This window comes from Eucalyptus grandis, chromosome 9 (assembly GCF_016545825.1).
Source record: "Eucalyptus grandis isolate ANBG69807.140 chromosome 9, ASM1654582v1, whole genome shotgun sequence".
In the NCBI taxonomy this organism is placed as follows: domain Eukaryota; kingdom Viridiplantae; phylum Streptophyta; class Magnoliopsida; order Myrtales; family Myrtaceae; genus Eucalyptus; species Eucalyptus grandis.
Genome location: NC_052620.1, coordinates 21,749,991 through 22,038,348, shown reverse-complemented (window position 1 = coordinate 22,038,348; position 288,358 = coordinate 21,749,991). Strand labels below are relative to the sequence as shown.

General features: G+C 39.2%; 5 protein-coding genes, 1 non-coding gene and 2 pseudogenes across 7 annotated transcripts; 4 read left to right on the top strand and 4 right to left on the bottom strand.

Moving 5' to 3' along the window:
- Positions 1-19,587: 19,587 nt before the first annotated feature.
- Positions 19,588-20,423, bottom strand: LOC104420437. The gene is made up of 3 exons (XM_010032279.2): positions 20,250-20,423; positions 19,950-20,108; positions 19,588-19,692 (listed from the first exon to the last, which is right to left on the bottom strand). Exons 1-3 carry the CDS (start codon positions 20,421-20,423, stop codon positions 19,588-19,590), a joined length of 438 nt encoding a protein of 145 aa, XP_010030581.2.
- Positions 20,424-63,688: 43,265 nt separating this feature from the next.
- On the top strand, positions 63,689-64,009 carry LOC104420436. The gene has a single exon (XM_010032278.2). The coding sequence runs from the start codon at positions 63,689-63,691 to the stop codon at positions 64,007-64,009; it is 321 nt and encodes a 106-aa protein (XP_010030580.2).
- Positions 64,010-70,686: 6,677 nt separating this feature from the next.
- LOC104429055 (MDIS1-interacting receptor like kinase 2) lies at positions 70,687-89,581 on the bottom strand. The gene is made up of 3 exons (XM_039302442.1): positions 89,169-89,581; positions 71,294-73,101; positions 70,687-71,090 (listed from the first exon to the last, which is right to left on the bottom strand). Exons 1-3 carry the CDS (start codon positions 89,579-89,581, stop codon positions 70,687-70,689), a joined length of 2,625 nt encoding a protein of 874 aa, XP_039158376.1.
- A 4,033-nt stretch (positions 89,582-93,614) lies between these two features.
- LOC104420433 lies at positions 93,615-200,678 on the top strand (annotated as a pseudogene).
- Positions 157,760-157,865, bottom strand: LOC120288640. The gene has a single exon (XR_005546743.1). It is a non-coding gene; the product is annotated as a small nucleolar RNA R71 (small nucleolar RNA).
- Positions 200,679-220,767: 20,089 nt separating the features above from the next.
- On the bottom strand, positions 220,768-224,124 carry LOC104418584 (nodulation protein H). The gene is made up of 6 exons (XM_010029964.3): positions 223,858-224,124; positions 223,002-223,237; positions 222,651-222,909; positions 221,795-221,974; positions 221,484-221,639; positions 220,768-221,216 (listed from the first exon to the last, which is right to left on the bottom strand). The coding sequence occupies exons 1-6, from the start codon at positions 223,885-223,887 to the stop codon at positions 221,049-221,051; spliced, it is 1,029 nt and encodes a 342-aa protein (XP_010028266.2). The 5' UTR covers positions 223,888-224,124; the 3' UTR covers positions 220,768-221,048.
- Positions 224,125-240,542: 16,418 nt separating this feature from the next.
- On the top strand, positions 240,543-246,786 carry LOC104418583 (patatin-like protein 3). 2 transcript variants are annotated; one of them, XM_039301318.1, is made up of 6 exons: positions 240,543-240,712; positions 241,085-241,266; positions 241,379-241,565; positions 243,476-243,625; positions 244,418-244,723; positions 246,607-246,786. In XM_039301318.1, exons 1-6 carry the CDS (start codon positions 240,608-240,610, stop codon positions 246,784-246,786), a joined length of 1,110 nt encoding a protein of 369 aa, XP_039157252.1. In that variant the 5' UTR covers positions 240,543-240,607. The 2 variants fall into 2 exon arrangements, with proteins under 2 accessions (XP_039157252.1, XP_039157251.1); XM_039301317.1 differs by having other exon boundaries at positions 240,543-240,745.
- Positions 246,787-278,369: 31,583 nt separating this feature from the next.
- On the top strand, positions 278,370-286,274 carry LOC104420431 (annotated as a pseudogene).
- The last annotated feature ends 2,084 nt before the right edge of the window (positions 286,275-288,358 follow it).

The window sequence follows — 288,358 nt, the reverse complement described above, 5'->3', positions numbered from 1 at the left end:
CGTGATAATTGGCATGAACTGTTATCGTAAAGCCATTCAGTTTAACCCATTAGCGGGTGAAAGTTTTGAGTTTATTGGGAGTTGAGGAGGACCCTCGATTACCTTAATCTCGTCACTTGAGGCAACCCATTTGTTAGATGGGGTTGTCAAGGTTACTTTGCAACTATTGTGGATACGACAGTTGAGGAGCTGAAGATCGAGGATATCGCAGTGGTTCAAGAGTTTCTAGAAGTGTTTCCAAAGGAATTACTAGGCTTGTTTCCAAAAAGGGAGATCGAGTTCGTGATTAAGTTGGCCCCCGAGATGGAGCCAATCTCTAAGGCTCCTTACCGCATGGCGTTGTCTAAATTGAAAGAACTGAAGGTGCAGATGCAAGAGTTGTTGGATAAGGGATTCATACGTCCCAGTGCATCACCTTGGGCAACATCAGTTCTATTCGTGAAAAAGAAATATGGTTCGTTGCATATGTGTATCGACTATTGTCAACTCAATTAAGTGACGATCAAGAATAAGTATCCACTGCCGAGGATAGACGACTTGTTTGACTAGTTGCAAGGAGCATCGATATTTTCTAAAATCGACCTAAGGACATGGTATCATCAGCTAAGAATTAAGAAAGAGGATATACCGAAGTTAGTGTTTCGTACTCGATACGGCCATTATGAGTTCACTGTAATGCCGTTTGGTTTGACAAGCGCCCCAGCTGCTTTCATGGATCTGATGAACCAGGTGTTCAAGGAGTATCTAGACCAGTTCGTCATTGTGTTCATCGACGATATCCTAGTGTACCCGAGAAGTCCTGAGGAGCACAAAAGGCATTTAAGGATGCTGCTCCAGACTCTTAGGAATCATGAACTATATGCTAAGTTCAGCAAGTGCGAGTTTTGGTTGACTTGTGTTACTTTCCTAGGTCACGTGATTTCAGGCAAAGGAATCTCTATGGATCCGACCAAGATTGAAGCAGTCATCAACTGGCCAAGACCAAAAACCGTGATAGAGATCAGAAGCTTCTTAGGATTATCAGGGTATTACAGAGGGTTTGTGGAAGGATTCTCAACATTAGCCTCATTGTTGACTCGACTACTGAAGAAGGAAGAAAAGTTTGTGTGGACAGACAAGTGTGAGCGTAATTTCCAAGAGATTAAGCAGAAGTTGACTACCGCACCAGTGTTAATGATTCCATCTGGTCCTAGAGGGTACGAGATCTATAGTTATGCGTTGTTTAAAGGACTGGGTTGCATGTTAGTGCAACATGGCAGGGTTGTCGCATACGCGTCCCGTTAGTTAAGATCTCATGAGTTAAATTATCCGACGCATGACTTGGAACTCGCAACATCATTTTTGCTCTAAAGATTTGGAGATATTATTTGTGTGGAGAAAGGTTCCAGATCTTTACGGATCATCAAAGTCTCAAGTACCTATTCTCTCAAAAGGAGTTGAATATGAGACAGCGTCATTGGATGGAACTTCTTAAGGACTATGATTGTGACATCTTGTACCATCCTGGAAAGGCTAACAAGGTCCGCAGATGCGTTGAGTTGGAAATCTTTAGTTAAACAGATGATGGTTAAGGAGTGGATTTTACTCAAGAGAGCTCGAGATTTAGTTTTCAAATTTGAGGTAGGCCACCTTTCAAATCTTATGGCCACCCTCATAATTGAGTCAGAAGTGCAGATTAGAATCAAGACGCTTCAGGTAACAAACCCAGATATTCAAAAGATTCTGCAAGAGGATACCGAAAAGAGAAAGGCTGATTTGCCGATTTCTGATGACGGAACACTAAGGTTCCAAGAACGATTGTGTGTACCTGACGATGCAGCGCTTAAGGAGGAGATTTTGTTAGAAGCTCATCTAGCAGTTACAGCATTCATCCAGGCAGTAGGAAGATGTATCAGAATCTGCGTCAACACTATTGGTGGACCGGTATGAAGGCGGATATCACCAAGCATGTCGCCAAATGTCTGATGTGTCAGCAAGTGAAAGCACGACATTGTAAGCTGGGATTACTTCTGTAACCTCTCGATATTCCCGAGTGAAAGTGGGAACACATCACTATGGATTTTGTGATGGGTTTACCGAGGAATCAGAGGGGTAACGATTCCATTTGGGTTGTGGTCCACAGACTAACAAAGTCGGCTTACTTTATCGCCGTACAAAAGGACCTTGCATTAGACAAATATGCAGAATTATCGCCTTGGGAACAAAGTTGCAATTCAATACGGCTTACCATCCACAGACAGATGGCCAGTCTGAGAGGACAATTCAGACTCTTGAGGACATGTTGAGAGCATGTGTGCTAGATTTCAAAAGAAGCTGGGAGGAATAGCTTCATCTCGTCGAGTTTGCCTACAACAATAGTTACCAACAGAGTATTCAGATGGCACCTTTTGAAGTGTTTTATGGTAGAGCGTGCAGAACGCCGATGTGTTAGGATGAGGTCGGAGAACGAAAGATCACAGGCCTAGAGTTAGTCCAATAGTCAGTGGATGCAGTTGCAGTTATCAGGGACAGATTAAAAATTGCTCAAAGCCGCTAGAAAAGCTTGCAGATAAGCGTTAGAGTCCATTAGAATTCTAAGTTGGTGAGCACGTCTTTCTAAAAGTATCATCAATGAGGGGTACGTCGCGCTTCGGCGAGAAAGGGAAGCTGAGCCTGAGATACGTAGGTTCCTTTGAAATTTTTGAAATTTTGGAAAGGATAAGGACCCTAGCGTATCATCTTGCATTACCGTTGAGACTGGTGCAAGTGCATGACGTCTTCCACGTGTCAATGTTGAGAAAGTATGAACTCAACCCGACCCACGTACTAAATTTTGAAAAGTTAGATGTTGACGATAGAGTGTCGTACATGGAAAGACCGGTACAGATTGTAGATTAGAAGGAGCAAGTTCTGCGCACCAAGACAATCTCGTTGGTTAAAGTGGTCTGGCAACACCACGGCACAGAAAAAGCAACCTAGAAAAGTGAAGACTCAATGAGACAACAACGCGATTTCACTCATCATCTAGTATAATAATATGAAATAAAATTTAATGTTTTTACATTTGTATGACTTTGATAGTGTTCTTAAGAATATTATTCTTTGATTTGCAAAAGCATGTCAAATCATTTCAAAATATTCCACAAATTTCTAAGAACTTCAAGTAACAATGTGCATTTAATATTAACAAGAAATTAATCTTTATAGTAATGCAAATATTGAAGGCTTAAACAATCACAAGTTACAAGATTTCATTAGCATGTATATCCAATATAATTTCATAATTTTCTTATATTCTAAATCTTAGCTAAAATATTCTTTTCTCTTGCAAATCACTTGCATGTTATGTCTATATAAATGCCTTTATATGTGGATAAGGATACTATAAATACTATAACTTTTGTGCAGTACTCACTTGAAGTTCAAAACATTTTTTTTGACCACTTGAGTGTCATGACTTTCTCACATAAAAAAAAAAAAAAAAAAAAAAAAAAAACTTAACTTCATGACTTTCAATTGATCACTTTAATGTTATAATTTTTTTAAAACGTTCACTTAAATACCAAGAATGTGATGTTACATGGGACTTGTAGTAAAATTTAATAAAAGTTAAGGTACTTAAGTAAACAATTAAAAAGTTATATAACATTGAAGTGATTGGAAAAAAAATTATGGAACTAAAGCGAGCGTTGTACATAAGTTATAGCATTCAAGCGATAATTATATGACCCTTGTGGTGTTGTTTTCTCCTTTATATGTATGAGAGAGAGGGGGGAGGGGGAGAGAGAGCTATCTAATACATCTTTTTTGCTATGGACTCATCAACGACTTAGTGCAAATGTAACATCCTCAATTTCGACCCTTATTTTGGTCCCAACTAGGAGGCTAAGCTAGATGGATCAATCTTTTTGAAGAACAAAAGTCAAATGCACTAAATGGAGATAATGAGTATGGAGGCTCCTAAGTAATTAATTAAAGAAGATGACTCATAAGCTTAGGTGTATAGTCATCATGACAAGCCATTAAAGAATGAGATGAATCACATGTCCATGTGTCCCTATTAGATTAGAGTCATCATTTCCTCTACTTTGAGACTTGGAATACAATTTATTTCCAACTTTAAATGCTTGATGAATCATCAACCAAGTAATTAATGAATGATGATCTTGGAATACCATTAGGGGCGCCCCACCTCTTCTCCATGGACTTGCCACATTAAGTTTCACAGATTTTGATTTCTCAGTTTTTCGAAACTGCTAGACCTTTCTTGCTTTCCGATTTTATAGAGCCCTTTGTGCTTCAAATTTGGAAAAACTTCCTTATAAAAGTTGTGTAAAGCATCTTAATCTATAACATACTTAAATTTCATATTTTTCTAAAATGAAATGGTTGGGACAAAGGCCCAATTAATTACCGTATAAAACCTGCCCGGTATAGTGAAAATGGTAACCAAGTTGCTTTCTCGATTTTTCATAAAATCTTCCTTTCGAATTTGGACATTCTTCATTTGCAAAAGTTTTAAATGACATCCATATCTATGACATATTAAAATTTCAAAGAATTTTATGAAGATTTGGATTTCAAAATGATATCTTTGCCCCTTCCCTTGATAAGAATATATTTGATGCACCCATGTCAACTAAGGCATAGAGCGATGTGCTATAAACCTTCTGTTCCACAAACGACCAATATGAGCTTGTAGGCTTCTGTTTGGCCTGTGATTGGGTCTTCACTGAATTGATGGAGTTGAGAACTTCCCTTTTTTCTTGCTTTGGCTCATCCTCATCCTCTTCAATGGCGAGCAATGCATTGATTTTGCTCTGCTTAGGGTACTATCGGGTCCAACGGGGACGGACTGTCGTAAAAGAAGCATAGGGATGGCAATGGCTTGTTGTACCCTTCTTTGTTGAAGCCACCTTGGGGTTTATTCCACTTCGGGTTGGATTGTTTGGAAGCTCTTCTCCCCATGATTTTTCCTGTTGATCTCTTCGATCACAAGTAGTCTCGCCTTCTTCATCTTTGTTGTGGTCAAGGTGGTGGTCCGCTCCCCCACCATTTCCCTTGGACTCAGTCTCTTCTAATCATTGGAGGTTGATCAAGGAATTGGCTACAACAAGAGCCTTCGATAGTTCTTGTACTCCACAACATTCCAATTCCGCCCTCGTCTAAGGCTCAAGCCCATCCATAAATGTGAGTAGGGCATTGGACTTAGTCATATCCGAAATCCCCAATATCAGCTCGATTAACTCCCGCACATATTTGTAAACATCTCCCTTTTGAGAGAGATAGTGGAGCGTACTCCAAGCTTCATTCTTGGCACACTCTAGGAAGAATTGTTCGTGGAATGCAGCAATGAAATCGGACCAATGAGTGATCGGTTTGGCACCTCACCTTTCATCGTTGCACTGTCCTTGCCACCAAAGTAATGTAACATCAGTCAAAAACATAATAATGATTCTTACCTTGGTCTCATGGTCCTTGATTCCCATGGAATTGAAGTATTGTTCCATGCCTCTTATGTTGTCTACCTCTTTGGCGGATTGGTCTCCCTTGAACTACTTTGGCTTGGGAACGTCCACTCTTGGACTCGGCATCATGGTGATTACCCCTTGCACTATGACCGTCTTGCAAGCCTTGAGTTCATCTTTGACCTCTTCTAGCTCACTTGCCCTTAAGGACTTGTAAGCTTTGAATTCCTTCTTGACAAACTCGGTCAAGGTTTTGAGGGCATCGCCCCTCTCTTTCGCTAACCTGGCAACAACGTTTAAGGCGCCTGAAAATTCATAAAGGAGGTGATTCTTTGATCTAGTCCAATCTCTCCTTCTCTTCTTCGAAGAACTCATCCATCATTGATTTCATTCGGCGAGTCTCTCTTCGAAGGAGGTTGTCACATCTTCTGAGGAAGCTCTCTCGGACCTTGCAGAGGTGTCCTTGCCTTGGGCCTTCTCACCAACCACAGCAACAGTGGCAGCATCTTGCCCTGATATTCTCTCAAAAACTTAGTGTGCACTGTGAACTTTTCTCAATCACACTCTCTACAACTTGCTTTAATACCACTTGTCATAGGCCAATTGTTTAGGATCAGAACTGTGCAATGACTTAGGCTTCTCACCAACCATGGCAACAACAGCAGCGTCTCGCTCTGATATGCTCTAAAGAACGTCTCCGGGGAACAAATGCATATGCATTCAAGGTAGTGATGTCGATGAATGTGAGGTCTCTTTTGTCTTTTGCTTGTATTAGCAAAATTTTCCGTGGATTAACCCAGTTGACATTTGCTTTAAATTAGCAGATTTATCTGTATGCTCAACGTGTTACCAGAGTTGGGGCATTGTATTCAACATCATTAAGCTGGATTTGGCAATTGCCAATCTAATCCAAAAAAATGTTGACACAAATTATCTGATTAAATGCAATAAAATGATTAATAGCATAGAGGATGTACTCTCTACATATTTAATTTCATCATTTCTGTAACTGTCTGCTAATCAGGCTAACACATTGCTCCTTAAGTTTTTGTGGCAAACGTTAATTTCATTATGGGAAGAATAACAAAGCTTTTGTAACAAACTATAAGCAAATGCACTATTTGGTAAGGTACTTGGGAGTATCTAGTGGTGTCTTTGTTTCACAATATGGTGGCTGGTGATAAATTTGCTTCTTCTGTCGTGTGATGGAATGGACTAGACATCATTGGGTAGACATGTCATGCACTTCTTCTTTATGCATTAGTCTTTGTACTTGTATGCAGGCCAATTCTAAGTTTATCAGTTGCAATCTAACGCCTTGTTTACTTCCTTTTAATTTGTTTGACCTTTTTACTTATCTGGAAGCAGTCCCTGGACACATTTGGAAGTACAAAATGGAGGGCTAATCGAAGAGCACCTGCTGTAGTGGCGAGTCTCTGGGCTCAAGGTCGAACTGTTGGGGTTTGGTTGAGAGACAAGATGTAAGAACATACTAGATTTATGACAAACTATGGTTCTTTGTTTGCAAATTGTGTTTATCCAACTTGATGGCTGAAGATTCTGATCTTTAATGGCATTATTATAGTTGCCTATGGCCAGTATAATGTTGATATTCTATGTCTGGTTTCCTTCTGTTTAGGAAAAAGTTGACTTGGCTCCATGATATCCTACTGCAATGACTTACTAAGTATAGCATGATTTGACTAGAGTTCTCAATCATTTATTGATCTGATTCTATGTAGAGTGACTTATCTAAAACAGAAAACAAGAAAGAATTATTTCCAACTAGCGTTGTAAGAATAAGTTTTGCATATATAGTTCATTTGTTTTAATGTTGGTTGCCATGCAGAAGCTTGCTGGTTTTGGTTTTACGTGGTCACCCTGTCGTTCAGGTCATTACTTCCGTTCTACATTTTGCAGAACTTATTCCAATCTCTCTTTCATTGCGGCTTCCTTTGCCAGATAAGGATGTTTCCGAGGATGGTGATTTAATTGATTCTAGATGGAGCACTAGTAGTTAATGGCCTCTCAACTAGTCAAGTGTATTGCAAGTTTGCTACCTGCAGTGGAAGATTGTATTCTCAATTGAGGAAGAACTTAATGCTATAACCGAGTCAATCGGCCTAGTTGAATTTGCCCTAAAACCGTAAAGATTGATGGCTTCTTCCTAGCTCACTGGGCTTATTCTTTCCATTCTTTGAATCTATGTCTTCTTAGTATTGTTGTCTGTGAGCAATGTTAATTGATGTTTCCTGAACTTCTTTGTAAAAGAAAAAATTTCGAGTTTGGTGGGTTTTGGTCAAGACGTTTTGCTATAGAGATTTGCTGAGTTTGCTAACTTGGTGGAAATACCAAGGCCAGGTGGGCTCAAGGCTTTATTTTTGTTTTTTTTACCTTTGCTTGTGGAACCTGTTTCTTGACTTACGGACTGCTCGAAGCCCGTCTATATTTAACCAAAAACTAAAATCAAAATCCAATTCATAATTTATGATTAACTTATCGAAATTTCTTTTATCAAGAGTTCTTTATAAGTATTTCAATTTGTAGATTTTTTCATACTTTTTTTTTGGCTTTATTTACTAATTATTTTTATTTTTTTAATTTACTTTTTTAATTTGAAGTGAAGTTTTTATCTAAGTAAGGTATACATGTAAATAGCTTAAAGTGAGTTAAATGGTTGGGTAAGGATTTTCCTAGATTGGATTAAATATCAATGTATTTTTGTAATAGAAGTCGGGTTAAAAACATGTACGAGTCAGGTAAAATATTAATCATAAAATTTATTTTGCATGGAAATGGATCAAATGGATTAGACGGATCAATATAGGTCGGACTATTTTTGTCACGCCCCGAATCCCAGGCACACGCACATCCCTCGACAGTCGATCAAATTGCAATGTTTCTATGATGCGTCGCCGACCCTTTCTTTTTATGCACATGCGGAAGCGAACTAATAATCACCTAGACAACAAATAACACAGGGATAGTAGAAAGACATGCCAACACTTTTTCACAAAACTCACTTTATATACATATCAGGTTAAACCTATAGGTCTATACACATAAGTTTGACCCAAAAAGAAACTACCAGATAACCTACACCCCGGGCCCACCGCCTTGGGCTTCGGATCCTCCACGACACCATCTGGGATGTCGATGTCCAAAGGATGAGCTACCTCTACTTTGGATCCTTCAACCTCGGGCCCCGAGTTCTCCATAATATCATTCAATATATCGATGTCCATGGGGTGAAGTACCTCTTCATCCTCAGTTTCGACGGTAGACCCATCAAAACCCTACAAAGGACCCTTCTGAACCCCCTTAAGCTCGTTAAGGAACCACACTTTGAAGTGATAAGGTATCAAGTGAGATAGGCTCTCATCGACCCAAATAGTGGTCACCACGAGCTCATGGTTCCAGGTGGTCCCGAGGATGGGGAAAAAGATAGACTCGGACTCCATCTCCCATGGGCACCCAAAACGGACGTGACATACCTCCATCTAAGGACTTGAAAAAGAGTTAACCACGACGGGGTGAGATAAAAATCTCAGTGAGTCGACACCCTAAACCTTGATTAGGGTGAGAATTCACTCAAAGGCAGCCTAAATGGGCGTCACACACAAACTTACCTCTCCTCAGTACCTTCTTGCACATTAGCTCATCACATATATCATATGCATATAGTAAACATATTTCATAACTGGAACACATCAGTTCATCTTTCAAACAATCACATGGGTCTCGATTATAAGACCAAACCGTTATGATGCGTCCCATTCCGTACCATACAATTTTGTCCCATAATCAGGTGCGACTATCTCAATCACTCAAGTGTGTCATATTTTACAACCCATCAACCATGGCCAACTCAACAGTCGGCGGTCATTCAGCATAACCGGGCGTCATCCCGCTCCGTCAAGCACGGCAACATCTATATCTAGACGGCATTCCACGAGGGAGCATCAGCCCAGCCTCCATTGCGATCACCATCCATTAACTTGGGGCATCCGAACTTAATAAGGCATCACCTCCCCAACTCCCGTTGGGTGACAGGTTCCGATAGCAATCACACACACATCCATACTTGGCTAAGAACATTGTGCTTTGCACTCAAATACTTCTATTTCAAATAATGGACTTGGCCAATTTTCTTCCTATTAAAAATTCCCGGTAAAATAATTGTGTGTGGTCACACCTTTAAATTGAACCATAAAACACACTACACTCCCATTTTAAAATTCCACGATTTTATATACTATATAAAATAATTTTAGCTTAAAAAACCAACACCCCGTATTTTTCTGATTAGATACCCATAAATTCAAATTTTGCAATAATAATTGCCAATCACCATCAAGCACACAATTTCACATATAAGCAATCAATTTCACATATAAACTCAACCACGACGATCAGCTTAAAATTCTAATAAATGACTATCCCATCACAATTTACGCTAATTAAAATTAATAAAATAAATCTCAGAAAAAAAAATAAATTATTTTAATTTAATTAACTAAACCATAATTAAATAAACTAACCATGGTTAACAACCATAGTTAACTAACTAACCCTAGTCAACTAAACTAACCTAGAGTAATTCATCCTAATCAAACTAACCCCTAACTAAACTAATTTAACTATCTAGTTCATCCAACTAAACTAACCAACTAACTAGTCACACTAACTAAATTAACACTAATCTTAATTAAGACTAAACTAATCTCTCTAAGTGTAATTAATTTTCTAATTCGAGATTAGGGCGTTAACTCACCAGATTAGCATGATAGTGGGTTCACGACGATGGCAGCGCGAAGACGGTGAAGACCCAAACCTATGGCGTCTCCAACAGAGGATCAACCAAGGATGAAAAACCGCAAGGGGCTCACGGCTTGGAGCTATTGGTTTAGCTCGAATCTGTGGCTGGGGATGGGTCAAGCTGAAGCTGGGCTGGTCAGGACTGTTTTCTGGTCGCAAGGGTTGGCGGGCGCGACTAAGGGTGGCGCCGAACAAGTGGGTGGTCGCAGGAGCTGAAAAAGCTATGGAGCCGTGAGGCAAGTGGCCAAGTGGCCGTAGGTGGTCGAGCGAAGCTAGCGGCAACTTAGGACGGTAGCTGGACCAGCGGACGTGCGGTAGTGGTGCTGGCAGTAAGGTGGTCGCGAACTGAGCTGGAACAAGCGACACGGGGATGGCAGCTGGGACGGGCAGACTAGGTAGGGGCTGGACTTGAAGAAGAAGGAGAAATGATGAAGAAGCAAGAAGAAGAAGCATAAGGCTCGACTGACGCAAAAGGGGATGTGCACACTTGAAAGGGAGAGGAGAATTGGAGGGAGAAAGAAAGGGATTGAAAGTCCACCAACTAGCCAATGAGGATTTAAGTGAAATATCTATGCACTTGAGTGCATGGCCTCAAAGTCTTCATCAGCCTTCTATGTCAAAACATCAACCAGTGGCCAATTTCTTCTTAATTCTTCACTAAACACCTTCAATTTGATGGCAAAAAATGCCAAGGAAGCTGCCCATACGAATTTACCTTCAACTCTTCACATAACAATTCAAATTGGTGGCAAAAAATCCAAATAAAGGTGTCCCTCCGAATTTCTTCCATTTACTTTTTGCCGAATTTGATTTTTCCGCAAAATTCCGGGCTCGAAGGAATTTTTCAAAAAGATGAGACAAGATCCTAAAAATAAATTGCGATACCCTCGAATGTTCAATTCCTGAAATCAAATTCAATTTCGTGGTTAAAATTGACCGGACGCGATTTTAGTACAACCTAACCTACCGGGTAGCTTTTAGGGATTTCAATGTGTTTGACCCGTGATTAATAATTTTTTATCCACGTTTGTACATCTCCGACTCGTAGGTGACTCTCAGTTCTCGTAAAAATCGCAAGGTTTCAATTACGGGCACCAAGTATAAAATCGACAGAAAATCAGGTAGTGTCGTTCGACACGAATTTCATAATCATGTGAAATCACCTTGCAATTCAATTACATGATTTCGTCGAATCGACATATATCCGATCATAAATCAATTATAACGATGTTGTATTGACCCTTGCCGATTATCACGGTCGAGCGATCAATTTCTGATCGAATTCTTAAGTCGGTCGCGTTTATATCCCTTAACGGCTTTACCTAATAGGTTAGTTAATTCGTGAGTGATTAGCTCAGAGAGAAATGACCATAGGCACGTCGACGAAATACCCATCTCATATTATTGAGATGGGATCGAAAATTCAAGATGTTACAATTTTCGACCCGACCCACCCATTTACCGGCCCTAGACATGCCAAGTGGGTTCTATCTTTCATAGCCAATACAGGGTAAACTTAGCTCTGGTGCAACTCTTCCCTCCACCACCGAACTCTCCGTGACATAATGATCTCTTAAGGACTTCAACGACAACATCTTTTGGGGAGAAGTACACTATTAGTGTCACAAGTTGTGTACGACGCTCACTTTGGTACCAAAAGTTTCCGTCAAATCACTTAAGTGCCAAATCGGAGAAAAAACGATCATTTTGGTGCCACCAGCGAGAGATTATGGTCAAAATGATTACGTGACTTTTATATTTAAAAAAAAATCGAGAAGCCTTTTAAATGATGTCGTTTTGCCGTCAGATGTGGATGGCCTCACAAAAACGACGTCACACAGCTCATTTGGGATTGAAATTAGGGGTTTTTTTTTTTTTTGTTCAATCCTCACCGACCTAGCTTGCTCGGCCACTGTTGCTTGGCCACCGTGCTCAGCGACTGTCGCTCAGCCACCGTCGCTCGGCCTTCGTCGTAGTTGCTCGACTAGGTGAGCAAGGAGAGGTTAGGTTGTTTCTCGAGCAAGAAGCGATGGGAAAATAAGAGGCAAGGGTGGAGGAGGAGTTGAAAGAAGGGGGGTCGAAGGTGCAGAGAGAAAGAAGAAGAGGAGTACGAGGGAAACAAGGAGGGCGCAAATGGAGATGGTGGATTGGGCTCTGCTCAGAGAGTGGCTAGTGCTGGTGTTGTTCTTTGGGGAAGAAGACGATGCTGCCATGCCTCTCTCTCTCTCTCTCTCTCTCTCTCTCTCTCTCTCTCTATTTGGGGATTTAGGGTTTCGACTTGGGGGAAAGACATCAAACGATGTCGTTTTGTAATTTACATGCTGACTGTACTCTCCGACGAGCCACATCGGCGTCAAAAATTAATAAAAAACTGTCACGTCGGATTTCTGGCCAACCAGATCGGTGTTGACATTGAAATGATTGTTTTTCAAAATTTTTGGCACTTAAGTGATTCGACGGAAACTTTTGGCACCAAAGTGAGCGCCGTACACAACTTATGGCACTAATAGTGTACTTCTCCCGCATCTTTTGAAGAGAGTCCACATCTATAAGTGCTCCATAAATGGTCTTATCATTGCTGTTTTTAAGGGAAGATCTGCTCTAGTCGCTACACAGGAGGACATCATATTTGTTATGGCCTTTGAAAATTATGAAGAATGCTGCATATTCTTGCAAGCTTTGGAAGCCATGACCAGCAATCCAAATGATCCAAGACTATCTTTAACTGAAGCACCCTTTTGGCTACACAGCATTTGTGGGTTGGTTTTTGGTCTTAATCCAGATTGCATTAGTTTTCACTGCTGAAATAGCTATTTGGAGAGTGCAGTATTGATTGAATGGAACTGTTGTACTTGAATTGGGATTCTTTGATAATGTGAACATGGAAGCCTGAGGTTGATGTGGTGCTCATTCATTCGACTTTAAGGGGTACAAGTTCGACTTTGGTCCTTCTCTGTTCTCTGGCTTCCAATACAGAGGTCCTCAGGCGAATCCCCTTGCTCAGGTAAATATGATTTCCATCACACTAAGTTGCTCAATTTTGCTTCTAGCATGAATCCAGCGATTGGTGTCTATATAGCTGCTTTTCCATGAAATGCACTGCTGTACTATTTCACTCTTTGGATGATAACGGCATTTGCTTATGGATCAGGTGTATGCATTAGGAGAGTTCATTGGGTGTATGACTCCTGGATGATGTATATACCAGAATGTGAGTTTTTGTCACGTATTGGCCCAACAGAGTCTTTCAAGATGGATGTTTAGTTTTTCCCTTTGGAATGTCGATCACCTACCCAATTCTCAAAACTATCTATCTAATTCAAGATTGAAGAAAATGGTGATATATCATGTTCTGCTTAGTAAGAAATGGATTAGCTGATAGCCAGACAGCTGAGCCTAAATTAGTTAAAATCTAATAGTACTCACCATTGTCAATTATACGGATGCTGATGTGGAAATAGCTGGCCATAGCTTTCGCATGGACAATAAGGATACGGAACGTCTCTATTTGTAATTCAGGCCACTGCACCAACCGTTTTCCAGATTTGTCTAGCTGAAAAGTCCTTGGAATTGCCAGCTTTGAAAATATTACGACTTTCAACAAGTAAGTCTGAGCGATGGGACTCGATAGATTTGGCACCAGCTGTTCAACAATCATCGTTGGTTATAGCGTTACAGCGACACCCTTACAGATCAAAGAAGGAACGATTGCTTAAACTAAGTCAGCACCATATATCGATATGGCTACATAAATCAAAAGAATGAAAGTGGTGAATTTAGCTTGATAGTTGATGCTTTTGAAGTGAACGTGAGCAACAATTTGTCGTCGTCAGACAGCTTGCAGTTCGCACAAGCCCAATGACCTTATAGCCACCACAAAGATCAAAGATTTCATGGATTTTCCAATAGCATTTGGATTACACTCTTTCTATCTATAATCTCTACAATGCAATTTCCACAGCTCACACCACCTCCACAATTCGTCCTTTTGACATTGGTGACATAAATTTGCACATTCAAACGCCAAAGGAATAAATATCGGACAAAGAACATAGAAAAGCAAAGTCAGGGAGGCATTACACAATTACTCGATACATTAGAAATCACGTTCGACAAATTGAAAAGCAAGCAATCACCATGTTAAAGTGGGTTGATTCGGCCCAAAGCGACCAATAACAAGAGGCATACTCAGACAGATCTATTTCTAGAATTTTGTCAAGGATGCTGTCGTAAACTAAAACTATCGTATATAGCAAGGTATGAAACTACCATCAGGCATGACAGGATTCAATCATATTACTGATCAATCCTCCTTTCAAGGGCTATTTCATATATATCTGACTCAGGATTTTCAGATTTGACTCGTGAAAACAGGACAAGGCTGGATATAACACCATGTTCGATCCTACCTTCTTAACGCGCTAAACCGACGCTACGAGTGTTGATTATATCAAACATGCGAGCTTCAATAATCGGTGGCGAGTGGAATCCAACACCGGTGATGAGTTCTGCATGCGATTTGACTCACTCGCGAGTTTTTGGCATTAAAAACGGGGGAAGGCAGAGATTCCAGTCGCCGCTATCCTTTTGCGTTTACCGGAGACTGGAGAGACATGGACGTTGGCAACGTTTGAAGATGGCGGATAGTTAGATCCGGAAACTTCTCGATTTTTTTTTTCTCTTTCACTTCACTCTCTCCCGTCGCTCGCAAAAATGGTTCACTCCTCTTAATCTGAGTATGTCTAGTGCGGTTAGAAGAAAGATAAGCCAAAGAGATAAAGAAAACGCGCGATCCTGTTGTGGCATCGAACGCGTGATGTCCTTGCCAGATTCTTGCTTCGCTCAATAGCCGTCTTCTCAAACGCGCGTTAATTTTTATTCAGAAGAACGAAAATGATGATTATACATGAATGGCGAAAATAAAGAACACGGGCAACTGAACATAAAAGCTTCGATAATATAAGCCCTAGTTCCGCAGCAAATGGCCGAAGCCGGGACTGGAGCCGGAATCTGGGGGCTTGAAGGCGTCTGAGCTACGGCCGGGAGATGACGGCGTTGTTGTTGCCCGCACCATGGCACTTGGCTGCCGTGGCCGCGTGGAAGACGCATTGGTGTTCGTGGCTTCGTTCGAGTTTCCAGGATGCAACTTTTTGCTCTGCTCCACTACGGTTTTCCTTGGTTCCTTTTCTAGGAGTTCCTTGACATGTTGAAGCTCGTTTGGGAATGGGTTTTTCTTCTGCAGGAGCCTCAACTTCCTTGCTTCAGTGAATTCGAGCTTTAGATAGACGGCTAGAAGAAGAAAGAGGAAGGGCAACAGAGCCTTATTTTGCGCCATGGCGCAGAGAGAGAGAGAGAGAGAGCGAGAGAGAGAGAGAGAGAGAGAGAGAGAGCATGAGATGGCATTAAACAGCACCTGCCCGGGAATTTAAAGAGAGAGAGAGCATGAGATGAGAGGGTAGTAGACAGCATGCTAGACGTGGAGCATGCTAGACAGATGCGAATCCTTTCATGCCCAAACAAAGCCTAACTTTGTTCTAATGTCGATGATGCTTTTTAGGGATACCCTTTGGTCCAAAGTTTGTGAAGAATCCTAAGCCTCCACGTGACATCGCTTTCATGTATTAGGTGTTTTACCATTCCTTTCAACCTACACCTTAGATGAAATTTGACGACGTACTAAATGCATATGTTAGATAATCATTCTTGCAATTTTGAATTCTTTAAGAGTATGAGGGAGAGTCAATATACAATTACTTTTTATTTGCGATATCTAGTTAAGAACTCAAAAGAAATGAATCTAGATTTATGTAGTTTACATGATCATCACGATATAAAACATAAGGAAAACAACTCTTTCGTGATACTCCGATGAGATGCTGAGTTATTCATGCCGATAGAGAATGGCACTGTTTTTGTTCAACCCCTCTCGATTTTTCTTCTCTCTCTTTAATCATCAAAGCTTAAGGCACGGTTATCGACGCGTGGTACTTCTTGCCAGAACGAAAGCATGTTGCAATTAGCAAAATGTTTTAGGCAAAATTGGAGTGCGAGTTTTCGGATGCATGTGGAAGACAAGCTAGCCCTGGGCCCCCATGCGTACACGCTCTTCGAAGTTTTGTCTCGGATCTTGCTCTTTTGCTTCTTTGAGGAAATGTCATATAAACTTGCCAGTAATCCATATACAATTAAATACAATACGTTATTGATTTTTTTTTAGGTATACCAAAAGAGAATCTCAGATATTGTCGATTGCGGGTACTTCTTGCGTGTCTTTATCCCTCGGTTGGGCTAAAATATTAACTAAAAAAGTGAGTGTGACCGACCTACTTAGCTTTTTGATCTTAGGCAGCTTTTTCCGTGTTAGCTTCTTACTTTTAAGTTTTTGCGGCTATAAACAATTCGAACGTATCTTGACCGATTGGAATCGCCTGGAGCCGTTCACACGCTCCGAGAGTACCGAGAATATTCACTACTAGCTGGAGTATCTCATAGAATTTATGCACTTTATTTTTTATTTTTTTATTTTGATTTGTTCTACTCTATTTTTATTCTAACTCTTACTCTCAGACTTTTACTCTACCTCTTTGTACGGCGTGAGAATTGAAACCATACTTGAAACTAAATCATTCACATCCTAACTTTTTGTGAAGGCGGGGATTCGAATCTTTCATCTCCTCCTTTTATGTTGGAAGGATGGCCACTGAAGCAAATTCTAGTGATTTTATGTACTTTTCTGACTTTCTATTTCTCGGGGTAGTATTTTCGTTTGCTCATGATTAGAGAAGTATTCATACATTTCCATCTTCTACTAGTAGGTTATAAGTTCTCAAATTCACCCATAGGTAAATTTATTTCATAAAATATAAGTATATGTACATATTTTTTGAAAAGATTACTTGTATCATTTTGGAATAATTAGTTATCGGAAAATGATTTTATTATCGATGATAATTTTTGTCTAAACATTTCCGTGGACGATAAAAACATTTAACAAATAATTGGTAAAAAAAATTATGGCTCATATCATAGTGTTGCTTTCATAGTAGTCTAACGATTGCTATGCTAGCAAAACCCATCTGAGATATATTAACTATGTCCTCTGCTCTCTTTTCATTGTTTAAATGATTAAATAGCATGGAGCCATATAGGGAAAGCCCATGCAGATAGGTTTAAACCATCTCCCCAAATTGACCCATTAGAACCTCCAAGTCATTCAACCATGTGTTTGGTCTCTCTTCCTCTCTCCCCACTTATTATTGTTATTGTATATCTTTGTACTTTCTAATCAATTATATCGTTTTTGAATATTACAGTACCTACTATATATCTTGTTTGGGCTTAAAAACAAGATTGCATTTACGCGTACCAACATATTTAGAATTGATAAATCACTTCTGGGTCTCTTAAGATTTGAAGTTTGGATCCATCCCTATTAACAAATGTTTTAAGGGAAGCATATTTACTTTGAAATAATCCAATTGTCAAAATATCGCCTATATATAGTTGAGAGTTGAGAACAGTCAGTGCATTAATTGGTGTAAAGTTTCCTTAATTTTTTAATTAATAAGTGCCCGGGGGCATTAATTAATGAAATATTTATGTAATTAACCTAAATGAAGGTTTGGTGTCAGAGGTATGCTAAGATAGATATTTTTAATAAAAGAGGATAAGACACTCGGGAATATAAGAAATATAAAAGAGGATATGACAAGACATGCTATAATAAGCATAATGTATATGTTGGGGTGAGTGAACATGTTTCCTCCATAAATCCCTTTTTTTTCTTTGTAAAGGGGAGTTACAACGCGTTGGTGCTTTCATCAATTTAAACAAAATCTTAATACGAATATCACATGTTCATGCAAATTGCCAATGGTTTCACTTTGGTTAGTTTACCACTCAAAAAATCGAAAAATGATGATGCAACATGTCAATATGACGAGTTTTATGATGCTTTTTTAATTTGCTTCATTATTTGTCCTATATTGTAAACTTCAAGAAGTCATTTTTCAAATGACATAAGAGGTTTGGTTAATTACGCACTAATGTTAAATGTTCGGGCTACATATATAGACGTAATCAAAACAAAATTCTACGGTTATTGAAGGTTTCGGCTACACTTAAAAAAACGTTCAAACTATGGGGCTTGTAAGCATTACGATCGACTTCAAGATTCCCAGGAATTCACTGTCAAGAAAAAAAGTCAAAAGGCAAGTTACCTCAAGTAAAATGCAATTGGCCCGCAGTTCTTGGACGGATTTGCTCTTCATAATATAAGTAAATTAGTCACGCGATGGGCACATGCCAAAGTCCACACCTGAGGAGGACATTTCAAACAATATGAAGACTTCAGAGGGAACATGAAAAAAATTTGAAATTCAAGCGGGCAATTTTTTTCAGTATTAAAATCTCATGGGGGCAAAGCATAGCTCGCCTTACATGTCTGACATCAATAAGGTCGGCGATGACTGCTGGACAAGCTAGAGGCCTACTGCTGGACTAGAAACAGCTTCAGGGACGACATGACTAGATGACACTCGTAACAAAAATCATTCGTCCAACCAGACACAATCAACAACAATTGGATTTCGTGGAGTTCACATAAGACTCAACATTGTAAAAGATCAGGACAAGTAAATCACCCCATATTCTTTGCAAATTATGTCATACGTTCTCAGTCTCCTGTCTTAATTTCCACTTGTATCATTCCCAACTCCATGTTCCATAAACCTTGGTGATAAACCATCGAGCCGAGCGAACAACATGTGAAAATGATGAGGGAGAAATGAGAATGGAACGTACTGCGCCCATTCTATCTACAGGATACTTTGAACACAATTATATTCCAAAGATAGAGGCAAGAAAAGTAAAGAAAAATCAAACCCGTTAGAAAAGACAATCTAAGAGCCTTCTCATTAATTATAGCTATCAATTACTCTTTGATTAAGTAGCCTGGAAATCGGCCTATTCGGTTGGTGTGTCAGGATAGCAAAATGAAAGACTACTCTTAATTAGCAGGTGCATCAGACCTAGCGTGTAATAATCAAGAATGAATTTAGGGCTAAAAAAGGAACAAAATGTACTGTAAGATTCAACAATGTGTTGAATGCAGAGGAAGAAACAAGACTTGGGCCCCCAAAAGCAGGCAGTGTGAGAGCACGATTCTTGTGGCTCTAGTCGTTAGCTTTCTGCACCAAAATATTATGACTAGCTTGAACTTGATAAGTACATGATTCCAAAATCTTGTTGAAGAAGCAAGGTTCTAGCTAGCGTGGATGAAGCGCTCATAAGTGGTGCCATTGAGCATCTTAAAGACATCATTCTAGTTCTTGATATGGTCCGACGACGGCACACTACGTATCTTGATCTGGCAGCTCGTCAAATCCTTCGTTGGCAGGTCAAGGTACTCTTGTACTTCATTTAGCTTCTGCACAAGAGCAGAGAAATGAACACCAATGTAGCATTGGATATAAGTCGATTTTAATGGAAGTGAAATTAGCAACAGTAGCTTTCAAATGAGACGCAATCACAAGTGATTACTATAACACTTGGGTTCATCATCATAAACTAGACTTCAAGTAGAAAGTTATAGATTTTGGGCTCTATTTGCAGGATTTGCAGTATTATGCTGCACTCTATAAGTGATCAGTTTGAATTAAGGGTGCTTGCGAGATGTCATGGTACGAGGCCCCATTTCTTCATGAGATCCTGGTAGTACAGCACAATGTGCCCTGCGGAATTGTAGCATGTCAAAACCTTAGCAAAGTGCAACTCCATCTCCTTGAAATCATTGACCAAGGATGAGGAGTTGATTGTAGGTTTGTACCGCGATAGTGTCGCAGCCTGCGGTCAGTACCCAGGAAATGCATTCATGTATCAGTGTGCTAAGATGAATGAATTTGGGCATGTGCATAAGGTCGCGTGCCATTTGGGCGAATGTGTCTGTAGAGAGAGAGAGAGAGAGAGAGAGAGAGAGAGATAGACCTTTTGAGGAGAATGGACGTGGGACTTATGGTTTCCATTCAACAATTTAGCATAGCGGTCATAGGAATTTGCTAGCACTGAAACCATGCGGCGCAGAAGATCTCTGCGGAGGAGGAAAATTACAGAAACATGTCTGTGGGTAAAGTACTGACAAATTTCTACATGGTGCTCCATCATTCCTTGCATGAATTGTAAGCAAGAAATGCTCAATTTCCTAAAATTATCAACCAACAATTTGACAAGAAGCAACATTTTGCTGCATCGACAGTCTAGAAATAAGAAAATTATATACTTGCCCAGCGCGGTCATAAAGCTTAGGTAATTGCGTTTGCAAAATTCGTATGCCCTCAAATGCTTACTTGAAACATTCAATTTAATTGGATCTAGATGATGATCTCATGTACGCACAACCTTCTTATTCCTTGTTTTTTGGTTGGCCAAAGTGGTATCCAGCTTCTACACCAAAAAGCTTTTGGAGAAAAAGTCTCCTTTGGCATAATCCAGGGTTTCCAGAAATTCTAAAAATTTCAAGGTGTGAGCATTTTCTTTCATGCATGTGCTATACATAGTGATGGCTTTTTAATTAGTGATGGGCCTAAGTTGGCCCGTCCGCCCATGCTGGGCCCAAAAGGCCCGGCCCACGGGAATAGGGCCCGTGGAAGGGGAAGGTATAAAAGGGAGGAGAGAGAGAGAGAAGACACCTTTTGGCAAAAAAAAGTGACGTACGTCTTCTTCCCTGCGCATTCTCCCTCCAAAAGAAACAGTAAGCACAAAGGCCACGGTGTTCTTCCCTTCAAGCGTCATCGGATCGAACAAAGGACAAATTTCTCTTCCTCGATCTTCGGCAATTGGTGTTTAATCTGTGGCTAACAAGATACGCTCGAATCCGTGGTGTGCTTTACGATCGGTGATACGTGTTTTCCCGGGCTTCGTCTTCCGCATTGATTTAGGGGTTCGATTTAGTGTCGAATCCGCTTTTCGGGGATCCGGTATTCCCAACATTGGTATCAGAGCCCTAGTTCACGTTTTTCCTGATCAATTTGATGTTTTTTGCTTGATTTTTCGCGAAAACCTTCGCCGTACGGATCGGGGCGAAAATCCCAACACCCGAGCGCTGTTCGGCCATTTTTATGAGTTTTCGTAAGTCGAAATTAAATTCTGAAAGTACTAGGTGAAAGAGGTCGTCGAGACGAGTTCGGCGACATGTTGTGCGTCGCCGGACGACGCCGCACGCGCCCACGCGCGCGGCCACAAGCCGCTGCGCGTGGGCGCCATGCGCGCCACGCGCCCGAAGCGCCGGCAATGGCCAGCGCGTGCGCCACACGCGTTGGTGACGAACCGGCACGTGCGCGCCGGCAACCGGCGAAACGGCACGCGCCCGTCCGCGGACCGGCGCGTGCTGACGCCACGTGATGACGTCACCGATGACGTCATCGCCGACGACATTTCGCCGGGCGATCACCGGCCGGCGACCCGATCGACAACCCGACCCGAACCGCGGCGCCCGGCACGTGCCGGATGATGTCTGCGTGACGTCATCCCGCGCACGCGCGCGGCACGTGCGGACGGTTCGCCCAAACCGGCCCGACCGGTCTGTCCGGTCCGACCGGTCCGTCCGGCGACTGGCGACCGTTGACCCGTTGACCGACCGTTGACCCCAAAAAAAAAAAAAAAAAAAAAAAGGAATTTGTTTCTTTTTTTAATTATGTCTGTGTGGGTTGTAGGTAATCCATTTTTCATTCTGCATTTGTTGCATGAATCATGGAAAATTATGTATTTTCCATTTGTTTATTATGGATTATAAGTGATCAATTTTAGTTCTGCATTTGTTGCAGGAACTATGATGCGTTATGCACGGATACCTACAATCCCAAGAACGGACGAAGGAAGAGCTAGACTGAAAAGGCTGATGAAAGAGTTAGCTGATTATCGGTGGCTTGATGGTGATTTAGTATCACACATGGTCATGGTCAATCAGATGATACAGGAAATCATCTGGAATGGTTATCTTATGTCGGACTTTGAGAAGGTGCCGGCTTTGATGAACACTCTTCCACCTGAATGGCAAACAGTGTTAGATCGGCTATGGGAGATCAACGTGGTCCCGGATTACAGGGGGTTAGTGGAAGCTTTTGTAAGAGAGTACTATAGGATTGAGTTGGCCAAAACTCAACCCTTAGATTGAGCACCACATGGCGCAGAGTGAATGCGCCTTGGTGGTGACATGAGAGCTCTCCAAAAGTTTTTCCATGGTTGGCAAATGTACCTTCAGTTTTCTCAGATGTTTTGACTGAAAGATTAGAAGGGACATTCCCTATTTATTTCTTTGATTAATTATGTAATGTTTACTACCTGATTGTTGTTGATGTAGCAACCGATATGTTAGTTGTATCATGTGAAAGCACTGTTATTTTATTCGATGTTTAGATTTTATTTGCTTTCTGTTAATTGCTGATTGCTGTGGGTAATTAGCTGTGGGTAGTTTAGAAGTTTTTGTAGCTTCATAGAATTGATTTTGCATATGACAATCATATTAATGATAATTTTAAGTTAGGATTTTTGGAGGATGATTGGAAACATAGTGATCTTTTGATTCTGAAACCTTACTTGAAATTATTCATTGATATGATGGGTCTGTGCAAATAGGGATGCATAAATGATAGACATTAATTATTCGTGCATGTATGTCTGATGTGTTCAGAACGATGGTTCAGCAACTAAGAATGTAATTGCTGATATGAACGGCTACAATTGTGAAATATTGAATATGAAGATTCAATATGTGCTGGAAAAGCAAGAAGCACTAGAAGCTCTTGACCATGTTATGGAAGATCTTGAGGATGTTGTGCGCCACCTTGAGCTGGTAGAGGACTGCTTGACGACATGTGAGCCGAAAATAGATATTTTCAATGCTGGTTCTAGCTCAGAAAGGGCTTTGTGCTAGAAGCGCAAACGTATTGATTCGTTCAATATGTGGGAATGCAAAGGATCAAGTCCTTATTGCAGGAAATCAAGAGTTAACCAACACAATAAAGGAAAACGTCCTCAAGTGAAGAAAATGTCAAGGGTGAAATGTTACAACTGTGACAAGAAATGTCACTATACTTGCGACTGTCGTGAGCCAAAGAAGGCATACACCTCTTGTACATTTGAAAACTTTACTTATGTGTCAAGTTTTGCATTATAGACTGAATCCAATCCTTTGTGGAATGTAGATTCAGGAGCGACAGACCATGTAGCAAAGGATAGAGGATCCTTCATGGAATTCCGACGATACCAATTGGAACTAAGTGGATCTATATTGGAAATAACTCCAGAGCTGAAGTTAAAGGGATTGGCACCTGCCAATTGAACATGCATGGTGGACGCATCTTGATGTTCTATATGCTCTAGAGATTCGTCGAAATTTAAGTGTCTGTTTTTGGTGTTGGTCAAGCTTGGTTTTTATATGAACTTCCATAATAGAGGTGTAGATTTGTGTTTAGATACAAACTATTATGGTTGTGGTCACTTACTGAATGGTTTTATTGTACTAAATGTTGACTGTGGTGATGTCAATATGTTATTCCCTTGTTTCACGTCTTTTACTTCATGTGATAATGATGTGAATGTGTGGCATGCTAGACTTGGTCATATTGGCCAACAACATATGAATAGACTAGCCAAAGAGGGATTGTTGGGCAATATTGAATAAGTCGATTTGTCCATATGTAAGCATTGCCTAGAAGGGAAAAACGACAAGGAAACCATTTGGAAAAGGTAAAAGAGCTAACGTTCCTCTGCATTTAATCCATTATGACGTTTGTGGTTCAGTGAATATGAGAGGAAGGCATGGGACTGTTTACTTCATCACTTTTAATAGATGATTATACTCGATTCGGATGTGTCTATTTGATTTCTCATGAATCTGAAGCATAAGTTGTTTCAGAAGGTTTATGAACCTAACAGAAAATCAATTAGACAAGAAAATAAAAGCATTTAGATCCGATCGAGGTCGATAATATTTATCTGATGAGTTCAAAAAATTATGTGGTGAAAAGGAATAGAAATACAGTTGTCTATTCCATATACTCCTCAACAAAATGGTGTTGTAGAGAGAAGAAACAGAACGCTACTGGAAATAGTTAGGTCCATGATAGCGTATGCTAACTTACATATCACTTTTATGGAGTGATGCGTTGTTAACTGCTGCCTAAATACTTAACCGGGTGCCTTCCAAATCAGTTAGTTCCACTCCATATGAGTTATGGATAGGTAGAAACCGGACTTAAGTTTACTTAAGCCATGGGGTTATGCTACCTATACTCATATGTCCTCTCACAAATTTGGGAAATTGAGTCTCAGATAAAAGTAGAGTATTTTAATGAGATACTCCGAACACTCGAAAGGGTATGTGTTCATAGGTGAGCAGGAAAGTGGGAGAATAACTTAATTTTGAATCACGGGATGTCACATTCTTAGTGGATGAATTTCCTAAGAAGGGCGAAATAAGGGAAGATTACTTCCTATTTGAAACCTTGGATCAAGATAATGATATTAATGGAGTTCATCCAAGTGGGAGCAATATGAGATGTGATGAATTGAATTCAACTCATTCTCAATTACAACCACCTGATGTGACGACATCATCATTACCTAATCCAAGTGGGAGCATAATGGGGAATGATGTGCTAAGTGTACAATCTCCCATACGGCGAACAAGTCGTCAAAGTATTCCCCGTCGATGTTTTGACATTGAAGGGGAAACTTTTATGGTTGCTCCACAAGATGAGGATGAGCCAAGAAATATTAATGAGGCTCTGAATTTCCCTAGTAAGGAAAAATGGATTAATGCAATGGAAGAGGAAATTGAGTCAATGAAATCAAACTAAGTCTGGGAACTGGTTGATCTGCCAAAAGGACGCAAAGCTATTGGGAACAAATGGGTTCTCAAAATAAAGCGAAAGGTAGATGGCTCGATTGAAAGGCATAAGGCTCGCCTTGTGGCGAATGGGTATAATCAACAGGAAGGAATTGATTATGAAGATACGTTTTCTCCTATAGTGAGATTTACCTCAATTCGCATTATTCTGGCAATAGTGGCTAGTCTGGATCTTGAGTTACATCAAATGGATGTAAAGACTGCTTTCCTCAATGGAGAATTAGAGGAATAAATAAATATGGAACAACCTGTTGGTTTCATAGTGAAAGGCCAAGAAGAAAAAATATGTCGACTTTGGGGGTCGATATATGGTCTTAAGCAGTCGTCAAGACAATGATATATACGTTTTCATAATACCATAATGGCATATGACTTTACAATGATAGATGATGATCATTATGTGTATATCAAAAGATCCAATGATCAATTTGTGATCATATCATTATATGTTGATGATATACTGATTGCCGGAAGCAATATGGACTTTGTTAATACTGTGAAGAATTAGTTATCTTCCAACTTTGATATAAAAGACATGGGTGATGTTGCATACATTCTTGGAGTTAAGATTTCAAGATTGCGAACCCATAGACACTCCTATTGCAAAATGTGAAGGATTGAGCCATAGACTGTGTCCAAGGACTCCAAAAGAGAAGGAACAAATGAAAGATGTTCCTTATGCTAGTGCTGTTGGAAGCTTGATGTACACTATGATGTGTACAAGACCTGACATATGTTTTGCAGTTGGAATGGTGAAAAGATACCAATCCAATCCATGTCAAGCACATTGGAAAGCCGTTAAAAGAATACTATGGTATCTAAAGGGAACCGCTGATTATATGCTGAGTTATTAAGAAAAGGATCTGCGACTTAAAGGCTATTTTGATACTGATTGGGAAGGAGATTTAGATGAAAGAAAATCTATCTCTGGGTTTGTTTTCTTTCCGAATAATGGCACCATATGTTGGAGCAGTAAGAAACAAAAGTGTATAGCCTTGTTCACGATGTAAGTTGAGTTCGTGGCATTATCAGCAGCAAAGATAAGAAGGTGTTTGGCTTAAGAGATTTTTTGGATCATTTAGGTGTTATTGGAAGTGCTGCAGATTCATTGTTGGTTAACTGTGATAGCCAAGCAGCAAAAGTGTACACTAAAGATCCAAAATATCATGGCAAGACCAAACATATAGATACCAAGTATAATTTCGTCAAAGATATGTGTTGGAGAAATCTTTCCAGAATATTTTGAAGCTGACAAAACATTTCTATCAGTCTAAGTCTGGATATCGATAGTTAAAGTCTCAAGAATTTATAGTCTCAAGACTTTGTTATCTCAAGACTCAAGACTCAAGACTCAAGACTCAAGACTCAAAATTATTCTCACCGACAGTCTTTCTAATCCAAAGTGTTGAAGAAAATCCAAAGTCGAGGTTTATGGTTGAGGATTTGATTCTATCCTCTGAATAGATTCTTTGGTTGGATAATCATTTCGGATTCTTTAATTCTTATCTAAGATCAATTGAAGATCCGATGGTCGACGAAATAATCTTGGATTATTCTATTCTTGGAAACCGAGATCCCGATTGTATGGGCGAACAGATTGATGGGCTATCATCGATTCCTTAAATAGCTCGGATGATCTTCTTGATTGATTCCGTCCAACGGGTAGATTGGAGGAATTCCTTTGGTAAGTGCCAACGGCTATGATGGCATGAAGGAGTATAAAAGGAAGATGTTCTAGTTGTTTTAAGTGTGTGATTGATAGAAAAATTCCAGAGTCTGAAGATCCTTGATTGTTAGTCGAGACTGAGCGAAATTGTACACAGAGAGTGTTTATACTTGGTAACGCCTTGAGCGAGTGTGGTAGATCATCTACACCTAGAAATCAAGGAAGATCAACACTGTAACAACTCTTTGATCATAGTGGAATCCAGCCAATCGGCTGTCAGTGCGTAAGAGTGGACGTAGGCTTGAATCAAGCCGAACCACTATAAACTGAGTGTTCAATTCTCTCTTTCCTTTACTCAGTCTTGCGATTGAATTTTTAACTGTTGCAAATTCTTTAATTGTTTAAATATCGTGCAAGCTTCGAGAAATTTTTTTATATACCTATTCACCCCCCCTCTAGGTACTCGTACTAGCTATTTCAATATGGTTGCACGAAAAGATGTGAACTTATAGTACATACTACGCATAGAATGGTAGCAGATCCTATGATAAAGCCAGTACCTAGAGATGTGTTTTGTGGCCATATGAAATCTCTAGGACTGCGTAGAGACTGATGTACTAAATATTGTAATTTCCCTAAGTGTTCACATTTGATGAATTTGTGTTTTTCATCATTAATGCCTATGAATCTTTGTTTGATCTTTATGCATCTTAATGCTTAGTGCATTACATTTAGTTGAGAAAGTATGTCGGACAGATATAAGATTAGCCCACTCACGCAGGTAATCGCCTCTATTTACTGTGTGATAAATAGATATGAGACTGTTTTTAAGCTTATTATCTAGGTGATAATCGAGAGCTCAAGCTTAAAACACGTATGTCGCCTTAACTAAGTGTTAAGATGAGGACATGATACTTATTATGTCCGAAAGTAAAATACCCCACATATTTTACTTTATCTATCTAAGATGCCAGATGTGAGTTCTGATGAATTTTGTAAATGAGTAGATACGTGAACTCAAGTTAGACATTGGGTATGTCTGAACTATCATCTGTACGGTATTGAAAGGTGTAGACATACGCTCCATGGGAAATGAGTTAATACCGTAATACGTATTTCATATTACGTATGCATGAGACGACCAATAAGAGTGGCAAAAGTTTGATCTCAACTTTTTTTTATGCCGTGTGAGACTCTTGAGGAAAAGAGTTCCTCAATTTTTTAGTCCCCTCATGACTCTTACTTATTCTCAAGATTTCTATTTAATGTTTACTATCTTAGGATGTTGCCAATGGTCATGAGTTTGATTCGATCTAATGGGGCATTTCTAGAAAAGCAAGCTAAACTGAAATTGAGAGTTTGAAGGAAAGAGGAAAATCGATTTTGGAGAATCACATTATAGTTTTGTATTCACCGGTTAACCAATTATGACTATCTTTGAGATAATCATAATTGTGAATACAATATATATATATATATATATATATATATATCATTGTTTAAAAGAGATCAAGAGAGATATAAATGTGATCGATCGATCTAGGGTACTGCATACTAAATCTACTCGAAGTGTGATGCCCATTATGAGCTGCTATATATTCCTAACAGATGTATGGCAACGAGCTCTCAAAGTATGCTGGTCGCACGGATTATTCACCGGTATGAATGTTGAAGAGAGGTAAAGAGAATTCTGTTCGGCCCACCATGTGCGAGTGGGAGATGATGGCTTTTTAATTAGTGATGGGCCTAAGTTGACCCGTCCGCCCATGCTGGGCCCAAAAGGCCCGGCCCACGGGAATAGGGCCCGTGGAAGGGGAAGGTATAAAAGGGAGGAGAGAGAGAGAGAAGACACCTTTTGGCAAAAAACGTCTTCTTCCCTGCGCATTCTCCCTCCAAAAGAAACAATAAGCACAAAGGCCACTGTGTTCTTCCCTTCAAGCGTCATTGGATCGAACAAAGGACAAATTTCTCTTCCTCGATCTTCGGCAATTGGTGTTTAATCTGTGGCTAACAAGGTACGCTCGAATCCGTGGTGTGCTTTACGATCGGTGATACGTGTTTTCCCGGGCTTCGTCTTCCGCATTGATTTAGGGGTTCGATTTAGTGTCGAATCCGCTTTTTGGGGATCCGGTATTCCCAACACATAGCACACTAGAGATATCAGCAGAATTACATGTAACAAAGACTTGTCACCAATTCTTTGTCTCTTTGCTAAAGGATTCACCTTATAGAGTCCTATGCTCTCATGGACTATGGGGTACTCTTTGATCTACTATACCACAATATTCCATCTCCAACTTCTTTGTACATCCTATGTTCAGTGACGCATAACCCAAATTATAGTAGTTTCATCGATCCATTTGGATCAAAAAACTTGAGTTCAATTGTATAAATTCGCAAATGATGTCCTGATATTTACCTGATTAAGCGTCCACTTGAAGACAACTGCAGCAGAGCACGCGTTCTGCGAAACACTGCAAAACCAATCCAAGCTGTAAACTTCGTCAAATCGAGGAAACATTCTTCCTCCGATTTGTTATAGAGAAAATCTCCCCATTGGAGCTCACGTCGGAATGGCTATTTAGGAGCGTCTTAAACCACCCCCTCCCAATCTCTGTGTTGATACGATTACGAAATATTGTACTGAATTATCTGCACAGTCAGCCCTGGTATCAATTAACACCGAAATCAGGCGAAACCAGTGAATCATCATTCCATCAACAACGAAATCCTAGTTTTATGTTGTTATTTATTACCTGCTAAACGTTTTGGGTTTTGGATAATGGATCGAAGACTTATCGTATTGTTTCGTGCCAGGGAGCTCGCAAGGTTCCCTGGGGATTTGGATGTTTATGAGATTTGGCTTGGCGGGTTATTTACTTCAGACAGATCGAGCATATGTACACCCCACAAAACAGTGAAAATGCCAAAACTATTATCCTATATACTAGAGGCGATTTCTGGGGAGTTTTAACAAGTAAAGTGTCCTGTCAAGCACAAAAAAAGAGAGTAAACGTCATCATACAAAAAAAATAAAATAAAAATCATCGGACAGAGACATGATAATTACCCCGCAATATGGTGTTAGCAATAACAATTAAAAAAAACTATGCGGGGAAAATCACCTGAGGAAATCAATGCATGTGAAGTCGATAGAATTAATTAGGCAGTGCAGGGCAATAATTAAAGGTAGATTTTAAGTTTTGATCCAGAAGTAAAATCAGTGAACTGCCCAATTATGGGAACAGGGCAACAAAGTGATTATCATAACAAGATCGTTATGACTTGAGATTAACATTTCTGATCTCAAGTTGACTTTTTTAATCTTCCTAACTCAAAAACATTAAATTAAGAAAAACGCATCAGCTACTTCAACAAATAAATACTACTTCATACACCCAAAAAAGCAACAATTTTTTGACAAAATACAGTGAAAAAATGACTTCTTAAGAAAACCCAGCTCTCTTCGGCCAACTTAAGCAATAAAGTAACATGTTTAAACCTCCCCCTGGGCCAACCGTGACGGGAAACTTTTCTGATGGCGGGTTCATCTTGTGGGAGCCCAAATTCAACGAGTCATAGAGAGCGACATTCCATAGGAAACTTGCAATCAAATCCCACTGGATTTTGACTTGCTGGCCAATCCTGGTTATTGGACAAAACGTGAAAGCATGAAGCTGTCACATCATAAGCCAAATATCCTAGGAAACTTCTTTTCCTTTTCTGGTAATCAAATAGCCTGGAAATCTTCATCGAGTATTAAAAAGCTTATACCTAAAACTCTTAACATTTTCTCTCATGTGAAGACCAATTAGATGACAAAGTTGTTAAGCGAGCAAACAAAGTGAAGGAGTTGTGGAAAGTTAATGTGCATAAATAAGAGAACTCACAAACGGGGGAACGGAGAGCATGGCATGACAAATTGAACTCCACCGATAATTCTCACTAAGATACCATATTAAAGCTGAACCCGTTGTCATAAGTGTCCATTTGTGTATACTTAAAGAAAGTACTCTATCCTATATTTAGTTCCCCTCCAAAATTTTAATATACGTATAAAAAATTTGAAATCATTCTAAATAGATCTTAATAAGTTACTAAAGCATGACATGAGTTGTCCTTTGAATCTATAGAACTCTACCCAATTAATAAATACAAATTCACTGTCATTTCGCATTATATTATATGTCACACATGATCAAGGATTAAAGAGGTCAAGTCAAAGGTACAAGAGCCACCAACCCAATCGGGGTTCCCAATCGCTCATCTTTGTCCATAGTACCAGTCCCTTAGTTATATATTTCGCATAGTCGAAGAAACAAACGATGGGATCCAACGTGCATGCCTCAGCCTCCCAATCAAACACTTTCTACTTTTTACCTATTAAATGAAAAACCATTTAAAGTAATGAGAATCATCTGACAAAAGTATGTTTGGTTGGCTCTTGAACGGGGAAGTCATGGGCTATCTTCGATTTAACTTTTCCCAGGGGCTCCGGGGCTTCCAGTCGATTGAGAAATGTTTTGGGTGTCTGACAAGATCTTTCGAAATCTCTTTGATCAAATGCTAACATTAACAAAGCGGAAAGCTTTCGACTTTTTTTTTTTTTTTCGGTCAGAAGCTTTCAACATTTTTAAAAGGCTACTTTCTATCAATTAATGAAAGTTATCTAGTTACCTTTCTTGTCCTCAAAAGCTCACCAAAAGTTTAATTTTGCCCATTTAAAAAAAATAAAACCCTACTTCTCACAATACTTCACTTATTACCACCTCTTTTCACAGGACAACTTTGGTCTTTTGCTTCGTTTTGTTCTCTCACTCGATTGCTCCAATGCTTCGCTCAATTTCACATTAGTGTGTCCGATTGCTTGCTTTCTCGTTCACTTTCAATCTTTGCATCTCTCCGCAGGTTCAATCTCTCTCTCTCTCCCTTCTCGGTGGATCTGCTTTCGATTGCTTACATCCGAACTTTTTCATGGTCTCTCATTCCTGTCTGTGATGTTTGCCAAATTCAAGTGGCTTGTGCTTAGTCATTAGTCGTGGCCGCATTTTCCTCATTCACCCATCATCGACCTGGAGAAGTTTGAAACCCCACTTTTTTCCCAAACGCTAGGCATCCCCCAACTCTTCCCACTATAAGTCTTAAGCATAAATAAATCCGAAAATGAGACAAAAGAAATAAGTGTTAGAGCAAGAAGGATCGTTTGTGTTGAGTGGAACGCACGAGCTTCGCCGAATATATAACTATTCTAAGCCGTCAAACTTTAAAATGTGGGTTATCCCCTAAAAAAACGAAAATTGTGGAAAGAGGACGAAGGATCTCCAAAGATACGTTTGGAATCCCAACTGACAAGGGCCAAATTCTTTATACAATTTCACTTTCTCTCTCACCTTTCTTTTTTTGGTTGGGGGGGGCAGTTAGCACAATATTATGAACTAGATATTCTTTCTTATGTAGAGCGAATCTCAAGTTTGAAGAGTAATAGACATTATTCATCATATTATCATCTGAAATTTTGAATTTTATCGAGTGTAAGCTCGTGTTCCACCATATGCACCTAGAGTGAACAAATGAGTGCTACATAAGCATTTGCAAGAAGATTAATGATTGTGGGTAAAAGGAGGACATAATGTTTTCTCAATTAATGTTAAAAACTTGTTTGAAAATGAAGAAAAAAAAATCATGTTGTTTTCCATTGTTTAATAATTCAAATCAATTCACAACAAGGCGATTTCACTCATTATCTAGTCTAATAATATGAAATAAAATTGAATGTTTTTACATTTGTATGACTCTGATGGTGTTCTTAAAAATATTATTCTTTCATTTTCAAAAGCATGTCGAATCATTTCAAAATATTCTACAAATTTTTAAGAACTTAAAGTAACGATGTGCATTTAATATTAACAAGAATTCATCTTTATTGTAATGCAAATATTGAAGGCTTAAACAATCATAAGTTGCAAGATTTCATTAGCATCTATATCCAATATAACTTCAGAATTTCCTTATATTCCAAATCTTAGCTAAAATATTCTTTACTCTTGCAAATCACTTGCATGTTATGTCTATAAATGCCTTTATATGGGGATAAGGATACTACAAGTACTATTACTTTCATACAGTGCTCACTTAGGTTTCACAACATATTTTGACCACTTGAGTGTCATGACTTCCAAAATAAAAAAAATAAAAAAATCAAGTCCATAACTTTCAATTGATTACTTGAATGTTATAATTTGTTAACTACGTTCACTTAAATGCCAAAAAAACGTGAATGTTTTAAAAAAGTTATGTATTTAAGTAAACAATTAAAAAATTATATAACACTGAAGTGATCATAAAAAAAAGTTGTGGGATTCAAGTGAATATTGTATATAAGTTATAGCACTCAAGATAATTATATGACATTTGTGGTGTTATTTTCTCCTTTATAAGTATGTGAGAGTGAGAGAGAGAGAGATCTAATACATAGTTCACCGAGGGCGACCATTATTGCTTGACAATGCATATTTGAGAATCTAACAATATAAAAGGACCGCAACCTGAGTTGGTTAAGATAAATGAAGAAAAGACAACCGAGATTTCCACGCTTTTGTCTCGCATTCGTATTACATCGACAACGGAAATTTCACTAAGTCTATTAACTCAAACTTAAAGAAGACGGAATGCTGATATGTGCCCATTGAAAATAAAGAACATATAAAACTAGTTGCCAGTCCCGGGGCTGTGCCAGGAGTTGTGGGCCTAAAACCATTTATACGACTGGTAGATGGCGGTGGCATTGATGAGGGTGGGCGAAGTGGAAGACGCATTATTCATGACTTCATTCGAGTTTTCACCATGCTTTTCCAGGAATTTATTCACATTTTGGAGCTTGTTTAGCAATGGGTTTTGTTTTTGCATGGTTAGCTTCAACTGCCCCGCTTGAGCGGACCATAGTTTTAAAGTTAGGCTAAAAGAGGAAAGACATACGCAACGACAACCTTATCTTTGACCATGGCTAGAAAATAACTAGAGAATTCCTACTCGAGTGCTATTTATAGAATCGGAAGTAGTCACGCCAAACTAGTTGGAGATTCAAAAAGTTCAAGGAAAATGAGAAAATCACATATCGGATATAAAATTCTCTCTCTCCCTCCCTCTCTCTCTCTCTCTCCAAGTCATGCTGAGTCCATGATCAATCATTACACTGCTATGGACTCATCAATGACTCAGCGCGACTCTCTCTCTCTCTCTCTTTCACATTTTTTTTTTGTTTTTTGTTTTCCTTTATTCTATCTCCTACGAGATTTTACATAGGCTTACTCGACCCTATGTTGTATGCTCTTTATCATTGGTCCGTTGCCCTAATAAAATCTATGGCAACCGGCAAGTACCAACCACAAAATGGCAAGGTAATATCATCATTCTTAGAAAGTTACATGTGATCCTTATAATGCAGTAGTATAATAATGTCATGTGTGCAAGAAATTTTCAATTTTTCTGGTCGGTGCTCTTATTCTTGCCCTCCTTTTCCATTTGAAATTGGGTTATTCTCCAAAGTTCAGAGAAAATTAATATTTCAAGCCTAATGCCTTTATACATGAAATAAAATGCATCTTTGTTAATATAATGAGATATGATCTTGAAATAAGAACTTAGAGAGGTTTCATGTTTTGAATTTTGGTTACCTCAATCCCTAGTTGAATGGATTTTTCTTCAATTGGGAATGTAGGAAACTCCCTCCTACCGATTTTCTTATTAGTGGGGATATAAGCACAAACATCACAAACATCCAACCTAACTAAAAATAGATCTGGAAGATGCCTGTATTCACAATTCACCAATTAGAAAATCGGCTGGAGGTAGTTCCCTCCGCTCCGAAATAGAAGAAATATGATCCTTATTTTGTTAAACATCGAACTTGGAGGTCACCGATTTAAGCATGGCCATTTAGCTAGTTTTTCTTTTTCGTATATTGTTGGGCTAAATGGGAGTCCGTTTCGTGAGAACTCTAATTGATTAATGAGCTTCGGTCAGGCCCACATATCGAGTGTCTTTCTCTTATGTGCTTCCCTGCCCTTAACTAAAGACGCGACACTTCGACCTTTCTTTTGAATTTGTACTAACTTCAATTCATTCTACATAGGTGTCACCGAGACGATAATAATTACAATGAGTGATAACTTTCACACACACATTGATTTAGGAAGTGGTGGGTGGTGACTCCTAGGCCATAGTTTTGCGAAAGCTTTTCTTTTTTTTTTAATGGAAAATCTAATAAATCATAAATAATGATGAAAGAGGAAGAGATACCGAAAGGTTATCACACTCTTAATTATGAAAGAGGAAGAAAATGGGTGGTTATACAAGGGAGGGGGTGATGAGGAGTTATTAGAGATATGTTCACTTTGTCCTTTGTTGGTTTTTTCTTATTTAGTGTTAGGGCAATCTCGGAAAGAAAAAAGTGAGACAAAAGACACTTTTGCTTTAATTTATAGGTATAGATAGACATGATTAATCAATATAATTTGTAAAAAAACGTTGGACAGAAACATTTTACGTTGTCATCCCACATAATGTGTGCATGTATTGAATTGGATGTACATTTTAATTGGTAAGGGTAAACATTTTTGGCAAATTGTTGCTGCAACATTAGCAATGTGACGGCACCAAAGCTATACTGAAATATAAACAGATGTGTAACTTACTATCGAAAAGAAAAATTGAATCAGTGAGTGCAGTTTTTCAGGGAAAGTGGTGGCTTTTATTTCGGGAATGGGAGTTCTAAAAAGAATAAAAAGTGAGACGCAACAGTGTTTGAACTTAAATTTATAGATAGGGTGTGAATGAATCCTATGAATGATTAAGAGTATGGACGGAATTAAGAAGAGCCTTCAATGAAGGCTCGGTGGCATGCGTGTGCCGGGATTCCTCCGGCCTCCTCATCGATGGTTTCACCAACACTGTTACGGCCTCCTCAGCTCTGCAAACAGAGGTGCTCGCCCTCAATCTCACTCTCAAATTTCTGCAGCAGACGAGAACTTCCACGGATAACATGGTGCTGGAATCTGATTGCTTGATTTTGGTGGAAGCCCTTTCAACCCTACCTCAATACCTTGGGAGAATAGAGTCCTGTTTACTGAATGCACGGAGCTTTTGCAACGTTTCCCTAATTTGCAGGTTCGACAGTGCAGAAGAGAAGCGAACACTATTGCTAACTGGGCTGCCAAAGCCCATGGGGCCTCATTGCTTCCACCGAACTGGGCTGTATCTCCTCCTCTTTTATCTTCTTGATCTCCTTTGCTCGGACATTATGTCGAACTGATACTGTTCTTTACGTTCTTAATATAACTTCCAAAAAAACTCCAAGCCATTCAACCATTCGTTTGCTCTCTCTCTCTCTGCTTTCTAATCAATTAGATTGTTTTCGAATAGTGCAGTACCTACTATATATCTTATTTAGGCTTAAAACAAAATGCATTTAAGCGTAGCAACATACTTAGAATTGATAAATCGCTTTTTGGTCCCTCAAAAATTAAAGGTTAGATCCATTCTGTTAATGAAGGTTGTAAGGGCAACATATTTACTTTACAATAATCTGGTTGTCAAAATATCGTTTATATATAACTTGAGAACAGTCAATTCATTGAGTGTTGAAAAGTTTCCTTAATCTGTTAACTAAGAAATGCCTGGGGCACTAGTTGATGAAATATTTATGCAAATGATCTATATATCTAAATGGAGGTTTGGTGAAGAAGTTGAGGTGTTTCATTAGTTTTTATCCCATGTAAATCTTTCACCAAAAGTTGCGTTTTAGTTTTATTATGAGAGACTTAGGTTCTATGTTAAATTTGAACAAAGAATATCAAATATAGGGAAGAGTTTTATTCATCAACTTGTATATCCAATCCTGACAATTGATACTTAGGTGACTCGACGACTAACTGCCCCTTGACACAAATTACACTAAAATTTAATCAATGATTGAACATCAGTAGCTAGCTAATCTACACTTCGAACTCAAAGTATGCCGGAATACAGCACAACTTGTTTTAGATGTAGAGCTGAAATTTAATCAACAGCAATACTTTTAGATATACACGCTGAAATTTAATCAATGACGTTGGGCTTGTGGAACAACCGGAATTCAAACAATATGCATGTTGAAATTAATCAACGACGGGAATCTAAGAAACTATAGTTAGGATGTGATAAAGTAAAGATAAAGCAAAGATAGTTATTTTGTGCTGTTTGGTGATTTCTTCTCGATAAAGAGGCTGCGGTATTTATAGTGAGTTGATATTCCTTAGTCGATTGCTCTTCCTTAGAAATTACTCTTTGCAATCTCCAAGTGTTTCATCTCTTCGAGACAACCTTATCCTTTAACAACCATTTCCTGACTTGTCGATGAAACCCGCGCAGCCTGCTCATCAAGCAAATAACCGTTCCCTATTTTTACATACGTTTCTTGCATGAGTTCTAATGCTAATTTCACTTAGTCTTCAAATCTGGTACACTATCTTCATAGCTTGACACGTGGTCACTAATTACTTGGTTATTGACTCTAGGTTTGACTTCTAGAATTCAATCAAGGCTTGGCTTAGGTAACCTCTGCGAAAGTTGTTTCCCTCTGATTTTGTGAACTAAAACTGGGCATTTTTGTCCAAAACTCCCTCATGACCAGCACGTGGTTCCAGTGGTAAATTTAAGTGTCAATATATACCTATTTTAAAAGAAATAAATATGAATTTATTTCTTTTAAATAAATACCTTGTTTCTGCACAACCTCCTAGGGTGATCATGTCTTTTGTCTTCTTACACCTTTTCTCTAATACGGATTCTCATTTTTTGTATTATCTCGACATGTCTTCTCTAATTTTGCAACTTTTCTCTTTTCTTCCTTGAGGCTTTGTCTTCTACCAATATCTTTTCAAGGTTGTCATCACTGTATTTCGTCGTCTTGCCTTATCTTTAATGATTAGATAGTGATCTCGAATGATAATATGACATCTTGGCCATACGTCAGCATATATAGGTTAACTCTAGTAAAAAATTTCTTAGATGTCTAATAGGCCCACGAGACTGTCAATAGTAAAGAATCCCATTCCCTTGGGTTGTCCTCCAAATGCTTCTTAATTAAATTAATAATTACCTTATTGGAGGCCTTACCTTGATTATTGGCCTGGGCATAATACGACATCGAATGTATCATCTTTATTCCTCTAGACTAGGTAAAATCCATTACCTTTCAACCAGTAAACGATGTCCCTTGATCTGCAGTTATTGATTATGAGATACCAAACTTATGAGTAATATATTCTTCAATGAATTCTTTTACTGTCTTTTGTGTAATATTTATATAGGATGCAGCCTCAACCCATTTTGTAAAGTAATCCATGGCCACTAATATGAAACTATGCTTTTTAGATGAGGGAGGATATATCTTCCTAATTATATCCATCACCCATCCTCTAACACTGCGCATGGTAACGTTTCTATTTCTCCCAATTTCTATTCTTTTGTTCCCCGAAACAAAAAAAAAAAAAGAAAACATGTTTGGTAACACTAAATTGTTTTTCTATTCCGGGGAATAGATTAGCCCATGAATAGATTTGGAGCAGAAACGAGAAACAAAAAAAAAAATTACTTTTGTTCCAGGGAACAATTTCTAGAAATAAGTCAATTTTTTTTTCTTTTATTCTTCTCTCTTGCCGCGGCCACCTTCAACCACCCAGAGACGCCGCTGCCACCGCTGCTGCCGCTGACCGCCGCCCGCCATCAACCGCTGCATGACCGCCAGTAGCCGACTGTCACCGCCGACGAGCGGCGGTTGGCGGTGACAGTCAGCTACCGACGGTCGTGCAGCGGTCCACCGCAGTGGCGGGCGGCAGCGGCGGGTGGCGATATGCAATCCATGAACAAGAATAAATAACTAATAAATACAAAAAGAAACTGTTGCGTTACCAAACACATTTCTATTCTTTTTTTATGCCAAGAGTAGAAATTTTGTGTATTTACCAAACGAGTTCTTTTACTCAGAAATTGTTTCTCGAAATAGAAATATAAAAGAACTATTTCTGAAAAAAAAAAAAACTCTTCCCCAGCCAAGAAGCGTTGTCATGCGTGCCGTGCCCTAAATGGCCAATGCTTAATTATGAGTTTCATTACCGAGGCTGGGACATACTGAATAGGATCATGCTTTTGGCATGTTTCACATCCCTGGCATAGTCGATGCAATCCTGGGTGATAGTTGGCCAAAAATAACCATGTCGACGCAATAGTCATTTCATTTTCACATCAGCCTGATGCACACAGCATATACCTTAATGTACTTCAGCCATTACGAGCATAAACTCATATTTTCCCAAACACTTTAATAACTGTCCATCCACAGTTTCGCGATATAGATTGCCGCCAATCAACAAGTATTTAATTGTTTTTCTTTTAAAATTCTTGTCACTGGCAACTTGATTTTTCAAGTAGTTAATAAATGGAATTCTCCAATCTTGACCCATTATTTGATTGCCTAGGGCTCGTGTATCTTGAATCAACATGATCCTATTATCAATCGAAGACATTGTCTTTACCCGTGTAATAATATGATCTGCTAATTCTTTATATATCTTATAACTAGATGCCATTTGAGCCAGCTTATTAGCTTCCGCATTTTGATTTCTTTCGACATTGACTCATTCATAATCATCGAAATGATCTAAAAGTCATTTGGCTAACACATGATGAGAAATGATATTTTCATTTAAGCATCGGTATTCTCCAATCAATTTATTTATTTATTTATTACCAACTGAGAATTGCTAATCACTCTAATGAATCTTGCCTCATGTCAGCCAAAATATTTAGGCCAACAATTAATGCTTCATATTTAGCCTGATTATTAGAGCAACTAGAATCCAGTTTATTGGACACATCCCTTCAAATGATCTTCGATTCAGATACTTGGATATTCAGTTATAAAGTCTGCTATTGCTTGCCCTTTCACGGCCTTCAATAGGACGTATACCAAGTTAATTTCTAAAAGTGTGAATGCCCATTTGGCAATTTGACCCTTTATTTTTTGCCTTGTTAACATGTACTTGATCACATCTATTTTACATATTACATGCACTGTAGTAGGTAACATATAATGACGTAACTTAGTACAAGCGTGGTACAATGACAAGCATAATTTCTCAATAGATGTATATCTTGTCTTTGCATTGTTTAGCATTCGACTAAAGTAATAAATTGTTTGCTCTTTCCTCTCATCATTTTCTTGTGTCAGCATGCATCCGATTGTAGTATCAATGGTCGACAACTATAGTTTCAACGCCTACCCACCTTGAATGGCATCAAAACTGGAGGGTTGTAGATATATGCCTTTATCTGGTCATACACATATTGATACTTGTCTTCCCACATAAACTCCTCTTAGTTTTTAAGCTTCAATAATGGAGAAAACACTTCGACCTTTCCTCATAGGTTAGCACTAAATCAACGCAAGAAATTTACCTTTCCTAATATCATTTGAAGTTATTTTTCAATAGTTGGTTGCGTCAATTCCAAGATTGCTTTAGCTTTTTTATTTTTATAATCTATTTCAATCCTTCTTTGATTGACTGAGAATCATAGAAAATTGATAGCTTTAACTCCAAATGCACATTTCAAAGGGTTTATCTTTAACTTATACTTTTGCATCATAACAAAAGCCTTTTCTAAGTGGAGCAAGTGACCTACCGTTTTGACTTGACGATGACATCATCAATAAAAACCTCCGTAAAGTCACCAATCATGTCATGGAAGATAAAATTCATTACTCTTAGATATGTTGCACCAGCATTTTTCAATCTGAAAGGTATGACTATGCATTCGAAGGTACCAATTGCCACGGGACGTCTAAATGCAGTTTTATGGATATCCTCTTCAGTTATGAACATTTGATTATAGCCCGAATGTCCATCCATAAGAAACATGATTTCATTCCCAAAGGCTGAGTCAATGCGCATGTCAGCCATTGGCATTTGGTATTTATCCTTAGGTGCTACTGCATTCAAATCATGAAAGTCTTTGCACACTCTGGGCTTCCCATTCTTCTTCTTTACCGAGATAATATTTGATAGACGTTCAACATACCATGTAGTTCTTAAAAAACCTGCTGTGAGCAACCTTTCAATTTCTTTTTTGACTTTTTGCATAAACTCTTGCATAAATTGCATTGAGGGCTGCTTATGCTGCTTAAAGCCCTTTTTAATAGGCAGTCAATGCTCAACCACATTTCTTTCCAAACCAGGCATTTCATGATAATTCCAGGCAAAGTAGTCTTCATATTTATCCATGCTCAAAAACACAAATTATTATTCTTAAATTGGTTTGTCATCTTCAAAACATCATAGTAAATTTCCCTACAATATGAACATGAATTGACACTTCATCCACAAATAGAGAGAGAGAGAGAGAGAGAGAGAGAGAGAGAGAGAGAGAGAGAGAGAGAGAGAGGATTGACACCTAAATTTTTAGCTACTTTTATTTTGTTGCTGTTATAAGTTGATCTTTTTCATAACAACATAGGTTTATGAAGTTCTTTTTTTTATATAATTTTTTTTATTATTCAAAGAATCAAGTACGATGAAAGACTAAAATGGAGTTGAATGAAATGTACTTAAGAAACTCAAAGGTCTTAATAGAAAATTTTTGTTGAAAGTTCGCATTCAATAATGTGTCTTTCTCATCCGATGTCTGACTCTTGTGTAGGCAATTTCACATGATAATCCACACGTTATTCATGTTTACATATCATGTAAGATGACTATTTCAGAGATTCCCAAAGGCAATTAGCTAGAAGGATTGGATTAGTTTTTCGTACAAGGTTTAGGACTACATTAGCAAAATTGAAAAGTTTAGAATTGAATTGACATACAAAGTATCACGTCCCGAACCTCGAGTGCGTGCCCATCCTTCGGTGGTCGATAAAATTGCGACTTCCTAGGACGAGTCATTGACCCTTTCACTTTATTGCATATGCGGAAGCGAATAATAAATCCCCTGACAGTAATCATCTTGGGATAGAAAAGTAGGACAACGGATTCACAAACAAAACATGATTTTATATACACACTGAGTCATGTACAAAAGTCTACAACCAAAAGACTTCAAAAGACCGACTCTCAAAAGAAGTTGTCCTATCTGACCTACACCACATATCCTCTTAGCTCAGCTCCAGCTCCTCCACTCTACACCCTGAAAAGAATTGAGCCCATGACAAGGTGAGATATAAATCTCAGCGAGTTCATGCTCTAAACCCCGATTAGGAGGGTAATACACCTAGAGGAGTCCTAACCACACAACCATACAATCACAGAGACTTACCTCGTCTCAGATCCTTCTTACAGGTCAGCACAATTCATATCATAGACAGCCACGAAAACATGAGTAGCAAATAAGCTCATCAACTAGAACGCCGCACTCAAATTTCAAATAAGCATAAAGGTCCTAATTATAGGGCAAAATCATTATGACACGTCTCATTTCATGTCACACAATTTTGTCCCATAATCCGGCGCATCTATCTCAATCAATCATGCATTCCAATTGATTATTACTACCTGCACATGTAGTTTTACCCGACACACATCGGTCCTTTGGGGTAGCTAGGTTTCGTCTCACTCCTTTGAGCACGGCTACATTCTCCAACACACATTGGGGATAGCATTCCTTACGGCATTCCCAAAGGAGCTTCAGTCCAGAATCTACTATGACCAACTTCCCTTGACTAGGGGTGTCCCATATAGGGGTAACGTCCACCGACACACACCGGGGACGGGTTCTCTTAACCAGCACACGATCATTCAATTCTGGCCAAGGACATTGTGTTTTGCACTCACATGCCTCAATTAAGATAACGACCTTGGCTTGTTTTCTTCGTATTAGAAGTACGCGGTAAAATAGTCGTGTGTGGGTACACGGTTAATTCACACTAGAAAAATTGATACTCTTCCTTTTCAAATCCCACTATTGGATATAGTATATAAAACCATTTTTGGTGTTAAAACCCGACACCTGGGATTTTCTGAATAATTATCAAAATTCACAAATTTTGGAATAATTGACCAAATTTCCAATCAGCACTCAATTTGCACAAATTAATGGTGGATGATTCAGAGGCTGCAACCTTATGGATTTGAGAACTAGCGAAATTCTTCGCACTGTTGAGGTGCTCTGAAGAGGATAAGGTAGTCTTGGCGGTCTACCAGTTGAACATGAGGCAACGTCGTTGGATGGAGCTTCTCAAGGACTACGACTGTGACATCTTTTATCATCCCAGCAAAGCCAATAAGGTCGCGGATGTGTTAAGTTAGAATCATTGATGGCACAGATGATGTTCAGGAATGGATCCTACTTGAAGGAGTTCGAGATTTGAATGGCTGCCCTTAGAATTGGATCAGAAGTGCAGGTGCAGATTAAGACATTACAGTTGACAAACCTTGAAATCCATAAAATTTTGCAAAAGGATGCGGAAAAGAGGAAAGCCGACTTCCAAGTTATTAAGGACGAAACACTAAAGTTTCATGGGTGATTGTGTGTACCCGACGATGTGGAGCTTAAGGGGGAGATCTTGTTAGAAGCCCATTGTAGTAGTTACAGCATTCATCTAGGCAGCACAAAGATGTATTAGAATCTGCGTCAACACTATTGGTGGACCAGTATGAAAGCAAATATCGCTAGACACGTTGCCAAGGGTCTAACGTGCCAACAAGTAAAAGCACAACATTGCAAGCCTGGAGGACTTTTGCAACCTCTCGAGATTCCTGAGTGGAAGTGGGAACATATCAAAATGGATTTTGTGATGGGATTGCCGAGGAGTCAGCAAGGTAACGATTCCATGTGGGCTATAGTCGACAGGTTGACAAACTCTGCTCACTTCATCGCTATACAAAAGGACTTTGCATTAGACAGATATGCTGAATTGTAAGTGTGACAGATAGTTCGTCTCCATGGAGTGCTAGTGACGATCACGTCAAATCGAGACCTAATGTTTACGGCCGCTTTTTGGAAAAGTTTACAAAATGCTTTGGGAACAAAGCTGCAGTATAACACGGCCGATCATCCATAGACAGATGGCTAGTCTAAGAGGACTATTCAAACCCTTGAGGACATGCTGCGAGCTTGCATATTGGACTTCAAAGGAATCTGGGAGGAATAGTTTCATCTAGTTGAGTTTGCCTACAACAATATCTATCAGCAGAGTATCAAGATGGCACCATTTGAAGCGTTGTATGGTAGGGCTTGCAAGAAACCTATCTATTGGGATGAAGTTGGAGAGCATAAGATTACGAGCCTTGAGTTGGTTCAGTAGTCAGTCGACGCCTCAAAGTCATTCGAGATAAACTCAAGACCGCTTAAAGTCATTAGAAAAGCTATGCAGATGAGTGGCGTAGACCACTGGAATTCCAAGTAGGTGAACACGTCTTCCTCAATGTATCACCAATGAGGGGTACTTCGCGCTTTGGCAAGAAAGGAAAGCTGAGTCCGAGATACGTTAGTCCCTTTGAAATTTTGGAGCGAATTAGGACTTTGGCGTGTCTTGTGTTGCCACCGAGACTTGCTCAAGTGCATAACATCTTCCATGTGTCGATGTTGAGAAAGTATGAACCCAATCCAACCCACGTGCTTAATTTCGAGGAAATAGATGTGGATGAGAGGGTGTTGTACGTGGAGAGACCAGTTCGGATTGTGGATTGAAAAGAGCAAGTGCTACGCAGCAAGGCGTTTCCCTTGGTTAAAGTGGTCTGGCAACACCACGGGATAGAGGGAGCCACGTGGGAAAGCGAAAAGTTGATGAGACGTCAATACCCCAACCTTTTTTTAGGAAGGGTTATAATGGTTTAAATTTCGAGGACGAAATTTTTATAAGAGGGGAAGAGTTGTGAGATCCTGAAATTTGGCCCCTATTTCGAATATATGAAATGGTTGTTTCGTCGACGCAATTATGGTTATTTACTCGAAACCAATCACTTGCGAGTTAACTAATCTATTAGGTGAGGCCATTAAGGGATATAAATGCGACAAACTAGAGAATTTGATAAAAAATTGACCACTCGACCATAATAATCAGATAGGGTCAATACGATATTGTTATGAATCGATTAGCGAATGGATATAAGTCGATTTGATGGAAGTACGTGATCGAATTGTGAGTGGTTCCGCACAATTGCGATATTTGCGTCGAACGGTAATAAACCAATTTTTTATCGATATTATATTCAAGACATGTAATTGAATCATCGTGATTTTATGACAACCGAGGGTCGTCTACGAATTGAAGATGCACAAATGTGGATCGAAAATCATCGACCACGGGTCAAACGCGCTAAAACCCCTAAAAGCTATTAGATAGATTTAGTCGTACTAAAGTCGCGTTCTGTCAATTTTAACCACGAAATTTAATTCGGTTTCAGGAATTGGACATTCGAGTGTGTCACGATTTATTTATTAGATGTCATCTCATCTTTTGTGAATTTTTGACAAGTCCGAAATTTTGCCGAAAAATAAATTCGGACAAAGAGAGAAAGGAAGTGAAATTCGGATTAAGAAGCCAATTGGGAATTTGCTTCCCAAAAAGGCTTATTTTTGGGAAATTAAGCTTAAGAAAGTATTTGGGGAGTGTATAAGAGATTTGAAGACTTTTTTTGGCAAGAGTGATGATGATTTTAGATATTTCCCTAAGGTTTGTGATTGGTTGGCTTGTTTTCCTCTCTCTCTCTCTCTCACGCACTTGGCCCCCCTTTCAGCGGACCATCTTCTTCTTCTTCTTCTTCCTTTATTTCTTTTCCCTCATGCTCATTCTCCCTCCATCCTCTCCCCCTCTGCTGAATTCTTCTGCACATTTCCCCTCCCCTCAACGTCTTCATCATCATCCCTCGTCATCAGCACCATCATCCACCAAGCAGCTACCTTGCACCAGCACCACCGCTAGCTCTTCATCCTCACACCAGCACCACCAACTTTAATCACCACCATCACGCTCATCAGCACCACACGCTACCAGCCACCACTCAGCATCCAGCTTCACTACCAGCCACCTTAGTCCATAGCTTCGTTCGTACACTCCACCACAGCACCATCTTCATGCCGGCTTCATCCTCTTCTTGTCGTCGTTGCCAGCAACACCACCCACCAGCAGCTCCATCGTCACATCAGCACCGCACCACTATCGTCAACCCACCGACACCCCTCCACGTCCAGCCACCAACGTCCTGCGTCTCCACTCACCAGTAATTGCCGTCCGCCCAAGCCGAGCCCCCCCTTGGCCGAGAGCTTGAGGGGCTGACACCGCCATCGTTGAGTCTCCTTTCAAGCTGTGGTTGTCTCGTGTTTTCGTCGCCGTCACCACGAGCCCGCCTCCATCGAAAACCGTGATTTAACTCCCTAATCGTTGATTATGCCATTAATTACACTTAGGGGCGATTAGATTAGCACGAATAGTGTTTAGTGTTAATTAAGCTTGGGTTAGTTTAATTTAGATTAAGAATGGTTTAGCTTAATTTTAATTGCAATTAGTATAAGTAATTACAATTATGTTAATTAATCATGGTTAGGTTAATTAATTTGGTTTATTTTAATTAATTGTAATTTACTTAATTTAATCATTATTTAATTAATTAATCTCAATTAGCATAATTAGTGACGGATTAGTTGTTAGGTAGAATTTTACGCTCGTTTTCTTGGATGAAATTACGCGTGACTTTGATGGCTTGCACGTCTGATATTATGTGATTGATTGCTTGATGGTAGTTACTGATTATTATTACAAAACTCAGTTTTATAGGCAATTAAATAGAAAAATGTGAGGTGTTTTAAAATGGGAGAGTACTAAGTTTGACGGTTCGATTTTGAATACGTGATCATGCATGATTATTTTATCGGGATTTTTAAATAAGAAAAATTGGCCACATTCATTATTTGAAAACAAAGCATTTGAAAGCAAAGTATGGTGTTCTTGGCTAAATATGTGCTTGTATGGTCACTTAATGGAACCCGTCACCTGACAAGAGTTGGGGGTGATGCCCGATTTTATCGGATGCCCGGCGGCGGTCTGGAAGCCGATTTGTGGTTGAGGCCGGGCCTATTCTCCTTTATGGAATGCCATCTAGGTGGGAGTTCTAGACGTTACCGTGCCTGATGGGGCGGGACGATTTCCAGTTACGTCGGAAGACCATTGACTCTTGTGTTGGCCGTGGCCTGAGGTGTCACGCCCCGATCCTCGGGCAAGCGCACATCCTTCACTCTTGGTCGATTTTATAATGCGATATCCCAGGACAATGTATCGCCGACCCTTTCATTTATTAAGCACATGCGGAAGCAATTAAAATCCCCAGACAATAAAACGATGGGATAGAAAAGTAGGGCCATATTTTTCATATTGAAATTTATAACCACACTTTTATACAGACCACAAACCCTTTCATAACTATTCACATCAAAACGGAGATCTCAAAAGAAGACAGAAACTTAGATGAACTAGGCCGTACTCAAGGCCCCTCTCAGAATTGCCTTCTTCCTCCAAAAATCTTTCTGCTTAAGATTCGCCTCCGAGTCCTCCTTCTCGAATTCCTCCTTTTCAGCTCTTCAGTGGGGTCCTGAAATGGTTTTCCCCAAACTGGGATGAGACTACGTCTCAGCGAGTTCTACCCCACTAAGCCCGATTAGATAAACCATTATACTATAGGCTGCCTAAACATGCACAGGGCAGAGGACTTACCTTGGCCTCTGATCTCACCTGCAAGTCAGTACAATTCACAATAGGCACCCATTTATTCCAAACAAATCGAACCAGTCGATTACATGTCATACAAATCACTCTCCACGGAGGAGTATCAAAAAACGAGGCCACGTGCATTCTCTAGGACGACATTCCAAGTCTCCGAGTCCACGTGCCTCGAACCTCGGGCCCACGTGCATTCTCTCAGGCGACCTCTTCGCCAAAGTAATACATCAAGTCACCGAGCCCACGTGCCCTTTTAGATGCCTGGGCCCACGTGCATTCTCTTAGGTGCTATCTCACCAAAGTGATGCATCAATTCACCGAGCCCACGTGCCCTTTTAGATGCTTGCACTTAGTCACAGAGCTCCATCAATGCTCTCGGGCATCGATTCGCCAAGGTGACGTACAGTGAACACTTTACTATGCTCTCGGGCGTCTTTTTCACCAAGGTGATACACTGATCACAGAGCCAACGTAAACAATTCAATATGCTCTCGGGCGTCTTTTTCGCCAAGGTGATACACTGATCACAGAGCCAACATAAACAATTAAATATGCTCTCGGGCGTCTTTTTCACCAAGGTGATACACTGATCACAGAGCCAACATAAACAATTCAATATAATCAACCACTAAACTCACGTGCATTTTCCAGGCGATATTCCAATTCACCGAGCCCACGTGCTTCCTTTCAGGTGATAACCAATATCCAACGATTTCTCAATCAATTAATTAAATCAACTCAACAAAGCATTATAAATGCTAAATAACACACTTGGCCAATTCAATCTCAATCAATTCCAATCAATTTAGGGTAAATCCCTAAAATATCACAATTCATTCAATTCCATACAATGTGGAGCTCAAATAAATAAACGGACTGCACCACGACGATCGGCACGAGATTTCGATCGTCGGCCATCAAAATCTTAATTTCCGAAAAATAATTAATTAATAAATATTAAAAATTCAATTTAGTACAAAATAAAGCCCGATTAAATAAACGGACTTCACCACGGTCATCAGCATAATTTTCCGGTTCCAGGCCATCTCAGTTGAATTTCCGGAAAATAAATAAATAATTAATTAATTTCGAATATTAAATAATTAATATTAAAAATCCCATTTAGCTCAAATTAAAGCCCGATTAAATAAACGGACTTCACCACAGTCATCCGCATAATATTTCGGTTCCGAACCATCTCCCTTGAATTTTCGGAAAATAAATAATTATTTAATTTAATTCCGAATATTTAAATACAAAAAAATCCACTTAGGCCCAAAAAGCCTAATTGGAGCCCACTAAGGGTCGGGAAAAATCCCGAGGCACTTCCAATAATTAGTAGACCACGTCTACTTGTTAATTGCACAATCAATTTATCTAAATCACATCACAATTGATTAATAATTGCTAATTTATTCTAATCTAACAACCTAAACATAACTAATTAAATCTAAACCAACCTTAAGCATAATTAGCCAACTAATCCTGGATTAGTGAGATTACTCACCAAATCGCGCGCAAATTGGATCAATCCGACGGCGGCGATGCGAGGAACGATTCTTCCCAAAGCACCGCTCGGGTTCGGGGCCGGGAAACGGCCCGAAACGGCCCACGAACCGGCTGAAACCCACTCGCGGGTTTGATGGATCGGCTGCAAAACAGAGAGAAAGAGAGAGGGTTGGGGGCGGTAAGAGGTCGGGAGAGCAGGCGGGGCTCCGGTGAGGCCGGACGGCGGCTCCGGCGGCCTGCTCGGCCGCTCACGGTGGCTGAACAGACCGAACGGGAGCCGGGTCGCGCGGCGGGACGGCAGCGCAGGCGGCGCACGGGCGGCGAACGGCGGACGTGCGGCGTGCGCGGGCGTGCGGTGCGGCGGCGGGACAGGCGGCGACGGTGGCTGGCTTCTGCTTCCGATCTCCAGCAGCTTCTGGTTCGGTTTGCACAGAGAAGAACGAAGAAGAAGAAAAGGTAACGTGAGGGAGGAGGCAAGAAGAGAGAGAAGAGATAAGGGAGGGAGTTTGACCGGTAAAAAAAAAAGAATAAAATAAAATAAAGCAAAGTGGAAGACAGCAAGGGGCGGTCGGCTGGGGGAAAGAATCGCACGAGGGGGAAGGGAGAGGAGAGAGAAGAGAGAGAAAAGAAAGAGAGAAAAGGGAGAGAGAGAAAAAGAAAAAGAATAATACTATTCTAAATTTTCTTTTCTCTTTCCATTTCCCTTTCTAATTTCTTCCGGTCTTCGATTTTTCCTCCGATAATTTCTTTCTTGAAATTTCGGACTTGGCAATAAATTGATAGACGATGAGACAGTCCTAAAAATGAATTGTGACACGTCTGAATATTCGATTCCCAAAACCGAATTAAATTTCATGATTAAAATCGACCGGACGCGATTTTAGTCTAATCCAACAAATTAGGTAGCTTTTAGGGATTTTACCGCGGATATATCCCTTAACGGCTTCACCCAATAGGCTAGTTAACTCGTGAGTGATCAGCTCAGAGAAAAAGGACCATAGGCACGTCGACGAAATGCACATTTCATCTTTTCGAAACAGGGTCGAATTTCAGGATGTCACATGAGGGGTCGTAATAATCAGAACACGTGTGAATGATGTGATGCATTGCGCTTGATTATGGGGTAAAACTATTAGATTTGGTATGGGACGTGCCAAAATGGGTTTACCTTATAATAAGGACCCGTGTGGATGCTTGGTGCATGAGAGATATGTGTTCAGTTTGTTATTTATGCATATTAGTCTATTATTATTGTATGGGACATGCTAATGTGCAGGGGTATGCCGAGGCTAGGTGAGTTTATGTTTGGCGGGTGCTTAGGCCACCTTCAAGGCGAATTCGCATCCTAATCGAGGCTTAAGGATTTTAACTCGCTGAGATTTTATCTCATTCCATCGTTGATAACCATTTTCAGGTCCATAGAATGGAGATGTGCCCGGTACAGTTCGGGGTCCCATGGGATATGGAGGTAAAGGATACTCTCTACCCTATCCCTAGGAACAACCGAACTCGCGAGTTGGTAGTGACGACGGTTTGGGTCGATGAGCGTTTTGTGAATGTGATGCCCCATCGCTTCAAGGCTTGGTTTATTACGGAATTGAACGGTGGTCAAGAGGGTCCACTTCAGGGCTTTGAGGGACTGCCCGTCGAAGTTGAGGCTGGGCAAGTAGGTCATCCCATGGATATCGACATCCCTGATGGTGTTGTGGTGAATCTAGATCTCGAGTCGGAGGGGTCTATGGTGAATCCAGTGTGAGATGCCTTTGTTGGAACTTTCAATGGCAAGTATTTCTCCAGTTGTGCCAAGGAATAGAAGATGGCAGAATTTCAATGCCTTCGTCAAGGTTTAATGTCTGTGGACTAGTATGAGGCAAAGTTAGCCGAGTTATCATAGTACACTCCCAGATTGATTGAAGATCTTGAGGACAAAGCAAGGAGGTTTAGGGATGGTCTCTGACTAGAGCTGAAAAATCCGCTGGTGCCGCTTGATCTAAAGACTTATAATGAGCTGTATGGTTAGGCCCAACTGATAGAGAGGAACCTGAGTGAGCAAGCTACCTCATCTGGATCGAGGTTTAGATCAAATAGGGATGGAAATAGGTTTGAGAAGAAACCTATAATAGGAGGAAGGTACCCTGTTCCGCCCAACAAGAAGGGTGAGATAGGTAAGTCTGCGCCGAGCCAGATGGGTGTGTGTCGCTTCTGTAGAAGGCGACACGGATCAACGCCGTGCCATTCTAGGCCGGGTGCTTGTTATGAGTGTAGCCAGCAGGGTCACATAGTTAGGTATTGTCCCAAAAGATCGATGGGACCGTAACAATTGTCGCCATTGTCACCGATGGGTTAGCATAGAGGGTACATGCCCCCGAATGCATAGTAGGGTGGACTGAACAGGCCTTCAACTCAAGGAATGACGTACACTATCACTAGAGGATAGGCTGAGGACTCGTCTAAGGTGATCACAAGTATGGTCTTGCTAAATGACCATGTTGCGACTTATTTGTTTATAGCTGAGCAATTTGTTAAGTCGGTAGGATTGATTCCTGAGTTGTTGGAGTCAGTGGTTAGCATATCTACACCGTTAAAGAATAAGGTGTTAGCTATAGTGGGTTGTCCTGGTTGCAAGTTAGTAATTGGTAAGCGAGATGGGAGGATAGATTTAATAGCCTAGCCATATATGATTTCGACATGATAATTAACATGGACCGGCTCACCAAACAACAAGCTAAGATGGACTGCTATCGTAAAGCAATTTAGTTTAACCCGTTAACAGGTGAAATTTTGGAGTTTATTGGGAGTCGAGGAGGACCCTTGATTACCTTAATCTCGTCACTTGAGGCAACCCGTTTGTTAGACGGGGGTTGTTAGGGTTACTTGGCAATTGCCGTGGATATGACAGTTGAGGAGCTGAAGATTGAAGATATCGCAGTGGTTCAAGAGTTTCCAAACGTGTTTTCAAAGGAATTGCGAGTTTGCCACTAGAAAGAGAGATAAAATTTTTAATTGAGTTAGTCCCCAAGACAGAGCCAATCTTTAAGGCTCATTACCGGATGATGTTGTCTGAGTTGAAAGAACTAAAGGTGCAGATGGAGGAGTTGTTGGATAAGGGATTCATATGTCCTAGTGCATCACCGTGGGGAGCACCAGTTTTGTTCGTGAAAAAGAAAGATGGTTCGTTGCGCCTGTGCATCGACTATCTTCAACTCAATCATGTGACAATCAAGAACAAGTATCCATTACCGAGGATCAACGACTTGTTTGACTAGCTGCAAGGAGCGTCGATATTTTCATAAATTGACTTAAAGACAGGGTATCATCAACTAAGGATTAGAAAGGAGGACATACCAAAGTTAGCGTTTCATATGTGATACGGCCATTATAAGTTTACTGTGATGCCGTTTGGTTTAACGAACGCCCTAGCTACTTTCATGGATTTAATGAACCGAGTTTTCAAAGAATATCTGGATCAGTTTGTGATCGTGTTCATTGACAATATCTTGGTGTACTCGAGAAGTCCAAAGGAGCACGAAAGGCATTTGAGGATGGTGCTTCAGACACTGAGGAATCATGAGTTGTACACTAAGTTCAGCAAGTGCGAGTTTTGGTTGACTCGTGTTGCTTTTTTAGGTCACGTGATTTCAGGAGAAGGAATCTCCGTGGACCCAACCAAGATTGAAGCAGTTATCAACTAGCCAAGACCGATGACAATGACAAAGATCAGAAGTTTCTTGGGATTGACAGGTTACTACAGAAGGTTTGTGGATGGATTTTCAGCTTTAGCCTTGCCGTTGACTCGACTATTGAAGAAGGAAGAAAAGTTTGTGTGGACAGATAAGTGTGAGCGTAGTTTCCAAGAGCTTAAGTAGAAGTTGACTACCGCACTCATGTTGATGATTCCATTTGGTCTTGGAGGATACGAGATCTATAGTTATGCATCGTTTAGAGGACTGGGTTGCGTGTTAATGCAGCATGGCAGAGTCGTTGCATACGCGTCCCGGTAGTTGAGACCTCATGAGCTGAATTACCCGACGCATGACTTGGAACTCGTAGCAATTATTTTTTCTTTGAAGATTTGGAGACATTATTTGTGCAAAGAAAGGTTCCAAATCTTTACATATCATTAAAGTCTCAAGTATCTATTTTCTCAGAAGGAGTTGAATATGAGACAACGTTGCTGGATGGAACTTCTGAAGGACTATGATTGTGATTTATTGTATGTGGCACCCCGAAACACCTAAGGTCACCACAAGTACCTGTTGCTATACCTAATGAATGCTAGTCACATCTCTTAACAGAAGCATTGCAGCTCATAGGCATATATATATAGATTTTATATATCGGTCCTAGCGTAACTTATTAGCGGAAGCATAATTGAAATATTATCTTCTCTCCCTCCATCTATCATGATACAATGCACACCACTAAGCTCCATAGGAAAAGATAAAGCCGAGCCTCTTTTATTTACATATTTTTCATGACGGATTTTCTCGGGTCGGTATAACAAAAGAAGGGCCAAGACTTTTGACTACACTTAGCCATAACCTCAAAAAGAGACAACTTGACCCTCTATGTCGATCATGCAAAATCCTCCATCGACTAGTATTGGCTATTGCCCAAAAAGTTGCGGCTCCTACTCTTCGCGCGCGGGCAGTCACACCCATGCCGGTGCGTCAGGCGGTGGCGGCGGCAACATCCCCAACATCACTCCGTCTCGACGAACGTGAACATATATGAACTCCTGAATGATCGGGCTCTCAGCCAGGCCTACATCATACATCACTAATGCACGAACTCAAATGAACGTCAAACCAGGGATGGTGGGACAGTCGATCTCCACACACTCGACCTCCACATCCGAAGGAAGGCCGTAAAAGATGCCCCGCGTGACAGCAAAGAGCGGCATCTTTCTAATCTGAAATGTTGGTCTCTGAAGGCGTGAGTACAACCACTCAGCAGGTAAAGAACCCAATAAACCACTCATTGCATCACACAATACAATCATAACAATCATAGCACAACATATGTCATTCATGCATCCACGCCTAACTTACCTTGATACCATGCATATGCCATCATACTGCATGTACATACATCCTCATATAATCATCACCATCATGTCATACACTTACCATCATCATGTCACATATACCATCATGTCAAAGATGCGCATACATCCATGCACTTACCATCATCATGTCACATATACCATCATGCCCTAGGTGCACATACATCCATGCACTCACCATCATCATGTCACATGTACCATCATGCCATAGGTGCACATACATCCATGCACTCACCATCATGCATCCATGCATACATGTTGCCATACCATGCATGATTCAATTTCAATTTCCAAATTTTATTCTTTCTTTTTGAACCGCCACATTTCTCTTTTTCCCGGGACCAGTATTTGCATCCCACATTTATCGCTCGCACCCCACCTGGCATCGCGAGGAACCTCCGGCACAAACCTCCGGGCATCCAGCACAAACTTCCGGGCATCTCGTACCCCAACTGGCATCACGAGGCATCCCCCGGCACAAACCTCCGGGCTTCCGGCTCCCCCACTCTTTGGGCATCTCGAAACTCCCGAGGACCCTCCGGCATTCAGCCATTTAAGGCCACCAGGCATCCGGCATTTACACTCCCTGGCTAGGCATCCCGACACTCCCAGGGCATCGTCGGCTCACACCTCCGACGGCCTTCTCACTTATCATAGTTCACATTTTCAATTATAGCTCAATTTCAACATGGCATATGATGTGATGGCAAACAAGATCATTTTCATCATTTGATTCTTATATGCATTTTCAATCATCATCATACATGCAGCAAGATACAATCACTTATGACAATACAATCCATGGAGTCCATACAACTTAGAATAATCCATACATCATGACTTTTTTGAAATTTACCAAATTCCAGCTTACACAATTTCAGAAAACATGTAAATTAAATATCTACATGATCTTAAAAAAATCATAAAATCAGAACATGTGATAGACAAGACATAAAGGTAGCAACTCCATGAAGAACACATGCCCAAAAGAGCTTCACAAAAGAAGATATAGCTCACACAATACAGCATGCAAAATTCGGATAAAATCAGATTGCGCAGTTCTTGAAATATTTCGATTAAAATACCCGAATGATCTCCAAAAATTATGAAATTTTACCAGGTGATATTCAATACCCAAAGGTATATTTTTCATGCAGACATCTATGCCAGATTCGCTCTATATAATTAACTATGGACGGTGGAAGCTCCTGTTCCTAGTACCGAACGGTCCAGTTTAGCTGTCTCCGAAAAATCGAGGTTTCACCTACTTCTCTTCAATCATTTCCTCTGAATTTTTTTATCTCTCTTACCTCAAGAGGTCCACTACAACTTTCATTAAGGGATCTAGGTAAGATTCTCAACGGATAGTCACCTTATGGTTCACGAAGTCACTGGAGTCTAGTACAATAATTCCAGATCTACCGTCTTCAAAGGAAAATCGTTTCACTAGGCTAAACTTGTTATTTTTGCTTCAAATTTGAGTATGTTAGTATTTATGATGTTCTCTACAACGTTCGTCAAGAAGTGGAAGTGAAATTCTGAGTAAAAAGTGACATGAAGCACACAAAACCACCAAGAGGTCGAGAAAACAGTTTCAGATCTGGCGTTTTCGTAGAGGAAGGGTTTCACCTCGTAAAAATCCGCCATTTTGTCTCAAATTTTAGTATGTTATAATTTGAGATGTTGTATACAACTTTCATGAAGAAGTCAAAGCCAAAATCTGACTCAAAACTCACATCCAAGCCTCTACAACATTCTGGGTCAGGCGGCACACTCGAAAACAGAATACATTTTCAAGAACAACACATTCAAGCTTCGGTTTCTCACACCCTAAACGTCCGAGATTCACCATCATTCAAACACACAAGCAAGACACAACATGCAAGAGCAGAATATATATCCCAACTTGCCTTTGTACCGAGCAAACAACGGCACACGGACAGCGGCAAACGACGGATGCACGGCGACGGGCGACGGACGAGCGGATTGACAGCTTCTTCCTCCTCTCTCGGTTCCTCACTCTCTCGCAACCCTCTCTCTCTCTCTCACTTGGCTTGGGCGACAGCCCCCTAAACCGGCCACTCTTCCTTTTATTCCCCCCTCAATACCATCATTTGCAATGATTAAGAGCCACCCAAAGTGGCCAATGGTGTGACTTTCCTTTTTGCCACTTGGCAAAACCCATGCATAATGGGCTTGAAGGTTTGGGCCGGCCTCTCCCTTCTCTCCTTGGTCGACGGCAGCCCTCTCCATGGGCTTCATGGGCCAGCCTTTTGGCCCATCAAAGGTCCACACTCTTGGGCCTAAGGCCCAAGCCTAATTAAATCAAAATTTTAACACATTTTTAAATACTAATTAAATCCTTATTGAACCAAAGTACTATAGTGTAAAAATTAAATAACTATACGCTTGAAATCACAAATCCATAAATTCTAACCCACAATACATATGGCCAAAGATAGATCATCCTTTTCCAAAATTTATCCATTAAATTCGGCCATAGTCCTTAATACAAGACATTAGTTTGAGCACCCCTAATGACCGGCAAGGAATTTCAGGATGCCACAATTCTCCCATCCTTAGAGAATTTCGTCCTCAAAATTAGACGTTACTCATGTGCTTTTGAAACAAGTAGGGGTACTTTTCCTTCATCTAATCTTCACTTTCCCATGTGGCTTCTTCCATATCATGATGTCGCTATAATACCTTAACCATAGGAATCTTCTTAGTCCTAAGAATTTGTTCCTTTCGATCCAATATTTGTACAGCCTCTTCAATGTACCTCACTTTCTCATCCACTGCAATGGCTTCATGATCGAGTATGTGACCAGGATCCGGCTAGTACTTTCTCAGCATCGATACATGAAACACATCATGCAAATTTCCTAACTTAGGAGGCAGCGCTAAACGGTAAGCTACATCCCCTATCCTTTCAAGTAACTCAAAAGGTCCGACAAATCTAGGGCTTAACTTACCCTTCATTCCAAATTGAGATATTCCTTTCTTTGGAGATACCTTAAGGAATACATGGTCTCCTACACTAAACTCCAAAGGTCTTCTACGCCTATCTGCGTAGTGCTTCTGCCTACTCTGAGCTATTTTAAGCATTTTTCTAATAATTTCAACAGTTGTAGTGGTAACTTGTACCAGTTCAGGTCCTGTCAATTTCCTTTCACCTACTTCATTCCAATAGACAGGAGTCCTACATCTCCTTCCATATAATGCTTCATAGGGAGCCATGCCTATACTTTTCTGAAAACTATTATTATAAGCAAACTCCACCAAATGCAATTTTTCCACCCAATTTCCTTTGAAATCAATTACACAAGCCCTCAACATATCCTCTAATGTATGGATCACTCTTTCTGTTTGTCCATCTGTTTGGGGATGAAAGGCAGTACTAAACTGAAGTTTAGTCCCCAATGTAATTTGAAGACTCCGCCAAAAGTTCGAAGTAAATCTCGAATCTCGATCTGAGGTAATAGTTACTGGAACACCATGTAAGCGTACCACTTGACTTACATATATGTCCGCATATTTATCCATTGGGTAGTCCATGCGAAATGCTAGGAAATGAGCAGACTTAGTCAAACGGTCCACTATAACCCAGATAGAGTCATGACCACTTGACGTCCTTGGTAATCCTTGTATAAAGTCCATTGTTATATGTTCCCATTTCCATTCTGGTATGTCTAATGGTCTCAAGAGTCCTGCGGGTGTGCGATGTTCCGCTTTTACTTGTTGGCACGTCAAACATTGAGAAACGTGCTTAGCCGTATTTGTTTTTATACCATTCCACCAAAATTGCGGGCGTAAGTTCCTGTACATCTTTGTACTACTCGGATGAATACTATAATTACTTTTATGTGCCTCCGACAGAATTCCCTTCTTTATTTCTTCGTTGCCGGGAACACAAAGTCGTCCCTGGCATCTTACTACTCCATCTTCAGAGACTTGAAATTCTGATCTTTTTGCTAAAGACACTGCATTTTTCACTTTCATAATCTCCGGGTCAGACTCTTGTAAGATTTTGACTTTCTGAATAATTTCAGGCTCAATTCTTAATGCACTAAGCATACCGGTAAGACAATCTACTTTTAATTTAAACTCTGAGTCTGTTACGGACTTTAACAAGCTCCATTATGCCATTCTTAAACTGGCTATCTCCATAGTCGACTTATGACTAAGAGCATCCGCTACCTTATTCGCCTTCCTTGGATGGTATCTTATCTCACAATCATAATCCTTTAACAATTCCATCCACCTCCTTTGTCTCATGTTCAACTCCTTTTGTGAGAACAGATATTTCAAACTCTTATGGTCCGTATAGATCTCAAACTTCTCTCCATACAAATAGTGTCTCCAGATCTTCAAAGCAAACACTATAGCTGCTAATTCTAAATCATGCGTTGGGTAGTTCAGTTCATGGGGTTTCAATTGTCTAGATGCATACGCTATGATCTTGTGGGCAATTTCTCTTAAGATGACCTATTTGTCCACAACTATAACATTTCGGTTGCCCATTGCAAGGTCCTGGGCCATGTCGCCCATTACACCTTCAACACTCCTCATTTCGATAAGGTGTCATTTCCAAATTCAGATTACCCCTGCCCTTTCCAAAGTTCCCGAAATTTCCCTTCTTCTTAGACTCCCAGGTTTGACCTTGACTTGTATAGGGTCTCTTACCCCGTCTCACATCACCAAAAGACAATGGTTACTTATTCTCCGACTGTTCCCTTACCAATTCCTGCTCCACCAACTGTGCCTTTTCATATATCTCATTATAATCTCTTATGTTTAGAGGCACTAGTTGTTTCATGATATCAGTCATCAACCCTTTCAGAAATCTCTTAGCTTTCTTTTCTTGATCCTCAATTAGCCTAGGAGCATATCTAGACAGTTCAGAAAATCTTGCCTCATACTGGTCTACGGTCAGTTCCCTTTGTTCTAGTTGAACAAATTATGTAATTTTATTATCCTTAGCACAGTCAGAAAAATGCTTTCTATTGAAAGCTCTCACAAACTCTTCCCAGTTAACATCAGTACCTGGTGGGAAGATTGTGTCCCTTGAAGCTCTCCACCAAAACTTTGCATTTCCCTCCAGTTGGTACTCTGCCAAAGTTATTTTCTCAGCATCATTGCAGTCCAACAACCTGAAAATTTGTTCCATTCCATCAATCCAATGTTTTGCCTCCTCAGGACTTCCCATTCCACTAAACTTAGGTGGCTTCAGCTTCAAAAACTGTTCCACTAGTCTTTGAGTACGACGTTCTGCTCCAGGTTGTTGTTACACTTGTCTTTCCATCAGATTTCCAATATTGACCAACGCCTTCAGGATGTCTTCCATTCGAGGTTCAGCCCTTGCAGCAGAGGCTTCAGCCCTCGATGGAAGAGCACTTCCAGCTCGCACCATGACTTTCCTGCAATTTCCAAGCATTGCCTCAGGAATAATCTGAGACTCACTGTCTCCACTCAAAGCAACTACTACTACTACATAAGTAACATATACATGTTACTGGTACCTAAAAACAACTCAAAATAAACTACTAGGGATCTACGAGTGATTACTCATCACCCGTTATTCAAAGTTAATTGCTTATTCCGTTTTAATCCTATGGTGTGAATTGACATCATGTTCCTCAATTTCCAAATGAGGCTCCTTATCACTCCAATCTATAACCATTGCTCTGATACCAAAAAGGGGGCTGTGGCACCCCGAAACACCTAAGGTCGCCACAGGTACCTATTGCTATACCTAATGAATGCTAGTCACATATCTTAACAGAAGCATTGTAGCTTATAGGCATATATATGTGTGTGTATATATATATATATATATATATATATATATATATTATATCGGTCCTAGCGTAACTTATTAGCGGAAGCATAATTGAAATATTATCACCACTAAGCTCCATAGGAAAAGATAAAGCCGAGCCACTTTTATTTACATATTTTTCATGATGGATTTTCTCGGGTCAGTATAACAAAAGAAGAGCCAAGACTTTTGACTACACTTGGCCATAACCTCAAAAAGAGACAACTTGACCCTCTATGTCGATCATGCAAAATCCTCTATCTACTAATGTCGGCTATTGCCCAAAAAGTTGCGGCTCCTACTCTTCGCGCGCGGCCAGTCACACCCATGCCGGTGCGTCAGGCGGCGGCGGCGGCGGCAACATCCCCCGCATCACTCCGTCTCAACGAACGTGAACAGATATGAACTCCTGAAGGACCGGGCCCTCAGCTAGGCCTACGTCATACATCATTAATGTGCGAACTCGAATGAACGTCAGACCAGGGATGGTGGGACAGTCGATCTCCACACACTCGACCTCCACATCCGAAGGAAGGCCGTAAACGACGCCCCGCGTGACAGCAGGGAGCGGCATTTTTCTAATCTGAAATGTTGGTCCCCGAAGGGGTGAGTACAGCCACTCAACAGGTAAAGGACCCAATAAACCACTCATTGCATCACACAATACAATCATAACAATCATAGCACAACACATGTCATTCATGCATCCATGCATAACTTACTTGATACCATGCATATGCCATCATACTGCATGTACATACATCATCATATAATCATCACCATCATGTCATACACTTACCATCATCATGTCACATATACCATCATGTCAAAGATGTGCATACATCCATGCACTCACCATCATCATGTCACATATACCATCATGCCCTAGGTGCACATACATCCATGCACTCACCATCATCATGTCACATGTACCATCATGCCATAGGTGCACATACATCCATGCACTCACCATCATGCATCCATGCATACATGTTGCCATACCATGCATGATTCAATTTCAATTTCCAAATTTTATTCTTTCTTTTTGAACCGCCACATTTCTCTTTTTCCCGGGATCAGTATTTGCATCTCACATTTATCGCTCGCACCCCACCTGGCATCGCGAGGAACCTCCGGCACAAACCTCTGGGCATCTCGTACCCCAACTGGCATCACGAGGCATCCCCCGGCACAAACCTCCGGGCTTCCGACTCCCCCACTTTCGGGGCATCTCGAAACTCCCGAGGACCCTCCGGCATTCAGCCATTTAAGGCCACCGGGCATCTGGAATTTACACTCCCTGGCCAGGCATCCCGACACTCCCGGGGCATCATCGGCTCACACCTCCGACGGCCTTCTCACTTATGATAGTTCACATTTTCAATTATAGCTCAATTTCCACATGGCATATGATGTGATGGCAAACAATATCATTTTCATCATTTGATTCTTATATGCATTTTCAATCATCATCATACATGCAGCAAGATACGATCACTTATGAAAATACAATCCATGGAGTCCATACAACTTAGAATAATCCATACATCATGACTTTTTTGAAATTTACCAAATTCCAGCTTACACAATTTCAGAAAACATGTAAGTTAAATATCTATATGATCTTCAAAAATCATAAAATCAGAACATGTGATAGACAAGACATAAAGGTAGCAACTCCATGAAGAACACATGTCCAAAAGAGCTTCACACAAGAAGATATAGCTCACACAATACAGCATGCAAAATTCGGATAAAATCAGATTGCGCAGTTCTTGAAATATTTCGATTAAAATACCCGAATGACCTCCAAAAATTATGAAATTTTACCAGGTTATAGTCAAGACCATAAGGTAGATTTTTCATGAAGACATATAGGCCAAAATTCTCTCTAGATAATTAACAATGGACGGTCGAATCTCCTGTTCCTAGTACCGAACGGTCCAGTTTAGCTGTCTCCAAAAATCGAGGTTTCACTTACTTATCTTCCATCATTTCCTCTGAATTTTTTATATGTTTTACCTCAAGAGGTCCAAGACAACTTTCATTAAGGGATCTAGGTAAGATTCTCAATGGATAGTCACCTTATGGTTCACGAAGTCGCTGAGTCTAGTACAATAATTCCAGATCTACCATCTTCAAAGGAAAATCGTTTCACTAGGCTACACTTGTTAGTTTTGCTTCAAATTTGAGTATGTTAGTATTTAGGATGTTCTCTACAAATTTTGTGAAGAAGTCGAAGTGAAAGTCTCAGTAAAAAGTGACATCCAGCACACAAAACCATCAAGAGGTCGAGAAAACAGTTTCAGATCTGGCGTTTTCGTAGAGGAAGGGTTTCACCTCTTAAAACTCAGTAATTTTGTCTCAAATTTTAGTATGTTATAATTTGAGATGTTGTCTACAACTTTTGCGAAGAAGTCAAAGCCATAATCCGACTCAAAACTCACATCCAAGCCTCTACAACATTCTGGGTCAGGCGGCACACTCGAAAACAGAATACATTTTCAAGAACAACACACTCAAGCTTCGGTTTCTCACACCCTAAACGTCCGAGATTCACCATCATTCAAACACACAAGCAAGACACAGCATGCAAGAGAAGAATATAGATCCCAACTTGCCTTTGTACCGAGCAAACAACGGCACACGGACGGCGGCAAACGACGGATGCACGGTGACGGGCGACGGACGAGCGGATGGACAGCTTCTTCCTCCTCTCTCGGTTCCTCATTCTCTCGCAACCCTCTCTCTCTCTCTCACACTTGGCTTGGGCGACAGCCCCCTAAACCGGACACTCTTCCTTTTATTCCCCCCTCAATATCATCATTTGCAATGATTAAGAGCCACCCAAAGTGGCCAATGGTGTGACTTTCCTTTTTGCCACTTGGCAAAACCCATGCATAATGGGCTTGAAGGTTTGGGCCGGCCTCTCCCTTCTCTCCTTGGTCGACGGCAGCCCTCTCCATGGGCTTCATGGGCTGGCCTTTTGGCCCATCAAAGGTCCACACTCTTGGGCCTAAGGCCCAAGCCTAATTAAATCAAAATTTTAACCCCATTTAAATACTAATTAAATCCTTATTGAACCAAAGTACTATAGTGTAAAAATTAAATAGCTATACACTTGAAATCACAAATCCATAAATTCTAACCCACAATACATATGGCCAAAGATAGATCATCCTTTTCCAAAATTTATCCATTAAATTCGGCCATAGTCCTTAATACAAGACATTAATTTGAGCACCTCTAATGACCGGCAAGGAATTTCAGGATGCCACATTGTATCACCCTAAAAGGGCTAATAAAGTCACAAAAGCTTTGAGTCGGAAGTCTTCAGTTGCACAGATGATGGTTAAGGAGTGGATTTTACTCGAGAGAGCTCGTGATTTGGTTTTCAAATTTGAGGTAGGCCACATTTTAAATCTTATGGCCACTCTCAGAATGGAATCGGAAGTGCAAATCAGAATCATGACACTTTAGCTAACAGATCTAGAGATTTAGAAGATCCTGCAATAGGATACCGATAAGAGAAATGTTGACTTTTAGATTTCTGAAGACAGAATACTAAGGTTTCGAGGACGATTGTGTGTACCTGACGATGCATAGCTTAAACAGAAGATCTTGTCAGAAGTTCATTATAACAATCACAATACGGCTTACCATCTGCAGACAAATGGCTAGTTTGAGAGGACAATTTAGACTCTCGAGGACATGTTGAGAGCGTGTGTGCTAGACTTTAAAGGAAGCTGGGAGGAACAGCTTCACCTCGTCGAGTTTGCCCACAACAACAGCTACGGGCAGACCATTCAGATGGCACATTTCGAAGCATTGTATGACAGAGTGTGTAAAACACAGATTTGTTGGGATGAGGTTGGAGAACGGAAAATCACTAGCCAAGAATTGGTTCAGCAGTCAGTGGATGCAGTTGCAGTCATTAGGGACATATTAAAGACCACTCAGAGCTGCCAGAAAACTATGCAGATAAGCATTGAAGACTATTGGAATTCTAAGTTGGAGAGCATGTCTTTCTGAAGGTGTCACTAATGAGGGGTACTTCGCGCTTCAGCAAGAAAAGAAAGTTGAGTCCGAGGTACGTAGGTCCCTTTTAGATTTTGAAAAGGTTAGGGACTCTAGCATATCATCTTGCATTGCTGCCGAGGTTGGCACAAGTGCATGACGTCTTTTACGTGTTGATGTTAAGGAAGTATGACCAAACCCAACCCACGTGCTAAATTTGAAGAATTAGAAGTGGACGACAGAGTGTCATACGTGGAGAGACCGGTTCAGATTGTAGATCGGAAGGAGCAGATTCTGCACACCAAGACAATTTCGTTGGTAAAAGTGGTTTGGCAACACCACGGCATAGAAAGAGCAACTTGGGAAAGTGAAGATTCGATGAGACGACAATACCCCCACATTTTTGTTTAAGACTTGTAATAGGTTTAAATTTCGAGGACGGAATTTTTATAAGAGGGGAAGAGTTGTGACATCCCGATTTTCAGATTCTATTTTCAATTGAACAAGTTGGGCTTTTCATAGACGCGCCTATAGTTCTATTCTCTAAGCTGATCACTCATGAGATAACTAGTCTATCTCGTGAAGCCATTAAGGAATTTAAACACAATAGACTTGAGAATTCGACCAGAAATCAACTGCTCGACTGTGCTAATAGTCAAGGGTCATTACGACACTGTCAAAATCGATCAAAGACCAAAGATAGGTCGATTCGACAGAGGTATCTGATTAGAGTGTGAGTGATTTCACCTTATTGCAAAATTTCTATCGAACGGCACTAGATTGATTTTTCTGTCATTTCTGTACCTTGTGTCTGTATTTGAAACCTCAAGATTTTCATGACAACCAAGAGTTGCTAATGAGTCAAAGATGCACAATGTAGCTTGAAAATAATCGACCACGGGTTAATTGCACTAAAAATTCCTAAAAGCTACCCGGTAGATTAGATAACGCTAAAATCGCGCTTGGTTGAAATTAACCACGAATTTAAACCCGATTTCAGAAATTAAAAGTTCTGTCATGTCATGATTCATTTTAGGAACGTCGACTCACCTTCTGAAGATTTTTCTGCAAACCCGAGATTTTGGCAAAAAATTCAAAGTAAGGTTATTTTGGACCGGGAAAATTCAAGAGTCGTTTTTGGTCGTATTTTTGGGATTCAAGTTGGTTCAATTGATGAGGAAAAATCATGAGATGGGCGATGACACCTTGGCTGAAATTTCGGGGCTTCAATTGGATCAAATTGGAGGAGAATTGAATGAAATGAGATGGCAACTGTTCCAAAATTTGTAGGCCTTGTGGCTAGACACATTTGGACCACTTGGTTAGCTTGCTAAGGAAGCTTGTCTGCTGCAAATTGACTGAGGAAGATATCCATGCATGGTGGGGCATAGAACTTGAGAGCTTTGGATATTTTGTGGCCACCTCAAGCTTTAGCAGACTTCTTCTTCCTCCTTAGCCTAGCTTTCTCCATTTTTAGTGTGTTTTGAGCTAAAAAATTATAGAGAAAGCTAGCCAACACCTCCCCTTTCACCGTCAACAACCTCCCGAGCCATTGGAACCGCCGCATGTCGCCTGTGAGCCCGCGTGCACGTCCCTCACATCCGCGCCTCCTACTCGCCATCCTATCGTCTAGATTGTCCCACGCCATCGTTTGTGTTTGCCCAAGCCTCGTCATAGCTCACTTGGCCGCCGTTCGACACTGTTTAGCCATTGGAGTCTCCCGCTTGGAGTCGTTGCAGCCCACCGTTGCCGCCTGGCCTATTTTAGCCCGAGCCGAGCCCCGTGCTAGCCCCTTTGGCCCTTGGACAGAGACCAAAGGCCAGCAAGGGTCCTAGAGCTTCTAGGCCCGTTTTAAGGCCCGTCCGGATCTCGCTTGGTGTCACCGCAAGCTTGTTTATCGCTCACATCTGCATTGCCGTTGCCGTAGACTCACCGGCCCACTAAACTGGTGAGTTTACTTGCTAAACTCTGTTTAAGGAGTTAATGATGCTTAAGGAGTGATTAGTTTAGGCTAATTAGAGATTATGTGTTTAATTAGTATGGATTAGTGATTTAATTGTTTAATTATACATGTTAGGTGGTTAGAATAGACTAATTAAGGGCTAGATAGATTGTACTATTTATCTAGATAGGTTCGAAAATTTTCTAGGCCTGTTTAGGTGGTTAGATTAGCATTTCCGGCCTAAGTTGGTATTTATGGTATTTAATTTGCATTATTTAATTATTTTTGGTTTTTGTTTAATTATTTAATATTTTTCGGAAATTATACCGAGATGGCCAATGACCAGAATTTCGTGCTGATTGCAATGGTGTGCTTAATTTATGCAACTGAGTGTTAAATTATGCAAATAAAGTGGTGATTGTAATTTTGAGTATTTAATTCAAAATTTGAAAATTTTAGTAATTATTTAGAAATTAACGAGTGTCGGGTTTTGACACCAAAAATGGTTTCAGATACTATATCAAACTGTGGGATTTTAAAATGGAGGATATAAGCTATACTGGTTCAAATTGACCGTGTACTCACACACAATTATTTTTACCGTGTGTTTTTAATACAAAGAAAATTGGCCAAGTAGGTTATGTTAATTAGGACATTTGAGTGCAAAGCACGATGTGAGTCAGGTGGATGTTGCCCCTATATGGGATGCCCTAGCAATGGATGCCGATCGCAGTAGAGGTTGGACTGATGCTCCCTTGTGGAATGTCGTCGACATAGTGACATTGCCATGCTCGATGGGACGAGATGATACTTGGCTATGCCAAAAGACCGCCAAACGTCGAGTAGGCCGTGCCCGTGTGTGGCTATGATTAACAATTGGAACGCATGTTGAGTGAAATTGACGCGCTAGATTATGGGACAAAATTGTGTGGTATGGAATGAGACGTGTCATAACGATTTGGCCTTATAATCGGGACCCATGTGGCTGTTTGAGAGATGAATTTGGCATTTTAATTGACTGAGTATGAATACTGTTTATGTCTCTGATATGAACTGTACTAACATACAAAAAGGATCTGAGACGAGGTAAGTCTCTATGGTTGTGTGATTATGTGGCTAGGCGTATTTCTTTCATAGTCAGAGTTTGGGGGGTGAACTTGCTGAGACATTGTCTCACCCCGTCGTGGGTTCAATCTTTTCAGGTCCTTAGATGGCGGTTCCTCCAGAACGTTTTGGACAGCCATGAGCTATTACTAAGTAAGGTATAGATGTCCCTGTCCCTAGTAGTCATTGAGTCTATGAGTTAGTCGTGACCACAATCTGTGTTGATGAGGGCCTATCTGAGAGGGTATCTCATCGATTAAGGGCGTGGTTCTGCCATGGACTCAATGGATATAGAGTGGGTCCCCTTCAGGGTTTTGAAATTCCCACTGTGGTTGTCAACGCTACTTTTGGCAAAGGTGCAGCTGACCCTCTTGATGATGCTGTGGAGGACCCAGCGCCTCTAGAGCCTGTGGAGTCTGAAGGATCGGTGAACGTGTCTAACTAGTAGGTCGTAGGACGGTTCCTTTTTAAAAACTGATCTTTTGTAGACCTTTGCATATAAACTCAGCTTGTTTATAAAAGCGTGTTTTAGTTGTGAAGTTGTTATTCTGCTTTCCTATCCCGTGCTGTTTGTTGTCAGGGGTTTTTAATTCGCTTCTGCATGTGCAATAAAATGAATGGGTCAGCGACACGTCCTGGGACATTATAATTTTATCGACCACCGAGGAATGTGCGCGCGCTCGGAGAACCGGGGCATTACAGTTTAATTGAAAGAGAAAAAGAATGGGTCAGCGACACATCCTGGGATGTCACATTTTTAATCGACCGCTGACGGATGTTCGCGTACTCGGGGTTCGGAGTTGTGACAGGGACAGCTTTATTCATTGTGGCAAGCATAAACCAGAAAGGATGTTGTCAATGAATCCAATAATAGGTAAAGTTCCCTATATCTGTAGGATTCGAGCCTGAAAGATTATTCAATAAATGTTGTAAGCTTAATTTCAGATTGCTAAATTTCTGAGGAGATTATAGGATTGGACCGACCAAATTAGTTTCTGACAAATCTAAATCTTCAATAACTACTATTTCCCTATTTCTCAAGGAATTGGGCCAGAGATCGCAGTTTTGATTAGGTGAAGAAGGGAATAATTCCACGAGTTTTGATGGAAAGGGGATTGAGTCAGTGAGATTGTTGCTTAATAAGTAAAGTTCAGTAAGAGAATCAAACCTCCCAATCTCTGAAGACGCGGATCTTATTTTGATTGCCATTTACGCTTGCATTTTAGTGGAGACATGGTTTACGATTGATTCGCATTGATTTCCTCTGTAAATCTGCTCAGTTTGTGTTTGTTGAGGGATGTGAGTCGCCGTCCATAGCGAGCTTTAAGCCTCATTTAATTCATTTGGCGAGACCTGCGCCAACCCTCCCGGGTCTACATGGCTCGAGGATGCGTCAGGCCGTTTTGGATGTCCGTCGGTGCGGTTGAGTTTGCAAAATGAAGCCCAAAGCCCGCCAGACCATACCGCATGTAAGGTTGGGCGACCAGCTTCCGGTCTCATTATGGCCTTATAAAGCTCCTTAAATGGTCCCGAGGCGTCTCGTCTATATATGTTTGCATAGTTCTCATGACATATTCTATGTTCGCAGCATATTTAGGCCCAATTATGTCGTTGTAGCTCGTTTGTTGCCGCAGTGTGTATTAAGCCTAATTTAGGCCTCAAGTTATTCGTGAAGGAAAATAAAAGGGATAAAAAAGGGATGGAAAAGATAAATAAAAGTATCAGAAATGAATTTAAATAAAATTTGCATCATAAAAGTTAGTTAAATTCAAGCTTAATTTCAGTCTATTTGTTTAATATCTCATTGTTATCATCTAGTTTAGGAATTTGCATTCATTAGGCTAGGTTGGTTACACATTTAATTATATACATAGCTCATGAGGTCCTATCCGAGGCTTAATAATCAGGCCATCTTTAATTTTGCCCGATACAGCTTGAATTCTTTCCTTTATCACACTTTATTTGCTTTGATACAATTAGTTTGTAAATGATTGTTTGGATGGCGCATGATTATTTGTCTTACATATTTTAAGGGATACCAAAAAAGAAAAAAAGAAAAAAAGACTGCATGATTCATTTTCAGAAAAAGGAAAAACGCACTAAGTTGTTAGGCACATCCAGTGTAATCAAGTTATTGCATCCATAAATATCTAGTTTGCGTAAGTAAAACAGATTCCTGTGTCTTACTTGCCTTCTTATTGATTTAAAATAAATCAGTGGCGAGCCCTAAAGTAAAACCAATTGTCATAATTGTTGAGAAAACTAAGTAATAATCGGCAAGACTTGAGAGGGATTGTGCTAAGTAAAAGCGCCACTTTATAAGAGGATTATTTGCATTTGCCTAGCAATCCTTCAAACCCCATCGGGATATCTCGCCTAGGGAGGGTCGTGACATCGTTTTCTTTATTTATCTTCATTATAGGAGTAGTGTTAACAAGATTTTCTGGGCACTATTCAAGACCACTAAAAGTAATAAAAACAAATGAGAGTATTTTGAAACTTGAAAAAGAGAATGTTTCAAGAGAACCGCATACAAAACAACAATTGATACTCCTTGACAAGTACTTTGGGGACACTTTTTAACATTTTGCATATTATAAATCTCAACAACTTCTGACTAATTTAATAATCGTCAACAAATTACTTGATAAACTTTTACATATATGATTTTGTGCATACACTAGGAAAGTGAAAAATTCTAAAAAGAAAAGGAGCGTTGATAGGTTGCGCATTACAAGCATCACTCAAATTTATATTTAGTATATTTTTATATAAATGATATCCATAACTTATAACACATTAGTTAAAGATATGATTGGTAAAGTTTCCTCCAACCATTGACAGAGGAAAATGTAACTAATTGTTGATTAGCTTACAAGCACGTACTTGTTATTCTCCCGAAGGGATAATGACGTCAAGCCCTCCAACTTGTATTTAACTTGTAATGTTATTCCACACTTGGCATGTATATTCAATATTGAAGTTCTCAAATTTTGATAAGGTTTGTCACTCCATCTTTACAATTCATTAAATGGTCCAATTAGTTTCCGATCATCATCATCCTTGCTACTCTGCACATAATGTACGTTTTATTTAATCAGTATCCCAAGTCAACTTATTAAGATAATATAGAGATCAAATGGAACGATATTGAAAGTTCTGAAATTATATTACACACCGTACAAAAGTTGAGTGATTTGAGTGAATTGATAAAAGTTTAACAATAGCATCACACACTGGACAAAAAGTTGGAGATGGTATTGTCAGTATCTCTTTCGCAATAGAAAACTAAATTGAAGAATGTCTATCCAATGCATTTTGCAAATTGGACAAGCTGGAAATAATAGTGAAATGACATATCCACGGAAGACTTCCCATAATTATTTCTAGTGCCACGAATCTAAAGTACAACCACCAATCCGCAGCATTCCAGGAATGCTCAAGGGTAGGTAGGATCTGCAGTGAAAATAATTTACATGGCGTGATTGGTAAGAACTAAGAAGATAATCAAAATTGTCGAATAAGATCGGCTATTATAATTCCGATTAGCCCGCAAAAGTGGTGCAACTTTTCTTAGCAGGGGTGTCAATTTTTAACTAGCAACTTATAGACCAAACAGACAAACAGTGCACATGAAAAGCGAACTTCAAAACTTACAATCTCCTTGCGATGCTTGAAATTTCCTGCCATTGAAACCACGAAGTTGCTTCAAGCTGAGTGCAGAGAATGGCATTTCCAGTGGAACTCGAATGCGGAGCTCCTGCGAAACTTGTCTCATGGTCGGTCGAAGCCACGGCTCAGCTTGCAAACATGCAAATGCTAGCCGTGCAATAGAGACCACATCTTCTGCATCTCGAAGTTGAACCCTAGAAGGTGAGAGACGTTGATCTAGCACATCCTTCAACAACGCAGGTGACTCAATTTTGGCGGACAATGAACATTCCCAAGAGACAAGATCTCCTGGATGCTTTCCCATTATTGTTTCTAATGCGACGACTCCAAAGCTATACACATCAGATTTTTCAGTTGGAATTATAGAATAAGCCAGCTCTGCAAGTGAAGAATTCATAATTCGTTCATAACCTCATCAGGTACACTTTAAGTTAGCGACATTGATTCCTCTACACGTGATGGGTATATATAAAAACTTACGAGCAGATGTTATTTAAATTACACAAACTTAGTAACTATCCAGATCAGTTGTAATGCCTTTCTCGATCCTAAATGTCGCTTTAAAAGAAGCATGTAAGTACCTGGAGCAATGTAACCGATAGTACCAGCTATTGCAGTCCAGTTTGATGAATCTGGCTTCAGTAGTCTTGCGGTGCCAAAATCCGAAACCCGAGCCTCATAATCACCATCCAACAGAACATTGTTACTGGTCAAGTCTCTATGAATCCATGGATGAAAACGATCGTGATGCATATAGGACAATGCATCCACTACTCCTCGAACCATGTTTACTCTTTTGTCCCAATCAAACTCTGATGCTTTCTCATCATCATTCAAAATTGTTCTCAAGCTTCCTCTTTCTATGTACTCATACACCAAAAATGAATGGCGCACATGAGAGCAAAACCCATAAAGTTTCACAATGTGGCGATGGCGGATATCAGATAAGGCTTGAATCTCCCTCTCAAAAGATTTGAAGTGGAGAAACTCCTCTTCATGGGACGAAGAAATTTTCTTGACAGCAACAATTTGACCTGTTGCCAGTTCAGCTTTGTAAACAACGCCGTATGCTCCTTCCCCTACGTAGAACTTGGAGTCAAATCCTTCTGTGACCTCCAGGATTCGCTCGTAGAAAGCTTTGCCATCAAAATCCAGTACACGCAAAAAGTCTAGATCATTCGATGGTCCAATTTTCTTTTTCTTGATATTCTTCCTTTGACAACGTACAAAGATCAAGAGAATGATCAAGATTAAAGCAAGAAGCAGAAACCCCGAGAACGAAAGAACGAGGATAGCAGTAGTTCGATGCCCATCGTCTCCATTACCTTTCTTGCTCATACGAGGGTTGCACTTTTGTAAACCAACAACATTCCCACAGAGTCTCTTGTTGTGCCAAATTGCCTCAAATGGAGCATCATTAAAAGCTTTGACATTTGGGAGAGGACCTTCAAGGTTATTGTAGGACACATCAACAATAGTTAATGCTAACATATCACTGAAAGTTCGAGGGATCGAACCAAACAAGTTATTGTGGGAGACATTCATGGTTTCGAGGACTGTCAGCTTTCCTAGCTCTTTTGGTATTCTTCCAGTCAATAGATTCTGACTCAAATCAAGACCTTTTAGGAATTGCATGTTGCCTATCTCAAAAGGAATGCTTCCTTCGAGTTTATTTTTGCTCAAGTTCAAGCTCCACAAGTTTGTGCATTGAATGAGTTGCACTGGGATTGATCCGTTAAAATTGTTTGATGCTAGGTTGAGACGCTCCAGTCTGGATAGAATTCCTATTTCACTGGGAATGTCACCTGTGAACCAATTATTGTTGAGGATGAGATATAGCAAAAACCGCAAGCTTGCCAACTCCCTCGGAATCCCTCCTCTCAAATTATTCGAAGACAAGACTAATTCCTGTAATTGAGTCATCCTTCCAAATACCGAGGGTATCTCACCAGAAATATTATTGTTGGATATTCTTAGGCCTGTCAAATTACAACAACGCCCCCATTTCCTAGAAAGCGCACCAAACAAATAATTGTGGCTCAAGTCCATAAATTCCAGCTGTGGGTATATTCCAAAAGCTTCCGCTATATTTCCTGTAAGTTGATTTCCATCAAGCCTCACTCTTATCAATGCACTGCAGTTCCTCAAGCTTTTTGGAACGAGCCCTGTGAAATAATTGTTTATGACACTGAAATTCTGCAATAGTTTCCCCTGGCATATTTCATCTGGCAATTGCCCTTCGAGTTCATTGTAAGATAAATCAAAAGCACTCAAATGAGTAATTTTATTAAATTCAGGAGGCAAGGAACCAGAAAAGCCGTTGTAGCAGAGGCGTAATATGGTTAAATTGGTTAGGCTTCCAATTGATGAAGGGATCAAACCACTCAAACTGTTATTAGACAAATCTAATCGTCTAAGAGACAACAAATTTCCTATCTCTTTAGGAATTGGGCCCAAAAGATTATTCGAGTAAATGTGTAAGAGATGGAGATTGCTCAAATTTTGGATAGATGATGGAATTGCACCAACCAAATCATTTATCGCCAAATCTAAACTAGTAAGAAAAGTGAGCTTCCCTATTTCTGAAGGTATGGATCCAGAAAGCCCATTTCCCCACAAATAAAGACCCTTCAAATTCCTCAATTCACCTATCTCTCGTGGAATGGGACCAAAAAGATTGTTTTGCGAAATGCTCAATCTCCTTAATTTGTCTAAATTTCCCAAAGAAGTAGGGATTGGACTGACTAAATTATTTTCAGCCAATTCTAAATCATGGAGAGATATCAAATTTCCTATTTCTCGAGGGATTAGGCCAGAAATTTTATTTTCAAAAAGGTGAAGAATTGACAAACGTGTCAAGTTTGCAATAGAAGGAGGTATTGAGCCGCTGAGATTGTTGATCGATAGGAGAAGTTTAGTAAGGGAAGTCAATCCCCCAATTTCTAAAGGTGTGGGCCCTAAAAGTCTATTTCCCCACAAATAAAGAATCTCCAAACTCCTCAGATCACCTATCATGAGAGGGATGTGGCCACTAAGGTAATTTGCACACAGGTACAAAATATGGAGATTTTTCAATTTGCCTATACTTGGAGGAATGTTTCCATGGAATTCATTGTAACATAAATTCAGACAGTTGAGTTTGGAAAGATTACCGATACTCGAGGGAATGGACCCATAGATCGAATTGTTGCTAATGTCAAGACTAAGCAAATTACTTAAGAGCAAGAAGTTGAGGCCATCTAAAGTTCCTCTCAAACCAAGATTAGAAAGAGTAAGATGGGTAATGGATCCATAGTCATCACAGAACACTCCCACAAAATTGCAAGAATCGTTACCACGCCACGAAGACAGAAGGGATTGGCTATTGTCTTCGAGGCTAGATTTCCATGTCAGGAGAGCCCCTGTTTGTTTCTCATTGTTGGCAGCCGGAGTGAAAGTAAAGGTGGAACAAGCAAAGCTGACAAAGAACAAGAAGAAGAAGAAGAAGAGGAGGAAGGGGACTTCTAAAGAAGGCGGGTCATAATTGAATCGAGACTTGGAAAAGATTAAGAAAGAACCCATGATTTGGCTGTGATTAATGCTGTTGAGACTTGAGATACTTATAGACCGTGCCTAGTCAATAAATGACTCAACTCTGGTATACAGATTGTGTGTTTTCTTTTTTGCCTGCATTTTGCAAGAAATGAGGAATCATAGTGGACAATTTCTTTTTACAAAATAATGCATACAAAAGAGGGAATGACGTGTTTGACGAAACATGGATAGGCTAATCGTCAAAAGCTAATTGACTATCACTATAAAAAGGCAAAAAGAAAGAAGACTTTGATGTTATTCCGTTTAGCACTTTCCTGCCATATAGTATTTTCTTTCTCGGTCGGTCCAAAGTAACATTTGAAAATGCCATTGTAATACCGCATTAAGAAGGCCACTTTCCTTGATACTTCACCAACCAGCTTTTGCAACTGCCCGGTCTTGTTCTACAGGTCAAGCCCTAGAAAAGAATATTTAAATATGACTACTCAAGTGGGAGACCATAAATTGTAGCCCAGGCTAATTAATGAAGCCACAATAGTCATTCAACATGCGATTTGGTGCACTAATCACAAACTTTGCACCTACTCCTTGTCTTGCATGATACTTAGTGTTGAGAGCACGTAGCAGAAATCCAGTACCTTCATTTGGGGAGGTCTCCAAGAGGGAAATCAAAGCTTGAGCCCATCAACATATCTAGTTTAACCAATCTTCGCTCAAAAGCTTAAGCCAATAAGTTATGAATCAACTAGGATATATTAACTGCTCAACACTACACCAATTCTTTGATATGAGTCTTCTTTAACTCAATTTACACTTCTAACCTAACAATCTCTCCTTTACATGTGAGCTCCATTGTTAGGTTTGCTCCCCCTTAATTCGGGTATCCTTCTGTATTAATTTATCTCAACTTTTATCTCCAATACCCAACTCCATCCTTGATCTCTTTTTTCCAGACCAAACCATGAAGTTTGTCATTGAGACAGTGTTACTACACTACAACACCCACTTTAGTCACTATATTCTTCCATGAGATATTCAAATAGTGATACACAGTGGGAGTGAGCCACCAATCAACCATAGACTCTAATCATTTGTTGGGAGTGCATAGTAGAAGTCCGATACCTTCATTTGAGGAGATCTCCAAAAGGGAACCCAAAGCCCGAGCCCATCAACATATCTAGTTGGACTCACCTTCACTCAAAAACTTAATCCAATGAGTCATGGATCAACTAGGATATATTAACTATTCAACTCCACACCAATTCTTTGTTGGAAATATCTTTTCACTTTTGAGACACAAAAAAACTTTCCTAATTCAAGCAGATTTCCTAATTTGAATAAGTTTTCTAGTTTGAGTTGGTTAAGAATTTCTTATTTTGAATCCTACTATTGTCTATGTATAAGAAGTGTGTTTGCTCTAAATACCATCAAAGAGAGACTTCTTTGTGAATTATATTTGAGTGTCTAAAGTCGTGGAAATCTTGTACTAAATTTTTTGTGAAATTCCTATGTAAAATTAAGAGATTATTTCATGAAAAATTGCGAAGGTTAAACAATTTATGAGTTATCAAGTATAATTAGGGCTGAAAAGAACTATGATGATGTTTGAGTGACTCAATTGTGGTTGTAATCTTTGTTATATCACTTGATATATATGGTTGAATTATGTGCTACTCTTGCCGTGGACTAGGTTAAATTGACTGAACCATGTAAAACTGGCGTCCAATTTTTTTTTCCTTATTGTTTATTTTATTGTTTAATTGTTTGTTTCCGCAACAATTAGTATTTGAGCCAAGCTTGGCTGAGTTGAAATAAATCAATGGTGACCGAAGAAGGAAAAGGAGATTTGGAAAGATGATCAAGCATATGCAGATCTACAAAAGCATGGAGTTTCGCTAGAAATTGATAAATGAATTACCGGAAAATTATGGATAATGTAACTTCTCATCACTAGAGATAGAAAGTTATTTGTTTTGCAGGTAGGATTAGTTTGAAGGTAGGATTAAGAAGTTATCTTTTTTAAATTCAATAACCGTCTGTAATAATTGATTGTATTAGCCACATTATACTATCCGTAAAACCACCGACAAACAACAACAAACTAGTTATTTGTTAATTATCTTTCAATTTATGTACCTTCACTATAGTTTTTGGATATTTTGTTGTTGATAAAATTCCACCATGTATCTTAGTTGTAGCTTTCATATATCTCCGTCATCGATTAAATTCTAGCGTTATGTCATCACACTTTGTTGTTGATTAAATTTTGACAAAACTTTTTATGTCATTGCACTTCATGGTTGATTAAATTTTGTTTAAGCATATTTGTTCCTCATGCTTCATTGATAAGATTACTATCCGGAATCACTATAGAGTCTATCTCCTCTTAATAAAATTGAAGAAATTTTTTTGATGAAAGGTGCCTCGATCAAATTCCAATGACATATGTTTTTGCCACACTCGGTGAGATAACTTGTGATTTATTTAGAGGATGAACGAACAAGGAATCAATCAGATCATGATCATGTTATAGGTAACAATCCCAGTGATAGAACTACTGACGATGAGGAAATGAAACGTGGTAAAATCATCTCAATTAAGTTCTAGTTACCTCCTGCATCCAGATAGGACAATTTTGGAGAGGAATATAATATTCTAACGTGAGTTCGTGAATTCCACATCTTACCTTTAAGTTCTTTACAAAAGGTTTTTGAAGTTAATTGTCCAATTGATGAGAATTAGGACTACAGGCATGAATGATAATTATTTTGACCAAATAATGATTTTCGGAACAAAAATAGATTTCTTTTATTTATATTATTGAATGAGTTTCTGAGCAAAAATACGCGTTTGATAACAAAATAAAATTTATATTCTTGGAATAGAAATTTGTTTGATAACAACACAAACTTTATCCTTCATAGGTGTTGGCAGATGGCAAGGGGCGTGGGACGGCTAGTGGCAATGGGAGGCGGCGATAGCGCACAAATGGCAACGAATGGTGAGCGACAACAGGAGGTAGGGGCGAGCATGTCAGACTGCCCAAATCGAGAACCGCCTAGACTGGATCGCATTGGCCGGTTTGGTCTAGTTCCTAGAGGGATTGGTCCAAATTGAACCAACAGACTGGAGTAACTATTTTTTTCAAAATATATATATATATTTTAATTTCTTAAAAATAACAACAAACCCTAAAATAGTAATAGCTCTTTTATTTTTTTATTTTTTTAATTTCTTTTGCTAAGTAATCAGTTCCATGGGATCGGATCGGACTGGACCATATAGGTTGGTTCGAATGGTACCCGGTTCTAGGATCGTTCGATCTGGTCTTCAATCCTTCTTGTTCAGTTCCCGATTCCTAGGTGGAATCAAACTAGATTGGAAACTAATCACCCCTAACGGGAGGGGGTTAATGGTGGCGAGTAGGGGCCGGCGATGTGCTGGCGACGGTGACTGGCAATGGGAGGGGGTCGACGAGGGGCGAGTGGTAGCGAATGGTGAGCAATGATAATAATTGGCAACGAGAGGGTGCTATCGACAGCAATCGATAGGTGGCCGATGGTGGGCAAGCTAATGGCGAGTGATTAGTGACAAACGGCGGGAGGGAGGCAGACGGCGGGTGAGTGGCGAGCAGGTGGTAGGTAGCCGACAAGCGATGGGAGGATGACAAGCAGCGGACGATGGGTGGCAGACAGTAGGTGGCAGACGGCGAGTGGCAAGTGGACAACCGACTAGTAGCGAGGGTGAGCAATGAGAAGAATTTTTATTTTTCATATCTATTCTAGAAATAAAGAAGTGGAAAATTCTTACTTCTCATTTATGTTTCAAACCTATTTATGGACAAAAAAAATTGTTCCAAATATAGAAAAATAATATTGCATTATCAAATGAATTACTATTCCAAATTTATTTGAAATTGAAAAATAGTTTTGGAATAGAAATAAAATAGTTATGTACGTGCTGAAAGTAGCACTTAATACTAAGTTCTTTTATTTCTCTTTGTAGTGTTCTAGTTTTAAGAAAATTCAGTGGATTTGACTTCTATGATTCTGTTTCTCATGTGTTCCACAGTCCTGGCTGAAGATGTACTTTTATTATTGATTAAGGCGGGAGATGATAATTGTGGTAGTATCAAGCTTGAAATGGAATCTCTGTGAACGTCTCCATGAGTTTTTTCAATGCTTCTCCAAGGATTTGTATACTTTTAGCTCCTTATCATTGACATTGGTTATTCATTTTTTTTTGTAACCCTTACACAATATCCATTTTTTTTCAAGCAAATACTTATGATACAGGTGATTATCTCTCTTTTTACACATGGATAATCTCGATCTCAATTTGACACATTGTAGCATACTGAATTTACCGCTGTTGAAGGGGCAAATGAGACTGTCATGTCATTCACTGGATTTCTGCTTGATATATTACGTCGAAATCTACCATCATCTTTAACTGATCAAGAACATCTGATGAGTGGCTGGTTAAGTATTGAATGGAAGCAGGCCTTGCAATGGAAGACTACCACGTCTAAGCATTTCATTGAAGGTTGGGAATAGCGATTGTCTACTTTGCAGTGCCTTCTTCCTCTCTATGAACGCCAGTGGAGTTGGAAGGAGGCACTAACTGTGTTACGTGCGGCCTCATCCAAGCTACTCAACCTTTGAGTCTGTTTTTATCTTTTTCTAGAAGCCTTTTAAGCAGACTGGCTCTCATGTATGTCCAGGTGAATGGCTGCTAACATATAGTGATTACGAAGGTTATTATTAACAGGAATCCTCCCTATATTTTTGTATCAATATCGTGCCTTTTATTGAACAAGCCAGTTTTTTTGCCCTAACAGTGACCTGGAAGAGAGTGTTGGCCCTTTGCTTCTTAGTGTTTGATACCAGAAAGAGAGATTTGTGAACATGCACATATATGACAAATTACACTACATGCCCGCACCTGAAAATGAGATAAAGTTTGGTAAGAAGGCCATAGCATTGCCCCAATTTGATGAGAGATCTTTAGGGGCTCGTAGATCACAACATCCCCATCGACCCCAGCCAATCTTGGCCTCACATTTGGTGCTAACTTCTTATTTTCTTTATAAATTGAAACGTGGTAATTGGCCTGGATTGATGAGAATGATGTGCTTCGGGAGCATCTCAAAATTTTCTACAGTTTGACATGGGACTTCACTCTCTCCTCAAATACGGAGCTGCATGCGATTACAGATGTGGCTACTATGTAGGTACCGTAGAAGTTTGATTATGAAGCTTAGCGATAGGGGAAAGCTCAAAACATATGCCTTTTACTTTATGCAAGGAATCTAGATTACTGCCTGATAGGGGAAAGCTCAAAACATATGACCGACTTGTTAATCTATGTGTTTTGGAAATTTTTTTTTTTTTTTTGGGTAACCGAGGACTCCATCACGGACCCTCCTTGCCCGAATGGCTCCTAAAGGCTGGGCTCCTATACCTTGAAGGAGACTAGCCCAGCAACTCACCGCCAGGACCCCCTACTTAAATTGCTAGCAATTGTGAGTTTCGAACTCTCGACCTCAAGCGTAAGATATTTTGCTGTTTTGGAAATGGTATATCAATCTTCACAATCAACATGGCGAAGTTGATAATTCATTCCACAGATCAAATTGAATCTGGCTTTAGATGGTTCAAATGGCTGTTTTCTTTTTCTACTTGGAGATAACATAGTCAACGTTGAAAATTGCGGAATTACTTTTATCTTTGGTGGTATTATGAGGAACTGTTGAGAAGATTATTTGAAACATCCATGAGCAGACCAAACTGTACTCGTGACTACCCAAATGGAGGTGGTTAGCCGAAAATTTGGTACTAACTCAATTTTTGTTAGCTAGGTTCACTTATGTGGAGAAAGCCCAATGAGTTGCAAGCTCAAAAAGGGCTTAAGCCCATATAATAAGTCATTTAGAGAAATAGGGTTTCTCACTATCACTAAAGTGGTAGACGCAAAAAAGACGTAGTAACAAGAGAAAAAAAGAAAGCATAAAATTTGGGGTTGGGCCAAAGTCTGATTTACATCAAGTTGGCATTAGAGGTTCATTCATGGTTCGATTGAGCTGAAATTTTGTCAACATGTTCGTGGCGCAATCTTCTTGAATCTGAACAGTTTGATTTTCATTTGAAGTTCCCTACATCAGGTTTTTCGTGGATTGATCAAAACTTACGTCAGATTTATCATTGATCTTTTGTGAAATTCATGTATATTGCCAAGAATTATGTTCTTGAAGTCTTTGCTGCTATGTATCTCTAGTATCTGCTAGAGAAGAACATTGTTCACCCAATTTTGTTGATAGTGAAGATTTTCAGGTGGACTCCGATCCTATGATTTTTATCTTCTCACATCAAGGAGGTTTTCCACGTAAAAAAAAAAAATCGTCTTGTGTTCGCGTGCTTGGTATTTATTTTACTATACTATATCGATTCCTATTAGGTTTACACAAGATGTGAGATTATTTTATTCCGCTGAGCTCATATGATAAGTCATATGGAGAAATAGGGTTTCTCACTATCTTTAAAGTGGTAGCCACAAAAAAGACGTAGTAACAAGAGAAAAAAAAAAAAAGAAAGCATAAAATTTGAGGTTGGGGCAAAGTCTGATTTACATCAAATTGGCATCAGATGTTGATTCATGATCCAATTAAGCTGAAATTTTCTCAGCATGTTCGTGGCGCAATCTTCTCGAATCTGAACGGTTTGATTTTCGTTTAAAGCTCCATACATCAAGTTTTTCGTGGATTGATCAAAACATGCGCTTTTGGTCAGATTTATCATTGATCTCTTCTGAAATTTATGTATATTGCCAAGAATTATGTTCTTGAGGTCTTTGCTGCTATGTACCTCTAATATTTGCTAGAGAAGAACATTGTTCACCCAATTTTGTTGATAGTGAAGATTTTCGGGTGAACTCCAGTTGCGTGGTATTTTATCTTCTCACATCAAGGAGGTTTTCCACGTAAAAAAAAAAAAATCGTTTTGTGTTCGCGTGCTTGGTATTTATTTTACTCTACTATATCGATTCCTATTAGGTTTACACAAGAGGGGAGATTATTTCATTCCGATGCGTTAATTCGATATTGTTCGAATTGTTACTGTTCTCCCATCAGAGTGGTATCAGAGCTTTTGGTTATTGCTTGATTTTTCTGCCTTGTGTTAAACAATGGAAACGAATACAAGTAGAATGGTTACACTAAATGGTTCAAATTATCATATTTGGAAAGGAAAGATGGAAGACCTTTTATATGTGAAAGATTTTTATTTGCCCGTATTTGCCGAGGAGAAATCGGAGAATAAAATTGATGCTGAATGGTCTATATTTCATCGTCAAGTGTGTGGTTATATTAGGCAGTGGGTAGATGATAATTTTTTGAACCATATTATTGAGGAAACACATGCACGCAGTTTATAGGATAAGCTCAAACAATTATATACTCGAAAGACTGGGAATAATAAATTATTTTTTATAAAAACAGATAATGGCTTTGAGATATTAAGATGGTACTCGTTTGACTGATCATTTAAATTCTTTTCAAGTAATTATAAATCAGTTAGCTGTGATGGGAATCAAGTTTGATAACGAGATACAAGCACTATGGTTGCTTGGTACTTTGCCGAACTCATGAGAGACGTTCCGAACATTTTTGTCTAATTCTACCCCCAAATGGTACGATTACCATGGATTTAGTCAAGAGTAGTATTTTGAATGAAGAGATGAGAAGGAAGACACAAGGATTGTCCTCTTCATATTATGATGCCTTGGTTGTTGAGAAAAGGGGAAGAACTGAGTCTCGAGGTCCGAGAAATAGATATAAAAGACGAGATAAAAGCAGAGGTCAGTATAATAAATTTACTAATGTTGAGTGTCATCATTGTCATCGGAAGTGATATATTTAGAGGTTTTGTTGCCAGTTAAAAAGGGAGAAACAAAATGAGAAAGGTAAAGAGAAGAAAAGTGATAATGATAGTAATGACAATTATGTTGCTGCACTTCAAGAAGACTTTTTCATCATTTTTTATGGTGATGTGGTGAATTTTGTATCTCATGAGACCAGTTGGGTAATTGATAGTGGTGCATCTATTCATGCTACGTCTTGTAGGGATTTTTTTACATCATACAGGTCAGGTGACTTCGGATCTGTGAAGATGGGAAACAATGGGCTAGCTCAAGCTGTAGGCATCGATGATGTGTGCCTAGAAACCAGCAATGGTACAAGGTTAGTATTGAATAATGTTAAACATATACCTAATATCCGCTTGAATTTGATTTCTACATGCAAGTTGGATGATGAGGGGCATTGCAGCACCTTTAGTAATGGTCAATGGAAGCTCACCAAAGGATCTTTTGTTGTGGTTAAAGGTGAAAAATATTCTTTTTTTTTGGTAAATTATGAAAAATATTATTCGTTGTACATTATGCAAACAAAGTTGTCCACATACAAAATTAATGTAGTAGACAGCGAAGATGCAACTAAGTTATGGTATAAGAGGCTTAGTCACATCAGTAAGAAGGATTTGTCAATATTAGCCAAAAAGAAGCTCCTTTCATGATTGAAAAGTTCGGCGTTAAAAAAATGTGTTCACTGTTTAGTAGAAAAATAGAATAGAGTTGCATTTAAAAGCTCCCCTCCTTCAAGAAAGTCAGGTATACTGGATTTAATGCATTCTGATATTTGCAATCCTATTAAAACAAAATTACTTTGTGGCTCTCTTTATTTTGTTACCTTCATAAATGATTTTTCAAGGAAAATTTGGATTCATACCTTGAAAACTAAAGATCAAGTATTAGATGCTTTTAAGTAATTTCAGGTTTCAGTTGAGAGACAAACTGAAAAGAAATTGAAATGCATCAGAACTAATAATGAGGGAGAGTATATTGGACCTTTTGATGAATATTGCAGACAACAAGGTATTCAACATCAAAAGACATCTCCCAAGACGCCTCAGTTAAATGACTTAGCTGAGAGAATGAACTGAACACCGATTGAAAGAGTAAGATACTTACTTTCACAGTCAAAGCTACTTGGGTTCTTTTGGGGTGAGGCTTTAAGTACAGTTGTGCATGTATTAAATCTTATTCCATGCGTTCCTTTAGAGTTTGATGTTTCTAATAGAGTTTGGATAGGCAAAGATGTTTCTTATGATTATTTTGCATGTCTTTGGGTGCAAAGCATTCATGCATATTCCCAAAGATGAGAAGTCTAAATTTGATGTGAAAACATGACAGTGCATATTTATTGGTTATAGATAAGATATGCTTGGCTACAAATTTTATGATCCGGTTGAAAAGAAAATTGTAAGAAGCAGAGATGTTGTGTTTATGGAAGATCAAACAATAGAGGATATTGAGAAAGCGGAGATGATTTCAGCACCACGGGTTACTGATAATTTAGTTGATTTGGATCCAATTCCTCTTACAAATATTTCTACATAGGTTTATAAAGAACAACAGGAAGTCAATGTTCCAAATAATACTATTCCTGAACTAGAAGCTCAATTAGATGTTCCACTAGATGTTCTAGTCCGAAGATCCATTAGAGACCAACGACTTTCCACCAGGTATTCTGAAGATGAGTATGTATTATTGACTAATGTAGGTGAACTAGAGTGCCATGCAGAAGTAATAGAAGATGAGTACAAAAGCAATTGGTTTGATGCTATGCGAGATGAGATGTCTAAAGATAAAAGAGCTTTAAAGAACAAGTGGGTATATAGGTTGAAGCAAGATGAACATACTTCACAACCACGGTACAAAGTTAGATTGGTTGTTAAGGGATTCAGTTAGAGAAAGGGTATTGATTTTGATGATATATTTTTTCCGGCAGTGAAAATGTCTTCTATCCGTATGGTATTAGACTTGGTGGCTACCCTTGTCACGCCCTGATCCTCGAGCGCGCGCCCATCCCTCACTGGTCGATTAAATAGTGACGTCCTAAGGTGCATCACTGACCCATTTGTTTTAATACGCATGCGAAAGCATATAAATAATCCCCAGACAATAAAACAATAAGATAGGAAAGTAGGACACACTGGCATTCTGCACACTTTGCCATACAACACTTCAAAATGAGTCATCTGAATGCTCTACCGGTAGCTGTTGTTGTAGACAAACTCGACAAGATGAAGCTGTTCTTCCCAGCTTCCCTTGAAATCCAACACGGAAGCTCGTGGCATGTCTTCGAGGGTTTGAATCGTCCTCTCAGACTAACCATCCGTCTAAGAATGATATACCGTACTATACCACAGCTTCGTTCCTAAAGCAGCCTACAAGCTCTTCCAAAAAGTAGCTGTGAATCTCAGGTCTCAATCTGATGTAATCGTCATCAGCACTCCATGCAATCGAACTATCTAACTTACGTACAAATCTGCATGCTTGTCCAAATCAAGATCCTTTCATACCACGATGAAGTGAGCCAACTTCGTCAGTTTATCGACTACTACCCAAATAGAATCATTACCCCTTTGACTCCTTGGTAAACCTGTCACAAAGTCCATCGTGATGTGCTCCCATTTCCACTTGGGAATCTTAAGAGGTTGCAAAAGTCCTCACATCTTACAATGTTGTGCATTCACTTGCTGACACGTCAGACACTTAACAACATGCTTGGCGATGTTCGCCTTCATACTAGACCACCAGTAGTGTTGACGTATATTCTGATACATCTTCGTGCTGCTAGGGTGAATGCTATAACTACTACGATAAGCTTCTGACAAAATATCTTCCTTGAGTGCTGCATCGTCAGGTACACACAATCGTCCTCGGAACCTCAGTGTTCCATCGTCAGAAACTTAGGCTGCATTTGTTATTGTTTCTTTTTTCTGTTTTTGAACACTGTTTCTGTTTTTTTGTTCCTGGGAACAAAAAAAGAATAGAAACGCGTTTGTGTGCGTTTTTGTTCCAAAACTATTTTTTTGTTCCCAGAAACACATCTGGAATAGAAAGAAGAAACAAAAAAAAGTTGTTTCTTGTTTTTGAAACAAAATTTTTAACACTTTTCTCTTTTTTCTTTTTCTTTTCTTCTTCTTTTTTCTTTCTTTTTTCTTTGGCCGGTCGCCGGCCTCGTCCATGGCCGGCGACCGGCTATCGAGGGTTGGCGACGCCGTCGAGGGCCGGCGACCTCACCGGAGCGTCGCCGGCCCCGGCGAGGCCGAGCGTTGTCGGATCTAGGCGAGCCCGAGCTCGCCCGGCCAAGGCGAGGCCGAGGCTTGCCCAACCATGGCAAGGCTCGGCCTCGCCGGGCCGGCGAGCCTCGCCGTGGCTAGGCAAGGCTATCGGCCCCCGTCGGCCGATCGCCGGGCTGGCGACCAGCCAAAAGAATTAAAAAGAAAAAAAGAAAGGAAAAAAAGAAAAAGAAAATAAAAATATTAAAAAATTAAAAGAAACAAAAAAGAATTGTTCCCTAACAAGTTTACCAAACGTGTGTTTCTGGTAAAAAATGGTTCCCCGGAATAGAAACACTTTTTTTTTATTTCTGTTCCCTGGAACAATTTTTGAACAGAAACGTTACCAAACGCGCCCTTAATAGTCAGCTTTTCTCTTATCAGTGTTCTCTTGCAGAATCTTCCAAATCTCTAGGTCAGTCCACTAAAGCGTCTTGATTCTGATCTACACTTCCGGTTCAATTCTGAGGGTAGCCATAAGATTCGAAATGTGACCTACCTCAAATTTGAAAACCGAATCTCAGGCTCTTTTGAGTAAAACCCATCCCTTAACCATCATTTGAGCAACTGAAAACTTCCAACTCAACACGTCTGCAACCTTATTCGCCTTTCTAGGGTGATATAGAATATCACAATCATAGTCTTTCAGAAGTTCCATCCAACGCCGCTATCTCATATTTAACTCCTTCTGAGAGAATAAATACTTGAGACTTTGATAGTCAGTGAAAATCTGAAATCTTTCTCCACACAAGTAATGTCTCAAAATCTTCAAAGCGAAAATGATTGCTATGAGTTCTAAGTCATGCGTTGGGTAATTCAGTCCATGAAATCTCAACTGAAGGGAGGCATATGCAACAATCATACCATGTTGCATCAATATGCAGCCCAATCCCCTAAGCGATGCATCACTATAGATCTCATATCCTCTAAGACTAGATGGAATGGTCAGCACAGATGCGGTAGTCAGTTTCTGCTTAAGCTCTTTGAAACTACGCTCGCACTTGTCTATCCACACAAACTTTTCTTCCTTCTTCAGTAGTTGAGTCAATGGCGACGCTTGAACACATATCAACCAGGAATTGACTACTCGATTGTGCTAGTCTGCAATGGTCATTACGGCACAATTAAAAATCGACCAGAGATTGGAGATATGTCGATTCGACTGATATATGTGATATCGTCGATCGGCACTAGACTAATTTTTCTATCGTTTTAGTACCCTATGTCTGCATTTGAAACCTTGAGATTTTCACGACAACCAAGAGTCACCAATGTGTCGAAAATGCACAACGTGGCTCGAAAATAATTGACCACGGGTCAATTGCACTAAATTTTTTTTAAAACTACCCGATAGGTTAGGTCACACGAAAATCGCGCCAAATTGAAATTAATCGCGAATTTGAACTCGATTTCATAAGTTGAAAGTTCTGTCATGTCACGATTTGTTTTAGAACCATCAATTCATCCTTCGAAGATTTTTCTGCAAAGCAAGATTTTTGCGGAAATTCAATTTAGGGCTGTTTTTTACCGGAAAATTTAGGGGACCGTTTTTATCGCGTTTTAGGGATGCAAGTTGGTTATATGAGCGAGGAAAAATGTCAATTTAATCAAGGATGTCCTAGTTGGATTTATAGGGGCCAAATTGAATTCATTCAAGAGGGAATTGAAGTGGATTTGGGGGAAAATACTTCAAAATTCGTAGCCCCTTGGTCCTCAACCTTTTGGATCACCTTAATGACTTCTTAAGGAAGTTTTGTGGCATGCAATTGTGCTAAGGAAGCCAGCAAACCGGTGGGGCCTTGGTCAAGGGGACAAAGGGATAGAAGTGAGACTAGAGGGACCCTCCAAGCTTGGCTGTCTCCTTTCTTCCTCCCTTAGCAATATCGATTTTCTTCCTTCTTCAGTAATTTCTGTGTCAAGACATGTGCTCAAGCGTCTCCATGAATTCTTGGAACACGTCAGACTTGATTATGTCAAGTAGCAAGTAGACAAATTGAAAGAAGCAATGTTGGTTACTCCCCTTGGCATATCTTCAACAGTGACCAAACCATGTAAAGCGCATATCTACCATGTAGTTATAGTTTTTACCTTCTTTAGTTGTCAGATTACTAAAAGGATCATGTTGACAAGTGCCTCAAGTGCACTTCTTAAGCAACCCATTAATTGCTCTCATGTTATGCACATAGTGTGTTTAAATCGGATTATCCTAAATAAAGTATACTTAATAGATATGTATTGCTAGTTCATTTATAAAGTTGAAAATTTCAGGTCAAGGTTTGCAGGATATAGTACTAAATCTATGGAGGCTCAATATACTATATGATCCCCATATATACCTTTGTGTGAAAAAGTAATTTTGCTTTGAAAGACTGAACTATACTATTTACTATCTGTAAGAAGATGAAGAAAAGCAGAGGGATTGAAGAACTCGAGAATGAAGAGAATATTTTTGTGTATTCTATTGTCTTCAATAAATTGAATCGATGTACATCCTCAGCAATTATAATACAAGAGTAAGAGTAAACAAGGAAATTAATGATCCTACAAATCAATCTATTCTAGATCTAATCTTAATTGATCTCTACAAATCGGATTAGAATCGATCAAATATTCTGTCAAGCTGCGTATCTTCCAACACTCCCCCTCAAGCTGGTGGCTTGTATATGTCTAAGACACCTAGCTTGTTCAGAAGATATGCGTGCTGTCTTTGACATAGAGGTTTGGTGAAGATGTCTGCAGGCTCCTCTGTTGTCCCAATTCCTCTTGCTTCAATGACTCCTTCTAAGATCTTGTCTCGTGTAAAGTGGCAATCTACCTCTATATGCTTGGTTCTTTCATGCACTATAGGGTTTGCTGCAAGTTTCAAAGCTGCATCATTGTCACATAATAGCTTTGTTGCTCCTTGTACCTATATTCCAAGATCCTTAAGAAGACCCCGAATCCATATTACCTAACAAGTGATTTTGGCCATAGCTCGATACTCTGCTTCGACTGAAGATAGAGAAACAGTGGGTTGTTTTTTAGTCTTCCAAGAAAGTAAAGAATCTCCTAATTTGATGCAATATCCAGTGACAGATCTTCGACTCATGGGACAAGTTGCATAGTCTGCATCACAATATGCTGCCATCTCCATGTTGCATTTTCTGGACAAGAGTATTCCAAGACCTGGACACTTCTTCAGATATTTCATGACTTTAAATGCATCATTCAGATGTGACTGCTTCCAATTGTGCATGAACTGACTAAGAGTCTGCACTGCATAAGAAATGTCAGGCCTGGTCATTGTTAGGTATATGAGCTTTCTGACAAGCCTTTGATAGCTCGAAGGATCTTCCAAAATGAATTCATCTTCTTGAGAAGTTCCCTTATCATAATCTGTGGTTGTTAATTTAGTGTTCTGTTCAATGGGAATAACAGCTGGCTTGCAACCTGACAAACCTGTTTCTGAAATAACAATATGAATTTTCGCCGACTGAGTGAAATCCCTTGTTCAGAATGGGCAATTTCAATGCCAAGAAAGTACCTAGGTGCTCCTAAGTCTTTAATGTGAAAAATTGCATGCAGATACTTCTTAAAATCTCTTATGGCAGTCTCATCATTTCCCATAATGAGAATATCATCAACATATATCATCAAACAGATGGATGACATACCTTCAGTCCGCGTGAATAAGGCATAATCATGTCGGGACTGTTGGAAGCCTGCTGTTGTAAGAGCGCTTGTAAATTTGGCATACCATTACGTAAAAGCTTGTTTCAACCCATAAAGGGATTTTCGGAGGCGACACACTTTCTTCTCCCCCTGTCTCCTTAATCCCTGAGGAACGTCCATATAAATTTCTTCATCTAAATCTTTGTGGAGGAAGGCGTTATGAACGTCCATCCGGTGTAAGGACCAGTCACGAACAGCTGCAACTGTCAAACATGAACGTATTGTGACGTCTTTGGCGATAGGTGAGAATGTTCTGTGATAATCGAACCCTTCCCGTTGAGTGAAGCCTTTGGCAACCAAGTGTGCCTTGAATCTTTCAACGAAGCCATGAGCTCGATATTTGATCTTGTACACCCATATACAGCCAATTGGTTTACAATTTGGCGGCATTGTGACAAGATCCCAGGTCTTATTGTCAATCAAGGCCTGTAATTCTGCTTCCATGGCCTTTTACCATCTTGGATCAGCAGATGCTTCATTATAGCTAGTAGGTTTCTTATCCTCCGACAATCTACAAATACAACATCTATGTTCTGATGACAAATTATGGAAGGAAACATAGAATGAAACTAGATATTTGATACCTGGTAAGTTCAGAACAGCACATACATAATCTTTGGTCTAGGTAGGAGGTCGTGTAGCTCGACTAGAACGTCGTGGAGGATCTACTCTCGGAGGTGAAGATGTTGTTTCCTTGGCTAAAACAGGAAAGGTTTCTTCCATTTCTTCATTAGCAGAAAATTCCGCAAGTGAATTCCCTAAGACATTCTCTGGAACCTGATCCTTATCAGAAATAGGTTATGCTACTGAAGGATTCATTTGCACATAATGATTATGAGTAGATACTGCTAATGGTATATAATCAAGATCCCAATCATCTAACACAGAGCGACGGGGAATGCTCACTATAGCGGATTCTTCGTGTGAGAGTGTTTTTTCATTGAAAGGAAAGACATTTTCATGAAATAAAACATCTCTACTTACAAAGAATTCCTTTGTAGATAGCTCCATGACTCTATATCCCTTCTGATGGTTAGGATACCTCATGAATATGCAGCGACATGCACGAGGATCCAGTTTATCTCGAGGACCCATTATAGCTGCATAACAGAGACACCCGAAGACTTTGAGGTGTGTCCACTCCGGTGCCTTGCCAAATAATACTTCAAAAGGTGTCTTCCCATTTAATACCCGAGTAGGTATTCGGTTGATAAGATAAGTTGTTGTAACAACACATTCTCCCCAATATTCATCTGGAATTGCTGCTTGAAATTTCAGAGCTCTAGCAACTTCCAGAAGATGCCTGTGTTTGCTCTCTAGCAGGATATAGTACTAAATCTATGGAGGCTCAATATACTATATGATCCCCATATATACCTTTGTGTGAAAAAGTAATTTTGCTTTGAAAGACTGAACTGTACTATTTACTATCTGTAAGAAGATGAAGAAAAGCAAAGGGATTGAAGAACTCGAGAATGAAGAGAATATTTTTGTGTATTCTATTGTCTTCAATAAATTGAATCGATGTACATCCTCAGCAATTATAATACAAGAGTAAGAGTAAACAAGGAAATTAATGATCCTACAAATCAATCTATTCTAGATCTAATCTTAATTGATCTGTACAAATCGGATTAGAATCGATCAAATATTCTGTTAAGCTGCGTATCTTCCAACACTATCTGGGATAAGTTAAATGATGCTAATTATTGGCTAGGTGACAAGAAGTTCCATTAAAAGGTTTTCTGGAAAAGTGCGGCAATCGCCTAACTCTTATTTCCTCGCTTGTAAGCATTATGGGGAGACTGGATCTCCGGAAAGAGGGTGTGGTTGCTGCAATAGTGTACTCCCAAAAAGGGAACAGAATCATTGTCTAGCCCTCATTATAAGAAAATTGGAACCGGTGTACAAACTTGTGGGTATCAATTGCAAACGGGATGGTGTCTATGACAAATCTCTGGGATTGGACAAGGTGTAACCCTTTTATTTTTGGTAGGTAAAGAAAAACCGGGCACCAGACGGGTGCTAAACCACATAAAAAACAGAGCTTAAAGAACCAAAAAGCGCTCATGCCAAAGAAAAAGGCATAGGCAATGTCAGTCGATGCATTTACATCGGCAAGTAATTTCCTTGCACTGATAATGTAGTATTTTGGGCCAGTTTCCATTTACTACAAAAACAGAATGCTCCTCTTCTCTAAAGGCTCTCTTGTTCCTCTCTTTTAAAATCAATGAAAACAACAGAGAGAAATTGTGGAAATCCTTCTCTTCTTGCTGCTTGGCAATTGAATGCAGGCCCATACTTTTTCCTCAATAGATCCTGCCATGACCAGCCTGGTTCATGCATGAAAAGCTGCACAAATCATTCTCCTCGAAGGACCATGAAGGAGAAGATGCATCACTGCATCTGCCTTGTTTGGATAGGATAGGAAGAATCTATTGACCTGCACCTTGCCTCTGTCTACAGATTATCTAAGGGAAGAATCCATCGCAAGATTACTTCTAACACAAGAAAAAGAGACTGGCGTGGTTACTTCTAACATAAAAAAGTGGACTCTTGTCGGTACTCTGTCTCTCTTCCAATTCCAAAGTAAGACACCCTTGGAGGTGGGAACAATCTTCAAAATCATATAAGAAAGGTAAAAGATAATCAAAGCTTCCAACTCACAATCTTGGGCTTGTCCCAAGAAATCAATCCTTCAAGTGATTCTTCCATCATTGAAACAACAATAACTGTCACTGCAAAAAGATTTGGAAAGTGTTCCTTTCTTGCCCCGTTTCCAGACCAAATGTTCAGCTGAAAGTAGATGTAAATCCCATTGCTCACTCTCAAAAAAGTTTAATTAAAAGGAACGGACTCCAATCCTCCTCAAGACGACGGAGCCATGTATTTATCCCCTGCTTTTACTGTCCATCTTGTTTTTCTCAAGGACAAAACTTGCAACTTTCAAGGACAAAAAGATTGATCACTCTCGACGGTGTTGCTCATTTTTTATATGTATCCCTTTAGCCACTTGCCAAAAGGAGACTTATTGAAGTAACAATGGCTTCACTCCTCAGTCAAACACCCACCCACCACCCCACCGTATAAAGGAACCCCACCGCACACAGACATAACAAAAGGTTGCTTGATTGCTTTCCAATCCACCAAATGAAAATTACATGTCACATCCGTATCACTCCACAAAAATGACTCTGAATGAGGTGGCTTCTGACCGAGAGTAAGGAATATGAGAGATGTGAAATAAGTTGGAATTTCAAGAGTCGATGTTTATGAGAGGTTTGTCTTCTCCTTTTGAAGCGGATGATCTTTTCCAACCTGAGAACATCTACCCAGGTTCCTTGAGAATTGGCTCCCGAATTTGCTAATTCACGAAACTAGCGCCTAAATGGAATCCTAAGTTAGTGCCCGGGAAGGAAACTTTCACCACATAACTTAGGATGACGAAGTATCATCCAGTCCTTCCTCTAGTGAAATTTTTTGCTTAAGTTGATTTGGAGCCTGGCAACCACACCAGTACATGAGATAATGCTCCACTAGTACTAACTACTGAACATTTGGATGGGCTTATGAATCAAGTAGCTGTTGAAGATGAAAGTATCCTCTTCTTTTCTAAAAGGATGGATGTGGTTGCCAGTGCTTAGCTTTTCATTCTGTGGATCTTCATTGTTGGGGCAGTTTCTTGTAGACTTGATAGTAGGAATTGTACAATTGTTGTGAATGTGGTTTGCATCCGATCTCCCCTGGTGCCTTTCTATTACAGTAGAGTATATATGGGCAACAAAATATAGTTGTCCAGCCTGTTATAAGTTGGGAGAAGTTCATTGCTTTTGCCGATGCTGAGACTCTTGAGAATTTTTTCCTGTGTTTCCTGTATGCTTGAGAGAGACTAATTCTATATGAATTTCACGAATTTCCGTCTTCTGGTACCCCTTATTTTTCCAAACCAAGGCCTTCTGCATTTGTCAGGTATTGACACAGGCATGTTCTGTTTGGGCATTGCTATTTTTACTCGTCACTATGTGACTCTGTCGATTGAAGTTTTGAATCTACATGGGATCTGCCTGCTTCTTCCATTGTTTTCGTTGGAGGGAGCTTTAAAATATCATGCCCAATGATGTTTTCTTAAGCCAACTATGAGATATGGATTTTAGGACCCAATCAAACAGATCCTAGTTGCTTTTAGCTCTTCCTAAGTGGGCGGCCATCTTTTTCACAGTTTGCATTGTGCATCCCTGTTTTATCTCTCCAGTCAATCTCCTCATTATTGGAATTAAGTAATTGCAATAACATGATTTCTACTTGTATGCTTCTGATTGACCTATTGGTTGCATTTTTCTTTTTTCTTTTTTTTTGGCACCAGGATAATCCTCCTGCTATTCAGAAATTTCTGTCTGTGGAAATTGTCGTCCCGTCATCCAAGGATTCTCACTGACAAGGCCAGTGGGAGCATGCTCTTGGTTTGTTACATTAGATGATGGAAGGTGCTCACAGGGGCAAGCGACAGTCCCTAAGTGGTACATTTTCTTTATGGGCTGGGAGATTGCCATCATCTTTTTAGTGAACTATGGCTTTCTAATTCTGTTTTCCACATTTAGGCGAGCAATATAACCTGGCAAGAGCCATTGCTGACGAAGAAACAGAGGCCAATTCCAGCAGAGAGGAAGTTCTTGGCCTTGGGTTAAAACTGTCAAAGAGACATCGTTGAATTCAGTGACCACAGAAAAGAAATTACAGGCTAACAATAATGATTTGAAAAACGCTGGAAAGAGTTTATTTGGCCCTTTAACTTCCCAGCCATCGACATATGTTTCGCAGTTCATACTACACATTGCTGCAATTGGTGACATAGTTGATAAGACGGACATAACTCGTGATTTCAACTTTTTCTCAATCATCTTCAAATAACCTAAAATGTATGACTTAATTTTTCATTTCAAAGTATGGAAATCTATGATTATGTCCATCTCTATGTTCTCATTCGGGATAATACTGGATCAAATGGCTTTCTACAGTGGGCATTCATTCTGATAACATGTAATAGCTTGTGGGTCATAATACATATATTGTCTGTAGTTTCTTGAAGTTCCTGAAAATTATTCAAACTAGGAATATGGCGCAGTCTCATGTGAAAAGATTTTGTAATGATACATACCATCGTTGTGGTCCCTGGTGGGAATCCCTATAGTTTAATAAGGCCACATTTACTGAAAGTGGGAAAATATGTATACATATTTTATCATTTGAGACCTGCTTTTCTGGCATTAAATTTGTGTATAAATTTACTTCCCTGGCACTGTATGTGCAAGTTCAAGTCAGGTCGTGTGCATAAATATCTCTAGAAACTCTAGAATGAAAGCCTCCCATCCAAAAAAAGAAAATCCTGTCTTCTTTTTTGTCTTTATCTCTTCTCGGGTGAATTATGCTTTAGTAGTCTAATATGTGAAAGCAGCCCATCTGTCTATATAATTCTGGCCAGAAGTTTGTCTTAATGTTTCTTATTTCAAGTATTATATGTGAGGTGATCATCTTAGAGAAGTGTTACTGCTGAACTTGCTTAAGTAAGCTGATGGTGACCAAGCTAGTTGGTAGGTTTCTACATCATGAAAATAATCTCAATATAGTACTCGACAGAAACTCATGCGATTCAGCTGCTGTGGAAACTCAAAATTTGCTCGTTTGCTAGAAGATTATTCGTGAATCGTCTTCTTTATTTTCAATCTCTAAGTATGATGGTTCACAGTGACTTTTGAATTGTGGCTTCGCTTCATGGTAATTTTGTAAAAGTCTGGGCAAAATGTGGACTTCATTGATTAGCTAAACCTCATCACAAAATACTCATCCGTTTCCCTGCAGCTTTTGACTCGTCTGGCATTTGACCGCAGAAATGCTGATGCAGCGGCAAAAGCGGCAGAGATAATGTGTGCTGATTTTGTCCATGAAGTAATTTCTGCCTGCGTGCCTCCTGTTTATCCACCACGTTCTGGCCGAGGATGGGCATGCACTCCTGTTATTACTATGTGCTCTAGAAGTCACTTGGAGAAAATTCTGGCTCCCTCTTCTAGAGAAGCTAAGGGCAACTCCTTTAATTGTTCCCTGGAGCACCCAGGGTGCCGCTATTCTCTCTTCCGTTGGATATCATGAAACATCCGGCAAAAGTTTCTTCCGTAAGGGCTGTCCTAGCATGTCTATATGGGAGCAATACCGAATACAATGGCAATGGCTCTTCTATTTCCAGTTCATTCAACAATGGTTTACTACAGTCATCTGACGCTGGTAGTTCATCCTGAGTTTGCTTATATATGGGAGCAATATTGAATACAATGGCAGTGGCTCTTCTTGTTGGAGAAATCTTTCCAGAATATTTTGAAGCTGACAAAACGTTTCTATCAGTCTAGTCTGGATAAATACAAACCTTCTGTTTAGAGTCTGAAGACTTTCAGACCAGACTCAGCACTCAAGACTCAAGACTCAAGACTATTCTCATTGACAGTTTTTTTCTAATCCAGTGACGAATGCAATCCAGAGCCGAAGTATTTGGTTGAGGATTTAGTCCTATCCTCTGGAGAAGATCTCTTGGCTGGATAAAAATAACGGATTCTTTTATTCGTAATCAAGATCGTTTGAAGATCCGATGGTCGACGAAATATTCTTGGAAGGTTCTATTCTTGGAAACCAAGATCCTGATTGTATGGGCGAACATGATTGATGGGCTATCGTCAGGTTCCTTTAATAGCTCGAATGATCTTCTTGATTGATTCTGTCCAACGGGTAGATTTGAGGAATTCTTTTGGTAAGTGCCAACGGGTATGATGGCATAAAGGAGTATAAAAGGAAGACATTCTAGTTGCTTTAGTGCATGACAGATAGAGAAATTCCAGTCCGAAGCACCTTGATTATTAGTCGATACATTTTGAGCGAAATTGTATACACAAAGAGTGTCTATACTTAGTGATACCTTGAGCGAGTGTGGTAGATCATCTACACCAAGAAATCAAGGGAGAACATCGCTGTAACATCTCTTTGTTCATAGTGGAATCCAGCCAATAGGCTGTCAGTGTAGAAGAGTGGACGTAGGCTTGAAATAAGCCGAACCACTATTAACCGCGTGTTCAATTTTCTCTTCCCTTCTCTCATTCCTACTTTGATTATTGTTTGTCTCAAATCTATCAACTGTCTATTATTGTGAAATTATCGAGAAAAATGATTTATATACCTATTCACCCCCCTCTAGGTACGTATACTAGCTATATCAATTGGTATCAGAGCTCGTGTACTCACTTTATTTGAAGTGTTTTACTTCAGAGTAAAAGATCCATGGCTAGTATGCTAGCACCAGGGCTGGTGGAAGGGCAAAGCAATACCAGACCACCCTACTTTGATGGAAAGGATTACAACATCTGGAAGAACAAGGTGAAAGCTTTCCTATGATCAAAGGATCCTCTGGAATGGGACGTTGTAGAAAAATGAATTACTTCTAAAGCTGCATCAGTCTCTGAAAGAGGGAAAGAAACTGTTGAGACTAGGGGAATGACTCAGGAAGAGATAATCAAGAGACAAGCACTCGATGCAAAAGCAATTTACTCTTTATATTGTGCTTTGTCACCAACTGAATATAACAGAATATCTTCTTGTGTTACAGCAAAAGAAGTTTGGGACAGATTACATATCACCTATGAAGGAACAGATCGAGTGAAGGAAACCAGAATTAACATTCTCCTCGGTCAATATGAAGCCTTCAAAATGAAACCAGGAGAATCTATAACCGACATGTTTAGCCGTTTTACGATATTGTCAATGGTCTTGAGAATCAAGGACAAACAATTTCAGATCCCATGAAGGTAAACAAGCTACTGCGTGGACTCTCCAAGGATTGGAATCACATAAAGACTTCAATAAGAGAGACGCAAAGAATTATGCCACTATCTGTCGACGAGCTGATTGGAACTCTTCAGTCTTATGAAGTGGAACGAATTAATGAAGACGAAGATCCAAAAGGTAAGAAATCCATTGCATTAAAATCAAATGATGATTCTGATGATACAGATTCTGAAGATGATATGGACGATGAGGAGCTTGCTCTCATGATAAGAAGATTCAGAAAAACTGAATAGAAAAGGAAGAAGGTTCAACTCAAAGAAACAAAGTTTTCAAAGACAGCAGACCAAGTCTATTGATGATGAGGAACCAAACAAAGATGTAGTTTGCTTTGAATGTAAGAAAAAGGGACACATCGTACCCAACTCGTCCTCTTCTAAAGAAGAAGAGAGGAAAAGCTGAAAAGTTTCAAAAGCTCTCAAAGCCGAAACCTGGGTGATACGAGTGTGAAGAAAGTGATAGTGAATATGCCAACCTATGTCCGATGGCACACCGGACTCGGACTCGCATTCCTGGATCGGACTCGGACAAAGTGAATTTGAGGTCTCCGTCAAGAAAAAGGTAAAGTGGTATCTTGACAAAGGATGCTCAAGACACATGACAGAGACTCAAATTGCTTCATAAAGCTTGTTCAAGTAAATGGTGGAAAAGTTTCATTTGGAGGGAACAACAAAGGAAGTATTGTGGGATTTGGAACTGTGAAAATTGGAAATCTCACAATAAGTAATGTTTCCCTAGTGGAAGGACTCAATGACAATCTTCTCAGCATTAGCCAATTGTGTGATACTGGTTTTAAGATCTTCTTTCAAGAAGGAACATGTTCGGAACCAAGTAAAGACTCTACTCGATCTTTCATGGGTCGAAGACATGGAAATATCTATCTTCGGATGTGAAACCAAATTAATCGCAATGCCTAATATCAATTCAAGACGAAGCAAGCTTATGGCACAGAAAGCTTGGTCATGTCAACATGATGCAATTAGCCAAAATCTCATCAAAGCAACTTGTTCGAGGTCTACCCAAATTACCATACCAAAAGACTGATCCATGCACTCCATGTATTCTGGGAAAGCAGGTAAGAAATTCATTTAAGCCAATAAATCATGTCTCTACTAATCATGTACTACAGTTGCTGCATATGGATCTCTTCGGACCAACCAGAACCCAGAGTATTGGAGGTAAGAAATATTGCCTAGTAATTGTGGACGATTACTCCCGCTTTACTTGGATATATTTCCTTGCAAGTAAGTCCGAAACCTTCTCTATTTTGAAAAATTTGTTAAAAAGGTTCAAAATGAAAAAGGATGTGTTATCTCAAGTATAAGAACAGATCATGGAGGTGAATTTGAAAATCAAGATTTTACAAAATTTTCTCGATGAATCGGCTTTAAGCATGTGTTCTCCTCTCCATATACTCCTCAGCAAAATGGAGTTGTGGAAAGAAAGAATAGATCTCTTCAAGAAATGCCTAGAACTCTTTTAATTGAAAGTAAGATTTCTTCACGATTTTGGGCTGAAGTCAAGTTTCAACAGCGTGCTATATCATCAATAGAGTCTTCTTAAGACCTATTCTAGAGAAAACCCCTTATGAGTTATTCAAAGGTAAGAAGCCTATTATTTCATACTTTCATGTGTTCGGTTGCAAATGCTTTATATTGAAAAATGCAAAAGATCGAGTTGGTAAGTTTGAAGAAAGATCATATGAGGGCATCTTCCTTGGATATTCTACATCAAACAAAGCCTACAGAGTCTATAACAAGAAGAGCCAGTCTGTGGAGGAGTCAATGAATGTCAAATTTCAAGACTCTACGCAAAATAAATCCAGTCAGACTCATCATGAAGAGTCTGAACCTGCTCCAGACCCTCCAAAGCTTACAACTCAAGAAGCATCTCAGACTCTAGAAGACCAGTATCAAGCTGTTCGTGAATATTCAATAAAGAAAGAGATCATCAACTAGACAAATCAACCAGTAACTGGAAGCATAAGTCCAGTCATCCCAAAGATCTCATTATCGGCGAAATTAATGAAAGAATTCGCACCAGATCCAAAAGACGTGAAGAGTCTAGTGCTGTGGCTCTCATTTCTGAAATTGAACCAAAGAGCATAGAAGAAGCTTTATCTGATGAAAGCTGGATTGAAGCTATGCAAGAAGAGCTCGGAGCAGTTCAACATTAATGATGTCTGGGAATTGACATCTAAACCAAAAGGTAAAACTGTTATTGGAGCTAAATGGGTGTTCAGGAACAAGATGAATGAGAAAGGAAGAGTCGTACGAAACAAAGCAAGACTCGTGGCCAAGGGATATACGCAAGAAGAAGGAATAGACTATGATGAGACTTACGCACCAGTAGCAAGGTTAGAAGCTATTCGACTATTACTTGCGTTTGCTTGTTATACAAATTTCAGGTTATTCTAAATGGACGTCAAAAGTACCTTCCTAAATGGATTTATCCATGAGGAAGTTTATGTGGAACAACCACCAGGGTTTGAAGACCCAAAGAAGCCAGACTCAGTCTTTAGACTGAAAAAGGCCTTATATGGTTTAAAGCAAGCACCTCGAGCTTGGTACGACAGGCTAAGTAAGTTCTTAATACAAAATGGTTTTGTCAAAGGTAAAGTAGATACTACTTTATTTATCAAAAAGGAAAACAAAAGTTTTTTACTTGTTCAAATATATGTGGATGATATTATTTTTGGATCCTCTAATGAAAGTCTGTGCAAGAAATTTTCTAAGTCTATGCAGGACGAGTTTGAAATGAGTATGATGGGAGAGTTAACATTCTTTCTTGATCTTCAAGTAAAACAATTGAAAAAAGGAACTTTTATTTATCAAGAAAAATATGCTAATGATCTTGTCAAAAGGTTTGGACTGGAAAAGTGCAAAAAGACCGACATACCGATGTCAAGTTCTTTGAAGATAGACAAAGATGAAGAAGGGAAGAAAGTTGATCAAAAGCTGTACAGAGCATCATTGGTTCACTTCTTTATCTTACTGCTTCTAGACCTCGACATTTTGTTGAGTGTTTGCATCTCGTGCTAGGTTTCAATCGATCCTAGAGAATCCCATCTCGGTGCTGCGAAACGTATTATTAAATACGTTGCTTCATCTTCAAGCATCGTTCTTTGGTATCCTAAGAAGGGAGACTTTAATCTTATGGGATATTCAGACGCAGATCTGGCCGGTTGCAGAGTTGATAGAAAAAGCACTTCGGGAACTTGCCAGTTGCTTGGAAGTAGGACAATGTCTTGGTTTTCAAGGAAACAAAGCACTGTGGCTCTCTCAACAATAGAAGCAGAGTATGTAGCTCTTGGAAGTTGCTGTTCGCAAATTCTATAGATAAAACAACAGCTACAAGACTTTGATATTGAAGACTCATGCACAGAGATTAGATGTGACAACACCAGCGCAATCAATCTCACTAAAAATCCAATCCTTCAATCAAGAGCAAAGCATATAGAGATTCAACATCATTTCATTAGAGATCATGTTCAAAATGGAGAAATCTCGATTCAATTTGTTGATTCAAAAATCAACTAGCGGATATATTCACAAAGCCTTTGGAGAAAAATCAATTCGATTTTATCAGTTCCAGACTCAACATTTTGAAGCTTGAGAAAGTTAAAGTCTAGAGACTCTCTAACCCTCAGACTCAGACATTCATGGCTATAGACTGTAAGTTATTATTATATTCAATCTCAAAAAGGTACGATCATTAGTTCGGTTAATTTATAATTTCCGTAGAAAAACTGAATCTTGTCTTTTCAAAAAGATTAACTTTTATTTGGCAGTTATCGATTTTAAAAGAGGCGTCTCGTTCATTCTCCTTTGTGCCGATTGGTTTTTCCTTTTAAAACTGAGTTATATATACGTTTTCCTCGCTTAAACTTCAAAACCCTAAAAAGGCATTCTCCTCCCAATCATGTATCTACTTCGTGTTCATCTTCGAGAAAGTTGTCATCTTTTATTGGGAAAGCGAGTAAAGGAATCTTTCAACGACAAGGAAGGATGTCTTCTTCAAGAAAGTCTTCAAGAATTGCGAACAGGGGACCACGGTGAATGAGGGAGGGGCCTACCCATTTCGATCTCACCGAAGAGGAAGAATTACTGAGTCAGCAACAAAGCCCTATTCACTCTCCACCACGTCACTCTTCATCATCTACCCCATAAGGTGCGAGTCAACAACCGGAGGAAGAAATAATCGAGGACGCAGACCCTGTAAGAGTCCAAAAACCCTCTTTTATTTACAAGCTCTATCGTGCGTTGAAAAGCATTAGGACTCCGCTGAAATATATAGATGATTTCCTTAAAGATAAGAATTATGGGAATGAGTATATATTTTTGCGATTTAATGGAGGATTTGGGAATTGCTCCCAAATGAAAGGCCGAGGAAGCACTTGCGAACATTCCAAGTGACCCTCGTGTATCGGGACTGAATCCGACTGATGGGAACGATGATGATAAAATGTTCAATGAATTTCAACCTAGAATGGGTGTTGCTGCGAAGGTGAAGGGAAAAATGATGGATTTGTTTAAATCGAAGGAACAGGAGAATCTGTTCTTCAGACTGTTGAAACAAGGGGTGATAAACCCTAGGAGTGTTGATTTCGATTTCTTGGATGCCATTAATGTGAACTTAAGGGAGAAGAAGTTCAATCTGCTTCAACTTGAGCAATTTTACTCCAATACCACAGACGGTTATGCTCAATTGACAGCATACTTCTATTCGAATCTTAGCTTTTTAGATGCGAATAGAATATCCTTCAGTGTTCGAGACCAAGTCTATGTGGTAGATGTGGACATGTTGGCAGACATAATTGGAGTTGAAAGAGGACGATATAAACCAATCAAGGTTTCAATCGCTCGTACCACATTGGAACTTGTCAAAGACAGGAGTATAGAAGGAAGAGTTACCTACTCAAGAATGCATGCCATCAACATCTTGCTTCACAAAATTGTGATCAACTGTATCAGGCCAAAGTCTACATCCAAGACTGACGTGTCTAACTCCGAGGCGAAATTGATGTACGCGATCAATTCGGGAAGAAGTTCTCTCTCCCTCACACCATTCTCTTTCACATGTACAAAGCAATGTTGAAGGACAAGGGCCAATTGCCTTATCCAGGTCTTGTGACCAAGATCTTCAGACACTTGAACATTGAACCTCCACATACTCTTTGTGTTCGACCATGCGACAAAATGGTGGTGGGTTTGAAAATGTTGACAAAAATGCGTCTGAAAGAGCTTAATAAGGTAATGGAAAAGTTCAAAGTGAAGACTCCAGTATCTTCTGCATCAAAGAGAAAAGGGAAGGAGCCCATGGGTGCTCCTTCCAAAAAGAAAAGAACTCTTATCTTGGAGGATGAAGAGGAAGATCTCACTATCTCTGCATTAAAAAGGACCAGACGTTCTGTACCTGAATCAACAAAACGACAGAAGAAAGGAAAAGAAGCAGAGGAAAAAGAACAGAGAGAAGAAGAGGGACAAGCAAAGAACAGAGAAGCAGAGGAGCAACAAGAGAAAGAGAAAGAAGACAAAGAGAAAGAAGCTGAAGAAGAAGGAGAAGCAGTAAAAGAAAAGTCTACAGATGAAGCCGGAGAGAAAGGGAATCAAGACGCTGAAGAGCATGACCATCACTCTTCCCCAATTGAGGTCCTAGAGACAGGGGGAGATGGCGAGCAAGGAAGGACTACACCACATGCTATCAACAGTGAAGGTGTGAGTCGCTCACCAGCAAATCCAGAAGATTTTCAGGCTTCTCAAATGCCTGAGGAAGGACATGATACGTCAACACCAAATCTGCTCGATTACACCGAAGTTCCATCGTCTGCCTTCACTCCATCCGAAAGAGCAAATGCGAGCACACAAACGGACAATACAGCAGATTTTCGTCGTATCCTTGATGTTCTTCGAAATGCGGGTCAAATCTATGCTCTGGAATGTGAACTTCAAGTCATGAAGAATGCTGCACAAGCATCTTTTGTTACCCTGGCAGATCAAATGAAAGACCTCGCTCTTCAAATTCAAGCCAATGCCAAAGGAGAAAAGGTGGCTCATCTACGGGAAGACTTGAAGAGGCTGGAAGGCATCGTACAGTCGATGGGAGATTTCCAAATTGTGCGTATTCCCAAGCAGACTTGACTCTTTTCTCACCTTTTAATGATGACAAAAGGGGGAGAACTGCAATTTGAACTCTTTAAACTTTGACTTTAAATTTCTTTTGTGTTTGAATATTTGTTTTTGAGTATGACTTGAGTGTGAACTTGAATTTGACTGACTTGGCTGTGGATTTTGATGTTTGACTGTTTTGCATTTATATCAAGTGTTGTTGAATGGTCTTACTCATGAAAGACTAACCGATTTTCTGTGGATGCAGAGTCTGGTTGATTTATTAATCTTTATGAGATAGCCAATTTGCTTGAGTAATGTTTTGTAGATCAAAGTTGTTCAAATCTATAGGAAAGTTTTGTCACCATCAAAAAGGGGGAGATTGTTAGAGAAATCTTTCCAGAATATTTTGAAGCTGACAAAACGTTTCTATCAGTCTAGTCTGGATAAATACAGACCTTCGTTTAGAGTCCGAAGACTTTCGGATCACCGACTCAGACTCAAGACTCAAGACTCAAGACTATTCTCATTGACAGTTTTTTTCTAATCCAGTGACGAATGCAATCCAGAGCCGAAGTATTTGGTTGAGGATTTAGTCCTGTCCTCTGGAGAAGATCTCTTGGCTGGATAAAACTAACGGATTCTTTTATTCGTAATCAAGATCGTTTGAAGATCCGATGGTCGACGAAATATTCTTGGAAGGTTCTATTCTTGGAAACCAAGATCCTGATTGTATGGGCGAACATGATTGATGGGCTATCGTCAGGTTCCTTTAATAGCTCGAATGATCTTCTTGATTGATTCCGTCCAACGGGTAGATTGGAGGAATTCCTTTGGTAAGTGCCAACGGGTTTGATGGCATAAAGGAGTATAAAGGAAGACATTCTAGTTGCTTTAGTGCATGACAGATAGAGAAATTCCAGTCCAAGCACCTTGATTATTAGTCAATACATTTTGAGCGAAATTGTATACACAAAGAGTGTCTATACTTAGTGATACCTTGAGCGAGTGTGGTAGATCATCTACACCAAGAAATCAAGGGAGAACATCGCTGTAACATCTCTTTGTTCATAGTGGAATCCAGCCAATAGACTGTCAGTGCAGAAGAGTGGACGTAGGCTTGAAATAAGCCGAACCACTATAAACCACGTGTTCAATTTTCTCTTCCCTTCTCTCAGTCCTACTTTGATTATTGTTTGTCTCAAATCTATCAACTGTCTGTTATTGTGAAATTATCGAGAAAAATCATTTATATACCTATTCACTCCCCTCTAAGTACGTATACTAGCTATATCACTTCTATTTCCAGTTCCTTCAACAATGGTTTACTGCAGTTATCTGACGCTAATAGTTCGTTCTATGAGTTTGCTGTTGATCAATTTGAGAGGTGATGCAATCATTGGTATCTTACTCGTTATTTGATTTCAATTGTTGACTATATTTTGATGATGTATAGATTTCCAACAAGAATTTAAATGCAAACCAACCTTCATCAAGTTCAGAATTTGTTGTGACATCTAAGCGAACAACTAGCGATAGCAAAGTTAAGTTTGAGCAAAGAGCTGCTATAAAATGAGCTGGTGAACACCATAGTGGCAACATGTGTTTAGAACCCGTGGGCCATAAATGAGGTGCCTTAAGTTTTAAAAGCAAGCTTAAATGAATCATAAATGGGTTACTTGACAACTTAATGGGTCTTAAATGATTTAGTTATCTAATAAGTTTAAGTGAGTCATAGATAGACAAGTCATTTGTTTAATTCTTTTAATTTTCTGATTTTTCATAATTTTTTCTAGAAAATCTTAAAGTCAGTTGGTCACTAGTTGCCACCTGACGCCATCAATGGTCATCACCAATTGCCAATCATCGACCATCAGTCATCATTGGTAGCTGGTCTCCGCCTATAACTGCCACTCGCCATCAGTCGTCGATTGTCATCGGTAGCTGGTCGCCAAAGATTGTAGGAAAAAAATATAATAATACAAAATATTTAAAAATAGATTTTTTAAAATTATAAAAATTGTTCAAAGTGTTTTAGCAATATATTTTAAGAAACAATTTTTTCTAAGTTGGATTCAATATTTAAATTTTTTACTAATATGAATTAGGTCGAGTATGGATTGAAAATGGGTTGAGTCTAATATGGGTCACTAAAATTATACTTTACGAAAATGAATCAAAATAAGTTAAATAGATCAATTTAAGTCATATTATCTTTGACCTAACCCAAAGCTGATTTAACCCACCCATTTGATGGTCTAATGACATGGAATATGAACTTGATGAAAGTGATGGCAGCAGTAGTATCTGCATCACTCTGACCTGCTGAAACCTGTGAAGAATCTCTTCAGTCTGATTGTGCCGACTACGACATGGCGGTGAATCTTTCATTTGACTGGAAGAATGAAGAACCTCACGAGAAAGCTGTTGAGAGGTAGTCGGTTTCTCCTATTTCCCTACTTTTAAGCGCATTCCTGGCCTTCTGATGGATGTCCTTAGTTTCTATGGACTTACGCGTTTTCTTTATAGGTCAAAATTCACTTCCATAGAATCGCATGGTTTCTGGCAAGATTTAGTTAGCTAGGCTTTGATTGCTTGCGAAAAGGCGATTACATCAATTAAGCTTTGTCCTCCTGATTAGTGTCAGCATGCCCCAAGAAGATTCAGTAGAGAAACGCTGGGTCAGATTAATTAAACCGCACTATACTATATGCATTCATAGCCTTTGTGTTCTACGATATATGGATTTTGGCTTACGTTGACTTATTAATCCAAATTGGAGGGCGCGTAACTCCTTCATTTTCCAAGCTCCTCGGCCGGCCCAAGGAGGATAGTTGAGAGTGCGATCACAGAACAGACGAGCTTGGTGAGATGGAATCCAAGCGCGAAAAGGCAAAAAGAACCAAATTTGCAAATACCCACTACCCGGCAGCTACCGACGAGGATCGCGCTCGAAATCAACATCGATTGTGCTAAATTGGAAGGCTTACCGGAATGTGCAGTCGCTGGAGTCTTTCTCCACCACCAGGGAGCGCTGATTCACGGCTTTGCGACTTCCGGGCTGGCTGGATCGGTGCTAGCGGTTGAAACCCTAACTCTGCGCATGTGCCTGCAGCTGGTGGACAAAAGCGGGTGTCTGAACTGGTATGTACTTCTTGAACCAAAAAAAAAAAAAAGATATGTGCAACAGAAGTCCTAAAATTTACAAGGAAAGTACAATTGTGTCCTAAAACTTACAAAAAAAAATGCAATCAAGTTCTAAAACTTGTCAAATTGGTTCAATTGAGTCCTAAATTTAATACCGTCAGACTTACTAATGGAAATTGCTGACGTAGCGCTGACGTGATATTTTAAATAAATTTGTATTTTCCACATGACTTTTAATATTACTTTTATTCCTATTTAAATTAGATTAAGAACTAAAAAGGAAAAGCTAAATTTATTTTTAAAAAAACAAAACTGTTCAAAGAAAAGGCACCAGTGGAGCTTCTGCTGCTGCCCATCGCCGAAGGGCGGCAGCTGCAATGGAAATGCCCACTGATGCCATTTTCTTTTTCTTTTTTTTCAACAGTTTTGTCTTTTAAATAAATTTTAGTTTTTCCTTTTTAGTTTTTAAATCTAATTTTAAAGATTTTGAATAAAAAATAATTAAAAAAATCCATATGGAAAATAGAAATTCATTTAAAATATGGCGTTAGCACCACATTAGCAATTTCAGTCAGTAAATTTGACGATGTTAAATTTAGGACTCAATTGAACCCATTTGATAAGTTTTAGGACTTGATTGCATTTTTTTTTATAAGTTTTAGGACTCAATTGCACTTTCCTTGTAAGTTTTAGGACTTCTGTTGCACATATCCAAAATAAAAAATAAAAAAACATTTGTGTGCTTGGTGCGGGAGATGTCGTGGTGTAGGCGGAGAGCGACAATGCAACTCTGGTCAACTGCACTGTGGGTAAAGAACAAAGCCCATGGGAGGGTTAGGGCATGGGCCGATGAATGCCTAATGAAGCTAGCCTATCTCAGCTTTGTAAGTTTGAAATTTTGTTCAAGGGAGCCTTTAAGCTAGGTGATTGGGTGGCTATGGCTAGGCGAAAAAAAAAAAAAAAAAAAAAAACTCCCTCCTAGTTTGGCTATCTTTGTGACACCCCCTGACGGCCCCCAATCCGTTAGGGTCATCACACTTCTTTCCTTGTCCTAGATGTCCTCCTTTTTCATGATCAAAGGACTTCAGGGAAGTCATGTGGGAGTTCTATCATATACATGATTGGTCCCTGTGTAATGTATATGACGGAAGCGTATCCAACAACTCATTTTTCCCTACACATAGAAATGATGCACACACTAAACGCGTTTATAGATAATAGTCGGACACTTCTATTTACACATATCTACTAGATGGACAATGTTTGTCGATACATCCAAAATGCCGCAGTTTCCTATACGCGACTATACTTCAAAAGTTAACCGACATCTTCAGCAGCCATTTACATAGAGTCCATCCTTCAATGTTGGCGTCCAAAAATTCTCCCTGCTGTCCTCACCCTTGTGGTCACTCCATGTCACTCGATCCCCCATTGTCGTCTTTTGGTGGTGGTGGCAGCGGCCCTAAAATTTGCTCATCCCGACAAACGAATAGGACAATGTATTCCTGGAGTACAAGACCTGAGGGAAAACTGATGTCAATTATCACGATCACCCTCACTCGAACGTAAGTCAGTCCCTCTAGGTTATGATCCTAGTATTCCGACTGCTTCCACTGTAAGTCAATAGGAATCCCGTAGAATGTACCGGGAGGTGCAGGTAGCAAAGACATCTTTCTCAATCGGAAATATGTTAGTCCCACTAAGGGTGAGTTCAATCACTCAGCAGCTAAAGATCTACTAAATTATATTATGTAGAATCATCATCACTTGATTTCATGCAAAATACCCAAAACATATAATCTAAAAGAATAGATACATATTAAATTAATAGAGTTTTCCAACAAAATGGCAAGCGTAGTTTAAAAACTGGAACACATCATTTCAATCACATGGGTCTCGATTATAAAGCCAAACTGTTATGACATATCCCATACCATGTCACACAATTTTATCCCATAATCAAGCACAACTATCAATATGGTGTAACTCAGTAGAAAAATCGACTTTTACAATTCAAAAGATTTTTCTCTTGAAGGACTAGAGTGAGACAACTAGTATAAGCACCTAGAGGGGGGTGAATAGGTGCACAAACAAATTCTCGAGATACGGAAGCGATTCTAGGCAAACGATAGAAAGGAAAATACAATCAAAGTAAAGTAAAGGTTAGGGAAGAGAAAATTGAACACAAGATTTATAGTGGTTCGGCTTATTCCAAGCCTACGTCCACTCTTCCGCACCGACTTACCCACCGGCTGGATTTCACTATGAACAAAAGAGAAGTTACAGCACAGCTTTTCCTTGATTCAACAGTGTAGATGATCTACCACACTTCCTCAAGGTTTCTCACGAATATAGACTCTCTTTTGTTTACACGATTTTGCTCAACAAATGAATTAACTAAGAACAAGGAGCTTCAGATTTTGGAATTCTTCTATCGTGCACACACTCGAACAACTGGAACGTCTTCCTTATATACTCCTTCATGCCATCATACCCGTTGGCACTTACCAAAGGAATTCCTCCAATCTACCCGTTAGACGGAATTAATTAGGAAGATCATTCGAGCTATTAAAGGAATATGTCGATAGCCCATCAATCATGTTCGCCCATACAATCAGGATCTCGGTTTCCATAAGTAGAACCTTCCAAGTATACTTTGCCAATCATCGGATCCTTAATCTTCGAATCAAATATGATCAAATAAAGGATTCCGTTATGTCATATCCAGCCAAGAGATCTTCTTCAGTCGATAAGGTCACATCCTTAATGAAACATCCAGTTCTGGATAGCCTTTCTTCAACGGATTAAAAACGGTCAATGAGGATAGACTTTGAGTCTTGAGTCTGGCTGTCCGGAGGTCTTCAGACTTTAAATAGCAGAGTCTGCAAGCTTTCAGACTAGACTGATGGAAATGTTTTGTCAACTTCAAAACACTTCAAGAGGATTTCTCCAACAATCTCCCCCTTTTTTTTATGGTGACAAAACTTTCTTGCAGATTTGGAAAACTTTGACCTGCAAAACATTTCTCAAAAACATATGCATATCTTATAGAGATAAATGGCTAAATGAATAACACTAGAATCTGCAACCACAGAAAATAGGTTAGTCCAAAACATGCAATAAAGCCATCCATAAGATATCAATAGTAGTTAATAATAAGCAGTCAAATCCAAATCCCAAATTTAGTCCACATCCAGACACACATGACTCACAAGTCAAAACAAAACAAACCACAAACCAAACAAGCCAAAAATTCGACAAATTTAAGTTCAAAGTTTTTCAAGTCTCACAACTCTCCCCCTTTTTGTCAGCATAAAAAAGATTGAGATGAAAATGGAGTGGAGTCAAGAATGCTTGGGAACACGAACAAGCTGGAAATCTCCCATTGACTGAACGATGCCTTCCAGCCTTTTCAAGTCTTCCTTCAGTTGTGCAACATCCTCACCCTTAGCATTAGCCTGAATCTGAAGAGAAATGGCTTGGATTTGATCATTCAATGAACCCGAAGAAACTTGTCCTGCATTCTGCAAGTTTTGAACTTCACATCCCAATGCATATATCTGACCTTGCATCTCCAAGAGAATATCCATAACTCTGCGAAAGTCTGCTGAATTGTCGGTCTGCGTACTGGCGTTGGCACAATCTGATGGAGTAAATGCAGACGATGGTAGATCAGCATAATCATGCAGATTTGGCGAAGAAACATCATGACCTTCCTCAGGAAACTGAGAGGCATAAATATCCTCTGGATCTGCTGGGGATCGACTGACTCCCTCACTGGTTGCAGAATTTGAGGACATTCCTCTTTTCTCTTGGTCTCCCCCTGTGTTCATGCCTTCAGGTGGAGAGTGCTCCTCATGTTCTCCTTCTTCTTGATCTCTTTTCTCTTCTTCTTCTTCTTTTTCAACTCTCTCTTTCTCAGCATCTCTTTCTTCTTCTTCTTCTCTTTCCTCCATTTCTTTTTCCTCTGCTTCTTTCTCTGCTCTTTCTTCTGTCTGCTGTTGTGACTCTTTCTCTAGAACAGATCGACTGAGATTCTTCAAAGCCATTGCAGAAATGGTGATGTTATCCTCATCATCTTCATCCTTAACGAGGAGAGCTCTTCTTCTCTTGGATGGAGCATCCATGGGCTCCTTCCCTTTTCTTTTTCCTGCAGAAGAGAATTGATGAGATTTGACTGGAGTCTTCTTTTTAAATTTCTCCAATGCCTTGCTTAGTTCCTTCAAACGCATCTTAGTCACCATTTTCAGTCCTACCACCATATGATCGCACGATCGAGCACAAAGAATTTGCGGAGGCTGAATGTTCAGATGTTTGAATAACTTCGTCACAAGACCTGGATAAGGAAGTTGACCTCTGTCCTTCATCACAGCTCTATACATATGGAACATAACAGTGTGAGGAAGTGAAAACATTTTCCCAGTGATGATGGCATACATTAGCTTTGCCTCTGAACTTGAGACATCAGTCTTGGAAGTTGATTTTGGTCTGAGGCAATTGATTACAATTTTGTGCAGCAAGATGTTGAATGCACTCATCCTTGAATAGGAAATATTTTCCTCTGTTCTCCTGTCCTTAACAAGTTCCAGTGTAGTACGAGCAATAGAAACTTTGATCTGTTGATATCTTCCTCTCTCAACTCCTAACACATCTGCCAGCATATCCATATCCACTACAAAGTCTTGATCTTTGACACTGAAGGAAAAACTATTCGCATCCAAGAAACTAAGATTTGAATAGAAATATGCAGTTAGTTGAGGATAGGCCTCTGTGGTGTCAGAGCAGAATTTTTCAAGTTGAAGATGACCGAACTTTTCCCTTAAGTTCACATTCACAGCATCCAAAAAATCAAAATCCACACTCCTAGGGTTTATCACCCCACGCTTCAGCAATTTTGAGTATAGATCCTTCTGTTCCTTCAATCTAAACAACTCTCCCATTTTTCCTCGAATTTCCGTCGCAACTCCCATTCTCGGTTGAAATTGGCTGTATAATTTGTCATCATCATTTCCATCTACTGGATTAATTCCCCAATCACGAGGATCACTTGGGATATTCGCAAGGGTTTCATTTGCCACCCCTTTACGAGCAATTCCCAAACTTTCCATTTTTCGTAAAAAGATATATTCATTTCCATATCCTTTGTCCTTAAGAAAATCATCGACATAGTTCAATGGAGTACCAGTCCCTTTTAAAGCACGATACAGCTTATAAATAAAAGAGGGCCTTTGAACTCTTACAGAGTCTGCATCTTCAATGATTTCTTCATTTTGATGATGATCAACATCTTGAGGACTAGATGGAGGAGAATGACGCTGCTGAGAATGTTGTGGGCTCTGCTGCTAATTTGGAGACACTTCTTCTTTAGTGAGATCGAAGTGCGTAGGCCCCTCACTCATTCACCGTGGTCCCCTGCTTGCGATCCTCGAAGACTTTCTTGAAGACGACATCTTTCTTAGTCTTTGAAAGATTCCTTGCTTGACTTTCCCAGGAAAGATGACAACTTTTTTGAAGATTAAACAAGAGAAGAAAACAGGAATGGAAGATTGGTGCTTTTTAGGGTTTTGGAGTTAAGCGAAGAGAAACCGACTGTATATAAGACAGTCGAAAGGAGGGGATACCAATCATCGTAATGGAAAGTGAAAAGATGCCATTTTAAAAAAATAACTGTCTTTTTCGAAAAATGGTCATTTCAAAATAACTCATTTTTCTAAAGGAAACGTTGCAATAATCTCGTCAATTAAAGATAGCGGTTGAGATAACAATTATCAAACACGGTTGATAAACGTACCTTTTCAAGATGAGATTAGAGAGAGAGAGAATAACTTACAGTCAAAGTCTTGCAGTCAAAATCTTATTTGTCTGAGTCTGAGAGTCTCTAGACTTTAACTTCTTCAAACCTCAAAATGTTGAGTCCGGAACGGATAATTTCAAATTGATTTTTCTCCAAAGGCTTTGTAAATATATCCGCCCGGTTGGTTCTTTGAGTCAACAAACTGAATCGTAATTTCTCCATTTTGAACATGATCTCTAATGAAGTGATGTCGAATCTCTATATGCTTTGCTCTTGAGTGAAGAATTGGATTTTTGGTGAGATTGATTGCACTGGTGTTGTCACATTTAATCTCCGTGCATGAATCTTCAATTCCAAAGTCTCTTAGCTGTTGTTTTATCCACAGTATTTGTGAACAACAATTTCCGAGAACTACATATTATGCTTCTGCTGTAGAGAGAGCTACTGTACTTTGCTTCCTTGAAAACCAAGACGTTGTCCTGCCTCCAAGTAGTTGACAAGTACCTGAGGTGCTCTTTCTATCAACTCTGCATCCGGCTAAGTCTACGTCTGAGTATCCAAGAAGAGTAAAGTCTTCCCTTTTAGGATACCAGAGACCAAAGCTTGAAGTTGATGCAATATATTTGATAATACGCTTTGCAGCATTTAAATGTGATTCTTTAGGGTCTGCTTGAAATCGGCACAAATGCAAACACTAAACAAAATGTCGTCTAGAAGCAGTAAGATAAAGAAGTGAACCGATGATACTCCTGTATAACTTTTGGTCGACTTTCTTTCCTCCTTCATCTTTATCTATCTTCAAGGAACTTGACATTGGTATATCGGCCTTTTTGCAATTGTCCAGTCCAAACTTTTCACAATATCATTAGCATATTTTTCTTGATGAATAAAAGTTCCTTCCTTCAGTTGTTTCACTTGAAGTCCAAGAAAGAAGGTTAACTCACCCATTATGCTCATGTCAAATTCATCATGCATAGTCTTAGAGAATTTCTTACACAGACTTTCATTAGAGGATCCAAAAATAATATCATCGACATATATTTGAACAAGTAGAAAACTCTTGCTTTCTCTTTTAATGAAAAGAGTAGTGTCTACTTTACCTTTAACAAATCCATTTTCAGTTAAGAACTTACTCAGTCTATCGTACCAAGCTCGAGGTGCTTGTTTTAAGCCATATAAAGCCTTTTTTAGTCTGAATACTGAGTCTGGTTTTCTTGGGTCTTCAAACCCAGGTGGTTGTTCCACATAGACTTCCTCTTGGATGAATCCATTTAGGAAGGCACTTTTGACATCCATTTGGAATAACCTTAAATTCTTATAACAAGCAAAAGCAAGTAATAATCGAATTGCTTCTAACCTTGCTACTGGTGCGTAAGTCTCATCATAGTCTATCCCTTCTTCTTGTGTGTATCCCTTGGCCACGAGTCTTGCCTTGTTTCTTATGACTTTTCCTTTCTCGTTCATCTTGTTCCTGAAAACCCATTTAGCTCCAATAACAGACTTACCTTTTGGTTTAGGAGTCAATTCCCAGACATCATTAATGCTGAATTGCCGGAGCTCTTCTTGCATAGCTTCAATCCAGCTTTCATCAGATAAAGCTTCTTCTATGCTTTTGGGTTCTATTTCGAAACAAGAGCCACAAAGACTAGACTCTTCGCGCCTTTTGGATCTTGTGCGAATTCCTTCATTGATGTCGCCAATAATAAGATCTTTGGGATGATTGGACTTATGTTTCCAGTTGCTGGTTAATTTGTCAGATTGATGGTCACTTCCTTCACTCGAATCTTCAACAGTCACTTTTTGCTGGTCCTTCAAAGTCTGAGCTATTTTAGACTTTGTAGAGTCTGGAGCAGGTTCAGATTCTTCAAGATGAGTCTGAATGGATTCATTTTGCATAGAGTCTTGGAATTTAACATTCATTGATTCTTCCACTGTTTGAGTCTTTTTGTTGTAGACTCTGTATGCTTTGCTTGTGGTTGAATATCCAATGAAGATGCCTTCATATGACTTTTCTTCAAACTTACCAACTCGATCATTTGCATTTTTCAGTATAAAACATTTGCATCCAAATACATGAAAATATGAAACAATAGGCTTCTTTTCTTTGAATAGTTCATAGGGGTTTTTTCCAGAATAGGCCTTAGAAAAACTCTATTTATAATGTAACATGCTGTAGAAACTGCTTCAGCCCAAAAACGTGAAGAGATGTTACTTTCAATTAAAAGAGTTCTAACCATTTCTTGAAGTGATCTATTCTTTCTTTCCACAACTCCATTTTGCTCTGGAGTATATGGAGAGGAGAATTCATGCTGAAAACCAGATTCATCACAAAATTTTGTAAAATCATGATTTTCAAACTCACCTCCATAATCTGTTCTTATACTCGAGATAACATACCATTTTTCATTTTGAACCTTTTTAGCAAACTTTTCAAAGTAAGAGAAATTTTAGACTTACTTGCCAAGAAATATACCCAAGTAAATCGTGAGTAATCATCCACAATTACTAGGTAGTATTTCTTACCTCCAATGCTTTGTGTTCTGGTTGGTCCAAAAAGATCCATATGCAGAAGTTGCAGTACACGGTTAGTGGAAACTTGATTTATTGGTTTAAAAGAATTTCTTACATGTTTTCCCAATATACATGGTGTACATAGATCAGACTTTTGGTATGATAAATTGGGTAGACCACGAACAAGCTTCTTTGCTGAGATTTTGGCTATTTACTTCATATTGACGTGCCCAAGCTTTCGTGCCATAAGTTTGCTTCGTCTTGGATTGAGATTAGACATTGTGATTCATCTGGTTTCACATCCAAGAGGTAGATATTTCCATGTCTTCGACCCATGAATGACTGAGTAGAATCTTTACTAATTCCTAAACATATTCCCTCTTGAAAGTTGATTTTGAAACCAGTATCACATAGCTGACTAATACTGAGCAAATTGTAATTAAGCCCTTCCACTAAGGAAACATTGCTGATTGTGAGATTTCCAATCTTTACAGTTCCAAATCCCACGATTTTTCCTTTGCTGTTTCCCCCAAAAGAGACTTTTCCACCATTTACTCGAACAAGCTTTATGAAGTAATTTGAGTCTCCTGTCATGTGTCTTGAGCATCCACTATCCAGATACCATTTTACATTTTTCTTGATAGTGACTTGCATTTAAAAAAGATACCCAAACCTTCTTTGGTACCCATATTTTCTTGGGTCCATTGGTGTTAGTATAATATGCGGTTTTTGCCCATACCTTTTTAACAGGTTTCCAAATCATAGGACATTCTTTTTCAAAATGATATGCACTATTGCACTTTGAGCATCTGAGAGCATTGCGACCTACTGGTTTTACAAAGATCCTTTTAAAATGATTTTTGTAAGCATCTCTTGTGGGTCTTTGCTTGATTCATTCCTTTACTTTAGGAAAATCAATTAAAGGAATGGTTTCAAAGAATCATTCCCAAACCAGATTTATTGAAATAGGGTCTTTGAACAGTATTTTTTCCAGGTTTCTCGAGATCCAATAGAAAATCTTTTGGAAATATTTGAGATATCATTTTTCAAGAATGCATTTTCTTTTAAAAGATTATCTTCACTTTCTTTAAGAGAAGAAACATTCTTGTCTAAACATTTCACTTTTTCTTTCAAAATATTTTCCTGTTGTTTTAGAGCAGAATTTTCCTTCTTGAGTTCGGAAATTCTTTTAAGAGAAGTCTTAAGACTAAAACACAATTCATCAATGTATTTTGAAACTTTAATAGGGATTTTGAAGTTACTTACCTCAAATTCGCTTTCTGAATCTGAATCTGTCTCGGAATCTGAATCTGATTGTGCCATTAGACATATATTGGCATAATCATCATCACTTTCTTCACACTCTGTATCACTCCAGGTTTCAGCTTTAAAAGCTTTTCGGTACTTTTCAGTTTTTCCTTTCTTCTTCCTCAGAAGAGGACAATTGGGTCTGATGTGTCCCTTTTTTCTTACATTCAAAGCAGACTACATCTTTGTTTGATTCATCATCCTCAATAGACTTAGTATGTTGCTTTTGAAAACTTTGTTTCTTTGGATTAAATCTTCTTCCTTTTCTGTTCATCATTTTGAATCTTCTTATCATGAGAGCAAGTTCCTCATCATCCATATCGTCTTCAGAATCTGTAACATCAGAATCATCATTAGATTTTAATGCAATGGATTTCTTACCTTTAGGGTCTTCGTCTTCATTGATTCGTTCCACTTCATAAGACTAAAGAGTCCCAACCAACTCATCAACAGATAGTGGCATAATTCTTTGGGTCTCTCTGATTGAGGTCTTTATGTGATTCCAATCCTTGGAGAGTCCATGCAGTAGCTTGTTTACTTTCATGGGATCAGAAATTGGTTGACCTTGATTTTCAAGACCATTCACGATTTCTGTAAAGCGACTAAACATATCAGTTATAGATTCTCCTGGTTTCATTTTGAAGGCTTTATATTGACCGAGGAGAATGTTGATTCTAGTCTCTTTCACTCGATCGGTTCCTTCATAGGTAATATGTAATCTATCCATACTTCTTTAGCTGTAACACAAGAATATATTCTGTTATATTTAGTAAGGGATAAAGCACAATATAATGAATAAATTGCTTTTGTATCAAGAGCTTGTCTCTTGATTATCTCTTCCTAAGTCATTTCGCTAGACTCAACAGCATCTTTTCCTCTTTCTGAGACAGATGCGGCTTTAGGAATGATTCTTTTTTCTACAACGTCCCATTCCAGAGGATCCTTTGATCTTAGGAATGCTTTCATCTTGTTTTTCCATATGTTGTAATCATTTCCAACAAAGTAAGGTGGTCTAGTATTGCTTTGCCCTTCTACCAGCCCTGGAGCCAACATACTAGCCATGGATCTTTAACTCTGAAGTAAAACACTTCAAACAAAGTGAGTACACAGGCTCTGATACCAATTGAGACAGCTAGTATAAGCATCTAGAGGGGGGTGAATAGGTGCACAAACAAATTCTCGAGATACGGAAGCGATTCTAGGCAAACGATAGAAAGGAAAATACGATCAAAGTAAAGTAAAGGTTAGGGAAGAGAAAATTGAACACAAGATTTATAGTGGTTCGGCTTATTCCAAGCCTACGTCCACTCTTCCGCACTGACAGCCCACCGGCTGGATTTCACTATGAACAAAAGAGAAGTTACAGCACAGTTTTTCATTGATTCAACAGTGTAGATGATCTACCACACTTCCTCAAGGTTTCTCACGAATATAGACTCTCTTTTGTTTACACGATTTTGCTCAACAAATGAATTAACTAAGAACAATGAGCTTCAGACTTTGGAATTCTTCTATCGTGCACACACTCGAACAACTGGAACGTCTTCCTTATATACTCCTTCATGCCATCATACCCGTTGGCACTTACCAAAGGAATCCTCCAATCTACCCGTTGGACGGAATCAATTAAGAAGATCATTCGAGCTATTAAAGGAACATGTCGATAGCCCATCAATCTTGTTCGCCCATACAATCAGGATCTCGGTTTCCATAAGTAGAACCTTCCAAGTATACTTTGCCAATCATCGGATCCTTAATCTTCAAATCAATTATGATCAAATAAAGGATTCCGTCATGTCATATCCAGCCAAGAGATCTTCTCCAGTCGATAAGGTCACATCCTTAATGAAACATCAAGTTCTGGATAACCTTTCTTCAACGGATTAGAAACTGTCAATGAGGATAGACTTTGAGTCTTGAGTCTAGTTGTCCAGAGGTCTTCAGACTTTAAATAGCAGAGTCTGCAAGCCTTCAGACTAGACTGATGGAAACGTTTTGTCAACTTCAAAACACTTCAAGAGGATTTCTCCAACATAGAGTTTGCGTTTTTCCTGGCATTTGCACCCAACCTGGCATCACGAAAGTTTCTAGTTCCATATTTCAGTCACCGGGCATCCAGAGCATGTTACATCACACCTCCAAGCATCTCGCACCCTCACTTAGCATCACGAGGAATTGCTAGGGCTCGCCAAATCAATGACTGCCCCTACCCTTCGGAATGCGTATTGTCATGCGTTCGAGCATCCTGAAATCTCCCAAGGAACCTTTGGGGCTCATCGGTCCACAGGCATCCAAAGCGTGTCATGTCTCACCTCCAGGCAATCCAACTCCCGGGGCATCATTGACCCAAGGGTCCAACGACAGCAATAACACACCAACCATGGTGTACTAATTAAATCATTTCAATGCCAAAACATTTTCGAATTCAGAAATCCCTTGGATTTTTCCCTGAAAGTCCCACTTTCGCAAATACTTTTCCAATCGTTTTCAAATTTGTATAAAGAAATTTGAACGGAAATTACCCTTCTTGGCTTGGAACAAAATAATTTATCGAAATCTATAAATACATTTGAAATCGGCAGGTCGATAAATTCAAGTCTCAATCCCACTCCAATGGTTTGGAATGTTTTCTATGAAAAGTTTAGAAGTCTTTAAAATATAAAACATTTCTTAAAACATTCGGGTACCGTGCCGTAGTACCCATAAATTTTGATGCAAATCAAGAGATTTTCTAAAACGATTTGCAAATAAAAGTCCCAAGGTGCTACCACCTCAACATTTGGTGTAAAATCAAAGGCCTAAACCGAGGTACTCACGAAAACTTATCAATTTTCTAACCTCAAATCGATTCGGTCATTCTAGAAGTCACTGTCCAACATCAGTATTCAAACAATTTCAATCTAACAGCATTTCCTCATACAACAACAACACTATATTATATAAGTTAGTAGAATCCAGCTTGCCTTATATCCAACGGTGTTGACAGTGAGCAAATCCAAAAGCTCTTGGGTCACTAGGTCCGGCTCGATAACAGCAAAGCGTGAGCGAGCGGCATTGATGGTATGCTATGGGATGGAGAGGTGGCCGGTGATGCGGCGGTACGGGTCGACTATGAACGAAGCAACACCAGCGAGGCCGTGACGATTGAAGATGATGCTCGCGGTTTGCTGTGGTGCGCAAAAAGGACGGAGAGAGTGGATGCTGAAGGGAGGCAACTCTGCTCGCCGAATGAAGGGAAAGAGGCCTTCGTCAGTGTTGACTCTCCCAGTCAACAATTCCCATCTCCGTGGCAGCCAACCGAGGAGACAACCGAGTGAGCCTGTGCTGGGAGATGGACAACTTGCATGCACATGCAAGGAGACGTGTCCATCCCCTTGCTCGAGACTTTGGTGCGTTGGCCGAAGAAGGAGAGAACGGTTCCTCTCTATTCGGCTTGCTACTTGACTATCTTAGTCAACAAACTCAAGTCCTGTGGCAGCAAGAGGAGGGGAAAAGTGGAGAAGACGTGGCCGCTTTCGGTGGCTCTCTTCGCCACCTTGAAGACGCGGCTGATGCACGGCTTGCAGCTGTCCCAAACTCGCTCTCCGCTGGCCACCGTGGCTGTGGTTGCGTGGCCGCATGGGTCAACCTTCCCTTCTTCGGTTGACCGGTAGAAGGGGAAGAGGACGCGGCTGTGGGAGCTTCAATTGTTGCGTGATTTTAACGTAGCTGCATGGTTGACTTCTTCATTTGTTGACCAAAGAAAAGCAGGAAACGTGCATAGAAAATTCGGGGTTGGGGGAGGAAAGGTCTTGCTTAAGCTAGGGGTGAGCATCGATCTAGGGTTGACCCTGGACCAACCCTGGATCAGCCCAACCCTATCAGTCCTAGTTCGGTTCTCAGGAAAATAGGGTCGGTACTTAGTCCTAGAATTCATGGACCAGCACTATGCGAGTCAGTCCTCGATCCTGAGAGTTCCGGATCGGTTTAACCCGGACCAACCATAATTTTATATATATATAAACCTTAAAGTAAACAGCATCAATAACATTAAATAGTTTTTTAGTGAGGAATTCAAGTAATTTTACATTGTTCTTTAATAACTTAGGTTTTTAATGTCTTATACAGTGTCAATAGTCATAATTTACGAATGAGGAAAATGCTTTGTAAAAAGTCCTCACGGCGTCTAAAAAGGCACCTTATGGCATCATCCTCTAGTATTCGTTATATTCTGTCTTATTTGTCCTCTTAGTCTTCAATTTGCTAAAATTGAAAAAAAGAACTTCTCCGCTCGCCACTCGACACACGCCTCACTTGCTTTGGGTCACTGTGCCGCTCACCGCTTGATGCTCACTTGGCTTGTTGCTCCTCGCTCGACATTCCGATGCTCATTTTGTTCAACACTTACCCTACTTGACCCTCACCGCTTGCCTTTCTTAGCTAACCTTGCTCATCATTGAATCCATTGGGTCGATACAGTCCTTGGTTGCCCTTTCAAGGAGTACAAAAAAATGAAATAAAAAATTATTGGTTAGTCCTGGGTTGACCTTGAAACCAAACCAAACCCATTGGGTCAATCCAATCCTCAATCGTTTTTTTAAGGAATACAAAAAATGAAATAAAAAATTATTAGTTGGTCCCGGGTTGACCCTAGAACCGGACCGAACCTATTGGGTCGATTCGATCCTCGGTCCCAAGCTCAATAGAGTTGGTCATCGATCCCAAAAATTAAGGACCAGCATTATGCGGGTTGATTTTAGGGTTAGGGGGTGGACCGACTCAACCCGGACCATGCTCACCCCTAGCTTCAGCATGTGCATGGGGAATGAGATAGTTGAGCATAGTTGTTAATGGTCCATTTTCTATCCTCCCTTGTTGATCACCATTTGACGTGTGCATGGCTATGCATGGGCGAGTTCCTCGATCGCGTGAAGGAGGGGTACCTTGATGGGGCCACAACTTCAGGAGTCAACGTCTCTGTGTGCTTGAAAAGCTCGCCTGATAAGGTACACTTGCGAATGATGTTGGTCTCGCGAGTGGCCTTACGTAAGATTTTCGATGAGACAATAAGCTATACGAAAATCGGATCGTCTCGACACAGCAAAGATGTAACCATGAGGGTACATCATAAGACCATCACGAAATGTGACGTCTTGGTCTGACGAGAGTAATGATAAAATGGCTGCCGTAATATGGCGCCAACGACATAGTCCGACAGCAAACTTGTCAACCTGTCACAGACCGTCACTTATTTGGGATTTGGCGAAATTTGGATGCCACAATCTTATCCCTCCAAACCTATTTTGTAGGGGTAACCAAGTCAAACCAACTGAACTAGAAACTGCCCAAATTGAGAACTGCTCATACTAGACCGATTCTCGATTCCTAGAAATGAAATCAGTGTCCAAGTTATCCTATCCTCAGTTCCAAAGGGGAACTGAATAGAACTAAATTGATCGGACCAATTATTTTTATTTATTTTTGTAAATGCAAACCTAATAATCTAAAATCCCTCACACACACTTCCTCTTGCTCTCCTCTTTCAATTTTTCCAAATTCACCCAAAATGCTCACGATTCATCTTTAGAATTATGCATTCAATTATAGTAAGTTTATTGTTTAGAATGTAATTCAAATAGAAGTGATACATAAAAGATACTTCTTTATAAGGAAAATCTATATGGTAACGTGAGATTTGTTTTATTCTATTTTGAAGTGTTAACAGTAAGATGAGAATATGGTGATTATGTTTTGGATAGGCTCATTTACTTCAGGTGTAAAATTTTATTGCAAGATGAAGTGCTTAAAACGATTGGTTCCGGAAATTGAAAACTAATCTTGCCAATCCAGTTTCTAGTCCGATTCGTTCCCAATTCCTAGGTGGGACTGGACTAGATCAAAAATCAATCACCCTACTATGTTGGATATTTTAGTTTATGATGTAAATAAACATGCTTCGAGTTAATGACATCTTCATCTTTCTCAACCAAAAACAAAAAAGAGTTTCATCACATTGTCCTTTTAGCTCTACCATGGAATTTGCATATTATATTTGTAATGATGGTGCTACCCAGTATCTCTATTGATATAATACTATTCCTTGTAGGTCTGATATATGTAAGCACTTGAGTTTCAATAAAACTTCCCTCCTCCGACACCTTTTTTTTGAATTGATGGTGTAAAATTATGTCTTAAGTTTGAATTCGATACGAGACTTGATGCACATGCGGAGTATTTATTGCTCAAAGTCACATGTAACAATTGACAATGTTGAGCGAGCAAGTATATCAAAGCCAGAATGTTCTCTATGCATGGAAGGAGTGTTGGCCATGAACAAGATCTTTGAAGATGGTGGCCCACGCCATCCGCATGGTTGTCTTCAAAGATTACGGGCGCATGCTTGTTTGACTATCATCTCTCATGCGTGCATGCCCATAGATTTGTTTAGTGAGCGTCGGTGACAATTGTGAGCTAACTTTGTCCTTTTGTTAAATGAAGAGAGAGGGATGATAGCAGCTATGCTCTAGGACGGTGCATGATGGTCATGCGCACATGCCATCTTCAACTGCATGGAAGAGCATCATATCAGAAGTAGGTGCCACCGTTGACCTATGTAGGAGTCTCCGTTTGTTTTGTTCTCTTCCCATGTTCCCATGTTCCTATAAAGGAGGACATTGGAGGTCGTAGGGAGGTAAGCAAGAAGTGAGAGCTCAAGAGAGAAAAAGAGGTGTGAGCTCGGAGAGAATCATACATGGAGTTGAGTCCATTGAGTTGAGTTGTTAAATATCATGGGTATTGGGCATATATTAAGGTTGGGAAACACTTAAGTGCATAAGTGATTGCAATCCTGTAATTCTCCAATTTATAGTAGATTAGGGCACGAATGATAACCATTCTGGCTACAAATTGATTTCTGGAAGGGAAACGGATTTTTTTATTTCTATTTCTAGATGAGTTTTTAAGCAAAAATAACCGTTTGATAACGATATAAAATTTCTACTCTAAAAATATAAATTCGTTTGATAACAACACAAAATTTCTTCATTTCGAACGGCTGCGGATCAACGGACGACAGTGGACTAGCAATCAGCGGCAACAGACGACACGGCGGCGGCGACCAACGGCAACAAATGGCAACCGGCAGCTACCGGCGGCGATGACCGGTGGCGGCGACCAGAACCTAGCGATTGGCGACGGCGGCGGCAACCGGCGGTGATCGGCGGCGGCGACCGGCGACCGGCGGCGGCGACAGCGACCGGCGACCGGCGGCGGCGACTGATGGCGACCGACGACCAGCGACCAGCGACCGACAGCGGCGACCAACAACCGGCGACTGGCAGCAGCGACCGACAACCAACGACGGCGACCGGCGACAGTTGGAGACCAATGGACGGTGGTCAACAACGACGAATGAAGGACCGGTTGATGAATGATGAAAAAAAAATTATTTCTCATTTCTGTTCAGAAATAGAAAAGTAGAAAAATTTATACTTCTAATTTCTATTCCAAATCTATTTATGGAACAAAAATTTATTTCAGAAAAAGAAAAAGAAAATATGTTTATCAAACGGATTTTTATTTCAGAAACAAGTTTGGAATAGAAAAGTTGTTTCTGAAACAGAAACAGGTGGTTGTCATGCACCCCCTTATTTGCTAGCTCTCCCCGTGGACGTAGGTTCTAAGATTTGGATTGAACCACATAAATTTCTAGCAACTTTTTTTTTAATTGTTCCTCATTTTATTTCTATCAATTTCGATAGCTCCTACAATAATTGCAAACGTTCTGATTTGCTTTCGTTGCACTACCAATTACAACAATTGATATTAGAGCTAAGACTTTGCAGTTATGTCTAGAGGAAAAGTAGAAATTGAGAAATTTAAAAGAATGAACAACTTTGGTTATGAAGCATCAAGATGAAGGTGTTATTAACAACTCAAGGTTTAGCCAAGGCATTGAAGCACAAGGCTAAGTTGCTTGAAAAAATGCAAGATGCCAAAAACGACGAGCTAACTGTTGAACTCATTGGATGAAGTGCTAATAGAGGTGATCGAGGAAAAGGATGCCGCAGCACTATGGGCAAAACCTTAGGCCCTCTATGTAACAAAGGGTTTGAACAATCGCTTATATATGTTGAAAATGATGTTCCAGTTTCGATACACTGAAGGTATGTCAACAAAATCCCACCTAGATGAATTTAATAAACTCATAATGGACTTGAAAAATGTCAGTTAGATTTTAGATGATGAAGAAAAAAGGGGATAGGTACACTATCAGTGCCAAAAGTTGTGTACGACACTCGCTTTGGTGCCAAAAGTTTCAATCGGATCACTTAAATGCCAAATCGGAGGAAAAACGATCACTTTGGTGCCACTAACAAGAGATTCCGGCCAAAATGGTTACGTGGCTTTTATATTTTAAAATAAAAAATCGACATGGCTGGAGAAACGTCGTTTTCCGTCCTCCTTAAGAAAATGACGTTGTTTCGCCATCCTAAGTGGATGGCCTAACAAAAACAACGCAGCACAACTCATTTTGGGATTTTTTTTTTTTTTTAGAGATTGAAATTAGGGTTTCAATCCTCGTCGGCCGCCGTTGCTATGTGACGTGAGGTTCACACTTGAGTGAGATCACAGCCTTCGACTTGGCCGCCAAGTGGCCATCGTCAGGGTCGGGGTTGAGGTCAGAGTCGCAGCCGCTAAGCGCGGGGGCAGTCGAGGACGGCAACTAGCCCATCACCGATGGAGGCAGAGGCGAGGGATGTGGGCGATTAAAGGGGGAGGAGGAGGGAAAACCATCGTAATTTTTAAAACAACACCAAGGAGTGGCCGAGATTATCTGAAAGGTTGAACCAGAATCAGTTGTCGTGGATGAAGATGGCATCCAGATCCTTGTCGAAGAGCTCCTGTGGGATCGCCTCGTCGAACTCATTGAACTGGAGGTCCAAGAACTTGAGTGCCATGAGCTCCAGCATGACCCTAGGGAACTTCCTGGCAAACTGGTTGTTGCTCAGATCCAGCTCAAAGAGCCGCTTCAAGTTCCGGAACTTCTACAGCACGCTTCTGCAGAAGCGATTGGAGTTCAGGTGGAAGAGCGCGAGGTCGACGAGCAAGCCGAGCTCCTCGAGGAGGAACCCAGTGATGTCGCCATGGTTGAGGTCAACGCCAGTGACAGTGCAAACACCAGGGTCGTTGAGGGCGGGGGAGCAGAAGATGTTGGAGTAGCCGCAAACATTGGGGCGATCCAATTGGCGGTGAAGTTGTTGGGGTCAGAGAGGATGGCCTACTTTAGGGCCTGGAGGGCGACATAGGCATTGCGGAGGCGCAGGTTCTCGAAGGAGGTGGAGGGGTCGACGGCAACTTGCTCGCCACGGTCATCGACTCGTCAAGGTAGTGGAGGAGGTGGCAGTGCTTAGCAGCGCCATAGGCGGCGGGAGAGAGGACGGCAAGGGAGGAGAAGAGAACGAAGACGACGGCAATGGCCAAGATTATCCAGCAAATTTAGGGTTTAAGGTTTTAAATTGAGGGAGAGACACCAAACGGTGTCGTTTTGTTGTTTAAATGCTGACTATACTTCCGGCGAGCCACGTCAGCTTCAAAAATTAATAAAAAAAAAAGTGCCGCATTGGATTTCCAGCCAACCAAATCGGCATTGGCACTGAAATGATCGTTTTTCAAAAGTTTTGGCACTTAAGTGATCCGATTGAAACTTTTAGCATCAAAATGAGCACCATACACAACTTTTGGCACTAATAGTGTACTTATCCCAAGAAAAAAATGCATGGTATTGTTGGCGTCTCTACCGAAGTCATAGGAACATTTTTCTGACTTCTTGTTATAAGGGCGTACTACAATTACCTTAGAAGAGGTAATATTCGCCTTGTTCTCAAAGGAGTGACATAGAAAGTTGCATGATGACAGTCTAGTGCAAGATGTAGCATGTGGACTAGTGATCCAAGGTAGAAACGAACATCAGTGGCCTAGCAATAGAAGTAGAAACAAGAGTAGGTCGAAGCCGTGACATAGAAAATCAAAAGGTTGTGTGAAGTACTTTGAGTGTCATAAGGAGAGGCACATACGAAGAGATTGTCCAAAGTTAAATAAAGGTAATTGGCAAAATGCCACAAGTAGTGTGGTGAATGTTGTCGAGGAGAGTAGTGGTGATGCCAAGGCCATCTTATATGTGTCTACGAGTTCGTCAAGAGATAAATGGGTGCTAGATTCCGAATGTTCCTATCACATGACTCCTCATAGGAACTAGTTCACTACCTACTAGACTATAGATGATGGTAAAGTTCTTTTGGAGAATAATGTAGCTTGCAAGATTGTGGGGATAGGAATAGTTCGAATTCGAATGCACATGGCATAGAGCGGACGTTGACGAACATAAGGCACATACCGAAGCTCAAGAAGAGCCTTATTTCTCTAGGTGCACTCAACGACATCAGGTGCAAGTACATCGTTGGAGGTGGAATGCTGAAGATTTCTTGAGTGCTTTGATAGTGATTAAAGGGAAGAAGGTGAATTCTCTCTATTATTTATTATGGGAAACCGTGACCGAAGTTGCTACAGTTTTATCAGGTAAGTCAAACTCAAACTTAACTCAGTCATGACATATGTGATTGGGGCATATGAGTAAAGCAAGTATGATGATGTTGAATGAAAATGGGTTATTGAAAGGTCAAAAAATAGGAAAGCTAGACTTTTGTGAACACTGCATATTCGAAAAGCAACACTGTGTTAAGTTTGGTATAGTTGTACTTTCGACCAAGTAACCAGTTGAACATTCATTCAAATGTCTGGGGCCCATCTCCAGTTCCATCGAAATGAGGTGCTCAATATATGCTAACATTCATCGATGATTACTCAAGGAAGGTATGGGTGTACTTCCTAAGAACAAATCTAAGATATATGATCAGTTCAAGAATCTTAAGGCATTGATTTAGAAGTAGTTAGGTAAGCAAATCAAGTGCCTGGAAATCGATAATGGCTCTATGGTAAGGACTTTACTAAATTCTGTCAAAAGGAATGAATTGTGAGACAAACACACAATTCTAGGGACACCATAACAGAATGGCATTATAGAACGAAAGAATAGGACTTTACTTGAGCGAGCTCAGTACATGCTTTTGAATATAGAACTAGGCAAGGAATTTTGGGTTGAAGTTGTGAATATGGGTTGTTACCTGTTTAATCAATCTCCATCATCTTTTATCAAGTAAAAAACTCTTGAGGATGTATGGTCGAAGAAACTTGTTGATTACTCTGGATTACGGATATTCGAATGTCCTGTGTATACTCATTTGAGTGATGGTAAGTTTGAGCTGAGGGCAAAGAAATGCATATTTCTGGGTTATGAACATGGGGTGAAAGGCTATCAACTGTGGTGCACTGATCCTATGTCACTTGGGTTTCTAATTAGTAGAGCAAGACTGCAATGTTTCAAAGGAGGACTCTTGAGACTTAACAAGCAAAGCAAATGGATCATGGTGTCAGAAGTAAAGTCGAGATTCAGGTAGAGCCTCTAAAGACCTCAAAGGTAATAGAAGAAAAGATTGTGGATGAGGCCATAGTTCTTGAAGACAGTAATATTGAACAACTAGCAAAACCACGGCACAATATAGTCACAAGTAGACAAATAAGGCAAACTAAACCACCTATATGTTATGGTTATTCCGATATTACCTATGCATTGATTGTAGGTGATGAGGTGAAGATAGATGAGCCTTCGTCCTACTCTGAGGTGATGGCTAGTATCGAGTCATTGCAGTGGCTAAAGGCTATGAGTGAAGAAATAAAGTCATTCTATCAAAATCAAACATAAAAACTAGTCAAAGTACCCAAAAGCTAGAAGATTGTTGGAGGCAAATGGGTCTACAAATGGAAAGAGGACATTCTCGGTGTAAAGGCAGCCAGGTTCAAGGCAAGACTTATTGCGAAGGGGTATACTTAGCGAGAGGGCATCGACTATAATGAGGTGTTCTCTCTCGTGATAAAGCATACATCTATTCATGTATTACTTGCCTTAGTAGCTATACAAGATCTCGAGTTAGATCTATTAGATGTGAAAGCGACGTTTCTTCATGAGTTACATGAGGCAACCTGAGACATTTACTATTCCAAGAAAGGAAGACCATATTTGCGTATTGAAGAAATCTTTGTATGGGCTGAAACAATCTCCTAGACAATGGTATAAGCATTTTGATACTGTCATAGCTAGTCAAGATTATTCGAAAAGTCAGTTTGATAGCTATATTTATTTTAGGAGACTGGAGGATGGGACTTTGATTTACTTGTTATTATATGTTGATGACATGTTATTAATAGCTAAACATATGTCTAATATTGATGTGCCGAAGTGACAGTTGAGTGCTAATTTTGAGGTGAAAAATTTAGGTGTTGCTAAGAAAATATTAGATATGGAGATTTTGCATAAAAGGGTTGTAGGAACATCACGTTATTTCAAAAGGCATATATTGAGAAGATGGTGGTATGTTTTAACATGTAGTCAACAAAATCTATAAGTATTCCTTTAGCCACACAGTTTAAACTTTCTGACAAATTATCACTATAGATTGAAGAGAAGGAGGAGCAGCACATGTCCAGTATTCTTTATTCTAGTGTAATGGGTAGGTAATGGGTAGTATTATGTATGCCATGGTATGCACTAGCCTGACATTTCACAAGGTGTAAGAGTTGTCGGCTGTTACATGAAGTGCCTAGGTAAGACTCATTGGGAAGCTATAAAATGGACTCTTAGATATTTATAAGGGACAACAGGCGTTGGCATTGTGTATCGGAGGAACGACAACGGTAATGAGACCATAGGATACGTGGATACAAATTATGCCGGTAAATTGGATGAGCACAAATCGTTAGTAGCATATGTGTTTATGCTAGTAGGTGGTGTAGTAAGTTGGAAGACATCTTTACAAGATGATGTTGCCTTATCTTCGACTAAGGCAAATATACAGTACTGACCTTTGTAGCAAAAGAGTTTATATGGCTAAAAGGCTTACTCACGGAGCTTGGACTGGAGTCAAAAAGCATCATTGTACACTATGACGATCAAGATACAATATATTTAACTTATAATCCAATATATCACAAGCGAACGAAGCATATTTATATTAGGTACCATTTCATCTAGAATATCATAGTGAAGGGTAAGATTGTTGTGAAGAAAATAGCAACGGCGGAGAACTCGCAGACATGATGACAAAACTCGTTCCATCAGCAAAGCTCGAGCTCTGTATGAGCTCGATTGGCGTCTGTAGAGTATGAGTGCCCATCAGATGTTGGAAGAGCCTACATGAAAATATGAGCCCTATAACTTGGCTAAAAACTCAAGCCAATGTGAAAAATTATTAAATTATATTTTGAGTTTGAGTGCGATATGAGATCCAATGCACATGTAGAGAATTTATTGCTGAAAGTCACACGCAACAATCGACAGTGTTGAGCGAGCAAGTATATCAAAGCTAGAACATCCTCTATGCATGGAAGGAGTGTTGGCTAAGAATAAGATCTTCGAAGACGGCAGCACACGCCATCTGCATGGTTGTCTTCAAAGATTATGAGTACATGCTTATTTGACTACTCTCTCTCATGTGTGCATGCCCGTACATTTGTTTGGTGAGCGTTAGTGACTATTGTGAGCTAACTTTGTTCTTTTGTTAAATGAAGATAGGGATGGTAGTAGCTATGCTCAGGGTGCATGATGGTCATGCACACATGCCATCAACTGCATGGAGAGGCATGATATTAGGTGCCGCTGTTGACATATGTAGGAGTCTCCATTTGTCTTGTTCTCTTCTCATGCTCCTATTAAAGGAGGACATTTGAGGCCATAAGGAGGTAAGCAAGAAGTGAGAGCTCAGGAGAGAAAAGAGAGGCATGAGTCTAGAGAGAAATGTCTGTAGAGTCAAGTCCATTAAGTTGAGTTGTTAAATTCATAAGTATTGGATATATACTAGGTTAGGGAAACACTCGAGTGCATAAGTGATTCCAGCCTTATAATTCTCCAATCTATAATGGATTATGTACTGACTCTCCTCGTGGATGTAGATTCCAACATTCGGACTGAACTATGTAAATTTCTATTGACTTTTTTTAATTATTATTCTTCATTTTATTTATGTCAATTTTTATAGCTCCCTACATAATTACAAATGTTTCAATTCGCTTCCGCTACGCCGCCTATTACAATAGACGGAATACTTGTTCATTTAGAGTAAAACAATTATGCGTATAAATTAGTGCCAAAAATCAGCCTAATGGGCCATGGGCAGATAACAAAGCCCACCAAGCTTGATACACGAGAGCAGGCCTAAAATAGTCTGGGCGAGACTTGCTATCAAAGATACCAACGATTCAGTACCAAGTATGGCCCATGAGCAAAAGGATAAATATGAAAACAGTTTCTAAAGAGTTTGGTACCGAAAACAAGACGGACATAGTTATTAGCGCGGTACCAAAGATTCTAAAATATTTAAAATTGAAGTGATAATTGCTAGAGGATAATTATTCACAACGTTAGATTATAAGGGCGCATTCGCACAACAAATCTGAATACGCTTAGTTTCAACTATTTGTATTTATCCCTTTTTTTTATTATTATTATAGTTGCATTAGAATCCGTAACTTCCTTTTCGAAATAACATAAAACCCAATACAACTAATAAATTCAAGAAAACATCTTCTTCGGTGAAAGATATTTAATTTGAGAACCATCTTAGCTAAACAAATATACATGCCACTAACATATTTTGTATATATTCATTAGTCAATTAATTGTGTGACATGTTAATTATATAGTTCCTGTACACAAAAAAAAAAAGTTATCAAATGAATGTGAATAAACATAATATCTGATATATCATGAGATGGCTGTAACAAATTCAATTATTAGTTTGTGTAAATATATTTTATTTTAAATAGTTCTATTTTTATATTCGAGATCTTGTCAATGATAATATGATTGGTGTAACCTCATGATGGTATTGGGGGATTTTCTTTCACATAATCTTAAAGAATATTATATAAACCCATCCATATCTCACATAATGTGTATAAATACTAACAAAGCCTAGTGCCACGGAGGGGAGAACTTGTTCTTGGGCAAAATATATATCAAACCCGAGATATATTTTAGTCTCCTTATTTTTAAGGGTTAATGCTACAAAAAATTCCAAATTGGTATATATGTGATAAATTTTCCATAAACTAGTTTTTTGACATGAAAAATCCTAAATTAGTATACTCTTGATACATTTACCCCAAGCTATTTTTATACCATAGATTATCCAAAATTGATACACATGTGACAAATTTATTCCAAATTAACTTTTTCACCATGAAAAATCCTAAATTTGTACACTTGTAACAAATTCATCATCTATTAATTTCTGTCAAATTTTACTATTAAATTTCCTAATGTGGATGACACATGGCAACGTGGTATACGTCGAAATCTATAGAGTTAAAACTTAGAAAAATCCCAAACTTTTACATTAATGATATACCTCTAACATTTGGGGGGTTAATTTACCTCATGGATTTTCATGTGAACTTGCCACGTCACCATACCACATCATTATGTGCCATCCATGTTGGCAAATTTAATAATAAAATTTGACAGAAGTTAACAAAGGTTAAATTTGTTACAGGTATACTAATTTGAGATTCTTTTATGATAAAAAATTTAATTGAATTATATTTATCATAGATATACTAGTTTGGAATTTTCTATGGTTAAATTATTAGTTTTGAGTAAATTTGTTGCATGTACATCAATTTAGCGTTTTTCATGATAAAAAAAATCAATGTTGGATAAATTTATCACATGTATACCGGTTTATGGTTTTTCATTGATATTAATCCTACTTTTAAATTCCATTATAGGTGGTATGGGAAATAAAGATTGACCCTTTAACAATCCATTTAAAGAAACATGATGGGTTGTGGGATAGGTCTAGGCGTAAGATATATATTTTGGTTATATCTAATAGCTAAAGTGTCAATGGAGTCGAGCAACAACAAAAAAAAGTGTCAATGGAGAAAGAGCCTTCATAAGGATTCACAGATAGAACGGTGTTTATGATCCTTCCCCTTTGTATTTAAATAACATAGTTTAGCTTCTTTTCTGTTGCATCTCAAATTGCAGCAACGTTGGGTTGTCGATTCAAATTAAATTGGCTGGTTGGTTTTATAGTAGTCTTGATTGGATGAGTTGATCAAGATACTCGGATATATAAAGTAGACAGGTGTGATTCATCTACAAATCTTGCACTTTGTAGGATTTTTTTTTTTTTAACACGTAAAATCATTTGTAGGGTTGTTGATTTCACTTTATATCTCAACAAAACCTTTTTCTTTTTGGGTCAAAAAAAGTTCCTAAAGTGATTCTAGAATTACAGCCAACATAGGCCTATGAGCATAAGAGGTCTCATAAAATGTGTGAAAGATTAATAGTTCAATTACAAGGTACAACCTTAACCTTAACCTTAAGAAACCAGGGGTGGTATATGGATCCCCGATGGTGGAAATTTCACTTTATATCTCAACAAGTTTTATTTTTGAAAGCTCTTTTTATTACGTCAAGTGATTTCAGAATTACAGCCAACATAGGCCTCCAAACATAGGAACTCCCCTAAAACTTGAGCAAGATTAATAGTCCAATTATAAGGTAAATTCTTTCTATCACAGGAATTAACAATAGGGGTGAGTATATCAAACTACCCAAATCAAAAATTGCCCAGACTGGAGTTGACGGGCCGGTTTGGTCTATTCTCGATTCCATAAAAATGGAATCGGTAATTTTCAGTCTAGTTCCCTGCTCTGGGGGAAACTGGATAGGATCATATCAACTCTTTTAAAATATATATATTTAAATTTCTAAAAATAGAAATAAATCCTAAAATAGACTATTTTATTTCTTAAATACATATATGAAAATTAAAGTTAAACTAAAATCTTCATGGAAAAGAGAAAAGTGGTTAGTTCTGTTGGACTGAACTAGAATTGATGGTCTGATCTGATTCATGGTACTAAGAACAAATCATCCTGTCCCTAGTTCTCAAAATTGGATCAGGTCCTAGTTCCACTATAGAGCCGGATCGGACTGGAACTGATGACCCTTAACATGACAACTCAATTCGCTACTCGGCTCTCTCCTCTTCCGTAGTGAGCCACTCGGAGATGTTTGTTCTGGCCCCACTAAACTAAGGCGCCCGGTGATGAGTGGAGCTACTTCCCACGAGCACCGGATCACGGTCTGTGGGTGTGTACACGGATCAGAGTCTGACTCCAACGAGAGGGGGTAGTGCGGATGGATTCCTAAACAAGCCGAGCGCTTCGAGTCGCACGTGGGTTTCAGTCTGCTCTGCCGAGGTCGCTCGGATCTCTTCGGCAAAGCCCAGCGACCAATAAGCCCCGGCTTCGTCCCGGGGATGCTCCGGCGATTTTTCCCGTGACATCGCCGTCCACGAACGACCCATCGGCGTTAATTCTTAAGTGAGGGTTTAATCTGCTTTACACGTGTTAGTCCTGGGGTTCGGCCTTTCAAAATTCTTCTGTGCAGCCATGGCCACCTCCACCACTCTCCTCGGGTCAGGTTTCCGGAGCCCGAAAATGGAAGTGGTTTCGCGTCTTCCGTAAGTTCCGGAGGAAACCTGTTACCGGATACAGGGAAGGTGAGTTTCCTTTGGTCTTTTTTCTCTGTAAGAAGAACTGCTATAACTAGGAATATACGCTCAATCGTTTCAGGCCATTTACGACAGATAGGACAGGTGGGTTCTGGTATTATTTTCCGCTTGAACAGATTCTCTTTTGTTGGTAGTGCGTTCTGACACGCATTGCATATGAAAAGTTTAACTTTTGGGATAGTATTCATGTTCCACGCCAGTCACCATAGTTATGTGGGCGTTTGAAATGATGTAGAAGGCTGTTCTGCTTGCTGCTTTTCTTCTGTTGAAGTGATATGGTGATATGCGCTTTTTGCTAAATATGTGCCTGAAAGTGTGCAATGTCTCTATCTTTCTCCACCCTTTCACTGATTGGGATAGCTAAAATTTCATTTGCAACTCTTGCTTCGAACAACTCAGTGATCAGCTGTTCTTTCCTTCTAAACTTCTCCTGGTCGATGAGGTCAGTCACTAGATTTGGCTCACCCTGGATATTCTCTCCTCCAATGACTCTAGTTTTCAGCCAGTTGTCTTGTCTAATTTTAATTTCTGCACCATCTCCCACTGTCCAATGCACTGCCTTTGATATGTTGTCCCTTTCTGCCACGATACTTTGCCAACCCCAAGAAGAGTAGGAGCCTTTTGTTGCACTCAAGAAGTTTTGATTCGGAAAATACAGGCCTTGCAGAACCTCAGCCCACAAACTCTGAGGTACTTGGGATAACCTCCAAGCTAGCTTGCCCAACGGTGCATTGTCAAACTTTATCAAGTCCCTAAATCCCATCACACCACACTCCTTCCCCTTCTTCATTACATCCCATTTCTTCCGACAAAGGCCAGCTTTGGCTCACTACTTCTGCACCAAAAGGAGGCAACTTTCTTCTCTATCGCTCAACAAATAGAGATTAGAACTTTGAAGATCAATAGTGCACATTGCAGGATTGCTTGTACCACTGCTTTAATGAGAATCTTGTTTCCTGCTTTCAGGATTACCTTTTCCTTCCATCCTTCTAGTTTTATGTTATTTCTCCCCAATATCCATGTGAAGATGTGCTTTTTGGTTTGTACCCATTCCAATGGAATCCTCATGTACTTCCCAGTTTTTTTATTTATTTCCAGGACATGTATCTCTTCCTTCGTAGGCTTAGGGGGGCAGCCACTACTAAAGAAAATTCCATATTTGTTTAAGTTAATGGCCTGCCCTATTGCAAAACAACACTAGAGCAAGACCTCAGCAAAGCTCTGGGATTCTTGGATCTTTTCATCTAGGAAGAAAATAGAGTTGTCTGGAAACAAAACGTGAGATAGCGTAGGACAATGTCTATTTTATTTAATCCCCATTATTCGTTGTTCTTCTACAACTTTATTCAGCAGGGTAGAAAGCACATTTGTCATAATAATGAAAAGAAATGGGGATAGGAGTCTTCTTGCCACAGCCCCCTAGAAGGATGGAAGAAAGGTAGCAGTTCCCCATTAAACTTTATGTTAAGAGACATGGATATGACATGGTACATGATCTACATAACCCATTTATTGTCAAAACACATTTTAGAAAACACCTCCCAAGAAAATCTCATTCCACTCTATCACAGGCTTCTTTTTCCTCTTTCTAATTCGCAACTGGTGTAAAACTTCCTGCACAATCAAAATGCTGTCTTGTAGATGTCTCCTGCTAACAAAAGCACTTTGCTCCATTGCTACCAGTTCAGGTAAAAGAGGTTTAAGGTGATTAGCCAAAGCTTTTAAGATTATTTTGTAACTAAAATTACACAAACTGATGGGACAGAATTGAACTAGACTTTCCGGGTTACGAACTCTAGGGATAAGGGAGATTGGGTTCTGTTGAGGTGTCTATGAAACTTACCTGAATAAAGAAAGTCTGAAATCAACTGAACTACATCGTGTTGAATCTCACTCCAGTGGTGTCAATAGAACAGCTTGCTCAGCCCATAGGCTCCCTATTGAAAAATTGCATCTTGCACTTCTTTCAAAGTCACTTCCCTGGTTAGAGATTGGTTCATTTCATCCGTTACCTTACGAGAACATTGACCCAGCACTGATTCAAAGTTACATGCACCCTCCGTTGTGAATAGTGAATGAAAAAAGCCAATGGTCATCTCTTTTAATTTCCCTGGTGTTGACACCTAAATTTTGGCGACCTGCTTAGTCATTTATTGCATTAAAAAATTAGGGGTTAATTTTATTTCTGAAAAAATAGTTAACTGCATAACATATAGTTTTAGGTGTATTTATTTGCATTTACATTGGGCCGGTGACAAATGGGTTCAAATTGATGGCTCGGAATATTAATTTGGTGAATTGGACTAAGCCCACAAAGGGAGTAAATTGGCCCAAGCCCATATCTTCGGAAAGATTTTACGGATTGATTTTTGCGAGATTTTAAATTTTAGAAGAATCCTCTTGCAATCCTAAATCGTATCAAAAGCAAATATTACATTTGGAAAAATAAATTTTCGTGGATATGGATTTGGAAAAATTAAAACCCTAACTCGCGGCCTATAAATAGATTAAATGCGTAGGGTTTGGGGAAGAGGCCACGCAATTGAGACATTCGGCCATATCGAAGGGGAACAAATTCAGAGAGAAAAGCACGAGGGAAGGGGGTCCTTTCCGTCGGTAAAAAAAGCAAAGGGTGAAAAAGTGAGTGGAGAGAGGAAAAGTAGAAAAAAAAGAGAAAAAAGAAAAGAAAAGCCCCCTTGCGCGACTGTTCATCTTCCCCGCAGGGGGGCCTTCGCCGGCCCTATCGCCGTCACCGATCTCCGTCCGCGAGCGCTCGAGCCGCGAGCCCCGACGACCTGCGCCGCCCCGACGCTGAGCCCCCGGAGCCTCGACGACACGCCGCCGCCTGCTCTGGCCCGCGACCCGCCGCCTCCGCCTCACCTCTGCCTGCGCCTGCAACAGGAAGCCCCCGGACGCCGCGCCAATCCCTGCCGTTGCAACCCTCCTCTGCAGATCTGTCTCCGCCGTCAGATCCCAAGCCACCGGTGACCTAGAGCCGCAGCTGAGCCGAGATCCAGCCGCTGGAGTCCCTCCGCCCGCAAATCCGAGGTCCCCGACGACGAAGGCCCGAACCCGCTCGACGCTTCCCTTTCACCGGTGCCGAGCCTCGTTGAAGACCCGATCGACGCTGCCCTTACTCCGCGCCGCGACGCTCGCCCCGATCCGGTTCTCTCACCGGACGCCGCGCCCAACAGCCCGATCCGACGCCGGAGCTCCTCATCGCAGCCACCGAGGCCTCCCGCCGTCCCCGTAGCGCCCCGCCGGCCGAAGCCCGTGATCCGAGCGCCCGACGCAGCCCCCCCGCGACGCGCGCAGCCCGTGCCGCCCGACGCTGCCTCCGCTTCACCTCCCGCTCGAACAGACCCGCGCGCTCCTGCGCCTCGCCGTCGCGACACGCCGCTCCGGAGCCTCACCGAACCCTAGCCGGTGATCCCCCCTCGCCGGACTGGCCACAACTTTGTTTTTCTTTTTCTTTTTAAGAAAAAAAAAAAGAAAAAAAAAAAAAATTTAGGTATTTTCTTTATCTTATTTTTGTTTTATTATTTTTGCTATTTTATTTTATCTTTCTAGTGTAATTATTCCTTTAATGTGAAATTGAAATTCCATGATATGAAATTGCACGGGAACTAGTGATTGGCTGTCCGATTTTCAAGCTCGAAATCCGACTCGCAATTACTTTTAAAAAATTGCCAATCCGATCTCCCGCTCAAGATCCGATTCGTGATTTATGTGAAATTGGCCAACCCGATCTCATGCGCGAGATATGGTTCGTCGATTTGGGAATCAATATGGCTTGATTTGCTGTGGTGTTACTTCAATTAGTTTTCTTTAAAAAAAATCAAAAAATGTAGTTTTAGGGTTTGCATGTTCATAATAGGAATTTTATTTCGAATTTTCAAAAAATAAAAAAATCAAATCAATTAATTTAGGTTGCTAGTTCTTTTTTTAATTTGGATTGCATGTTTAATTATTTGGCAATTATTAATTTCGAAATTTTAAAAAAAAAAGGGAAAAAGGAAAAACACAAAAAGAAAAGAAGTCATTATGCATATGTCATGTAGAATTAAGGCATTTTTTGCACGTCATTGCATGCTAAGATTGCATATTATAGGTTTAGATAATTTCTCCTAAATAGATTGCATGCTTATTAGGAAAATAAAATCATGTGCACGTCATATAGAATTAGTTTCATACAATGCACGTCATTTAGTGATTTTTGTTAGATGCATTTAATTAGAAATTGCTTGTCATTAGAATTAGGTCATTAGATTAATTTAGATTGCATATTTAAATGTTGCATTTCTTTAATTTCGAATCTCATAGAAAATACAAAAAAATTATTTAGAATAAATCATCTCATGCTTAGGATAGACTACATGCTTAGTTATGTCATATTGCTTAGGTCATATAGCTAAGTCATGTTGCCATGTCATATCATTTCATGTTAAATTAGTGGCATGCATTGCATATCGCATGATTTTCATTAATTAAGTGAAAACAAAACAAAAATTGCGTGTTAATTAGAAATCATATTTAGGGTTGTTGATGTGGATTTTAATCTAACAACGCAGATGCTTTCGTTGCTATGAGCTAAGTCCTGCAATTTATTCATTGCTTTCTTGGATGTTAAATTGGTGGTTTGTGCACCCGCATGATCGCCTCACATGTTAGGGAAATAATTTTAAAATCAATTCAAACTGCCTTCAAAAACATTTTTCAAAATAAAAAGAAATGGTACCGAAAGGGCATTAGAGAAATCTAGTGTAACCAAGTCCCCGTACCCATAATCTCTGGTTCGTAGGAGTAAAGTAAATCTCTCATTACTTTACTTGGGTTTCTAATCGACCCACCAAAAATAGATTAGTGGCTACTCCTAATTGAAAATCAATTGCATGTTAAGAAATTTAAACCTAAATCGCGAATTGGTATGGGCTTGGGAGAGCCCGAGTTAAGTCTAGGCTTAACAATCCATTAGCCAAAACCTAGATGGTTCACACCCCGAAAAAAATTGGTCGCGACAGCTTGGCGACTCCGCTGGGGACTTGAGTTAAAACTCTTAGTGGACTTAGGCCAATTTTTCTTTTCTTTTGAAAAATGTTTTGTTTGGCAGCGAGGATTCCAAGTACGCCCCTAACATTTAAGGTGTTAAATGTTCTTGCAGGATGGGAGGTATAAGGGGAAGTGTTTGTTAACCTTTGTTTTGCAGGGAGGTGTAAAAATGTATGATTTATTTTCATATACGAAGTATTGCTTGATATGAACTGTTTTGCATGCCTTGCATTTGCACTACACTATTGCATACACAACCCGTCGCCGGACCTGGGCCACATAGAATCATTTAGGATGGTATTGAAATGGATACCACTCCGACCGCATGCTCGCGGTACGAGTCGCCCATCTCAATCCCGAAGTTTTTTTCATGGTGTCAAGAGTACCCACCTCGGTCCACATGCTCGCGACCCGGGTCGGCTCTTTTACCAAGCCAGAGTCATGAGGACCCGACATAGTCCACAAGCCCGTGTCTAGTCCGATCATCCTTGTGGCTCCACTTTGATAAGCCTTATAGAGTAGAAATCGAGTCACTTACCATGCGCATGTCTATGTGATTGCCATTGATTTTCCTTGGTGAAATAAGTCTTCTATCCCTATACTATGCAATTTACTTTTGGTCCATCCATGACAATCTAGGTTAGTCATTTGATCTAATTCGTTTGTCAATTAGAAATGAAATGAGGGAATTGCCATGCAATGAATCATTTGCCAAAAAAACCTTTGGAGAATTTGTTTTCAATTCATGTTTAGGAAATTTGCTCTTGTTAGGGTGTCTATCTTTATTTTCCTAGTCTATTTTTAGGAAATGCCCTTCATGTAAGAATTTTTCATGAATAAATGAACAAAATGGAAAAATCGATTAGATCATTGTCATGGATCGACTTTCTATTTACCCTCATGCTTATATGTTCCCGTTCATTTGAATTAGGTGATTATGGAACGATCCCGCTCACCCATATGTTCACGATCGAGAGCTAAAATGACGAATCAAAAAGAGCTAATCTCATCAAGCAAAAGTGTTGCAATCTATCTTCAATGAGAAATTGTTACTCTAAGGAGAGAGCCAAGAAGACTTTTTGAATCGTATCATTTTCCTGAGGTAGCCAAATTTGATGCCATCATGAAGAGACCAGTGACATATATAGAGAAAAATATCTGACCTGAAGGGTTCGCCTCACAAGATCAAGGAGGGTGAAGAATTCAAGTACACATGATTCATGGTCCTAAGTTGTTCCATTTCCTCATTTAATTAGGGGCATGCACTTTCCCCTGCATGGGAATTCTTATCGCTTTTAGGGATTGATTTCAATTTCTTCTGTGCTTAAGCATCACATTCCAATAAATCTAATTTGATTGATGAATATCAATAGAATTACAAGTTTTGTTTTGAGGACATGATGCGGTACACCAAACTAGCCCGGTGACGATATCCAACAATGAAAAGAAAATATCATCCAAGGAGAATTCTGAGGACTATGCTTCTTCATGCTTCCTCATCCAAAAAAAAGTCCAAAAGAACAAAAAAAAAAGATCATTTTTCAAGCCATTTCCAAAAAGCATGCATTAGATTAGCCTTGTTTAATTTTCTGACTCAATTACTTCATGTTTCAGAGCATTACTTTCTTGACCCGATAAGAAAGCATCTGAAAAAAAGGCACATCAGGTTGCAATTGGTTCAATTGTTACTCAACAAGTTTCTAAAGAGTTAATGTCGGTCACATCTCGATACTACTTGAAATATCCATCTTGAAGGGCCAAACAAAATGAGGGGCAAGTTAAAAGAGGATCATCCATCTTTGGTGAAAGAGGTACATCTCGTTTTTGAACATAAATAATTTTGGGAGATGACGCTTTGTTCTTTTCCTTGCAGATGACGAATTGGCGGCACTATAGATTCTAGTAGTGACATGACTGAGACAAAATCTCGATCCGAGCCAAAATGGTTGTGCAATTTGAATTTACTTTGAGTTGCATAGTATCCTATTCATGCACGTTCTCTTGTGCAGGGGCAAAAGCAAGAACGGAGTATTCATCAAATCAAAAAGCGAATTGTCACTTTTGATTGATAAAGACAATCCAAGGACATCTATTGTTGAGATAATCCCTTTGTGGAGCAATCCCCTGAATGAATGCTTAAAACCATGTTTTGAGTGCAATAAATTGTTTGTTTTGAAGTCACAAACACTTTTCATGCTTAAAGTTGCTGGACTCTTTTGAAAAGAGAATTTTCATATTGATTTAGCTCATTAATTTCATGTGGAGATTTGTCAAGATAGACAACTTAATGGAGTGACATCAATGTTTAAGATTGTTGAATGAGACATATCAGGATGACGAAAGGCAAGCCCTATCCTATACACAGTCCCCTACTTATACACTTGTGAGATGAGTGTAGGAAGTTCCATATCTACAAGGTAAAGAGTTCTCTCGCAAAAGGTACGATGACCGAAACGATGAGGGATAGTTTATTTCTCTATCCCAAACACTATAGGTAATACATTGCTTAACCCCTTTGAGCTCCATATACTTGTGGAAATTCTTTCAAATTATCCCTGTCAAGAACCATCCCACATTGGGGCAAATTGGAGGAAAAACAGCATCATAAGGTGAGGAAAATGAATTGAAATTTTCTTGCTCTCACTTGCATCAATCTTCTAGTCATGCTATTACATTGAATTCATGTGGTAATTTAAGTGCCCTAAGATGATGAAGAGCATTCTTTTCTCTATCCTAAACACTCATATCCTTTGCGTAGCCCACTTGAGCCTGCAATTTCATTTCTTCAAATCTAGTTGGTGATCATCTCCCACACTGGGGGCAAGGCAAAAGGCAAATGAAGACCCCTAAAAGTTCGAGTGTCATTATTTTACGCATGCACTATGCGCAAAAATTGAAATCAAAATAGAACTAAGGGGCATGAAAAAAGCAGTGTGCCTGGTAAAAGCAAGGCCAATGCCCATGAAAAAAAAAGTGAAAAAAAATGAATAAGAAATAGGGGCATGAAAAAGCGGTGTGCCTGATAAAAGCAAGGCCAATGCCCATAGATGAGAAAGAGAGTCAAGATAAGGTGACTGTCAATTGCAAGAATTGAATCCTGATGGAGCAATACTCAAAGAACTCAAAAGTTGAGTTTTTACAATCAATGGGGCATTTCATGAAGACAATCCCTGATGATGAAAAAGAAAACCGGCGGCAATGCCAAGATGATCACCAACTCTCACCATTCACACATTTTGAGCCTAATGATCCTTTCATTTCTCAACCCATGAACCCAGCCTACGTTACCTCATTTACAAAGTCTCTTCAGATTAGGGCACTTAAATTAACATAGGAGTTCATATGTTTATAAGCATCGCTCGAAGAAGTGCGAGCAAGATTATTTCTTTCTCATTTTGTAGGGTTCTTGACTTGTAAACCCAGAGATGATTAAAGAGTTGTTCTTTCAATAGCCTTGACTCGAAGAGTCCCTTTGCTAAGCCGTTGACCGAGCCCACATTACGGTCCTTGTTAAAGACCTCTCAAATTGGTAAGGTCGTACCGCTTGTGAGAAAACTCGGACCCTTGTTAATATGATGACAGTGAGATGGAGTGATTCTCACAAAATAGCTATTCTAAACGAGAGTGAGTGAAAGTCATTTCTAACTGAAAGTTTCTCATTTAACATTTTTAAGAAATCCATGTCGTTGTCTTGAACGACAATTCTCTCCAGTGGAAATTTGGGTGATGCAAAGGTCATTATGCATGAACCCCGATTGAGTTGATAAAAACCTCACTGAATTTTGAAATGTGCATTCTAGAGTAGCTTAGATTCTCTATCTCTTTGATGAATGCATATCAGTTTTTGCTCTAAACCATGTCTGACAGGTAATTTAAGAGCCTTTCAGAATGTTTCATGATATTAGGAGATAAGAAACCTCCACCATGAGGTGAAGGACCTCCACAAGATATCTAAATTCCAAAAGACATATCCCCAAGAATCAGAGATATTAGCAAGTAAGTATATCTCTACCATACTCTAAAATACTTGTCATTATGCAGGTATTCTCTCTCAAGTACATCGACACTTGACTTGGTCAAGTTGTCCAATTATATCGACCTGGCGTACTTTCGTAGTCCAGAGTCATTTTCATCGACTCGGCGTGCTTCCGTAGCCCGATGTCCCTTTTTTGACCTGGCGTGCTTTTGCAGCCCAGTGTCCTTTATATTGACCTGGCGTGCTTTCGTAGCCCAAGGCCCATCTTCATCGACTCGGCGTGCTTTCGTAGCCCGATGTCCCTTATAATTGACTTGGAGTGCTTTCATAGCCCGAATTTCTCTTATCGAACTGGCGTGCTTTCGTAGCCCGGATTTCTCTTATCGACCTGGCATGCTTTCGTAGCCCAGAGTCCATTTTATCGAACCAGCGTGCTTCCGTAGCCCGGATTTCTCTTATCAACCTGACGTGCTTTCATAGCCCAGATTTCTTTTATCAACCTGGCGTGCTTTCGTAGCCCAGAGTCCTTTTCATCGACACTCAATGGAGTTGTCCCCCAAAGATTTTTCCTCCAGATTCAATCTGATTAAGGCGACCGAAGAATGGTTCGGGTCCTGGTCGGATGATTTCTGTCGCAAGGCTAGGCGACCGAAGAATGATTCGGGTCCTAGCCAAGCAAAACCTCAATCTAGGCGACCATAGAATGGTACGGGTCCTAGACAACATTTATTGCTCTAACAGGCGACCGTAGAATGGTATGGGTCCTGGAAAAGCAATTTCCTCATTCAGGCGACCGTAGAATGATACGGGTCCTGGAAAATGAATCCCCTTTTAGGCGACCGTAGAATGGTACGGGTCCTGGGAAAGCAGTTCCTTACAAAACTTTTCTGCCGTATTGGGCGACCGTAGAATGGTACGGGTCCTGAGAAAGCGGCTCCTTTCTGCCATACTGGGCGACCGTAGAATGGTACAGGTCCTGGACAGGTAACACCCACTACCTCGAATTACTCTATCCTCCTTGAAGGTAAGTTATTTCAGGTAGGTTCATCTATCATTTGCATTAGTATTTGCATGCATCATATAAATTGCATTAAAAAATGGAATTCATTTTCCAACAAAAAAATCATTCAATGCATGTGCATAGTCAAAATTTAGGTCTCAATTTGTCTTTGAAGGCAACCTCTTCGAGCTCACCTTCAAAGAGGGGCAGCTGTTAACACCTAAATTTTGGCAACCTGCTTAGTCATTTATTGCATTAAAAAATTAGGAGTTAATTTTATTTCTGAAAAAATAGTTAATTGCATAGCATATAGTTTTATGTGCATTTATTTGCATTTACATTGGGCCGGTGACAAATGGGTTCAAATTGATGGTTCGGAATATTAATTTGGTGAATTGGACTAAGCCCACAAATGGAATAAATTGGCCCAAGCCCATATTCTCGGAAAGATTTTACGGATTGATTTATGCGAGATTTTAAATTTTAGAAGAATCCTCTTGCAATCCTAAATCGTATCAAAAGCAAATATTACATTTGGAAAAAGAAATTTTCGTGGATATGGATTTGGAAAATTAAAACCCTAACTCGCGGCCTATAAATAGATTAAATGCGTAGGGTTTGGGGAAGAGGCCACGCAATTGAGACATTCGGCCATATCGAAGGGGAACAAATTCAGAGAGAAAAGCATGAGAGAAGGGGTCCTTTCCGTCGGTAAAAAAGCAAAGGGTGAAAAAGTGAGTGGAGAGAGGAAAAGTAGAAAAAAAGAGAAAAAAGAAAAGAAAAGCCCCCTTGCGCGATCGTTCATCTTCCCCACGGGGGGCCTTCGCCGGCCACTCGCGCCGTCGCCGATCTCCGTCCGCGAGCACTCGAGCCGCGAGCCCCGACGACCTGCGCCGCCCCGACGTTGAGCCCCCGGAGCCTCGATGACACGCCGCCGCCTGCTCGGCCCGCGACCCGCCGCCTCCGCCTCACCTCACTGCGCCCGCAACAGAAGCCCCCGACGCCGCGCCAATCCCCGCCGTTGCAACCCTCCTCTGCGAGATCTGTCTCCGCCGTCAAATCCCAAGCCACCGGTGACCTAGAGCCGCAGCTGAGCCGAGATCCAGCCGCTAGAGTCCCTCCGCCTGCAAATCCGAGGTCCCCGACGACAGAAGGCCCGAACCCAGCTCGACGCTTCCCTTTCACTGGTGCCGAGACTCGTTGAAGACCCGGATCCGACGCTACCCTTGCTCCGCGCCGCGACGCTCGCCCCGATCCGGTTCTCTCACCGGACGCCGCTCCCAACAGCCCGATCCAGACGCCGGAGCTCCTCATCGCAGCCACCACGAGGCCTCCCGCCGTCCCCAGAGGCGCCCCGCCGGCTGAAGCCCGTGATCCGAGCGCCCGACGCAGCCCCGCGACGCAGCCCGTGCCGCCCGACTCCGCCTCCGCTTCGCCTCCCGGCTCGAGCGGACCCGCGATGCTCCTCGCCGCCTCGGCGCCGACACGCCGCTCCGGAGCCTCGCCGAAACCCTAGCCGGTGATCCCCCTCGCCGGACTGGCCACAACTTTGTTTTTCTTTTTCTTTTTAAGAAAAAAAAAAAAAAAAAAAAAAAGAAAATTTAGGTATTTTCTTTATCTTATTTTTGTTTTATTATTTTTGCTATTTTATTTTATCTTTCTAGTGTAATTATTCCTTTAATGTGAAATTGAAATTCCATGATATGAAATTGCCTGGGAACTAGTGATTGGCTGTCCGATTTTCAAGCTCGAAATCCGACTCGCAATTACTTTAAAAAAATTGCCAATCCGATCTCCCGCTCAAGATCCGATTCGTGATTTATGTGAAATTGGCCAACCCGATCTCATGCGCGAGATATGGTTCGTCGATTTGGGAATCAATATGGCTTGATTTGCTGTGGTGTTACTTAAATTAGTTTTCTTTAAAAAAAAATCAAAAAATGTAGTTTTAGGGTTTGCATGTTCATAATAGGAATTTTATTTCGAATTTTCAAAAAATAAAAAAATCAAATCAATTAATTTAGGTTGCTAGTTCTTTTTTTAATTTGGATTGCATGTTTAATTATTTGGCAATTATTAATTTCGAAATTTTAAAAAAAAGGGAAAAAAGGAAAAACACAAAAAGAAAAGAAGTCATTATGCATATGTCATGTAGAATTAAGGCATTTTTTGCACGTCATTGCATGCTAAGATTGCATATTATAGGTTTAGATAATTTCTCCTAAATAGATTGCATGCTTATTAGGAAAATAAAATCATGTGCACGTCATATAGAATTAGTTTCATACAATGCACGTCATTTAGTGATTTTTGTTAGATGCATTTAATTAGAAATTGCTTGTCATTAGAATTAGGTCATTAGATTAATTTAGATTGCATATTTAAATGTTGCATTTCTTTAATTTCGAATCTCATAGAAAATACAAAAAAATTATTTAGAATAAATCATCTCATGCTTAGGATAGACTACATGCTTAGTTATGTCATATTGCTTAGGTCATATAGCTAAGTCATGTTGCCATGTCATATCATTTCATGTTAAATTAGTGGCATGCATTGCATATCGCATGATTTTCATTAATTAAGTGAAAACAAAACAAAAATTGCGTGTTAATTAGAAATCATATTTAGGGTTGTTGATGTGGATTTTAATCTAACAACGTAGATGCTTTCGTTGCTATGAGCTAAGTCCTGCAATTTATTCATTGCTTTCTTGGATGTTAAATTGGTGGTTTGTGCACCCGTATGATGGCCTCACATGTTAGGGAAATAATTTTAAAATCAATTCAAACTGCTTGCAAAAACATTTTTTAAAATAAAAAGAAATGGTACCGAAAGGGCATTAGAGAAATCTAGTGTAACCAAGTCCCCGTACCCATAATCTCTGGTTCGTAGGAGTAAAGTAAATCTCTCATTACTTTACTTAGGTTTCTAATCGACCCACCAAAAATAGATTAGTGGCGACTCCTAATTGAAAATCAATTGCATGTTAAGAAATTTAAACCTAAATTGCGAATTGGTATGGGCTTGGGAGAGCCCGAGTTAAGTCTAAGCTTAACAATCCATTAGCCAAAACCTAGGTGGTTCACACCCCGAAAAAAATTGGTCGCGACACCTGGCTTTCGGTACCAGGCTCCACTTTCATCTTCCAATGCTGAAAAATGCTGAAATTTTATTTTGCTGTCTACGCTAAATGGTGGTTGCATGGAAAAATTGAGAAATTTTGTCCCCCCTTCTCATCCAATTGTTGCTGGATCTTATTTCCCAGTACATCTCGTCTTGCTGCCAAAGAAATTCTATTGTTTCTTTAATCCACTGGATTCTTTCGCTTTTTATGGTCAAAACTAGGGTTGTTAGATATTTACTAGAAGCTCCTTCAAGGAGTTTATCTCTAGTATGGCGTTCGAGAAGTTTATCTCTAGTATGGCATTCGAGAACTTTTTCTGACTCCAATCAGCAAGGACCTTTGATAACTCAGTTTGTACTTATACTCCTCTTTGCCTTGTATCCGTGATTTCTCTGGTATAACTGCTTTAAGGTTAGTCACATCTCTAACGGACATTAGTTTGCCTAATTTTCTGCAGAGAGACACCAGTCTTGCTAAAGCCCCTTCGGCATCCTGCATCCCCGTTTCATGTCTGTTCTGAATGCAGAAGCCGGGAAGACCTCCTAAATGCCATGCACCAGAGAAGGGTGAACGGGTAAGCACCAGGACACCTTGAATTCGGGATAAACGGTGGATTGTCAGGGGGGTGGTGCATTAGGAGAACAGAGACTGAAGGCGAAGCTGGATTGGGTCAAGGGAACAGTATAGTTGAGTTAAAATGTGTTCCCTAGTTTAATGCAGCAGCAGACAGAAACCGTGCATACCACATAGTAGTCCCCATGTGGTCCACTATTGGTAATTGAAGGGTGCTCTGGTCATATAAAAAGCCGCAGCGATCGTTTCTAAATTTCCTACGTGGAATCAATCTCCATATTGCATATGATGTATCGATAGAGATATACAGCTGGTTCGCTTCAAAATTTCCTACATGGAATCAATATCCATATTGCTTATACTTGTATTTTCCACTTTTACTTTTTCTGTATTTCCTTAAAGTTGGATACAATGAAATTGTCGAACTTGTGATTAATTGTCTTCAAGTCTAATTTTGAGTTTATTGTCCAATCTTCTTCTTCTTCAAATAAAAACTCTTCTCATCGCACGTCCTTATCCCCATCAATGCCCACTTGCTCGCCATGATCCGCCACCTCCAGCCATTCGCCAACCAAGAGGAAGATATTTAGGAAGGTTTATCAAACAAATTTTTATTTTGAGAGCTGAAATTTTATGTCTATTATCAAACACGTATTTTTCTCAAAAACTCATCCATAAATAGAAATAGAAAATAGTTTTCAAGCCAAAAATAAAGCCTCAGAAGAGAATGATTATCGTTTGCACCTTTATTCAATTGAATTGAAAGCGTTGATGTAGAATGTGGAAATATGGTACGCAACGCAAACAAGCAATGAGGAGGTTTTATGAATAGAAATAGAAAAGTAAAAATTTCTTCTTCTTATTTTTGTTCCAAATTTATTTTTAGGCTAAAAATTTGTTCTAAAAACAAAAAAGAAATTATATTATATTATCAAATAGATTTCTTTTTCAATTCTATTCTTAGAGCAGAAAAACAGAGAAATAGGTTTTTTTATGCGCCCCTATTAAAACAGAAGAAAAAGGATTTCTTACTTTCACCCAAAAAAAAAAAAAAAAAAAACAGAAGAAAAAGGAAAAACAAAGAAAAGGAAATTTGAAGTGGAGTGCGCGTGCCCAGAAAGAGACCTATGGTGGTCGTCACCACCGACGCCAGAGGCGGAGACCTGTCGCGGTGCTGCCACTCCATCTCCTCCACCTCTAGCTGGACTTACCAACATAGCCAACACCTCCATGGGGATAAACAATGACAAGATGGGTGCGATTGTGATGACAGGTAATGGACAATCGTCGGATTGAGAGGACCCCCAATCCCGAATTCCACTTTTTTTTCCTCCAATTGAGAGTCTAGGATCCAGCTTTGAGTATATTGTACCAAGAAAGAGGTTCAAATTATTGTGTGGTGGCCAATTTTTTACCAAGCTCGATAAGATTAAAAGGATACTCTGTGGTGGCGGCCTTGCATGGTGAGCAATTGAGGGAGTTGATTAAGCTGGACCATGAAAACTACTTCTCGCTGGCATTCGCTATTGATGAAGTTATGGTCAATCACGTGAAAAGTTTCGGCGATTGATCAATCCTTTCTGCAAAGTCATTGTGTGTTCTAGCATTCTAGGCAAAGTCAAGTGTCTGTGGATGATAGAGGTTGACTTTGGAAATGACAGCAGTAGGATGCGGTGCAGTGTCCATTGTAGAGATGGCGATGCCTGTCCGGCTGCATTATCACAATCTCTCTCTTTCTCCCTTCAACTTCCTTCTTGTGGTCTTTGTTTTTATCGTATTGTTATTTTTATTTTTATTAAACTATTAAAAAAAATCATGTTGGCTGCCATGTTAACGCACAACACATGCAAGTTAGAAGACTCAATTGCACCAATAAAAATTTTGAGGACCTAATTGCTAAAACCAGGCAAGTTAAGAGTGCTAAATGTGGCCTCATCTCAATGGTTCAATTTTATACTGCACTTTACATTCTACTTCTGATTTCGTCATGGGTTATTTTTAAATCTCGCTGATCTACTTCTGCAGATTAATTGGTGGAGGAAAACTAACGGATGCTCTTGCTTTATCCAATTGTTTTCTACATAATGGTGCCTTAGACTACTTACTTCAATTACTAATTGAGTGTAACGAAGAAAATCATTCAATATCTGGTCTATTGGAGGCCACGGCATCTGGAGTAACAGTTGGCACCGTTGCTTGCGGTTGAAAGATAAAACAACTGGCAGCTAAACTTGCTCTAAAGTATGTTTAGGGTCAATAAGACTTTTGTAATGAAGATGAGCTGATTGATAATGTTGAGTTCTTGATATTGCAAAATTGCTGTACATAGTCACCATCAAATCTTCTCTATTTGGTCATTCGATTATGAATCTTTTCTATCGGGTATATGCGCGGATGGGAACTCGATGCCGCCTTAAATGTTCTCACCATGTGCAGCTGCCATCTGCCTCATGGTGATCCAGTCAGAAATGAGGTGGAAGTGGACTTAGGTCAATCTCCTCCTATAGGCAGAAACTTCTTCTTTTTTAACTTAAGAATTGGTTTTCGTGATTTTTCATCAGCATACTCGTCAGCCTCTGGGGTAACAAATTTGTTTTGATTCAGATTTTGCAAATGAGACAAGCTTTGCAGAAGTAGTCATATATTGAGTGCCTACGACCAGTATAGCAGCTGGCAACAGGTCATTTGTCCTAGACTAATTCACTCAGATTGTTAAGAGTAATCAAAGTGAACTTATAGCTTGAGTGATAATTGTATTTGAATAGATTCTTAGACTTTCAGGTTACTCTGGCTAGGTTGAAGCTGCACGTAAAGCAGATCCAGAGGGTTTGGCTCTTAGAGTGGCTGAAAAGGGTGAGTGTCTTCGGTAGATCACTTGATGAGTTTGTGGATCCAGGGTACTTAAGTTGTTTTTCACGAAGATGGGGCTTCTTTCATTACCGAAATGACCTAAAGCCTTAGTAAATCATTTTGCCTGTGCCTATAAGCTGAAAATTAGAAATCAGGAAAATCTGGTTGAGGCAGGAGCTTTTCAAATGCATCCAGATTACCTGTTAAGTGAGCTTGAAAGCAGATCAATCAATAAATCCACGTTAGTAAAGTTCAGGTTTTGACAATTAGAATTTAATGGGATCATCGCCAACTAATCTAGAAACTAAAGCTGCTAAATAAAAGCACGAATTAAGATTTTTAGATGTTCTAAGACTCCAAAAAATTGGCCTATCTGTGGAGAAAATTAGAAATCAGGAAAATCTGGTTGAGGCAGGAGCATTTCAAATGCATCCAGATTACCTGTTAAGTGAGCTTGAAAGAAGATCAATCAATATATCCACGTTAGTAAAGTTCAGGTTTTGACAATTAGAATTTAATGGGATCATCACCAACTAATCTAGAAACTAAAGCTGCTAAATAAAGGCACGAATTAAGATTTTCAAATGTTCTAAGACTCCAAAAAATTGGCCTATCTTTGGAGAAAAATGTTTTTGGGGGTTTTTATTTCTCTACATGCACAGAAATTCTTCAAATTATGACTGTATAGATGCTTCAACCATAAACGTACACAGAAAAGCCACAGTAAGTTGGTGTTTCTAATCTGTAATTTGACCTTGAGGATAACTATTTTCCATCCTCTAGATTCTATGATGACAAGGTCCTTCACTTGGTACACCAATTCTTGAGTTTCATTTGACTACACAGCTACCACACACATCTTAAACCAGAAGATAAGATGGATTTCACATGTTGTGAACTCATCTTGTTAAATAGACATCTTGACTAATCCTGTAGAATTACAACATCTTCCATAGATGTGGCTACCTGATTTTATTCTTTTGTTCCCCAGAACAAAACAAAAATAGAAATCCGTTTAGTAACTTTTTGTGTTTCTGGGAACAAATTTGTTCTTGAGAATAGATTTAGAACAAAATAAAGAAAGTAGAAAAAAATGTTAGTTCTTTATTCTTGGGAACAACTCTAGAATCAAGTTAATTTTCTTTTTTCCTTTTCTTCTTCTCCTTCTTCCCCTTTGGCCAATCATTGGCCTGACTATTGTTGATGACCTCGTCAAAGCGTCTCCGACCCCCGACAGCTGGCAAAGCTTGACCTCGCCTTAGCTAGGCAAGATCGGCCTCACCTAAATTTAGCGAGGTTGAGCTCGCCCACTCGCCAACGAGGCTCGACCTCATCAAGCCACCGCAAGCTTAGCCTCCCCAAGGCCAGGCGACACCACCCTCGTGATGGCTTCACGAGGCCAAGCCTCGCCGAAACACTGGGAAGGCTCGGTCGGCGACACTCTGATGAGGTCGCCGACCCTCGTCTAGCTGATCACCGATGATTGGCCAAAGTGGAAGAAGGAGAAGAAGAAAAGGAAAAAAAAAAGAAAAAAATATAAAAATATAAAAAAAAAATTATTTAAAAATTAAAAGAAATTCTAAGTTACAAAGAAATTTGAGATCTTACCAAATGTATTTCTATCTCACAAATATAAATTTTGGATAGTTATTAAATGGCTTCAAATGCTTAGAAAGCCATCTAGTAACATAATTAAAAAAAGCCATTTCTAACTAGGAATTACTTTCGGGAGCAGAATGATTATCAAATAAGGCCTAAGAGAGAGAATAGAGTATATTGGAAGGTTTTCTTTTTGTGATTCTTCAATAGTGCATTGATTGTTTGGTACTGCTAATACATATAAAATTGTTTTATAATGTGGAGTTGCACTTCTGCTTAGTTGTGTCGGAATTGTCGATTACTTCTATACTTTTGAATTGGCGCATGTTGCAAACATGCATGTTTATGTTTCATTTTGATCCGATCATGTGACTACCTTGCTATGCATTAAAAGATATTGGCTGTCTTCATTGGCATGCATATATGTAATACACGATCGGTCTTTCATCGAAATTATGCTTAGATGATCTCTTGGATTTGCAGATGTTGAGCAAGTGTTAAGCATTCCAGAACTGTATTCCCTTGTTAGAACCAAAAGAATAATGATAACTTTGGAAATTTGGAATTGAGTGCACATGTTGGAGGAAGAAATTGTTCCTAGTATGCTTTCTTGTAGTTTCGATCAATATACAACACTCACCATTACATTATAATATGATAGCACAATTCCTTCATTCTTATATAATAGCACAACACTCACCATTACATTCTTATATAATAGCACAATACTTACATTACATTTATGACGAAGACAAACATCCTGCACACTTCAACAAATAAACATAAACATAAACCTTATGCCAAAGACCCTCTTTGACAAAACACCAAACAAGAGCTCTTCTTCTCCTTCTGAAAGCATTTAATGGTGGAAGGGTTACCTAGTTCACCATAAATCATGCTGATTTCTTTTTGTATTTAGAATGGCAATACATTTATGATGAAAGTGAAGAACATACACAGTTGAACACCAGGTCAGTGCTAAACCCTAGTTCTGAGTCAATTTCCAATGCCGGGGCTATGCCCAGGAACTTTGGGCGTGAAGTGCCCCCCACCATGGAAAGATGGCAGCAGCGTTGGCGGCAGTGGCGACTGTGGTGGTGGAGGCGGCGGAAACGGCAGCAGTGGCGGCGAAGTGGAAGCCACCAACGGCCTAGCACGAGGGGTGTTGAGATTTGCAGAGAAGGCTACAAGAAGAAAGTAAAAGGATAGAAGAAGCTTGTTTTGGGCCATCTCGCGGGGAGAGAGAAAAGAAATAACCAGAGGAGAGGAGAAAATATTGAGGAGAGAGGGAAAGCGACGCAGAAAACGTCGAGAGCAGCCGACTAGGGGTATTTATGAAAGGAAAAGGCCGACCATTTGCAAATCCAAGGTCAGATATAACCACGTCGGCATAATGTTCATGAGTTCAAAACATATTGTGCAGCTTCTGTTTAAATGGTTGGCGACTGGACAACGCAGGGGCGGTTTCTCTCTCTCTCTCTCTTCCTACGCAGTCGCCAAGCACACTCAAACGTAGGAAATAGATTGGCCATTATATAAGGTCCAAATCTCTAATGTTAAAGATATGGGGTATGTGAAGATATCTGAAAATCATATGCGATTATAATTGGGACAATAATTGATCTACAATATCGTTCTGTGAATCAATCCAAGATAAGATTCTGATTTCATGTATCATCATTATTCTTTCCCAAGTGTACATTTATTACATTACAAATAGGAGTATATACTTGTAAAGATAGTCATTCATGAAATACAGAATACAATTTTCCTCCCAATTTTCTTCCTTTGGACTTTCTGACATCTGATGTATTTTATCAGGTGCTACCCTGCCTATACGTTAAGATGCAGACACTTCGACCTTTCTTTCAAATTCGTAGTTGCAACAATTTGTCATGCATGCGCCATATTCACACGATAAAGGTTACAACGTGCACACGGGTACGTTCATTGTCAGTCTTGGGTGGCCTTAAGTTAGGCAAATCAGTGATCGGTGGAATTAATGATGTTTGGGTTATTTTAATGAGGAAAAGGACGTGTTTTTGATTTTTTGAAGGCGTGCGTTGGCAGAGGCAAAAAGGCGTCGCACCGCAGACGGTGATAGGTCTGGTCAGGCGACACCTGTCATCTGGGGCCCAAGCCCGAATGACATTCACCCCTCTCCCCTCTCCCTCCCCTTTACACTTTCCTCCGCTCCTCTCTCTCTCTCTCTCTCTTCCTTTTACTTCATCTTCTTCGTTGCTTTTTCTCATGGAACATCCATAGCCTCACGCCCGATGCTCCAACGGCCATGGCTTCCGCGGCCGCCGCCGCCTTGTGCGCCCTGCCAACCCCTCGTCGGCCTTCACGTGAGGGTCTCTTCTTCGACGCGGCCGCTGTTGCCACCGAGCCCGTCGCAGCCGTCCCTGACTTCCTCAACGGCGAGTGGGGCGGCGTATGGAGATGGCGGGAGGACCGGAGGAGGACGAGGAGGAGGCTTAGTCTTGGCACGTGCACTCTCCAATGGGCACTTTTTCTTTTTAATATGAACTCCAAGCCGTCTTCTTGTTTCAATCCGTTTCTATATTTGCACTCTCTCTCTCTCTCTTTGTGAGTAAAAGGTAAACTTTACCTCAAGATATCGATATATTTTATTTTTTCTAATCCTTTTCCTTTTAAAATCATGACACACTACTTGTAACATTTATTGTGAATCTTTATACTTTATTGACCACATCACTTGTAATCCATTTCTCTTTCTCGTGTTTGGTTCGGGTCGGGATTCGATCCAATTCAATTGCTCACTTTAATGGTAAACGATTCGATCGGATTTCCAGCTAATTCGGTCATTAATGTTTTCTAAATTCGCAGTGGAGATTTTTTTTTTGGTCGGTGCAGTGGAGATGATAAAGTTAAGTTGAATGACGTAGGGTGCGTTTGGAATTAGCATTTCCAAACCCCTTTAGACCTCCAAAGCCCTTTGGGCTAAAAAATTGGTATTTGGCAAAATATTTTGTAAGGCATTTGGCTGAAAGCCTGCCTTGTGAGGCTGAAAGCCCAAGGCGGGGTACCCTGCCTTGGGCATTTCAGCTTTCTCGGTAAGTTGATACTCTTGTTCATATTTTTTTTTTCCAAAATTATCCTTACGAACTATTTGTTTTTCCGTTTTCTGCCTCACTTTCATCTTCTCCGTCCGAGGTCCCCCGGCAGCAGCTGCTCGGGTCGCGCGACCACCGGCGAGGTCGCGCGACCGCCGGCGAGGTCGCCCGACATCCGGCGAGGTCGCGCCACCGCCGGGCGAGGTCGCGCGACCCGAGCGCGGCCGTCGCCGAGGGTTGCGTAGCCTCGGCGACGATCGGCCGTCGCCGAGGTTGCGCGACCCGGGCGCGGCCGTCGCCGAGGTCGCGCGACCCGGAGGTCGCGCGACCCGGGCGCGGCCCTCGCCGAGGTCGCGCGAGTTAAGTTGAATGACGCGACCACGCAGCTTTGGCCCATCCTGAGGTCGATCGTGTGAATCTTTTGCGACCTCGCCGGCCCAATTGTTTTTTCTTTTTATTTTTCTTTTGATATTTTTTTTTTTTTCACAAAAGCCCTTTGTCCCCCAAACACCATTTTAGCCAAAGGTACTTCACAAAGGGCTTTTAAATTACAATTTACCAAACACAATTTGCATTTTGAAAAACACATTCAACTCAAAGGTCTTTGCATTTTCCCAAAGACTTTCCCCAAAAGTCTTCCCAAACGCACCCGTAGCAGCTTTGGCATCCTGACGATCGTGTGAATCTTTTGCTTGTTAATCCCCAACCCCATTCCCGAAAGCGTACCTTTTCTTTCTTATATAAACTCCAAGCCGTCTTCTTGTTTCATTCCGATTCTATGTTTGAGGGGATGAACGGATAGCGTCGACAACGAGAGTCATTGCTCTAATCGGACCCAATAAAAAACAATTCGTAGAGTTCTCATTAAACTCGCCATCATAATAAATTAAGACAAGTAATTCCATCATCCATTCTCATTCTTCTTCTTATTTTCCACTTGTATCACTCCATTCTAGGGTCATGTACGTAATCCACCAATCACAAGATCTAAGATCTAAATAGCACCGACATGCAACATGATATGACATGTAATACGTTATTTCTCAAAAATAGAGAATTCTAACATATTGAGACATATTATATATTAAATTAATATTTATATTATTAATTAATTTAATTCAAATTCATAAATAAATAAATAGCCTATAATGAATTTACACTAATAATATTAATAAATTGATAACTCTATAAAAATAGAGTTATTTTACCTATTTTAAGCAACAATTAATGCATTATCTATGAGAAAATATTTGGATTTCCTTCTGATTATTTGAATTTTCCTTTATTATGCAGAATAATGAGATATGGAGGAGATAAGAAAAAGAATAACAACTATCAAGAATTCAAATAAAAGCAGCAATGGAAGATGGATATCAAATCAGGAAATTCTTGATTTTGTTCCCTAATGTTATATGCAAGTATTGGGAGATAGATATTTTGGATCTCCTATAAATAGGAAAGAGAGAGAGCAACTAGGTTTTTGGGGTTAGATCGTTTTTTTTCATTTTTCTGAGAGTTTTTCAAGTATTTTGAAGAGAATACCAAAGTCATGACAAAATTTTTGTTCTTTGATTCAAGATGCTTGGTTTGATTTATATTTTTATTTCTTATTCTACTATGTTCTAATTTCTTTTGTTAGGGCTACGATGTAGCCTAATAATGATGATATGAATTTCATGATTTTTATATTTTATAATTGATTCCATTCATGTGAGTTATATATTATTGTGTTTAATGCTTTTGAGTGACTGGCCACCACTTGAATGATCTGATATGTATGTTTGAGACTGAGAAGTGATAATATGCAATTGCTCACTATAATATATAACCATGAATTAAACGTAGATAGAGATATACCGCGTTATTTGTGTAGCTTTTGGTGATAATGTGATCCAAAAGACTCATTAAGCCGAGAATATTCATAGTTTTTAATGCACTCATGTTTATTTTAATTCACATAGAGATATAGTAGATTAATAAACTGAGTAGATTTGCTATACCTAGAGATAGATAGTAAATAGGTTAGGAAATTCCGCTATCACATGTTTGATATCGTTCTTGTATTCATAATAATCTGAAATTCATATCTAGTGATTATGGTAAAATCGGATGCTCTAACATATTTATCTGATTGACTTACTACATTTTTAGTCTACAAATTTCATTTTTAATTTATTCTTAATTATATTTTGATCTGTTAGATAAATTTTAGAATTACTCTATTTTAGTATTTAATTGGTTTATTAATCATCGATCTCCGTAAGACGATACTTTTTCTCATCATTATATTACTTGTTCGATACGTGCACTTGCGTTTAGAATTTTACGAACAAGTTTTTGGCGCCGTTGCCAGGGATCATTTGTATAATACTAATTAATATTGATACCAGATAATTCTAAGTTTAATCTAGCTTTCGTTTTGTTTTATTTTTCAGGGTGTACATCGGTTTATGACATGTAGCCAACAAGGGAAACTTGTTGCGCTTGATCCAGAAATCGGGTGTACATTCAAAAGACGACTGAGAGAACAGAGAAATCACGCTAAGAAGATGGCAGACGGTGATAATGAAAATCCACGTAGACTCTTGAGAGATTATGCTGCGCAACAGTTCAAGGCACCACATCAAGTATCAAAAGACCTACAATTCAAGCAAACAATTTTGAGATCAAGCCATCACTCATTCAGATGCTTCAAAAATCAGTGCAATTCAATGGGCTACCAAGCGATGATCCAAACGCTCACATCGATGCTTTTCTTGAAATCTGTGACACCATTAAATATAATAGAGTTACAGATGATGCTATTAGATTGAGATTATTTCCATTCTCTCTTAAAGACAAAGCTAAGAGTTGGCTTTCTTCTCTTCTTGCAGGATCAATTACTACATGGAATGATATGGCTCAGAAATTTCTTAGTAAGTTCTTTCTACCTACAAAGTCTGCGAAGATACGTAACGATATTACTAATTTTATGCAGATGGATAATGAATCATTATATGAAGCATGGGAAATATTTAAAGAATTTCTTAGGAGATGCCCACATTACGGACTACCCGTATGGATGCAGGTATAAACTTTTTATAATGGCTCTAGTACAAATCTTCGTTCTATGATTGATGTAGCTGTAAAGGGAACTTTAAATAATAAAACACCATAAGAAGCCTACAATCTATTAGAGGAGATGGCGTCCAATAGTTATCAGTGGCCTACTGAGAGGCTACCAATGCGAAAAGTTAGCAGAGTTCATGAAGTGGATGCTTTTCCTACAATTGCTACACAATTTGAAACACTCAACAAAAAGCTTGATAATATGAGTGTTTCGGTCATGAAAATTCAGAATTTGACATGTGATTTTTGCGGTGGAGGACATGTTAGCACAGTGTGTCAAGTAGGTAATACTTTCAAACAATCTAGTGAAAATTCTAACTTTGTTGGGAATTTTAACAGATCACAGAATAATCCCTACTCCAACACATACAATCCGGGATGGCGCAATCATCCAAATTTTTCATGGAACAATCGAATGTGACGAGACCACCGGGATTCAAACAATCAGAAGAGACAAAGTCAAATTTGGAAGACATAGTCACCAAACTTGCTAACACAACTCATGACTTCATCAAAAGCATGGATGTGAGATTTCAAAACCAAGAGGCTTCAATTAGAAATCTGGAGATGCAAGTGGGTCAGTTAGCAAGCATGATGTCAGGAAGACAACAGGGTTCTTTGCCGAGCAACACAGAGAAGAATCCAATTGAAAACATAAAGGCTATTACCATAAGAATTGGTAAACAAGTGGGAGAAGAAGAGATTTTCAGAAACAAGGAAGAGGTGGTCAATAAACAATCAAATGAGACAAGCAAGAGTAAACTTTTTCCAGATAATCCCAAGGTATATGTGCCACCAATTCCATTCCCTCAGCGACTCCAACAACACAAAATAGATAAGCAATTTTCTAAATTTCTTAATGTATTTAAAAAATTGCACATTAACATTCCTTTTGCATATGCTTTAGCGCAAATGCCTAGTTATGCAAAAAAATTTAAGGAGATTTTGGCAAACAAAAGGAAATTGGAGGATTATGAAACTGTGAAGTTAAATGAGAAGTGTTCGGCCATCCTACAAAACAAATTGCCTCCGAAATTAAAAGATCCAAGGAGTTTTACTATTCCTTGCACTATTGGGGATTCTTACTTTGAAAAAACATTATATGATTTAGGTGCAAGTATTAATATGATGCCTTATTCAGTTTTCAAGAAATTAGGATTGGGTGAGTTTTACTATTCCTTGCACTATTGGGGATTCTTACTTTGAAAAAACATTATATGATTTAGGTGCAAGTATTAATATGATGCCTTATTCAGTTTTCAAGAAATTAGGATTGGGTGAGGTAAAAGCAACCATAGTGTCGCTTCAACTGGCTGATCGATCAATTAAATATCTGAGAGGTATTGTGGAAGATGTTTTGATAAAAGTTGACAAATTTATTTTTCCTACAAATTTCATAGTTCTTGACATGGAGGAAGATTTTGAGGTACCACTTATCTTATGTCAACCTTTTCTAGCAACAGGAATAGCTCTGATTGATGTACAACAAGGGAAGTTAATCCTTAGAGTTCAAGATGATCTTGTTTCATTTAATGTTTTTAAAGCAATGAAATATCCATCTGATGATAATTCTTGTTTTTGACAAGTTGGTGAATAAGGTTTTTCAGGAAAATATTTTTAGAGATCCACTTTAAGCATGTCTGATTCAACCAAGGGACAAAGATATTCAGAATAAGGAGATAAATGAGTACACAAATTTCATGGAGGCAATTCCACCATATTCAAGGAAAAATGCAATTAAATTTGAGGAGTTGGGACAACGAATTACAAAGCCTAAACCATCAATTGAAGAGCCTCCAATTCTTAAACTCAAACCCTTACCTTATCATTTGAAATATGCTTAGTTAGATGGAGTTTCTTCTTTACCGGTAATTATATCTTCTTCTTTGACAGATTTGATGGAGGAGAAATTGCTCAAAGTATTAAGAGAGCATAAGGGTGCAATTGGATGGAAAATAGCCAATATCAAGAGAATTAGTCCTTCAATTTGCATGCACAAAATGTTAATGGAGGAGCAATATAAACCCATTATCCAACCTCAGAGGCGTTTGAACCCGAAGATGCAAGAAGTAATGAAAGCTGAGATAATTAAGCTACTTGATGCAGGTATATCCTATCTTTGATAATTCTTGGGTAAGTCCTGTACAAGTTGTATCAAAGAAAGGTGGTATGACTGTTCAGAAAAACGACAACAATGAATTGATTCCAATTAGAACAGTTACTAGGTGGCGCGTGTGTATGGATTACAGAAAATTAAATGATGCCACAAAAAAAGATCACTTTCATTTACCATTTATTGATCGGATGTTAGAAAGACTTGCGGGGCATGAGTTTTATTGCTTTCTGGATGGATATTCAGGGTATAATCAGTTTCCTATTACACCAGAAGATCAAGAGAAAACTACTTTTACTTGTCCCTATGGTACTTTTGCTTTTAGAAGAATGCCATTTGGTCTTTGTAATGCGCCAGCTACTTTTCAGAGATGCATGATGGCTATTTTTTCTGATATGGTTGAAAAATATATTGAGATTTTCATTGATGATGTTTCCGTTTTTGGCCTATCATTTGATTCTTGTTTAAATAATTTGGCTTTGGTCTTACAAATATGTGAGGAAACTAACCTTGTCTTGAATTGGGAGAAGTGTCACTTTATGGTGTAGGAAGGAATAGTGCTCAGGCATAAAATTTCTTGAAACGGAATAGAAGTCGATCGAGCCAAAGTGGAGGTCATTGTAAAATTGCCTCCGCCAACATCTGTGAAACTTGTCAGATGATTTTTGGGGCATGCAGGATTTTACAAGCTATTTATAAAAGATTATTCAAAAATTGCTAAACCTCTTTCTAATCTTTTGAAAAAAGATGCTCCTTTTAATTTTTCTGTTGAATGCATGCAAGTTTTTAGCACTCTAAAGGAGAAGTTAATTTCAGCACCAATCATGGCAGCACCAAATTGGGATTTACCTTTTGAGCTGATATGTGATGCTAGCGATTCTGTAGTAGGAGGTGTTTTGGGACAAAGGAATAATAAAAAATTTCGAACCATATGCTATGCTAGTCGAACCTTGTCAGGTGCACAATTGAATTATTCAACAACAGAAAAGGAACTTATGGCAGTAGTATTTGCTTTTGATCAATTTCGTTCTTATTTAATTGGCTCAAAAGTTATAGTTTATTCTGACCACTCTGCTCTTAAGTATCTGCTTGAAAAAAAAAAATCAAAACCCAGGTTGATCAGGTGGATTCTATTACTACAAGAATTTGATTTAGAAATCAAAGACAATAAGGGGACTGAAAATCTAATTATAGATCACTTATCAAGAATTCCAAATTCAAAGGAAAAGGTAACACCAATTTTGGAAGAATTCCCCGATGAGAAATTTTTTTCTATCAAGTCCACAAAAATTCCCTGGTACGCTGACTTTGTAAATTATTTGGTAAGTAATGTTCTTCCTCCTGAATTATCATATCAACAGAAGAAAAAATTATTTTCTAATGTTAAAAATTATTTTTGGGAATAACGTTTCTTGTTTAAAGTATGTGCAGACCAGGTCATAAGGAGATGTGTTCCAGATAAAGAGAAGGCAAACATTCTACATCATTGTCATGATGGAGGGGCGGGTAGCCATTTTGGTGCCACAAAAACTACAACTAAGATTTTACAATATGGATTTTATTGGCCTACGCTTTTTAAAGATGCATACTCCTATGTAGCTTCATGTGATAATTGTCAGAGAACTGGAAATATTTCAAGAAAAAATGAGATGCCTTTAAACAACATTATTATGTGTGAATTATTTGATGTTTGAGGTATTGATTTCATGGGACCCTTTACACCTTCTTATGGAAATTTATACATTTTAGTGGCTATGGAGTATATGTCTAAGTGGGTATAAGCTGTAGCATTGCCAACAAATAATGCTAAGGTTGTGGTGAAATTTTTGATGAAAAATATTTTTATCCGATTCGGCACTCTTAAGGCAATCATAAGTGATAGGGGGACACATTTTTACAACAAGCAATTTGAAGCACTTTTGAGTAAGTACGGAGTCACACATAAAGTTGCAACCTCTTATCATCCTCAGACTAGTGGTCAAGTAGAGATTTCAAATAGGGAAATCAAGAGAATTTTAGAAAAAACAGTGAATGCCTCTAGGAAAGATTGGTCAATTAAACTTGATGATGCACTTTGGGCCTATTGGACAACGTTCAAAACTCCAATTGGAATGTCTCCTTTTAGGCTAGTATTTGGAAAGACTTGTCACTTACCAGTGGAATTAGAGCATAAAGCATATCGGGCATTGAAATTTCTGAATTTTGATATGCAGTTTGCAGATGAAGAAAGATTATTGCAACTGAACGAATTGGAGGAATTTCGCAATGAGACCTATGAAAATTCTAAGTTGTACAAGGAGAGTACAAAGAGATGGCATGACAAGCACATATTCAGAAGAGAGTTTAAAATTGTTACACAGGTATTCCCATATGGAACAATTGAAGTTGCGCATGACACTGAGGGCACATTCAAAGTGAATGGTCAACGTTTGAAGCCCTACTTTGAAGGTGGTTACAACAAGCAGAATACCACCATTGAACTTCATCCTTTAGAATAGCAACATCTGAGATAGTTTGGCTAAAAATTATAAAGCAAGCGCTTCTTGGGAGGCAACCCAATCATTTTAATTATGTTTTTACTTTACTTTTAAGTTTATGTTTTGCAATATATATAAACTTTTCTCTGTTTTATCCAAGTTAATTTTTAGGGAGCACCTTTCAAGAGTTTAATCATCAAGATCATCTATGGACTTATCCTACAACTAGGGAAATTTTCTTCTTCCTATTCTATTTTTCGCATTGAGGACACTGCTTCATTCAAGTTTGGGGGAGGGGGTTTAGACAAGTTTTTTTTTGGATTTTTTTTTATCATGATTGCATTCTTGGTTGTGAATTTTTACGATTCTTAGGAAAATTTAAATTTTATTTAAACTTGCAATTGATGTGTGAGTTAATCTTAATTCTAATTATGTTGATCCACTTACCGAACACTAAAAGTCCTTAATTTTTGAATTGTGCGTAAATCTAGAGAACATTCATGTGAAGTATGTGATTTTCTTAGATTTCACCCAAATCTTAGAATTTGTTTGATTTTCTCTTGAGGCGAAATCCTAGCTAAATCTAACTGAGAAAATGATATAGTTAGTTTTTGGATCGATTGAGCCTTTCAAGCCAACCATGTTTATTTATCCCTAGTCACCCCTTTGGGCCTTAATTATTACCCAATTTTTCATTGGCATCCATCTATATTTAGCCTAGCCGTTATCAAATTATATCATTGTCCCATGCCCTATGAACACGTTGATTTTCTTTTGGGATAAAAAATTATTTGAACTTGATAGAAATTTTGGAGGAATGATGGAGTATGAAAAAAAAAAAAAAAAAAAAAAAGGAAGTGATTGCTATGGTTGTTTGGGGTGTATTGTCAAAAAAATTACTTCTATGGTTCCCTATCCAACTTTCAATTGAGTGAGCCTTTTGGATACTCAATGGGTTGGAAATTTTCATGTTATATTAGGAGGGACTTTGGGAGAAATTCCACCATAAAGCAATTAAAAAAAAAAGAAAAGAAGAAAGAATGGTGATATATGGCGGCAGAAAAATTATCTGGAATGAGTGAAATTGGACAGTGACATTGTCTCTAATTAGATCATAGAAAGCAACGTGTTGATGGGTGATTTGAGCTTAAAATTTCCATTATCTCACCTTTAACCCAACCTTACATTAAATCCCGAGAAAAGTCCTATTGATTTTTGGTTGGATGATTAGCTTACATTAGTGGAGAGAGGAATGAAAAGCAAACTTATGAGATTTGGTCATAATTATTGAGAATTTTTTAGAGGTTACATGTTAATGTGAATTTATCCGGATTGCATATAATTCGAAAAAGATGAGGACTCTCACACACACACTTGGATCATATAGTTAGAATTCATCTTAACTTATAAATCGATTTCAATGTTTAGATGAAATTTGTGTTTTTCTTTGAATTGCGAATTTGAGCAATTATGGAAAATGTCATGGAGGAGGTTGCTAGGTTGAGTATGTGTTATGTCATACTTTTGCTCGAAGACTAGCAAAATGTTAAGTTTGGGAGTTTGATAACTCTATAAAAATAGAGTTATTTTACCTATTTTAGGCAACAATTAATGCATTATCTATGAGAAAATATTTGGATTTCCTTCTAATTATTTGAATTTTCCTTATTTATGCAGAAATGAGATATGGAGGAGATAAGGAAAAGAATAGCACCTATCAAGAATTCAAATAAAAGAAGCAGTGGAAGATGGATATCAAATCAGGAAATTCTTAATTTTGTTCCCTAATGTTATCTACAAGCGTTAGGAGATAGATATTTTGGATCTCCTATAAATAGGAAAGAGAGAGAGAGCAGCTAGGTTTTTAGCGTTAGATCATTTTTTCATTCTTCTGAGAGTTTTTCAAGTATTTTGAAGAGAAGAAAAAAGTGGTGACAAAATTCATGTTCTTTGATTCAAGATACTGGGTTTGATTTATATTTTTATTTCTTATTCTACTATGTTCTAATTTTCTTTTGTTAGGGCTACGATGTAGCCTAATCATCATGATTGATATGAATTTCATGATTTTTATGTTTTACAATTGATTCCATTTATGTGAGTTATATATTATTGTGTTTAATGCTTTTGAGTGATTGTCCACCACTTGAATGATCTGATGTGCATGTTTGAGACTGAGAAGTGATAATATGCAATTGCTCACTATAATATATAACATAAATTAAACGTGGATAGAGATATACCGCATTATTTATGTAGCTTTTGATGATAAGGTGATCCAAAAGACTCATTGTAAGCCGGGAATATTTATAGTTTTTAATGCACTCATGTTTATTTTAATTCACATAGAGATATAGTGGATTAATAAGCTAGGTAGGTTTGTTATACCTAAAGATAGGATAGTAAATAGGTTAGGAAATTCCGCTATCACATGTTTGATATCGTTCTTATATTCACAATAATCTGAAATTCATATCTAGTGGTTATGGTGAAATCGGATGCTCTAACATATTTATCTGATTGATTTACTGCATTTAGTCTACAAATTTCGTTTTTAATTTATTCTTAATTATATTTGATCTGTTAGATAAATTTTAGAATTACTCTCTTTTAGTATTTAATTGGTTTATTAATTATCGATCTCCGTGGGACGATACTTTTTCTCATCATTATATTACTTGTTCGATACATGCACTTGTGTTTAGAATTTTATGAACATAAATCTATTCATAGAAAATTCAAAAGATATATTTATAATTAATGCATATCCATGTTTGGGGATATGTTTCTAACTATAACAAAAAATATTGATGAAACTAATGACTAGCATGAAATTATAATCAACTTATTTATATAAATTTATGATTTTCTAAAATGACCAAAATTTATCATTATTTATCATTCAATGCTTTTATTTTCCGAAATCACCTTTTTAGCATCGCTTATTTATTTTTCTGACAAAAAATAAAGAGAAAAAAATCACTCCCTTGCCTTCTAGAGGATGCCCACCTTTTCTTTTATTCGTTTTCCCCTTTCCCTCTCTTTCTTCTCTCTCTCTCTCTCTCTCTCTCTCTCTCTCTCTCTCTCTTCATACTTTATATTTGTCTTGCACTAGATAATGAATCTGAAGTTCAAAGAAGTACAAAAAAAGGCTGTTGACAAGGAATTTTTCGAAAACGGTAAAAATGTGATGAATTTCCCTCGTTTCTTCCCTCCCAAAAATTTTGGGCGTGTTTGTTTGTGTTTATGTTCAAAAAGTGTTCCAGGGAATAGAAATAAATAAATAAATAACTATTTCTGTTCCGGGGAACAATTTTTTACCAGAAAAACGCATTTGGTAAATTTGTTTCGGGAATAAAAAAATAATAGAAACATGTTTGGTAAATTTGTGTTCTTTTTTGTTTCTTTTAATTTTTAATTTTTAATTTTATTTTTCCTTTTCTCTTTCTTTTTTCTTTTTTTCTTCTTTTGGCCGGTCATTGGCCTCGGCCATGGCGGGCGATCGGCCGACAAGGGCTGGCAGCCTCGCCTAGCCACGGCGAGGCTCGCCGGCCTCGGCGAGGCTAGGCCTCGCCTTGGCTAGGTGAGCTTGGGCTCACCCAAATCCCGTGAGACCGAGCTCGCCCAGCCACCGGTCGCCTGGCGGTGGCCCGGCGAGGCCGAGCCTCGCCGGTGGCTGGGCAAGCTCGACCTTACCGGATGTAGGCGAGCCCGAGCTCGCTCGAGCTCGCCCAACCAAGGCGAGGCCGAGTGTCTCCGGTGTGGGCGAGGCTCGGCGACGTCGACCTGGCGGTGGTCCGGCAACGCTGAGCCTCACCAGTGGCTGGGTGAGCTCGGCCTCGCCGGATGTGGGCAAGCCCGAGCTCGCCCAGCCAAGGCGAGGCTCGGCCTCGCCTCGCCCGGGCCGGCGACGGCCAAAGAAAAAGAAGAGGAAAAGAAGAAGAAAAGAAAAGAGAAGAAAAGAAATGAGAGAGAAAATTTGTTCTTAAAAATTGTTCCAAACAAGAAACAAATTTTTTTGTTTCTTGTTTCTGTTCGAATTTTGTTCCCGAGAACAAAAAAAAATAGATTTGGAACAAAAACGCAAATAAATGCGTTTCTGTTTTTTTTTGTTCCCTGGGAACAAAAAAACAAAAAAATCTATTCATGAACAAAAATTATAAACACAACCATGCACGCCCTTATTTGCAACATTTCTTTCCCCCAACTCCTGTCACGCCACCCCAAAAAAAAAAAATCTTTCCGTCGTTTCTTCCCTCCAAAAATTTATTTCTCTCATTTCTTTCCCCCTGGCCTCCACCCCTGTCAAGCTGCTATTGCCTTTCTTGAAAATTATACGCAAAGTCCCATCCATCAGAATCCCCATCTTTTATTTGTTTTCTACTCTTCTTGCTAAAGCCTAAAACTAAAAGAGGAAGAAACTCTAAAACCTAGATGTAGCCACCTCCTCCTCCTCTTCGCACAACCCTCTTCCTCTCGATCTTTGCTCTCTCTCGGTCATCTCGCAATCACTCGCCTCCGGCCATTCCTCTTTTGCAACCGTAGCCTCGCCTTCGGCCCTCCATCACGGGATTGCAATCGCAGCCCTTTGGGTCGCTATTGTCTCTGCTCTTCCTCTAGCCTTCCCCTTGCAATTGCAACCTTGTCGTCATCGGTAGCCTTGTCATCGCTCCCTCAGCCTTGCCTCCACCCTCCATCATCTTCTTCAATGATTCTCTTCTTTCGCACTTGTAGATCCGCCCCGAAATCGACCATACCTCTCGCACTTCCGTACACACGTGTCGAAATGTGTAGAGAAGAGTTGACCACATGTCGAAAAATCTGACATGTGTTGACCGTGCGCTCAAATACGACACGGAAGCTCATGCAACGTGTCCATGCTACCAGTTAGAAGAATTAGGGACAAGCAATTCCAAATTCTATAGAGGTTAAACTTGCAATCTAGAACATATTCATTGATACAAGTTCCTTATTGTTTTAGAATTTGGAACTTACCTAACCTAAAACAACTCTATTATAAATTCTAGTTAGTTCTAGAGTCTAACATGTATTTTTTTTTTTTAATTTTGAGTTAAGCAAAATGAAAGTAAATGCAACAACAAAAATCAAGGGTTCTCATTTGTCAATAGCAACAATTCATAAAAGATAAACACATAAAACGAAATAAATATTAACAGATTCAAAACACATAACATAAAACATAGATTATAGAACTTCAATCCTTAATCATTCATGAATTTTTTTTTTTAAATTCTAACCACTTGAAAAAAAAATAATAGTTAATTAGGGAAATTTTCAAATAAGGACCTAAAGTTTCTTCATTTTCTCAAATAAGGGTCCAAAGTGGGCATTATTTTAAATAATGCTTGAAAGTGCCATCATTTTCTCAAATGAAAATCTGAAGTGAACTTTATTTCAAATAAAGATCTGAAGTACATATATCAATTTTAAAAAAGGTCTTGAACTCACAAAATGTGAAGGGCAATTTCATCCTTTTAATTTTTTTTTCTTTTTTTTTTTCAAAAACTAAGAAGAAGAAGAAGAAGAAGAAAAAAAAACATGGGCAGGAGGGTTCTACCACCTCATCGCCGATGAGATAGCAGTGAAGGTCGATGGGGTCGCCAGCACCTAGGGAAGAGCCAGTGACCTCGGCCAACCAAAGGCGAGGGCCGGCAAACCTTTGCTAGAGGCAGGAGAGGGCAAGAAACCCTCTCCCAGCCAGATCTGGGAGAGGGTCGCTTGCCCTCTCTTGCCTCTAGTCGGCCAAGTCACCAACCTTTGTCATCACCCCACCGGTGATGGGGTAATGGCAATAGGTGAGAAGGACCTTCCTACCTGTGTTTTATCTTATTTGAAACGGTCATAACCACTTTAAGCCATTCTTTGAGATTAATATAAATACTTCAAGCCCTTGTTTGAAAAAAAAAAAAAAAAAAAGTTCACTATAGGCCCTTATTTGAGAAAATAGGGACACTTCAGATCCTATTTTGGAATTTTCCTTAGTTAATCACTTAATAATAATTTTTAATAAAATTACCATTAACTAAACTTAACTAATTATTAAAAAGCCTCACTACATATATTCATTTTGCTTCAACTAGTAAACTTTATCTATTGATGATAATCTCCTCATTAAAATAATCCATATAAATAAAAGAGAGATATTAAATAAAGCAAGCACTCATTAGATATATATAAAAATCTAAGCATTACTTTAGGTTTCAGTTCAGGAGAAAAATTAGGAATTTGCTCCTAGTCCGGTTCTCAATCCTGGTCTTGATTTCGATCTGGTTCCTATGGGAACCAAGAACAGGCGGTTTCTAGAAAAGTGGAATCAAAAACCAAATCGTCTCTCTCTAAAACTTGAAACCAGACTGATTCCCGCTAATTTCACTCTCCAATTTCTGATTTTATTCTGAATTCATGCCGACTCCTAAGAGGAATTACTCTAATTTGGATGGAAGCATGGCCCAATAATATCATTCATAAACTATGCTTACGCACATATGGACTCTTGCAAAGGTTTCTTAAAAAAAATTCCACGTGTAAGCTGTATTTAGTCATTCAAATTTATAGATAAGATAGAATAAGTCATCATTATCGGGTTTCTTACATCTAATACTTTTTTGGAAAAATGACCTGTTTTTAGTATTCGATATATTATGGAGAAATACTGTCCTAATTTGTGTTTGTGGAAACGTCCGTTGTACTAGAGTTAAGAAATTAAAAGAAATAATAGAGCTACCCTACTAGTGGGGTCAGATAGTCGTATCATGTATACAAAATTTACATGTGATCCATCTGATTCAGCTCTATACTATAATAATGCCACGGTACGAGAAACTTTGTATTTTTGTTTTCAGTGCTCTTAGTCTTGCCCTCCTTTTCCATCTGAAATTGGGATTCTGGAGAGGGTAAATTGACTGAAGCCTAATGCCATGAGGTATGATCCTGAGGTATGATCCTGAAATAAGAACTTAAGGGGTATATTTTTTGAATTGTGGTTTAGAGAATACTTCAATTAGGATTAAAGGAAGCTCCCTTGAACAAGACTTTTAATTGGTGGAGTATAAATATGGATATCACTCACATCCAAAACTAGAGAAAAATATTGAGGGGAAATTATCAGAAAAGTTCGAAATCTATCATACTTTTGTTAATTTGGTCCTAAATGTTATCATTGTCTCAATTGAGTCTTAGACATTTTCACATTTTACTAATTGAATCTAATCGACTAATTTTGACTAGAAATTGCTAATATAGACACCGGCTGTAACACAACCAATGCTAATGTTGACATTTTTAATAGAATTAATTTTTGTTGATTTTTCTTTTTTTTTTTTTTTTTTTTTTTCTTCACTTTAAAAAAATGAGAGGAGGAGGGCTAGCTTCACGGCCTTCTCAAGCTCTCGGTGAGGGCCATGGCAGTCTCGCCAGATTTAGGCTAGGTGAGGGCTTGGTGGCCCCCACTAGGTCTAGGCAAGGGCTTGTGCACCCTTGCTTTGGTGAACAAGGCCACCAAGCCCTCACCTTTGGCTAGCGAAGCATTGTAGCTCTCCCCATCTCAACGCAAGGGTCACCAACCCTCACACCAAAACCGGGAAAAAAAAATCAAGGAAGAGATAATAAGAAAGAAACTATAAAAAAATTCAAAAATTACTAAATTATTACTAAATGTTCATGTCAACACCAATGAAGTCCACGTCACCGCTTTTTAGTCAAAATTGATTGGGTGGACACAATAGGCAAAATGTAAAAAAGTTTAAGACTTAATTAACATAATTGAAAAAAAAAACTTATAATTGAATTGGCAAAAGTGTAATAGGTTGAAGATTTTTTGATAATTTTCCCTAAATATTGATGATGTGTTTGTAACCAATCAATTAGAACATTAGTTAAAGGGAGTTTCGCTAGTCAGAAATAGATAAAAATATGATCCTTATTTGTTTGAACGTCTAAATAAGAAGGATTCATATATTTTTTTCTACCATACTATTGGATCTCATAAAATACTATACTGCTTATTCGAGTCCGCTCATTTCATTTAAGACGCGAGATGAAAACCCCTGGGCTAGGTAAGAGAGTTCAAGGCATAGCCTTGGTGCTTTTAGCGAAGCCAGGAAGATATATATATATATTGTTGGCGAAATGGGAGTCCATTTGATGAATCTCTACTCAATTAATGAGCATCGGCTTGGTGCATTGGCCATTAGATTAGGCCTTAACATCGATTGCCTTTTCTCATGCGCTTCCCAGCCCTTACACTAAGACGCGGACATTTCGACCTTTCTTTTAAGTTTGTACTAACACCAATTCGCTCTACATGCGTGCATGCGCTTGTGTTCATGACGTGATAATAGTTACTATATAAGTAACAACTTTCACTCATTTATTGAATTAGGAAGTTTTGGGTGGTGATTATCAAGGCTTAATGAAAAATCAAATAAAACACAAATAATGATTAAAGAGGAAGAGACACCAATGGTTGATCTCTCCCTTAATATTTGTAATTATTGATCGAGCACGCGCAATTGAATAATTATATAAAGCGTTATATAAGGGAGTGGGCGAAGTGGGAGTCAGGGGAGATATGTTAATTATGTACTTTGTTGTCCTTTCGTTATTTATTGTCAGGGTAATTTTGTAAATAAAAAAGTAAAATAACACCTTCGGCCCAAATATATAGATAGAATTAGATATAATTAATAAAAAAAAAAATGAGAAATTTTACATTTTCATCTCACAAAGTGAACATAGATTAAATTGGAGATACATCAAAATTTGTAAGGGTGAACAAACTTGACAAGTTGTTATTGCGACATAAGCAATGTGACATCCCGAACATATCATGTACTATTGCGACCTTTTTCAAGTTGAACCACCAAAGGGAAAGTCAATAGATTACTAAGCCAAGCTCATACCAATCGCAACTTTAGGGTTTCCATTTAATTAATTTAACATGCAAATTATTTCATTTATGAGTTATCACTAGGGGTGAATACGGTTCCTGAGTAGAATTGAGAACTGGAGAACCGAACCGAGGGTTCCGATTCAGCTCCCAGTTCTGGAAAGACAGGTTCCGATTCCAAGTTCCATTTTTTTTTTCGAAATTGGAACTGAACCGGAACTGGGACCCTTAGTAATAAGCATAGAAACCCTATTTTTTTCTTTCATCTTCAGCCTTCTTCACTTTCCCTTTTCTTTACATTTCCTCTTTGCAACTCTCCATGCCCCCGACAACCCCACGCTGCTCGCCGCCCTCCATGTCCTCCCTGCTCACCGCCCTTGAAGCTACCCTCACGACCCACGACGTCGCAGTCAACGCTGCCACTACTCCGTTTGACGACGCTGAAGACTCTTGCCGTCACGTGTGCCGCCTCCCTACGACGATCTGCTACCGGGCTACCACTGCGACGCTTTTGTTGTTCCACCGTCACTGTTTTTCCACCGACGACGCGGCTGCTGTGCAGACTTCAATGACGAACGGCCCGCATGTTAACAAGCCACCACATCTCAGCCTCTCGAGTCGAGCTCGCTCAACTCAACCACTGATTTGAACCGAGTTCAGTTCATCTAACTTCCTCCCTCCCTCCCTCCCTCTCTATCTCTCTCTTTCTCGCCGTCTCCGATTTTGCAAAAAGTTGCCGCCAGAGAAACAAATCGAAGGATGGTCTCTCTCTAGGAGCAGAAGGCATCATCCGTCCTAAACCTAGGTTCGTTTGCTCTGTCATCTTTAATCCTCTCTTTGCTTGTATCTCTTCAATTGATTGAGGCTGGTGGTGTTGGTGGTGATGGTGATGGTTCAGAGAGAGTGAAGAAGTGGAGAGACGCACTTCGCCAAGCGGCTAATTTGTCCGGATGGCATCTAGGCAACGGGTAATTATCTAATCGCTCTCAGCTAAGTGACTGGATTCTCTTGATTGCCATTTGTTTTGTAGAGAATTTTTGTTAGATTAAAATCAGATTATAACTCGCTATAAATGGTAAAGATGAAACTTTGTTGCCTAACTTTAGCAAATTGTTTGAGAAATGGGATTTCAATTGAGTCTCCTTAGAAGAAGGAAGCAGAACTACGGGTTTGGAATTGGAATTCCAACTTTCAGAGTCTGATTCTTCCGATATGTAAAGCGGATGAATTGAGGGACATCATTTCGCCTTATGCTCCTGAAATTGCTAAGTCCCTTTGCATGACAACAAATCAAATTTGTGGAGGAACAATGAGAACCCAAGAAGGTGCAAGAATAGAAACCTTAAGGATATGGAGAACACACCTTGAAGAAAACCAGGCATAAGTAGCATTGCCTAAAGCCCAAGGGCAAGTAACTTTGTAATCCACCGATAGCCTAGCCTGGACAACATAGATGAAGACAAGCACTTTATGAGAAAAAGCATACAATGATAAAATAAAAAAAAAAACAAAGCCATTTCCTACTAGGTGGAGTTGGTGCTTAATGTTAAATTGCAATATCAAAGCATAATGAATCTTCAAATACTAGAGAAGAAGGGGAAAGGAGCTTTTTTTATGGCTCCCTTGACATTTGGTGCAAAGTAACTTTGTACCATCATCATTCCATGTAATATATAGTTGACTCTGTACACTTTTAAGATCAGTGTAAGTTAGCCATTGATTTCTTCCAACAGAACAACTTTATTGACTCCGTAGTACTTTTGCATCGACTTGTTCCTTATTTGGCTTTTGTTAATAGAGATGCTACAATTATCTGGAATTCTCTGGTATTAGTCTTTTGAATTAGACCACATAACTAGGAACAAGACTTTGCTAAGACTTGCATGTTGCGCTTGAAGAGGACATTTGATTTTGTGATATGTTTGATAGCCAGAATGCATTATCTTAGTTTCTCTATGTTGTAATGATTTATGGTTGGTCTCGCACTGATATTCCCATCTCCAAGTTATAGGGTTGAACCTTGCTTGCATTAGTAGTCTTATGACTTTGTTTGGTGAATGCCGAACATTTTATCATGGGTATGGGACCCTTATGGTCATCCTTATGAGGGTAGTCACTGCTGGTCATGCCATTGTCACTTTCTCTCTCCACGTCATGACTTTGTTTGTTGCATAGTTTATTCTGAAATTGAAAAAAAAAAAAAAAACCTGTTGGAACTTGAAACCGACCCCGGAACTTGTGACAAGGTAGGTTCCAAGTTCTTGGTTCTGACAGGTAGGTTCCAGGTTTCAAAAAATGAGGAACCTATACCCGATGGTAGGTTCCAGGTTCCAGACGGAACCGAACCAGAACCGGGAACCACTCATCGTTAGTAATCACTAGTCTTTTATGGATACAAAGACTTGGTTATTCTAGATAAATCTCACACCTTTTCAGTATTTTTTCTCTTTATTTTCAAAAATATTTTGTGAATAATCTTGGTTGATTTTAATGCATGCCATAAACATAATTTTCAAATGCAATGATATTTAATTTTTGTTTTTTGGGCTTTTCTTCTTGTGGGTGCAATTTTAATCTAAATTCTATGATTGCATGAATTCCAATTAAACATGCAGTAATTATATTAGCCTAATGACATGGGACATAGATTATCTAGTTTTAATGATGGACAAAAATTATGAACTAATCTAATATGATTCGCAATATAATTTATATGAGCCTAAACATGCAATCACTAAATGACATTGATATGATGACATGGCAATGATGGCATGGCAATGCGAGGATGTGGCAATGACGCAACTAATTCTATATGATATGTGGGTGTTGTGTTTTATGATTTTTTTAAAACTAAAATAGGAAATTACCTAAAATATGCGATTACCTAATTTTAACTAGGAAATAATTTATATTAAATCCTATTCCAAATTAGGTAATTACAACATGATTCCTAGATATGCAATTTTAAATTAGAAAATTAATAGAATGCAATCTATCCTAAATGCAATGCAATTTTTTGTATTTTTTATAAAAAGAATGTTTACTAAATTGACATAATCAGATATTCACCATACCATATCCAAAATAGGAAATCAAAGAAATTGTGGATCTGATCTTATGTCTTAAAGATCGAAACCCCAATTATCATAGATATGCAGGACCTGAAAAAAAAAATGAAATTTCCTATTTGGGCGACGCCTATAATCTAATATGAAATCAATTAGAATAAATCATCCAAATTAAGTAATCAAATATTCAAATTTAATTTAATTTAAGAAATTACCAAAATTGAACTTTGTTTCAACAACAACCGGCGAGCAAAGTTTGATGACACGACCGGCAAAGGGCAGGCGGCTATATAGCGGCGAGGGAACAACAGTAAAGATTATGACAGTGAGGAGATCACAGCGATAGTTGGGCTGGAGTTGGCATGAATCATGACCAAGGATTGGGCTTGGTGAGAATTGCTAGCTCCTGGTCGAATCCCAAGTCTCTAAATCTTTGGTGCTGGATTCCTTTGATGGGATCTCTTCAAAATATCAAGGCATTCCGACCTAGAACGAACATATTTTCACCGTTTTCGCGAGACTGCGCGTTGAGCTCCCTTGTCTTGATCCAGCACATGTCAAAGACATACTTCCACGTATTTCTCTCCAATCCCACCGGACAAACTCAAAAACAATGTTTTACGTACTCTCCGCAAATTTTGAGCATGATCCAATAGTTAACAAATGCACACTTGTCGTTTTGGTGAAACCGCACGCTAGAATTTTTCTACTTCCAAGGAAGAGAGCTTCGCTGTTTCCTTGAAAATTTTCTGTACGTCTAAGGGGGGTATCATTAGATCGAGTTTGAATTAAGATCAAGGTTTATCGGATAAGAGTTTGATCGGATTTGAGAACCACTTCAAAGCTCGACCACTTTTGGTCATTATCTCTTCCGCGGATTAAGCCGATTAAATCACGTTTGCAACATGGATAGGATAAAATATCCTTCACACAACCAACCCCCTCCTTTTTTATGAAACATGGGTTTGAAACAATGCAAAGGCGGATAGGAAAAGAATTGAATGGATAACTGTTGAATAAAATCACCACTGGAGATCATATCTCATCGACAAAGAGTTGAGTGTGGTGTTTAAACTCCTCCTATAATTATGGCCGGCCATAGCTCTTGATTGTGCTGCGTAATAATCCTTGGTAATATCGTGTTACGGCCATGGCACTTACATGTGATGCATAACTTAGATAAAATGCAAATATGAATTAAACTAATTGTATTCTTGTTTAGGGGTTAAGATTGATCCCTAATTTTCTTATACAATAAATGACTAAATGGATTGTCAAAATTGAGGTGTCAACATGCACTAAAATCATATCGATAATCAATCATTATGCATAATTTAATCATTAAAAAAATGATTCAATACTTTGTAATTAAGTATCTTAGTTTTGATTATTACAATATCTGCTATGTATCTTATTTAGACTTAAAATCAAAATGCATTTAACCTTATCAACATACTTAGAATTGATACATCACCCTTGGGTCCCTCGAGATTTAAAGGCTAGATCCAGCCCTGTTAACGAGTTGCAAGAGCACTTGTTAAATATATTTGTTTTTGAAATAATCCAATTGTCAAAATATCCCTTATATATGACTTGAAAATAGTCGGTGCATCAACTCTTGCAAAGTTTTCTTAATTCGTCACATAAGAAGTGCCAATGGGGCACTAGTTAATGAAATCTTCATGCAATTAATCTGTGTATCTAAACGAAGGTCTGGTGAAGAATTCGGAGGTAGGCTGAGATAGGTACCTTAAATAATAGGACAAGACACTTGGTGAAATAAGAAATATAGAGGAAAGTCCTAACAATGACAAGACGTCATATAATAGGCATAATGTATATATTATGGGCGAGTGACATGTTTCCTTCATAACCCCCTTTCTTGTCTTGTAGAGAGAACGTATGATGCCTTGGTGCTTACATCAATTTACACAAACACCTAAATACGAATATCACATGTTTATGCGATTGCTAATGCTTTCACTTTAGTTAATATACCATTTGAAAGAGTCGAAAAATGCTGATGCAGCATTTGATATAAGGTTTTTTATGCTTTCCTATTTTGCTTTCGTAGCTTGTCTTACATTGTAAACTTTAAGAGGTCAGTTATAAGTGACATACGAAGCATGGTTAATTACGTGCTAATTTTAAAAGTTTGGGCCAAATATGGAGATACATAAAACAAAATTCTATGGTTATTTAGGCTAAAACAAAATTCTATGGTTATTTAGGCTGCGCATGGCAAAATTTCTGAAACAGAAATTGATTTCTGACCAAAAATCAATTTCTTAATTTCTATTCCCCGGACAAGTTTCTGAGCAAAGAAACCCGTTTTATAATGACTCAAAATTTATATTTCTAAAACAGAAATATGTTTGATAACAGAACAAAATTTCTATTTCTAGCAATAGAAATTGATTAGATAACAACATAGGAAATCCTCAAATACAAAATAATAGTCGAAATAATACTAAAACAACATGGGAAATCCTCAAATACAAAATAATAGTCGAAATTATACTAATACATTACAAAAGTTGAAAATACAATTTCATGAAATTTCCGGCATATTATTATCCATTGCCATTTTATTAGCAATTGTTTTCCTAAGCATATTTATTTGGTTTCCGTCCTTGGTCAATGTATCGTTTGCAAGCTCATCATGCGTAGGTTCAAACAAATATTGCAGAAGCATAAATATGGGTGCCATCAATGGCGCCTATACAGCCTTGTCATTTTATCAAAAACTAGTATTATACAAGATTATCAACAAAATAAAATTAATGGTGTAAAGGAATATATGAGAATTCTACCTTAAAGTAATGTTTATGATTAGGAACCAATTAGGGAAGGTCGGTTTATTTTGATTCTCGAATTGAATCGAGTCCGTTGCTCATCCCTAATTTCTTTATTGTTGCTCAATGAATCTTTAATGGCCCTTGCATAGCAAAGAGAGAGATTCTCTTGAATCTCTTGCCTTCGAATTAAAATTCAAGATTGTGTAACAATCTAATTATTTTGTTTTGCAAGAATTTTGAATCCGTAAAAAATAAGGTTAAATTTCTATGCACGTTTTTTATTCATCTATTACGTAAGAATTTTTTCTTCAACTGGCCATGCGTGTGCTTTTCTAGGAGGAAAGAGCCCCATTGTTTTTAAGTAAGCATTTAAGAACTTTGGTCGTTTTTTTAAAATTGGGGACCCATTCAATTGCATTTCATCCTAAAGAGGGAGTTATAAAAAAAAAAAAAAAAAAAAAAAAAAAACACAAGCAAAATAAGAAAAAGAAAATTAGCAATAATTTGTGAAGTTGTGGTTATGAGTGAATTAAGTTAGCAAGAAAGCGCAAGGTTATTTTATATGGTCTGATTTCAGTTTCGATTTCTATTTCTAAACCGAGAAGTTAAAAATTTCAACTTCGATTTCTTCAATTTCTCTATTTTTGGAATAGAAATCTGTTTCAGAAATAGAGAAATCAAATTGCGTTACCAAACGGATTGTTTCAAACCTGTTCCTAGGAGAACGTAGAAACGAAAAAATCGAGAAACATAAATTTTGTCATACACGCCCTTAAGAGTTGGGCTACACTTGAAAAAAGGATCAAACTGTGGGCCTTCTAACTTGTAAGCATTAAGACCTATTTCAACATTTCAAGAGAATCGCTGCCAAAATTTCAAAAAATACTAAGAAATCAAAGGCCAACTTACCTCAAGTAAAATGTAATCGGCCCATACTCGTCGGACGGATTTGCCATTCATAAAATGAGGGAATTACTCACGTGATAAATGCATGCTGAAGTCGACACTAGAGGAGGACATGTCAAACAATATGTGAAAAAAATCAAATAGTCATGAGGGCACTTCAAAAAGGGAGGGTGGGGGATTTGTATTTGGTGTTAAAATCTCATGGGACAAAACACAATTTGCCTTACACGTCACATCAACTAGGTCGGCGATGATTGCGAGCCAAGCTAGAGCTTTATTGTTGGACTAGAAAAAGCGTCTTCCTTTTACTTCATCTTCTCTATTGCTTTTTCTCGTATCCATAGCCCCACCCCTGAAGTTCCAACGGCCATGGCTTCCGCGACGGCCGCCGCCTTGTGCACCACGTGCGATGCAGATGTGCACTCTGCCAACCCCTCACTGGCTGCCACGAGAGGGTCCCTTCTTCGATGCGGCCGCTGCTGCCACCGAGCTCGTCGCGATGGGCTCCGTCCCTGACTTCCTCAACGGCGAGTGCTGCGGCGCATGGCGATGGCGGGAGGAGGACGAGGAGGAGGCGAAGTCTTGGCTCTTCCCCTCCCCAATGGGCACTTTTATCTGTTTAATATGAACTCCGAGCCGTCTTCTTGTTTCATTCCATTTCTATATTTGCTCTCTCTCTGAGTAAAAGTTAAAGTCGACCTCAAAATTTGGATAGATTTGACTTTTTCTGATAATCCTTTTCCTTTTAAAATCACGACAAACTACTTGTAATATTTATTGTAGATCTTTATACTTTCATGACTACGTCACTTGTGATCCTTTTCTCTCTATCATATTTAGTTCAAGTTGCAGCTAATTAAGTTGCTCACTTAACTATCGAATATCCCAAAAAATGATTCAGTTCAATTAGGGTTTTCTGCTAATTCCATCATTAATGTTTTCTGAATTCATAGTGGAGATGATAAAGTCAAGCCGAAAGACGTAGCAACTTGTTCCAGTCTCATCTTGGCGTTCCCGAAATTGACGATCCTGCGAATCTTTTGCTTTTCGTTGGCGATTTTATTCAATGCCAATCCGGTTTTCAACAATCCCATTCCAGAAAGGTGCAGACGCTGATAGGTCTGGTCCCCCTCCCCAAAAGGGCACCTTTTCTTTTTGATATGGACTCCAAGCTGTCTTCTTGTTTCATTCCAATTCCACGTTTGAGTGGATGAACGGATAGCGTTGACAACAAGCGCCATTGCTCTATTTGGATACAATAAAAAAACAATCGAATTTCGAGGAGTTCACATTAAACTCACCATCATAATAAATCAAGACAAGTGATTCATGCCCTACTCTCCGCATATGCCATCATCCGTTCTCATCCTTCTTATTTTCCACTTGTATCACTTCATTATGAGGTCATGCACGTATTCCACCAAACATAGGACTGGATAGAGAAATTAGGGGCAAGCAATTCCAAATTCCTTAGAGGTTAAACCTGGAATCTAAAACTTATCCATTGATACAAGTTCCTCAATTTTACCTTCTAGGGTCGGTTCTAGAGTCTAACATGTATTTTTTTTTTTTTTTTGGTTAATTTTTAGTTAAGCAAAACAAAAGTGAACACAACAACAAAAATGAAGGTTTCTCATTTGTTAAAAGCAACAATTTATAAAAGATAAACACGTAAAACAAAATAAATAATAAAAAAATTAAAACACGTAACATAAAACATAAATTATAGAACTTCAGTCCTTAATCATATGTGAATTTTTTTTCAAATTCTAACCACCTAAAAAAAACAACAATCATAGTTAGTCACGTAATAATAGTTTTAAATAAAATTACCATTAACTAAACTTAAATAATTATTAGAAAGTCTCACCACATATATTCATTATGCTTCAATTGGTAAACTTTATCATGAGCTTCTTTCATATCTAGTTTCAGCACCACTCGGAACTTCTTTTTCCTCTTTCTGATTCGCAATTAATGTAAAATTTCCTACACTATCAAAATTCTCTCTCGTAGATGTCTCACACGAACAAAAGTACTTTATTCCATTGCTACTAGTTCGGGTAAAAGAGGTTTAAGGTGTTAGCCAAAACCTTTGAGATTATTTTGTAACTGAAATTAGACAAACTGATGGGATGGAATTGAACTAGACTTTCCGGGTTATGAACTCTAGGGATAAGGGAGATTAGGTTCTATTGATCGATCAACATGGATTCCTCCTTACTGCCCAGAGGAGAAGGTTTAGGCAGGGATGACAGGATTGGAACCTGTGACATTTTTACCCAGGGCATACTGCTTAGCAAAGCAAACAGTAGGTCATAGACTGGAGCAGATAGACACTACTACATCGCGATCGTGAGAACTCTTCAAGCAGATCAGCAAAGGCGAGATCAGCTCACTTGCCCACCGACTCAATCAATCGGGAGAGCTGTCTGTGGAGCTTACCTGAATAGAGAAAGTCTGAAATCAACTGAGTTACATCGTGTTGAATCTCATTCCAGTGGTGACGAAAGCTTATTCAGCCCATAGGGGCTAGGAGCCTTGGAGACTCCCAATTGAAATTACATCTCCAACTTCTTTCAAAGTCACTTCCCTGGTTAGATTGGTTCATTTCATCCGTTACCTTAGGAGAACGTTGACCCAGCACTGGTTCAAAGTTACATGCGCCCTTCATTGTGTAGAGTGAATGAAAAAAGCCCATGGTCATCTCTCTTAACTTCCCTGGCTCTCGGTACCAGCCTCCACTTTCATCTTCCAATGCTGAAAAATGCTGAAATTTTATTTTGCTGTCTACGCCGAATAGTGTTTGCACGGAAAAATTGAGAATTTTGTCCCCCCTTCTCATCCAGTTGATGCTGGATCTTATTTCTTGGTACATCTCCTCTTGCTGCCATAGAAATTTTATTTTTTCTTTTGTCCGCTGGATTCTGTCTCTGCTACGGTCAAAACTAGGGCTGTTAGTTATTACCAGAAACTCCTTCAAGGGGTTTATCTCTTGTATGGCGTTCGAGAACTTTTTCCGCCTCCAATCAGCAAGGACCTCCGATAACCCAGTCTCAAAATATTCTCTTGTTTGCCCTGTATCCGTGATTTCTCTGGTATAACTCCATTAAGGTTAGCCACATCTCTAACGGACATTACTTTGCCTAATTTTCTGCAGGGAGACACTAGTCTTGCTAAAGCCCCTTCGGCGTCCTCCATCCTCATTTCATCTCTGTTCTGAATGCAGAAGCCGGCAAGACCTCCCACATGCCAGGCACCAGAGAAGGGTGAATGGGTAAGCACTGGGATACCTTGAATTTGGGTTATAATGGTGGATTGACAGTAGGGAGTGTTGTACTTTAGCTAGTACGTCCATGATGGGGTGCGATTGGACCGCACCATTTAGACTTGATATGCTACGATGAAGGGGGGTGATGGGGTCATATAAAAGACCCCTGAAGACAACCGTTGGAGTGGTTGGACAAACGTGTGTTCAGAACATTTTCTTCATTTTCTCTCCCCTTTCCATCAAGGTGTTCCATTTCATCTTTGCAAAAACAATAGGCATTTACGCTCGGGTGCTTTCCTCGTGATTGCATCCAAACTAACGTGAGGTAGTGTTGTTCGTGATTTATTCGCAATTCAACGTTCATTCCGAGGCTATTTGCTGTTTGCGCATCGGAATCAGGTAAGTCGTTCTTCCGCCGACTTGAATTCCAATATTGGTATCAGAGCACGGTCGTGATTTATGCCTTATTTTTCATCAAGTTTTCTCATTTACCATTTGATATTGAGATCAGGAGTATGAAATCTACTCTGTTTGGATCTCTGATAGTCGGAATTGCCATATGAAAAACTCGACATTGAACCGGAGCAAAGAACGGGTTCGGGGTTGCATGCATCCGTGAGGTTTTGGCCGTTTTTCGAAATAATTTTTTGGCCAAAATTAATTTTTGAATATACAGGGTGAAAGAGCTCATCAAGACGAGTCCGAAGATGGGTCGATCGCCGTCGGGCAACGTCGGACGCGCCCACACGCATGGCAAGAAGCCGCTGCGCGTGGGCGCCATGCGCCTGAAGCGCTGGTCAACGAACCGGCATGTGGGCGACGCGCGCCAGCCGACGAACCGACGCGTGGTGACATCACCGCTGGCGACAGTTAGCCAGCTGACGACCCGACCCGACCGGCGACCCGACCCAACCCGACCCGTTGACCGGTCAACGATTAGATCGGTCAACCGGTCCGGCAGTCAAACCGGTCAGACCGGTCACCAGTTGGACCGGTCGGACTGGTTGGACCGGCCAAGAGCCATTTGGCTTGCTGGTGCGTACTCCACACGCGCCGTGCATTCAGGCGGCGCGTGGAGGTGCGTGCGAGCTTCGATTGGAGCGTGGTCAACAGCGTTTGATTCGTATGAATGTTCTCTACACTGTGGTATGATTATTTTGTACTTTTGAATTTTATAAATGTATGAAAATGCTTTGGAAACCCTATGTATGCGTATTTTTTTGGGGTTTAATGTAGCTTATTCATTTGTAGCTTGTATTTTCTTGTGATTAGGGAAATATAGTAGCTAGCTTGTGTGCAAATAATGTTATATATGCTGTGTAGAGCTTGGTTCAATGATATGATGTATATATTTTAATATACTTGCAATTTTCTAGTTATTAGAAAATTAGAACAATGATAAGAAATCCATTACATGTTGAATTGTAATTTTAATTATAGTTGAAGCATGATTGTTATTTATACGTTGGTTATTATCATGCTATGTTTTTCCTGTTAAGGAAAAATGTAGAAATTACATAAGGTCGTGTAATTATTTTTCCTAGTGGGAGTTCGTAGGTTGGTAGATAGAATTGAAAGGAGTTCTCACCTAGAACTTAAAATTTGCACAAATTAAACTAATTAATGATAATAGAACAATTGTATATAGAAGTTGATTGGGAACATTGTGAACTTTTGCTTTTGTGTCTTTTGTTGAATTATCATTAATTTAGTTTGTCTTTGCTGCAAATTAAATATGTGTGTTACTCTGTATAGTGTGCTAGTATTGATTCTGCATTTATTATGTCAATGTGTTATAGCAATTGATTATGGTTTCGGCATCCAAGACCATTGTGGCTGACCTCAATAAGGGTGAGAAGTTAAACGGTGACAATTATGATATTTGGCACCGAAAGGTTCAGTACATCCTTGAGGAGCAAGAGGTTTTGGAAACCCTCAACCATACCATAGATGAACCTGAGTATGGAACTTCAGCTCAACATAGGAGAGATCTGGAAGCTTATCAAGCTTGGAAAAAGAAAAATAGCATTGCTTACATCACGTTGCTGAGCTGTATGCAAGATAATCTCATGTGTGAGTTTGAGAGTTATGACAAAGCTCAAGCTATGTGGGTTGCCTTGAAAGATAAGTTTGGGGATACATCTGCCACTAAGCTGAGGAGACTCATCATCAAGTTTGACACATTCCGAAAGCGCCCAAATGTAACAATGAGGCAGCATCTTCGGGAGATGTCAAACATGATCCGTGAGCTAAAGTCAACAGGTCACTCCCTTACTGATGAACAACAAGTTCAGGCTGTTATAAGATCTCTTCCTGACAATTAGGAGCATATGAAGATCAATATGATGCATAATGAGAATATTATCACTTTTGATGATATTGCACGTCATTTGGAATTAGATGATGAGTGCCTAGAGGCTGCGAGATCCTCTACCCATGCTTATGTTGCTGAATCGAGTTCGCGCAAATCTTCGGGCTTCAAGCACAAAGCTTCGGGCTTTAAGCGAAAGATGAATCTTCAGTTCAACAACAAAGGGAAAATGACTGATCAAGCACCCAAGAGGGCTAAAACCTTCCGACGCAAGAAGCGTGGTGGGAAGAAGGACAAGGCCAAGATGGAGTGTCACAATTGTGGCAAGATGGGTCACTTTGCTCATGAATGCACTGAGCCGAAAAAGGTACCCTATTACTCCATTACTTTGAGTAATGTTTTTTTTTCTAGTACTGTAATGTTTGCTGAATCTCATCCAATGTGGACTGTAGACTCAGGAGCAACAGACCATGTAGCTAGAGACCGAGAAGCTATGGCATCCCAAAATTCATGACGACCTCTAGTTACATTAAAGTCTATGAATAGGTGATGGAAGTACCGTTAAGTTATTTTATAGTCATTTAATCTATAATTTGCAATAAGATTTATGGCCAAACTTTTGATGGATAATTATGTGATAGGAAAGAAAATTCTATCCTTGACCATGTGTATTATAAATTGGAATTTATGGATTTGTGACTACAAGTTTAATGGCCTTATTATTTTTGCAAGTTAGGTATTTATTTAAGTGGAAAATGTTAATGGATGATCAAGGTTGGTGTTATAGGACAATTTGATAAAGAAGACTTTGTTCTTGACTATGCACTTTATAGATTTGATTTTATGGATTAATGTCACAAAGTCCTTTGGCCATTTTATTATGCAATTATGTATTTATTTAAATGAGGATTAAGATGTATTATTAAAATATATATTTTTATAATAATAATAAACTTGGGCCATTTAAGTTTGGACTTTAGGCCCAAGTGAGATGGGCTAAAGTGGGCCAAGAGGCCCGGCCCATAGAGCCCATTGGGCTGTCGGCGCATGGAGGGGGAAGGAGGAGCCACATGGCTTCCTCCAAGTGTCTTCAACAAGGGAGACACTTGTCTCCTCCTTGGGGACAAGTGTCCCCCATGCAAAATAAGGATGCATGCATATATATATATATATATATACAGCCAAAAAGAGAGAGAGAGAGGGAGTGGTCGGTCTAGGTGCCGAGAGAGAGGAGAGAAAGAGAGAAAGAGAGGAAGAGAGAAAGAGAGGAAGAGAGAAAGGAAGGAGCTCGCCCGACGCCGCCCGCACGCCGTCCGTCCATTGCCGGTGTGCCGTCCGTTTGCTGTCATCCGCTTGATCTTAGAGGCAAGTTAGGATCAATTTCTACTCTTTCATGTGTGTCTTGCATGTGTGGTTGAAAATCTTGGATGTTTAGAGGCAAGAAATCGAAGCAAATGTGGTTTGCTATTGAAGATGCTTACTGATTTCGTGTGTACCGCTCGACCCAGAAACTTGTGGAGTCTTGCATGCATGTTTCGAGTTAAATTTTGACTTTTATTCCTTCATTAAAGTTTTAGCCAACATCTTAAACTAAAACATACTAAAATTTGGGATAAAATGGTTGAGATTTAAGGGGCAAAACCCTCTTCCTACGAAGATACTAGATCTGGAACTGCTTTGCTGACCTTTTGGTAGTTTTGTGGGTTGCATGTTGCTTTTTACAGATAATTTCTCTTCGACTTCTTCATGAAAATTGTAGAGAACATCCTAAATACTAACATACTCAAATTTTAAGTAAAATGAGCAAGTGTAGCCTAGTGAATCGACTTATTCTTGAAGACAATAAATCTGGAGACGCGGTACTGGACACCCGAGAATTCATGGACCCATATGGTGACTATTCTTTCGACATTTTACTTAGATACCTTAATGAAAGTTGTAGGGGACCTCTTTAAGTAAAACATATCCAAATTTCAGATGAAATGAAGAAGAATAAGTGGGTGAAAACTAGATATTTCGAAGATACCTACACTGGACGTTTTGGTGCGAGAACCAGAAGATTCGGATGACTATAGAAAATTATCTAAAACGAATCTGGTCTAGAAGTCTGCATGAAAAATCTACTTTAGTGTCTTAATTATAACCTGGTAAAATTTCATAATTTTCAGAGGTCGTTCGGGTATTTTAATCGAATTATTTTGAAAACTGCACATTCTGTTTCTATCCGAAATTGCATGCTGAAATCGTGTGGATTATATCTTCTTGTGTGGAACTCTATTGGGCATGTGTTTTTCATGAAATTATTATCTTATTGTCTTGTCTATCACATGCCTTGATTTCATGATTTTTTAGAAGCATATGGATATTTAATTTAAATATTTTCTAAAATGGTACATGCTGGAATTTTGTAAACTTTGAAAAGGCATGATAAATGGACTATTCTAAATTGCATGGACTCCATGAATTGTATTGTTATGAATGATTGTGTCTTGCTGCATGTATGATGATGATTGGAGATGCATGTATGGATCAAAGGATGAAAGTGATCTTGTTTGCCATTACATCATATGCCATGCTAATTTTGAGACATAAATCGGTGAACATGAATAATGATAAATGAGGAAATTGTTGAAGGCGGTTGATAATGCCCCGGGAGTGTTGGGATGCCTGGAATGTGGGGGTGCCGGATGCCCGGTGGCCTAGTGGCATAATTCCGAAGGGTCCTCGGGAGTTTCGAGATGCCCGGTGGTATACGGTACGTAATTCCAGAGGAGGGTGGAATCCTGGTGGTATGTCGGTACGTAATTCCGGAAGCCCTGGAGGTTTGTGCCCGGGGGGATGCCTCGCGATGCTAGTTGGGATGCGAGATGCCCGGCCAGGGAGTGTAAATGCCGGATGCCCGGTTGTATTTTGAATACATACCCGGAGGTTACTCGTAATGTCTGGTTGGATACGAGCGATGAATTGTGGGATGCAAACATTGGTCCCTGAAAAGAAAAACTGATGAGATCCTTGTGAACGATAAGAATTGAAAATGAATCATGTGCATGAGTGTATGCATATGGCATGATGCATGATCGGCTTATGAAAATAAATTGATGCTATTTGATATTGAAAATGCGATCATGAAGGCATGAATGGATCTCATGGTGATATATGCTTGATAGCATGGATGATATGAATCATGGTTGTATGTGCACCTATGGCATGATGGTACATGTGATATGATGATGATATGTGCATGGATGCATGGTAATGATGATGGTACATGTGATATGATGATTGATGAATGCATGGATGCATGGTAATGATGATGGTACATGTGATATGATGATGATGAGTGCATGGATGCATGGTAATTATGATGGTACATGTGACATGATGATTGTAAGTGTATGACATGATGGTGATGACTATATGATGATGTATGTACATGAGATATGACGACATGTGCATATTATCAAGGTAAATTGTGCATGGATACTTCAATGACATGTAATGCTATGATTGTGATGATTGTGTGGTATGATGCATTGAGTGGTTTATTGGTCATTTACCTGCTGAGTGGTTGTACTCACCTCTCCGGGGACCAACATTTCAGACTAGATAAGACACATCTGCTGCCACTACTACCAGTAGATGGATCAAGTGATTGGATATGACCGCGAGAAGGAGGATAGCAAGGGAAATAACTTTTGGACGCCGACACTGATTGATGGACTTTAAGTGTATGACTGTTGGAGGAGATGTCGGTCATCTTTTGAAATGTAGCCGAATATAGAAGACCACGGCATTTTGATGTACCAATGAATGATGTCCATCTGGTTTAAGTAAATAAAAGTGTACGGCTTTTACTTATAAATGTTTAGTTGGTGTGCATTGTTTTCTGAATGTAGGGAAGGGAATTGTTGGATATGCTTCCGTTACATGAATTGCGCAAGGGACCGATCTAAAAGATGTAAACCCCTAGGTTATATGGACCCGCTGCAATTGAAATAGTATTATGAGTGACATGTTATTAGGAAAAGTGAATGGTAAGCGAACTGTGGCAACCCTAATCGGATCCGGGCGTCGAGGGTGCCACGAAGCATTTGTGGAGTATCGTCGGATACCGCCTAGGAGAAGATGGATATATGTTGGGAATAACTCAAGAGTTGAAGTGAAAGGAATCGGCACATGTAAATTAATCTTACGTGGTGGTCGAAACCTATTCCTGCATGATATCTTTTATGCTCTAGATATTCAACGAAACTTGATCTTTGTAGTTGTTCTTCTTAGCTTATGTTATATATTGAATTTCCATGGTGATTGTGTTGACATTTTGTATGGTATAGTTTATTATGGTTCAGGTCATGTATTGAATGGTTTTATGGTGTTAAACATTGACTATGATCAATACAATGTTAATGTTGATGGTTGTTTTTCTTTAATTGCATATTCTAATAACGTTGAGATTGATGCAAGTACTTGGCATGCTAGATTAGGTCATATTGGATTGCAAAGAATGCAAAGATTAGCTAGAGAAGGCCTTTTAGGGTCACTCACTAATGTTAGTCTATCCGTATGTGAACATTGTCTAGCAGGAAAAGCAACTAGAAAACATTCAGTAAAGGGACTAGAACTGAATTTCCATTGCATCTCATACATTCTGACATTTGTGGTTCTTTGAATGTGATGGCGAGGTATGGAGCCTCATATTTCATCACTTTCATAGATGACGTTTTGGTTATGTCTTTCTGATCTCCTATAAGTCAGAAGCATTAGACTACTTTAAACGATATATAGCGATGGTAGAGAATCAGTTGAACAAAACAATAAAGGCATTTAGAACCGATCGTGGACGTGAGTATCTATCGGAGCAATTCAAGGCTCTTTGTGATGAAAAGGGAATTGTACGACAATTAACTATTCCTGGTACTCCACAACAAAATGGGGTAGCTGAGAGAAGGAATAGAACCCTATTAGAAATGGTTAAGTCTATGATAACGCAAGCAAATTTACCTATCTCCTATTGGGGAGATGCATTATTGACTGCTGCCTATATACTTAACCGTGTGCCCTTAAAATCAGTCACTTCCACCCCTTATGAATTATGGACTAGTAGGAAACCAGACTTAAGTAGTCTACGTCCATGGGGATGTGCAGCTTATGTTCATGATTCTTCCCATAAACATGGCAAATTAGGTCCTAGAGGGAAGAGATGTATTTTTATAAGATATTCCGAACACTCGAAAGGGTACGTGTTCATAGGTGAACAAGCTGATGGAAGTGTGACCGAAATGGAGTCACGAGATGTTACGTTCTTGGAGAACGATTTTCCTAGTAGAGGTGAGATTGATAAGGACTTCCAATTATATTAGATGAAAGATCCTGATAACACACCCACTGATGTTGTAGAGGAAAATGAAGATTTGCCTCAACACATAAGACCTAGTGGGAGTGTTGCATCGCCTGATGAATTGAATTCAAGATAAATTCAATTGCATAAAAGTAATCGTAAAAGTATTCCCCGTCGTCGTTTTGAGATTGAAGGGGAAGCATTTATGATTGCTCAAAATGACGATGCCGAGCCTAAGACTGTTCAAGAGGCTCTCTCATCCTCTGATAAGGAAGAATGGAGAAAATCTTTGGAAGATGAAATAGAGTCAATGAAGGCAAACCATGTCTGAGACTTGGTTGATCTACCACCCAATCGTAAGGCCATTGGAAACAAATGGGTCTTCAAGATTAAGCGAAGGGCAGATGGATCCATTGAAAAGTATAAGGCTCGCCTTGTGGCAAACGGTTATACTCAACAAGAGGGTGTAGACTATGAGGAAACTTTTTCACCAGTTGTAAGGTTTGCCTCAATACGCCTTATTCTAGCCATTGTTGCACATTTGGACCTTAAATTATATCAAATTGATGTAAAGACGGCATTTCTCAATAAAGAATTAGATGAGGAAATCTATATGAAACAACCGATAGGTTTCAAAGCTAAAGGTCAAGAGCATAAAGTTTGCAAACTTCATCGCTCAATATATGGCCTTAAGCAATCATCTAGACAGTGGTATCTTCGTTTTCATTGAGCAATAATAACTTTTGGTTTCACGATGATCGAAGAAAATCACTGTGTATATGTCAAGCGGTCCAAAGATAAATTTGTGATTTTATCACTTTATGTGGACGATATTCTATTGGCTAGAAATGACAATGTTTTGGTTATCACCATAAAAGAATAGTTGTCCTCCAATTTTAAGATGAAGGACATGGGAGAAGCTGTTTATATATTAGGAGTTAAGATCGAAAAAGATTGATTGAGGAAACTCCTTACTTTATCACAAGAGTCTTATATTATGAAGATTCTTGAGCGTTTCAATGTGCAGCATTGTAATCCCATTGATACCCTTGTCATGCAAGGTAAAGGCCTAAGTACTGAGATGTGTCCTAAGACTCCAGAAGAAATCAAAAGTGATGGAAATTGTTCCTTATGCTAGTATGGTCGGAAGTTTGATGTATGCTATGATGTGTACTCGACCCGACATATGTTATGCCGTAGGATTGGTGAGCCGATATCAATCAAATCCCGGTCAATCACACTGGAAAGCAGTGAAGAGGATTCTGAGATACTTGAAGGGCACCATGGACTATCGACTTTGTTACCAAGGGAATGATTTATGCCTATTGGGTTATTCAAATGCCGATTGGGGTGGAGACCTGGATGAGCGTAAATCGACTTCTGGATATGCATTCTTGCTCAATGGAGGTGCAATTTCTTGGAATAGCAAGAAACAGACATGCACGGCCTTGTCTACGATGGAGGCAAAATTTATTGCATGTTCTACCACAGTGCAAGAAGCAGTATGGCTAAAACGTTTCTTGGAAAATTTAGCCACTATCACTGAAGTTCCAAAACCGGTGATAGTTTATTGCGATAGTCAAGCAGCCATTGTCTATGTGAAAGATCCCAAGTATCATGGAAGGACAAAGCACATTGACATAAAGAATAACTTCATCAGAGATATTATAGCACAGAAAGAAGTGATCCTGCAATACATTTCAACTAATAGAATGGTTGCTGATCCATTTACGAAGGTCATTCCTAGAGACATATTCTTGACCCATAGATGTCACTAGGATTGCGTAGAATGTGATATCTATTATCATAGAAGATCATTGGTTTATGTATTTGTGGACAGAAGTATTGTACTTGTTTGTTTATTAGTGATTTGATGTTTTAATCAATAAATACAAATCCACTATGAGACTAGCACAAACACACATATATTATTGAAAAATATGTCAGCATGCAATGATTGGCTCACTCACACGAGCAATCGCCTCAAGTACTTTAGAAAGCACGTTAGGATGAGACGTTATGTACAAATAAATGCTAAATAGCAAGTCTGGTACATAAAATATGTCGCCTTGATTAGAGTTAAGATGAGGTCTGTGATTTATTTATAATAAGACTGAACATGATAGTCTCATAATCATGTATGCCTGTAAGATGCCGGATGCGAGTACTTAATTGGGCGCTATAGAAAGCGAGCTGATATAGAACTCGGGCTAAACATGAGTACGTGAGAAGCACGTGACTATGTTTAGGCTAAGATCCGTATAGTGGATATATTTAATAAATGATATACGTTATTATAGAAAAAGTAATCCACTATAGCATGTAATTCATACTACATGTGCATTATATGACCAACAAGGGAATGTGAGTAAAATTATCCCTATTTACTCATCGTGTGAGCCCTTGAGATAATTTATAATTTACCTTAATTTTTGTGCCCTATGTTACTTCTGACTATGTTCTCGAAGTGAAAGATTAATGTTGCTACTTTAGCATGTTACGGGCGGTCATGAATAGATATGGCCTATGGGACGTGTCTAGGAAAGCAGTTGTTCTGAAATTGAGAGAGACATGAGTGCGAAGGAAGACTATTGTTGTTTTACATCTATTACATGTATTTACTGGTCAACCAATTATATCGCCCTATGTGGTTGCAGATGTAATTGTAAATACATGGTGTTTTTGAGAATAATCAAGTATAGCCTTTAAGGGATAAATATACTTGGATTGATGTAACAAAATATGTCTGGGGCACTGTGTGTGGCATCCCAAAACTCCATAATAACCCCTGGATATACCATGAACCATGAATAGGTGATGGAAGTGTTATTGATTTATGTTATGGCCTTTAGACCAAAGAATTTTAATAGATTAATGCCGAGTATTTTAATGGAGAATTATTTGGGTAGAAATACATCTTATGTTAATGGATGATCAAGGTTGGTGCTATAAGACAATTTGATAAATAAGACTTTGTTCTTGAATATGGACTTTATAGATTTGATTTTATGGATTAATGTCACAAAGTCTTTTGGCCATTTTATTATGCAATTAGGTATTTATTTAAATGAGGATTAAGATGTATTATTAAAAATAAACTTGGGCCATTTAAGTTTGAACTTTAGGCCTAAGTGAGATGGGCCTAAAGTGGGCCAAGAGGCCCGGCCCATAGAGCCATGAGGTGGTCGACGCATGGAAGGGGGAGGAGGAGCCGCATGGCCTCCTCCAAGTGTCTTCGGCAAGGGAGACACTTGTCTCCTTCTTGGGGACAAGTGTCCCCCATGCAAAATGAGGAGCATGCAAAGCAAACACTTGTCACCTGCATGCAAAAGAAAGGGTGATTAACTATTAATCAAAGAACAAAAGGGGAGGAGGTTTCGTACGAAGACAAGAGAGACCAAGAGAGAGTTTGAGAGGAAACCAAACCAGAGAAAGAGAGGAAGAGGAGACACCGTCGAGCCCGCCTAGTCCTGCCATCGTTCTTGCTGTGTTTTCCTTTGAATTAAGGAAAGTGAAGTCCTAAAACCTACCCTTTGTATTCTGTGTGTATGTGTAGTAGATGGTAAGTCTTGGTTGTGGTAAATGGGATGAGATTTCGGAGCTTTGAAGAGAGATTCATTGGTCATGCATGCTGATTTCGGAAGGACCAGTCCGACCGTCCGCGAGTTTGTGTGTTACATGTGACTTTTTAGTTAGAATCTTGTTTCGACCTCTTCATGAAAGTTGTAGAGAACATCTTGAAGTATAACATACTAAAATTTTAGATAAAATGGACAAGTATTGAGGGGTGAAACCCTTTTTCTACGAAAATATTAGATCTGGAAACTGTTTTGTTGACCTCTTGGTGATTTCGTGTGTTGCATGTGACTTTTTAGTTGGAATTCCACTTCGACCCCTTTACGAAAGTTGTAGAAAACATCTTGAAGACTAACATACTCAACGACTTTTCCTTTGAAGACGATAGATCTGGAAATGTTGTACTGAACTCCAACGACTTCGTGGACTATAAAGTTAATTTCCTTTGAGAATCTCACCCGGATCCCTTAATGAAAGTTGTAGTATACTTCTTGAGGTAGAAAATATAAAAAATTTAGAGGAAATGAACGAAAATAGGTTGGTGAAACCGTTGTCTTTTGAAGAAACTGGATCTGGGAAAAACGCTGCTTCAACCTAGTATGATTTCGAGATTTTTTATAAAATCATACAATTAAAATTGGATCGTGTGTCCTCAATGAAAGTTGTAGGTAATATTATGAGAAACAACATACTGAAATTTCAGAGTAAATGGACCAGTAATGACCAAGGAAACGATTTTTCTTCAACACGGGTAGATCTGCAAAATAATACCGAGAATAGGAAAAGTAAATCGATTTTATCTTCTCATCCAGAACGAATTGGATTACGATTTCTTCATGAAACTTGTACCCCTAGGTCTTAAATACAACGTGTCCAAATTTCATAATTTTCCGAATTTATACAGGGTTTAATCGAAATTGTTTTCAAAACTGTGCATGAATGATGTTAAAATCCTTTTTCGGTGATGCATGGACTTGTACATATTCTGTGAAGCCTTTTTTGATATGGTGTTCTTCACAAAATGTGTTTTCTTAGGTCTTATATACATTGTGGTAAATTTTCAGAATTTATTTCCATCGTTTGCTAATTTTCTAGAATTTTTCATAAATAGCACGCATTCTGTTTAAGCTGGAAATTGTTTTATTTATTGTTTATTGGATATATTATGTAAATCATGATATCCTGGATTATTATTCGTGCAATGACATGATGACATTCATACATTTCATATGACATCAAAGGATTGATGGATTTTCATGAAATCAATGAAGTTTTCAAAACCATTGCATCAAATGATATTTTTCCCAATACATGTTATATGATTTTAAAAAGGGCTGCTGTCAAATTATTGGCATTGTTGCATCAAATGTGAAATTGAAAATGAGATGTATGGGAATATGCGTTGTGGTGATGAGAAGGCCATCGGAGGTGTGAGCCGACGATGCCCCAGGAGTGTCGGGATGCCCGGAATGTAGGGGTGCCGGATGCATGGTGGCCTAGTGGCGTAATTCCGGAGGGTCCTCGGGAGTTTCGAGATGCCCGGCGGTATACGGTACGTAATTCCAGAGGAGGGGGGGAATCCAGGTGGTATGTCGGTATGTAATTCCGAAAGCCCTGGAGGTTTGTGCCCAGGGAGATGCCTCGTGATGCTAGTTGGGATACGAGATGCTCGGAGGTGTGTGCCGGATGCCCAGTGGCCTTAAATGGCTGAATGCCGGAGGTTCCTCGCGATGCCTGATTAGATGCGAACGATAAATTGTGGGATGCAAACATTGATCCCTGAAAAGAAAAACTGATAAGATCCTTGTGAAAGATAAGAATTGAAAATGAATCATGTACATAGGTGTATGCATATGGCACGATGCATGATCTGCTTATGAAAATAAATTGATGTTATTTGACATTGAGAATGCGATCATGAATGCTTGAATGGATCTCATGGTGATGCATGCTTGATAGCATGGATGATACGAATCATTGTGATATATGCACGATGGCATGTCAAGATATGCATGACTGCATGATAATATATGCACAACTGCATGGTGACGTGTGCTTGATAGCATGGATGATATGAGTGCATGATGATATATGCACGTTGCATGGTGATATATGCATGAATGATTGATGATGAGTGCATGGTGGTATATACACATATGGCATGAGTATGCATGAATGCTTGATGATGATGTCATGATGATATATGTATGGTTGCGAGGTGAGGTATGCTTGATATGCATGAATGATATGTGCTTTGTTATGATTCCTTGACTGTTCTGTTTGACACAATGAGTAGTTTGGTGGATCTTTACTACTAAGTGGTTGTACTCACCCATTTTGGGGATTAACATTTCAAAATAGATAAGATACTTCTGCTGCCACTGCCACTGGTAGATGGATCAAGTGGTTGGATATGATCGCGAGGAGGAGGATAGCAAAAGGAATGAACTTTTGGACGCCGACACTGATCGATGGACTTTAAATATATGACTGTTGGGAGGAGATGTCGGTCATCTTTTGAAGTATAGCCAAGTATAGAAAACATTGGCATTTCGATGTATCGATGAATGATGTCCATCTGGTTTAAGTAAATAAAAGTGTACGACTTTTACCTAAATGTTTAATGTGTGTGCATCGTTTTCTGAATGTAGGGAAGGGAGTTGATGGATGTACTTCCGTTATATGAGCTACGTAAGGGACCGATCTAAAAGATGTAAACCCTCAGGTTATATGGACCCGTTACAATTGAAATGGTATCAAAGTGTCATGTTATTAGGGAAAGTGAAAGGTAAGCGAACTGTGGCGACCCCAATCGGATCGGGGGCCGTCGAGGGGTGCCACACTATGAGACATCGATTGTTTATTTCTTTTCAAGGTTGTAGCCATTATGTTATCCCTAACAGGTGCATAATTTGAGCTCCCAAGTGCAGGTGTACTCACTGGTCGCACGGCTTATTTGCCAGTATGAATTATTTTGTAAAGTTGATAAATGTTGAATGCCTTATATTCTTGATAGAGAGCTATCAAGCCCATCATGTCCGAGTGGGAGATGTTGTACTTTAGCTAGTACGTCCATGATGGGGTGCGATTGGACCGCACCATTTGGACTTGATATGCTACGATGAAGGGGTGTGATGGGGTCATATAAAAGACCCCCGAAGATAACTGTTGGAGTGGTTGGACAAACATGCGTTCAGAACATTTTCTTCATTTTCTCTCCCCTTTCCATCAAGGCGTTCCATTTCATCTTTGCAAGAACAATAGGCATTTACGCTGTGGAAATCGGGTGCTTTCCTCGTGATTGCATCTAGACTAACGTGAGGTAGTGTTGTTCGTGATTTATTCGCAATTCAACGTTCGTTCCGGGGCTATTTGCTATTTGCGCATCGGAATTAGGTAAGTCGTTCTTCTGCCAACTTGAATTCCAACAAGGAGCATTAAGACAACAGAGATCGAAGGCGAAGCTGGATTAGGTTGAGGGAACGGTCTAATTGACTTGAAATGTGTTCCCTTGTTTAAATGCAGCAGCAGTTATAAACCGTGGATACCACATAGTAGTTCCCCTGTGATCCATTACTAGTGATTGAAGGGTGCGCTAGTCATATAAAAAGCAGCAGTGATCGTCTCAAAATTTCCTAGATGGAATCAATCTCCATATTGCTTACACTTGTCTTTTCCACTTTTACTTTTTCTGTATTTCCTTAATTTTGGATACAATGAAATTGTGGAACTTGTGATTAATTGTCTTCAAGTCTAATTTTGACTTTATTGTCTAATCTTTTTCTACTTTTCTATTTTTGGAACAGAAATGAAAAATGAACCCTTCCGCACCCGCTTGCTCGCCATGATCCGTCATCTCCAACCATTCGCCACCTAGGAGGAAGATATTTAAGAAAGTTTATCAAATTTTATTTTGCAAGTCGAAATTTTATATCTGTTATCAAATATGTATTTTTCTCAAAAACTCTTCCATAAAATAAAAATAGAAAAATATTTTTTGGCCAAAAATAGGGCTTAAGGAGAGAATGGTTATCATTTATGCCCTTAATTAATTGAATTGAACACGTCGATGTAGAACATGAAAATAGTACACCAATGAGCGGGTGGTGGGTGAAACAAGTAGTGAGAAGAGTTTTTTTTAATAGAAATAGAAAAGTAGAAAATTTGTTGTTCTCATTTTTGTTCCAAATTTATTTTTTGCTAAAAATTTATCTAAAAAAATGAAATTGCATTATCAAATAATTTTTTCTTTCAAATCTTTTTATAGAACAGAAATATAGAGAAACAAGTTATTGCGTGCACCCCTATTAAAACAGAGGAAAAAGGAAGGAAAAAAAAAGGAAATTTGAAGTGGAGTGCGCGAGCCTAGAAAGAGACCTACAGTGGTTGCCACCACCGACGCCGGAGGTGGAGACTTGTCGCGGTTCTACTACTCCATCTCCTCCATCTCTAGCTGGTGGATAAACAATGACCAGATGGGTGCGATTGTGATGACGGGTAATGGACAGTCTTCCTTCGGATCGAGAGGGCCCCCAGTCCCGAATTCTACATTGTTTTTTCCCCGATTGAGAGTCTAGGACCCAGCTTTGAGTACATTGCACCAAGAAAGAGGTTCAAACTATTGTATGGTGGCGAGTATGTTTACCAAGCCCGATGAGATCAAAAGGATACTCTGTGGCGGCGGCCTTACATGGTGGGCAATTGAAGGAGTTGATTAAGCTGGACCATGAAAACTAAATGCTGCTCGCATTTGCTATTGATGAAGTTATGGTGAATCGCGTGAAAAGTTTCGGCGATTGATCAATCCTTTCTGCATAGTCATCGTGTGTTACCAGCATTCCAGGCTAAGTCAAGTGTCCGTGGACGATAGAGGTTGACTTTGGTGGTGGCAGCAGTAGGATGCATTGCAGTGTCCATCGTAGAAATGGCGATGCCTGTCCGGCTGCAGTCTCTCTCTCCCTTCAACTTCCTTCTTGCGGTCTTTCTTTTTATCGTTTTGCTACTCTTTTTTTTATTAAATTCTTGAAAAACATTATGTTGGCTACCATGTTGACACACAACGCATGCAAATTAGAAGACTCAAATGCACCATTAAAATTTTGAGGACCTAATTGCTAAAACTGGGCAAGTTAGAGTGCTAAATGTGGCCTCATCTCTATAATTCATTTTTGTACTGCACTTTATGTTCAACTTCTGATTTAATCACGGGTTACTTTTGAATCTCGCTGATCTACTTCTACATATTAATTGGTGAAATAAAACTAACAGATGCTCTTGCTCTATCCAATCGTTTTCTATGTAGTGGTACCTCAGATCGCTTAGTTCAGTTATTAATTGAGCGTGACGAAAAAAATCGCTCAATATCTTATTAAACACAAAACTATAGAGGCCACATCATCTGGAGTAATAGTTGGCATTGTTGCTTGTAGTCAAAGGATGAACAATTGGCAGCTAAACTTGCTCTTAAGTATGTTTAGGGTCAAAAAGACTTTGTAATGCAGATGAGCTGATTGATAATGTTTAGTTCTTGATATGGCAAAATGGCCGTACATAGTCACCGTCAAAACTTCTCTATTTAGTCATTCGATTTTGAATATTTACTATCAAGTATATGCGCGGATAGGAACTCGATGCCGCCTTGAACGTGTCGGCTGGGTCCACCTCTTGTGGGGCCCAATGACATTAAACAGAAGAAAAAAAATGGAAGAAGAGTCAAGGAAAGGCAAACAAAAGAAAAAGGTAGGCTTCCGGAAAGTGGTGTGCCCAAGAGAGGAGAGAGAAGTGCAAAGGTGAGCCCCCCTCACCCAAGGGCACCAAAGAAACAGAGGACAGACAAGAAGAAGAGGGCTGCAATTTTATAATCTCCGTTCGAAAGCCAAACGTTGACGGAATGAACTTAAATTTGAGTATATTGTTTGTGAGACTGAGAGCTACGAGTTAATGATTTTCGTTCGTTGAGAACTACCTCTAAACTCTCCAATTACGATTAGGGTTTTTCTAGCCCCATTTATGTTTATCCACCGTCGTGGTGAAAAATTGAGCTTGTATTGTTGATATTGAACCTCTAGTGTGTGATTAAAGAAAACTACTTTCTGTATCTTACTATTCTTAATGATTCGTGAAAGTTTTTGGATGGTCTGTGATTTTTTCCGTATCGGATTTCCATATTAACCCTTGATGTTATATTGCTTATTCTAAGGTTATATTGGCTAGTAGTTGTTGGGGCTAATTGAATTTCGGTTGATTTAGTTTTAGGAAAGAAACTAATCCTAAATTGTGTTTGGTTCGTGGTGCATTGTTGTTCCGGGTTCTCCCCAACAATATGTTCTCACCACGTGCAGCTGCCATCTGCCTCATAGTGATCCAGTCAGAAATGAGGTGGAATTGGACTTAGTTCAATCTTCTACCATAGGCAGAAACCTTTTTTCTTTTCTTGTTTTTTTACTTAAGAATTGGTTTTCTTAATTCTTCATCAGCACATTCTTGTCAGCCTTGAGTTCTTCTCGGGTAACAAGTTTGTTTTGATTCAGATTTTGCAAATAGAGCTTTGCAGAAGTACAGTCATATATTGAGCGCCGACGACCATTACTGCAGATCACAAAAGGTCATTTGTCCCAGACTAATTCACTCAGATTATTAAGAGTAATCAAAGTGAACATATAGCTTGAGTGATACTTGTATTTGAATAGATGCTTAGACTTTCAGATTACTCTGGCTAGGTTGAAGCTACATGTAAAGCAGATCCAGAGGGTTTGCCTCTTAGATTGGCTGAAAAGGGGGCTGTATCTGCCGCTTTAAAAGTGGCTGAAATTGCTGACTTCTCGGTAGATATGCGGAGAGACCTTCAGGGTCAACAACTTGTGAAACTTCTTCTGACAGCAGATCCTCTGAATGGTAAAGGCCCAGCAGAAGCCTCGCCATTTCTCTCGTCCCTACGTGACTCTGAAGATGCTTTACCAGTTGCAATGGGTGTCATGCAGGTGTTACCCAACTTGCTGTCCAAGCAGCTTTTGGTAATCACTCTTGTTTCTTTCTTGCTTGTATTTTTTACAATTCCATGTCGTCCCTTAGGTTACTTTTTTTGTCTGTTGATACTATGAAGATTCACTTCTTCCTCTTACCAAAAAAAGAGGTTCACTTCTTCCTGAAGCGGAGAGATGGGAAATTGTCAGATGTTGAGGTCTCTAGGCTTAACTCTTAGGCCTTAAGTCTCCATGTTCTTGCTGCCCTGCCACTGCCATGGCAGAAAAGATGTTCTCTGCACGAGCACCCTCATCTAATTCTTGAGGTTCTCCTTGTGGGGAAGCAGCTGCAATCTGCATTGTTGGTATTTTACTTCTCAAGAAGATAATTTCCAGTATGATACTTCTTTATAGTCTGCATCACAAATAAAATGCCTAACGTTAGGGGGTAAAATTCCTCATCCAGCATTGAGAAAGAGTTCACCATGGACAAATAATGATTATTAGATTATTTTTACCTCGAAGAATGTCCTTTCTTGAGAGACAATTCTATGATTGTCACATATGCTGCTTAAGCTAGTGTGGTCAGCATAAGATCTCCCTCCAGGAAACCTCATATATCAGTTTCTGGAACAAGGTCAACCGAAAACAAGAGCAGGTGCTTCAACCAAGTCATCCTTTTCAAACAGTTTGAGTAACTTGTGGAAAGAGGCCCGACAAGCTTTTCCTTGGGGCCCTCAAAATGCTGGAGAAAAGAATCCCTCGAAAGATGTTCAACAGAAAAGAAAGAATTCGGGATTATCGCCATTTGAAAGAGTTGCTTGGGAGGCAGTGGCAGGTATTCAAGAAGATTCAGTGACATCTTTTTCTGCTGAGGGGCAAGGCCTAATTCCACCTGTTTCCGTAAGGATGAAGCTGTCAGATCGTCACCGGTATGAAAGCGGTATGAAAGCACCCCTAATGTTATTCTCTTCAAGGTAAGTGTCTTCGGTAGATCAGTTGATGAGTTTGTGGATCCAGGTTACTAAAGTTGCTTTTCATGAATATGGGGCTTCTTTCATTATTGAAATGGCTTAAAGCCTTAGTAAATAGGCCTCATTTTGCCTGTGCCAACAAGCTGAAAATTAGAAATCAGGAAAATCTGGTTGAGGCAGGAGTATTTCAAATGCATCCAGATTACCTGTTAAGTGAGCTTGAAAGGAGATCAATCAATCTATCCACGTTAGTAAAGTTCAGGTTTTGAGGACTAGAATTTAATGGGATCATCACCAACTAATCTAGAGACTTAAGCTGCTAAATAAAGGCGTGAATTAAGATTTTTAGATGTTCCAAGACTCCTAAAAATTGGCCTATTTGTGGAGAAAAATGTGTTTTGAGGGTTTTTATTTCTCTACATGCTCAGAAATTCTTCAAATTATGACTGCATAGATGTTTCGACCATAAACGTCCACGGAAAAGCTACTGTAAGCTGGTGTTTCTAATTTGTAATTTAACCTGGAGGATAACTATTTTCCATCCTCTAGCTTCCATGATGATAAGTTCCTTCACTTGGTACACCAATTCTTGAGTTTCATTTGACTACACAGCTACCACGCACGTCTTAAACCAGAAGATAAGATGGATTTCACATGTTGTGAACTCGTTAAATAGACATCTTGACTAATCCTATAGAATTACAACATCTTCCATAGATGTGGTTAAGGGACTATTTGATAACCGGTCAAACAGTATCTAATTCTATTATTTTGTTCATTGGGACAAAAAAAGAACATAAATTTGTTTAGTAACTTTTATTGTTCTTAGAAGCAATTTTTTTTTCCGAGAATAGAATTGAAACAAAATCAAGAAGTGAAAAAAAAATTTGCTTCTTTGGTCCCGAGAATAACTTCAGAATCAAGTCGATTTTTTTTCCCTCTTTTCTTTTTTCTTCTTTTTTTTTTTTTTCTTCTTCTCCTTTTTCCTCTTTGGCCAATTGCCAGCCTAGCCATTGCCAATGACCTTGTCAAAGCGTTGCTGGCCCTCGGCAATTGGGCAAAGCTTGACCTCACCTTGGTTGGGTGAAATCGACCTTGCTCATATCTGGCAAGGCCGAGCTCACCTAGTTGCCAACAAGGCTCAACCTCACCAAGTCACTATGAGGTCAACCTTGCCAAGGCCAAGTGATACCACTCTCATGATGGCTCAATTGGTCATGCTCCGATGAGATTGCCGACCCTCGTCTGGCCAGTCACCAAAGAAGAAGAAGAAAAGAAAAATATATATATAATAAAATTATCAAAAAAATTAAAAGAAATTTTAAATCACAAAAGAATTTGAGGTTTTATTGAACGCATTTCTATTTTTTATCTTGCAAATAGAAATTTTGGACAATTATCAAATGCCGTCAAATGCTAGAAACTCGTCTGGGGAAGAAAAAAAAATTGTTACCAAACAGGCCATAAGAATAGAGTATATTGGAGGGTTTTCTTTTTGTGATTCTTCTTTAGTGCATTGATTGTTTGGTATTGCTAATACATATAAAATTGTTTTATAATGTGGAGTTGCACTTTTGCTTAGCTATGTTGGAATTGTCGAGTACTTCTATACTTTGAATTGACGCATGTCGCGAACATACACGTATATGTTTCTTTTTTATCCCAACATTTAACTGCCTTGCTATGCATTAACAAATGTTGGCCGTCTTCATTGGCATGTATATATGTATTACACGATCGGTCTTTCATCAAAATTATGCTTCAATGATCTCTTGGATTTGCACATGTTGAGCAAGTCTGAAGCATTCTAGAATTGTATTCCCTTGTTGGAACCAAAAGAATAATGACGACTCTGGAAATTTACAACTGAGTGTACAAGTTGCAGGAAGAAATTGTTCTTAGTATGCTTTCTTGTAGTTTCGATCAATATAATACACTCACCATTACATGCTTATATAATAGCACAATACCTACATTACATTTATGACGAAGACAAACATCCCACACACTTACTATTCTAATGATAAGATGTGAACAACAACAAAAACATAAACATAAACCGTATGCTATTGACCCTTTTAACAAAACACCAAACAAGAGCTCTTCTTTTCCTTACGAAAGAATTTAACGGTGGAGGGGCTACCCAAACATAGCCCATCATAAATCATATTGATTTCCTTTTGTATTCCTTATGCTTTGTTTGTGATAATCAACGTTTTCTAGAAATTTGTGGTTGGATTTGCAAGGAACAGCTTATACTCTTAACCCTAATCAAAGATAGAATGGCGATACATGTATGGCGAAAATGAAGAACTACGCAGTTAAACACAACATCAGTGCTAAAGCCCTAATTTGGAAGCTAATGTCCAATGCCAGGGCTATGCCCAGGAAGTTTGGGCGTGAAACGCCCCCCACCACCGGAAGATGGCAGCAGCGTCGACATCGACGGCAATGATGATTGCGGCAGTGGAGGCGGCGAAAGCGGCAGCAGCGATGGTAAAGTGGAAGTCACCAACAACCTAGCACGAGGGGTGTTGAGATTTGCAGAGGAGGCTACTAAAAGAAAGAAAAAGGATAAAAGAAACTTGTTTTGGGCCATGGGGCGAGAGAAAGAGAGATAACCCAAAGAGAGGGAGAGCGATGGAGTAGGAGTAAACGTCGAGAGCAGCTGACAAGGGGTATTTATTAATGGAAGTATTTCAAAAGTGAAACGCTTGCAACTCACACAAGAAAGAGAAGAAGATAGATATGCTTGTAAATTTATTTCACCTTAACAAAAAAACAATTACAGGACTCTCTTATTTATAGGTCTGTTACATAACCTTTGCTATATTCTTCATAAAAATAGCTAGTCTTTCAGATGAGATCTAGAAACTAACAAAAAAATTATTATATCTCACGTTATCTCATCATATCTCATCATACGTCCTCATATCTCACCATATCTCATCATATCTCTAGAAACAATCACTGCATCTAGAAATATGAATAGATTCATTAAAGATAACGTAGTAATTATAACTTTTCTTCAATACGGGTACGGAACAATCCTCACTATCAATTCTGGGACCTCTGGGATCTCAATGTTGAAGTATCAGCATCAATATTTATGAAGGAAAAAGCCGACCATTTGCAAATCCAAGTTCAGATAGTTTTGTCCGCTACGAACTACTCCAGTTGAATGATAGGGTGGTGGAGATACAACGGCATAATGTCTATGAGTTCAAAGCATATTGTGCAGCTTTTGTTTAAATGGTTGGCGATTGGACAACGCCAGGAGGTTACTCTCTCTCTTTCTCTACAAGTACGCCTTATGCACAGCTGAGTCCATGTCAACCCTCTTTCCCTAAATTCCTACGCCGTCGCCAAGCACACTCAAACGTGGAATTAGATTGGCCATTAGATAAGGCTCAAATCTAGAATGTTGGAGACATGCGGATATCTTTCCATGAATCAATTCAAGATTAGATTCTGATTTCATATATCATCATTTATTATTTCTCAATTTTACATTTATTGTATTACAAATAGGAGTACATACTTGTAAAGATACTCATTCGTAAAATACAGAATACAATTTTCCTCCCAATTCTTCTTCCTTTTGACTTTGTGACATCTAATGTCTTTTATCAGGTGCTACCCTGCCTATATATTAAGATGCAGACACTTCGACCTTTCTTTCAAATTAGTAGTTGCAACAATTTGCTATTCATGTGCCATGTTCAAACGATAAAGGTTACAACGTGCACACGTACACGTTCATTGTCAATCGTGGGTGGCGTTTAGTTAGGCAAATCAGTGCTCGGTAGAATTAATGACACTTGGGAAAGGATGCCTTTTTAATTTTTCAAAGGCGGGCTTGGGGAGAGGCAAAAGGCATTAGCATCTGGTCACGCGATAAAATATTAGTGACACAAGCAAGGTCAACTCGGCAAATTCGAAGTTCAGGCCATACCTGTCATCTCGAGCCCACCTTACATTAATTTTCCTCTCTCCTCTCTTTCCGTTACTTTCACCTCCTCTCCTCTCTTTCTCGCTCTTCCTTTTACTTCATCTTCTTTATTGCTTTTTCTCGTATCCATAGCCCCACCACTGAAGCTCCAACGGCCGTGGCTTCCGCGACGGCCGCCGCCTTGTGCACCACGTGCGATGCAGATGTGCACTCTGTCCCTGACTTCCTCAACGGCGAGTGCTGCGGCGCATGGCGATGGCGGAAGGAGGACGAGGAGGAGGCGAAGTCTTGGCTCTTCCCCTCCCCAATGGGCACTTTTATCTGTTTAATATTGACTCCAAGCCGTCTTCTTGTTTCATTCCATTTCTATATTTGCTCTCTCTCTCTCTCTCTCTCTCTCTCTCTCTCTCTCTCTCTCTCTCTCTCTCTGAGTAAAAGTTAAAGTCGACCTCAAAATTTGGATAGATTTGACTCTCTTTTTTTAATCATTTTCCTTTTAAAATCATGACAAACTAATTGTAATATTTATTGATCCTTTTTCTCTCTATCATATTTAGTTCAAGTCGCGGCTAATTAAGTTGCTCACTTTAACTATCGCCAAAAAATGGTTTAGTTCAATTAGGATTTTCTAAACCACTAGGGGTTCGCCCCAGTGGCTACCCTTCCAATTTGGAAAGAGGAAGTGGGGGGTTCAAATCTCCACATTCTCAGGGGGAATTGGGATGTGGACGATTTCATTTCAGGAGTGGGTTTCGACTCTCACGCCCTGTAAGAAGGCAAGGCAAAAATCTGAAGGTGAGTGTTAGAGTAGGATTAGAATATGATCGACCAAAAAAAATAAATTAGGATTTTCTGCTAATTCCGTCATTAATGTTTTCTGATTCGTAGTGGAGATGATAAAGTCAAGCCGAAAGACGTAGCAACTTGTTCCAGTCTCATCTGGGCGTTCTCGAAATTGACGATCTACGAATCTTTTGCTTTTCGTTGGCGATTTTATTCAATGTCAATCCGGTTTTGAGCAATCCCATTCCAGAATGGTGCAGACGCTGATAGGTCTGGCCCCCCTCCTCAAAAGGGCACCTGTTCTTTTTAATATGGACTCCAAGCTGTCTTCTTGTTTCATTCCAATTCCACGTTTGAGTGGATGAACGGATAGCGTTGACAACAAGCGTCATCGCTCTATTTGGATACATTAAAAAAACAATCGAATTTCGAGGAGATCACATTAAACTCACCATCATAATAAATCAAGACAAGTGATTCACGCCCTACTCTCCGCATATTCCGTCATCCGTTCTCATCCTTCTTATTGTCCACTTGTATCACTTCATTATGAGGTCATGCACGTAATCCACCAAACATAGGATTGGTTAGAGGAATTAGGGCAAGCAATTCCAAATTCCTTTAGAGGTTAAACCTGGAATCTAAAACCTATCCGTTGATACAAGTTCCTCAGTTTTACCTTGTAGGGTATATATATTATTAATTTTTAGTTAAGTAAAACAAAAGTGAACACAACAACAAAAATGAAGGTTTCTCATTTGTTAAAAGCAACAATTTATAAAAGATAAACACATAAAACGAAATAAATAATAAAAAATTCAAAACGCGTAACATAAAACATAAATTATAGAACTTCGGTCCTTAATCATCCATGAAATTTTTTCAAATTCTAACCGCCTAAAAAACCAATAATCATAGTTAGTCACTTAATAATAATTTTAAATAAAATAACCATTAACTAAACTTAAATAATTATTAGAAACCTCACCACGTATATTCATTCGGCTTCAATAGGTAAACTTTATATGTTGATGGTAATCTCCTCCTTAAGACAATCCCTATAAAAAAAATAAAGAGATTAAATAAAACATTCACCCTTTAGATATATAAAAATATAAACATTACTTTTGGTTTTGATTCAGGAGAAAAATTAGGGATTTAGTTAATCACTTAATAATAGTTTTAAATAAAATTACCATTAACTAAACTTAAATAATTATTAGAAAGCCTCACCACATATATTCATTCTACTTCAATTGGTAAACTTTATTAGTTGATGATAATCTCCTCATTAAGACAATCCATATAAAAAAAATAGAGAGATTAAATAAAACATTCACTCATTAGATATATATATATATATATATATATATATATATCTAATGAGTTAATTTTGATTTCAATTTGGGAGAAGAATTAGGGATTTTACTTTAGGTTCCTAGTCCAATTCAGTTCCTGTTTCCTAATCCTGGTTGCGATTTCGGTTCAGTTTCTATGGGAATCGAGAACCAGCAGTTTCTAGAAAAGTGGAATAACAAACCAAACCATCTCTCCCTACAACCTGGAACCATACCGATTCCTACTTGTTCGGTTCTCCAGTTTTTTATTCTATTTTGAATCCATGCTTACTCCTAAGAGTAATCACTCTAATTTGAATGGAAGCATGGCCCAATAATATCATCCACAAACTATGCTTATGCACATATGGACTCTTGCAAAGGTTTCTTAAATATTTTTTTCCATCTGTAAGCTGCATTTAATTGTTCAAATTTCTGGATAAGATAGAATAAGTAATAATTATTGGTTTCTTCCATCTCATACTTTTTTGGAAAAATTACCTGTTTTTAATATTTAATATATTATGGTGAAATACTGTCCTAATTTGTGTTTGTTGAAACTCACACTGTACTAGAGTTAAGAAATCAAAAGAAATAATAGACCTACCCTAGTAGTGAGGGAAGACAGTCGTATCATGTATACAAATTTACATGCGATCCATCTGATTCAGCTCTATAGTATAATAATGCCACGTGTACAAGAAACTTTGTATTTTTCTCTTCAGTGCTCTTATTCTCGCCCTCCTTTTTCATCTGAAATTGGGATTCTGCAGGGGATACATTGACTCGAGCCTAATGCCATGATAAATCACACAAATGCATGTTTATTAATATCATGAGGTATGATCTTGAAATAAGAACTTGAAGGGTATATTTTTTGAACTGTGATTTAGAGTATACTTCAATGAGGAGTAAAGGAAACTCCCTCAAACATGACTTTTAATTTGTATAATATAAATATGGACATCACTCACATCCAAAGCTAAAGAAAAATATTGAGGAAAAATTATTAAAAATAGTTCGAAATTTATTATACTTTTATCAATTCAGTTCTCAACATTATCATTGCCCCAATAGAATCTTAGATATTTTCACATTTTACCAAATCCAATTGATCAATTTTGACTAGAAATTGCTGACATAGACACCGACTATATATAGCCAACACTAACATTGACATTTTTAATGATATTATACTAAATTTTTTAATTAACTTTTTTTTTGTTTTTCTTCTTTTTTTTTTTTTTTTTTTACTTCTTTGTGATATTTGGAGTGAGGGTCAGCCTCGCGACCTTCTCAAGCTTTAGGCAAGGGCACGGCACCCTCACCAGATTTAGGCTAGGCGAGGGCTTGGCGACCCTCGCTAGGTGTAGGCGAGGTCTTGTGTGCCCTAGGTTTGGCTGGTAAGGGCCAGCAAGCCCTCACCTATGGCTGGTGCAGTGTCACAGCTCTCTCTAGCTTTGTGCAAGGGTCACCAGCCCTCACTCCAAAACCCAAAAAAAAAAAAAAAAGTCAAGGAAAAGATAATAAGAAAGGAACTATAAACAAAATTCTAAAATATTACTAAATGTTCATGTCAACACCAACCGAAGTCCATGTCACCACTTTTCAGTCAAAATTGATCAGATGGACACTATAGGCAAATTATTAAAAAGTTTAAGACTTTATTGATATAATTGAAAAAATAGAACTAAATTAGCAAAAATGTAATAGGTGGAAGACTTTTTTGATAATTTTCCCTAAATATTGATGATGTGTTTGTAACCAATCAATTAGAACATTCGTTAAAGGGAGTTTCGCTAGTCAGAAATAAATAAAAATATGACCCTTATTTGTTTGAACGTCTAAATAGGAAGTTATCAGTTTAAGTGCTAGTTACATATATATAATATTGGGCGAAATGGGTGTCCATTTCATGAAACTCTACTCAGTTAATGAATGCTTGGTGCATTGGCCATGAGATTAGGCCGTAACATCGAATGTCTTTTCTCATGCGCTTCCCAGCCCTTACACTAAGACACAGACATTTCGACCTATCTTTTAAATTTGTACCAGCACCAGTTCGCTCTACATGCGTGTATGCGCTTGCGCTCATGACGTAATAGTATTTACAATATAAGTAACAACTTTCACTCATTTATTGAATTAGGAAGTGTTGGGTGGTGATTATCAAGGCTTAATGAAAAATCGAATAAAACACAAATAATGATTTAAGAGCAAGAGACATAAATGGTTGATATCTCCCTTGATATTAGTAATTAGTGATCGAGCACGTGCAATCGAATAATTATATAACGGAAAGAAAATGAGTAGTTATTATAAGGGAGTGGGCGAAGCGGGAGTCAGGGGAGATAAATTAATTATGTACTTTGTTGTCTTTTCGTTATTTAGTGTTAGGGTAATTTTGTAAAGAAAGAAGTAAAATAACACCTTCGACCCAAATATATAGATAGAGGTAGATATAATTAATAAAAAAAAATTGAGAAAAACATTTTACATTTTCATCTCACATAATGAACATGGATTAAATTGGAGATACATCAAAATTTATAAGGGTGAACAAATTTGACAAGTTGTTGCTGCAACATAAGCAATGTGACATTCCAACATATCATGTACTATTGTGACCTTTTTCGAGTTGAACCACCTAGGAAAGTCAATGGATTACTAAGCCAGAGACTTAGTGTGCACTTTTTCAAGCTCATACCAATTGCAACTTTAGGGTTTTGATTTAATTAATTTAACATGCAAATTATTTCATTTATGAGTTATCACTAGTCATTTGTGGATACGGAAACTTGGTTATGCTAGATAAATCTCACCATTTCAGTATTTTTTCTCCTTATTTTCAAAAATATTTTGTAAACAATCTTGGTTGATTTTAATGCATACCCTAAACATGATTTTTAAATGCAATGATTTGGGGGGGAGGGGTGCCATTTTAATCTAAATTCTATGATTACATGAATTCTAATTAAACATTTATGAATTATGTTAGCCTAATGACACCTGACATAGATTACCTAATTTTGATGACAAACAAAAATTATGAACTAATCTAACATGATATGCAATCTAATTTATATGAGCCTAAACATGCAATCACTAGATGACATTGATATGATGACATGACAACAATGGCATGGCAATGTGATGATGTGGCAATGATGCAACTAATTCTATATGATATGCGTGTGTTGTGTTTATGATTTTTTTTTACATTGATATGATGACATGACAACAATGGCATGGCAATGCGATGATGTGGCAATGATGCCACTAATTCTATATGATATGTGCATGTTGTGTTTTATGATTTTTTTTAAACTAAAATATGAAATTACCTAAAATTTGCGATTACCAAATTGTAACTAAGAAATCAATTATATTAAATCCTATTTTAAATTTGGTAATTACAACATGATTCCTAGATATGCAATTTTAAATTAGAAAATTAATATGAATGCAATCAATCCTAAATGCAATGCAATTTTTTTTTTTTTTTGTATTTTTATAAAAATAATGTTTACTAAATTAATGATACGAAAAATATAAACCCACATAATTAGATATTAACCATATCCAAAATAGGAAATTAAGGTAATTGGGGATCTGATCTTACATCTTAAAGATCGAAACCCCAATTATCATAGATATGCAGGACCTGAAAAAAAAAAATTCCTATTTGGGCGACGCTTATAATCTCATACGAAATCAATTACAATAACATTATCCAAATTTTGTGATCAACTATTGGAATTGAATTTAGTTTAAGAAATTACCTAAATTGGACTATGCTTCAACAACAACCGACGAGCAAAGTTTGACAACACGACAAGCGGAGGGCTGGCGGCTATATAGCAGCGAGGGAACAACAGCAAAGGCAATGATGGTGAGGAGATCACAGCAATAGTTGGGCACGTCAAAAGACTGATCACTGGAGTTGGTATGAATAGGGAGTGAGCGGTTCCAGTTTCTTTAAAAGTTCCACTTGGAACCTGAAACCTCCCCTTGGCTATAGGCTCCTCATTTTTTGGAACATGAAATCTACTAGTCGAAATCTAAAACTTGAAACATACCATGTTGTTAAATTATGTCTCAAGTTTGAATTCATTATACGATATCCGATACGCGCAAAACATTTACATGCCGAAATGAGAAAGAACGTGTGCGGAGCATTTGATGAAAAATGGTGCAGGATACGAGCCAAAGGAATCCCGCCCTCGATCTGCTATGCACGTTGGAAATGGAGGCCACAAATGCGTGTGTTGATTTTTGTGGCCCTTCTCAGTGTCAGCATGATTTCTGAAGAGTTGTTCGTCCAATTTTTTTAACCTTATTAAATGCACGCACATGGCCATGTGCATGCATGCACGAAGAAAAGAAATTGGTCAACACTTGTGGCTTCAGAAGACTATCTCGTAGGCGCCGAACTCTCTCCCTCTCTTTGTTCAACTTTTGTGGGCTTCTCTTGTTTTTATTAATAAAGAAAGAGGGAAGGCTGAAGTTCTACGTGTGTCAGTGCATGCTGGTCATCCGCTCACACGCTCTCATTAATTGCATGGAGGCACATGCTTTGAAGATCCGCACCGTTCTGACAATTGTGGAGTACAAGTTTTTCTTCCCCTTCAACCGATAAAAGGTGAAGACATCTGAAGCTCGAGATAGAGTGAAAAGAAAAGAGCTCAACAGAGAGCTAGAGAAACGAGCACGAGAGAGAGTGAGAAGGGTTTGTGCGGAGTTGAGTCCATTGAGTTGTTTTGTTAAACACCGTGGGTATCGGGTATAAAGTAAGGCTGGGAAACACTTGAGTGCATGTGTGATTGTAATCCTGTAATTCTCCGATTTATAGTGGATTGATTTGATGGCTCTCCCCGTGGACATAGGTTCCGACATTCGGACCAAACCACGTAAATTTCCGGTGTCATTTTCTTTTATTATTCCTCGTTTTATTTCGATCGATTTCTATAGTTCCCGACATAATTGCAAAATATACGATCCGCTTCCGCTGCGACGCCGATTTTCACCAATTGGTATCAGAGATAAGACTTTGCAATTATGTCTGGAGCAAAAGTAGAAATTGAGAAATTTAACGGGAGGAACAACTTCGGGTCATGGAGCGTCAAGATGAAGGCGCTATTAACAACTCAAGGATTAGCCAAGGCATTGGAGGGCAAGGCTCAGTTGCCCGAAACAATGCGAGATGCTGAAAAGGACGAGCTAATGGAGAAGGCCATGAGCATCATCCTGTTGAACTTATCGGATGAAGTGCTAGTAGAGGTGGCTGAGGAGGAGGATGCCGCAGCGTTATGGGCAAAACTCCAGGCCCTCTATGTAACGAAGGGTTTGAACAATTGCTTATATATGCTAAAGAGAATGTTCCAGTTTCGATACACAGAAGGTACGTCCATTAGATCCCACTTAGATGAGTTTAATAAACTCATGATGGACTTGAAGAATGTTGGCAAGATTTTAGATGATGAAGAACAAGGCATGATGTTGTTGGCGTCTCTACCGGAGTCATGGGAGCACTTTACCGACTCCTTGTTACAGGGGCGTACTACGATTACCTCAGAGGAGGTAAAATTTGCCCTGTTTTCAAAGGAGTGGTAGAGAAAGTTGCGTGATGACAGTCTAGCGCAAGATGTAGCGCATGGACTGGTGATTCGAGGTAGAGACCAACATCGGAGGCCTAGCAACAGAAGCCAAAGTAAAAGCAGGTCGAAGTCGCGACATAGAAAATCAAAAGGTCGTGTGAAGTGCTTCGAATGTCACGAGGAAGGGCACATAAGGAGAAATTGTCCAAAGCTAAGAAATAAAGGCGTTTGGCAAAATGCCACAAACAGTGTGGCGAATGTTGCCGAGGAGAGTATTAGTGATGCCGAAGCTGTCCTATGTGTATCTACGAGTTCGTCAGGAGACGAATGGGTGCTAGATTCTGGATGTTCCTATCATATGACTCCTCACAAGAACTGGTCACTACCTACCAGACTGCAGATGGTGGTAGAGTTCTTTTGGGGAATAATGCAGCCTACGAGGTTGTGGGGATAGGAACAGTTCGGATCCGAATGCATGATGGCGTAGAACGGATGTTGACAGACATAAGGCACATACCAAAGCTCAAGAAGAGCCTTATTTCTTTGGGAACGCTCGATGACCTCGGGTGCAAATACACAGCTAAAGGTGGAGTGCTAAAGATCTCTCGAGGTGCCTTGACAGTGATGAAAGGGAAGAAGGCAAATTCTCTCTATCATTTACTGGGAGAAACCGTGACCGGAGTTGCTGCAGTTTCATCAGGTGAGTCAGACTCAAATTTGACTCAGTTATGGCATATGCGATTGGGACACATGAGTGAGACAGGTATGATAATGCTGAGTGAGAAGGGGTTGCTAAAAGGTCAGAAGACAGGAAAGCTGGACCTGTGTGAGCACTGCATCTTCGGGAAGCAGCATCATGTTAAATTCGGTATAGCTCTACATTCGACCAAGCAACTAGTTGAATACATTCATTCAGATGTTTGGGGACCATCTCTAGTTCCATCGAAAGGAGGTGCCAGATATATGTTGACATTCATCGACAATTACTCAAGGAAGGTATGGGTGTACTTCCTGAAGCACAAATCTGAGGTATTTCATCGGTTCAAGAATTCTAAGGCATTGATTGAGAAGCAGTCAAGTAAACAAATCAAGTGTCCGAGAACTGATAATGGCATGGAGTTCTGTGGTAAGGACTTTACCAAGTTCTACCAAAAGGAAGGGATTGTGAGACACCGCACAGTTCCCGGGACACCACAGCAGAATGGTGTAGCAGAACGGAAGAACAGAACTCTACTTGAGCGAGCTCGATGCATGCTTTCGCACGTAGGATTGGGCAAGGAATTTTGGGCTGAAGCAATAAATATGGCATGTTACTTGGTTAATCGATCTCCATCTTCTACTATCGAGTGGAAGACTCCTGAAGAAGTATGGTCGGGGAAACCTGTTGATTACTCCGGATTACGAATATTCGGATATCCTGCGTATGCTCATGCGAGAGATGGTAAGCTTGAGCCGAGGGCGAAGAAGTGCATATTTCTGGGTTATGCACAAGGGGTGAAAGGCTACCGGCTGTGGTGCACTAATCCCGAGTCACCTGGTTTTCTAATCAGCAAAGACGTGATCTTCGACGAGACTGCAATGCTTCAAAAGAGGAGTCTTGAGACTCAACTAGCAGAGCAAACGTATCATGGTGTCAGAAGTGAGGTGGAGATTCAAACAGAGTCTCCAAAGACCTCAGAGGTAACAGAGGAAGAGATTGTGGATGAGGCCACAATTCCTTAAGACGGTGATACTGAACAACCAGCAGAGCCACAACACAACATAGCCACGGGCAGACAAAGAAAGCAAATTAAACCACCGGTACGTTATGGTTATTCTGATATTGCCTATGCATTAACTGTAGATGATGAGGTGGAGATGGATGAACCTTCATCCTATTCTGAGGCGATGGCTAGTGCTGAGTCATCACAGTGGCTAGAGGCTATGAGTGAAGAAATAGAATTACTCTATCGAAATCAAACATGGGAGTTGATCAAAGTACCAAAAAGTCAGAAAATTGTCGGATGCAAATGGGTCTACAAACGGAAAGAAGGCATTCCCGGTGTAGAGGCAGCCAGGTTCAAGGCGAGACTTGTTGCGAGGGGGTATACTCAACGAGAGGGCATCGACTACAATGAAGTGTTCTCTCCTGTGGTAAGGCATACCTCTATTCGTGTATTACTTGCCTTAGTTGCTGCACAGGATCTTGAGCTGGAGCAGCTAGATGTGAAAACGGCATTTCTTCATGGTGAATTGGAGGAACAAATTTACATGAAGCAGCCTGAGGGATTTGCTATTCCAGGTTAGGAAGACCATGTTTGCTTATTGAAGAAATCCTTGTATGGATTGAAACAACTCCTCAACAATGGTATAAGTGTTTTGATGCTTTCATGACTAGTCAAGATTATTCGAAAAGTCAGTTTGACAGTTGTGTTTATTTTAGGAGATTGGAGGATGGGTCTTTGATTTATTTGCTATTATATGTTGATGATATGTTGATAGCAACTAAACATATGTCTGATATTGATGTGTTAAAGCGGCAGTTGAGTGCTGAGTTTGAAATGAAAGAATTAGGTGCTGCTAAGAAAATATTGGGTATGGAAATTTTGCGTGACAAAGTTGCAGGAACGTTGCGTTTGTCTCAAAAGAAATATATTGAGAAGATTGTGACACGTTTCAATATGCAGTCAGCAAAATTTGTAAGTACCCCTTTAGCCGCACATTTTAAACTTTCTGACAAGTTATCACCGCAAACTGAGGAGGAGGAGGAACATATGTCCCATGTTCCTTATTCTAGTGCAGTTGGTAGTATTATGTATGCTATGGTATGTACTAGACCTGACATTTCACAAGCTATAAGTGTTGTCAGCCGTTACATGAAGCACCCAGGAAAGGCTCATTGGGAAGCAGTGAAATGGATCCTTAGATATCTAAAGGGGACAGCAGACGTTGGCATTATGTATCGAAGGAACATCAATGGCAATGAGACCACAGGGTACGTGGATTCGGATCATGCCAGTAACTTGGATGATCGCAGATCATTAGCAGGGTACGTGTTTACGCTAGCAGGTGGTGCAATAAGTTGGAAAGCATCTTTACAAGATGATGTTGCATTGTCTTCGACTGAGGCGGAGTACATGGCACTAACTTTTGTTGCAAATGAGTCGATATGGCTAAGGGGTTTGCTCTCGGACCTTGGACTGGAGCAGAAAAGGGTCACCATACACTGTGACAATCAAGGTGCGATATATTTGGCTTACAATCCAATATATCACGAGCGAACAAAACATATCGACATCAGGTACCATTTCATCCGAGATGTCATAGCGAAGGGTAAAATTGTTGTGAAGAAAATAGCAACAGCAGAGAACCCAGCAGATATGATGATGAAGCATGTTCCTTCAGCAAAGCTCAAGCTCTGTATGAGCTCGATTGGCGTCTGTAGAGTATGATCACCCATCGAGGCATTAGGAGAGTCGAGCATGGATATAAGCATTATAACTTGGCTTCAAACGTCGAGCCAAAGTTGAGAATTGTTAAATTATGTCTCAAGTTTGAATTCATTATACGATATCCGATACACGCAAAACATTTACATGCTGAAATGAGAAAGAAGGTGTGCGGAGCATTTGATGAAAAATGGTGCAGGATACGAGCCGAAGGAATCCCGCCCTCGATCTGCTATGCACGTTGGAAATGGAGGCCACAAATGCGTGTGTTGATTTTTGTGGCCCTTCTCAGATGTCAGCATGATTTCTGAAGAGTTGTTCGTCCAATTTCTTTAACCTTATTAAATGCACGCACATGGCCATGTGCATGCATGCACGAAGAAAAGAAATTGGTCAACACTTGTGGCTTTTTTTTTTTTTTTTTTGGTCAGAAGACTATCTCGTAGGCGTCGAACTCTCTCCCTCTCTTTGTTCAACTTTTGTGGGCTTCTCTTGTTTTTTATTAATAAAGAAAGAGGGAAGGCTGAAGTTCTACGTGTGTCAGTGCATGCTGGTCATCCGCTCACACGCTCTCATTAATTGCATGGAGGCACATGCTTTGAAGATCGGCACCGTTCTGACAATTGTGGAGTACAAGTTTTTCCTCCCCTTCAACCGATAAAAGGTGAAGACGTCTGAAGCTCGAGATAGAGCGAAAAGAAAAGAGCTCGGTAGAGAGCTAGAGAAACGAGCTCGAGAGAGAGAGTGAGAGCTTGAGCTCAGAGAGGGTTTGTGCGGAGTCGAGTCCATTGAGTTGTTTTGTTAAACACCATGAGTATCGGGTATAAAGTAAGGCTGGGAAACACTTGAGTGCATGTGTGATTGTAATCCTGTAATTCTCCGATTTATAGTGGATTGATTTGCTGGCTCTCTCCGTGGACGTAGGTTCCGACATTCGGACCGAACCACGTAAATTTCCAGTGTCCTTTTCTTTTATTGTTCCTCGTTTTATTTCGATCGATTTTTATAGCTCCCGACATAATTGCAAAATATACGATCCGCTTCCGCTGCGACGCCGATTTTCACCACCTGTCACCTGGTTCTAAGGTCTATTTTAAGTTCTAACATATTCTTTTTTTTGTTCTTTTTCATATTTAGTTAAACAAAATGAAAATAAACGCTACAATACTGAATAAGTTTGTCATTCACCAAAAAGAATACGAAATGAACAAAATTATCGATAGAGGAAACGGATTTGGCTGCTGCTTGGCAAGAAAATGTCATTATAGACATTGCCATGCTCTAATGAAGTACTTTCAGAAAGTTGATGCAGTGAACTACTTTCACATGACCTATGTAGGTTCATCGTCCGCCACTCCAGGCTTATGCAGAGAAGAAGAAAATATGTCATAAAGTGTCCCAGCTAAGAAATCGGCAGCATCACGCCCATTAAATCCATCATATATTCCACAAAAGAGCCACCCATTTTTTTTCTGAGCGCACAACCTCTAGCCTCACCTCAGCCCCTCTTTTGAGTTCTCTCAACAACATTCCCCAGGTTAAATACGCCAAGCAAACAAGCCAAGCAATGCTCTACACTTTCGATGCGGCAACAACAAGAACAATCATATCCAGTATCCAAAAACTCCACACCGAATTAGACAAGACAAAAAATAAAAAGAAAAAAAAAACAATATCACCAAATCAACACACGAAGAAGATCATTGACGTTGGCGAGTTTCACCAAAAAAAAAAAAAGAAGAAGCAAAAAGAAAGCCAAGCAGTTCCGAAGTAGATGAAACTATTTGGAACTCACGGACGAGACGCGTTTGCAGCACTGAAGATCCAGAGAAGAACTTGCGGCAACAGAGTCCCAAGTCGCGATCGCCCGAACTCGCCGACGGGGAAAAGGAAGAAGAAGAACAATTTCCGCAATCCGTAGAGAGAGAAAAATGAGAACCTAACGAGATGTGCAAAGCAACGGGATTGCAAAAGCAAAGGATTCTATTTTTATTTTTAGGGTTTTATGTTTTAAGAATCCCTGTTCCTGGTTCCCGGTTTCAGTTCCTATAGGAACCGGGAACTGAACTGGAAACCGGCGGCTCCTAAAAATCCAGAACCTCCCTTTCCAGAACCGAGAACTGAACCCGACCTATCGGTCCGGTTCTCTGATTCTCGATTTTATCTGGGAACCGCGCTCACCCTTAGTATGAATCACAACCGAGGATTGGCCTTGGTGAGAATTGCTAGCTCTTGGTCAAATCCCAAGTATCTAAATCTTTGGTGCTCGATTCCTTTGATGGGATTGCAGAATTATGTGGCGCGGAGATCTGTTCAAAATATCAATGCATTCCGATCAAGAACAAACATATTCTCACCGTTTTCGCGAGGCTGCGCATTGAGCTCCCTTGTCTTGATCCAGCATATGTCAAAGACATACTTCCACGTATTTCTCATCAATCCCGCCGGACAAACTCAAAAACAATGTCTTTCGTACTCTCCACAAATTTTGAGCATGATCCCATGGTTAACAAATGCACACTTGTCGTTTTCGTGAAACTGCACGCTGGAATTTTTCTGCTTCCAAGGAAAAGAGCTTCATCGTTTCCCTGAAAATTTTCTGCACATCCCTCCTCTTTCTTAGTTGGCCAAGTGGGGCAACATTAGATCGAGTTTGAATGAAGATCAAGGTTTATTGGATAAGAGTTTGATTGGATTTAAGAACCACTTCAAAGCTCGATCAGTTTTGGTCATTATCTCTTCCGCGGATTAATGTGATTAAATCACGTTTGAAACAACATGGAAAGGATAAAATATCCTTCAAACGACCGCCCCCTTCCTTTCCGATGAAACATGGGTTTGAAACAAAGCAAAGCTGAATAGGAAAAGAATTGAATGCATAACCGTTGAATCGAGTAACCACCGGAGATCAAATCTCATCAACAAAGAGTTGAGTGAGGCTGGCCATAGCTCTCGATTGTGTGGCACGATAATCCGTGGTAATATCATGTTAAGACCATGTCACTCGCATGTGATGCATAACTTAGATGAAATGCAAATATGAATTATACTAATTTTATACTTGTCTAGGGGTTAGGAATGATCCCTAATTTTCTTATATAATAAATGACTAAATGGATTGATGAAATTGAGGTATCAACATGCACCAAAGTCATATCGATAATTAATCATGATGCATAATTAATTCATTAAAAAAAAAACTGATTCGGTACTTTCTAATCAAATTTCTTAGTTTTCATTATTACCATGTATCTTATTCATGCTTAAAACCAAAATGCATTTAAGCTTACCAACATACTTACAATTGATACATCACTGCTGGGTCCCTCGAGATTTAAAGGTAAGATCCAGCCCTATAAACGAGTTTCAAGAGCACTTGTTAAACATATTTGTTTTTGGAATAATCCAATTGTCAAAATATCCCTTACATATGACTTGAAAATAGTCAGTGCATTAACTCTTGCAAGGTTTTCTTAATTTGTTACTTAAGAAGTGCCAATGGGGCACTAGTTAATGAAATCTTCATGCAATTAATCTATGTATCTAAATGAAGGTTTCATTAAGAATTTAGAGGTAGGCTTAATCTATGTATATAAATGAAGGTTTGGTCAAAAATTCGGAGGTAGGCTAAGATAGGTACATTAAATAATAGGACAAGACACTTGGTGAAATAAGAAATATAGAGGAAAGTTTTAACAGTGACAAGACGTCCTATAATAGGCACAAGGTATATATTATGGGCAAGTGACGTGTTTCCTTCATAACCCCCTTTTTTGGTCTTGTAGAGGGAAGTTATGATGCTTTGGTGATTGCATCAATTTACAAAAAAAACCTAAATACGAATGTCACATGTTTATGCAAATTGCTAATGCTTTTGCTTTGGTTAATTTACCATTTGAAAGAGTCAAAAAATGCTGATGCAACATTTGATATGATGAGTTTTTTTATGCTTTTCTATTTTGCTTTCGTAGCTTGTCTTACACTGTAAACTTCAAGAAGTCAGTTATAAATGACATAAGAAGCATAGTTAATTAAGTGCTAATTTTAAAAGTTTGGGCCGAATATGGAGATACACAAAACAAAATTCTATGGTTATTTAAGGGTTGGGCTACACTTGAGAAAAGGATCAAACTGTGGGCCTTCTAACTTGTAAGCATTAAAACCTATTTCGACATATCAAGAGAATCGCTGCCAAAATTCCAAAAAATACTAAAAAATCAAAGGCCAACTTACCTCAAGTAAAATGTGATTAGCCCATACTCGTCGGACGGATTTGCCCTTCATAAAATAAGGGAATTAGTCACGTGAGATACGCACGCCGAAAAGTCGACACAAGACGAGGACATGGCAAACAATATGTAGAGTCCAGACCATATGACAGCAAACACAAGAGTCAAGGGGGCAATTTAAAAAGGGAGGGTGGGGCATTTGTACATTGTGTTAAAATCTCATGGGGCAAAACATAATTTGCCTTAGACGTCACATCAACTAGGTCGGCGACGACTGCTGGCCAAGCTAGAGCTTTATTGCTGGACTAGAAAAAGCTTCAAGGACGAGATGAACGGTGACATTCGTAACGAAAATCATTCGTCCGACCGAACACAATCAACAACAAATCAGATTTCGTGGGGTTCTCGTGGGGTTCACGTAGAACACACCATTATAAAAGATCAGGACAAGTAAATCATGCCGTATCGTTTGCAAATTCCGTCAAAACATTCTGAATCTTCTCTCTTATTTTCCACTTGTATCCCTCCAACTCCCATGTTCCGTAAACCTCCGTGGATAAACCATCTACCTGAGCGAAATACACGAAAATGGAGGAGAAACGAGAATGGCACGTACCGTACCTCTTCTATTGACAGAACACGGGACTTTTAGTACATATCATATCCCAAAGACTGGCAATACAAATGCCGAGAAATCAAACCCGTTATAAAAGACACAATCAAAGGGCCTTCTTGTTAATCTTAGCTAGCAATTGCTCTTTGATTAAGTCACCTGCAGTCCTGCGGCAATCTGGGTTGGCGATTCGATTCTCGGGAATGCCAAAAAATGAAAAGGCTACTCTTAATTAGCAGGTGCAACAGATCTAGTGGGTAAAAAATCAAGAATGACAACCTTTTAAAACTGAACAAGGAACAGAACCACTGTAAGATTCAACTATGTGTTGAATGCAGAGGAAGAAACAAAACCAAAGCCCAAAAAGGGGCAGTGTGAGAGAGCACGATTCTCGTGGCTCATGCCGTTAGCTTCTGCACCCAATAAGATGACTAACTTGAACTTGCTATGTACATAATTCCTAAATGCTGCCAATGAAGCACGGTTCAATAGTCGGCATGGATGAAGCGCTCATAACTCGTCCCATTAAGGGTCTTCAAGACTTCATCCCAGTTCTTGATATGGTCTGACAACAGCCCACTATGTATCTTGATCTGGCGGCTTGTCAAATCCATCGTCGGCAGGCTGAGGAACTCTTGTACTTCTTTTACCTTCTGCACAAGAGCAGAAAATGAATATCAATCTTTTGAAGGAGATAAACCGGTGATTATAAAAGTGAATTAGCAACAGCAGCTTTCAAATGAGACATGATCGCACCCAATTAATAAATCACTTCAGCTCATCATGATAAACTGGATTTAGAGTAGAAAGTTACAGATTTCAAGTTATATATGCAGGATGTGGCAGCATAAATACTGTGCTGTGTAAGTGGTCAGTTCAAATTAAGGTGCTTGCTAGATGTCATGGGCCAAGGCACTTACAGTCCAATTCTTCATGAGATCCTCGTAGTAGAGCACAATGTGCCTCGTGGTATTGTAGTATGTCAAAACCTTAGAAACTTTCTTCTCCATCTCCTTGAAATCATTGATCAAGGATGAGGAATTGATCAAAGGTTTATATCCCAAGAGTACCGCAGCCTGCAGTCAGTATCAGGGGAATGCGTTAATGTATCATGTACCAGTATGTGAAGATGAGTTAGGGCTGGCATGTGCATGTGGTCGAATGCCCTTTCTTTGGGGGGGGAAGAAAAAGAGAGGGAGAAGGGGAGAGAGAGAGAGAGAGAGAGAGAGACCTCTTGAGGAGAATGCACGTGGGACTTGTGGGTTCCATTCAACAGTTTAGCATATCGGTCATAGGAATTTGCTAGCACTGAAACCATGTGGCGCAGAAGATTTCTGCGGAAGAGGAAAATTACAGAAACATGTCTACGGGTGAAGTACTGTGCAATTTCTACATGGTGATCCATCACTCCCTGCATGAATTGGATGCAAGAAATGCTCAATTTTCTAGAATTATCATCCAACAGTATGACAAGAAGCCAAGTTGTGCTGCATCGATAGTCTCCAAATAAGAAAATATATACTTGCCCAACACTGTCTTGAGCTTAGGTAATATGCATTCACAATTTTTTCTCAAAGGCTTATCTGCACCATACAATTTGAATTAAAAGATATCTTTTTACAACAATTAATCTAGATAATGGTTTGATGCATGCACAACCCTTTTACTCCTTTTTTGGGTTGGCCAAAGTGGTACACAGCTTCTACACCAGGAAGTTCTTGAACAAAAAGTCTCCTTTGACATGTAAATCCTAGGGTTTCCAGAAAATTCTGCAATTTTCAAGGTTGCATCATCTTTCATGCATTTGCTATAAGTAGCACATTAGAGGTTTCAGCAGAACTGCACATATCAAATACTCTTGTCACTGATTCATCGTGTCTTTGCTAAAGTATTCACCTTATAGAGTTCAACGCTCTTAAGGACTATGGGGTGCTCTTTGATCATGTAATAACACAATACTCCATCTCTTGCTTCTTCATACACTCAATTTTCAGTGACACATAACCCTATAGTAGTTTCATCGACCCGTTTAGATCGAAAATTTGAATCCAATTGTATAAATTTGCAAGTGATGTCCTGATATTTACCTGATTAAGCATCCACTTGAAGCCAACTGCAGCAGAGCACTCATTCTTCGAAGCACTGCTAAACCAATCCAAGTTGTAAACTTTGTCAAGAGTCTGTAAAATCAAGGAAACATTCTTCCTCCGATTTAAGAGCGAGAAAATCTCCCCATTAGAGCTCACATTGGCATGGCTATTTAGGAGCGTCTCAAACCACCCACTTCCCGATCTCTGTGTTGATACGATAACGAAATATCGCACTGGATTATCTGCACATTCAGCCCTGGTATCAATTAAAAACAAAAATCAGGCGAAACCCAGTGAATCATCATTCCATCAAAAACGAAATCCTGGTTTTGTTCTGTCATCCATTACCTGCTAAAAGTTTTGGGTTTAGGATAATGGATTGAAGGTTTATCGGATTGTTTCACACCATGACGCTCACTAGGTTCTTCTGTGATTTGGATGTCCATGAGACTTGGCTTGGTGTGGCGGCTTATTTGCTTCAGACAGACTGAGCATATGTACACCCCACAGAACATTGAGAATGCCAAAACTATCATCCTATATACTAGAGGCGATTTCTTGGGAGGTTTAACAATCAAAGTGTCCTGTCAAGCATTAAAAAAAAGAAGAGTAAATGCCATCGTATAAAAATTGATCATTAATCAAACAGAAACATGATAATCTCCTCACAATCTGGTGTTAGCAACAGCCATCACAAAACTATGCAGAAAAATTAACTAGAGGAAATCAATGCATGTGAAGTTAATGCAATCTATTAGGCAGTGAAGGGCGAGAAGAATCGATGGAGTGGGTTTTAAATTTTGCCCCAAAATCAGCGACCTGCCCAAGAACTGTAACAGGGCAATAAATTGATTAGCACAGCAAGATCGCCGTAATCCGAGATTCAAAATTTCCGACCACAAGTTGAGTTATTCTTCTCGTCCCCGCTCAAAAACATGAAGATAACAAAAACGAATCAGCTGCTTCCAAAGATGAATGCTTTTTCGCACACCCCACTTCCCCCAAACAAAGCAACAAATTTTCAGCAAAGCACAGGGAAAAAGATGACTTCTTTAAGAACACCCATCTCTCTTCGGCCAGAAAAGGCAACACCCGTCTCTCCTTCGGTCCAGAAAAGGAAGAATCTGATCACATTCAACAGCGCAAGCAGAAACAGGCGAATACATTACCACAAAAACAGAACAGGGAGAGGAAAAAATCCCACCTTGTTTAACAAATATATGACTTCTGCCATCGCTAGGAACCTGAGATACAGGACGAGAAGAAAGAAGGGTTTGGACAAGAAGGATGGAAAATCTTCACTCGTAAAGCAGGGAATTTCTCTTTAGTTGAGCTCAACTCGAGCCTCTTCTCCACCGTAGACAGCAAAGTTCTGAGAAGAAAGAGTAGATACAGAGATACAGAGGGAGAGGGTGACTCAGCAGTAGGCCAGCAGCAGCAGGAGTGCGTTTTTCATATGTTCGTGCCTCGTGGAAATCAAAGCCATCTGTAGGCCCTCACCTTTCTTTTCCGGCTGGATCCCTGAATATATTTGATTATCTGGTGAGTGTATACTGGCCCAAAAAGATAAATAGCAATCATTGTTTTTTTCAAATTATGGCATGATCTTACATCTTACGTTCAGCTGTTTTTTTTTTTTTTTAACATTCTTAAGTGCCTATGGTTTATACATGCAGGCGGTAATTGAAGTTGTACCTCACCACGAATCAGGAGTCGGGGAACTCCATTAATAGCCGTCATGTTTATTAGGTTTATATTCGCACGCTTCAACCATCAATCAAGGAGAGTTATATTTTCTCCCCCTCCTAAGAAAATGCCATCAATTTTTTATGTTTTAGAGTTCAAACAAAACAATTAAAAATCATTCTCATAACTTCTTACTCAATTATTATTTTATTTTTTTCAAATTCTCAAGTGTTAGTGGTTTCTAGATTCTCAACAATGATTAAAGTCGTACCTCATCACGAATCAGAAATTTGAGAGCTCCATTGAAACCCATCCTACTTATCAAGATTGTACCTACATGCCTCAACCCCCAATCAAGGAGAGCTATTTTTTTGTCCTCTCCCAAGGTAGTGATAAAGTTGTACCTCACCATGAATCAAGAGCCCAAGAGCTCCGTTGAGAGCCATCTTGCCTATTAGGATTATATCCGCACGCCTCAACCTCCAATCAAAGAGGGCTATTTTTTCTTCCTCTTCCAAAAAAGTATCTTTGAATTTTTATGATAGTTTAAGGTCGTACTCGGGATCAATCTTACTTTTTATACTCCATTGTTTTTCTCTTTTTTTAAATTTTCAAGTGCCGATGATTTATAGATTTTCGATGATGATTAAAATTGTGCCTCACTACAAATCAGGAGCTTGGGAGCTCCGTCAAGAGCTATCCCACCTCCAAATTAAAGATAGCTATTTTTTCTTTCTCTCCCAAGAGAACAGCTTCGAATTTTTACTTGTCAGAATTCAGATAAAGCAATCTAGGTCATACTCAAGACCAATGTTACTTCTTATGCTCAGCTTTAAAAAATAAAATAAAATAAAATCGAATTCTCAATGTTAAAACTAACAAGTTGGGCTGTTTTGGTCTGTTTTGGACTAGGCCGGTCTAGGCGCCGTACGCTCTCATCTGCCACAACTGAAGCTTTCTTTCTCTATCTCACCACATTCAAAGATAAAAAATAAATAAATAAAAAGGGATTTCTTTTGAAATTGTTTCCCATAAAAAAAATATGTTAAAAAGGCTCGGGATTCTGGCGTGTGTCGGGGGCTGTGGTTGCTAACAGCCGTGTCGCACTTAGCAACTAGAGACTTTGACTTTTGTTGGGTTCCCCAGGGAAAAGGAATATGGGAAAACGTTACACACACACACACACATATATATTTAAAGGGTAAAGTAAATGCTCATGTAAGTTTTTTAAGATTTAATTGAATTGCGATAGAACGCAACTATCCACTAGATTTCAATTGATTAATAATAATTGCCCTTACCGGCAAAGAAGCAAAACTAATAATTTCACTATGCTTTGTTGTCTGATCATCAATTGTCGGGACTCGCCCATTGAGTACTTGATAAGATGTAATTTTCATTCAATAAATATGTTATTATAATTTTATAAAACCTTTATACAATTTTATGTATTTGCTCCCTCAAGCTTTTCTTTTCTTTTTTTTTTTTTTGTCGTAACCCCTTGAGTTAAGTAGTTAATTATTTTCCCTTCCCTTTGTAGGTTTCTATCTCCACAATGTTTGCTAATGTTTGAAATTGAGTAAGATAGAAAACGTAATTAGTTAAGATAGAATGATGAGAAATCATCAGATTATTTTTTTATGCTATTCTTTACATAGAAACACTGAATATAATATGGGTGTAGGTAATTATTCTCTAATTTGAACAACTGAAATCTAATGGACAATTAAGATCTATCGTATTTTAATATAACATTAAAAACTCATATGAACATGGTCATTGGAGTCATTAGATACAGTTGCACTACACAAATCCAGACTTATTCTTAGAGAGATCCGAACCATAACACCATCTGTAAAGTGATTGATAATCATGCGATTGCACAACATTTATCCAAGATTACCCTATATATTCAAAGTGTGCACCCAAACAGCTAAACTTCAAACGAAATATATATGTTCCTATCTGGTTTTGTATATGAATATCAAATGCAACTCTAGATATGGTTAGGAAGAAGATAAAATCCTGAGTACTTTTGGGAAATAAAAGGACTAACCCTAATATTTCGGATGCGAATAGGGTAATCTGCCGACAAGGGTTTTATGAATCCTTGAGGAGGTTCTCATCTTGGGGATCGAGGGTTAAAGTCTTAATTTGTAAGAAAGATTCAATCAATTAACTAATAAATAGTTTTATATATTTCCACCTAAGGTCTTCCTTGTAAGATACAAACGCTCTTGGGACTCTAGCTACCTGATGGAGAATACGATATGGGTTATGCCTGATCATGCATTTCTTTACTAAAATAACATAAATAATTTCACCGTTGTGACGTTTACTCAACGAAGGGATGCCTAGTGCTTTGTGAAGGAGAGCTGGAAAATTAATTACGTTCCTAGCAACTACTTGTGACTCGTGGGTTGCAACTTGCTTATCTCTTCGCTACGTCAATTGCCTAGTGTGTGTCGAGATTTGCTCTCTCTTGTTAGAGTCCCAGAAGATACAAGATTTCCTCTCCCTTCGTTAGGAACGAAGAAATCATTAAAAAAAAATCCTAAATCCATTACATTTATATCAATGTGATCAGAAACTTTTTAATTTGGCCAATTTAATCCTACATCTTTTCACAATTTCCAATTGAGTTATTCTAATCAATTTTGGTTAGAAATAACTTATTTAAATGCTATTTGTCCTATGTAACATCAGCACTAATGTGAACAATTTTTGTAATTATTTTTAAGAAATTGAAAATTTCATTTACTTTTTGAATTTCTTTTCTTTTGTTTTCTTTTCGTTGTTCTGGCAACCCTTACTAGCCGCAAAGATCCTCACACATTTCTAGCTAGGGCCTTCATAGCCTTGACGGCCACAAGCAAGGTAGTCCTCATGTGGATCTGGGTGAGGCATTCGCAGCTTGTAAGGGCCTCGCCAACAGTCCCAATAGGGTCGTCGACTACCAAAATATATATATATAGATTTATGTTAGTGCATGCTATGTCATGTAAGACAATTAGTGCGTCTATGTTAGTATTTTCCGGTCAAAATTGCTTATAAATACTCAATTGACAAATTGTTAAAAGATTTATAACTAAATTGATTAAATTGAAATTGAAATGTTTAAGATTGAATTTGTACAAGTGCAATGGATTTATGACTTTTTTGGTAATCTTTTTTATTAAGAACACTTGCATGAACCTAACTAACTTGATCCCAGCACCTCCTCCCCCAACCCCACCACACACACACGTGTGGACAATCAGATCCAAGCAACCCTAAGGTAAATTATACATGATCTAATGATTCCTGTATTTTAAGTTCAGGGAAATTCCAAATGTTTGATCCACATTTAGGGTTATTTTCCATTTCGAGACCCGCATAGTAGAATGATTCACTTTCCGTGGCCTTTTTAACGAGGGCTTCTATTTTTTTTTCTTTTCGGGGCGATCTTTTTATCATAACCGAGTTGTAATTACATGCATTTTATCATATTTCTCATACAAAGTGATTCAAAACGAATCAGCGATCGAGATATATCATTGCATTCCTCAACACATTGGAGTTGCTCCCTTCTCGATTCAACCGAAAAACTTGCAGTTGAACTTGTTGCGAAAAGGAAAGAAGAATATTGCCAGTTTTTTAACGATGCTTGGAAATGCCGCATCAGCATCCTATAGTTTTGGCTCCCGTTGTGTTGACTAGGTTTTAGAAATAGTTGAAAAGTCCGATGAAGTGCAAGTGACAACAACATGCGAGCCGTCTTGAATTGGCACCACAACGATGCAAAATTGACAAACGAAAGTCGTCCGAAGCTATTAGTTTCACCGTCTGGTAAACGGACTCGAATGGCCCTCTTTTAGAGAGAGAGAGACAGAGACAGATTGCGTACGAGGTCGTAGTCTTCGGAAATGAAGCATAATGAACTGATTGAAATTGAACCAGGGAAAATCAGTTTGATTTGACACTCGCGAAGGCAAGAATGACCTTAGCGACTAAAGAGGTGCACAATTAAATCGCGAATGCTTATGCTCATTTCTTGGTTTTTTCGCTACCAATTCAATTGCCACCACATGTCTAATTATCACTTTGTAGTTATCTCTAGTTTCTTAAAAAAATTTAGCCATTCACAAAAAAGAAAAAGAAAAAGAAAAAAATCGATCATAAATTAACGGAGTGGTTATTGAGAGAAAGAGACTAATCCATGTCAACGATGGGTGACTTTATTTTGAATTATAAAGTCAATTATTAACGTAAATAGGCTCAACATGGAATAATCCTCCAAATATAGGTAAATTCCAATATACCTTTCCTTTTATTTTACATGACCAACAATCCCTTTACAAAGTGCAAATAAGAAGATTGGCTCTTAACTCAAGATGACCCTCGAAACAAAATTCTCTGAGTACAACTCCAAATTTATTGAAAGATAAACACTCATTCTTTGATAAATTGAACAGCGTTTAATAATTCGAGTATGACATTCTCTAGAAGACTCCAAATAGCATGAAACTGGATGCATTGGAAACTCGACACGTAGAGTTTTTCAACCATGTATTGTGAGACCAGATTGTAGCACGAAATCCTCATCAAACTGCCGATTCTGCCCAATAGAGTTGAACTTATTTCCCAAGCAATTTTACATTTATTGTTGGATAAGACTTTATTCTCTTAAGATAATTCTTCATCACAAACCAAAAACTTGAAAATGTCCTCACATTTTTTTTTTTTTTAAAAACGGTAGTCTGATAAACTCACTTGACCCATATCCATAGATTTCCAATAACTTGCTCTGTGGTGTCTCATGTTGACATGAGGACTTGATCCTAAGAGATGCTAGGCAATTTCTCAATTGACATGAAAAAGGAAGAGCTTGATCAAAGCAAATCTAGCAGATGTTAGGAAAGTGAGCAATTTCTCATTTTCAAAAGCTTAAATTATAAAAAATTGGACTAACAATGTATTGTAGCATTAAATCTTTTACTCATTCATAATCCGGTCATACACCTAAAACCTAGGAAGTACATATACTTTCTGGAGAACTTTTGTGTCATGTTGAAATGTCTAACACTCTTTGATACTCTTCGATACTCTTTGACACTCGATCAACACGTGTTGAAAAATCCAACACTTGGTCAACTTTCTCAACACCTTTTGACATGCAAGTTTAGAATTCTAATATATGATTCCGATACGCACATAGTCAATTTTAAAAATTTTCTAAAAAGTAAAGGGTTAAAATGTAAATATGTAAGAAAATAAAAAAAAAAAAAAATGAGGAAAGAAGAAAAACCTATTCTTTTCTTCTCTTCTGACTCTTTCTTCCCATGACTTACAATTCACCCCAAAGTTTATGTTTTTCTCTTCTCTTTTGACAAGCTCTGATATGTAAGTCTAGAATGTGAATTGCTTATTTTTTCCCTCCAAGTTTTATAGATTATTTGAGAGGAGTTGAATTTATCAAATTGAAATAATGAATGATATTAACAAATGGTGGATTAATATTTTTAATGTAAATTCATTATAGGCTCTTTTTATTATTTATTTATTTATGAATTTGAATCAAATTAATTTGACTTAATCATAAAAATGATAATTTATTATATATAAATGTATATTTAATATACAATATATCTTAACGTGTTGACTCTATTTTTTTTTATAAACGACATATTGACGTATCGTATTGTATTGTGTCACGTGTCGGTATTGATGCTACTTAACTTAAAACCTAGGATGCTCACGTGGTAATACCATATAGACCATAAAAAAGAGGAACAATAAGTATAAATTAAATAATAAGACTTTTTAGAGTTGGCTAGAGGAAGAAAATTCCTCTACATATACTGTCTTTATACAAGAAGACTTTTTAGAGGCATGAATTGAATAATGAAGACCCATCGGATTTGACTTTTCACAAAATTTGATATGTGACTTCAAGATCGACTATGCTTGTTCTGTTGAATCTAGCTACACGGGACGATGGAAAAGGAAGGTAAAGCTCGAGTATAGTTATGTATTTAATGGGCCCAGTCAGTCTTGTCCAAGAAACTTTCACTTCCTACGGAAAAAACGTCAATGAGATACAACTTCTCCTTGAGCAAAGATTTTGCTTCTTTCTTTTCAGAGATAACCATTTTCATAGAGAAACAAGAATCCCGATACAGCAGCATCTTGATACTCCAGGAACTGGAAACACAAATTCTATTGAACCAAAGAGGGTCAAACAGATAAATATAAGAGGAAGTGTCAAAATTTAGATAAGTGACTTGTAAGTTGATACCATATAAGAATTTTTTTTTTTATATATCACCACGTAAGATTTTGAGGCAAGGAAAGTCACCAATATAATTAAATGGTTGGTTTTTAGTTGTTATGATACTTAAATGATTGTTCGGGAAATTACGGCTTCAGAATGAGTGTCGTAGGAATGTTATGACATTATTAGTATTATTATCTTAAATTAAACTATCAAACTTGATCAGCCCATGGATGAGGAAATCCCTTGGAAGAAAGTTTTAAGATGGTTGGGCTTGAGAAGGTTGAGAATCTTTGTCAAGGCCCACTATTTTCAGAACCATCGTTGACTTTTGGTCTGTTCAAACTACAATATGATCCATGTAATTGGGCATAAGCCCAAACTTATGACACAAATGGAACATAATTTCTCGAAAATACGGTTATGTATAATTTCAGTCCATTCTAACTCTCAAAGATCATTCATGATAGAGAAAACCGATTGGCGGCTAATCACGAAAATGATTAGAAGTTCCAACAGAAAATGAAGAAAAGCATGGCTCATATCTTAACATGATACTAAAGATTAGTGCTCCGGTTGTTTTGGACAACCATGGTACCATTCACCTCACGCTGTCTATTTAATGTATATATTTCCATATTTTGTGTTTTACTTCATGTATATGTTGATTTATACATGAAGATGATTGTCAAAACAAAAATAAAAAATGCACTATATAAAATGTGAATTCATTTGACAATAACTCTATCAGGGAGTAAATTTAACTTTTAGTTGTTATATTATACTTTAATATCAGGTTTTTGAGATTTGATATAAATTTATTGTTAATGAGTTATTGATATACTCAAATTCATATTAACTCATGCAGAAAAGTTTTATTATCTTATTGGAACCAAATTTATTGATATCGTTATTGTGATAGTCAACATAAAAGAATTTACGAGACATGACAATATACTTAACAGATGACTATATTGAGTGTATTTTTGAAACTTCAACAATTAAATTAAACAAATTTTTTTTTAAGGATCACATTGTATATTGAAGGTTCAAGGATCATTTATGTCATTATTTTACAGTTTTATGACAAAAACTGTGTAGGAAGAGAATTTGAAAAGACAAAATAAGCATGAAACATTAAAAAAGGATGATAATAGAAACGGGAAGGAATACGTGGCTCCTTAATCGTCTGCTTTTTCGGTGCCCGAAGGGGCATTCTCTTAGTTTATACCTAACATGATCAGCGAAGTAGCTAAAAATGTACATATAATAAGGTTAATGTGTCTTCAAAGTATCAAATAAGTAGCTCGTGGTCATAAATCTTCCAGCTCCATGCACGTGTAAGCAAACTTGAGTATTCAAATGCGCATTCATGTTCTTCAAGTTTGCAAGTTTGGAATTTCAAACAAACCCGAGAAGTTACATTATCATAACATAACTGAGCAAGACATCATGCACTTGAATAAGATGGACTGTCATAATGAAATAAATCAGCCACGCACATAGTATTTCTACAGAATTCTTCAGTACCCAACATAGAGAGAGAGAGAGAAAGAGAGAGAGAGAGAGAGAGAGAGAGAGAGAGAGAGAGAGAGAGACCAATGATATGAAAACCTAATTGGGGAATCCCGAATTCTAGATTACAATACACAGAAGTGGGACGCAAGGAACCATGCACATAAACATATGGATATAATGTCACCCTTTTGTGTGGATCGATGATGTTATCTTATGAAGAGTCGTGGCAAGAGCTTGAAGTTCTAAACATCTTATTTTACGGGGGTTTCGTGCACATTTATGATAAGGAACCACTCAATTCATGTTGAAACATAAAATTTAATTTAATTTCCCTGCCACAAAATAGTGACATAAAACCTACCTGAAGTTAAAAGGAGGAGACATAAAGGCCGTCCTAACACAATTGGCCAGACAAATGTTTCTTTAAGGCGACAATTGTCTTATTAGAAACTGTAAGTGTAGAATAAGATTAAAGTCAATGTTTCTGAAGTGGGTACTTATTGAAGCTGAAGTGTACCCAAAGTCGGCGCATCGATCAATTCTTGCCTACGAAAGCGAGTGCTTTAAGGTGTGGCCAATAGTAATTCGATGCCCAATCTTTTGGTCATCAAAAGGGTTGTCCACTTGTCGTTGATACCCTAATGTTTGGTCATTCATCATAAGATCAAAGCTACTTTTGCATTGGTTATGAGATTGGACCACGTCTTTGGCTTGTGTTACAAGACCAAGTAATTGACCGTTAAAGATCGGATGGACTCGGTAACCAGGAAATTGGGCTACACTATTGATGTGGTGAAACGTTAAGTTATTGACCTCAATTAGACGGTAAAGAGGACACTTTCAGTAGATAGTCGCACCTACTAGGTGAAGCATAGTCGCAGCTACTAGGTGAAGCCCACTTTATATTTAATCCCCTTGTAGCCAAATAGCCATTGTAGAAGATCATCAAATAACAAAGGAAATCAACCATAACAACCTCCAATTGCTAGTTGTCGATTGGGAGCCCTGAAGTTGACAACAAACTTGTAAATCATATTATGGTAGTCGATCAGCATCCATGAAATCTATAACTAGTCTGTTCAATCGACAACTTCCCTATATCATTACCGACACCATCGAAACATATTGTAGTCAAAATCGGCATTTGTTTATAGAAGTGAGGATTGTGATGGATCAATTAATGAGATTTGAGTTGAACTTAAGAGCTGAACGATAGAATTTGATGCTTCTGCATCACCTGTGGCCTATATAGCTAGTACTACCTAGAATTTGCACCCAGTTGGTAGGATTTGAATAGGTGAGTTTTAATTCCTAAACCAGAACTTTCCTCAATGCCAAAGCCACCTGAGCCAACACTAAACCATTGATTAGAAAAAGAAAGTTTATCTTGGTTGGAATCATACCCATAGTCATGCTTCTAGAGTTCCAACTTGGTGTCACAAATTCTACCATTGACTAAAACTGTAAAAGCCAATATATATATTAAGTCATCTATAATACACACACACACACACACACACACACACACACACACACACATCAAGTCAGCTAAAACTGTAACCCTAAATGCTTTGCGCTCCAACTTCAATCAAGACAATATCTTATGCAAAATTAATAATGTCGTGTGCACTTTTACTAGTTATATAGAAAGCAGACTCAAAAGGATTTCTACCTCAAATTTTTGTCCAGAGTTCCATAAGAAGCCCAACTAATTTGCTGAAATTTATATATATCATACAATAAAGTATAACAAGTGGTCAGAATTGTAATCCAAACTAGTCAGGATAATTGTTAAATAATCTCATAAATATCTTAGTTTCCAAAATTGAATTGAATTTTCTACGATTACTCCTTCAATAAACCGCATCTCTGAACATCCATGTCTCTCCGCACACATATAGCTTTTCTCAACCCGAATCCACGTACACGATTTTACTTATATTCAATTGCTTCATTTTTTTTTTTATCATTCCGCGAAGCATAAACATAAGCCTTCGAATTTCCAAATTTGAATTTCCAAAAATTAGAATGTGTCTTGGACCAATTAAGCAAATTAATAGAAAGAGATACATCATCACTCCCACGTTGGGACGCTAGACATTGACACAACCAGTAGCTTACAAACATGGTATTAGGCTATTAGCTAGGAATTGTCTGAGACTAGTTGCCTTTCTTTACCAGGCTAGAGATAAGACGTTGCATAAATGGTATTCTAAAAAATAATGCGGACTAAGATTGCCGCAAGAATTGAACAAGCACATGAATGGTTAAGATCGACAGGCATATAAATCTCTTGCCAATTGATGGCAATGTTATAACAAGAACTTATTACCTACCCTCTTCTCTTCCCCTGGCCTCAGTTATCACCCAAAAAGCAAGCTATTACGTAAACCGAGAGGCTTCACAAATCATATTTTTGCCTTTGTGCAAACCTCTGAATAGAACTCCCAAAAGTTATTTCTTTAGCCACCAGATTGCAATTCTTTGTTTTATTTCAGTAGTTTAGGATAATAATTAGGACGACTTGAATTTATTTAATTAGTCTGCAGAACTTAAAATATTATTCTCATATGGACATGAATTAGGATTTGCTTTTTGACAGCTATTGAAGGATCTAATATATACTAGATTAGTTGCTTTCGAAAAGTACAAGGAGATCACATGAATATAAGACTCATTCAAACCTCATAGGCAAGCAATGTGGTTTATATTAACCGGTTATTTTTAATTTCACAAAACACTTGACTTACTTATTTAAATAAAACCCCAATAGTTACAGCAAATTTTCCCGTTTAACTATTATCCATAACTATATTATTCTAATCAATTACTGATTATTTATCTTTTCTTAATTTATAGTGTTTATATAGTCAACTTTCGAATGTTAATATCTACACGCTAAATAACTATTATACCCTCACATCCAACATTTAAGTCTAATTTAGTTAATCAATTGACAGTAATGGTGACTTTTGCAATATTACGAATACAGATCCATAATTTTCGGACAACTGAGGTCGAGAAAAGAGCAGGAGATGGAAGACAGGGTTTCCATACCCCATTCGGACATGTGGACGCAGCTGTCCTCTCCTTAATTCTCTCTGATTGGTGTTTGAGGCTCGCTATGATAAGGTGAAAGAAAGAGCATGAGCCCGCTCAGTGAGGGGGGTGTTGGGTCAGTTTCTGTTGCAAATTAAATGTGGGACATCGAATCAGATCATAGACAGCAGGAAGGAAATAATCCATCTCATACCAGATTTATGGGTTATGTGTGTAAATCTACGTCCGGGAGAATAGCACAGAATTTCACATAAAAAATAACTGATGCAACAGAAATTACAATTATTTGAGCATCTTAGTACTCTCTTGTGTTTCCTAACCCTTAATTACATTCAATAACTTACTTAGTGTATAACCTCTCATAATTTCTAGTGAAATCTCACTTGAGAAATTATAAAAATTTTACTGACAAGAATTTAATTGGTTAAATTACTACACGATATAATTACAATAAGAAAACCACTTTGAAATCCTCGGGGAAGAACTCTGCACATTTTCTTCATTCTCGTGTAGTTCCAGTCTCCAGAGCTCTCTCTCTGTCGTCACGCTTCCTCCTCGTGATTTATAGTGGAAGCTCAACGAGGGAAAGAGAAGGAAAGAAGACTGGAAAGGAATGGCCATGACCATTGCGTGGTCGTCATTTTACCTCATCTTCCCTTTCTCCCTCTTCACGTTGGCCCTTTCATTTCTCTTTCTATTTGTCCCCTGTAATAAATGCCCATCAGTGCAACGCTGTCCTATGAAGCTTTATACCGGCCAACTTTCCCATGCTTTTTGTCTGTTTCATATGCAAAGCATTTAACGTATGAATTAGGGTCAGTGTGCTAAGCAAAATCAAACACAATTAAATTTTATTGATCGAAATAGACTTGCATGCATTAATTTTGGTATTTATTTAACAGGTTTAAACTTGAAACATATTTTAACAATTTCCTAAGGTCAAACTCCAGAGTGTATTGTATACTTCCATTTCTTGTTTCTCTTGTTGATTTTGTTAATACATTTATACTGTTTAGGATTATTTAAAAAGAGAAATTCCCACGATTCATAAAACATTATATGTGATGATGTATTTATCAATCAACTTTTGTGCACTTCAAGGGTTAAGGAATCAATCGGACCGTTTTCCTCTTTATCGAATCATTATCTATATTCAAGCTCAGGTATCATGGCAAGTCAATTACTTGAGTCAAGTATATGTAAGTTTGAAATGGGTTTAATTTCTACTTGAATCACTCCATCTTAGCTTAATTTTGATCGGAATCATTATAACCCAGTTCCACTCCTGAAGCGGCTAAAGTATTACTTACATTCCTAAGAATCAAAGAGAAATGCTAGACAAGTTCACAAAAAAATATCCATTCGTTAAATAAAGCGCTAGGCTTTATTGGATCTTCAAATGTGTGTGTATATATATAGATACTCAACTAATATTGTCTATTAGGTCCATTCCATGTCAAGAAATTAAAAACCTTTCACTCAACCAAAAGTTATGCAGGTGTCGTCTATGTCTAGGTCTCTTATAACCACTCAAGCGTTGAACAAGCTCCTCTCGCACGTGCATCATATTTGCTGTCGTGAATGATAAAAACCAACCTAACTTCCACCTCGCCCTTATCTCTCTTTTCCTCGAGAACACTCCAAAATATGTAACAAGTAATGACCTCTTGTCGCGACCTATCCTCGGGGGGAGGGAACAGGTTTAGGAGTATTGCCTAAAAGACGGGCATAAGGCCCATGATTAGGCGTGAGCTCTCCCAAGCCCATACCCCGCGTGATGTTGGGATATTCTTAACAATTTTACACAAAAGGAGTTGCCACTAGCCTATTGGGGTCGGCTAGAAACCAAGTGAAGTATGGGAGTGTACCTCACTTCCTACACAATCAGAGAAACTAAGGTCGGGGACTTAATTATACTAATCGATTAATTAGTGTCATTTTGGTACCTAATCTTGTTCATTTTATCAAAATAATTTTTTTTTGGCAGACAGTTTGGATTGATTTTATACTTATCCACTAACATGTGAGGTGATAATGCAAATGCACAACCATTAAAGTAACAACCATAGCTACCAAGATCTTAATTGCGGCAAAAATTAAACACATACAATTAAACATAATTAGATATGCAAATTAAGCATGCAATATAATCAAAACACGAGCGAATAAAAGTCTAATTACACTAGAAAGGCAAAACATAGCAATTCCTAGCCAAACCCCATCATTTTTGGATATTTCAAAAATTTTAATTAATTTTTTTAAAAAAAAATTTTAATTAAATTTTAATTTTTAATAATTTTTGGATTTTCAAAATTGTTTTCTTTTAAAAATAATAATTTTTTTGGGGCCCAAGCTCGGCCCAGCCAAGAAGTCTCCCTCCTCTTTTTTTTTTTTTTTTTTTTTAAAAACAGGCCACACCCACAAGCCCACATTACACCAGCCCAAGTCCAAAAACCCACAAGCTCAAAAGCCCAAATTCGCCCAAAACCCTACCCGATTGGAGGCTCCGATCCGACCCGGCCATGACCCGATTTTGTGCCCTCCTCTCCAGGGCTTCAACGGCGTCGAAGGGGGATGCTCGGGACGCCGGCGACTCGGCGACTGCGGCATGGTGGGTGGCGGACGATGGCGGCGGCAGCGAGGACGGCGATGGAATCGAGCCGCGTGGCGGTGGCTACGATGAATGGAAGTGCGGTGGCTCGCCGAGGATCAACAAGCGGGAGCAGGGCGGCGTCGTGGGGGCTCGGGATCTGGAGGTGGAGGCACGGCGGAGCAGAGGCGGAGGCGCGGTGGCTCGGACGGCGTCGAGTCATCGCGGGCGGAGGCGGGCGGTGATACCTGGCGGCGTCGACTCCTCCGTCACTCTCCTCCTCCAGATTTACAAAATCGCTCGTCTCCTTCTCTCCCTCGCTCGATCCGTTGCTCGAGCAGCACAACACCGAGGCGCAGGGTCACGGACAGGGCCGGAGCAAAGGCGGCGAGGAGGACAACGACTCGGGACGCGCCGCTGCCCTCCTCCCCTCTATTCCTTCTCTCTCTTCCTCTCTACTGCATTGCTTCTTGATGCTGACGCCTCTGCTCCATATCTGGGTTCCGGTGAGACAGCGGCGGTCACAGTTGGTCGGGCGGCAGCGGCGGTGGCGAGCAGAGGCGGCAAGTCTTCTCCGACTTCCTCTCCTTCTCTCTCGCTCCTGCTCCCGGTTTCTCTCTGTTCTTCCTTCGAATTCTCTCTCTCTCTGTTTCTGGGTTGCTCTTCTGCTGAGCTCTCTCTCGAGCTTCGATTGCTGGCGCGATGGTCGTCGCGGCTGCGGGTGCTGCAGCGGCGTCACGGCTTCGAGCTGCTGGTGGTCACTGCGGCGTCAGCGACGGAGCCGGTTGCAGCAGGTTGCTGCGGCGGCGTTGGATTGCAGGTGGAGGCGGGCGAGCGACGGCACGGGCTGTAGCGAGGTGGCTCGGCTGGCGTCGGGTTGAGGCGGCGAGGAGGGCAGCGGCTCGGACGGCGTCAGGCAGCGCCGCCGCTGCCCTCCTCCCCTCCGTTTCTTCAGATCTGGATTCCGGGAAGACAGCGGCGAACGGCGTCGATTGGGCGGCTCCTCCGCGACAGTGGTGGCGGTATAGCTCTCTTTTCTCGAGCTCACTCTCTCTACCCTCTGTTTTCCTCGCCCTTGACCCCCCTGTTTTTCTCTCCTCCTTGCTCTCTCTTTTGTCGATCATTCGGCTCGCGCGCTCGTGCCAATCGGCTCTGACTTCTCTCTCCGCCTCCAACACTCGCCTGCCTCGCGAGATGATGTTGTCTCCTCCGGCCTCTGCCCTTGCTTTCGGCTTCGCCATTTCCCCAAGCGAACGGCTGCTTTCTGCTTCGCTCGTTCCCCGTGCAGAGAGCGGCTAAGGGAGAAGACAATGGGGTGGGCCGGGCCGAAGGGAAGAAGAGGGCTAGGTTGCGCGAAGGGGAAGAGAAAGAAAAAAAAGAAAAAGTAAAGGGGAGGGTTGGGCCCAGGCCCACGCAGGGAGAAAATAAAAGGGAAAAAGGGGGTGGGTCGGGCCAAGGCTGGATCCTGCCCGACCCGGACCCTCACAACTCTTTTTTTTTTTTAAAGGAAATTAATAATTAAATTTTTTGATTTTTTTTGATTTTTTTGATTTATTTTTGATTTGATTTTGATTTTGATTTTTTTTATATACTATTTGAAAGATAAAAAATAGGTGTCAACACCTCCGCATATCGTGGACCAAATCCTTTTTGTCTACGAGAAGACCTTATCAGTTTGAACAAGCGATTCGGTCTTAATCCCTTTTTCGTACTCACTTAAGAGGAACGCACAAATTGACTAAGCAAGAGCTGAACAAAAGCCACACGGCCATATGTATGTTCATATTCAGCATTTGATGATTGCCTATATTGAATCTCTTTGTACACATATGTTGCGAAAATTGTTCAGAACAGTTCTAAATTTATTATACTTTATTAATTGAGTGCTAAATACTTTTATGTTTTTGTCAATGTAGTCTATTTGGCCACTTTTGGCCTAAAAATAGATGATACAAATGTTGGCCGTCTTATGTGATATGATTGGCGTTGACGTTGATAATTTTTTAAATATATTTTTATTGTCTTTTTTCTGTCTCTTTTTTTTTTTTTTTTTCCATTTTCTCTCTTTCAATTGCTGCACCTTGGTGATGGTCAATGGGCCTTTGTGATAGTCAACGACCAGAGAAAGGCAACAATTAGCAAGGCTCAATCTCGCCAAGGTCGGCGAGGTTGGCCCTTGTTGGCATCCAATGAGGGCAAGCTTCACCAAAAGTTGGTGAGGCCGACCCTCATTGGCCACCAGGGAGGTGACCTCACCATCCTTGGGTGAGGGTCACCCTTGCTAGAGGCCAGCAAGGGCGATCATCACCGGTCGTTGCCTTTGGCCAATCATTGGCCATTGCCAAGGCTTGTACGACTAGCGGAGAAAAGTGAAAATAAAGAAAGAAAGAAAAGAAAAAAAGACAATAATAGATAAAAACTTCAAAAATATTAATTTTTTTTGGAAAAATTATCCATATTGTGCTTATCATTCCACTTAGAATAGTCAGTGTCTATGTCAGCAATTTTTGGCCAACAATTGTTAGGTGGATTATATTGGCAAATTATCAAAAGTTTTATAACTCAAATGGCAAATTTGAAGAGTTTAGAATTGAATTGATAAAAGTACAATAGGTTAAAAAAAAAATTGACAATTTTCCCCACATATGTTTAGTCTAGCAAGTAATAAGTTGCATCCCTCTATAAATGCTCATGAGCTTCACAACCATAGAGACACCACAAGTTCATTCATCTCTCTATCTACCACGCGTTCATTCAACTGTCTTTCACCGACCAAAAAAAAGAACAATCCACCTGTCTCTCTCTCTCTCCGTCTCTCTCAATTCTTGCATTAACGAGTGAAAAGAAATGGAGAGCGAACGTTTGTCCTTGAAAATTCAGCCTCCGAAGTACGGAAAACTCATCACGATCCTTAGTATTGATGGCGGAGGAGTCCGAGGAATCATTCCAGGAGTCATTCTCGATTACCTCGAAGCCCAACTTCAGGTAATAACATGAACAGAGCACACAAACAAAGTGGAGGCAAGAGTTACATTCTTATGTAACGATGATTAGGGTTAGAGTCCTAGAAGATTTTGAGAAGGCTTTCTTTTTCTTTTCTTCTTCGTTTCTTCTTTCCTGTGTGGGAGGAAGGAAGCCATGCCAAACATTCTTCTCTTTCGCTCTGCACTTTCATCCAAATTTTAATTATGGTGTTCGATGAGTCATGCAACTCTCTGACTTACATATTTCCTTGTCATTTTTCACAACACGGGGCATCGCCGGTGTGCAAACCATCTCTTGATTAGATACTAATCCGGAATTTAATGAGTATTTTGAGTGAAGGAGCTGGATGGCGAAGGCGCGAGGCTTGCAGATTATTTCGATGTAATAGCGGGAACAAGCACTGGAGGTCTCATCACGGCCATGTTGTCGGCGCCTGACGCGGACAACCGTCCTCTCTTTGCCGCGAAAGACATAGTCCCATTTTACTTAGAGAATTGTCCTAAGATCTTCCCTCAAGGATGGTAATCGATTATTGACATGCCACTCGTGTTGCTAGTTTGAATGATCGAACTGATTTGAGTCTTTTCCGTTTCTTTTCTGCTTGCTCCCGCTACCTCTGTCAATACAAAAAAGTGGGTGCCTGGGTTCGGTCGTGAGCACGCTCAGATCTCTGGCGGGACCAAAGTACAACGGAGTGTATCTTCACAAATTAATAAGGAAGTTACTTGGAACCACGAGGCTGCACGCTAGCCTTACCGGCTTGGTTATCCCCACCTTCGATATCAAAAAGCTCGAACCAGTTTTATTTTCTTCATATGAGGTGAGTTTCCTGTATGTTTTTGGGACAGCGCGCTCTTCTATTTTGTGTACAAGTCATATGAGAAATGTTTTTCTCAAGAAAATTATCCAAAAAAGCATCAACTTTTTAATTATGCCGATTGAGTCTAGTTGGTTAATCTTAGTCAGAAATCACTTATGTGAATGCCAACTATTTTACGTGGTACGATCGACACTACTGTTGATATTTTTTAAATAACATTTTAATATTTTTTGTTTCTTCTATCTCTCTCTCCTTTTTACCTTTTTTGGATTTAGGCCGGTGAGGGTGTCGTGGTCCTCTCCTGGAGCCAATGAGTGTCACATTGCCCTCGTCACATCTAAGCCAGGTGAGGGTTCCACGGTCCTTGCCGGCCCAAGGTCAGAAAAGAAAAGAAAAACAAAACCAAAAAAAAAATTATACAAAATAAGAAAAATATTAAAATATTATTCAAAAACGTCTACGTCAACATTGGTTGTCCCATGTAAGATAGCTGGTGTGCACGCCAATGATTTCTAGCCATAATTGGCCAAATAGAATTAATTGGCTACATGTGAAATAGTTTATGACTAACTTAACAAAAGTGCAATAGATTTAAAATTTTTTGAGTAATTTTCCCTATTTTTCTCCCTCCCAAGGTGAAGAAAGTTGTGGCAAACTTCCTTCAACTAATCTTTTGATTGATGAGCGTTGAAAACATAGATCTCAACCATATTTATGTTGAGTTAAATTTGCATGTGGATGGTCGAATTGGAGATAACTTGTTTTTAATTAGGGCTGGAGGAAAATATACAACCCAACTCCTATTTATCTGATAAAAACTTTACGCAATTTCATAATTTTTTTAATTGGGGTGACACATTAGTATTGGTGTGCATATGACCGATTGAGGGAGACATGATCCAATCACACGTTACTGGGACCATTGCGGATTGTTGAATTTGATCTATATCAATCCACTATTCCTATGGGAACTACACCGTGTGAGTACTTGCGGTGAAAATATTCAAAAACCATTTTTCGAAACATGCCGTGTGAGTGCACGCATGCCGGCCCTGAGTCCAAAGCAAAAAAATTATAAAAAATTCAAAAAGTATTATTTAAAAATATTCATGTCAGCATTGGTCATCGCATTTGAGATGGCCTACGTCCGCATTAGTGATTTCTAGTAGATACTTATTGAATGGACTCAATTGATGACATGCAAAAATGTTTAAGATTCAATTGGTATAATTGAAAGGTTTTTGATTAAATTGATGAAAATGCAATAGCTTTATAACTTTTTGGGTAATTTTTCCTTTTTTCTCCATCTCAAGGTGAAGAAGGTTGTAGCAAACTTCCTTCAACTAATCTTTTGACCGATTAGAGTTGCAAACATAGACGTCAACCATATTTGTTTGGTTAAATCTGTCTATGGATGGGCCGAATTCGAGATAAATTGCTTTAATTAAGGATTTATGAAAATATATAACTCAACTCCTGTTTATCTGATAAAATCCTTTAAGCAATTTCATCATTTTTTTCATTGGAGTGACACATTAGTGTAAGTGTGTATATGACCGATCGAGGGAGACATGATCCAATCACACAGTACTTGGACCATCGCGAATTGTTGAATTTGATCTATATCAATCCCCTATTCATATTGGAACTGCTCCATGTGAGTGCACGCATGCTGTGAAAATATTCAAATCATTATAGCCTTGTGTAGAAGTTTTGGAGGGTGAAAGGTCGCAGTGCAGCTTCTGACTTCCAATTGAAAAAAGGGATTACTGATAATGCCAGTTTGACAAAGACTAGTATAATCAATTATATAGTTTTATGTAAGGTAAACAACGATACATATAAATATTAATCTATCCAAGATAATGTATCATATTTGACGTTTTCCAATGGATTTGTATCTCGTGTAGGTGTCGAAACATTCATTCTTGGACGCTCAACTATCGGACATATGCATTGGCACATCGGCCGCTCCGACTTACTTCCCCGCACATTATTTCACGACGGAAGAGACCCATGAATTTAATCTCATCGACGGTGGTATGGTCGCTAACAATCCGGTATGTATGATCGGTTAAGTGGTCAAGTGCGTGTTTGATTAGAATGTGGAAAATCTTATATGCGAGTCAAACCATCTCTTTCTCACAGTGAGAAGGTATCTTATACACGAGGTTAACGATGCTGAAGTAGAAAAATCCAATTAAATCAATCAATTTCTATCATAAAGTGATTGAGCGGTAGAGATGAGAATCAATATTTTAATTCATAAAGCTTAAATACGCTAGGTTTTTTTTTTTTTTTGGGTCAAAATATTATTTCATTCATTCTTCACCAAAAAAAAGGGAGGAGATAAACAATGCAATCTAATTACAAATTAAAACAAATTTTAGACAGCTAAGCTCCAAGTAACAAGATGAATTATTAGAATGAGATTAAGAGTTACATTCTCAAAGAGCAAATCTGTAACTTCTTCAAATCAAAATCGATGATTGATTACCGAATCCTTCTTTAGTAATAAGCATACATTGAGATCTCCATACGTCACGCGTAGGTTCGGCGTTTGAGCAACATCACCATTTAGAGTAAAAAAGGTTGAGTTAGCATAGATCTAACAATGAGAGCGATACCTTCACGAAACTCCTCTGATCTCCTTTGAAATGAACTTGAACACTAGACAAAACCTAAGAAAAGCAAAATCCTGAAAACATACATGCAAAAAAATCCAAATATAGACTAGATCGGATATAAACCTCCCAAAAACGAGAGAGAAGCTTACAAATCTAGACTAGATCATTACATCATTATTTATTTTGTTCAATGTATTGGCATATTTCAACATCCCCTTTTTTCAGACATTGGTCGCCGTCAGTGAAGTGACCAAGCAGATCTTGAGGGAAGAAGCACATTTCATCGACATCAAACCGCCCGTCGACTACACTCGATTATTGGTGATCTCGCTCGGGACTGGCTCGGACACGTCGGAGCTCATGTTCAATGCCAAGAAGGCCTCGAAGTGGGGGTTGTTCTGCTGGTTGTACCAGGACGGCACGAGCCCTTTGATAGACATCTACTCTCAAGGGAGTTCCGATCTTGTCGATTACCACAATTCCGTGGTCTTCAAGGCCTACCAGTCCGAGAAGAATTACCTCCGTATTAATGTAAGATCTTCGCTAAGTACTCCCTCTTGGTGTGGTCCCGAAATGTCTTCTCTTGTGCCGGCTATAGGTGGAGAAAATCGTTTTCATGTAGGCCTGCTGTTCGGTGATTGACACTGACGCGGTTAAAAAGTAGAAACCATCAAGATTCTTATGGATTGCCCCTTTGGAAGATCTTAGCATCGATTAAGAAATACTTTTGCCGTTGACAGTGGATGGATAAAGACAAATCTATTAGATAGGTGACAACACATGAAAGTATAGATATGTAAGAAAAGTTTAAAGTGTCTAGTTAGGCCCTGTTTGGTTCAGCTTTGGGGATGAGCATTTGGACTCCAAAGTCCCTTGGCCAAATGCAAACGTGTTTGGTTCGGTTTTTTGGGCGACTTTGGCGAGATGCAATTGCATCTCCAAGTGGCTCTAAGGGCCTTTAGCCAAATGGAGGTCCAGAGGTGCTTTGGGAAGTTGCATTTTGAGAATGCAAGTTTGGGTACTAACGGAGGCCGACGACCACCGGCCGAGGGGTCCCGCGCGCCGGCGACCGCCGCTTGAGGGTCGCCCGACCCCGGCAACCGTCACCGGACCTCAGGCGACATCTGGGTCGCGCGACCCCGCAACGGCCGCCCGAGGTCGCGCGACCCTAGGTGACGGTTGCTTGAGGTCACGCGACCCGGCGACGGTCGCTCGGTCGCACGACCCGGCGAACGTCGCCGGGTTGCGCCCGGCCATCCGGCCGCTGAGATCCCAGCTGTCCGGCCGCCGGATCCAGCCCGATTGGTGGCGGACTTCAAAAAAAAAAATAATACAAATGTTTTTTTTTTGTTTTTTTAATTTAATAAAAGTCCTTTACAAATGCAAATTTTACCAAACGGTATTTTGGCCAAAGTTGTATCCCAATGCAAATTTTACCAAACGATATTTGGATTTTGGAAAACCCCATTCACTTTAAGGTATTTGCATTTTGGCAAATGCATTCCCCAAAAGCCGAACCAAACGGGCCCTTAGTAGTTAGCATAAGAAAAAAATGACATAAATAGTTCCTAAATTTGGAGTCAATATGTAATGTGATTCTTGAATTTTTAATTTGTTCAGCATGTTCACTTAATTTTTATACATGTTCAACTTAATTCATGAACGACATGAAAATGTTTAATATTGTCACTGAACTTTGAATTAATAGGAGGACAACATTGAACTTCTTCACATCGTTTACGGACTAAGTTGAGCATGTACCAAATGTTCATAAACTATATTCAACAAATTAAAAGTTTAAGAACCGCATTACACATTGAGTTATAGTCCAAGGATCATATTAAATAAATTAAAAGTTTGGATATCAATATGTCATTTTCCCTTAGCGTAATGGATGAAGAGGGAAATGATCATCTTTGCCTTTCTCTTGACCATCAGGTAGTTATACTAGTGGGATCGTAGACTAACACAACTCCTCTCTCATGCATCACGATATGTTGGAATGGAAAAAGAAGAATAACGAGAGATGTGTATTTAGTTAAAATTTCAACTCAAAAATTTAAATTAATAGGTGGCAGGAGATTACACATATATGAAGAACATAAAAATAATGATGGATGTATAAATTTCATATAGTCACACTTCTTCTCATGTGCAAGCAGATTTAGGGATGACATGCGATTATGATATCATGTTAGGAAATCTAGCTCAAAAACCTAAATTGGTCGGTAGAAGAAGACCATATATATATAAAGAATATGTAAAGTCCGTACACAAGTGATGTGGAATATCTCATAAATGGTGAAAACATGAAATGCAAACTATCCCAAACAACTTTGAATTCTTTTGTTGTGGTTTCTATTAATCTACACTTGGTACAACTCAAGCTACGAAAATTGAATGCATTGCTATAGGATGACAGTCTAAAGGGGACTTTATCTTCGGTGGACACATCCACGAAGGAGAACTTGGAAGGTCTGGTGAAAGTTGGCGAGCACTTGTTGAAGAAGCCGGTCTCGCGATTTGATCTCGACACTGGCCGCTACGAATCCATTCCGAATGCCGGCACCAACGAGGAAGCCCTCAAAAGGTAAAGCTTTTTTTTGCGTAAATATTTCTCATACAATAAAGTCCTTAGGAAAATTGTTGCACTTTGAGATTTATTTTCTTCAATAAGCATTGAAATGGCTAATTAATTTTAGTATAAACTCTTCCAGGTTCGCTAAGCTACTCTCCGATGAGAAGAAACTCCGTGAGTCGAGATCTCCACGTGACGCACGTCGGGAATAGTTTGCTCAATCATACTCTTGCTATATTAACTTGTGAAATGATGATATAAATCATCTGTTGTTGAATTGGAATAAGCATCATAGCCCTATGCGCTTGCGGATAAAGGGGCTACAGCATACACTGTTTCTTTGTGGATAGCTAGGCTAGGATTGAAACTCTTTTTGTGATGCACCCCTAATTAGGCATTTATAGGATGCGGTAGGTTGGAGGAAATTTCCTCTAATCACCCTATTGAGGCAATGGTCAAATTTAACCAATCAATCGGATGGATGGGTTCATTTCCTTCAATCGGGGTTGGAGGAAAACATTACAGGATTGCATCTCTCTCTCTCCCCCATCCTCTCTCCTTCCCCTGAAAGTAGCAAGTTATGAACCTCTATTACCCTAAATTGCTCACTTGTAACGAGAAAATACTTATCGTCTTTAAGTGATCACCAATCTCTCTCTTTTATAAGTGATTATCTGTAAGGAAGCACCAGTCCAATGCATGGTAAATTGGTTAAAAATCCTTTCGCCACTTACATTTCAAATTCAAGCCAATCACAAGTACAAAAGGTACAATGTAAAGCTACTACTTTTAATGGCCCGTAAATATACTTTGGGAAAGCTGAATTGAACATCTCGTCTAAGAAAAAAGTTTTTTGTAATTTAATTTTTCAATCGGAAAAATCTACCTGATCAGTGAGGGTTTTTGGGTAATTTTTTAAGGTCAGACACACTAGAATGCATACGCCCATTTCTTGTTTTCTCTTGTTACTTTTTGAATATGTTATTCTGTTTAGGATTATTTTAAGATTTTGTCAGGTTTCCTATGATTAAATAGTCTACTGAATGTTACGAAATATTGTTGTTAAACAATTTTGCTCCGTTGACACATAATTTTTAATTGATGCGTCTTTAAAAGGTAAAAATCGAGATTAGAATTTCCAATTGTAATGGAGCCCATTTCTTGACCAAAAAAATGTCATTTTTCATTTTTTTTCTTTTGTTTTGTCATTATAAATGATTTCCTATTTATTTCCAATAAAAACCCAAAAAGTCAAACAGTTGATTTCACTTTAGGTAAGGTAATTTTCAAAAGTTTCAAAGATTTGACACAAACATCAACTTTTAAGGAAAAATCAACTAAATGGTTGACTTTTGATAAAAAAATTGAAAAAATAAAAATACATAAAAAGCTTTATTTTAGTGTCAATTTGACTTTAGTGTTGAAAAATTTTCGAAAATTGATTAAGAACCTTGTTTTCCAAATTTTTTGGTTTTAGATTTGAAATCAACCAAAAATAAAATCATTTTCATTCTTGTCACAATTAGATCTAGTTCTTTTATGACATTTGGTCTAAGGATTATTTCCCATTCACTTGTTCACTCAATTTCGAGAACGGTCATGTCAAAAGGCGAATTGCCATTTTTAGCCTTGATTAGGAGGTTTGATCCAATTCTTCATGAGTTGCGAATAGTTACTTTTATTCTACTCAATTTCTTGAGATAAATCCAAATCCAGGGTGCATTTTGAGAATTTCACATGAAAACTTTCCAACTTGCGGAATCTCACTTTCTTGAATATAGGAAAATCGAGATAATAAGCTTCAATTAAGGAAATTCAAGTTGGCCCATTTGAGACTAAAGTTTAATTTCGTGAATTCAAGGTCAATTTGGATGCAATATGTTATCCTAAGCATGTGCAATTAGTCGAATAGGTGTATCGCAATATTAATTGAATTCAATTTCAATTAACTTGTGATTTCGAGTGAGGAATTGCAAAATTGTCCGTTTTGGCTTATAATGTTCAATTGTGTGTACCCATGGTATAGGTCCACTATTTTTTCACAATAATCAAGCAATTAGGTTAATATAAAAGAACTGATAGCATTTACGTGGTTCAATTGGCCTAATCCCATTAGAATTGCACCGTTTCTCCTCAAATTAGGTGAGTTTTCTTTTCAATCTAGTCCTCGAGGGACCTGATTGCACAAAACTTCTAGGCTTAAGGATTGCTTGGGCCAGAACCGGTCAAGAACCGATTGAACAGGTGAATCAGTCCGATCGGTTCGATTGGCCGCTAGTGAGATAGGCCAGTTTGGATCCTTGTCAGTGTTGGAAATTAATCCAGAGAAGACACACTGTTTGTTGTAATTAGAACATCAATGTAAAGAAGACGATAATAGCTATATAATATTCTTCTTTTTATGTAAACTTACAACTCTTGGAGAAGAAGAAAATAAGATATCATTGAAAAATAACATAAAATTGGAGGTGAGGTACGGATAACCGAATCTCCTTAAGGCGATTAGTTCTGCCAATGGTGCTCCGCAGATTCACGAACTATGCCTCCCAAGATACAACACCTCGAACTGTTTGGATTAGCACTATGCAAACGAGGACTCGCCGAACCGTTCAATTGAACCAGCACACTCAGGAAATTCAGAAGAGTAGAAAAGTGTATCGAGCCTTTTTGGAATCGAGTCGGAAAAAACCAAAAAACCATAATGAAGCTCTATGCTCCCATCTATTTATAGAGATTTTTAGTTCATGTACAGAAGAGATACATGAATTAAATAGACGCATGTATCCACGAAATTCATGAATCAAGAGATACATGAATTCAAGAGATTCACGAATCCAAAGATACGTGAATTTAAGAGATTCGTGAACTCAATAAATACATAGATTAAAAGATACATGGATCTAGGAAATTCATGAATTCAATAGATACGTGAACAGAAAAGTTTAAGGAATTCATGAATCCAAAAGAGATACGTGAATAGAAAAGACGTATCTTAATTTATTGGCATTCGTTGATCCATTAACCATAATTATAACCATAATTATAACAATCCCCACATTAATGGATCAACAAAACATTTTTGACTCGAAGGAATTTGAGCATGCTGTTGAAATAAACCGCATCAAGATAGGTAGCTTTCGCTTTGAACCTTCTTTAGTGAAATCTTATCGGACTTACTTAACTAGTCGATGGACTAAGCCTTGAATCGCCGGTTGTTTGTGTAAGCCTAGACAATAAACCTCACACGGAGTATTTCCAATTCAAGATTGGTTCTCGGTTGTGTTCGTTCTTTCGGCCCGAACCTCTCGGGATTCGTGCGTGCTTTAGAAAATCTAGCCTTTAAAGATTTTCATAGAGTCGGCCAGCTCCACGCATATAGGTGCATTCCTATTAAAGATATCCTACCATATCTTACTTGGATGTTACATCCCAAGTTATAGGAATCATTAAACGCATAACGTACCCTTAATAACGCTGTAGGAAAGCACTGTTGCATCTTAGGAATGGGAGACAGTGCTTACACTAGAGTTTCCAAAATTTGTGTTGTCCTATTGAACCTAGTCCATGGGATCTCCAATCGCATAGGTTAGGTTTCCACCCTGGAATCTCTTTATTGGGTTAAGGCTCTTAAACCCATTCCCCTCGATGCGCAGTTTATCTGCTCTTTTGACAAACCTTTTGTCAGCGGATCCGCAATATTTTCCTTTGACTTTATGGAGTCTAAAGAAATTATTCCATTTGAGAGCAACTGCCTTACGGTGTTATGTCTACGACGAATATGTCTAGACTTACCGTTATAAATCACATTATGTGCCCTTGCAATTGCCGCTTGATTGTCACAGTGTATGCAAATTGCAGGCATAGGTTTTGGTCACATTGGAACATCTTCTAAAAAATGTCGAAGCCATTCTGCTTCTTCAGCAGCTTTATCCAAAGCAACAAACTCTGATTCCATTGTAGAGCATGTTATTAGAGTTTGTTTAGAGGATTTCCCTGACACTGCAGCACCTTCTAGCGTGAACACATATCTGCTAGTCGATTTCGATTCATCAGAGTCTGAAATCTAGTTTGCATCACAATAACCTTCCAAAAAAGCTGGATATTTGCCATATTGTAGAACATAGTCTTTTGTCCTTTTCAAATATCCTAATACTCTCATCAAAGCATTCCAATGCTCATGACCTGGGTTATTGGTATACCTACTCGGTTTGCTTCACGAGTACGCAATATCAGGTCTAGTGCAATTCATGATATACATGATGCTGCCGATTACTTGAGAGTATTCTAGTAGCTGTCTAACACTATTTCCAGTGTTCTTTCTTAAAGTTAGGTGTGGAAGAAAAGGATTGTTTGCATCTTTAATGCCGAATCCTTTAAATCTCTCAAATACCTTTTCAATGTAATGAGATTGTGTTAAACTTAAGCCATCAGAATTCCTTAGAATTTTGATACCGAGTATAACATCTGCAACACCTAAATCTTTCATCTCAAAGTTCTTCTTGAGAATGTTCTTGGTGATTTTGATGACCTCAATGTTATCTCCAAAAATTAACAAGTCATCAACATATAGACAAATAAGTACATATCCAACTGTAGTGGATTTAGTGTACACACATTTGTCACACTCATTGATTCTATACCCATTTTGAATCGTTACCCGGTCAAATTTCTCATGCCATTGCTTAGGAGCTTGTTTAAGTCCATACAATGATTTGACAAGTCTACACACTTTGTGTTCTTGTCCTTTGACCTTGAACCCTTCAGGTTGTTCCATATAAATCTCCTCGTCGAGATCACCATTTAAGAATGCAGTTTTCACATCCATTTGATGTATTTACAAATTGTATAGCGAAGCTATAGCAATCAACATCCTTACTGATGTTATTCTTGTGACAGGTGAATAAGTATCAAAGTAGTCAAGACCCTCTTTTGTCTAAACCCTTTGGCTACAAGCCGAGCTTTGTACTTATCAATGGAACCATCAGCTTTTAGTTTTTCTTGAAAATCCATTTACATCCAATTGGTTTATTTCCAGGTGGAAGATCAACCAATTCCCAAGTATGGTTACAATAATCAAGCAATTTAGCCACAACTTCATCATTCTCGAATTCTGATTCTCTAAGCCTTTTATGAGAAAGTTCTCCTTGATTTCTTTTTGCAGGATATATATCCTCAAAAATTCAGGTTAATATAAAAGAACTTAAGAATATAATTTGTAGTTAAAACTGCCCCCCACAAGTTCTAAGGTAAACTTGAACTCAAAAGCATATCTCCTTTAGCGTTTAAATAATTTTGAAGTCGACCAGCCCGAGGCAATTTCTCAATCATAGCCACCACTTGGAATGATTCACTAAGTTCAATTGGCCTAATTTCCCATCCCATAGATTCAATTGTTATATAGAGAATTCACTAAATAGTTAAGAATATAATTTTAGCATTTCTCTTCCAAATTAGGTGAGTTTTTTGTCAAATTTGGTCAATCTAGTCCTCGTAAATTTCTCCGGTTTCTCATTACCTGGTAGGCAAGGTTGCACAAAACTTCCAGGCTAAAAAATAGTCCCAAGCATTGCTTGTACCCACACCACCAAAATTGGCCCCAGAACCATCTTCCATAGGTCAAGAACCGATTGAACAGGTGAATCAGAACCTTAAGATTGTTGGAAAATAATCCAAACGACCGGTTCGATTGGCCGCTGGTGAGATAGGCCGGTTTGGATCCTTGTCAGTTGGTTCTTGATCATCGGCGACTGCCCATCGACTCCTTGTCATGTGGATTTCATCTTCACGTTCTTACATTTTCCAAATTTTGCTTGATCATCGTTACCCTCATCTTCAGATTTTCCGTGAATTTGCAAAATCATCCTTAATTAGGCCCTTATCACAATTTGTGTTTTAACTCCTTATTTGCAAATCAAAATGATCCAATCGATCACAGGACTTGTTTTAAGTAGGATTACTCCTCAATGAGCTTTTTGGTCACTAGATCAAATTTCAACCGTCAGATTGAACGATGAGATTTGACATTAAATCAACTGTATATAAGGTTTTTTCCTCCAAAACCTTAGGGGGTTCATTTGTGAAATTTAGAGATCAAAGTTACAGAAAATGCTTTGAAATTCTCTCTATTTTCCTCACTTTTCCTGCCCAAACTTCCTCTCTGCACCCACGCACCCTCCGTCAGTCCACCACCGCACACCAGCCAGCTTGCCGTCCCCGATCCCCCCTCGGCGGCCATCCTCACTTGCTTCCTGACATGCTAGTGTCCAACAATCCCTTCGATGGCCTTTGCATCCTCCCGTCTGAGCTTGAGCTTTGTTCAAGATCATCATCGGCGATCGAGTCGGTGATTCGAGTTGATTTGCTTCTCGGTTGAACCGGGCAGTCCAGCGGTCCCCTGAAGCACATCAATCACCTTCTTTGGCCCATCCTCGGAGTCCTGATGGTTGACGCCTAACCGAACAACTACCGAAGGACTTCCAACGGCTTGATCTTCACCGGCGTTCCAAAATCGATCCATTTTGGACCGGTTCTGTCTAGGCTAGATCGGTGGTCCGACCATTGATCTGACCTCCTGGTGAGTCCACGAGGTTGATTCGTGTCCTTGAAGTTCAAGTCATGTTCCTGCGGTTCGAGTTTTGTCCGATTGTGTTAGATTTCAACAAAATCGCAAAAGGTAACCCTTGAATAATGAATATGATGAAGTGAGATCGGACTTGCCGGTAGTGGCTCGGATTCGACCTTAGGATTATGATTTAAGCTTAGATATGAGGTCTAGGATATTAAATGATGATTTGTGATTAGTTGATTGATGAACTTGAATTTGAACTTGTTTGATCTGATAATGCCTTTGGTCTCGGGTTGACATGGGACTTGCCTGGTCGTGAAAGGTTCACCTTGAAGGGTCATCCCCATATCTTATCTATTGACAGAGGAAATGGCAAAGGTAATTTTTCATCGCCCTGTCTACTTTGCAAATATAAATTAATGATGATAGCTTCTGCATAAAAGTATTTTTTTTTCATGGTGGCCACTATGGTATCTATTACGTGCATGACTTGAGCTTAAAGGTGTAAGACATTAGTGAGAATCAAGTTTATCCAGAATATTTCGAGCTTTAGCAGGTTGAGCTAAATAGTGACAGCAAGCCTCGATTATGCTCGACTGACAATCTTAGTATCAATATTTTAAGGAGAGTCTAGGCAGATTATTGTCTGGGTTCAACTTGATTATTGCCTTATGACTGTTGAAGCAGAGGAGATCATTGGCAGGTGTGATCAAAACATGCTCGGAAAAGGCTCGCCTTAAAAATATTGTAGGCCAAATGGTCGGACTGGGTGGCAGAGCTTCAATTAGGCCTAAATGCCCAACCATTCCAAACAATCAAACAAAAAGTTTAAAAAATAATTAATAGCACTTTTCTGAAAATAGTTGAGCGACATCGAAGATTGGATGGAAGGGTGATCATATTGTCACGCCCGATTCTCGAGCGAGTGCTCATCCCTCGGTGGTTGATAAAAAAAATTACAACGTCCCAAGACGCGTCGCCGACCCATTCATTTTATTGCGCATGTGGAAGCGAATAAATAATACCCCCGACAACAACAACACGAGATAAAAAAACAGGAAACATATTCACAACCAAAACACTTTTATAAACACCTCAGTTTATATACACCACTAGTCTACAGTCAAGAGTCTATAAAAGACCAGCTCTCAAAAGAAGCTGTCCTAAGACCTACTAGTCAGACACATTCGCCATCCTTCAATCTCCATAGGCTCCGAGGGTGTCGGGTTCTCCATTGCACCATCGGGTGGGTCAACTGCACTCTCACTTAGAGCGGCATCGACTACCACAGAGGGAATCTCAAAACCCTGGAGGGGACCTACCTTGAATCCATTGAGTCCGTAGTGAAACCACACTCTGAATCGATGAGGTACCCTCTGAGGTAGGCCCTCATCGACCCAGACAGTGGGTACCACGAGTTCATAGACCCAATAACCCTTCAGGAATAGGGTAGTCAAAACTCCGCTCGGTAACCCTCATGGGTTGACCAAAACATTCCGGAGGAACCGCCATCTAAGGACCTGAAAATATTAAAACTCACGACGGGGTGAGACAATGTCTTAGCAAGTTCACCCCCTAAACTCCGATTAAGAAGGAAATATACCCTAGTCATACAACCACATAGCCACACAATCACAAAGACTTACCTCGTCTCGAGCTTCTCCCTGCAGGTCAGCACAGTTCAAATACATAACCATATGTAGGAATCACACTAAACCAATTGGAACGCCACCACTTTCATCTCAATAAGCACAAGAGTCTCGTTTATAGGGCCAAATTGTTATGACATGTCCCATATTGTGCCATACAATTTTGTCTCATAATCTTGCACATTAATTTCACTCAGCATGCGTTCGAATTTTTAATCACAACCATACATGGGCATAGCCTATTCGACGTTCGGCGGTTTTTTGGCGTAACCAGGCATCACCTCACCCCACTAAGCGTGGCAACGTCACTATGTCAACGACATTCCACATAGGAGCATTGGTCCAGCCTCTACTACAACCGACATCATCTCATATAGGGGCACGTCCACCCGACTCATTTCGGGGATAGGTTCTCTTAACCAACACACGATAATTCAATCTTGGCCCAAGACACCGTGCATTGCACTCAAATGCCTCAATTAAAATAGTGAACTTGGTTTATTTTCTTCGTATTAAAAATACACGGTAAAATAATCATGTGTGGGTACATGGTCAATTGAACCAGAAAAACTAATACTCTTCCTTTTAAAATCCCACGGTTTGATATAGACTTTAAAACCATTTTCAGTGTTAAAACTCGACACTCGGGATTTTCTAATTAAATATTGAAATTTCATAATTTTGGAATAAATAACCAAAATTTCAATCACCACTCAATTTGCACAAATTAACACTCAATTAAATAAACCAAGTACACCATTGCAATCAGCACGAAATTCCAATCACCGACTATCCCAATATAATTTTCGAAAAATATTAAATAATTAAATAAATACCAAAATTAATTAAATAATTTTGTAATATGGTGGAATCACCCATACACTAATCACATACCTTTGTCGAATCGATCTATTTCCGATCTCTGATCGATTTTGACGGTGCCGTAGTGACCCTTGCAGATTATCACGGTTGAGTAGTCAATTTCTGGTCGAATTCTTAAGTCTATTGTGTTAAAATCCTTTAATAGCTTCACTAGATACTCCAGTTATCTCGTGGGTGATTAACTCAGAGAATAGAACTATAGACCCGTCGATGAAAATCTCAACTTAAATTGAAAACAGAATCCTAAAAATCAGGATGTCATACATATCGCTTCCCCCTACTTGCATTTTATATTAGACATAACCTCAACCAACTAGACACGACATATCAAAAATTTATGTATGTGCCTTGGTTAGATAGCCCAGATGCATTGCTTGGTCTATGATCAAGACTATGGTTTACTCTTTTTAATAAGAAGCATGCACTTTCAATAATGCTTTCGGGACATTTTTAGCTCATATGTTCCGTACAGGTGAATTTTTTCAATTGCTCAAAGATCTAAGTGATATAATCATTGGATTTGCCTTGATTTGCAAAATCGTGTTCTTATATGTGACTTGGAGTTTTGGCTAAAACGAGGTGGTGAATGATGTTTTCTAGCCTCAAGCCCTTTTAGATGTGTAATCTAGACTCATCAAGCTTTGATTTGATAGGTTGTACATTATGAACGGACGTCGTTGATACCTGAATAACGCCTCTAAAATTCATTGATTCTACTGTGATTTATACTTTGATTTGCTATTCTGACTTGCTGTGAATTGCTATTTTGCCATTTTTATATTGATTTTTGTGTTTGAATTTTAGAAGTGCTTCCTTCATGGAAATTGCATGAAATTATCTTAGTTATATCATATCTTTTTTGATTTTTTTTTTTAAAAATTTTGGGGATGTTTTGGTTTGGTAAAATCACTAAAAATCGTCATTAGGTTAGTTTGCCCTACAATAAGTTCGACCTATGTTTGTTTAAAATTAGGGCCTTAAATGAGTCCATTTGGTTTGCATCCTTCATAAGAGTCATAGTACTCATTGTAAGTGTCCTAATGAGGTACAATTTGCACAAATTGATTGTCACGCCTTGATCCTTGGGCACGCACCCGTCCCTCACCCTGATTGATTTATAGTGATGTCCCAGGACGCATCGTCGACCCCTTCTATTTTAATACGCATGCGGAAGTATATAAAATTATCCCCAAATAATAAAACAATGTGATAGGAAAGTAGGACTAAATTCCGAACTTTAAAAAACAACCACACTTATATACATTGCAACCCAGTGCACATATATATGGGGCGAACTACTAAGTCGGATTCAACTTAAAAAAGTTGAGAATTAAGGTCTACAAGCAGGGGTGGGGGCTCCACAAACTACGGGTCCTCGTCCTCCTCTTCATCATCCTCCACACTCCAATCGGAGCTTTCAGCAGATTGCACCGAACTTTCGAGATCTTCAAAAGCCAGGCCTACTGCATCTAGGGACCTGAAATGTTATCTCACGATCGGGATGAGACTACGTCTCAGCGAGTTCTACCCTTGAGACTCGATTAGTAAACCAATACACTATAAGCTGCCTACGCACACATGGGTTGAAGGACTTACATTGGCCTCAGATTCCACCTGTATATTAGCACAGTTCAAATAGGCACCCAATCACGATATCACAAATTGGTACAACGATCAATTAACCTAGTCGATTACATGTCAAACAAATCATTGTTGATCATTTCAATCAATACTATCCATTCTCCAAAATGACCTATAGGGTCACTGAGCCAGTATTTTATACAATTCATTCTTCAAAATGACATATAAGTCACTGAGTATATTCATCATAACGTCCATTCTACAAAATGACATGTTGAGTCACCGAGCCGTTATGGCATGTCGTCCATTCTACAAAATGACCTATAGGGTCATCGAGTCGACATTGTCTATTGTCCATTCTACAAAATGACATATAGGGTCACCAAGCTGGTATTGCATACCGTTCATTCTACAAAATGACTTATAGGGTCACCAAGTCGATATTTAACATGGTACTTCGGGCGTACAATCAATTTGTTCTTTTATTCATTTCTGACAAATATACACGTGCGTGGGCACATGGTCAGCTTTAGTCAAAATACTATAATTTTCTTTCCACAAATCCCACCCTTATCTGTAATCCACCAAAATATTTTTGGTGTTGTCAATCGACACCCGGTAATTTTCCAATTAATTATCCAAATTAATTAATTCAGGAAAATAATCTAATAATCACAAATAATTCATTTCAGCACAAAATAAAGCTCAATTAAATAAACGGATTGCACCACGACAATCAGCATGCAATTTCGCTCGTTGGCTATTCTTGCCTAATTTCCAGAAAATAAATATATAAATAAATAATTTCAAAATTAATAAATAAATACAATAAATCCAATTTAGGCCCGTAAGGCAAGACGTACTTGGAAAAATCTCAAGATTCGTTCAATAAATACTAGAAGCTCTCTACTTGCTAACGACTAAGTTTAATCACCTAACATGCATCGTTAAGTCACTAATTAAATTGTTATAAACTAATCTAACCACATAATCATGCTTAATTAACACTAATCAACACTTAAGCATCATTAGCAAACTAAGCAAGGATTAGTGAGCTAAACTAACCCGTTTAACAATATGCTTGGATTGAAATGTCGGCAATGTTGCGGGGGACATTTATCTCCAAAGCGGGCCTAGGGTTCGGGGTTCACAAACACCTCAAAACGGCCTCCAAAGCTTGCTGGAAACCCACTTCAAAAACCTTCTATTCTTGGCGACGGCTCGGGAGGCTTCCTCAGCCACTTGCAACGGCTGAACAAGGGTTGGAACGCCTGAACAGAGCTGCTGGACAGTGAGGAGAGGTGAGCAAGGTGCGGCGTGCGTGGGTGGTGACGAACGGTGGCGAGTAGTGCGACTCTGGTGGCTGCTTAGTGTGCGATGGCTGGACGGTATGGCTGCCCCTTCCGCTGGCTTCTGCTGGCATTGACTAAGGCTGGGAGAGAGAGAGGATGGAGGTGGACGGTGGGGTGACAGAGAGTGAGGGAGAGGATAGAGATGGGGGAGAGATGGAGGAGAGATGGAGGGCCCCTTGGCTTGATATTCCACACAAATATCTCCTCCTTTACTTGTCCATGAAGCTAGCATTCCATGGCTGTAATTAAGCCACCAATATACCTCTCACAACCTCTCAAATGGTCCAAAAATGCTAGGGGGAGGGGAAGCTACGAATTTGGTTCAATCTCTCCTCAATTTGACACTTGGTTTCACTTGGTTCCACCTCATTTGGCTTTAGTAAATTCAATTAGTCATCTATTGACCATCTTGGCATTTTTCCTTACCCATATGTCCATCTTGCATCTCCATTTTGTAAACAAAAACAATCCCCGACATTTTCTAAACAAGAATGGTCATGTGACGACTTCTTCCCAAAAAGTCTCGATTGCCATAAAAATCTTCTAAGACTGAGTCATGAATCCTAGAATTTATTCCCCCCTGCAAATTGCCCCCTTTGTTCATGCAGACCTGATTCTATAGATCATTTGTTCTTTGCGTGCCGTGCTTCGGATAGTCTTATTTCATTTTGGGCGGCAAGATTCAACCTAGTGTGGCGAAACAAGCGTTGGGTGGATAATTTGGCTTGGGCTTCCAAGCGGTTTATGGGGAAGAGTTTTTATCGGATCCTCGGCTCGGTTTAGTTTTGGTGCAATGTGTTATATCATTTGGAAAGAGCGGAACAATGTGCTTTTTCGGAATCGACTCTCTTTCTTCCAGTGATGAAAATGCATCTTCAGAAGGCTATCAAAGATAAGGCTATAACCTTTAAGCATGTTCCTGATGTGCCCGTGAATAGAAGACTTCAACGAAGCTGGAACATCCATCCTTCTATTTTTGATTGATGGAGGTTTTCTAGTTTTGTTGTCTTTTGTTTCCTTTTGTTGTTGTTGCTCCTTTTTTGGGAACCATGGCACCCTTACACTCGTTCTAGACTTTTGTCTTCTTGAGTGTCTGTTTTTGTTGGTGCCAGGCCTCCCTCTTGTCTTCTTTCTTGCAAAATCAATTTATTACTTACCTTTACCAAAAAAAAAAAATCCTAGAATTTATTGTGATATGACAGAATCTTCAATTTATGAAATCAAACTTGAATTGATGGTTAATTTACATTCGACGCGTTTTTAGCATGACCTAAGCTACCAGGTAGTTTTCAGAACTTCTTAGTGCAAATGACCCGTAGTCGATTTTCTTTGAGCTATAATAAACCACTCGACACATTAGGCGACTCTCGATTTTCATAAAAATCTCGAGAATTCAATTATGGACACAGAGTACCAAAATGACGGAGAAATCAAACTAGGGCCGGTTGACGAGAATTTTTTAATTTAATGGAGTTACCCACGATCAGCCACACATCTTAGTCGAACAGACATATCTCTGATCTAAAATCGATTTTTAACTGTTCCGTAATGGTCTCTAAAGATAAGCATGATTGAGAAGCCAATTCCCAATTGAATTCTCAAATCTATTTGCCTTAAAGTCCTTAATAGTTTTCCTAGATAGTCTAGTTATCTCGAGAGTAATCAACTCTAAGAACAGCCCTATAGGCGCGTAAATGAAATGCTTGTTTATTAAGTAGAAAACATGGTCAAAAATCTTAGATGTCACATTGATCGTCCTTTACTATGTTAATAGATGTGCAAAGTCATGTCAGTGCGGCTATGTTTTGTGAAATCCCTTGCATTATCATGTTTTGCCATTTTCATTTGTGCTCATGTGGATCAAATTAGGTTTAACTACCTTGATTAAAAATGTTTGTAATGTTGCGTTCTACATATAGGATTTTTCTTAAAATTTTTGCAAGTCATTAGATCACCAAAATTACTTATATTTTGTGTTAAGCATATTGAGTTAGAGGCTGACCACGAACCTACTAAAACCTCTTTGTTTGAGTCTCGTAAAGGCCAAAGTAGGTCTCAATATCTTCTAGACATTTCAAGTTCATGTTACAAGCTTCACATCGATGTGTCGCAAGTCACATTTGAACTTCATTTATTATGTGAAAATCATGCATCAATTCAGCAAATCATAACTAAAATTTGTCAAGTATGTTGTTCTTAGCAATAAGTCACCTTTTGAAATAATGTGACTTCTTTGCACTTCGATTTAGGGTTAAATGTATTAACCAAACCTTCTTCACATTCAATTTTATGTCTTATGCAAGTTTCACATTTTTTGTGCATTGTCTAGATGGTTTTATAAACCATTAATCATGTATTATGTTCTAATTTGCTTGTGGCTGATTTGCATGCCCTCACAATTATCATTTTTCGACTATCAATTTGACCTCAATAGTGGGTTCGTTTTAATCTTTCCAATGATGCCGATTTCGCATGATTTGCACATCATTTGATCCATTTTCCATTTTTGTCAAGATATGATAGAAATCTGTCATAAAGTGAGATTCAAAACCCCTGTTTTTCCCTTGTCAAAGCTGACCTCGTGTCATTTTTCTATGATTTTCTTGATAAGGATTCTAAGATTGGGTCCTTAACAAAGTTTGTTCATCTTTCTTTTGTTCCCGCTGTGGTAAAATTTCATATTCTTTAGACTTTGTTTACTAGGTCAAATCACTACTAATGTGTTATGATACCCTGCTATTTTGCTGCATTTCTGACGTGGTACTGTGCATTCTTAAATTTTCATAAATTCCTATGTAGCTCATGTTAGAAAACTTTTGCCATGAAAGCTGTTCCCCATGATATGGTTGATGTTGTGTAATTTTCTTGGAACAAATTGTCCATAGGTTCCCTTCCAATTGCATTGATTTTTTTCACCCTAAACTATGATATTTTGTTGCAATTCTCTGCTGTGATTTTCTTCTAGAAATTTTTAGGACAACTTGCATGCTAAATTGAACTTACATGTCTTCATGGACTTTAATCCTCACTTTTTGAACTTTATGTCTAAAAAAATAGAAAGTATTTTATCAGGCTTTTCAGACTCTCTAATGTCATGAATCGGTCTGAAATTTCACTTTCTTATTGATTTGAGCGTAATTTTTGTTTGAGTGATGCTCGTGCATAAAATTTCCAAGTTTTCATGTTGTCTTTCCAAATTTTTGAATTATGCTCTTGGTTTGACATCAATGTTATCTAAGGTTTGGAACATATTTAGGGCATCTACAAAGCTTGATCGGAGTGTACATGATGCATCCAAGTTAGCCTTGATGATTAAATGTGTTCCATAGCTGTGACACATCTTTGTCATCCTATTAGCATCTTTTCTCACAATTCACTATTAATTGTTATTCAAATGACTTTTGAGCATCATTTGAACCTTAATAAATTTTGGTTTGTTTACCTTTCTTAAATACTCGTGATTGTGTTTGGCACTTGTTGACTGAATAAGTGATCCAATGTTAGCTCATTGAAATTGTCTGATTAATTGAGAACCAAGGCTCGAGGATATGCTTGCATGTTTATTTTCCGCTATGCATGTGCTTTTCTAGATGGATGCATAGGTGTGATGCATGATTCCGTGGGATATCGTTGGGATACATTTAGAACTTGTCTTAATGGCTTACAAGCGTTGATTGTCATGCAAGAATACAAATGGAACCAATGGTTGTAAGCCATAAAAATGAATTGGGGTAGACTTCCTAGAGGGATTGTTGCATGAATTGCAAATGCCAACCACGAGGCTAATTTTGTTTAAATTGTGCATATTATCTTCATTCCAAGATTGTTCTTGATTTTCTTGTATTTTTTTTTTTTTTTTTTTTTTTTTTTGCTTTAAATGATTGTTTCTTTCTTATTGTATGTACCTACTCCTAATTTTAGATTACGATTAGAATAGGTCCTTGGAGGTGGAGGTCCTTTGAGACATGAAGATGATGGACGGTCGATGTCCAATCCGACCCTATTTTGTATTCATTTGTACCTGATATATGTTTTGGGTCATTTCATGTTGTATAAGCACTCAACGAGTTGTGGATTTATTTCTTCCATTTGATTTTCATTCATTCTTTAGGATTGCATGTTAGATTTACCACTTTCCCTAAACTATTCACTCGAGTGTTCACTTATCTCCTTGTCTTTAAATTTCAATTGTTTGCCTCGTTTTCTCTTTTATAGAAATAGAATTGCATAAAATCAACCATCCACGCATGATCACTTAGGGCACACAAGACAAAATTTCTGGACGTTTTTGTTAATCCCGTCTATAATGATTGATGAATTAACAACTATCAATTGAACTTATTCTTTCATTTGAATTGGTATTTTTGCTTATCTTCGTATATTGAAACTTAGGGGAACAAAAATCAATTTCTAACAAGAAATTGATTTCTTCAATTTCTATTCACTGGACAAGTTTTTGAGCAAAGAAACCCATTTGATAATAACTCAAATTTTTTATTTATGGAACAGAAATTCGTTTAATAACATAATAAAATTTATATTTCTAGAAATAGAAATTGATTAGAAATTGATTACATAACAACATAGGAAATCCTCAAATATAAAATAATAGTCGAAATAATAGTAATACATTACAAAAGTTGAAAATACAATTTCATAGATTTCTGCATATTATAGTCCCTTGCTATTTTATTGGCAATATTTTCCTAAGCGTATTCATCTGGTTTCCCTCCTTGGTCACTGTATCATTTGCAAGCTCATATTGCGTAGGTTCAAACAAGTACTATGGATCTCCTATAGAGAAAAGTTCTTATCCATATTGTCCTGATCATGGATGTAATTATGGATGGCACAACATACAATTACAATATGTGCTTGCTTTCAAATTGCAAATGAGGGCATGTGCCTCAAAATGAAAAAAAAAATGATTTTTTAATGCCCCAAATGATCTTTTAATGACATTCCTGAGAGAATAATGCCTATAGTTGAACAATTCTCTTGCAGTTGTTGGTCGTCTTGCTATACCCTTATAATCATTTAAACGATACCGTTCACTTTTAAAATGAGTTAAAAATCCTGGAGTTGCTGGATAACCAGAATCCACCACATAGTATTTGTCTACAACAAGGTATTCATACATTGATCATAATTTGGAACTATAAATATGATCATAAAGAAAATACTCCTTAAAGACAAGCAAATACCTAGTGGTAGCCGAGGAAATTCCAAGCAAGGAGTCTTCAATGCTACTGAAAGCACCTGACAATCGTTGGCAAAGCTTTCCCAACTAGCATATACAAAAGTAAACTTCATATCAAATGAACAAACACATATCACATTCTGAGTGTTGATGCCTTTCCTACCTCTAAATGAGATTTGCTTCAACACAGGTACAGAAGCATGAAAATGGGTGCCATCAATAGCGCCTATACAGCCCTGTCATTTTATCAAAGACTAGTATTAGACAAGATTATCAACAAAATTAAATTGATGGTGTAAGGAAATATATGAGAATTCTATCTTGAAGTAACGTTTATGATTAGGATCCATAATAATCTCTTGTGCGACAACATCAAAGGAATGTGGTATGATAACCTCTTTTGCCAATTTGAAAACTGCTTGCAATACTTTAGTAAAGAATTTGCTGATAGTTTGTCTCGAACGTTGGAATTTTTCACATAAATCTCTATTTGAGTTCTTGTGACAAATCATAGATAAGAAAATCCCGATTTGTTAATCTACTCCAATATATTGACTATCTTCCAACCAATCTTTTTCCTTCATTAGATCACAAAGGTTGAGAAAGACATGTCTCTCCATTCTAAAAGCTTCATATACTCTATCGAAATTCCCATAATGAACCTCTTTTATCCAGTGCGGTCATGATAATAAGTTCTCCTTAATAGGTTCCATTGTGTGCATGGACATATCCACTATAACAGTGCCCAACCATGCTATCAGTATATTAAGACCAAAATCGTCAAAATCCTGCTCAATTGATTCAACTGATGATACTTGACAATTATACATGCTACTTTCATCCTCATCCATATTACCTATATCATCACACAAAATAAGAACACAAACCCATTAGATAAGGACTCCAATAGTAATAAACAATAGCAATAATGTCACGCCCCGATCCTCGGGCAGGCACACATCCTTCTCACTTGGTCGATTTTATAATGCGATATCCTAGGACAATGTATCGCTGACCCTTTCATTTATTAAGCACATGCGGAAGCAGTTAAAATCCCCAGACAATAAAACGATGGGATAGAAAAGCAGGGCCATATTTTTCATATTGAAATTTATAACCAAACTTTTATACAAAACACTAACCACTTCAAAACTATTCACATCAAAATGGAGGTCTCAAAAGAAGATAGGATCTCAATCCATCTAGACCGTACTCAAGGCCCCTCTCGGGACTATCCTCTTCTTCCAAAAATCCTTCTCTTCAGATCTCACCTCCGAGTTCTCCTTCTCGGATTCCTCCTCCACAGCTCTTCAGCGGGGTCCTGAAATGGTTTTCCCCAAACTGGGATGAGACTACGTCTCAGCGAGTTCTACCCCACTAAGCCCGATTAGTAAACCATTATACTACAGGCTGCCTAAACACGCACAGGGCAGAAGACGTACCTTGGCCTTAGATCTCACCTGCAAGTCAGTACAATTCATAATAGGCACCCAAGCAATCATATCACCGATCGAAGCATCGATCAAATCGACCTAGTCGATTATATTCCAACAAGACCACTCACGGCCATTCCCATTCAGTCAATCAATTCACATCAAATCAAAGCATCGACCTAGTCGATTACATGTCAAACAAATCACTCTCCACAGAGGAGTATCTAAAAGCGAGGCCACGTGCATTCTCTAGGACGACATTCCAAGTCTCCGAGTCCACGTGCCTCGAACCTTGGGCCCACGTGCATTCTCTCAGGCGACCTTTTCGCCAAAGTGATACATCAAGTCACCGAGCCCACGTGCCCTTTTAGATGCCCGGGCCCACGTGCATTCTCTTAGGTGCATCTCACCAAAGCGATGCATCAATTCGCCGAGCCCACGTGCCCTTTTAGATGCCTTCACTTAGTCACAGAGCTCCATCAATGCTCTCGGGCGTCGATTCGCCAAGGTGACGTACAGTGAACACTTTACTATGCTCTCGGGCGTCGATTCGCCAAGGTGATACACTGATCACAGAGCCAACGTAAACAACTCAATATAATCAACCACTAAACTCACGTGCATTTTCCAGGTGATATTCCAATTCACCGAGTCACGTGCCTCTTTCAAGTGGTTACCAATCTACTTTCAATACCGACAACCAATGCCCAACGATTTCTCAATCAAATAATTAAATCAACTCAACAAAGCATTATAAATGCTGAATAACGTATTGGCCATTTGCCGATCAACAATTCAATCTCAATCAATCCCAATCAATTTAGGGTAAATCCTAAAATATCACAATTTATTTAATTCCATACAACGTAGAGCTCAAATAAATAAACGGACTGCGCCACGACAATCAGCACGAGATTTCGGTCGTCGGCCATCAAAATCTTAATTTCCGAAAAATAATTAATTAATTAATTAATTTCGAAAATTAATTATTAATTACTAAAAATTCAATTTAGCTCAAAATAAAGCCCGATTAAATAAACGGACTTCACCACGGTCATCAGCACAATATTCCGGTCCCGAGCCATCTCAGTTGAATTTTCGGAAAATAAATAATTATTTAATTTAATTCCGAAAATTAATATTTAAATACTAAAAAAATCCACTTAGGCCCGAAAAGCCTAATTGGAGCCCACTAAGGGTCGGGAAAACTCCCGAGGCACTTCCAATAATTAGTAGACCACGTCTACTTGCTAATTACACAATCAATTTATCTAAATCGCATCACAATTCACTAATAATTGCTAATTTATTCTAATCTAACAACCTAAACATAATTAATTAAATCTAAACCAACCTTAAGCATAATTAGCCAACTAATCCAAGATTAGTGAGATTACTCACCAAATCGCCCGCAAATCGGATCAATCCGACGGCGGCGACGCGAGGAACAAAACTTCCCAAAGCGATTCACGGATCCGGGGCTCGAAAACGGCCCAAAAGCGGGCCCGAAGTCGCTGAAACCCACTCCGCAACTTGCTGGGTTGCTGCAAAACAGAGGGGAAAAAGAGAGGGTTGGGGGCGGTAAGAGGTCGGGAGAGCGGGCGGTGCTCCGGGGAGGGCCGGTGGAGGTCCGGCGGCTTCAATCGGCGGCCGGAGGTGGCCGGACGGGGTGGAACGAAGGTTGAGCAGAGGCTGAACCGTGCAGGGGAGCACACCTGGGCGCGAAGGACAGCCGGCGGAACACGCGGCGTCGCGCGGGTGGTGCGGACGGCGGCCCGGCGGCGAGCGACGGCTTCAGCAAGCGGCTGCTCCTGCTCTTCTTCGGCTTCTGGTTCGCTCGCACGAAGAAGAAAGAAGAAGAGAGAGTGACGAGAGAGAGAGAGAGAGAGAGAGAGAGAGAGAGAGAGAGAGAGAGAGGATGAGGATTGACCGGTCAAAATGAAAAGAGAGAGAGAAGTCGGTGGGGGAAAGCTGTCCGCACGAAGGGGGAGGGGAGAGGAGAGAGAAGAGAGAGAAAAGAAAGAGAGAAAAGGGAGAGAGAGAAAAAGAAAAAGAATAATACTATTCTAAATTTTCTTTTCTCTTTCCATTTCCTTTCTAATTTCTTCCGGTCTTCGATTTTCCTCCGATAATTTCTTTCTTGAAATTTCGGACTCGTCAATAAATTGATAGACGATGAGACGGTCCTAAAAATGAATTGTGACATGCTCGAATATTCGATTCCCGAAACCAATTTAAATTTCATGGTTAGAATCAATCAAACGCGATTTTAGTCCAATCCAACCAATTGAGTAGCTTTTAGGGATTTTACCGCGGATACATCCCTTAATGGCTTCACCCAATAGGTTAGTTAACTCATGAGTGATCAGCTCAGAGAAAAAGGACCATAGGCACGTTGACGACATGCCCATTTCACTTTATCGAAACAGGGTCGAATTTCAGGATGTCACAACTCTTCCCCTCTTATAAAAATTTCATCCTCGAAATTTAAACCATTATACACTTTGATCATAAAGGCGGGGGTACAATTGTCTCATCGACTCTTCGCCTCCCAGTCGCTTCTTCGATCACGTGGTGTTGCTGCACCACTTTGACCAACGGAATGGTCTTTGTACGCAGAACTTGCTCTTTGCGATCGACAATTTGAGCCGGGTTTTCCACGTATGACACACGGTCATCCACGTCCAATTCCTCGAAATTGAGCACGTGGGTCGGGTCAGGCTCGTACTTCCTTAACCTCGACACGTGAAATACGTCAAACACTTGCGCCAATCTTGGCTGCAACGCAAGACGATACGCTAGGTTTCTGATTCTTTCAAGAATCTCAACCGAACCTACGTACCTCAGACTCAGTTTGTCTTTCTTACCAAAGCGCGAAGTTCCCCTCATTGGTGACACTTTCAGAAAAACGTGATCACCAACTTGGAATTCCAAAGACCTTCGACGCTTATCTACATAACTTTTCTGCTTACTCGTGCTGTCTTTAATCTGTCTCTGATCACTGCCACAGCATCTACTGATCGCTGAACCAACTCTGGGCCTGATATCTTCCTTTCTTCAACTTCATCCCAACATATTGGAGTTCTGCATGCTCTGCCATACAACGCTTCAAATGGAGCCATCTTGATGCTATGCTGATAACTGATGTTGTAGGCGAATTCCACCAGATGAAGCTGATCTTCCCAACTTCCTTTGAAGTCTATTACACACGCTCTCAGCATGTCTTCAAGAGTCTGAATTGTCCTTTCAGACTGGCCATCCGTCTGAGGATGATACGCTGTACTATACTGAAGCTTTGTATTTAAAGCATTCTGTAAGCTCTTCCAAAAAGCAGCAGTAAACCTCGGGTCCCTATCAAATGTTATCGTAACCGGCACTCCATGCATACGAACCACCTGACGCACATACAGGTCTGCGTGTCTATCTGGACTCGGGTCCTTTCGAACTGCAATGAAGTGAGCCGACTTTGTCAGCCTGTCGACTACTACCCAAATCGAATCATTCCCCCTCTGACTCCTTGGTAGTCCAGTCACGAAGTCCATCGTGATATGTTCCCATTTCCACTCTGGGATCGCGAGAGGTTGTAGAAATCCTCCCGGCTTGCAATGCTGGGCTTTTACTTGCTAACAAGTCAAACACTTGGCCACATGCTTGGCGATGTCTGCCTTCATGCCTGACCACCAGTAGTGTTGACGCAAATTCTGATACATCTTAGTACTTCCAGGATGAACGCTATAGCTGCTATGATGTGCTTCAGATAAAATCTCTTCTCTAAGCTCTACATCGTCAGGTACAACCAAACGTCCACGAAGCCTTAGTACCCTATCATCAGAAACTTGAAAATCAGCCTTTCTTTTATCGGTATCCTCTTGAAGAATTCTCTATACGTCTGGATTTGTCGGTTGGAGTTGCTTGATTCTGACCTGGACATCCGGTTCAATTCTGAGGGTGGCCATAAGACTCGAGAGGTGGCCTACCTCAAATTTGAATTCCGAATCTCGAACTCTCTCGATTAAGTTCCACTCCTTAACCAAGATTTGCGCTATTGAAGACTTCCAACTCAAAGCGTCGGTGACCTTGTTCACCTTTCCCGAGTGATATAAAATATCACAGTCATAGTCTTTTAGTAATTCCCTCCATCGACGCTGTCTCATGTTCAACTCCTTCTGAGAGAACAAATACTTGAGACTCTGATGGCTTGTGAAGATCTGAAACTTTTCTCGGCACAAGTAATGCCTCCAAATCTTCAACGCAAATATGATGGCTACGAGTTCTAAGTCATGCGTCGGGTAATTCAATTCATGAGGTCTCAACTGCCGGAAGCGTATGCAACAACTCGCCATGTTGCATCAGCACGCAACCCAATCTCCCGAATGACGCATCACTATAGATCTCGAATCCTCCAGACCGATGGAATCGTCGGACAAAAAAGAGTCGCTTTTCCTTCAACTCTTGGAAACTACGCTCGCACTTGTCCGACCATACAAATTTCTCTTCTTTCTTCGGGAGCTTTGTCAGAGGCGACGCTATCGATGAGAACCCTTCCACAAACCGTCTGTAATAACCTGCTAACCCTAGAAAACTTCTGATCTCTGTCACTGATGTCGGTCTCTGCCAATTGATCACGGCTTCTATCTTGCTCGGGTCGACGGAGATTCCTTCTCCGAAAATCACATGACCTAAGAACGCAACACGAGTCAACCAAAACTCGCATTTGCTAAACTTAGCATACAGCTGATGAGTTCTTAAAGTCTGAAGTACTACTCTTAGATGATTCTCATGCTCTTCATCACTTCTCGAATAGACCAGTATGTCATCAATGAACACGATCACAAACTGATGATCCACATATTCCTTGAATGTTCTGTTTGTCAAATCCATGACAACAACTAGAGTGTTCACCAAGCCAAACGATCTTACAATACTCTCGTAAAGACCATATCAAGTACGAACAGCTCTCTTTCGTACAACCTCCTTCCTGGTTCGTAACTGACGACTTCATAATCTCAAGTCGACCTTTAAAACATCGATACTCTTTATAACTAGTCACACCATTCATTGATCTTTGGCAAAGAACACTTGTCCTTGATCTTCACCTAATTGAGTTGACAATAGTTGATGCACACTCACAATAAACCATTTTTCTTCTTCTCACAAACAAAACTGATGTTTCCCAAAAGTGATGCACCGATATACACGAATTCCTTATTTATCAATCTTCACATCTGCATCTTCAATTCTACCACTTCAGACAACAACAGCTGGTAAGAAGCCTTCGAGAGTGGCTCTATCTTGGTGCTATCTCAATTGCAATTTCAATCTCTCTTTCTGGCGGTAACCCAAGCAATTCCTTTGGAGCCATCTTATAAATTTTATGTATCACGGCCGCCTTCTTCTCATTCTATTTCTCAACTGACATATCCACTACAGCTGTCAAATCAATCTTGGCAACCTCCGTCTAACAAACAAATTGTCTTTAGCCAACGAGATTAATGAAATCGAAGATTTTTTTCGACTCTTAATAATCTCGACATTTTCGCAACTAATAGACTAAACTGGATTATTCCATGACCATGATTCCTTATCACCAGATGCTCTATGAACTCACACTATTCATGTAGCATTAAGAATATTCCTCAGCAACTAGTCAAGCACAACTATTGCTAGTGATTCCCCTCTCTTTCACTTTTACTTCAACACTTTAAGTTCTACCAACTCAGCACAAAGCTCTACTGTGCTTCTCTGATAAAATCACTTCCAACACATTCTTTCTCTGATCGGTGCAAGGTCCATTTTACTCCCATTCCTTCCTGGCCGCAGTAGCGATGTCTATGCCACCTTAGACTTCCACTGACAATCCTTCACCCGATGGCCATGCTGGTCATCATCACCACAGGTTCTCGTCATACTCAGACACTGGATTTATCCATACTTCCTTCTACAATTCTTACACTTATCTGGTGCATCTTCTATCTTCTATTAGGCGAAAGCATGCACTCTTTCTGGTTGCCTCATCATTCTGCTAGGACCACTCCCGACCAGATATCCCTGTTAGCTATACTCCAAACAAATTCGCGTCCTTGGAAGGACATAATGCCGATCTCCATCTTCACATCCGAAAACAACTTGATCTATTTGACTCGGTGCCGACTTGACTACTCCATCCTTCCTCGTGAATGGAATAGAATGCTTTTCTCTCGACCTCGGTCTTTTCCTTGACCGATTTCCATTTCTGCCTGAACTGGATCTATACCTCGACTCGAATGCAATGACTCGCTCCTGGATCACATCTTCACTCTGGATCTCAGCAGGCAAGGCGACAACAACGGTTGCGATAGCGACAACAACAACAACGGCTTGATCCTGAGCTTACTGGCTCATCCAGTTCCCAAGGAACCCTAGCACGAACGATCCTATCGAACTTAGGATCATTCGACGCTGCTACACTAGTACCAACTTGCGGTGATACTCTTACACTCGAGCTGGCGAGCCAACACTCGCCACAACCACCTCGGTGCGACCATTGTCAGTGCTTCATCCCGAGTCACAGAGGACATTGCCCTCTTACTAGGAGTTCTCAGCTCCTGCTCGCTCATGGTTCAGTCTTTACACTGAAACCCGTCTTCCAAATCCACACCGGATTAGAAGATGAGTGATCCACTCACAACAAACAATTCTAGCATTCGGCTAGCACAGACATGCACCAGCATGAATTTAAAGGCCTTTCCTACTAACTATCCCATGGTCAACGCTCCTTATCACTCCAATCTTCAACTTCGCTCTGATACCACTTAAACTGGATGTCACGCCCCGATCCTCGGGCACGCACACATCCTTCTCACTTGGTCGATTTTATAATGCGATATCCCAGGACAATGTATCGTCGACCCTTTCATTTATTAAGCACATGCGGAAGCAGTTAAAATCCCCAGACAATAAAACGATGGGATAGAAAAGTAGGGCCATATTTTTCATATTGAAATTTATAACCAAACTTTTATACAAAACACTAACCACTTCAAAACTATTCACATCAAAATGGAGGTCTCAAAAGAAGATAGGATCTCAATCCATCCGACCGTACTCAAGGCCCCTCTCGGGACTATCCTCTTCTTCCAAAAATCCTTCTCTTCGATCTCACCTCCGAGTTCTCCTTCTCGGATTCCTCCTCCACAGCTCTTCAGCGGGGTCCTGAAATGGTTTTCCCCAACTGGGATGAGACTACGTCTCGGCGAGTTCTACCCCACTAAGCCCGATTAGTAAACCATTATACTACATGCTGCCTAAACACGCACGGGCAGAAGACGTACCTTGGCCTTAGATCTCACCTGCAAGTCAGTACAATTCATAATAGGCACCCAAGCAATCATATCACCGATCGAAGATCGATCAAATCGACCTAGTCGATTATATTCCAACAAGACCACTCACGGCCATTCCCATTCAGTCAATCAATTCACATCAAATCAAAGCATCGACCTAGTCGATTACATGTCAAACAAATCACTCTCCACAGAGGAGTATCTAAAAGCGAGGCCACGTGCATTCTCTAGGACGACATTCCAAGTCTCCGAGTCCACGTGCCTCGAACCTTGGGCCCACGTGCATTCTCTCAGGCGACCTTTTCGCCAAAGTGATACATCAAGTCACCGAGCCCACGTGCCCTTTTTAGATGCCCGGGCCCACGTGCATTCTCTTAGGTGCATCTCACCAAAGCGATGCATCAATTCGCCGAGCCCACGTGCCCTTTTAGATGCCTTCACTTAGTCACAGAGCTCCATCAATGCTCTCGGGCGTCGATTCGCCAAGGTGACGTACAGTGAACACTTTACTATGCTCTCGGGCGTCTTTTTCGCCAAGGTGATACACTGATCACAGAGCCAACGTAAACAACTCAATATAATCAACCACTAAACTCACGTGCATTTTCCAGGTGATATTCCAATTCACCGAGTCACGTGCCTCTTTCAAGTGGTTACCAATCTACTTTCAATACCGACAACCAATGCCCAACGATTTCTCAATCAAATAATTAAATCAACTCAACAAAGCATTATAAATGCTGAATAACGTACTTGGCCATTTGCCGATCAACAATTCAATCTCAATCAATCCCAATCAATTTAGGGTAAATCCCTAAAATATCACAATTTATTTAATTCCATACAACGTAGAGCTCAAATAAATAAACGGACTGCGCCACGACAATCAGCACGCGATTTCGGTCGTCGGCCATCAAAATCTTAATTTCCGAAAATAATTAATTAATTAATTAATTTCGAAAATTAATTATTAATTACTAAAAATTCAATTTAGCTCAAAATAAAGCCCGATTAAATAAACGGACTTCACCACGGTCATCAGCATAATATTCCGGTCCCGAGCCATCTCAGTTGAATTTTCGGAAAATAAATAATTATTTAATTTAATTCCGAAAATTAATATTTAAATACTAAAAAAATCCACTTAGGCCCGAAAAGCCTAATTGGAGCCCACTAAGGGTCGGGAAAAATCCCGAGGCACTTCCAATAATTAGTAGACCACGTCTACTTGCTAATTACACAATCAATTTATCTAAATCGCATCACAATTCACTAATAATTGCTAATTTATTCTAATCTAACAACCTAAACATAATTAATTAAATCTAAACCAACCTTAAGCATAATTAGCCAACTAATCCAAGATTAGTGAGATTACTCACCAAATCGCCCGCAAATCGGATCAATCCGACGGCGGCGACGCGAGGAACGAAACTTCCCAAAGCGATTCACGGATCCGGGGCTCGAAAACGGCCCAAAAGCGGGCCCGAAGTCGCTGAAACCCACTCCGCAACTTGCTGGGTTGCTGCAAAACAGAGGGGAAAAAGAGAGGGTTGGGGGCGGTAAGAGGTCGGGAGAGCGGGCGGTGCTCCGGGAGGGCCGGTGGAGGTCCGGCGGCTTCACCGGCGGCCGAGGTGGCCGGACGGGGTGGAACGAAGGTTGAGCAGAGGCTGAACCGTGCGGGGAGCACACACAGGGCACGAAGGACAGCCGGCGGAACACGCGGCGTCGCGCGGGTGGTGCGGACGGCGGCCCGGCGGCGAGCGACGGCTTCAAGCGGGCTGCTCTGCTCTTCTTCGGCTTCCGGTTCGCCGCACGAAGAAGAAAGAAGAAGAGAGAGTGACGAGAGAGAGAGAGAGGATGAGGATTGACCGGTCAAAATGAAAAGAGAGAGAGAAGTCGGTGGGGGAAAGCTGTCCGCACGAAGGGGGAGGGGAGAGGAGAGAGAAGAGAGAGAAAAGAAAGAGAGAAAAGGGAGAGAGAGAAAAAGAAAAAGAATAATACTATTCTAAATTTTCTTTTCTCTTTCCATTTCCCTTTCTAATTTCTTCCGGTCTTCGATTTTTCCTCCGATAATTTCTTTCTTGAAATTTCGGACTCGTCAATAAATTGATAGACGATGAGACGGTCCTAAAAATGAATTGTGACATGCTCGAATATTCGATTCCCAAAACCAATTTAAATTTCATGGTTAGAATCAATCAAACGCGATTTTAGTCCAATCCAACCAATTGAGTAGCTTTTTTTTTTTTTTTTTTTTTTTTTTGGATTTTACCGCGGATACATCCCTTAATGGCTTCACCCAATAGGTTAGTTAACTCATGAGTGATCAGCTCAGAGAAAAAGGACCATAGGCACGTTGACGACATGCCCATTTCACTTTATCGAAACAAGGTCGAATTTCAGGATGTCACAAATAATGTCATCATAATTGCAACTTTAAAAAAAAAAAAAACCAAAGTCTCAAATACATAAGTCATAGAATGAAATTAAGCTAAATATAAATCTATAGCATGTTTCTTAACAACTACTTAAAGAGATTCAAGAAGTTGATGTCTCCTTTTAGGTAGAGAGACGATGAAAGCCTCTCTCCAAGCGGCATTAATGCATGCCTGGTTCATAGCTTTATTGTAAAGTTTCTGTTCCAAATCAGGCATGCCATTTAGAATGACAACCACAGCTCTTATGGAGTAGAGGTCTACAGGAGGTGGGGCTTGTGAGGTTATGAAGCCACTTGTTGATTAGGCAACCTAAATTTGATCATTTCTTGAATTGCTTTGCAGGTGCCACTAACATAATAGCTGTTACTCTTTCTTCTCCTCTTGGAATTTGGAGTCTTATTCAACTTGTGCTTTTCATGAACTGGGGTGGTAGTCGCATCAAATGTAAAGACTCATTCATCAACATAGTGTTCATTAGATTCCTCTAGATCACCTATCGTAGCACCACCACCATTATTGCCACTAACACCATTGTCTTCTCTCTCCGACACTACTAGGTCTTCTACATTTCCCGCTGCATACTCCTCAGTAACATATGTATCACCAAACACAATACAAATATCTGGATACTAAGGAAACCCATCATTCTTGAATTTAGCCCATTCACTGTTATCCTGCAAATTTCATAGTAATGACATATATCAACAATATAATTGAAGCTTACATCCACAATAAGAACAAATGGACCCAAGTAAAGTGATACCTTGATGTGAGAATTCCATACACTTGGATCCTCCACAACAACCGTTTTGTTTACATTATCTCATCCAAATCCAAATTGTGAAAGAAGCTGCTTAAAACTATTATATTGCCTCTTTAGTTTGTTTACCCCGTTCTTCAACTGAATTACATTAAATTGGAGTTTTGTTTGTTTATTGAACTCGGCATGTATGTTATTCCACTCTACTTTGTTGTAGGTATAGGTGGGACGATTTCCCTTTTTCACCTCTTATACCAACAAACTTATAAACAAATTGGTCAAAGGCCGAGTCCACTTTGCTATAAATGCTTCTTTGTGGGGTGCCATTTAACCTTAACTAATTGAATATTCAATGAACCATATCAGATGATGTACCAATTCAAGAACAAAAGCTTTGATGTCGAGATCATATTAATGTAATGTTTTATGACTGTTAATAAAACAAAATGCATGAAGAAAATTGAAAGAAAACATCACCATATCAAATTATACAAGCAAGCATATATTGCTCTAAGATGCTCGATAGTCCATAAAAACCCAGTATTCTTTGCAAACTCATGTTAACAACAGCTGCAATATGATTGTTGCATACCATCCCTTAGATCCTCCACTTCTACCGACAATAATCAACAATAAAAGCATTTTCACTAAAACACCTCAACTATATATGAAGCATCGATTTTATTAGAAACTATCATTCCGGAAACTGCAAAAATCCATCCTACCAAGTAGATATTTAAAGCAAATTAGATGATCCATCAAGTCATGGACTACTTATAAGATAAAAGAAATAATGTAGGCTCAAAGGCCTTGTTCTTATATTAAATTCTATATAAGAATTCAGCATAGTGAACAAAGAGGATCTGAGAATCCCATTCTCATCATCCATATGAATTTGTGATTAACAAGCACATCATGAAGGCATATCTCTAGATGGCTTAATTCTTCAGGAGTTCCATATCAAAGATGTAACTTAAGTGGAGCAACCTAAGTTTGACAGCTATAATTTTTCAATCTCAACTAAGTAAATATTTCAATGACAACATCTAGATATGCATATGAAACTCACATTTTTAAAGAAAAATATGGTTCAAAGCTTCGGATGAAAAATTAATGTCCAAGCCCTATAGTTGCTTCTAACAAATCAATCCCAGCTATTGTCTGTTCGTATAATTGTCAAATTACGTTAAATGGCTCGCTAGATGAGCAAAGTATCAAATTGATAGCGCAGAGACCTAACTAATAAAAGGGGCTGCTAGACTAGTTAGCCACAAAGTATCCACCATATTCATCTACCCTTTCTTGCTATACACTCGAAACTTTAGCAGTTCAAAGCCAGTGCAGCTCCTCACTAAATCATTAATAAATTGTGATAAGCATTTTAGAGAATAAATTTAAGAAAGGAGAGGTATCAAAACAATTGCTCCATGAAATATATCAAAATAAATTGTTCTCAACACTTGTGTACTTTTGAAAAAGGAACTATTACATCTCATTTTGGGAAAAAAAAACTCCCAAAAACCTCCATACCAGAACAAATAACAATTAATTTCTCAGGGGCATCAAACCCAAGTTTCGCATAACATTCTTAAGCTAAGCAATAGACATATTAGTAAAATTCAATCCATCAACCAGCTCCCGATTAGACAATATGATTCGAATAAAAAGAAAATCACATTGCCGCGATGCTGCAAACAATTCAATCGAACCAAGGCGAGATCTTTCACCAGCTCTCTCTCTCCCCCTCTCTCTCTAAACTGATTTCTCCCCTGCCTACAAAGGAAGGAAATAAAGTATTCTATGACAAAGATTTGTATTTCCTAATGTATTCTTTGGCAATTGCACAGACCTTAAAGTGACGAAACGAAGGTGAACACAACTAGCCAAAAACAAGAAAAGAAATTCACGACTCTTTCGCTATAATAAAACTAAGGCCAAATTTGCCCAAAATAAAATCACGACTCTTCTACTCTATTTCCCTAAACCTTTCAACATCTTCTTCTTTAAGCACGCCTAGAAAACCCAAAGGATTGCTTACTAATTCAAGAATATCAATACTCCAGCCATGAACATTATGCTTTACTGGTTACCAAAAAAAAAAACATTATGCTTTACTTCATCAGAACTCCACCCACATATTCAAGACTTACGCTCACAGCCATACCATGAACATAGAGGACATCAACATCAATATATCAAAGCACCGTGAATAGGACGCCGCTCGCCACAAGTTGTCGGAAATCAACCTAGACACATCGAGAAGAAGAGGTAAAAAGGCCTAAAATCATACCCTATTCAAGCGACCATGGAAGCTTTTAGGGTTGAGGACAAAATCGGAGATAAAAGCATGAGCGAGGCGAAGAGACAAAAGCGACCAATTACATGGAAAGCCAATCAATCACAGTTACTTGGAGATGTCGAGAAGATATGCTCGCACAATCAATGAAGGCCTACGGTTGAGGACGGAGTTGGAGTCAACGGCAGCGAGCAGACGGAGTGGACACTTGCAAGCAAACAGAGTGGATGTTGGTGAGAGGACGGAGTCGGAGTTGGAGTCATCGACTGCAGGGAGGATGGAGTCAAAGTTGACGGTGAGGTGAGCTACAATGTGACCGGCGAGAGGATGGAGTTGGAATCGACAGGGGTAGGGAGGACGAAGTCGCAGTTGACGGCAAGATGAGCAACGATCTGACAAGCAAGAGGACGGCAACGGTGTCAAAGTCAACAGTGGCAAGAAGGATGGATTCAGAGTCGACAGCAAGGATGGACAGATTCGGAGTCAACAGTGGAAGGGTTTTTGGTTGAAGCATGGCTTTGTTGAGGAGGATGGACGCCCAGATAGAAAGGCCTGAAGTCTCTAAACACGGGGCATCGCCCATATCCACACCATCTCTTGAGTAGACATTAATCCCGAAGTCATCGAGTTTTTTGGGTGCAGGAGCTGGATGGTGAAGGTGCGACGCTCGCAGATTATTTCGATGTAATTGCAGGCACGAGCACAGGAGGTCTCATCACGGCCATGTTGTCTGCACCTGATGCTCACAACCGTCCTCTCTTCGCTGCGAAAGACATAGTCCCGTTTTACTGGGAGAATTGTCCTAGAATCTTCCCTCAAGGATGGTAATCAATCATTGACATACGTCTCACGTTGCTAAATATGAATTATCAAACTCCTTTTTATCGTTTTTAAGCTCACCGATAATTTTCTTTAGTTTTTTCTCTCCTCACATATAACATATCTGATTTGAGTCTTTTCAATTCTTTTCTGCTTGCTCCCGCTACTTTTTCCTGAAAAAAAGAAAAAAAATGGGAGTCTGAGTTCGGTCTTGAACACAATGAAATCTCTGACGGGGACCAAGTACAATGGAGTTTATCTTTGCAAATTAATGAGAAAGTTACTTGGAAGCACGAGATTGCACGATACCCTTACCGGCTTGGTCATCCCGACTTTCGGTGTCAAAAAGCTACAACCAATTTTATTTGCTTCTTATGAGGTGAGCTCTTGTATGTTTCTTTTTGAGAGACAGCAGTTGTAGATTGGTATATGTCCGATGGGTCATATTGTCGTCCATCGTAATCTGGGTAATGGCTTTTGACCGATGAGAGTTGCAAGCATAGACATCGACCAGATCCATATTTTAGTTAGATTTGGATAGACAATTCGAAAATAACTTTCTCCGATTAACTCTTGCTTGTCTAATAACATCCTCTATGTAGTTTCACAATTTTTTTATTTATCAGGATGACACATTAGCATTATTGTATATATGACTGATTAAGCAAGACTTGTCAATCCCCTTTTCATGTTGAAACTACCTCGTGTGAGTCCACGCAGGTCGTAAAATATCCAAATAATTATAGCCTTGGGTAGAATTTTTGGAGGGTAAAAGGTTGTTATGGAATCATTCTTTTCTTGCAACTTCTGATTTCCAATGGAAAATGGGGTTATTGACGGTGCAAGTTTGACAAAGACAATTACAATCAATTGCCCAGTCTTAATAGAGAAAAACTATACGCATATACACTAATCATAGGAGATGTTCTTTTTAATGGATTTGTATATCGTGTAGGTGTCAAAACATGCTTATTGGACGCTAAAGTATCTGACATTTGCATCGGCACAGCCTCTGCTCCGACGTACCTCCCCGCCCATTATTTCAAGTTGGAAGATAAAGATGGGCGAGTCCATGAAATTTAATCTCATTGACGGTGGTATGGCCGCCAACAATCTCGTACGTATGTCTAATGAACACACGTGATTATAGCTTACACGCATAGATGCACTCATGAATACATACATACATGGATAGATACACATAAGAAAAGGTTATGTACATACGAGACTATAAATTATTACTAGCCTATTTGATAGCGAAGACTGTAATAAAATAGCGCAGCTAAAATAGGATCACCGAGTTCTAATGCGGAGTGCCTTTATTATATATTCTTTTGCGACGAGGAAGCTCACTTCAAGTGAAGAAACCTTGACCCGACAAATACCTGTTAATTTGATGGGCGAGATTGATGAAACAAAAAGGACATATTGTACGGAAGGTTAGGACATCACAAAAGAGCACAACAAAAAGGTTCTCTTTCGTATTATTAGGGTTTGGCACTCGAGAATTGTATTCCAAGAGCATCCTGCAAAGAACCTTGTTTTGCAATATAAAAATCATTAATAGTTATAAAGATAAGATGAGGATCAACCATCAATAGAAAAGTTAAAAGCATGAGGACGACTAATCGGATCAACTAAGAGATCAAAGCCTCAATTATTGGAGGACCGAATAAAAAAATGCTCATATTAAAGACCATTGAAATTGACTCGAAAATTACTTCACGTTGATTTCAAGTTGATGACACATGACGTGGCTATAAACATCTAGTTGATTTTACTTAAAAACTCTCATAAAATCTAGTTGATGACACGTGACATGGTCTCATATCTAGTACTTCGTTCCATTCAAGATATTGGAATGTTTCGCACGTTTTCCTCTTTTCCAGAAATTGGTCGCCATCAGCGAAGTGAGCAAGCAGATGTTGAAGGAAGACCCAGATTTCTTCGACATCAAACCGCCCATGGACTACACTCGAATGCTGGTGATTTCACTGGAGACATGCTCGGACACGTCGGAGCTCAAGTTCGATGCCAAGAAGGCTGCGAAGCGGGGGTTGTTCTCCTGGCTGTACGAGGACGGCTCGAGCCCTTTGATAGATGTCTATTCTCAAGGGAGTGCCGACCTGGTCGATTACCACAATTGCGTGGTCTCAAGGCCTACCAGTCTGAGGACAATTACCTCCGCATCAACATAAGATTTTCGCTGACTTTGCCGTCTTCGTGAATTCTTACTGCTGTGATTCTATCGATCTACACTTGGTACCAACTCGTGCTACTAGAATTGAATGAATTGCTGTAGGATGACACTCTCAAGGAGACTTTATCTTCGGTGGACACATCCACGGAAAGGAACTTGGAGGGTCTGGTGAAAGTTGGTGAGGACTCGTTGAAGAAACCGGTCACGCGAGTTAATCTCGACACTGGCCACTATGAACCCATTCCAAATGCCGGCACCAATGAGGAAGCCCTCAAAAGGTTAAAATTTTTATGTGTAAATATGAACGCATGTCTGGGACAATAACATCTTTAGGAAACTAGGAATTTCAAGATTTATTTTCTTTGATTAGCATTGAAAAGGCTAATTAATTTTGGTGTAAATTCTTGTAGGTTCGAGAAGCTGCTCTCCGACGAGAAGAAACTCCGTGAGTCCAGATGTCCGCATAAGATGAATGGGGACATAGTTCGCTCAATCACATTCTCACAATATTAACTTGTGAATTGATGCTAAAATCATGTGTTGTTGAATTGGAATAAGCGTAGCCCTATGTGTTTGCAAATAAAGGTACAATCTACATTGTTTTTATTTGGATAATACCTGATTAAGGATGAACTAACCCACAAATAAAAAAGGATAATTTTTGAGGAAATCAACTTCTTAACCTGAAAGGGCTAGTATGAACACCTAAAGGGGGGTGAATAGGTGTTATGAAATTTTTTTGCAAAATTCAATAGAAGTATTTCGCTTTTAGAAAAAGACAGACTACAAACTAGTTCCGATTATAGTAGTTAGATAAAACTATGAACAAAATAAATGAGTTTAGGGAAAAGAATAAGAACACATAATTTATAGTGGTTCGGCTTAAATCAAGCCTACATCCACTCTTCCGCGTTGACAACTCACTAACTGAATTTCACTAAGAAACAAAAGAGATTTTACTGTCTTGCGATCTCGACTTCTCAGTGAAGAGTCTCTACTGATCTCTCACAAAGTCTCACTATGAGTTTCTCTCTTTTGTATACAACTAGAGGTGTTAAATGGGTTGTGCAACCCATTTATGGACCCATTTAAGCATAAATGGGTTGTTAATGGGTCAGGCCTTGAGAAATAAGGTGCCCGATGGATTTTAAAAATAAAAGAACTAAAATAAATGGGTCTTAAATGGGTACCCATTTAAGACCCAGACCCATTTACAAACCCATTAAAGTCTAAAGATGGGTTGTGCAACCCATTTATTTTTCTTTTCTTTTTATATTTTTCTTTCTTCTTTTTTTCTTTCCTCTTCCTCCGGTCGCCGGCACGGCGATGGCCGGCGACCAGCCAGGCGAGCCTCGAGGTCGCTGATCGGCGAGGCTCGAGCCTCACCCGACGCCGGCGACCGGCCAAGCGAGCCTCAAGGTCGCCCGATCGGCGAGGCTCGAGCCTCGCCCGACGCTAGTGAGCCTCGAGCTCCCCGGATCCGGCGAGGCGGAGGCCTCGCCCGACACCGGCGAGCCTCGAGCTCCCGGATCCGGCGAGGCGGAGGCCTCGCCCGACGCCGGCGAGCCTCGAGCTCGCCGGATCTGGCGAGGCGGAGGCCACGCCGACGTCACGCGAGGCTCGAGCCTCGCCGACTGGGCGAGACTCGAGCTCGCCAACGTCCGGCGAGGTCGCGTGGGCCGACCGCCGGCTGTCGTCGTGGCCGGCGGCCGGCCAAAGAAAAAGAAGGAGAAGAAGAAGAAGAAAGAAAAAAGAAAAAGAAAAAGAAAAAGAAAAAGAAAAGTTATATTTAAAAAAAATAAAATAATTAAAATTTTATTTAAAAAAATAATTAAAATTCGATTTTTTAAAATAATTATTTTAAACATTATAAAAATTGTCCATTAAATTTGTGTTGTATAAAATTATTTTAGCAATACCATTTTTTTTTAAATATATATATATATATATCTATATATATAATAAATTAAGTTTAATTAAATGGGTCGGGTATGGGTTGGGTATGGGTTGGGTCGGGTATGGGTCAAAATTTTTGCATTGCAATAAACGGGTCATAAACGGGTTAAATGGGTCGATTTGGGTCGGACCATTTATGACCCGACCCAAACCCGACCCGACCCACCCGTTTAACGGGTCTATATACAACTTTGAGCTCAGTGAATGAAATAACAAGGAACTAGGAATCTTCAGACTTTGAAAATTTTCTTTAATGCACATTATCGAACAACTGGAGAGTCCGCCTTAAATACTCCTTCATGCATTCTCGACTGTTGGCACTTTCCAAATGAATTCTTTTAATCTACCCATTGGACAGAATCAATCAAAGGGATCTCGAGTCGTTTGAAGATTTGTGATGAAAACTCGTCAATCATGTTTGCCCATATAATCAGGATCTTGGTTTTCATAAGTAGAACATTCCAAATTTGCTTGCCTTCCAAAAGATTTGACTATCAAAATTGATTCCAATAAAGATAATCAATCATATAGGTGTTATATCCAACCAAAAGGTCATCCATATGCCATACGAATTGAATCCTTAAATAAATAAAGATAATCTTGCATATGGATAAATATTCATTCTTTAGTAGTGTTCAGTTTGGAATCTGTCAATGTGGGTAAACTTTGAACCTAAAGTCTGGCGGTTTTCAAACTTTGACACTAAAATCTAGAAGTTTTTAGACTAGATATTGGAAAGGTTTTGTCAACTTCAAAACAGTAAAGGAATTTTTTCCAACATAACCAAGATTGCAGAGAAACTTGACCCTTACAGGATTCTCTCTCTCTCTCTCAATAGCAAGTGATGAACCTTCGATCCCCTTAAATTGTTCGCTTGTAATAAGATAACACTTGTCGTCATTGAGTCATCATCAGTCTCTTTTTTCCATGCGTGATTATCATAAAGGAAGTGATCACTAGTTCAAAAGGCGTCACGTGAGAGTCATTTTTTTTCACCAATCCAAAAATCTCCATGTGCTTGTTTAGTTCCTATGGTTTTGTATAAAGTCAGGAGTTGATTAACGCAAATCCTAACTCATGACTTAATATATGGCATTTAGTCAAACAGCTGACCTTAAAAAGTTAAAATAACATCAAATGCAACTTGATTGTTGAAGTTAACCAATGTGGAAATTTACTCTATACTTTGGGAAAAAGTGACATGCCAATTAAAGCCAAAAGCTAACTCTAAAATCAAAAGATAATACCGAAAACCATGTGTATCCTAATATACTGTCTGGTTCAACTTTAAACAAAAGTCAAAGAAAGTAATTGTAGGCTTTTCTTTCAATATTTCAAAAAAGTTAAGAGAATAACTTTACAACACGTTGGTTCGATGACTTATACCTTTGCCATTACCGTGTCAACCCAAACAAATAATAGATATTTCATTATCTAAATCAAACAAATAAGTGTTAGAAATTCCAACAAAAAAGCCTAAATTGATACGTGGAAAAAAATCACATGAATATAAAAATCATGTAATAAAAAAAGATAATATTTCATATGTCATTAGACTGTTGTCAAATAATATGAGACAATATTTCAACACTCCCTTCTCATGTGTAAATTGGACGCACGTTCGAAATGATATGATATTATGTTAAAAAGTACAACCCAAAAGTTTAAGCTGTTAAATAAATGAGAACTTATTGTTAAGTAATGTGGGAAAGTAAAAGCTATTAAAACCAATATAGAACATCCCAAGAGGGCCACTGGTGGCTCTCACCCTCGAGGCTTGAAAGATCCTTTGATATTAATAAAAGAAATTCAGGAGAAAGAAAATTGTTAACTTGAGAAATTTCAGTCTCGCCCTCCAACCTATAAATCTAGAGGTCTATCATTGTCTGTTCCATTTTAACTCTGATGGCTATAACAGTGCAGCTTTAATCGTAATTGCAACGAAAGTGGCAATTAGAAGCAAAAGTCGTTCTTAATACACAATCAACATCTACTAAAAAGAAAATGGAAATTGTTAAAAGGGCGTGGCAAGATTATTTCCTCTAACCATCAACATAGAGTAAAATAATGCAGTGTACGCATCCATCAATTCATGAGCTTTTCTTCTCCATCTGAACTTCTGGGAAATTGGTCCCCTCATCATCCCAACTTTCTATAAGATGTCTAATTGAGAAATGTGGTCGGGCCATTAACGCTGATTGGCAGACTGCGAATTTGTTCGGTGAGTCCCGAGGAATGGACTGGAAAATCATTAGCTCAGAGTTTGACTTTGTGATAAAAAAAAATAATAACTTCAGAAGCACTTGGGTATCTGATCGGTGCAATGTATCACCCGAGGGAGTGCGCGAGAATAGATTGAAAAGTCTTTCAGAGTAAAGAAAGGGAAAAAAGAAAAGAAAAAAATGATTTACACGGTGAGCCAAAGTTGACCAAAAAGGTCACATCGAATCAATTTTTTTTTTTTTTTTTTTTTTTGTGCATGTGGATGTGGCGAAAGCTTTTTGATCGTCTGTCAATCACTCTAATGTAATTACCACTTTTCACCTGAAGAAAAATATAGATAAGCAGTACTCGCTGAAGCCGTCTAAGATACAGTGAAAAAAGACATCATTCCTAGTTGACGACTTTTTTCTTCGTGGAATTTGCAGAGATTTCACTATCATTCATGGAAATAAGAAGGATTATCGCTAAAACATGGAAAATTTACCCATTACTGATGATGTTTGTTGACACATCAAAACTTAAATTTTCCACCTCTAAAGAAAGACTAGTGTGCTTCGTGCAAGGTGTGACTGCTTCGGCGTTGATGCAAGGACTCGTGGTACTGGAACCTCTCGGTTTGGAATGGACAAGCTCGAGCTTGGACAGTGGCTCACCGTCGTTGCTGGGGAATCTGCGGATGGCTTAACAGGCGGCATGGATACGGCTCACGTCAGGGATGGCAGCTTGGACTTGGAGAAACGTTGCGGCTGCAACTTGTCAGGGCAGTGCCGAGCAGCGGCGGTCTCTTCGGGTCAGCAAGCAGCGGAGAGTGGGCTCACGGGTTGATGGGCGACGGCTAGTTGTGATGGTTCACGGAGAAGCAGCAAGATCACATCGGGGATCGCGACTCGGGACAACGGCTGGTTGTCACGAGTCACGGACGGAACGATGAGGGACTCGAGAGTGGCGTGAGAGATCGTCTAGATCTGCTAGACTATCTCCGGGACGCTCGATTGCGTCAATTGATCAGGATTTGACTTGGCAATCCTGAAACGCGATGGACTGAGGCGGTGGGAGGCGCGACGTGGAGCAAGACAGGTCAAACTCAGCTGCTGTTAGTGGTGCTCTGGCTGTCTTGGAACCAAGACTGATGATGGCGTGTCAAGCAAGGGTGAAGCAACGTGGAAGCAAGGTCCAGCAGCCACAATTCGTGAGCGATGGGCTTCCTTCTTCACGTTCTTCTTCCTTGCACCATCTCTCTCTCCACGCTGTAGAATGTTTTTCCTTTAATTGAAGCTCTCTATGATTTCTCCTATCTATTCTCTCCGGTCGAGTCTCTAAATGTGTCGCTCCCCTCAATGTGGCTGCGTGTTTTCCAATTGTCTGGCCCCAAGAGAGAGCCAGAAGAGAACCCCACACTCACGATTTTCAACGAGCGAACCTCCCTCCTTTGTCTTCTTCTAGCCATCCTTCTCTCTTTCTTCCTTGACCTTTCTACATGCGGATCATGGAAACCGAGCAACAAGACTCTTTCGTCTGGTGAACTCCTTTCCTTCACGTTTTTTTCTCTCTTTCTCTCGTGAATCTCTCTCTATGCGTGTATTTCTCAATTTTGTCCGAGAGCTCTCCTCCCCACGATCCCCTGTTATTCAGTGTATGGCCCCACTATTTATTTTATATGCAACGTAGCAAGGTCCCCACCAAGGAAAGAAAATGCCATAAAAAAATTATATAATTTTTGTCTTTTCCTTTTCGGCTCATGCATGAAATATCCATTGGCCATGCAATCTTTCTTGTTTTGAGACAAAAATATATATCGCTCAATATATCCCCACGTGCAATATTCACTCTTATTATTTTCATATTTACTCCAAAATCTTTCAATTTGTTGCGAAATATATCACTCAATGTATATAGCGCATGAATATATAAAAGATTCACTTAATATTGGACAAATATTATGAATCTTTTCCGAAAATATCAAATCGCCAATCCTCATAAGTCAATTTTTGGTCATCGAAGAACAATGGCCTTGGGCCAATTCCCTCTCTTTGTAGGCTTAGTCCAACTTGTCATATTGAAGGTCAACTATCAATTTAAACACATCCATCACTAGTCAAATGCAAATGCAAATGCAATAATAAAATAAATGCTTCTAAAAATATATGCTATGCACTTTAATTTCATTATTTTTCGTTAAGGGTTTAAGCATTAATCTCTAATTTTCTATGTAATTAATAAATGATCGGGTAGCCAAAATTTATGTGTCAGCAAATCTAAAGGCCGCTTTTGTTTCAGACAAAGGCAAAGAAGTGATAGACAAGGATGTTGAAGAAATTGATCAAGGAGAAATTACCAAGAGACAAGCTCTTGATGCAAAAGCTATTTATTCCCTATATTGTGCTTTATCTCCTACTAAGTATAATATAATTTCTTCATATGAAATAGCTAAAGAAGTTTGAGATAGACTTCATGTTACTTATGAAAGTACAGATCATGTAAATGGGACAAATGTGAACATTTTACTTGGTCAATATGAGTATTTCAAAATGAAGCCTGGAGAATTTATTAGAGATATGTTTAGCCGATTTACAAAAATTGTGAGTGGTGTAGCATAATAAGGACATCCAATTTCTACCTTAATGAAGGTCAACAAACTTCTGTGAGGACTCTCAAAGGACTGGAATCATGTCAAGACCTCAATCCGAGAGATGCAAAGAATTACGCTACTCTCTATTGATGAATTCATTGGCACTCTTCAATTCTATGAAGTGGAACATATCAATAATGAAGATGACTCAAAAGGTAAGAAGTCTATTGTACTTAAATCTATTCTAATTATATAGACTCAAAAGATGATCGGGACAACGAAGAACTCGCTCTTTTGATCAAAAAATTTAGAGAGCTAAATAAAAGGGTAAAAGCTTTAA

What these genes read in the sequence shown, in the direction of transcription:
- LOC104420437 (XM_010032279.2), bottom strand. Translation starts at nt 20,423, where the DNA reads ATGGAGCACCATGTAGAAATTTGTCAGTACTTTACCCACAGACATGTT. An exon ending in ACGTCCATTCTCCTCAAAAG is followed by an intron (nt 20,109 to 20,249) that starts GTCTATCTCTCT and finishes TACTGACCGCAG; the next exon opens with GCTGCGACACTATCGCGGTA. An exon ending in TCATGAAGAAATGGGGCCTC is followed by an intron (nt 19,693 to 19,949) that starts GTACCATGACAT and finishes GCTCTTGTGCAG; the next exon opens with AAGCTAAATGAAGTACAAGA.
- LOC104420436 (XM_010032278.2), top strand. Translation starts at nt 63,689, where the DNA reads ATGTTGAGAGCGTGTGTGCTAGACTTTAAAGGAAGCTGGGAGGAACAG.
- LOC104429055 (XM_039302442.1), bottom strand. Translation starts at nt 89,581, where the DNA reads ATGGAAGCAGAATTACAGGCCTTGATTGACAATAAGACCTGGGATCTT. An exon ending in GGGTTGAAACAAGCTTTTAC is followed by an intron (nt 73,102 to 89,168) that starts GTAATGGTATGC and finishes GTCTAATAACAG; the next exon opens with TTTGAGTGGTTTGATCCCTT. An exon ending in TATCGGTTACATTGCTCCAG is followed by an intron (nt 71,091 to 71,293) that starts GTACTTACATGC and finishes CTTCACTTGCAG; the next exon opens with AGCTGGCTTATTCTATAATT.
- LOC104418584 (XM_010029964.3), bottom strand. Translation starts at nt 223,887, where the DNA reads ATGGCAGAAGTCATATATTTGTTAAACAAG. An exon ending in ACGTGCATTCTCCTCAAGAG is followed by an intron (nt 221,640 to 221,794) that starts GTCTCTCTCTCT and finishes TACTGACTGCAG; the next exon opens with GCTGCGGTACTCTTGGGATA. An exon ending in ATCTCATGAAGAATTGGACT is followed by an intron (nt 221,217 to 221,483) that starts GTAAGTGCCTTG and finishes GCTCTTGTGCAG; the next exon opens with AAGGTAAAAGAAGTACAAGA.
- LOC104418583 (XM_039301317.1), top strand. Translation starts at nt 240,608, where the DNA reads ATGGAGAGCGAACGTTTGTCCTTGAAAATTCAGCCTCCGAAGTACGGA. An exon ending in ACCTCGAAGCCCAACTTCAG is followed by an intron (nt 240,746 to 241,084) that starts GTAATAACATGA and finishes TTTTGAGTGAAG; the next exon opens with GAGCTGGATGGCGAAGGCGC. An exon ending in AAGATCTTCCCTCAAGGATG is followed by an intron (nt 241,267 to 241,378) that starts GTAATCGATTAT and finishes AATACAAAAAAG; the next exon opens with TGGGTGCCTGGGTTCGGTCG.